Genomic DNA, 285,297 nt, shown 5'->3' with positions numbered 1-285,297 from the left:
AGGGCCTGTGAAGCGCGAGGGACGCGTGTGCAGGTTCTCTGGGACTCGGTGTGAACGGGTTGGACATGAGTGACCCTGGGTGGTCTGGATCTGCATCGGGGGGCCCAGGCCTCCACAGTGCAGGTCACATGGGCAGCAGCTGTTTGGCCACTGGTTTTAAGGGTTGCTGCCTGTTGCTCGCTAATAGTCCTTTTTCCCTTAAAACAGGCATGTGAGTACCAGTGGCATAGCCAGGGTTTTACGCTTGGGGTGGCATTTTTAAATATTAATTGCCTTCTAAAACAGGAGATACTATGAAAAGGTTTCCTGCTATACTTCTGTGCACCAGTCGTACTGGTGACCCCTGTTTTACGTGAGGCGCATGGGGCCGGGGGGTGGATTTGAGTAGTGCTGGTACTCACAGCCGACGCACCTCTGGCATGCAGTGCCAGGAAAGATGCCCCAACCCCATTATTTTTCACTGTACTTGGTTGTGTTTGAGAGCCTCACTGAGCTGCGATGCCGCCATGTCCCTGGGCCCACATCTCTGGCATCTGTCACTGAGCTGCAAGGGAACAGTTTTCAACGATCTGCCGCGTGCTTGCTGACGTCGATCGTGTGTAATACGGGCCTCGTGTGCACTCCTCAACAGTTTTAGATGCGTCGTAATTGTTTCTCACTTTTGTTTTCTATGGCTGATAAATCTAAAGCCGATATGGAAGTCGAGGTGATGCCTAGGTAGGTTTGGAAAATGGAGTGGCCAGACGTTGGCGACCCTCATACATGGGGTACCCCCTCACAGTAGAAAAAAATCAGTGAGGGAATGCAAGCACCCCTGGTTCCCGCAATACCACAGCGAAACAAGGACGTGGGGGCACAGCCAGGAACGAGAAGGAAATTCGCTTCGTTTCGTTGACACACAGCTCCCTCTGGTGGGTAGGCCAGCAGCTGGGCTTTTTAATGAATCAGCTCAATGAAAACGTGGCTGAGCAGCCGGTGGCGTCTGGAGTTGAGATCACTTTATTGGCCCTATACAATTTCTTGTATTAGGAATGTGTATTTTCACAGACCCCAGCTTGCTCTCCATGAGACACACAGACGGGGAGAGAAGCCTGGGGTCAGAGCGCAGGGTCAGCCATTTATACGGCGCCCCTGGAGCAGTTTGGGTGAAGGGCCTTGCTCAAGGGCCCAACGGAGTAGGATTCCTCTGCCGGCCGCAGGATACGAACCAGCAACCTTCCAGCCACGGGCGCAGATCCTGAGCCACAGAGCCACCGCTCCGCTAGAGGCTTGTGTGGAGCTTCCTGACTCGGGCTCGTCTGCCCAGTGGAAAGCCCGTGGCCAGCTTGTTTGATCTGCGTGCTGAAACACCTCCTGAAGAGGGCCATGGTGGTTTTTTGGCAAGTTCTGAACCTCCGAGCTAAAGAAAAGGGTTTTTAAGCTCAGCTCGTGTGCTTTATATTGTATGCTGAAAAAGTAAAGATGCTGACCTGTTTTTCCTGACCGTACTACTTTTAGTTACTAGTTTTAGTTACTGCGCAGTGTTGGGTCCTGTTGCTTTGCTAAGAGTCTAAATGTGAATTCCAGCTAACTTGCTCATAAGATCTTTTTTTTTTTACTGGGGTTGTTTTCATTTGTAGCAAGAATTACTTCCAGAACTAAGCAGCTTTGAGGTTGTTTGGAATATTACACAATTCATCAGTAGTAAACCCCCTAGAAGAAAGATTTCATGATATTAGATAAGCACAACTTTTAAAGTAGAATTACTAAATACTGGTTTGCAAAATATCTCGCTGGAAGAGAGGGCACTCATGGAACGCCTGGACCGATTTTCCCAGAAGCCAGTTAAACTTCCAGTATGGGTTTGGACTGTGGGAGGAAACCTGCACAACCATGGGGGGGAGAACATACAGACTCCACACAGATATCACCCCAGGAGCTGAACCCGGGGCCACTGCGCTACAGTGCCGCCTGACTGGTATTCACGTACCTGCACTGGATCCAGGTTAGTGGCAGGTCAGGCACTGTAGTTTCCAGCACTCCGAAGAGGTTTCTTAATGTTCTCCCCCTTGAACCATGTTGGAGACTATCAGCCTTTACGGGTTTGTTCCTTTATTTTAGCTGGTAGGTTGGTTGAGAACCAATTCGCATTTACAGCAATGACCCAGAGACCGATTTGTAAAGTAGAATGCGCCCCTGTGCAGCCTGCGTGGAGAACTGTTCTCGGGAGCACAACAGCAGCGTCTGGCCTGGGTTTGAACCTGCAGCACTTACTGTGGTGCGATTATAGCAGTATTAAATCTGCACTAAAATTAAAATACAGAACCACAGCTTTCAGCCCTGATCCTGGAGGCTTCCTGCTGAGCCCTTGACAGTTAAAAGGCAGATTTTGACATGTTTAGTAGCTGAAAACAATCGCTCTTTGGACGAAGTGCCAAAACCTACAGCTTTAGAACAGAATAAAACTTGCTCTACAGGTACCTGTGGACTCAAGTCCTTAGCTCAGTTGGAATTAAACCAGCAGATGGGGTTTGAGGAACTCTCTTCAGAGTAGACTACCTGGGTACAAATCTGCTCATGATCAGGGCTTGGTATGCACGGACACAGTTAGAATTTTCTCTCACAGGTGCACTGAATGCCTTTTATTAATTGGAAGCCTGACTTCTGGTTTGCGTCATCCCTGACAGGACTGTGAGTACCTAGTGGAGACGTGAGCTTCGTACAGCTGCAGTCTCCTGCCCAAGCAAGTGGAGCGTGGGAAGAGCTGGGGGGGGTCTCTCTGTCTGCTCACCAGAGGGGTTGCATGACTGACTTGTGGGGAGATGGAGGCTTCGTTTCCTGTCTTGCTGGAAACATCCTCCATTTACCTGCCTGTGTGAGCACAGAGAGTTTCCTGTTCATCTGCTCTGTACTCCCCCAAGCAAGCTGCTTCACGGCTTTGGTGCTCTGTGCGCTGTGGGGTTTAGTGCTGGTTTTGTCAGTGTCACCCCTTGTTTTCCCTTGTACTGAAATGTGCTGAAGCGGTTATCTGCATCACATGCTTGTACGTGTGCATGTGGTGTATATCCGAGCGGGCGACGTTCTTTCTGTGGCATCTGCGTTGTGCCTGCAGTGGCGTTCCAGTGCCGGTAGGGGCTGCGTGTGACCAGTGCAGCTTCTTCAGCAGATGAGTTTCTGAACAATGCAGTGTTCATCTTGAACGCTTGACCTTTGGCCACAGTGCAGCAACAACAACAAAGGACAGGAAGTGCTATTGAAGTATCAAACTGCACAGGTTATAGCAAAGTTTAATACACACTCTGTTGCTGGTGTAGCATGGGGCGCAGGAGAAGTGAGACAGATGTCCCCAGTCTGGGGTTGGGAAAACCTCGTCTTCTCTGTAGAGAGTAGGAAGCTTCCCAAGTTCTTCAAAATAAAGTTTGTGCCAGTGGGCATGCAAGCACTGCTTAAGGTTTACAAAAATGCTTTAATCATGTAACAGACTTAAAGCTGTTCCACTGCTGTATAGTCAGGCAGGGCCACCTGTCTCACCACAACTCGTATAGGGGCCTCTCAAGAAGTAGTAAAACAATATTAAGGCAAAGAAAAGCTGGAAGTTGTGCCGTTACGTGGGTGAAAAGAAGCAAGGGGACATGTCAGCCCCACCTATGGGACTAATGTAAATGTATTTTTCTAAAACACAGGTTTCCTTACCTCTGTTTTAGTGATGTTGCTGAGATACGAACTGTAAGTTAAGCCTTTGTCATTTTACAGGTTACCTTTACTGTACAAGCAGCCGTGTGGATCAGTGGTCAGTCACTTTGCAGCCCTGTTGACCAGAGAAATAAACACGAGTGACTTGATGGGTTTGTCAGTGCTGCTGTGGTCTGTGATAACCCATTGCTACCTGTCCTGTATGTTTTAGGTGGTTTAAAACAGAATTTTCAATTGTAATAGAACTTAAAAGGAAAAAGAGAATGTAGGCGTAGTTACGCTGTTTTATTTGTCTGCATGTTCAGAACATCCTTTTATCTGGATTATATTGGGTTGACTGCAAAGGTACCGTCTGTGCCATAAAGTTAAATAGAGGTTTAATAGTGGTTTGTGTTCTGTACTGTTTTGTTCTGCATGAAGATTGCTTGCTGCCTTTCAGTTCAACAACCTTGTCTGAGGAGTGACAACAGATTTAAGTGTTGTGTGCATGTAGGTGCTTTTGTCTTAAAATACTGAGTGTCTCCCATCTCCTTGCTTTGTGTGTTGAGGGCAGTTGTTTGTGGACAGCAAGGGGCATGTGTGTATCTCGAGGAAGCTGGGCGAGTTTTCAGACCTGCAGTGTCTCGTAAGCAGACCAGGGTGCCTGCACACCTCTTCTTCCCCTTGCAGGATTGCTCGTCTCCGCAGTGTTTTAGTGGATGAGGAGATGGTGAGGGTTAAGTAGAGAGGGAGCTGTAATAATGAGCAGCCCTTTTGCACGGCTCTGGCGCTTCCCGTGACAGCGGTGGGCGAGAGATGTTGCTGAGGTGGTGTGTCCTGTCAGCAGCTGCTTTGTTTGTCCACTCCACTGTGGCCCCTTTTACCAGAGTCCCCTCTGAGGCCAGTCTGCGCTGCTGATGGGGCTGTTTTTAATCTTCACACAGGCACGGGCTCCGGAGTGTTTCTCCTGCATGCATTGCTCTCTGTAAAAACAAACCGAGATATGCTGAGGCCCAGCTCACGGTCTGCTTGCACCCTGGCAGGAGAACACAGGAAGTGATGTCATTTCAGTTCTGAGTAGAGCTGTTTTCGGCACAGCTTGATGACTCACTGTGTGTTTTCACGTGTGTGCTAGCTTGTTCTGTGTGCACGTACTAGGTTAAAGGTGCTGAGCAGATTGAGGAAAAAGGTTATTGATTTTGATTCAAGTAGTCTTATAATTGATCTGTTATTCTATTTAATAATTCAGAGAAAAGCAATCTAATTGAATGTACTGCCACAAAATGCTAAATTCAGAACAAAATAAGAAAACTCTTCTATGAACTTTAACCTGTATTTGCAAAATAAACAAACACTCGGTGCTCTTGAAACTTGATTTTTCTTGCCTTGTGTTTTGCAGAATCCATCACCTGTTTTTGTAGCCCGTTTTCCAGCTATGTCCTGCTTGATTGATATTGGGGCAAGTCCAACAGGTAGAACACACACCTGTCGGTTGTAGCTTTGAGGCGCCACAACCAACTAGCTGCAGAAACTGGCTAGAAGTTAAAAGAATGTGCAGAGCTAGAAAAATGTTTGGAAAACTAAGTTTATTTTCATAAACTTCAGTCGTTCTTAAGAACCAAAAGCAGAACAAGGTCCATTGGTGTGGCTTCTTCCTTCTGTTAGTTCCTGGTCTCTCTCTCTCTCTCTGATCCCTCTCCATGTTGGCATTTATTCATGAGGACAAGTGTAACTCATCAGGGCAGTATCTCTTCTTCAGCGCTACATTTCCTAAACAGAAGAGTGGTTACAAAGATAAAAAGGATGCCTTCCATAAAATCGCTTCCCCAGTAACACATTCTCAATTGCCATCTACGTACTGCAGCGCAAGTTCATGGTTTATGTAAAGATATACATTATGCTTTTACATAGACACGATCCAGAATTATTTTATTAAATTTTCTATACTGTACAGTTAAACACTGTTTTACAGTAAACAGCACTGCTTTTTTTTTTTAAGTAGTATATGTCCCAAGAAGCTCAGCGTGTACATGGTTTTAAGTCTGAATGCTGATGGAAATATAAGCACTATCCGAGCACTTTTGGGCTGAAATGGTAAAATGTCATGTTTCCATGAAGCTGTTATGTTATGGCTTCAGTCTTTGCTGCTCAGTAAATGGGACAAAAGTGAATTTCACCTTATAACTCTTAATGTTTCATTGTATCTCATTATTTTTTTCTCTCTTGGTCTCATGTCCCTGACTCCTCTCCATTCCCTTTTTATGCTGTGCCTCCATATGGACACGTGAATTAAAATTATTACATTTCTCTTCACTCTTCATTTCTACAGCAGTAAACAATATAATAGCAGCTGACCATTGGCTGTGGATGAGAGGATGACGTAAATGTGTATGTGATACATTGGTTCATGGTTCGTTTGTTAACATTGGATCATGAGCAGTTTCTGCAAAGACCGGGGCTGCTGTCCTGTCGTCAGGGTTGTCTGTGTCAGGTAGCTGAGGTTTCCTGGCTCTCCCGTCTTGGGTCCAGGTTCCAGGCTCTGATGTCACGGGCTGTCAGAACCTGCAGAACATTATCAGAGAAAATTGCACATGTTGGGACAGGGAACTGAAATTTGTATTTCAGATCAAAGGGTTAATATGAGGCAAAACTAGCGAATTTGGTTTCTCAGTTGTGGGGTCACTGTACACTCATGTATGTGTGACGAGCGACTGCACGTATGCGAGTTGTGTAACATTATTACTGTTAAAGGGGAACTGAAACGCTATTTTTATATTTTGAGGTTAGAGAGAATCAGCATTGACAAGAGCATTTCAAACCAAAATAAAAGTGAAATATACACAGTAACTTGTAAAACCTCAAATTTACATTACAAAATAGACCTAATGTCCAGGTCTGCACAGCGCTATGTTCTGCGATTCAGAACGAGGCTACAAAACGTCTGGTGGTGTGTTATAGTCTTATGTTGTTAACACGCAGGCTTGTGGATACATCCCTTTTAATCCAATAGACGTATCGCTCTTGACTTCAAGACCGTTTTGCCGACACCTCTGCATGCAGATCACGCCGAAACATTTCTGAGGTGAAATGTCTGCTGCGCAGTCTGTACTTATTCACTCGTACGTCACATTACATTAGTCATTATGGTGACTAGTGAGCAGGAAGGGCTGCATCACGTCACGATTCGTGAGAACTCTCACCCGTGGCGAGACCAGGGGTTCGCAACAACATGGTGACTTACAATACTTTCACAAAGTTTACGATTATGTGCTTAATTTAGAGTTTGTGAAATACTGTATTACCTTAGTTCCAGAGAAATTTGGACTAAGGTCCCTCTGTAAAACCCATTAATGGTTGTCTGTCAGTGGGTGAACTTAAAAAGCATATTGCACAACGGGAAATCCTGAATAGAAAAACCTCCACTTCATCATGCATCGACAACAGGTTAAATAAAATCAGAACAGGTTTTCACATTTTAGCAGTGGAAAGGACTGTCTCTAGTGTGCAGGAACAGAAGGTTTGGCCCTTTATTGTGTTAAAGAACATGAGGTGGCATGAATGATAAAAGGGTTGATTATCTTCATTATCCCAGCTCTCGACAGAGGGGGGGGCTGCCGCATGAGTCGTTTCTCAAGGGCGGCTGTGCTCTTGCCTGTTTCTGTCATTTCTCTGTAGCTGCTGCTCGTATAGCGCGGGTAGACTCTGGGCAAGGCCTGTGCAGGGTCTGAAAGATCTCGGAGGACTGTGTGTGACCTGACTCGCAGCCTCTCCCATGTGCTGGTTTTCACCTGCGCTCTGCCACAGTCCCTGCAGTGCTGCCGGCGATGAGGCCATGGGGCTTCTGGGACTTCAGTGGGTTGAGTTCGGCATTTCTTTGGCCAGCTGGCAGAACTGTCTGCTTCCTTAGGGAAGGAAAATGCTAGAATTTAGAGGTTCTTGAGACATGCTGTTTGCCGTTTAAGTTTCCATCATTCATAAAAAGCCAGGTGTCCATGTCGTGCCGTGCTGCAGTGATTGTGTCCTGCTCGATCATTCTGGCTCCCCGAAGAGGCCCTTTCCCCCCAGGGACAGTTGTGACCGTGACGTTCCTTGTCCCCGGTTCCCACAGAGCCGGCAGAGATGAACGGGCCTGAGGTCGCCAAGACGCCGGGGGGTGGCAGCGCGCCAGGGAAGGAGGAGCCGGTGACCAACGGGCACAGGGAGAGCGAGCCCAACCCCTTCGCGGAGTACATGTGGATGGAGAACGAGGAGGAGTACAACCGGCAGGTGAGTGTACCCCAATCTCTGTGCCACGTGCTCCATTGCAGGGCGAGGAAGAGCACTGAGAATCCTGCCTCGCATACAGACAGGCCGCTTAATCTCTTCAGTCTAGAGCAGAGGAGGAAGAGAAGAGGGTTCATCCAGGTGTACAGAATCCTGACCTGTCCCTGGGGGATGGTTTCACACGGGTGACAGAAACCTGATGGGAAGTCATTTTGGACAGGGAGCCTGACATGCTTGTGCGCGCTGGGAGAACTCCTGTGGTGCCTAACGACTCATGCTGCCGTGTGGTACGTTATTTCAACAGGTGCATAAAACCATATAAGCCTCGTACAATTTCCAAACGGCCATGTGCGCTGAGCTCAGAGAGGTGACAGAGGAGAGGAGGACGTGTGAAAGCCGGTTGATTGAGAGTTCTCGTTTGTGTTGCGGCGCACTTTCATGCGTGACTGATCTGCCAGGCTGCAGGTTTGTTGCGCAAACTAATAAAGGCAAACGAGCAAGTCTTGGGTGTCAACCCAGATTCTGCGCTGCTTCAGACCTAACCGGTTCTGGTCTAATAAATCTCTCCACAGCTAATTGTTACGTCCAGGCGGCAGCGATCTGGTGTGTGCCTAGACACTACACTGTTATGCTCTTCGTGAAATACCTTTGTCTGGGTTTCTTCTAAGTAAACAGTTTTGCCTTTGCAGGCACTGCATACTTTGTGTCTGGTTCAAAGCTTGCTTAAAGACCTTTACCCAGAAATGGGGAAACAAAGAAAGCTTAGATGAGCAAACGGAGAAAGAAGCCGTTTACATGTGTACCTGGATACTGCATTGCGCGTCATGCTAATTGCGGTCAGGGCTTCCTGCCAGTTGTTCCGCACAGCTGTTAAGGGTAATTGGCCACCAAAGACGGAGACTCAAAGGTCACTTCAAAATTATATGACTTATCTGAGTTAGACGGGAGGCATGGATCCCCTCCAAGTTTCTTTCATCTGTCCTTTCGTTGACTGCTCTGTGCCGCCTCTTCTTTTTCTTGGCAGCAGTGGGAAAATGCCAGGATTTTTTCCCCCGCTTTCTCCCGGGTTCCTCCCACTGCAGCTGCCTGTCAGTCGTGCCTGAACCTGCCTTGGGCCTGTGTGGGATCATTGGGGAGAGTTGAGCTTGTACCCCCTGCCCTGTGGTGCTGAGGATCGGCCCATCACAGGCGGTACCAGAGCGCCTGGCGGGCAGACTGCAGCCCCTGTTCTCCGGGCTGAGCGGGGGAACTTCGCCCTGCAGCCTGCTTTCACAGGCCAGCCGGTCCAGGCGGCTGACAGAGCCACAGGAATCCTCTTTCCTGCGGCTTATTTCTTCCTTCTTGCCTATAGCGTGGTAGTGTGTTCTGTGTGATTTTCTCTTGTTTAGTGGTCTTTTTTTTTTCCATCCAATTCCAAATACTTCAGTGATAAAGCACGCTATGAAAAGGCCCTCCCCCCCCCCACAGTTAAAAGTTTTAAAAAAAGAAGGGCTTGGGGGCGATGATCAGTGTTGCGCTCGTGGACCTCTCGTGAATTTCGTGCGGTGCGACATTGGTTGCACTGCCCAGCCAGGCTGTTGTCACCTTAGCGGGGGGGGAGACGACTGCTTGGGTACATAGAGGACATTGAAGCTTTGAAATACAAAAGCCAATGCTAGCTAAGAGCTTAAGGAACTTTCACGTTGTCAGTGAAAGAGCCTTTGCTCTCTTCCCAAGTGAAGATGGTTCACTTTTGGTGCTTTTGTGGTTTACAGCCCTATGTAGCTAAATCGCTTTTATTGAAAAAAATTAAGTACGTAAGAAGTGACCAGGTGTGGATGTAAAATACGGATGGACTGAAATGCTTTTCCCCCGCTCTCCCTCACACCTGGAGAAGGCTCCACAGTCTAAACAGTTTTCCGTTTCCTTTCAGCTGGATTAAACCTTTACCTGTCTTTTACAGCCTATGCGTGCTGACCCAACTCCCTACTCGATATACTGCGCGGGTTGTGCCAAAGTATTGTGGGCTTGGAAATATAAGAAATTGCTCCCAAGTTACAACAAAATGGGTTTTTTTAACAGACGGACAGAAAAGTAATAGAAGTAGAACCATTGACGTGGAGCTTTTTCCAAAAAAATGTATGTACCATAACATGCTGCTAGGTTAACCTTGAAAACTTTCAAAATAACACGTACAATACACACAGCTGCCAAATACCAAGAACTTAACCAACAGGAACATTTTATGTAAACTTCCTTCTGTCCATCTGCATCTGTATACCAGATTGGGTACTGATAGGTTTGCAGTTTTTCGAAAGGCCAGAAATACCAGCACACCACCATTGAGCTTTTAGGCTGTTATGTACGTACACAGTTATCGCTGCCCAGTGTGGTGTCGCAGGCGAGAGGGGGCTCTTTACACAGGATGGGGTTGTAAAGATCAGGGAGGAATATATTATTCACTACTGTGTATTGTTCTGTGTAAGAAAGGGGCCATGATATTTTGTAATTGCTGTTCTACTTTATTCTGCAACAATTATATCAGTTGTTGAATCGGGAGAAATGTGAAATTTGCTACACACAGTAATTAACGGCCAGTATTGATGCTTAAACATTCCATTCCCATTAAAAACCAGTCTTAAAAGCTCATGTCTAAGTGTTCCAGTTTCAATGTGGGACATGTTTCACTTAAATATGAATGAGAAATAAAAGGTGCAAAAACTTTGCATCAGCAGAGCCTTGCAAATGTATTCAGACCCTTATGTAGTCCCAGATTGTGAAATTATGAAACCATATACATTATGGACAACAGTTTTCAAGTCTTTTACAGATTTGTGTTGGAATTTAAGTCTAAACTTTGTCTGGACCCTTCAAGAACGTCCACTTTCTTGTATTTAAGCCACTCCAGTGTAGCTTTGTCCTGCAAGATTTGCCAGTGCTTTGCTCCGTCTGTTCCCATCAGTCCTGACAGGCTCCCCAGTCCCTGCTGATGAGGTGCAGAACTATAACTGCTCCACCATGGTTGACAGTAGGGATGGTGTTGACAGACACCCTGTGTTGGATTTATCTCATGTAATGCACATCATTTAGTCCAAAAAGCTCCAGTTTTGTCTTGTCTGACTAAAAACCTTTTGCCATGTTTGCAGTATCTCTTAGGTGCTCTGTTGCAAACTTTTTAAAGGTGTTTTTTAGTTCTGTACAAGCTCCTTTGTGGAATGACTGGAATATAGATGATACAAGGCTATTTTCTCTCCCTCTCAGCCAGTGAAGTCTGTAGTTCTTTCAGAGCTGGCCTTAGAGTAGCACCTCTCACAGGTTTCCTCCTTACCTGGCTGCTCGGTTTGGAGGGACAGCCTGGTCCTGGCAGTCTGGGTGAATTCCACTTCTGAGTGATAATCTTCACCATGTTATAAGAGCAAATAAGATGTCTTTGAAATATTTTTGTTCCCTTCTCCTGATATGTACCATTATGCAACTTTGATTTGTTTTGAAATCTCCTTAGTCTTCGTTGTTGATTCTTTACTAAAAAATCGCTACTTGACTGAGGGACGTTATGCAGACAGGCGTGCTTTATTCTCAAAATCATGGGACCCACTGTGATTGCACACAGAGGACACTCATCTGTGTGGCTCAAGGTAATTTTTGCCCCTCTGGATCTTTAGATTTGCCACAGCAACGGGTTTGAATACTTCTGTCATCATGACGTTTGAAGTGACGGGAAGCTTTAAAGCAACAGGATGCGAAACTGCAAGGTTCCGAGCACTTCTGCAAGGCTCTGTGTTTTCTTATGGCCATTTTTCTATGAAAGTAACTCTACTGCATGTTTCTTTAAAAAGTGCCGCAATGCTGTGCTTTAAGCTGTTGTCATCTTGCCACAAGAACTTCCAACTTGGGAAAAATCTCCAAAATCCATTTCTTTTTCCTGGCTTGGAAGTAAGGCTTTTGTCCCCTAGAGCCGAAGGTAGCTCATTTGAAAGAGCGGCTGGTCGTGGTCAGTCTGCCTGATGGAGCCTGATCCCTGCGCAGCACGCTCATGTAAACCTGGCCCGCTGATGGGGTCTGTAAGTGGGCACAAAGGAGTGAGGGGGTGCCAAGCGGTTTTCCCAGAGACATCGCACCAGCTCATTCCCTAGGGGGGTGAGGGCTGTCAGAGTTTTTAAATAGTTTCTTCAGGTAACGCAGCTCGGTGTGTACAGGCACAGCTCAGCACATATTACACCACATCAGGCTCGGGTGAGGGCAGGAGCACTCGTGGCTCTTTCTCCCCATGAGCCTCTGTCTCGCGGCTGGGCGGTCCTCCGCTCCTGTGCAGCGGGGCGCAGGAGAGAGGTGCTTGCCTTGACGCCCCCATGTCGCCGCCTCTTTCCCGCGCAGGTGGAGGAGGAGCTCCTGGAGCAGGAGTTCCTGGAGCGCTGTTTCCAGGAGATGCTCGACGAGGAGGACCAGGATTGGTTTATTCCAGCGCGGGACCTCCCCTCGGGGGTGGGGCAGCTCCAGCAGCAGCTCAACGGCCTGTCCGTCGCCGACGGCAGCACAACCGAGGACATCGTGGTGAGTGGCCTCGGACCCGCCCGCGCGGCGCTCCTCACTCGCTCTGTCTGCCGCAGGGCCCTGCGCGGCACTGGGCTCTTCGCATGCTTCCTCTGCCTGCTCTCACCCTGTGCAGACAGCATGTGTAGGTTGTCTTCAGCGGGGACTGAAAGCTTTTCGCTCTTCCCTGTATTGCCCGAGTGATATTTCTGTCCATGCTTTGTCAAATCGATCCATCTAGGGAGGGGAGGTCTTTCACTCCGTCCTTGTCCACATTCCTGCTGCAGGTCACTGACCACAGCGGCCAGCGATCATTCACTGCTCTGGACAGTGGCCTGCGCCCGCTCCGCGTCCTGTAGCTGTCGGAATGGGAGTCAGAGCTTGGCTTGGGCAGCATTTCAACCAAAATAAAATCGGAGCCGAAATGCATGTTTTTCAGATGTTTTGCCGCACCAGGGCGCGAGATGATTTATTACATCGATTCCGCTATTTGAAATAAAGACGGCATGAATTGTGTGTTGCAGTGTGTGAGCCCTTCAGTCCAGCTCGTCATTCCCTGTGTCCAAGTGGCTGGCAGCCCGTGCAGCCTGCTCTAGGGCCATTTGGAAAAAAACGTAAAAGGCTGTTGCATAAGGAAAAAACGTTTAATTATAAGCTTTAAGAATAAACCCGACGGTGCTTGATTCTATGCAGAAACTCAATTGTACCTTTTTTTACAACAAGACTGAGGAAGCCAGAGGACAGCTGAAGACTATTCTTGGCAGTTAGTGTTTGACAGTTTCACTTCTGCCTCCGTCACTCTCGCCCTCCATCAGTCTCGCTCTGTTTTCTGTTCTGCAGCGCAAGAGCAGCTTGAACCCTGAAGCGAAGGAGTTTGTGCCGGGAGTGAAGTACTAGGACAGCCGGGACCCGGAGAGGCCCCTCTAAAAAGACTCTGGTGTCCGGTGTGACATCGGCCACATGCTGCACAAACTCGGGACTGGGAATTGACACATTGAGGAAAAAGAATTCTATAAGCTTTTTATTTCCATTTGTTTCCATGTGTACTTTTTGGAAGGGTGGGGGTGGGGGGGAATCAGTATTAAAGAAATACTGTAGTTACACGAGTTACGTAAACAGTAGAACAAACCGTTTTTTTAAGTCAACGGGCTGATCGCAGATGGGATGTCTGGTTGAGAAGAGGGGTGGCAGTTGGACGCAGGCCTGGATGAGTTTTTGGGGTTTGTATCTGTTCCGTGGGCGGGGCTGGTGGGGAGAGGGGTGTTGCTTGGCGCAGTGGAGGTGCTTGGCCTGTGTACGGGGGCAAACACACAGGATTTGTGCGGAGATTTACAGAATCTTCTTCCATCTAAGTCTAAATTCCGTTCAAAAACAAAAAAAAAACCCAATAAAGGTAAAAGGTACCTCATTTTCGACCTCTTCCTGTGCCCTGTTTTTCTCTCTTTCTCTGTCTCTGCCGTGTGTGTGCCGGGTGCCACAGGGAGTCCTGCTCTCCCTGTATCCCAGGAGTCTGCTCCCTCTCCCGTCAGTCCTGTGCCCTTCCGGGAAGGCAGAGCGCGGCTGTGGTTCAGGAGTCTCCTGTCATCTTGCTGTTGATGCGAGAGCAAGCAGCGTGCCATCCGGAGCTGCCCTGTCCTGGGCCCGTTCCCTGGGGCCCCGGAGCCAAGAGCAGCCAGTGAAGCTTAAACTTGCATAGCGAGGAGCAAGTTTGGCCCAGGAACCAGACTGGTTTTAATCAGGCCAGCTTGGGTTTTCCATGTCCAGTCTCATTAAAAGAAAAATAAGCCTCTCATTCAATGCCAGTAGCTATAAAGCACCTGTCACAGGGGGTAGACTATTCTTTTAATTACAGCATGGCAAAAAATCAGTGCAGTGTGTGGTTGGAGCAGCCTGGTGTTGCCTTCCAAATTCAAAAAGCTTTACTGGCATGACTGATAAATTCCAGGGTTGTGAAAGCAATTGGCATGAGCATTTACAACACCCTTATTAGAATCTGGCTCTAATAGAAGATTAAAATAGACAGGTATATGAATTCTGGTTGACGATGTTTTAAGGAAGAGTGTTTCTCCAATCCCTGAGTATTTCTTGCAGTGTGGCAGAAAGTGCGTCTCTATTTCTGCTTCTGGATCACCCTGTCGTAGGGTCTGGCCAGACACGCGTCCTCTCCAGTTGAAATCCAGGTCTGGTGCATGGCTCTTCTGAGCTCTGTGTGCAAGACTGTCCTCGTGCCAGTAGTTTGGAGAACAGGGGTCTCGGCTCAATTTCGGGAGGGCATTCTTTTTTGTTTCAAGTAGAGTTGGCAATGAAATAATTAGGAACAAATAAATGTTAATTGCATGCTGAAAAATAGAAAGGACAAACAACTGAAGAGGGCTCAACTGCTGAAATTTTTTCTCCTTTATACTTTTCAAGAAGGAATTAACATTTACACGGTCCTTGGTAGTTGATGCAGCTCTCCTTTCAAATCTTAAATGAAGTTAAGTCCTGAATGTCAGATTTAGAAAATGTTCTTAAGTTCGTCTTGTGCAATCAACTGCAAAAGTTCACTTCATTAACGGTACAACTACCTATAAATCACATCTGGACCTGGTTAGAAGTGTTGGTTATGCGGCTCGTTAATTTAGCCAGCTGTGTAACTGCGAGGGGGGGCGTGGAACGGACACCAGAAGATCTCCCAGGAGTTCAGCGTGAGAGCCCTGTTCCTGAGTTTCCACAGGCTCCGAAACACAAGATGGATGCCTTCTGTCCATCCTGGTGAGGAGCCAGCCTGTCCGAGCAGTCCGTGGAGAGACAGCAGCGACTGGCCACAGCTGCGCGTCGGAGAGGAAGGGACTCGTTCCAGTTCGTTTTCAGCTAAGGACTGGAGCGGCTCGGCCCCGCTGACGGCCAGGGGCTCGCCACTCCCTGGACCAGAATCCCTCTACTCCCAGGAGCCCTCCCTCCCTCCCTCTTGGATTTTAGCCATTCTGGGGAAAGGATGGAAATATCCTCAAGTCTGGTAGATGACGCATAGAAGCGTTAGCAGCTTTTTTTTTAACGGCAGCTCTTTTTCCCACAAACCTTTTCCTGAGAACAAATCTCCACGTGTATGTTGTGCTCATCCTAGTCTACACTGTACTGCTTTGAGCTGGTGAAAATACACATCTGAACAACAATGGGCGTGTTCATGTGCTACAACACGAAAGCACACGAAAGAATGTAACAGCTTTTGCTTTATGCGTACATGATGCACAGCCTCATTTATGTGGTACTTAAACCGACTGGGTGCTACAAGCTTGTCTAGGAGGTGACAGTTCCCCTTGCACTGTCGTTGGCCAAAGTCACCGGGTCTTATGGACGTTTTCAGACTCTGTCAAGATGTGGGTGAGGCTCAGGCATGCAGGCATGACTAACTTTGCCCATCTGGTGATTGGGGGTTTATTTTTCTGGTGGATCTGAGGATTTATTCATGCTCTTTTCAGAGGTAAGAGTTGTAATCTCTTCCCCATCGCGCATGCTTGTTTTGGTCTTACTGCTTCAGATGATCGAAGATGTAGTTTCTTCTGTCTGCAGTCCTGGCATGTCTAGCAGCAGCCTGCTGCTTCCCAGAGAGTTTCTTCATCATGAACTGTAGCTTTGCAGACAAAGGTCAAACTTTGGCTCTTCCTTGTCAGAGCCCGAGTTTGGAGTCACTGTGTACAGAAACTGAGGACAGGGGAGTGCCTCATCATCTCTCGCCGCTACAATGAGACTGAAACCTCTCGTTCCTCTCGCTGATTTGCATCCACCCAGCTGTGATGTTGCAGTACGTGCCGTGATTCCAAGGGTTTTCAGAACGAGCCTTTGCTCCAAGTGTTCATGAGCTAGAAAGCGGTGTTCTACCGACCCATCACAGCCCTGCCTCCAGACCAGAATTTCCGCACTCGTGCTGCAGGTCACCTGATGTGTTGGCGTTACTTTCCTCGTGGAGAACATAACCTCAGGTCCTGGCTGCTTGGTCACAGTTTCTCAGCATGGGAATGATAGCCCTGGTGTCCTAGCTAAGTTTCGTATAAGGCTTCCACAATACAGCCCCCTATTTGTAAAAGCCTTTCCAAACCCTTTGAGATAAAAAGCATTGTATAAATGTAAGGAGTTAAGATTATTTTCCAGTAGGTCTTCGATGCTGCAGATGTTCTAGTGTACCTAGGTATGCCACTTTTTTCTTTCCAGTGAAGGCAGCCAGCTGATTTTAATTGTACAACTACACATTCTCCCAGTCTCTGTTCAGCTTTGGCAGAAAGGCTACATGAATACAGAACACTGCCAAGTTAAATGAATGTGGCCTTGACTGCTGATCGTTGGTAGCGTGTTTGCTGTGTACATTGCAGAGTCTGGAGTGGACAGTTGTGCAGATGGCTGATATTTTTACCGTAAGTAACTGAGCGCTCTGGTTTTTTCCACTGTTTTGGGGTTTTCTTGTATATGGCGGGGCTCTGCGTTTTCAGACCAGTTGTTTATCTTGAGATAGAGGACATTTGTTTTTCTAACACATCACAGTTACTCTGCCGTTGTTTTACTCTTGTAAACTGTGACAGACGGGGAATTTCCTGTGTCTCCTTAGGCATTAAGCTCAACTGGGAAAGAGGACATCTGTCTCATCCTGGCGTCTCTCCGCAGGGACGTCGGCCAGCCAGCCAGCCCGAGCCCTCTGTCCCAGTCCAGACAGCCTGGGCCTGTCACTCATGGCCATGGTTGGCCTCTCCCCCAGTTTCTGCTTGGTTCAGGAAGAGTGTGCTGGCAAACTGATCCGAGATGAAATTGCTCTTTGTTTTCCTTGCGTTTCAGCAAGCGGGATGAATAAGTGCTGTACCCTGGCAGGAGAATGCCCTGACTTGTTTTGCCCAGTTTTAACAGCCACATCAAAGGGTGAAGCCATGAGGCGCGGGGGGTTCAAAGGTCTTCCTGGTACCCCAGTAAACAGCAGCAGGTGCTCCATGGGTGTTCCCTGTGCCCTGCCCTCTCTCAGCTGAGTGGGGTACCAGCCCCTCAGATCCCCTGGCTTGTGTTGACCCGTGCCCCAGGTGTGGCTAGAGGTTAAGGACAGTGTGGCATGGCAGCTTCAGTAGTTTTGGGAAATGGGGTGCCCCCTATTATAAAGCTTTATACACAAGAGATACCAGGGAAGCTCTGGGAGGGATTTTAATTGGATTAATAGAGAACTGTTTGCAGTCCTGGATCTGCTAACTAGGACCTGGGTATAACTCGGGTTGGCAGACCTTATCCTGTGGCAGCGACACGCTGGTGTCCCTTCTCCCTCACAGAGAGACCCCCGCCGCACCAAGCTCTTTGTAAAAGGGCGTGTGTTGCGTCTGTCCTGAGTGAAGTACTTTTCCACTGCGTTTGTTCAGGTGGATGTCTTTGCTTTTTCTGCCTGCCGTATCATTTCCTTAATTTCAAAGGGACGGACTGGTGTGATAGGGTGTCTTCACTCTGTTTGCACATGAAGGTGAAGAGGAACTGCGTTTTCTCATCAGTACAAACTCGCATTGTGCGAAACTCCTCCTGGGTTTAAAGCCGTTGTACTGCTGAAAAGCCAGGAAACTAAAGGAAAGAAATATAGCCTATTGAAGAATATACATGGTGATTGTACTGTTCAAGTGTGAAGGAAGGAACACATCAAGAGGTATCTTGGATTCTCCTGTAAAACAAGTTTAAGAGCCAGTGACATAGACAGATTTTACCCTGAAAAGTGGAAAGGAAGCGTTTAGTATTTTGGGAATTGAGCTTTCTCCAGGTGTGACACCTGAGCAGCCTGCATGCTGCCACACCTCATAAAGGTTCAAGCCTCTTCGTGAGCAATTCTTCAATACCCCTGCAGTGGATCTTTATCCCTTCTTGAAGTCATTCTGGTTCTAATCTGAAAATCTGAAGAACAGTGTTTAGACAAATGAGATAGATGGCCCATGTGTTTGAAGACCTGTCTTTTTGCTGCTTGGTGCTTGCTGACAATTAAGATAGCTGAGGCCCTAACCAGCACTAAAGCTCGTCTATGGTAAACTCCCAGCTGAGAGGCCACTGAAGCAGTGGACATGCTTCAGTGCAGACAAGCACGTTACCTGCTGAGCCTGCCTGTACTGGAGCCGAAGAGCCTGGTTATTGAACCTTTACCCCTGCGTGGGTCTGAGGGGGTGTGGAAACTGTCTCAGGCTTGTGCAGAGTGACTCCTGTCCCAGTCCGGTCTTACCCTGAGCTCCTGGGTTACAGTCTGTGTGCTGCATTACCTTGGAACAGGTTCACCCAGTGGAGGGCTGCAGTTGAGCTCTCTCAACAGACTAGCTCGTATTTAAGAATGATGAAAAATACTAAAACAAAGACAAATCATCAGGCAACCTGATGAAACGTGATTTTGATTTGGGATTTGAATTGCTTTTAGACTGTTCCCACATTGTCCTAATGAGCCACTTTGTTATGAATACTAATCCACAAAACATCTCTCTTAGGAAATTTTCAAAATTGCTTGTATTTTTCAATAAGATGTCACTGTAGGTCATACATCTTCAGCCCTAAAACAGACGGGACAGTAAATGAAAAGAAAACCCCGCGTGATTCTCGGTGCTCTTTTTGAAGACGTGGTGGAGAGGGGTGGTAAGCGGAGAGCAGTGAGCTGGGGGTCATGCTGTCTGGTTCAGTCTGTATCCTGGGCAGCTTTTGGGTCTGGAGGTGAGTTCCTGGAGTGAGAAAAAGACATGATTTTATCAGAGGATGTTTTCAAAGCAATACCAAGCCAAAAATACCAAACTCCTAGTTCGTATTCTGCACACTGCAGAAGCTAAGCTGGTTGTTTCTTGTGTCTTTGAGTGTCCGGAGAGGTGATAAGGGAAGGTTTGCTGCAGTTCACTCGAGTGAAGGATTCTGCTCCCCCAGAGCAATTCCAAAATTGCTTAACGGGCCTGATTGTCACTGATTCCGCAGTGACACCCAGGAAGGGACAGTAGGGTGCACTGTAGAAACTCGAGGCGGATTGTCTGGGGGCTCGTGATGCTTTCGCAGTGGGTTGTGGAAAGTGAGCAGGGTGGACGTGGCCTGTTCTTGCCATGAAGGCTCCTCGTTGTTGCTTGGGCGGGAGGAGCGCCCCCCGCAGGCCGGGGCTCACCCTGTACGGTTTGAAGGACTCCTGGTACTCGGTCAGGTAGTGCGTGTTCTGGGAGCAGCGGGGCGGGCGGGGCTGCGAGGCGGTGGGCTTCAGCGTGCGGCCGCAGGGCTGTCCCGAGGAGAAGGAGCGCAGCAGCGCTCCGTACTTGTCGTTGTACTCCGACATCCAGGGCCTCCTGAGGAACAGAGGGCACGGAGCAGTCTGAGCCAGGGGGCCCGGTGCCGGTCCCGGTCCAGCCCAGCTTAATTCCAGGACCGAACTGAAGCCCTCATGGAACTAACTTCCTGATCGGGTTCATTGCCAAATACAACGTGGTTGAAACATGTCCAACATGTCTAAGAGCTCAAAGAGAAAAAAACGTCAAACAGTTCAAGTTAAACCTGATATTAAGTTAATTAAGGGTTCAAGGCTCAGCACCGAGAGCTCAGGCCCAGGTGTGTGGATCCCTGGGAAATCCCAGCCTAGGCAACACGGAAGAGCCCATCTGCCTCCCTCCCAGACCTCTTTATCATCACGTAACGCAGCGCCTGGCCCCGTACAGCCCGCTTTCCCTGGGCTCCAGGCGGACACGAGCGGAGACGAGCGGTGGTGCTCAGTACCAGTACTGCCAGGTCAGCGCGAGGCAGGGGTGGGGTCGGGGCTGGCTGGCTCTGAAGGGCACCGCGGGCACCTCCCAGGCCTGGAAAGACTTTCTGTAGATGGACTCTCCCTCGAAGGGCAGCCCTGCAGCAGGGACACACAACAGCACAGGTCGTTCAATCGACGGTAGGCTGGGTTTTGAATTGGCGTCATAAAGTTCCTGTCCTGTTAGAACAGGTAGTCCTGCAGAGTCCTGTGACCCATCAACACGTTTGGCCTTAATTAACAAGTTGCTTGATGGGAAAACCCCTCCCAGGTCTGTTTCTGCTCCCAAGTTGGGGGTACCCAGTTACTAATGAAATGCAGGAGAGAGAGAATCCCCAGCACCAGGACGGGCTGTGCTTTACCCTGCTGCAGCACAACGGATTGCTCCATGATGCGGCGGTTGAGCAGCGACTGCAGCTTGGCCGAGCGGCAGGAGTCCTTGAGGTAGGCCTCGTAGGACCAGGTGTCGCCCTCTCCCTGCGCAGGAGAGCCCCGCCCGCTCCCTGGAAACACAGACACAGCGTTACGGCCGCCGCTGGATTGCGAGTGGGAGTGCTTAAATCTCAACAAGGAATCCAGGAAGGGAAGGCGCACAGAAATATTGAGTTTTGGTTAAAGGTGAATGGGTGTTTGGAAGAAGCTTGTGGAAGCTGATTTTCTCTGGATCTTCTAGAAACAGATTCACAAGCCACTGGGACGAACAGGACACACAGCATCTCAATGAGCTGAAGTCCTGCCTCCTTATTCACCTTTTCTTGTTGTTTTAATATCGAATCGTGCCAAAACCTATTAATATCCATGCCATTGTACAGATTTCCAAGCACAGCTCCCCCAGTGTACTGGGCACTGCAGCACTGATGAACACCAGGAGGAAGGCCAAAGGCCCATCTAGTCCTCCGGGTTGTCGGTACGTTGTTGATCTGAGGTTCTTATCCAGCCATTTCTTGCTGTAAACAAAGCTATTGGCTTCCCAACAGACTCCCACAAGCCTGTGTGTAACTAAGTGCCTCCGGGTGTCGGTGTTAAACACCCTTCCTGGTCGTTTCTGCTTGTGCCTTCTGAAGCAGTGTGTGGGGTTGCCTTTGTCAGTGTCCTTGAGGGGTTTGGATGGTTGTACCAGGTTTCCTTGTTCACCAGTTACACAGATGACAAACTGTCTATCTCAACAGTCAAATTCAAAAAATATTTTTTTCTGTGGCGCTAATAAGCTTCTATAAGTTATTGACTAATTGTAGGTATTTAGAAAAGCCTGGTGAAAGCATAAGAGTCTACATATCGTAAAAACTAACAAAATGTACTCTTCCTTCTCATTAATGCAGTAGTCTATTGGTACAGTCTTCGTGGCTTGAGAACATATCAGGAGCTCGTCATGTTTGAAGTGCAGTTGTAGTCGGTTACTGGTGCGTGTCTCTATCACAACTGCCCGTGTATTACTCACGAGGTGGTTGCTCAGGGGGGAAGTGATGGCACTGGAATGTCTGCTTCTCGTGAATTACAGTTCGGTGCTACGAGACTCTGTCAGGGACGTGCTCTGTAAAGGCCTGGGATAGGGTCTCGTGCTTCATGCCTTCAGCAGTTGCCCTGCGAGTCACAGCAGGGCTCTGATTGTGTGTCTGCCCCGAGTGCCGTACTGTCCAGTGACGACAGTGAGAGCTGTAACGGGCAGTGTGCTTACTGTCGACGCGCGCCGCGTCCTCTCTGCACACAGCAGCTGCTTTACCTTCCTCGCTGCAGCTGGAGCTGGGGACGAGGCGCAGCCTGCTGGCGGGTGTCACTGGCTCCTGCTGTCGGGCTGCAGGGGGCGCTGCTGCCGGCCTCTCGGGCTGGGGCGAGCCGGGGGCTGAGGGGGGTGTGGGCGGGGGCGTGGGGGTTGGTGAAGGCGAGGGAGAGGAGGAAGAAGAAGGTGGAGAGCAGTGCAGAGTGCCGTGGGGAGTGGCTGGAGGAAGGAGGCCTCTGCCTGGTTTCTCCCCACCGCGATGTGCTTGCTTGGTCTCCAGCAGGACCTGGCCTCCCGGGCTCCTCTGCAGGGGTGCCCTGGGGGTCCCTCTGGGCTGGTCCCCTGGCTGTGGCCCCAGGGTGGGGCTGCCACAGCTGCTGGGGGTGTGGCTCTTCTCCAGCAGCGTTGCCACCAGGTTCTTCCCCTTCTGAGGAGAGGCAGAGGGGAGAGCAAGAGTCAGACACCAGCAGAGGGGGAACCCACTGCCACAGCCCCAGTGCATCCAGTCACGACCTCGGGGAGAGGGGAGATCAGCGACCAGGGGGATCAGGAAAGACAACACCACAAGGACAGGCTGGGCTGGAGAGGGGGAGGAGGGAGCGGCAGGGGCAGGGGCAGTAGAGCTGGGGTTCATCAGGGTTCCAGGGAGGGTTGATGGTATCAGGAGAACTGGAAGAACGGAGCAGACAGCAGGGCCAGAGCAGGGAGCTGCCTGTTTTCCTCGGAGAGAGTGAGGTTACAGAGCCGGTCGTTTGAGAGGAGGAGAGCAGGAGACTCCTGTCCTGGCTGGAGGAGAACAGTGGTCACAGCCCCGAGATGGAAAGACGATGAGGCGCGGGAGTGCTAGAGAAGTCTGTCTCTTACAAGACCAAACCAAGAGCTCAAAAAGACGCACAGAGATGTGGACAGCAGGTGAGTATTTGTACAGAAGAGAGCAGAGAAAAAATGTCAAGAATTTAATCTCTGTGCTGGTCTACATTAAACATCATTGGCCAGGTGTTTTCCCCCCATTGAATTTTGTCTTTTGTAATTTCTTTTCCTGCTTTTACAGTTTGCTAATCCTTCTTATATTAGCTTCACACATTTTGGTATAATCGGTGGATTTGACTAGTTCACAGCCGTCCTAATATAGATCCCTGTGGTACTAATTATCCCAGATACGATCCCTTACCTTAGTAATGAACCCTTATCTGTACTCTGATTCTCAATCCAAATACACCCATTACTTTAATGCCTACCAGCTTTAAGTCTGCGAATGAATCTTTTATCACAAACATTATTTCTATAGCCTTACATGTTAGAGAAATTAGACTTTTGCTACACGAGACATTTTCCGGTGGTAATATGAGGGAGCAAACAGGAAAGCTTACCTGTGCAAAGGTGGATGAGCTATAGGAACTGCTGGAGGACCTGCTGCGCTTCTGCTGATATTGAGTCCACTCCTCCTCCACCTGCAACATGTCAGCACTGCACTTAGCCAGAGTGCATGGACTAACAAGGATCTGTGTCAGGATACACTGACAGACCCCCCAGTGCACTGTGTCAGGACACACTGACAGACCCCCCAGTGCACTGTGCAAGGACACACTGACAGACCCCTCAGTGTGCTGTGTCAGGACACACTGACAGACCCTTCAGTGTGCTGTGTCAGGACACACTGACAGACCCTTCAGTGCACTGTGCAAGGACACACTGACAGACCCCCCCAGTGCGCTGTGTCAGGACACACTGACAGACCCCTCAGTGCGCTGTGTCAGGACACACTGACAGACCCCCCAGTACACTGTGTGAGGACACACTGACAGACCCACACTGCACTGTGTCAGGACACACTGACAGACCCCCCCAGTGCACTGTGTCAGGACACACTGACAGACCCCCCAGTGCACTGTGCAAGGACACACTGACAGACCCCCCAGTACGCTGTGTCAGGACACACTGACAGACCCCCCAGTGCGCTGTGTCAGGACACACTGACAGACCCCTCAGTGTGCTGTGTCAGGACACACTGACAGACCCCCCAGTACACTGTGTGAGGACACACTGACAGACCCACACTGCACTGTGTCAGGACACACTGACAGACCCCTCAGTGCGCTGTGTCAGGACACACTGACAGACCCCCCAGTACACTGTGTGAGGACACACTGACAGACCCCTCAGTGCGCTGTGTCAGGACACACTGACAGACCCCTCAGTGCGCTGTGTCAGGACACACTGACAGACCCCCCAGTACACTGTGTGAGGACACACTGATAGACCCACACTGCACTGTGTCAGGACACACTGACAGACCCCCAGTACACTGTGTCAGGACACACTGACAGACCCACACTGCACTGTGTCAGGACACACTGACAGACCCCTCAGTGCGCTGTGTCAGGACACACTGACAGACCCCCCAGTACACTGTGTCAGGACACACTGACAGACCCACACTGCACTGTGTCAGGACACACTGACAGACCCCTCAGTGCACTGTGTCAGGACACACTGACAGACCCCCCCCTACACTGTGTCAGTACAGACTGACAGACCCCCATTGCACTGTCAGATCACACACTGTAGTGTGCCAGCATGCCAGGCTCTGCTGTATAATGTACATATGGACTAATTGTTCAATCAGTGCTATAATCCATATACGGAGTGTCCATTGTCCACATTCAGAAGATACAAGCACTGTATTAGTAGAAAACTTAATCTGTGGATTGTGACATCCCTGAGTTATGATAGGAAGAGTCCAGTTCTCGAGGGATAGGAGCTGTTTCAAGACAGTATAGGTACTATACAGGTAGACCAGGATCTATTCACTGTCAGGATTTTACTGCATTTTACTGCTGTGACCAACTTTTTTGCAGCCATGGATGTTTAGCCACATGCTGCTAGAAGACAGAAGTCAAGGTCTCTTAGTTCTCAGCCTCTCGTATGAATTCACATCCATGCTGGTGCTACATGTGTGGGAGCCAGAACATCGCGTCTGAATGGTGGGCTGAGGAAGGAGTGTGGATTAGACCCCTCCTGAGTGGGCGTACCTTTTTGGGCGCGCTGGTGGCCGGTCTGCCAGGCGGGCGGGGGTGGAGGCGGTACAGGCGCGGGCCGCGCTCGCTCGGGGGCTTGTAGTCAGCCATGTAGGAGGTCTGGTACCCCTTTCGGTGTCGCTGGGACTGGAGAGGAGAGAGCGCAGAGTCTCAGGGCCACAGGACAGCACGTATTTCCTCACTCAGACTTAGAGAGTTCATTTTGTGTTTTGAAGCACCTCAACCTTTAATCATTAAAGATGAGGCCTTTATTAAACTAAGAGTAACTTGGGAACATTCCAGATCAACTACCTAAGACTTGCTTAGGAAGTCTTGGTTGAGGTATAGCTTAGTGACTGCTTTTGGAGCTTTTGGAGTGCTTTTTGAGCTCATTTATTTTGAATTATGGCTTGTCAGAGATCTGATCATTCGTGAAACCAGCAGTTAGGAAGGGAGAAGAGACAGGAACCTGGAAAGAGCCACAGAAATATCACACAATCTTTCTGCGGCCACAGAAAGTGACAACATTTTGTTAATCAAAGGAATAATCACAGCCAAATTTTTTAGTATACTAAACATATATCTTATTATCAAAAGCTTAGATCTAGAACTTCACCCAGGGTCTTTGGAGGGCAAGTCTGACTCTTGTTGGTGTATACTAAACATTCACTACTGTGCAGGTCTTAGACATCTTAGACACAATCAGGAGTTACAATATTACAATATATAAGCAGATATGTTTTGACTTAAGTCAAGTTATGTTATAAGTTATAAATAACTAATTAACATATCATAAATTATGAGAAGAAACATTAACTCAAAACCTACACTTGTATTTTCTATTATCATAAAAAACCTCCAAAAAAAGTTTGGATGAGAAGTCAGGCTTGTCATTTAGCATCTTTTATTTATATTGACCACAGTAGCTCAGATACATCATTGATTTCTGCGCAACCATAAAGCTAACACATGTTGTTGTGCAGGGTTTATGTTGTCCAAATGTTCTGGTGAATGCTTAGCTTTTCTAATATGAAATACAGAGCATGAGAATTGTTGGCTCATAAAAAATGGCAACACAAATATCAGTAGAATATTGCCACACAATTGTGTTACTAAATGAAGTCTTGAAAAGTCATTTGCACAGCTACATTATATATGTATTCATTGTATTTAAAAATCATTTAACATTTGTATTAACAATAATAATCGTCTTACCTTAATCTGTGCCAAAGATTGCATTATAGAATATAATTTTCCTAATGATAAAGTGTTCCCATTACAGGCAAAATGTAATTGTCTTTTTCTTTATATCAGGAAACCTGTTTCTACTAAGTAATGTTTGTAACTGAAAAAGTGCCTTGATATCCAAAGTATGCAGTTCTGTTTAATTCCCAGCACACTGCCTGTTGTTATGTTCTGATGGTGTTTTGGAACACTGAACTGATGACATCATAAAGCTCAGAACCAGGAGTCTGTGTGATGGCAGAATTCCATGGGTTCTGATGATGTCATGGCTGTGTTCCAAGTGTAAAAACAACTGCACTATTTTTGTATACAAGTTCAAATTGTCTGCTGCTTTGTCAATATCACATTACTAAAAAAAGAGACTCTCTGTTTCCCATTTTGACCACCTTTTTACAAACATATGATGCTGATTTCTAATTCTCTGAATTATTTTTTCTCCATGTGATACATTTCATTCATAGAGACCTTCCATATATAAACACTAGGCCTGTCCATCTTTAAACAGTTTCTAGTGATTTGTTTCATGGCTGCAATTCTGACAGTTCTAAACATATTTTTCTGCCTCTGACAACAGAAAAACACAATTTTTGTCCCAGAAGCACAAATCTAGGGTCCAGTTATAATCCAACATGAAACATTTTTCATATTTCTTCAAGAATATCCCCCAATGTATATTCAGAACTTTGCAAAACCAAAAATATGTTCGTCTTGCCAGGTGTTCCCAGCAATTCCTTCAACAGTATCCTCAAACCTTTGATGCACAACAGAGGACTGCAGTCCAGCATTTTATAACATTCTGTAGTCCATGACTGCAATCTGGTGACTGGGCAGTAGTAAAGGGAACAATGAAATATCGAATTGGATACAGTCACAATAGGGAGTTTATTGTGACACAACGTGTAGCTTCAGTGCAATTTAATAACCAAGAAGACCTCTTAACAGCAATAGAGCCTGATTCGGAGATTTAAGGAGTTTTGCTGACAAAAATTATCAAGCAACAGCAAAAACTCTTTTCAAGATGAACTCGTACCTAAGAAATCATTGTACTTTTATTAGATCTTGTAATATTGGTTATATAAAAACAATGGAAAATGCTTAATCTAATTACATTTGATGAAAAAAGATAAAACTATTAAGTAACATAATAGACAATAAAAGGTCATTTGCATTTTAATTACAGTTTAGTCTCAGCACACGTAAGAGGCTTTGTGATGATTAATACAATGGTTTTAAACCTGATTGCAGGGGTGAAACTGTAGATAAATATGAAAAATACCATACTTAATGTAAACATTTTAATGTTTACTCAGAGGTAGCTTCAATAAAAATATCACAACTTCTCCCTATCGCCAGGAAACGTGCATTAGTGGAAACACATAGGAGACAGTGCCACCAGCAGGCCAGAGTGGGGAATGCAGGTGACGGTGTGCCAAAATATAGATAGATAGATACTTTATTGATCCCGTGAGGGAAATTGCAGTGCAACAGCAGCTTAACACACACAACACAGCCACAATGTAACGAATTATATAATAATAGTACAATACATACAATACAATACAAGAGTTACTCACAGTCCAGACGCACAAGAACAAACTAGAACAGAACAGTACACAGAAAATCATATCACACTCATATCACACATATGGATATAAATATAGATGTAACTGTAGATATAAATATAAATGTATTGCACAGGTCCCTGGCATATATTGCACAGAAAGTGGTTGTAAACGGGAAAAAGAAAAAGAAAAAGAAGAAGAAGAGAACAGATGTAGCAGTAGATGTGTAGATGCGTTTAATCCAGATACAGGTCACTGTCGATGTTGCCTCTGCCAAGACGCAAGGTGGATGCGTTGTACAGTCTTATGGCAGACGGCAAGAATGACCTCCTGTAGCGCTCCCTGTTGCACCGTGGATGAATCAGTCTATTGCTGTACGTGCTCTTCATTCCTGCAAGCCTGTCATAGAGGGGATGGGAGAAGTTGTCCATGATGGCCTCTAGTTTGGACATCATTCTCCTCTCAGCCACTACCTCCAAGGAGTCCAGGTCAGACCCAATGACAGAGCTTGCTCTCCTGATGAGCTTGTTCAGCCTTTTGGAATCTACTGCTCTAATCCCCGAGCCCCAGCACACCACTGCGTAGAAAATGGCACTCGCTACCACCGACTGATAGAACATGTGTAGCATCTTACTACACACATTGAAGGACCTGAGCCTCCTCAAGAAGTAGAGTCGGCTCTGTCCCTTCTTATAGATGGCCTCGGTGTTCTTAGACCATTCCAGTCTATCGTCGATGTGCACTCCCAGGTACTTGTACGAGTCCACCATCTCCACGCCACTCCCATGGATGTAGACAGGAGTAGGTTTGACCTTTTTCCTCCTGAAATCTACCACCAGTTCCTTTGTCTTTGTAACATTCAGTTCCAAGTGGTTTACCCCACACCACTCCACAAAGCTGCTGACCAGTCCTCTGTACTCCTCCTCCTGCTCACCCTTGATACATCCCACAATTGCAGAGTCATCTGAGAACTTCTGCAGGTGGCATGACTCTGAGTTGTACTTAAAGTCCGAAGTATAGAGGGTGAAGAGGAATGGAGAAAGAACTGTCCCTTGAGGTGCCCCTGTGTTACTCACTACCTGTTCAGACACACAGTTCTGAAGTCTCACAGACTGTGGTCTGCCTGTCAGGTAGTCAGTGATCCACGAGGTCGTGGAGGCATCGACTTGCATCTCTTCCAGCTTCCTCCTTAGAAGTAAGGGCTGGATGGTATTGAAGGCACTGGAGAAGTCGAAAAACATGATCCTTACAGTGTTGCCAGCCCTGTCCAGGTGTGAGTAGGCCCTTTGCAGCATGTAGATGATCGCATCCTCCACACCAACACTGGGCTGGTAGGCAAACTGTAGGGTGTCCAGTGATGAGCTGACCAGGGGTCTCAGGTGGGATAAGACCAGCCTTTCCAGTGTCTTCATGATGTGAGAAGTCAGTGCAACTGGTCTGTAGTCGTTGAGGACAGAGGGGCGCCCTTTCTTTGGTACCGGGACCAGGCATGATGTCTTCCAGAGCACCGGGACTCTTTCCAAGCGCAGGCTCAGGTTGAACAGTTGCTGGAGCACTCCGCTCAGCTGATCAGCACAGGCCCTCAGAACTCTGGGACAGATGTTATCTGGTCCTGCGGCCTTACCCTCGTGCAGCCTCTTCAGCTCCTTCTTCACCTGGTCAGTTGTGATGGTCAGCCTGGCCTGGGGGTTGGTGCTCATAGTGCTTTTAGTGCTGCAGGTGTTAATGGCGGAGGTGTTGGAGAGTGGCAGCTGTGGGGGATGGGTGGGTGAGTAGCCGTCGGGGGTTGTGGCTGTAGGCGGCCATGTTTGTGGGGGGATGGAGGAGGTATTGGGCAGTCGCAGCTGTGAAGGGTTAGGGAGCGTGTGGCTGTGGGGGGATGGGTGTTGCGCCACAGAGGACCCAGAATCAAACCTGTTAAAGAACTGGTTCAACTCGTTGGCCATCTCCAGGTTCCCCTCTGTTGCACCCCCAGCCTGTTTGAAGCCAGTGATCTCTCTCATACTGCTCCATACATCTCTCACCCTATTCCTTTGCAGCTTATCCTCTACCCTCCTCCTGTAGGCGTCCTTGCTCTCTCTTAACTTCTGCTTTAGCTCCCTCTGTACACGCTTGACCTCTTCCTTATCTCCCCTCCTAAAGGCTCTCTTCTTGTCATTCAGAAGAGCCTTCAGGTCGCTGGTAATCCAGGGTTTGTTATTGGAAAAGCAGTATACGTCTTTGGTGGGGATGGTGTTGTCTACGCAGAAGTTAATATAGTCAGTGACACAGTCCACCATGCTGTCTATGTCGTCCCCATGTGGTTCGCACAGCACATCCCAGTCGGTGGCCTCCAAAGCACCACGAAGATCCTCCATAGCCTCCAGAGACCATCTCCTCACAGTCCTCATGGTCGCAGGTTGGCGCTGGACAATAGGCGTGTATATTGGTGTGAGCAAGACAAGGTTGTGATCTGATCTGCCAAGGGGGGGAAGGGCTGTGGAACTATATGCATCCTTAGCATTGGCATATAATAAGTCCAGTGTTTTGTTTTCTCTGGTCGGGCACTTAACAAACTGGTGGAAAGTAGGCAGAGTGGTGGAAATGGATACGTGGTTAAAGTCCCCTGAAATAGCTATAAAAGCGCTTGGGTGCTTTGTTTGTAGCCTGGCTGTGACTGTGTTTATGACGTCACACGCTACCTCTGCATTTGCCGTAGGTGGGATGTAAACAACAACAAAGATGGCGCATGTAAACTCCCGCGGCAGATAGTACGGACGCAGTCCTACGGCTACCAGTTCGATGTCCGGGTTGCAGACTCGCTCCTTAACATGAGTATGTCCAGGATTACACCATCTGTTGTTTACAAGCACCGCGAGCCCCCCTCCTTTCCTCTTACCGCTCTCGGTGTTTCTGTCCGCCCGCACCGTCTGAAAGCCGCCGATGGTAACATTCGAGTCCGGAATAAGTTCCTGCAGCCATGTCTCGGTGAAACACATGATACTGCATTCACGATACTCCCTCTGGCTTCTCACCAATGCTCCCAGTTCGTCCATCTTGTTCACTAAGGACCTCACATTTCCCATGATGATCGAAGGAAGGTAGGGTTTAAATCTCCTTCTCTTCGCCTTTCGCGTCGCACCAGCCCTACAGCCTCGGCTTCTCCTCCTCAGCTCCTCCGGCACCGATGGCTTCTCTCCAGTGGGTAGAGCCGGACGCGCTAGCGCGATCAGCTGGTCCCGCGTGTAGACAAATATCAATAGAATTCCCTGTCAGACGAAGTCAGAGCTATTTTTTGTGTTCTCATGCCTGCATCACATTCAAATGTTTCTCTCTCCACACAGTGAATTTGTCAACAGAGCTGCTGTTATAACCTTTGGTTTAGAGGAAACAATCAGCAGGTGTGTGGGCACTGAGAGGCGTGGACAGAATCGCTCCGCTCAGCAGCTGCCAGGATCTTCCGCCCTGGAAGAGGGGAGGTCACTCTGGAGTGCTGGCTGGAGGGGGGGGGGCTCTCCCTCCCAGCCCCAGGAGCGCAGCCCCTTGTTTCAAAACCGAGGATGGCACCAAGCATTTCCTACCCTGCACTGAATAAAAACTCAAGGGCTACTTTTTTATTAAGTGAGCACACAGGAGTGTAGGAACAGTATTTGCCTTTTTCCTGATTTGAACATGCAAATCTTCGCGATAGCTGGCTGATTTGGAATGTGCTGTGGTTTTTTCCACACGCTGGCTCACAGCTGTGAACCCTGACACTCCTCACAGGGCAGGAATGAGACCCCAGAGAGCCCTGGTGCCCCTGTTCTGTGGCGTTTTGGGGCTGTGGGGGCAGAGTGACGGCTGTCAGGCAAGGCCGCACTTCAGAGGTGGGCGAAGGGGTTATTTTTTGTAAAGTGCTTTGGAATCCCTTGGGATGAAAGGGGCTATATGAATGGAATTATTGTCTTGCCAGGGATCTTGTCAAATTAACTCAGCCAAATCAAACCAGGCAACAAGAAAATGCTTTTAATTTTGTCTCCTTATATTAGGATTTTAGCATACGTATGTGCCGAGAGCAGGTCCTCACTGCTGTAGCCAGGACTCGATCACAGACAAGCAGTACCAAGCCCTAGTCAGAGGTAAAAGGTGAAACTGTTTCAATGAGCATAAACAGTCCGGATGCTGCCCCCAAAGTAGACAGAATTTAAAACATTTTGAGCTTTGTGGATTGTGCTGAACAGTGTGGAGAGAACCAGAATGCAGCAGTGCACTGTGGGACTCATTCAACCATGACAGAAGACCTGACCTGTGTCTCTGAATCTACTCTGCACCCCGGACCAACAAGCAAGGTTTTTTTGCTTGCAATACGAGGCATATTACCGTTTCTTGATTTATCTCTTAGTTTAATATTTCCTGCAGTTAAATAATATAAAGCAGTAATCTGGTTAGCTTTTTTCTGATTTCTAGCGATTCCGTCAAGAAAACTTGTGCCTCAGTTCTGCAGGATTGCAATTATTTGAGTTGAACAAAAATGCATCTGTGGTTTATAGAAAACCCGTATGCGTCACGAGAGGTGTGACTGCTGGCTGTAATCAGGGAGGTGGAAAGGACTAGAATGCAGGTCTTGTAGAAAGGGACACACAGGAAGGGTGAAGGGGGGAGTGAGACATAGCCAAGCTGTACCCCAGGAGGGGGGCGGAGTGTCCAGCGGTCCACCTCTTCCCCTGTGCAGGACTGCTCTCTCATTGGCAGGTGAAGGTATGCGTGTAGAATACATTGGCATTTGCGTTGTAGTCCAGGGGCAGAGTTATGCCCACGCTTTTAGCCCCCAGGCTGGCACCGCCCAGGGCAGAAGAGTGACGCAGCGTCAGCAGGCTGTAGCGAGAGAAGGACTGGCTGGCCACACCCTCCAGGACCTCCGTGAACCCTGAGCGAGAATGGGAAAATGTGACAAGACATTCATGTTTCATGCTTTGCTTGCCATAGTTTTGTCGCTGTTCATGTTGGTTTGCCTGCCTGGAGCCTGCTGCTGACCCCAGTCCCTTTCATAGCAGGGTAAGGCTCACTGCTAGAAGCAGCAGCTCTTATCAGTACTGAGCTCATCCCCGAGCACAACCTGCATGCTTCTTCAGTGACCCCAGAATCTGGAAATGACTTCTCTAGTTCTAGACTAGTTCTCAGTGCAGCACAGCTCTGTCCCACATGCATTTTTGCTAATCCTCCACTCTAGTCCTGTCTGCGATGCAGTAGCTAGGGTTGACCTACTAAAAATGAGCTCTTTCCCCATCTTAGTTTTCAGTCCTATGCCAGTAGCAGCACTTTCACTATACAGCTCCAGTCCACTGCACTCGCCACCACAGCCTTCAAACACTTGAATTAATGATTAAAAATGTACCGGAAAGAAATGCAACAAAACTCTGAGGAAGCCAGTCCCTGTTCTTGACTGAAGAGCCGTGGTTATTTTAACCTGTCTGCTTACCTCTCCCAAAGTGAAAAGGGGACTGAAAACTTCTTATGTTTTTTCTGATCTATTCTGTATAAATTCTACACGACTGCTAAGGATGAAGTACAACTGATGTAAAGAGAAAATGTAGTAGACGTACATGTTGGTGACCCCCATCTAATTCCCCTTGAGTACTTACGACTGTCGCTGGGATGAATCACCTCTGAGAAGATATCATGGATAAGTATGATGCAATAAATTTGATTTAATAAATCAGCCTTGTGTCGGAGGAACTGTGTCCATGTGTTGTCTGCTGTCAGTTACCCACTGGTTTAACTGCCCAGCTCCACTACAACACTGGCCTGTGTGATGGACCCCAGGGCTCCCTGAGGCCTCTGGAGACTCACCTGGCTTCAGGAGCTCCCAGCTCTTCCATACAGAGCCCACACACAGAATGGGGAGTCCCCTGTCCCCCTGGAACAGGCTCTGGCACAACACACGGGACACAGGCAGAGAGAAGTCAGAACATCCCAGTGAGTTTTTCTCTCATGCTGGGTAGGATCATGTGGTCAGCTACAAACTGGTCACACTAAAGACAGGGTTAGTGGTGCAACAACTGATCTATGCATCAAACATTATTGTTCTATTTGTAAATCTCTCGAGCCTCTAGCACATGCTAGTCAATCAATGCAGCCAACTGGCAAGCGGTTTGGAATCAGCTGGCATTAACACCTGAATGTGTGAGCGTGTTTATTTTATTGGCAGTACAGCAGGTACGGAATGACAATAAAAATCAGGCTGCTTGCACGCCCATTCTCAGCCACAGAGGTTGTGCTAATGTTACAGGGAAGTTTTTTTTAACCTTTGTTTTGTTTTTCTTCAATTACAGAAGCCAGTGCTCCTCAGAGATAATGGGTGTCACAGATTACTTCACCCAAGTCCAGCCTTTGATGAGGAGTTAGGAATGAGAGGAGGCCACTCCTCCATCTGTCTCTCCTGGCAGTTAGTAGCTAATTGGCAGGAGGATCTTGAAAGAAACCAGGGCATCAGCTTCAGGAACACAGCTGTGCAGCTTGTTCCACAAACCTTTGAGTTAAGAGAGGTTTTAAACGCTCTTCCACAGTTTCCACTGGTGCCCTCGCGTTCGGGTCTCACTGACCATTCCCAACAAGTCTGCAGGGCTGACGTGTTGATGCTTTCATGTTTAATAATGAGAGTTCTGTGCAGGATTGCACACACTGCATAAACAGCTTTGCAGTGCCCCGAAATGAAGCTGTTATTCTGCGATGCATACATGCCCACTAAAATGAGATGTCTCTTTTCAGCTGGGGCTTCGAATTTACTGGCGATTCTTGTGGATTTTATTTTCACTAAAAAGTGACAAAAACACAACATGCTTATCCTGTTACATCCTGTTAGTTTTTAGAATAATTCCAATTTAAGTCTGCATTGTTTTGCTGAAAACGTGCTTGGATTACGTGCCAGTACATACAGAAGCTGAATTTTGTATTGTAGATAAATCAGCAAAGATTTGGGAGTTTATATTTTAATGTTGGAAATGTTAAAAATAATGAAAAATTGCTCAGAAATATAATACAATTTTCTTTAAATTACAATGTAAAAGGGACATCTGATACAGATGGAGACATTTTTAAACTGATTTTCTTTTTATTATCAAAAGTGATTTTACTGCTTTAATCTTTTATAGCCGATATCTTCATCCTTTCAAGACTGCTTAAGTTGTGTCTTTTTTGTTTAATGAATGCAGAATTGCCTTTTCACAGGATCTTCTGTGAAAAATACAATTAACTTCTGATGTCAAAATGTCAATGCAGAGATCATTGTAGAGGATCAATGATAAACTGACAGTGCGATCATCAAATCATTAATTTGGTTGCCGCCAGTTACTGAAGTAACTTGTGATTTTTCCCCACTGTGTGGAAAGAGATGTCACTAGCTGGACACTGTGGGAGACAGTTCTGTACTGCCGTCTCTAGGGAGATAGCTGCTCACCTCATGAGCTCTGGGCAGCACAGCCACCACGTGCTGAGCCAAGATCCGGCCGGCCTGGCTGAACACATAGAGGCACAGCGGATCCCCTGCCTCAGCACCTGGAACACAGACACGCCACGCCACACTGTCAGTCCGCCGGCCTGCCCACTGCACCTTTGACAGCCGGGCACCGGAGGCTCCTGCAGGTGCCTGCAAGGCAGGAGACAAGCACACACTCCTCCCCACTCTCACACACAGCTGGGAGGCAGCAGCATGCTCGGGGCAGTTACAGCAGACGAAGGCCTTATGGCTGCCCCACCAAAACTATTTAATGTCTGTACTTATGTCAGCTGGTGTGCACATTTTGTGCTGCTTGCATATTATATAACGACGACAAGTCTTAACACTTCCAGGGTGGCTAAACTGGAGAGCAGTTAATAATCTAGTAACGATCTCATTCAGTCGTTTCTTTAAGGAAGCCAGGTTATCAGCGTCACCACCATGGTTCGGTAGCTTGTTCCAGACCCCCACAAGACTTTGGGTAAAGAAGTGCTTCCTGTTCTTTAAATGCACTTCCATGCAGTTTGTGCAAACCGGTTTGTTTTCCGGTTTGTGTTTCAGCATTAATACTGAAGATGTCCTTCAAAAAGAGGACTTTAAAACGTCGAATCAGGTCCCCTTGTACTCTTCTGTGTTTGAGCCTAAAAGGGTTCAGCTCTTTCCGCCTGTCAGAACAGAATGGTCCTTTAAGCCCCAGAACATACCTGTTGAACCGATTTCAAAACAGCAGTATTTTACTTTATTGTTAGTAATAAAAGCCACACTGTTAAAGATCAAGACTCTCAGTCTTCAATGCTTGGACCCACACAGGATCCAGCCTACCACATCACGAGCCAAGAGATCCTATCTCTGAAGATGAAGCTGGGTTTATCCTTATCGCAGCAGCGTGTGGGTCTGAGAAGAGACAGCGATAACAGGTGGTGGCCTCTCGGTCAGGCTGCTTTCACAGTTTAACTTCTCCTTCCACCACCCCACTGCTGTCTCACGCTTGGTCATGCCATAACAAAATCACGGCCGAATCTCCTATACCAATCCCATTCCCACAGAAACTTCCCATTCCTATCAAACTTCCACACGATCCACATGGCATTTGACTCCTGTAGTGCTTTTTACTAGTGTGCACGGCTGTGCAGATTCTATTGTGTAGCTGATGCACTGTAAGGAATTGTTGCTGCTGTGGCACCTGTATCATGTGCTCACACACTCCAGTCTCTGAGGAACAAAGTAACATCTCTTGGGACTTCTTTGCTGCTGCATGCTCAGCTTTAAAGCACCACAGGACCTCCTGTCTCTGCAAGTGATCAGTTTGGCTTGTCTGTCCAATTGCAGCTTATAAAGCAGAGCCAGCCTGCATGACACATGGCACAGCCCAGTAATAAAAAGACCACTTTATTGGCCATATACAATTTCTTGTATTAAGAATTTTTTCTTTTCACAGACCCCAGCTTACTGTCCATGAGACACACAGACAGGGAGAGAAGCTGGGGGTCAGAGCGCAGGGTCAGCCATTGTACAGCGCCCCTGGAGCAGTTGGGGTTAAGGGCCTTGCTCAGGGGCCCAACAGAGCAGGATTCCTCTGGCGGCCGCGGGATACGAACCGGCAGCCTTCCAGCCACAGGCGCTGATCCTGAGCCACAGAGCCACCGCTCCGCCCCATGAGGACACAATCAAGCTTGTGCAATTTAGAAGAACATCAATAATAATTATAATTAAAAAAACTGTTTTGGGATTTTTTGTTTAGACCCCATGCCTCACCACGCACAGAGAGGGGGAGGTAAGGCATTTGACAGAGTACAGTTAGCATTTTGCACAACCCTAGAAACGAAGGAAAGGGGTGCGGGCCCGGCTCACTGTACCTTGGGCCAGGTTTCGGCAGAACCCCGCGAAGAATGACTTCTGGAAGGTCCTGTACAAGTGGGAAAGCATCCCCATCAGATTCGTCACCTGAGGAAGAGAGAGGTCAGAGCTACGGCAGAGTTCCCGAGGCTCAGCAGACACTATCAGCTGTCTGATTGCGTCACTATTCTTCTGCTCTGTGCAGGAGCGGTGAGGCTCAAAACATCGCAGCAATGTAGCCGACACCGGCAGAGTGCAGGGCTCCAGGGTGAGCGCTGCTCTTCATTAGCAACAGCCCAGAGTGTTCTGTAAGCCTTTACTGAGATACAGCTTCTCCTGCCTCAGTGCAGCAGTGTGCAGGGTGCCTAGGTTTGACTAGCAATGCAGCTGCAATGAAATAACCTGAGGGAGAGATGAAAACACTCACTCAGCGCTGCCTCTCCTGGTGTCACACACCTGCAGACACTGTCAAAGACCCCCAGATACACCTTTCAACTAGGGGTTCTTGGGGTCCTCTGTTGTGGGGAGTGAGGTACCCCCAGATACTACTTTCTACTGGGGATTCTTGGGGTCCTCAGTCACTGGGAGTGAGGAACCCCCAGATACCACTTTCTACTGGGGGTTCTTGGGGTCCTCTGTTGTGGTTGGAGTCCTCTGACAGAACACCTGTAGAAGTGCAGAGTGGGGTGGGCAGGGGATGCCTGACCTCACTCTCACCTGGAAGTACTCCATCATGGCTCGCTTGACGTAGGTGACATCGTGCGGGGGCGGGACCAGGTTGTCAGAGGCGTCGAACACGGTTTTCACAGCCAGGTGTGCAATCCAGTAGGCTGAGGGAAGAGACGGAGGCAGCAGGCGAGTCAGGAATGAGCTCTCAGGAGCTTCAGACAGCAGTCTGCTGGCCAGACGGCTGTGACACCAAGCAGCCCTTGAGGTCCCTGCACGCCCGCAGCAGATACCCAGAGAAGCCCCTCAGCAACCAGAAGCACCGTAAAGTCACAAACAGCAGGAGGTCATCTTGCTCACTGGACTGCAAGCAGCTGATAAGTCCTGAATCTCACCTGCCTGTTTCACAAACAAACCCAGAACACCACATGAACTGGGCTGGCAATGTGGACACTGCAACCCCCCCCCGCCACCGCCGCCCCAGCAGTGTACAATACTTGTGCAAAGCTCAGGAAATGTGTTATCTATACCACACAATATTGAGATGTGGGGTAGTACAGAACAACGTGCTAAATAAACAGCTGTTCACAAAGCAAATGTGGAGAAATGCTCGTCTGTTCTGAAACTCTACGGACGTTACAGAGAGAGGTCAGCGAGAGGCCAGCATGTTTTACCTGAGCCCTCGTCGCCCATCAGGTGCCCCCAGCCGCCACAGCCCACCTCCGTCCCATCAGGGTTCACCAACTTGCAGTTAGAGCCTGTGCCCGCGATCAGCACCACACCCCCTGTAACACCACACAGACACACGACCTTATACAACACCAATCAGCGGGCACAGCGCTCGCAGGGTGATAACACTGGGCATCAGGCACAGCGCTCGCCGGGTGATAACACTGGGCATCAGGCACAGCGCTCGCAGGGTGATAACACTGGGCATCAGGCACAGCGCTCGCAGGGTGATAACACTGGGCATCAGGCACAGCGCTCGCCGGGTGATAACACTGGGCATCAGGCACAGCGCTCGCCGGGTGATAACACTGGGCATCAGGCACAGCGCTCGCCGGGTGATAACACTGGGCATCAGGCACAGCGCTCGCAGGGTGATAACACTGGGCATCAGGCACAGCGCTTGCCGGGTGATAACACTGGGCATCAGGCACAGCGCTCGCCGGGTGATAACACTGGGCATCAGGCACAGCGCTCGCAGGGTGATAACACTGGGCACAGCGTCCACACGGCGATAACACTAGGCATCAGGCACAGTGCTCGCAGGGCGATAACACTGGGCATCAGGCACAGCGTCCACACGGTGATAACACTGGGCATCAGGCACAGTGCTCGCAGGGTGATAACACTGGGCACAGCGTCCACACGGCGATAACACTAGGCATCAGGCACAGTGCTCGCAGGGCGATAACACTGGGCATCAGGCACAGCGTCCACACGGCGATAACACTGGGCATCAGGCACAGTGCTCGCAGGGCGATAACACTGGGCACAGCGTCCACACGGCGATAACACTAGGTATCAGGCACAGCGCTCGCAGGGCGATAACACTGGGCATCAGGCACAGCGCAGTCTTTGTCACTGCCCTGTGTGAGTGTGCCACAGCGCCGCAGTGTCCTACCCTGCTGGCTGGCAGTGGCCATGGCACCGATGGCATCGGTGGTGATGTGGTAGCTGCGGCTCAGCTGGGGGAACCGGTCCTCCATCTGGGCGATCAGCTTCAGGATGGCCTCGGGCTGCTCCCCCCCACTCAGAGACATGCCCTGCAGGCAGAGCGCAGGGCTGTCAGTACCGGGCGCGCACCCCTCCGGATCCCCCTCCGGATCCCCACGCTTCCCGAAGGACACACCTTCAGACCCATCCCTGCAGGCTTTCAAATGAGTACAATTTCTCCATTACTCCACACCTCCTGCCCTTCGATCCTGGGATGTCCTTTTTACTAATAAATTACCAGCAATTATGCCGAGTTTCAAAAGGAGAAAGAACACAGAACATTCACCCCCTAAATTTACTGTCACAGAAAGCACATACAGTCACTGCATCAGGAACAGCAGTGCAAAGCAAGCTGCACAGAAACCTCTTGAGGTCAAAAGTTAATTGAAACAGCTTATCATTTACAAAGTCTTCAAATTAGCATATCTAGGGCTCCTATAGAGCTCCAGCTTTCCTCTTTAGCTTCCACCGTTACACTCCTTGGTGCACACCTGTGACATCTCACTCACAGCCAGTTTCCCCTTCTTCTGTTCTGTTCAAGGAGGATTTCAAAGCTCTGCATGAAACCAGAGCAAAAGGCACAGGTCAAATAAACGACCTGAAAGAAACAACTACACTCAGTGCAGAAGGGATACACCTCTTTCCCACGTGCCCGACACTGAAGGAATACAAGCCTGTCTCCACAGGCCGTCCCTGAGGGGTCCTGTTCAGAAAGTGTTCCCAGCAAACAGGGCTGACAAACTCTTCATGACACCAAGTAAAGCAATACTGAAAACAAATGCCGCAGCACATAAGGAGCTGTTATCTTCACCCTGAGAGATCAGAGCATCCTGAGAGACCTGGGCGATGTTTTCAGGTCTGAAACCTGTTGGCTGAACACGGCGGTGAGCCAATCGCAGCTGTGGCCCAGCGTGGTCTGAACACTGGTCCTTACCAGGGAGGGCAGTGGTGTCCCAGGGTCGAGCCCGGCCTGGATCTTGGCCCTCTGCACCATGTCATTGATGGCCTCCAGGCACTTCTCTGTGCCAACCAGCTGGAACACAACAGGCCTTCATCACACACAGACACACCCCCACCTGGACCTCCGGGAGGGAAATGTGTAAGCATCTGTCCTACACTGAGCCCTGCCTCCTCAGGCAGAGACAAGGAAATGTAATCAGCAGGGCCTGACGCAGACGGTTATGTAGATGGCCGATTATACCATGGGCCCAAAGGAATGAAGCAATTCTGAGGACAATATTCTGTTCTTTTAAACGTGTGGGAAGGGATTTAACCAAATCGCAGTGTTTTCTCTCACCCCCGGACACAGCAGCAGAAAGCATGTGGCAGTTGCTGCCCGGGGCTTTTAGCATTTTTTTTTACTAACATTCCTTGCGTTAAGAACACTTTCTGCAAGTGTTGCAGTTTTCTTCCACAATCGCGTGTGTGGTGAAGCGAAGACCCCTCTTCACGGCCACAGCCCCCGCCCACGCTGCCCGCTGGCGCCCCCCCTACCCAGTGATTGGTGCAGGGCCCCTCCGTCTCTGCCAGGATCCGGCCGGCCGCGGAGACCAGCACCGCTCTGGAGTGCGTCCCCCCGCTGGGAAGACAGGACACGCAGGTCAGCGGGAGGAGGACAAAGACAACGCAGCACACACAGCACACGCAGCACCCCTCTCCTTACTCCAGGCACAGGGCCCCTCTGTCCCCCTGCAGGGCTGTGAGGATGCCACCCAGCAGGCAGGAATCATCCAATTCCTGATCCAATCACAGCTCTACTGGGCTAATTGTATCTTCTGGCTTCTGTTCCAGCTGCACCCTTAATGACTTGATATCAATCAAAATCCATTTTTGGGGGGGCGGTGTGGTGGCTCTGTGGCTCAGGATCTGCGCCTTTGGCTGGGAGGTTGCCGGTTCGTATCCCACAGCCGGCAGAGGAATCCCACTCTGCTGGGCCCCTGAGCAAGGCCCTTAACCCCAACTGCTCCAGGGGCGCGGTATAAATGGCTGACCCTGCGCTCTGACCCCAAGCTTCTCTCTCTGTCTGTGATTCTCATGGAGAGCAAGCTGGGGTCTGTGAAAAGACAAATTCCTAATGCAAGAAATTGTATAGGGCCAATAAAGTGATCTTATCTTATCCTTCACTGAAAGGGACCATTGCACCACAGTTCACTCACTGAGCATTATAAAACCTGGTGTTAAGCTCCAGGACCAGGAAGAAAAATCACTGCCCAGGGATCCTGACTGGGATTTAAGGCAGGACATCCACGGCACAACTGGTCACGTTCCCGTCTCGCCAGAACAGCAGCAACAACAGATAACAGCAAGTGTCATCCAGGGACCTGATCAACTGGAGTCAGCTTGCCAGCAGTTACTCTCCTGGGTCTGGACCGTGCAGGTCGTCCGTCAGTCTGCTCCACACACAACCCTCATTCACAGCCAAGGAAGACCTTCCAACATGACTAATGATCAATTAATCAAAGCGACGACAAAAACATTCAAACAATATCCAAATTCCGGATCTTTAGTTTGAAAAAAAACATAATGTAAATGTGAGAAGTGAGAGGTTTCTTTTGACGATCTGTGATCTGTACGCAGTGAAAAAATAAAGACCAAATCATCATGTGAAACACAGTTCAGGAAACAGGACGAGGAACTGAAATTAAACCGAGCCTTCTTCACCGACCTTTGGCAAGCAAAAATAACCACAACCTTTTGGAATTAATAAAAACATATCTGTTCGTTTCTTGAAAAACGAGATACTTTTTTAAAACTCATAATTAAAAGTTCTGTCATCATTAGACAGTATCTTCTTCTTCATTAGTTAAGGCGACAAATACTGCAACGTTTCAAAACACTGGTCAGCTTAGTGTGAAAAGGAAAGTTTTTACAGTGCTTGTATGCGATTTGCAAATCGCATTATTCTCCACAACGTCTGCGGAAACTTATTGTTTTAAGTACAGTAGCTATTTATGTGTGATTTAACAACGAACCAAGCGAGACAAGTCATCACCGAATGAAACTTCGGTACAATTCGCTCATCTGAATATAAACAAATAAGTTAGTTTAAAATGCAGCCTTCCAACAAGCCGTTTTTCGTAATTTCGTTGTTTTTCCGAATCTCACCCCTCCACTCCTCCGTACACAGCCTCCATGGTCTTCCGGGCTCCGTCATGTGACGCGTCACCGGCGCTGGGCGGGGCCTGAGGCTCGGGGCGCCTCTGCACGGCGCACACAGCCGGGCCCGTCCTCCCACAGGCCAGCGAACCGACCAGCATCCCTGGGAGCACAGGGAGAGCATACAAACTCCACACAGACAGCACCCCAGGACCCCAGCACTGTAAGACAGCATTACAAACCACTGCTCCACCTTGACACCAACCACAAGAGCTGTGATTTAAAAATTCTGGGAGATGTTCTGGGAGATGTATTATTGTGACTAAGTGGTTTGATGATTTACTTAAGAATGCTGAATATAAGATCACTTTATTGGCCATATACAATTTCTTGCGTTAGGAATTTATCTTTTCACATACCCCAGCTTGCTCTCCATGAGACACACAGAGGGAGAGTAGTTTGGGGTCAGAGTGCAGGGTCAGCCATTTATACGGCGCCCCTGGAGCAGCTGGGGTTAAGGGCCTTGCTCAGGGGCCCAATGGAGTAGGATTCCTCTGCCGGCCGCGGGATACAAACCGGCAACCTGCCAGCCACAGGCGCAGATCCTGAGCCACAGAGACACCATACAGCCCCATATGAAGGATATTCTTACAGTATGTCTGTGACAGTACATACTGTATATCTTAAGAGAGTGCATCAGAAGACTGAAATTAATTAAAAATACAGCTTTCTTTATTTATAAATTAATAGGAACACGAGGGACAGGGCACCACCTGCAGTACAAACACTGTAAAGAAAGAGTCCTTACTTTGTCACTGTAAGAGTTCAAGCCCTGGTATCAAAGGCACTTATACAAAACAAGATTTACAGCAGCGTATCTCAGACACACTGACAACGACACTCAAAGCTTGTGGAGTATTTTACATTTCTGACAATGCTATTCTTATTCTTTACATTCAGTGATTTATAAATGTTTAATACTAAAAATACATATTATGATATTCAACCCTATTTCTGCTTAGACAAAAAAAACTTTTTTTCACCTGGATGTTTCAACATTACCGTAGTGCTGTCAATAATAATACTGCACTCAAAAAGTCAGTTCCTCACACGGTACATCCCTGATGCTCTCTTTAGAAGACACTATGAAACATACCGTATCGCAGTGAAGCATTAAACAATCCTAATGGGTGTGAACATAAAACTAAATATAAAATGTTTTCACACACATCAGTGTGTATTTTACTGTAGATTACTGTAAGAGATTAGTGCTGCTTTCACCTTTGGAACAAATTACTGCTTTTCACTCTCCAATGAAATGACAGAAAGAAACGTTTGCTAGATCATGATTCAGAGTAATCAAGCATGAAATTCAGTTTATTCAGACATGATAGGGAAGTCCTGGGAAATAAGACAGGATCCTGGGAAACAGGGGTGTTGAAGAAATCCTTCTGAGGAGCTGCTGTGAGACTGCTGTAGCTCAGGGCAGGGATGCAGGATCCAGCTCATTTCACTACCAGTGGCTAATTGGCATCCAGGTGGGGCTGCACACTGGTGGTGGTGGAGGGGATCCCCATTACCTGTAAAGTGCTTTGAGAGGAGTGTCCAGAAAAACGTTATATAAGTGTAAGCAATTATTATTATTATTAATTGACCTCAGGAACTCATTCATTAAAGAGGGACTTCCTGTCTGCACACCCTCTGGACTGTCTGGAGAAGCACCTGGACCAGCTGGAAAAACATCCAACATGGATGCAGCTGTCTACAATCAAAAAACAGCATTTTTACAAAATAATACAAGTTTTTTTTACTAGACAGGATTTATAGATAATCCTGCCTGAGAGGAATTCAAGCACACATGTAAAGATAACTGTGCTGCTTGACATGTTGACACTGAGAAGTCCACGATGCACAGCTTCACACTCTAATAACATCACTCTCCCTTCTCTCAAACCCAGCAGCATCCTGCCCTGAGCTTCAGGGCCACACCAGGAAGCCATTCAGGGCTACAACACTCGGGATGCTTGAAGGAGCCAACAGCCGTATCACCCTGCAACTCACACCTGGCGGCCCAGGGGTGAGCCTAACCTGGATGGGAGACTCCTGGGTAAAACTAAAGTTGCTGCTAGAAAAGGTATTAGAGGGGCCAATAGGGGGCGCTCACCCTGCAGTCTGTGTGGGTTCTAATGCTCTAGTATAGTGATGGGGCATTTACTATACTGTAAATATGTGCCGTCCTTCAGATGAGACATAAAACCAAGGTCCTGACTCTCTGTGGTCATTAAAAATCCCAGAGTGTTTCTCTAAAAGAGTAGGGGTGTTACCCTGGTGTCCTGGCCAAATGTCCCCCTGGCCTTTACCAGTCATGGCCTCCTAATAACCCCCATCTCTGAACTGGCTTCATCACTCTGCTCTCCTCCCCACTGAGAGCTGGTGTGTGGAGAGAGTACTGGAGCATCATCCAGGTGGGGCTGCACACTGGTGGTGGAGGAGAGTCCCCATTACCTGTGAAACGCTTTGAGTGGAGTGTCCAGAAAAGCGCTATATAAGCTTGAGGAATTATTATTATTATTATAAGAAACCAGCTTGCTCTTCTATGGCACAATCAGAAGTACTTCAGTCTCTCTGGTACCGGAGGCTCAGGGGTCAGTCACTTTGTGCAGGCTCAGCCTGGTGCCGGGGCCGACCCAGAAGGCGGGGCACAGCACCTGGGAGAACCTGCCGGTGTAAGTGTGCAGGAGGGCCGGCGAGGGCCGCGCGCTGTAGAACGACAGGGTCCCCTCGTCGCAGTCCAGCAGCACCCGCACGCGCTGGACGTGGCCGGCGAGCCGCAGGGCGGCCTGCTGGTTGTCGTGCCACACCTTCAGGCTGTCGAACAGGCTGTACAGGCCCCAGGAGTCGGCGTTGTACCCCAGCAGGCAGTCATTGTCCCAGCCCTTCCTCGGGAGACTCTGGTAGGCCACTCCCACCGCCCAGTTCCCCACCTTCTCCACCTGCACCTCCCAGCACAGGCTCCCCGAGGTGACGCCCTGGGCGCACAGCACCTGCGGGTGGTGCTCGAAGCGCAGCGGGTGGTCCGGGTGGGGCTGCCTCTCCTTGGTGCCCGTCACCGTCAAGCAGTCGGCGGACACGACCAGATTCCGGGAGGCCGTGTTTGGGTCAAAGGTCACGGCCAGGTGCGCTGGCGGAGGACAGGCACTGTCAACTGACGCAGGACTGACGCAGCTGAGAGCCTGAGGTGCTCCCTTCTGAGAAGGCTTTAATTCATAAAGAGCACCCCCCCCCCCAACAAAGCTTACAATTGCATTTACTCACTGATATATGATGTCTATTTAATATACTGTATTCTAGATGTATGTAAAGGGGTTCATACATCTTGCATGCCGCATGTTTTCTTGGCTCTTGTGCTCCTGATGTAAACATGTTAAGCCGGTGGCCGATGGGCCTGAGCTGGCGGGCAGCAGCAGGGCCAGGCAAGCAGGTACCTCGTCTCCTGAGCTTGAGTCCTTGCAGGACGCGGAGCAGCTCCTGGCTCTTCTCCGTGAAGGCCTCCAAGTGCTGCTGGCAGCGCTGCAGGGGGTCCGTCCTGCTCTGGGGCGCGGCCCCGGGGCCCCGCTCCTCCTCCTGCAGGACTGTCTCCACCCTGGCAGGCAAAACAGAGCCCCCGTCACCCGCGAAGCGCCCACTCTGTGGGCACTGCTGGGCACAGTTCCCACATGTCACCCTGCAGCGCCCCACTGCCACAGCAGCGCAGCGGCTCAGAACTCTTCATCAACAGCACCGGCACACGCACACAGCGAGTACAATATTTTCATATGCAAGAGTTACTCGATGGCTCAAATGCAATTTATATAAAGAATTACTGTGCAGGAGCCGAGAACAGGAAATGCTTTCACTCGGGGGCTGTGATATTTGGTCACATACCTGTTTTTGACAGAGAGGAAGCCCTAGAGAAAGACAACAAGAACAGAGTCAGTTCCTTAAGAACCGAGAAATTGTCACCTTTGTTGCGTTTTGTTCAAAACCACTGTAAAGTTTACAACCGGAAATTTTAACAAGCTGCCTAGACAGCAGACAAATCTTAAGAAAAACAGGCCAAAGTCCGTCATGATACAGTAATTCGTCAACACTGAATTACAGGACACAAATGGAAAGTATGTGGGAGTACATTTAAAATCCAAAAGAAAATGCACTTCTTTACCCAAAGGGCTGCGGGTGAATGGAACAAGCTAGCCAGCTGATATCCCGTTTCTTTAAAAAAACCGATTGATAAGATTCTTGGATGAATTAACTACTAATAACCAAATGAGCTAGATGGACAGAATGGCCTCGTCTCGCTTGGAACCTTTCTTGTGTTTTATGTTCTTACTCCTCTAAGCCTGAGCACTGTCCAGGGAGGCCTGGGTGGAAATGATACACACCAGGTAGCAAACTGAGGTGGGTTTTCTGCAGGACATTCCAGCTCACTCCAGCTTGTGCTGTAGAGGTGTTAGGGTTTTCATTTGAACCCATTTCAGATCCCTCGCTCTCTCCTTCTTCTGCCCTGCTCACCTGGATGCAGTGGAAGGGGTCTCTCTCGGACAGCAGCTCCTCCATGCTGGTGTGCAGCTCTGCCAGGATGTCCCTCTGCCCCTGTGTCTGAGCGGCGCTCCTCTGCAGCTCCGCCACGGCCTCCTGCTCCTCCTGCTCCACACAGCTCTCCAGCTGGGCCTGGAACTCCTGCACGGCCTGCTGAAGCCCCTCGCAGGCCTGCCGCCCCCGCTGCCGGAGCCCCTCCAGGTCACTCTGGAGACACGCCAGACACACGCCGGGTCAGTCTGGAGACACGCCAGACACACGCCGGGTCAGTCTGGAGACACGCCAGACACACGCCGGGTCAGACACACACCGGGTCACTCTGGAGACACGCCAGACACATGCCGGGTCAGACACACACCGGGTCACTCTGGAGACACGCCAGACACATGCCGGGTCAGTTTGGAGACACGCCAGACACACGCCGGGTCAGACACGCCAGACACACGCCGGGTCAGTCTGGAGACACGCCAGACACACGCTGGGTCAGACACACTAGACACACGCTGGGTCAGTCTGGAGACACGCCAGACACACGCTGGGTCAGTCTGGAGACACGCCAGACACACGCCAGGTCAGACATGCTAGACACACACCGGGTCACTCTGGAGACACGCCAGACACACGCCGGGTCAGTCTGGAGACACGCCAGACACACGCTGGGTCAGACACACTAGACACACGCTGGGTCAGTCTGGAGACACGCCAGACACACGCCAGGTCAGACATGCTAGACACACGCCGGGTCACTCTGGAGACACGCCAGACACACGCCGGGTCAGTCTGGAGACACGCCAGACACACGGCGGGTCAGACACGCGCAATGTCAGTCTGGAGACACACCAGACACACGCTGGACTCCCAGGACATTTTGGCTGTGGAGCCTCATGAGCTGCAGGAAACATCAACAGCTCTCCCCTCCACCCTGGGAAGTTTTTTTCTCTTATCAGTGAAGAGGTGACCTCTGCTTCTTCTTTTATAAGCACATTAGCACATATACAATGAGTGTGTGGGGACATCAGGAGTAGGGGCTTACTCTTTAACAGGGACTAATGTGATAAATGAGACAGGCTTTAGTGGCCCTGCCAGTCCAAAACACGATCACTCACAGCAAGCTTTATCCCAACCCACAGTTTTACCCAAAGGGCATATTTAAGATGTATTACCTTACCATGCAGTTTCTGATAATACGGTAACATAATGATGCATTCTAAACAGTATCTTTCTTAGTGTTTCCTTTGCCAATACAGTATCTATAAAAATTGATTTAACAGTTTGGGGCCCTTAATGCAATGATTCAATTCCTGGGGTGCTGTCTGCGTGGAGTTTGCATGTTCTCCTTGTGTTCTCAGGGGTTTCTCCTGGGTGCTACGGTTTCCTCCCACAGTCCAAAAGCATATTTGTAGGTGAACGGGTCTGTGGGAAAAACGCCCCTGGTGTGAGTGTGCATGTGTCCACCTGCCCCGTGATGGACTGGTGTCCTCTCCGAGCTCTGTCCTGCCTTGCGCCTCCTGCTTCCCAGGAGTTCTCGTCTGTGGGACCCCAGCTTCAGGCAGTGACCCCTAACTCCCAGACTGACGAGACGGGCCGAATGACCCCTCTTGTTTAGAAACGTTCTTCTGTTCTCCTGCAGAAGCGCTGCAGGCCCACCGGCCCCCCGGCACCGGGAATGGACAGCCCTCGTCTTCCTCCCTGCCTGCAGAGCACCGCAGCCCGTGCACAAGACCCCACCCACCTTGATCTGCTCCTCCTGGAGCAGCTGCTGCTCCGCGCGGCCCTGACACAGCGCCAGCCTCTGTCCCAGCTCCTGCCTCCTGCCCTCCAGCCAGCCCTGCCACAGCCCAAGGCCCAGCCGCCATGCCGCCACACGCCGGGGCAGAACAGAGAAACTCACTTTAGGGAATGGAACAAGAGCGGAGGAAGCAACACTCTTCGCAACAGTGGAGAGTAATTTTCAACTGCAATGATTACTCAAAGCACAATTTAGGGACACCATAGCATTTGCAAAGACTTAGTTGAACATCACTTCTTTACCCAAAGAGTGGTTGGAGTATGGAACAAATCATGCTCTTGAAGTTGCTGTCCTGGTTTGTCTTGAGAAACAGCTGGAGGAGATTCTCAGATCAATTAGCTACTAATTACCAAAAGGGCAAGATGGTCAAACTGGGCTCCTCTCATTTGCAGCAATTAACAATATGAAGTAAACGAGATTTGGAATTCATAAGACCCTACAGCCTCCCAGGGTTTGGGATTTGCACAATTCTGCAATTGCCATGATTAAATTAACTGTTAATTTGTAATTGAAATGTTCTCAAATTAATCTTTAAGAACAATTCAAAGACACCTTAGACCTTAGTCGAAAGACTGTAATTGAACCCTTTCTTAATCTGTGCATTAGTCTAATGAAAGAAGAAAGAGGACCCAGAATACTACTGCTTCAAGGAGATATGAAGCCAGACAGCGTGAAAGGAGAACTCTGCAGTCCTGAGTCCAATGACACAGTGGAGCCCAACTCAATGGCTCTCATCCCAAAATAAGCACTCAGTCAACTCCACCGGAACAGTGACTGGCTCACATGCATGCTTTCAAGTTTTTTTTCCCCCGAGAGCTTTCTCAGTAATGTAAGTCTAAAACTTTTTTTTTTCATTCCGAGACAGAGGCATTACCTTTGACGACTAATCAAAACAGCCTTTAACAAGGGCTCCGAGGGAATCAGAATCGCAAGACCCGCATCAACTATCAAACCCCTCCGAGACGCTCAGTATTGCAATTCGGGACAGGGAGAGCTCTGAATTCAGTCATGTCTTCGACAATGTGTTCTTCTCGGTACTACTTGAATGCCCTTTCCTGGAAGCTGAATCCGAGCGCCCGGCTAAAGCACGGGCAGGACGGGGACTAGGGGAGACCTGACCCCACTTACCGCGCTATCCCACCTGTACCCCAAATGACCCTACTGTGTTGTACATTACTTTCTCCGCTCTTATTTCCTTTGCTGCTGCTGCTGCTGCTGCTGCTGCTGCTGCTGCTGTTATACCGGACGCACGACCGACTAATACAGAGCTGAGTTCTCGATTAAAAGAGCCCGACCTCCCGTCTCCATCAACGCCACGCAAAAGACACCCCAGCACCCACCCAGCCCCTAAGAACGCATTGCTATATTATTAAAATATATTATTGTCCCTGGTAACGTCCACGAATGTGCTCTTTTAGTTGTCAGGCGTCTCTTAATTGTCGGCCTGCTGCCGCCCATGAGAGGTACAGCAGCTAACTCGTCACCCACCCGGAGGTCCTGCTGAGCGCCTTTAAAGGACTTGATGTCGTGGCCGCGGTGCGGGCTGTCCACGGTGCAGAACGTGCACACGCAGCGCTTGCAGTCCGAGCAGAAGAGCTTGTACACGTCGTCGTGCTCGGCGCACTTGAGCCCCCCGAGCTGGCCGGACGGCTCCACCAGGCAGTGGAGGCGCAGCGACGGTTTCTCCAGGTGCGGCCGCAGGTGGGCGGCGCAGAAGCTGGACTCGCACTTCAGACAGGTCTTGGCAGCCGCGCCGGTGCAGTAGTCGCAGCTCAGGGCCGGCCGCCCTTCCTCCGACGACCGCTGCGACGCCTCGAACCTCTCCACTATGCTGGCCAGTTTGAAGTTGCGTTTCGGGCTGGGCTTCTCCTGGAAAGCCCAGGCGCACTCCGGGCACTTGTAGTCGCCCGTCTCCTCCTGTTTCCGCAGGACGCCGTCCAGACAGGATCTGCAAAAGTTGTGTCCACAGCACAGCATGTGCGGCTCGGCAAACAACTCCAGGCAGATCGGGCAGGTGAGCTCGTCTTCCATGACGTCGGCGCCGCCAGACACTGCCATGTCCAGCGAACTGCGCAGGAAGGGAAACTGGCAGCTGAACGGGGCATGCGTGAACCAGCGTGACGCGAAGATGAGCTGTCCGGTTGTTACAGTTATATGGACATGTAAAAAAAAAAGAAAGTTATATGTAAACTTACAAAGGCATACATTTATGCATTCATGCAACATCTGCCTAAGGTTTGTTTAAACCTTCCAATTAAAAACACACATTAAGTCAACTAAATCCGTTTTTTTTCAGTCTGCTTTGTTTGAATTCTTCCCGATTCAGTATTAACTCCCGTTTCGTTTTGTTCCAGCTGAATAAAAAAATCCATAAGAGAATACCGAACTGTACATTCTCATCTGTTTTAAAGCACATTTATGCACAACACTGTAATCGCCACATTGCTAAATCGCTACGAGATGTACTGTACTGCGAGTTTTGCAGTTTGTTGATATTTACCAGCCTGTAATATAGTAGCGCCCTCGCCGGGTGACGAGGAGGGGGCGCACCGGGCGGCACATGCACCGCAGGGCAGGCTGGGAGTTGTAGGCAGGGGATGGTGCGTGAGAGCGCAGAGTGACTGCTGGGGAAAAACCCCTGGGAAACACTAAGGCTGCTGCTGGAGGAGGTGTTAGTGGGGCCAGCAGGGGGCGCTCACCCTGCGGTCTGTGTGAGTCCTAATGCCCCAGTATAGTCACGGGGACACTATACTGTAAAAAGGCATGAGATGTAAAACCAAGGTTGGGACTCTATGTGGTCATTAAAAAATCTCAGTGTGTTTCTCGAAAAGAATAGGGGTGTTGCCCCAGCATCCTGGCCAAATTTCCCCCTGACCTTTACCAATCATGGCCTCCTAATAATCCCCATCTCTGAACTGGCTTCATCACTCTGCTCTCCTCCCCACTGAGAGCTGGTGTGTGATGAGTGTACTGGTGCACTATGGCTGCCGTCGCATCATCCAGGTGGGGCTGCACACATGTGGTGGTGGAGGGGATCCCCATTACCTGTAAAGCTCTTTGAGTGGAGTGTCCAGAAAAGCGCTATATAAGTGTAAGAAATTATTATTATTATTATTATTATTATTATTATTATTATTATTACCATCCTAGTGTATGTATCAATCCTGAGTTCGAGTTTGTCTCTGTTGCCTGGTTGCTGGTTGCTGGTTGATGGAGGCTTAATAAAAGCTGTTTGTGTAACAAACTAGTGTGTTGTTTGGTTCTTTTTCCTGTGCGAACCCGAATTCGCTACAATAATACTTCCTTACACTTATATACTGTGGCAAATAATGAAAACAGTCCCAAACATGAATTCTTCAAAGAATAGCTTCCATACAATGGATGAGCTGGCTAAAGCAAACAAGCTGAATGACTTTTATCTGAGGTTTGAGACACAGGACTGCTCTGGTGCATGTGATAGTATATCAGATAGTACTGGTAGACTTGTAGTAAGTCCACAGATGATCACACAATCTTTCAAGCACATATGTGCGAAAAAGGAAACAGGTTACTCGGCATCTCTGCCTCTCTTTTAAAATCTTGTGCGGAGGAATTATCACCAGCATGGTGCCCTGTCTTTCAGAAGTCTGCTGACTCTCTCACTCTGTTCCAGCGCTGTGGAAAAAAGCAATCATCGTGCCAGTACCCAGAAAGCCCTGTCCCTCAGATAATAATGACTACAGACCGGTAGCACTGACATCTGTTATGAAATGTTTTGAGAGAATTATGGCATCCATGCTGTGCTCAGAAGTGAACACTGTACTGAATCTATACCAGTTTGTATATAAACACCGGCGAGGCACCGATGATGCAATTAACAGCACTGTGCATCTGGTTCTTAAACACCTAGAGGACCCCAATGCCTATGCACGGCTGCTGTTTGTTGACTTGAACTCTGCATTTAATATGCTGCGTCCTCATCTATTGATAAGCAAGCTGAAGAAAATGTCTGTTAACCACAACATTATAAGATGGTTACATTTATTTTTAATAAATCGTACACAGTATGTCAGGGTAAATAAAACTCTTTCTGAGTCATGATCCATTAGCATAGGGTCCCCTCAGGGCTGTGTTAGCTCACCACCTCTGTTCACACTATATACAAATGATTGTACAAGCAGTTGTCAAAGCAATTTCATTTTCAAAATCTCAGATGATACAGCTGTGCTTGGCTTAATGCATAGAGGAAGCAGTTCATCTGTGTACATGTCAGAAATCCAAATGTTTGTGCAATGGTGCAACAGCAATAGCCTAATTTTGAATGTTAATAAAACAAAAGGAATAGTTTTTGATCCCAGAGCAGTTGGTGATCACTCACATAGTAATCCACAATGAACGTGTCACTCAGGTTGATTCATATAAGTTCTTAGGTGTACACACAGACAGTAACCTGTGCTGGACTACTCATGTTGAGAGTGTTTGCTCCAAATTTCAGCAGCGCTTATATTTCTTGTGAAGACTAAGAGTGTTTGGGGTTTGACAGGAAATAATGCTACTCTTTTACCATACTGTAATCGAGAGCATTATCAGATATGGTATAACAGTGTGGTTTGGTAATTTATCAGTTCAATTAAGATCGCAAATTACCTGTCTCATCCAAACAGCTTTGAAGGTCATGGGAGTGAAACAGCACCCCTCCCTGCAGACAATCTTCGAAAAATCTATAATAAAACATGCAGAAAAAATTATATCAGATCCCTCCCACATCCTCAATTCTGAATACCAACTTCTTCCTTCTGCCAGATGTTTTAGGGTTCCCAAATGTCAGTCAAACAGATACAAACATTCCTTTGTTCCAAGTTAAAGCTGTCAATGCAAATGTCAAGGATAAACACAATTTTTGACCTTTACAATCCACTCGTGTGCAATATGTTTTGTAATGTGTTATAAATGTTATATGTTGTTATGTGTTGTACATGTGCATTAGAGTGATGTGCAATGTTGTTTTTTTTAAAATGTACAGAAGTGCTGTGTGTCCACAAAAACTTTCCCTCAGGGGACAATAAATCTTATCTTATATAGCACTCTTCTAGACACTCCACTCAAAGCTCCTTAAAGACACACTGGTAGATTAAATGGCTGCTGGGAAAACTGCCCTGCTATGTGTGTGTGTCTGCCCTGTGATAGACTGGCGTCCCACCCAGGGTGTGTCCTGCCTTGTGCCAGCTGCTTGCTGAGATAAGTTCCAGCTCCCCCATGATCCTGGACTGGACAAAGCAGTTAGATTTGTTAGATTAGTTTCGTGTGTGAGCTGTCTGATCTGCTCTGCATCGGAACTCCCTGTCCCCCTGGTCTGTCCGTGCTCACCAGGGCCTGGGAGACAGACACTGTGAGTACAGGAGGGGTCTGTGCTGGCTTGCACCTCTGTCCAGGGGTGCCGGAGACCCCAGTGCTGGAGTGGCAGAGCGCGCCCACGGTGCCAGACCTGATCTCTGGAGTAAGTCTCTTCTCAAGTCGCTGAGTCACTGCGGCATGAAGGAGCAGGGCCAGCTTCAGAGATTCCCGGGACACAGAAAAGACGAACCTACCTGTCCCAGGGAAAAGAGGAAGAGGCAACTTCATAGCAAGAGCTCTGCCTCACAGTTTTTTTTTCATGCTGTTACACTCTCTGTGGTGTTGATAAAAAAATGTCTAAAACTGAAACAATATCAGCACACCTGGTATATTCCACAACCTAATAACATCAGAACATGCAACACGAGTGCATGCAAGATAGACACAGAGAGAACTCCAAGTCCCACTGCCTGTAAATACTGTTGATCAATAATGAAAGCGTTTGCTTATTTTTCTATTAATGGAAGCATACCTCTGATTTATGAGCACTTCTTATTTTTTACCCAGAAACAAAAAGTTGTGCCTTAAAGACTTAAAGCGCCACCCTATGAGCAGAGGTGCACTTCCCGAATCCTGTCACTAGAGGGAGATGAAGAACGCAAATTCAGCTCCAGGTGGGCTCGACACCGCCAGAGATCAGCGGTCGTGCACAACCGAAGAGCTTCAAAGAATGGAAAGAATAGAGCATCAGTGAAAATGCACACCACAGAGTGTTAAACAAAAAGGCCAGCTGCCTTAAGAGTCTGAAATATACTTGCTTGATGGTTTTGGGGTCTTGAGGTCTTTGATCTGTAGTTTCAGTTTTGAAGGATTGTTGCAGGATAAGACTGTATGAACGTGTAACCCGCTGATTAGGTGCTCTGTGCCCTAGGCTGTAATAGATACAGAGCTAGTCATGTGGATCATGGAAACTCTGAAACAATGTCAGTTTAGGTCCATTTATTGTTATGAAACTTCTAACTCCTGGACCCTGTAGCAGTGGTGATATACTGTAGTACTGTATGTGATTAGATGCTTTATTGGCTCAGAAGGGAAATTTGCAGGCAGGTATAGAGATGTAACACAATACATAATGCATTTAACACAACATGAATCCATTTACAAATCTTACGCACGCATAAGATTAAAAAAGCAAGTCAGAAACTTTAAATAATCCTCATGATCAAAAATAGATCAATAAAAAGTTTGGATTGTCATTGGGTGAAATATGTACGTAAGATTCATACCTGATGAAAATAAAATACAGTAGAACAATTAATTACCTGTGTAAACTGATGAGGTTAATAGCCACAGGAATGAAAGATAACTTAGTTGTGTTACTCTTGAATAGAGGCAGTCTAAGTCACTGTGCAAGGGGTGCACTGTGCACGATTTGCTTGGTACAGATGTCTGACTGCAGTAGCTGTTGTGCACCAATAACTTTGTTGAGTGAGTTCCTGCTCAATCCGTTCTTATTGTGTGTGTTTAAGTTACGAAACCATGATTCTGTAGTAAATAGCAGGACAGATTCAAAAAAAGTTATATAGAATAATATTTTTTTACTACATACAACAAAGAGCAGAGTTTTCTCAGGAAAAACCATTGCTGTTGGCTGAGGGTTAACACCTCTACTCTTCCAAGCAGCCCTGGGATCCATACTGACCAATTATTCAGGACCTCAGCTGAACATCTCACTCCTACAGCCCAGTTTCCAGTCACCATACTGGGGCACTGGATTGAAAATCCAAGTCCAGAGAGAGAGAGGAGCACCACCTTCTGGTCCACCCAGGGTTTCCTTAGAGGTCCCTAATCCCAGTTCTAACTAACCTACAAGGTCTTAATAACACAAGGTGTCATTAGGGTGTTGTGTTTGTTAAGTATTCAAGTAGTGCATTGTAATTCAGGAACAAGTAACAGGTTTATTCCATGCTGAAAAAAAGAAGAAAGAGAACACAACGTTTCGGCCGTGGAGCCTTCTTCAGGTGTCCACGGCCGAAACGTTGTGTTCTCTTTCTTCTTTTTTTCAGCATGGAATAAACCTATTACTTGTTCCTTTGCAGCCTACGCATGCTGACGCAGCTACCCACCTGAACTACATTGTAATTCAGTATGCCTATATATTCCAAATACTGGCGTTTGCAGTGCAAATAAATATTTGGAAAGTTTTATAATTGAACTAACTCACTTTGTACTCAACAGGACTGGAGGCCAGAAGAATCTCCAGCAGATCACACACTGGGCTGCGACTCTCTTGAGTTTCCTCCTCCCTCCCCCCATAGGACTGGAAACTCTTTGATTCAAGCAGGAGTGTTTGTAGCGCCCTCTGGCTAGACTCCACCAGAACTAGATATCTCGTTGCGCCTTTGGCTCTGATGCCTCAGCCGACTGTACTGAACCCTCACGGTGCTTAACGCAAACTCACTGCCCCTGACGGGCTTTCCCTGGGCAGGGGAACGTAGCTGCAAAATAAAGTCATAAGCCACAGCACCTGTGATTTGCTTGATAGTTTTGTGTTCGATCGAATCGTTATTCAAAGAAATCTGCGGATTGTGTAGACATTCACGTTTTTCAGCGAAACCACTGCTAACTTAAAGTGTGTGAAAAATGTGTTGTGAATAAAACCGTCTTTCTACAATCCTTAAACGCACATCATCGATAAATGGGTTTAAATTAAGGAACTATATATTACATCAAATAAAATATGAAAATTAAATGAAGGATGTCGCGGTTTCCGTGGCCATGTCTGTGATATTACAATTAATGTATACAGCTCTGGAGATCTTGTTTTCCGTATCACAAGAACAGTTTTCCAAGCCGATATTAATTATGAGTTGGTTATTTCTCTATCAATGAATTTGTATTATTTTTCAGGATCGGGCGCACGAGTGAAAATAAAGATGATAGAGACCATGTGACCCGTCTCTTGATTTGTGCTCTCACTGTACTTCACTGACCCAGATGGAAAATGTGCTGTGCAGGCAGCTCAAGACATGACACTTCACACAGTACACATTTAACAGATGAGTGATGGGAGAGAAAACAGATGTAAAGCAAATACGCAGGCGATGTTTCAGATGCAGCCGGTTGACAGCTGTGGGCGTCGGGGATGGCCGAGCTCTCTCGCTCTTGATTCGGGCGGTCGAAGCTCATGAGTCAGTAACAGCGCTCTTGACATTACCTTGCTTCTGCGATGATCTCGGTCGTGATTTTTTTCTCGCAGGACCCTTGTGGGATTTACTTCTACACAACAGCTGACTAGCCCACAATCCTTTGTGTAAAGAAAAGCCCTTTTCTGCTTGTCTTTTCCGCGTCCTCATTCTTGTTTTCCAGTTGGTCTGGGAATCCATATGACTCGGCCGGACCTGATCAATTTCCTCTTGAGCGTTTTAACTACAGGGGTATCCAGCGCTCTGATAGTTTCTTGTCGAGGACTGAAGAGATTCCGTGTCTGCACAGCCTTTCCCTCAAGCCACGAACTGACCCACTTGCCGAGCAGAGCAGAGCAGGAAAGTCGTCTTTGGTCCTGTAGCGCCCACATGTACACAATATTCAAGGTGGGATCTTACCAGATTGTGTAACCTAAACATCAGCTTCCATTGATTTTAAAATGTACACTCTTCTAACCGCAATGTCTAAATGATCCTGTAATGTGCTTAACGTGTGCGCTCTTGAAAATTAATAGTTAATACTTGGCATTCTACATTTGAATTCGATCAATTCCATCTAGAGGCAACAATACAATTACAAAGATTGAACAAGTCAGCCACGCATCGTCAGAAGCTCTCTTTTAAACGCTCACGAAAACAATTAAAAAATATGTTTCCCCAAATGAGTTTTACCCAGATCAGACAACTGTAAATGCCACACTCTGCGCAGCCAAATTCACATTTATATACGTTCACCTATTACTAATGCGCAACTTTTACTGTGAAACACGTCCATCACTCCATTCAGTTTCTCAGCGCTTCTTGCAATTCTGGGTCGCGGGGGAGCCGGAGTCTCCCTGCCAAGTGAAAACAAGCTGGAACAAAATTGTGTTGGTTTTTTTGCTACTTTTTGGGCGAAGCGTCCGCTTGCGCGCAGCCGGGCCCCTCGCTGTGCCACTCGTGACGCGGCGCGGGGTGGGTCGCTGTGCGGGGGCAGAGCCGAAGGGAGGGAGCTGGCGGGGACCGAAGTACAGCGCCTGTCGCAGCCCGGTCCCGCACTCACACTCGCTGCGAGGCGTGGCGTGGTGTGGCGTGGCGTGGCGGGGACCTGCGTGCGCTCGCGCGGAGAACACGGCTTCGCGTGGCCGATGGGGCAGCAGGAGCAGTCCGGGCTCAGCGGCTCTCGGTAGCGCAGCTGGTGCACAAGCCTAACGTCTGCCGTTTGCCAAGCGGAAGTTACAGGCAGTAGGAAGTCTGGGGGCGAAAAAAAAGAAGTTAAGAAACTGTAAAGGAGGAAAAAAAGTCATTCAACCGTGTGACAAGTTCACAAGAAAACAAAACCCTCTCACGGGGGGAACGGAAGGAGATGGATACGCACGTTAAAGAAGGCCAACTCTACGTCCAGCACCAGAAGTTTGGCAAGGTAAAGACCGAGATCGTGTGCTGTCTGACAGGCTGGGGCGGGCTGTCTCCCCGAGCGCTCATCGGTGCGCACACACCCGCTCCTGCACTGCCCTGCCCGTCTGTCAGGCGAGCTCGCAGAGCGCACGGCTCGGAAGCCTTCCAGCCACAGTCTTTCTGCCCTGTGTCACGTCGAACCCTCTTGGTAATAAAGTTTAGTTTTCTGTTGCACTTTGGTGCACTGACAGTAATGAAACTCTTTTAAAAGAGGAAGTCGGAGGAGAAGGCAGAGGTGGCTGTGCTGAATGCGTGCGTGAAGAGCAGTGTTTTACACTTTTTTTTCGGTTTTTGGTAAACGAACGCATTCGAAAGTAATCGTCGGTGATTGTCGTTAATCTACACAGGGGGGTGAAACGTTGAGCCTTGTGCGGATTGTGTAACCTTCCTCTCTCGTCCATATTTCATTTTCTGTAAAAAAAAACTAGCAGATACTAGACGAGGAAAGTTGCAGATAATCGCCGCTGGATTCTCTTCAGTTTATGCAAAGTGTAGCAGGACGAAGGGCTGTGTTGAGTTAGTGGATGTTGTCTAAGGATATCAAAAACAGTGTACCCGAAAAGCGTTTATTTGAGGAATACGGAGGCTTAGTGATGTGATTTGTGCATTGGCGTAGTTGGCCACGAGCGAGCTGCTAGATTTATTGCGTATCTAGATTTATTGGAAAACATTGCATAAGACAGAGCATATCTCACGACAGAACGATCCTGTGGCCGCTTTCTTCGTGTGTGCTGTTACGACAGAGCTAGGTCAATGCGGTCATGAGAAGTTGGGCTCAGTAGTGAGTTACGTGAACTTGTGAGTTCAGAAACAGGTGCAGCGATAACACTGACGTTCACACGGGTGACGCTGACGCTATGAGCTGCTGACAGGTAGCATAGGAAAGTGTCCAGGCCAGAGGAGGAAGTTCACAAGAGCTGAGTGATTTGGCTGTTAGAGCAGTTGGACTTTGGCTGAAGCATTGCACCACAACATCACTGTTAATATAGTTGCTAACATCTTTATCCAAAGCGACCTCCCATTGTTCAGCATTTTACTGTTTTACTTTTGCTGCTTATGTCCTACCTGGAATATGAGCCCCCCACCTCCTAGTCACCACTCCAGGGCCCTGACCAGTCCTGGAGCAGCACGGAATCGCCCATGAACTGGGAATCTGACGGCTGGCTTGTAGGAAAGGATAGATGAACTGAAAGGCCAACAACTGTTGTCCACTCGTATGTGCCTGAGACATCCACCAGCCACCAGGATGTGCTCTGGGCTCTGGGCTCTGTGAAATCAGAGCAGGTCAGACCTTGGCTTTCTGTACGTGTCACTGAGATGCTGTCTCCATGGGGGTGGGGTGGGCGAGTGTTGGCACAGCAGTGAGATGTGACTCTGACAGCTCAGTCACCTACTGCAGCGGCACCTTAGACAGTATTGTTTCCTCGGTCCTACTGGTGCTTGGTGTTGTGAGCCCAAGTCGTGGTTTGAGTGTCATGCTGTGGGCTGCAGTTGGACCATGGGAATGGGATGGAGGCACTCTAGCCCGGTACCTCAAGTAAGTCAGTTAAGAAATTGGAGATTGGAGTGCTCTCTACTTCTTCCTTACAGGCTGCCTTGCATGACACTGATCTTAAACTGATTTTTATGAACAGTAGCTTTGCATATAAAGCTCACAGTTCGTGAGGGTGGAGAAGAGATTTCCATTTGGGACTTGAAGACAGGAGTGTTGAGTAGCTGTTAAGGGCCTGGACATATGATGGGGTGGTTGCAGGTTCCAGTCACAGCTGGGGAACAGCTATTGAACTGTTGAGAAAGTCCCTTTGCTTGAGCTGTTTCAGTAAGATGGTCAGTTGTATAAATAAGTACAGTTAAACTGTCAGCTAAAGCAAGTAAAACATGAATTAATAAGTTGCCTTCCACTACCAAGAACTGATTTTGCTGTATTTTCATTGAGCTTTTCATTCACAAGCATCCCAAATATCTGTGGGAGGGACCGTCTTCATTCACCACACAAGAGAGTTGAGCTGAAGAATGTTGTGCTTCACTTATTCCACAAAGAAACACATTCCTGAGAGGTGAGGCACAATAACAAAAACCTGTGCTTGAAGGCATAAGTGGAGTGGAGAGTGAGGAGACCTCGTACTGTCACTAGCAGCTCGTAGGCAGGCAGTTTGAACATCGTCCCCTGCAGAGGAATCCCCAGAAGACAAGCGACTGCTGTAGCAGCAGGCAGCATCCGAGCTTTATGGCATTGCATCAATGAAAACAACGTTCTAAATCCTTTAAAAAATTGATACAATTCTGTGAGTTATAAAATGAGTCTTTTGTGATTGTCTGACAGAGGAGGCAGAGACGTTTGTTGTTTTGTGGACTATGTATGGAAGGCATGGACCATACCACAGCATGTTGGTGGAAAGAATATTGTTAAAAATGAGTCTTTGCACTTTTTTGCAGAGCTTTTCACATCAGTTTGTAATTTTTTAAGCGGGGTTCTTCCTCGATGCCATGCCCTGGAGCAATAAGGCAGTCACTGTAGAAAGTGCACGGAGTCTGATTGCGTCACTGTGAAAGAGACGAGGCCTTGTCACAGGAATGAGATGGTTTCTAGGTGGGCAAACGAAACCAGAACGCCCAAAGCGCTGTGTAATAGCACCCTCCTGCACCTCGCCTACAGAGAGAGACCTGTTGTGACGTGTGTGCAGATTGACTCAGGGCTACCCACTCAGACAAACTCCTTTGCTGGAGGAGTCCTGTTTCAGAAACACACTGCATCTCTCTGTCACGAGGCACTGTAGTGGGATGAGTTCACTATTCCTCTCTGTCACGAGGCACTGTAGTGGGATGAGTTCACTATTCCTCTCTGTCAAGAGGCACTGTAGTGGGATGAGTTCACTATTCCTCTCTGTCAAGAGGCACTGTAGTGGGATGAGTTCAGTATTCCTCTCTGTCACGAGGCACTGTAGTGGGATGAGTTCACTATTCCTCTCTGTCACGAGGCACTGTAGTGGGATGAGTTCACTATTCCTCTCTGTCAAGAGGCACTGTAGTGGGATGAGTTCATTATTCCTCTCTGTCAAGAGGCACTGTAGTGGGATGAGTTCACTATTCCTCTCTGTCAAGAGGCACTGTAGTGGGATGAGTTCACTATTCCTCTCTGTCATGAGGCACTGTAGTGGGATGAGTTCACTATTCCTCTCTGTCAAGAAGCACTGTAGTGGGATGAGTTCACTATTCCTCTCTGTCAAGAGGCACTGTAGTGGGATGAGTTCACTATTCCTCTCTGTCACGAGGCACTGTAGTGGGATGAGTTCAGTATTCCTCTCTGTCATGAGGCACTGTAGTGGGATGAGTTCACTATTCCTCTCTGTCACGAGGCACTGTAGTGGGATGAGTTCACTATTCCTCTCTGTCAAGAGGCACTGTAGTGGGATGAGTTCACTATACCTCTCTGTCACACTGCACTGTAGTGGTATGAGTTCACTATTCCTCTCTGTCAAGAGGCACTGTAGTGGGATGAGTTCACTATTCCTCTCTGTCAAGAGGCACTGTAGTGGGATGAGTTCACTATTCCTCTCTGTCACGAGGCACTGTAGTGGGATGAGTTCACTATTCCTCTCTGTCAAGAGGCACTGTAGTGGGATGAGTTCACTATTCCTCTCTGTCAAGAGGCACTGTAGTGGGATGAGTTCACTATTCCTCTCTGTCACGAGGCACTGTAGTGGGATGAGTTCAGTATTCCTCTCTGTCATGAGGCACTGTAGTGGGATGAGTTCACTATTCCTCTCTGTCACGAGGCACTGTAGTGGGATGAGTTCACTATTCCTCTCTGTCAAGAGGCACTGTAGTGGGATGAGTTCACTATACCTCTCTGTCACACTGCACTGTGGTGGGTTGAGTTCACTATTCCTCTCTGTCAAGAGGCACTGTAGTGGGATGAGTTCACTATTCCTCTCTGTCAAGAGGCACTGTAGTGGGATGAGTTCACTATTCCTCTCTGTCACGAGGCACTGTAGTGGGATGAGTTCAGTATTCCTCTCTGTCACGAGGCACTGTAGTGGGATGAGTTCACTATTCCTCTCTGTCAGGAGGCACTGTAGTGGGATGAGTTCACTATTCCTCTCTGTCAAGAGGCACTGTAGTGGGATGAGTTCACTATTCCTCTCTGTCACGAGGCACTGTAGTGGGATGAGTTCACTATTCCTCTCTGTCAGGAGGCACTGTAGTGGGATGAGTTCACTATTCCTCTCTGTCAAGAGGCACTGTAGTGGGATGAGTTCACTATTCCTCTCTGTCACGAGGCACTGTAGTGGGATGAGTTCACTACAGCTCTCTGTCACACTGCACTGTAGTGGGATGAGTTCACTACTGCTTTCTCTCCTACTGCACTGAAGTGAGATGAAAAGGGACAAGTAAAGGTTTATTCCATGCTGAATAGAGAAGAAAAGAAGCACAGCATTTCGGCTGTGGAGCCTTCTTCGTGTGTACAGCAGCACAGACAGAGGACTGTCCACAGAGTGACCACCATGTTTTTTCCAGGCACAGCCCACATGAAAGTGCATTTAAAACCAGGAACAGGAGGCGTTCTACCAAATGGGCTAGACCACCTGCATATCCACCACCCTAACATTGTAATAGTTGATTGAGCTGCACTTAGTTTCTTACACTAAGTCTTAATGGAGTTGTGCATCGCAAATGGAATCGGCATCTCCAGGCATAAACCCTTTTCTTGGTTTCTGTTTGTCACTTATTTCTATACAGTACTTAATTCTACTTTGTATCCAGTTTCAAAAAGTGGTCTGTGTGAGAAAAACCCAATACCATCAATGTTTGGTCTGTGTGCAAAGCTGTGGCTCTGTTCACCAGCACCCCATCAAAATTTCACCAGGACCTTTCTTGGGCATAACTAAAAAAACAGAGACAGCAATTAAATGCTTAAGACCTCAGAAGTTGCTGGAAAGCTTTAAAAACCAAATAAATAGTATGATAACCCATAATCCATTTCATATAAGGACGAGGGGGTTGGATCAGTTAAGGGGGAACTGAAACGCTATTTTTATATTTTGAGGTTAGAAAGAATCGGCGTTGATAAGTGCATCTCAAACCACAGAAAAAGTAAAAAATTACACAGTAACTTGTAAAACCTCATATTTACATCACAAAGCAGACGAAATCTCCAGGTCTGCGCAGCGCCATGTTGTCGGCAGTGTCTGTGGTTCAGACCGAGACAACTAAACCTCTGTTGACGTGTTGCGGCCCTATGACATTGTTAACAAGCAGGCCTGTGAATACAGCTCTTTTAATACAATAGAAGTATTGATCTCGACTTCCAGACTGTTTCCCGGCAAATACTGCTCATCATTAACTCTGCATGCAGATCACATTGGAACATTTCCACAGTGAAATGTCTGCTGAGCAACCTGCACGTACTGTATTTAATACGCCTGTGCTTATTTACTGCTTGTACATCACATCACATGAGTCATTACAGTGACTGGTGAGCAGGAAGGGCAGAATCACGTCACAGTCCATGAGAACTAGAATGCTAGTTTGTGACAACATGGCGACTTACAGTACTTTTACAAAGTTCACGATTTTGTGCTTAGTTTGAAATTTGTAATTTTTTCCTATAAGGTCAATGAATTTATTTTGTTACTGAGACTAAATAATCGGTCTGAGAAATTGGGACTGCAGTTCCCCCTTAAATGCTAACGTCCTGACAGGATGGATGGGCCAAGCAGCCTCATTGACTGTAACTGTTCTTGTGTTCTTACTGCCTAATGACCAGGCTCAGATTTAAGACTGGAGGGCGAATGAGTAGAGCAGGAAAAAAGATCTCTTCTGCACCAGCGTGCCGGGCCTGTCTCTTCCATGGCCTGTGGCCCGGTTTCAGCTCAGAAGGAGGGGTGTGTGTGTCTGAGTCCAGGCCCAGTCTGGCAGAGAGCCTCCGGTTTTCCAGGCTTGTTGCTGAAGAGAAAGGCAGCCGCACGGCCGCTCTCTGCCCTAGCCCTCAGCGTTCATCTCCCACCCCTGCAGCAGCTTCACAGGCCTGTTCGGATCAGCAGGGCCGACGGGTCTGCACGTGTATTACAGCAGGTGCACGATGCATCACATTAGCACACTGTTCTCCCAGGTGCATAAGCACTTGCATGAAATATTGATTTATCGACTTTCATCTTGCAGATAAACCTGCACAATTAACTTCTCTGATCTGAGAGAGTCAGAAGAAACTGGGCCTCATGAACACACACACCCTTATCAATCGCTTGATTTCCGGACATTCGAAAACTCATTCTCCCACACACACATCCTCTCACTTCATCCGGACCATTTCTTGTTTCATAGGAAAAACTCTGCTTCTCGGAGCCGCTGGGAGTGACCGTGTGCTCGCCGTGGGTGGTCCCAGCTGGTCTCCGAGACGCAGTGAAAGTTAGGAGACCCTTGTGTGGAGGGTCTGGCAGGGACACAGCCAGTCAGTTTAGGTGCTGTGGCTACGGAGACGTCCGTTTCTGTTTTCTGTCTCTTAATTTCTCTCTCCTCCCCATGCTTCTGCCTAATTGTGCTTCCAGATTAATAGTGACTCTTACTGATGTGCCAAGTGGTCTATTAACCAAGGCAAACCAGAAAGCTCCTTTTGATGAATCTTTTGAGGAACTTCAGTTTCTCCTCATTGTTTCTTCAATGCTGAGAAATACAAATGTTATTATTTCAGTTCTATGAGTATTGTTGCCATGGCTGCTTCGCTGTCATTGGAGGGAAGTCAGCCTTAGTAGAAAGTGAACTGCTCTTAATGTTTCCCCTTTACACAGGTGGCAGCCCTGCGCAGAGGTTGGCTGATTGTGTAGGAGCACCTGGCTGCCTAGAGCTCGCTCAGACCTCTTGCAAACTCTTTTCTTGATTTAGTTAAATATCTGGGCGCTGGATAGGAAGCCCCCTGTCCCAGCTCCCATCTTTGTCGCCTCTTAGGCCCACTCTCTTGTTCTCTCTTGCTGTGACGCAGTCCTTCACTGTGTCTTGGAGACAGTAAAAACACACTCTGTGGACTGTATATGGCCTCACCTGGGCTCTTCAGAATGGCTGGGTGAAAGTTAAATCTACAAAGTAATAAAACATCATTTTTGCCAGAGCAGGGCTGTCAGAGACAGTGGAGCACAGCAGCATCTGAACTCTGTGGGTTAGCCAGGAGACATCATGTCCATCTTCCTGTTGTCACAGCCTCTCTGGCCCTGGGCCACAGCTCCGGATTTCTCTGCTGTCTTCTTCTCTTTTTTGTGGCAGTGTAGAAACTGGACTTGAGAGATGGCATCGATAAACTGTTCGCTAAAGGTCAGTTTCCTCAACTGGGTTACATTTTTATGCGAGCGTCCAAAAATATCAATGGCCTATCTGATTGCTGCTGTCTCTCTTGTGAAACTAGCACGTTTATTATGGATGCAGTCATAAAAAGGATAAACAACATGTCAGCAATAAATCTAAAGCTCTCCTGTTCTCTGTGAGGACTGTGTGAATAGTTCACCCGGCTGAGCTGCCTTCAGTTATGTCTCTTTCTGTCTCTCGCTGGTCGTGTTTCTAACTCGAGTCTTTTTTTTCCTGGCTGCCTCTGCGACCTTCCTGATTTTCACATTGCAGAGGAAGTGTGGAGGAAAAGTTTTTAAAAAACAATAAAAAATGTAGCAAACTAGATGTAAAGGAAGTAGAGCCTGGCCAGCAGGAGAGAATCCTCAGTCTGGCTGATACAGAGCAGGTCCCCGGTGAACAGAGCAGCCTGTTCAGAGTGGCAGCTGAGTGCAGGGCACAGCAGATGCCACCGCTGGCTCTGTGCTTCATTCCTGGGGTCTGGACTGGAGCTGTGAGAGCCCTCTGGGAACTTGGGGTGGATGTGCTGCTGTTATGGGGCTCATCGCTGTTTGGGGGAGTTATGTGACTCCTGTGTACCAGCTGTGTTTCCAATGAGAGCCTGGACTGTAGGTTAATTTGTGGGTTAGAAATTTCGGCGCTGATCCACTGCTGTGTCTGCGCTGGCCGAACATCCTCCTGAGATCACAGCGTCGCCATTGGAAAGCAGATGCAGAGCAAGCGTTTGCACCTGGTCGGTTAAAGAGGATCTAACAGTATCTCCCGTTTCCACAGCGTGTAAAAAGCACGTGCAGGGCGCACATTCTGCTCTTTCAGGGCCTGGCGCACTGTGTGAGAAAGCAGGGCGTTGAGATGAAAATGGCTCTTCTTTCTTTTGGTTCTGGAAACGCCTGTGAGCTCTGCGTGTCCTTTCTTCTGTGTCGGCCAGGGTGTCTGTGTGGTGAACCTGCATTTCTGCTCGGCCTGCCTTCAGCAGAGAACTGGGGGACGACAGAGAGAGCTATTTTTTTGTCAATCTAATGAGTGTAGAAGTTCCTTGTCTGACTTCCTTCACTGTTTTGTAGCTGCCCAGGAGTTTAAAAAAAAAACAATTGAAAAGATGAGCAAATTTTTTGCTTTGTCGACACTTTTATTTTTAGTGTATAACCACTCATTATTTTCTGTTATTCCTGCCGGGTTTGAAAGGCTGATGATGTGTTTTTCGTGTCTCGGCTTGCCGTTCTGAACCCGTGACCACACACAGGGGAGAATGAGGAGGCTTGGGCAGGCGGCTGTATCCCGCCCACCCTGCTTTGAGCCACTCATCCTTTAGAATGTCACAGGCACCACAGCCCTGATTGGAGGAGAGGCACGTCCGTCACCAGCAGCACCACGCTCTGCTAGTGCCCAGCACGCCACCGGGGTCAGAGAGGTGCTGAGTGCTGAGAGAGCCCCGGTCCTCTCGATCCACCCAGAGATCCACTGGGAGTCTGGCTTAGTGACGGCATAGAGCTGAAACCCTGCACTGTCCCCGTGGCTCTTTGCTGGTTGGGGATCACTTCCCGTGATGCACGGGCCCTTGGCGAGGTCGTACCGTGACACATGGTGCTTCCTGTGCTCTGGCTGGGAACTGCTCACGCGTACTTCCTCCTGAAACTGGAACTCCTGTTGTGACAGTGTTACCAGAAGTGTGGAAATGAACATCTTCGAAAGCTCTGAGCCGTGGCAGTCCAGCTAAGCACCCCTCTTAACCCCGACCCGCCGGGTCAAAACACTAGAAACCTGTTCTTAGAGGACCAGGACTGGGGAGCCTCAGAACTTCTGTGTGATCCCAGAAAGAAGGTTTCTGCCTGGTGTCCCTGTGTATTTCTGCAGTGGATAGCAATGGACATGAGCACTTGATGCTTTTCCCTAGCGTAGAGGCCTGGAACTGGAGCAAACCCACAGCCACACGGACTGCTGTGCACATGGCCACGAGCCCTGGAGCACTGAGCGCTCCTGCACTCGAACTGCTTTTTCAGAAACAAGTCTCCATGCAAAAATCACAATACAAAAAAAGAACGAATTCCTTAGTTTCAGTTCTGCAGTAATATGCCAAAGTTTGCACTGAAACTAGTCACCGTTTTGGTCTTTCTCTATAAAAATATACTCAGCCTAACAATGGGACATGTGGCATATTTATTAATATGTTTCATCATGAAAACAATCATCTATCTTGCAGTTATTCAGGTGCATATTGTCAATGAGACATGAATCAGACAAAGAGGATTTTGTCTTTTGGATCCCCAAGCTCATGTGCACTTCAGTCAACAGCTCCCATCAGCATTTCAGGGAAATCGTTTCCATGCGTTGATAAACAGAGCTCAGAGAAAGGGGGAATAAATGCTAAATAAACTTCCTCTTGCTCCAGATGCAAAATTGCTGGCTGGGCTTTTAAATATGGCCTAATGCGAGTCCTGATATTGACAGGGGGCAGTGTAAGAGTCTGAGAAGACGCAGCGGTGAAGGTCACCGCTGCAGGATTGCCCTGTGCCTTGCTCACCCTTGACATGCTTTCACATTTCCAGCTTTGGCCCGGCAACTAATAAAAGAGGGCGTGCTGTGAGTTAGTGATCAGGAAGTCACAGATGACAGGAGTCTTTCCCTTAAAGGGCTCTGTTGTGTTATAGTAGCTCTGTGCAATTCCTCAGCGTATTTTCCTTCCTATCTAAATGCTGTTTTTGTAAATCTAAAATAAACATTCCCAGCATCATGCTGTCTACGGTATGAACACGCAGAAATGGGAGGAATTGTTCAGCCCATCTAGCCAATTTAGTCGTCGGTAGTTAATAGTTTCAAGGATCTAATACAGCCGTTTCTTCAATAGGCTGGGCTGGTTCCACACTCCCACGATACTTAGAGAGGAGCCTCCTGTTCTGAGTTTTAAGTGCACTTCAGTGCACCTGTGGTTCGTGTTTCACTGTTCAGACTGTAGTTCACTGGGCTGACTGACAGTATTCGTCCCGGGTCTCTTCATACTCTCTATAAAAGACTTAAAAGGGTTCGGTTCGGTTCCTTCAGTCTGTCAGTGCAGTTCATTCCCTTGAGCTCCAGGATGTTTCTAGTTGCTCTGCTGGGCTGATTCCAGAGCAGCAGTATCTTTTCTCTGATATACTGTAGCGCAGATAACAAAATGCTTATCATGACTAATTATGCAAATTCAGATTGGAGCGATGCTCTGAGGGCCGGAGTGCGGGCCGTCTCTCTCGGGCTCATCCGCAGAGCCGGGCTGGCGGGAGAGCAGAGCAGGACGTGCCTCTGGTTTCACAGAGAGCCGGTCGCTGGGGCTGGTGCTACCAGGAGAAAGAGTAAGTCACAGAAGGCAGATGAAAGGAGCTTCTTGCGGAGTTTTGAGGAAGTTGCTATCGCACCTCGCTGGCCTGCGCTCTCGCAGTCATTTACATATTTTCCGTCCTGTGAGCATGTTGCTGTGTTCCACTTCCTTCCCTTTATTTGGCGCTGTAGGCAGCGGGAGCTTGTCGCTATGGGAACACACATGGCCTCAGTCAGAGGGGTGCAGATGTGTGTGGGGTACTCCAGTGTAAGCAAAGTGGATTGCGAGATATTTTAATATCTGCTTCTGCTTCATCAAGCAGGTTAGCATATTAGTTCAGGAAAATAAGAAAGCTTACGAAGAGGAGGCCGTACAGCCATCTGGTCTCTTTGGTAGAGTGTTTTTTTTCAGAGATTTTAGGGAATTCAGAGATTTTTTTTCTCAATCTTTTTATTAGGGAATCAGACGTCAGTATTAAGAATTGTAGACACTTTTCAACTTAAGTGAATCTGCTGGAATATAGAGCCCCCTCTCTCTCTCTGAAATTGGAATTGGAATTGTTCCTAGTCGTGAGTTGTGCTGGGATCTCAGGAAATCAGCAATCCAGATTGGAGTAAAGATGTTTCATGTGATAGATTTCTCAGCTAGCTGCCTCCCTTCATATCCCAAGCGATTGAATGGACAGCAAGGATGTTCTTGCCAGACAGTTGTGTCCACTCCTCTGAGTGTGTGTGGTGGGCGTACCGAGAATGTGCTGTTTGAAATGAGGGAACACGAGGTGCGGTCTTCTTGTTCAGACCCTTTTCGTGGTGACTCGCGTGTTCTGAAGAGTGTGTCCTATGGAGTGGTGTTCCGAATATCCTCTCAGATTTTCTGGGGCTCATCCGTGTTATTCGGTTGCTGTTTAACTTTCACAGCATCCATGCAGCCCTGTCTGGCCTTGATACTCAGATGACGAGTTTGTGATGCTGTGGCTGGAGGTCTCTATTCCAGCACCTTGGCTACGCACTGGGATCACTGAGGGAGTGATTCGAGAGGTCAAAATCGGCCTGTAACTGTTGAGCCAGGGTACCTAGGCCAGTACTGACTATTATACTGGCCTCTGGTCTACCTTGGAACAAACCAGCACTGATCACTGACAAACAGCTCAAAATTGCACTCTCTGTAAAGAGCCAGGCTAGAGACGTACAGATCAGATGATACCCAGTGATTACAGCGATTGCACAGAAAGGCAGATGCTGGTTAGATCCTGCGTCGTGGATGTGTCACATGGTTGAATGCACACATGGCCCAGCATCTGAAGAGAGCACGTTCACCACAGTTTCTCCTACCTGCTGGCCTACCTGCTAACAAAATCTACCTAGTACATGTGTACCTTTCATAAGAGCTTTAAGGATTTAAGGAAAAACAAGACTGAAGAGTATTTTTTTTAGAATAAGTACTCTGTGTTCACATCCGAAAGCACACTATGCCACAATGAGGAGATAAAACCTGAAGATGTTCAGTATTTCTGTGTTGTGCGGTGTAATTAAACCTGCTTGCCACACATTTTTGTCTGCTATTAACCACAAAACCACAGAGAACTAACTGTATGTAGACTTTGGGAAGGAAACATGATGGAAAGAGCTTGAGACTCGAGGTCTCCTCAGGGAGCTCTGTGCAATTTCAGTACACATCACGGGAGGTCATCCAGGGGTACAGCTGTGACTTAGAGGGAACACAAAATGTGAAAAACAGACACAAGGCAAGAGATATCTCCAGAGGCTGCTGCGGGACAGTCTCGCTACATGAGGAGTGCTCAGGTGCAGAGGAGTGCTGTGACAGGCTGTGAACACCCACGGGCTCGGGGCAGCTTCTCTACTGAGCAGGGCAGGGGAAGACGAGGAAAGAGCTGAAGCGCAGCTGCCCCTGTCCCAGCAGTCGGAGAGCTGAGAGGGGACTGTAAACCAGCCCTGCTCACCCTCAGCACCCGGACTGCAGGACTGAAGCATCGCCACAGCAGGGATTCCAGGTGCCATGGCTGACTCCTCCTGCTTCGAGTGCGACGCGGAGACGTCCGGCACATGGTCTCCGATCAGGACCCACCACTGACACAGCGCTGACTGGGCTTAGGGCAGCACTGCACTAGAATATGTGTCTAGATGACACATTCATACAAGAGGTAATAATTGTTTCAGGACTGTCGCCTTCGCCCTTTCGTGTTTGGCTGTAGCCAGTGAATACTCTTCCTCCATGTTGTTCTGTTTGAGCGAGGTTACTTCCAGCTGAGCCCAGCGGTGAGCGTCTTGTCTGCGTAACCGCCTACACTGTGTAGAGTGAGTCGATCCCCGGGACTACATTCTCTGAAACTGACTACAGCGTTCATGTCTTCACACTCTTACACAGACAAGCAGAAAGCAACCAGAGTGGTTTCTGAAAAATGCAAGAGCCTGATGAAATAAGTCTGAGGTGTGAGCCCCTCCTCCTTGGCCTTCCTGCAGGCATCTGTGTGTGTTCGTCTCTCTCTAGAGTGAGAGGACATTTTATTTCCCTATTGCACAAACAGACACTGAAGGTTTCGTTACATAAAAAGTCTCACAAATGAAGACTGACTCAAGCTCTGCGCTGTGTACATGTTACGTGATCTCATTGCAAAATTAAATAAATATAAATAAAAAAAATATTCAACCCTCTGCCGGTTTAACTGTGGCACAGAGTGGCACTTGGTGATCGGCGTTAAATGATGCACAATGCAATGCTTTTTAGCTTGACTGATGTGTGATGAGACCCTTCTCTTACTCTTGATGAGTGGAGACCTGGGTCCGGCTCAGTGGATTGCTGAAGGGGCAGTGTGGTGGCTCTGTGGCTAAGGATCTGTGCCTGTGGCTGGAAGGTTGCTGGTTCAAATCCCGCTGCTGGCAGAGGAATCCTACTCCGCTGGGCCCTTGAGCAAGGCCCTTAACCCCAACTGCTCCAGGGGTGCTGTACAATGGCTGGCCCTGCGCTCTGACCCCAAGCTTTTCTCCCTGTCTGTGTGTCTCATGGAGAGCAAGCTGGGGTATGTGAAAAGACAAATTCCTAATGCAAGAAATTGTGTATGACCAATAAAGTGATCTTATCTTATGTGTTATGTGTTATCCCAGAACTGTATGCGCTGGGTCGTCCTGTGCTGTCTGTCTCCAGATTCTGTCTGCTGCTAGAGCTCTGCAGGGCTTTGTTCACAATCCTGTGCACGGGGCTGCAAACGCTGCAAACCATCATGCCTCCGAGCTCCTGCTGGCCATTGTTGTGAAGCACGCTAACTGAAAGCGTAGCCGCGGTGAAAGAGTGCAGCTCGTCAGTGAGGTAGACGCCACTGCTCTGAGCACTGATTCCTGGATTCCAAGCCTGTTTCACAGAGGAGCTGCCAGAGGCGGGGGACAGCAGCAGTGCTGCCCGAATAACCAGGTCTCTTTCTAGGCCTGGCTGTCTGCTTACTTATGTCTGGTTTCTGGGGCTGGGCAGTTACCCAATTTATCAGGAGAAAGTTGATATTTCTCATCCTCACTTCCCTATTTCATCCAGAGACTGGATAGACTGAGCGGACATGCTCACATTGATGTTTTGTTTTTAGAAGTGAACGAAGCTGTGGTTTCAGAGACGGATGACCTTTGGCATAATGCATTACTTTTTCCTCCCTTCTTTGTCAGAGAGAAAAGGCTGTGCATTGATGGGCCACTTGAAACTGTGACTTCAGAGTCTGGTTGGCTGGGATTTTTGATCTAGGGGCCAATTCTCTGACAAATCCCACCTCTGCAAGATGCTTCCAAAAAAATGAATGAGTTCAAGGAGGCAAGTGATCTTATTGAAAACTGAACACGTGAAAGAAGACAGTGTTCTTGAAATACCAGGTCAGTATTCAACGATGACCTCTGTACCTGGGCGAAGATCTCCAGTGCCAGTGTCAGGTCATGTATCTGCATGAACGTAGCCTTGCTCATACATGCCCGATGGCACTGGGAGCCTAGGTGCCTTCTTGGGGCTGGTCTATCCACAGACAGAGCTCGTCAGCTCGTCCTGGGCACGGACAGCAGCTGGAGTTCTGGCAGGGTGATTTAAGCATCAAGAGGGTGAGAGGACAAACTGACACACTTGTGTCCTCACATGCAAGATCAGACAAGTCTGTGCCTGTGTACTCTCTGTGCGTCACTCTCTGCACATTCCTGCTTTGCTCTCTGGCCTCTCTGTTGCTTGCTGGGAGAGCCTCTGGCTCCTTCGTTACCCTGTCTTGGATAAACAGAAAGTAATGGATGGAATAAGACCAAGTATATAGCGTCATAAAAAAATATTCATCCCTTTCAAATCAAGACCTTTTTTGTTATTACAAAAGTATCATTTTTTGTCAAAATCTGAGTGCTGAACGTGACCACTGTTGCGAGTTTAAGGAGTTGGCAAAAATGGCTAAATCTAGAATATACTGTACTGATCACATAAATCTTCTTCAAGAAAAATATTTGATATGTTGGCACTTTGTTTTGTGCAGAGTTTGACATCCTGTTTTCATGATCCCATAAATATTATTAATGAAGGACTATGGAATGTTGTTCGGAAAACCCTGTAAGAGCTTCTGTGGGTCCTCCATGTCCTGGGCCACGGATGCCCACATGGCCCAAAATCTTACCTAGCATCGAGAGGCGTACCCTGATCGCCGGCCCCTGACTCCTGACCCCTGCCTCCTGACCTTTGCCTTCTGGCTGGCTCAGGCACCCATCGGCGATGAAGTCGCATGCCTCCCAGCACAGATCTGTGCTGTGTCACCCCTCCGCAAGACACCGTGGCTTCAGAATTGAAACCCTTGGCTTTTAATTACGTTTCCATCTGAACCACATACAGAGGGCTCTGTTTGCAAAGCAGGTCACCGATTAAAAAGAAGCTGACAGATCAGTGTGCTGATAACCCCTCCAAAGAGCTCAGCGCTGACTCAGACACCAAACCACAGCACGGCAGAACTATTCAGTTCCTGCCCCTTCACTTCCGTGTGCTGTGGTGCACAGGATATCAGTAAGGCTTCACTGGGGGACACTAGAATAGTGAGCCTTTTTGTACCTGATCAATCAATTGAGGAGAGATTGCCATTATCGTGACAGCCTGGTGAAGTACCTTGCCCCATCTGTGACCAGCAACCTCCCAGGTCCAAGTCCAGAGTCCTGACCACTAATCCCCACAGCTGTCCAGTCAACAGGATCAAGACTCTGCCAGCAGGCGAAGAGAGTTTCTACAATATGCTTTGGATATTCTTACTGGAGTCCTCTTACAGTGGACGAGTTGCAGGAGTTACCATGGTGAAATATCTGCTGTTCCAAAAGTGCTAAACCTCCTGAGTGCGACCTTGTGTTTTTGTACTATTTGACATTTTGTGGCACCTTAGTGGTGAGGAGACACCCATAGCAGTTAGACCTCGATTGCAGACAGCCCACGTGTTTGTTTGGAAAAGGGAAGAGCCCCATCTGACTAATGCCCTGCAGCTTGGTGTTGTCAGACTCCAGTGCAGACTGTGTGGGCCCAGATAGACTGTGCTGTCTGATTGCCTCCCTCAGTGCTGCTGCTGTGTGCACTGACAGTCATTCAGGGCACCGTGTAGGTGTCTCCCAGTCTCTGAGAACCGCAGTCTGAAAGGCAGAGGAGGGGGAGAAGACAGGAAGATTCTGATTCTGCACCCTGATTTCTGACTTTGTTCTGCAAAATAAGATGCAGACGTAGGACAAACAAATCAGACATGTTGATAACGAATGTCAAGACTTCTTGGGTTTGAGTTTGAATGCGGCTGTTTTTTTATTGTTGTGGTTTTCTAATGTTTTTTAAATTTTACAACAGCTGTAGGCAAAAAACAAACTGCAGGGCCAGTCTGCAGATGGAAATGAAGGCCTGTTAGAGCTCTGGGGGTAATCAGGGGCAAAGCAAGGCCCTGCTTACATGTCCTGGATTCTTTCTACATCTGAGCCACTGGACAGGACAGTAATTCAGTCCTGTGTGATCATTGGAGCTGCACGATGTGAACTGTGACGTGATCTGGCCTGGTGATGTGCTCTTATCTATCAAGACGCTTATCTGCTGGCTCCGAGTAAATTTATATCTCTGTTATTGTGAGAATAAAGTTAGAAAGCAGTTTTACTCCATGTAAGCTGTGACAAATTCCAACAGATTTAAGTGAATCAGAATCAACAGTACACATTTGTTTGTGAGTCTGATTTTTAATTTTCAATTATTTATGTGTGTGATATGAAACATCGCTTCATCTCGGCGGTCGGCAGACCGGTGCCATGAAAACTCGGCAAAGTGGCATCACAGCCTGGCATCCCCCTGGGCAGAGCTGTCGGGTCTGGTGGCGGTAAGAGACACTGCTGACCACCACTGCCATCCAGTAACAGCACAGTGCCACCGCCCAACACCCATGGGCTCTCACGTCCACAGTCCAGCAGCCTCTGAGCTTGAACTTACTACAGAAACAAAACTGTACGGCCCTGAGACATCAACACACCCCTCTCCTACAAAACACAAGCAAACAGGCATTTTGCTTACTTCTACACAAGCCCCAGTCTTTTTCTTCAGTGTGGACATCAGCACTGGACACAAAGCTAGTTTGCTTGAGAGTCCTCACTAATGTGTGTCTGCAGAGGTGGTGCCCTTGGGTTTATCTGAGCAATTTTCTCTTGCAGTTGTGTGTGGTTAAAAATGCTGCTATGTGTGGTTTGAAATTTTTATGGAAATTGCTTCCATAAGCAGGCTGCAGTCCTGTCTGATGCACAGTGTTTATAGCAGAGGGTCACAGGTCACCTACCCTTGAGACTGCCATCAAAATTGTCTTTCATATTGCTCTTTACTGTAAGTCTAAACGCTATCGTTGGTGTAGTATAGCTTTCGCAGACAATAAAAGCTGTGTTTACAGGCATCACTGAAAGTAAAGTTTGTTTTGTGTCGATTCCTTCCCAAGATGGGCAGTCTCGCAGAGAGCAGGGTGCGAATAATACTGCAAATAGTGCGTCTGTGTACGGTTTTGTCTAAACCTAGTTAGCTTTCTTCATGTTGAAGAAAGAGGACAGACCACTTCATATACCTAGGTATCAGAGTTTATAGTCTGTGCTGGTTTTTAAAATATTCTTATATCAGGAATTCCCTCTTACATTTTGTATTTAAATATTTGTTTTACACTTGTCCTAAACGCGATAAAAAACTTGTTCAGTTTGGCAAAATGCCCTCAGATGTACTTATGTCTCAGAGGGGAGTGGGAGAACATACTGTATATCTTTCTCTCCACTCTCAGAGGTTCTTTGTTTTTAAATTATTTCAAAACCCGCCGAACTGTGCTGTGACTTCTTGCATTCCTAGATTAGCTGGATCCATTTCAGGCTTTCCGGAGCTACAGGTTCTTGTCCAAGACAGCATTCAGTGTTGAATGTTTTTTTTTTGCCGTGCTCTAGATCTGTTGGTATAGTAAGACACACAGTGTTGGGCTCTTCTGTCACTGAGAAAGGTGGCTGACCCCTGTGTCGCTCTGTGTTCTGCACTGGAAAGGAAGCTACTGCTTGGAGAAGCAGCAGAGCAGGGACCTACCCTGAAGCAGCACCCTCACATGCTGAATCCCTGAGCAGGGCTCTAAGTGATACCCCAACATGCTGAAATCCTGAGCAGGGCTCTAAGTGATACCCCAACATGCTGAATTCCTGAGCAGGACAGCCGATAAGGAATCTTCTGTAAACAGTGATGTGGGGAGCAGAAGAGACTGGTCAGAATATGTTGTGACGGTCGGCCTGGGTCTCAGGGTCAGGAACTCTATAGTCACGTTAAGAGGAAATGCAGGGCCAGCAGGCGTGCAGCACGGTTCCTCCTTCTCTGGCCATGAGCGAGAGTGCTGCAGCACCGAACGGCTGTCCTCTGACACGTCTTGGACAGTAAAGCCTGTTGAGGAAATGAGAAGAAGGACGTGCAGAGCTGCTGTTTTCTGTCTGACTGCTCACAGACGATCGCCAGTCATGCTGGGGAGTTGGCTGCAGGGATGTGGTCAGTCACAGCCAACGTGAAACAGCTGAAACCTCCCGCCGAGACACGTCGGGAACCTCGGCAGTCTCGCTGCCCAGACCCTTCTGTTCTTATGCATTTCTCTGGTGAGGCTGGGGGCATCTCCATCAAAACCAGTGCTTTCCCTTCCCAATGTGATGTGCCAGCTGGGATCTGTGTCGCCTTCATGGTCACTGTTTAAAATGGGGGGGGTTAAAAAAAGGCATTGAAGGATAATAGTGGCACCTGGGGGGGCTCTACCAACACTGCAGTAGTGCGAAACTGCAGTTCTCCAGATGGCCATGAGCCACCTTTGTGCAAGTGAGGATCATCTCATCTGGCTCTTGGTAATGGAGACAGGATCCTCCATCAGTGCACCCTGGAAGCAGTCGTGCGCTCAGGCTGGAAAGGCGTACTGTAACCTCACTGGCTGTGATCATATGACCTATGGGTGGCAGGGGCTCTGTCATGTGTGGGTGGGGCCTTCAGTATCCATGATGCTGATGGTGGTTTTGTGAGTGATGAAGACATGTTCTCCACCAACACACAGTCAGTTGCAGTGCTGTGTGCACTGACAGTCATTCAGGTGTCTCCCAGTCTCCCAGCAGCGCACAGTCTGCTTTTACAGCTCTGCTGACTTGTGTTGAACATGAACGTTTCAGCTGGCCATACTTTGTGTGAAGTTCTCATTTCCTATTAGGTGTAGATGTACGTTCGTTTAGAAGTTAATAACAGTGCTTTCAATAAAATAATTGGACTGTTGCTCAGCATGTCGGGGTGTCAATTCAGGGCCCTGCTGAGCAACAGTCCAATTATTTTATTGAAAGTATGTTGCCATGTTAACTGACCCTTGGGCTGAGTAATTAAAGGCGACACCCTGAGCTATTTTCTCCTGCAAAGACCTTACTGCAAACCTGCCAGGCGAACAGAGTTTAAGCAGCACTGTTGGACTGTTGGCTCCTATAAGCTTATAACATGGAGAGCATTTCTCTAAGCACTTGCCAAAACGTCTTGCATGATAAAAGCTGTGACTGCCCACTGTGTGTGTCATAACAGGACCTTTAATCTAGGCAGTTCCAGGACAACAGACATACCAACACAGAAGCTCCAGTCTCTATCTAAGACTTCTCAAAACAAAACTTCCAATATTTCAAACACTCAGTTTCGTCGTCCACAATTCCAAAGTCCTACAGTTGCTGCTCAGTCCTTCTCTTTCTGGGGATTCTGCTCAGAGGCTCCGCCCTCTGTCTCTAGATAGCGGATATCAGTCAAATAAATTTAAAATCAAATTAAATGAGCTTGATTGTCATGACTTTTGAATTCCAGTGTTGCCAAAGCAACACTCTTACAGTTAACTTTAACATTAAATGACAGTTAATACAACCTCTGCAGTATAAATATGTTATCGGACAGTTACATACATCACATAAGATACTGTAATCTGGCATCAGGTCAGGTGACTGGGAGATGTAGCTCATTCCCCCAAGCTTGCTGGGAAAAGAGGTGCTGACAGGGCTGCCATCTTGTCTAAACCTGCTGTGCTCTTACAAAGTGCAGTATGGCAAACTGAACAATGATCAAGCATTATGTATTGACAGAGAAACCTCCTCCATGTTAAAGGGGAACTGCAACGTTGTTTTTACATTTTAGGGTTAGAAAGAATAAGCATTGATGTGTGCATTTCAAACCACAATAAAAATAAAATGTACACAGTAAGCTGTAAACCTTCAATTTACATTACAATATAGATGAAATCTCCAGGTCTGCGCAACGCCATGTTCTGTGATTCAGAATGAGGCAGCAAAACATCCGTGATGTGTAGCAGCCATATTACACTGTAAACAAGCAGGCTTGTGAATACATCTCTTTTAATCCCATAGACATATTGCTCTCGACTTCAAGACGGTTTTGCCGACAAATACTGCTTGTTAACTCTGTACGCAGATGATGTTGGAACATTTCTGCTGTGAAATGTCTGCTGTACAGCCTGTACCTCTTCGCTCATGCATCACATCACATTACATTAGTCATTACAGTGACTAGTGAGCAGGAAGGGCTGAGATTCTCATAAACTCTTGCTCTTGCCCGTGGCGAGACCAGGGGTTCGCAACAACATGGCGACTTACAGTACGTTCACAAAGTTTACAATAATGTGCTTAATTTAAAATTTGTCAAATTTTTCTATAATGCCAATAAATCTATTTTATTACTGTGATTTAATTACCGGTCTGAGAAATTGGGACTGCAGCTTCCCTTTAAAAGCTTGTGAGGGAGAAAGCTTACCTCCTTTTTCTGGCTTAATCTCATGCTTGTACATGGATCCGATTCCATTGCAGAAATGGAAGAAGAACTGGTTTGTGCTGTACCCGGCCAGCCAGAACGGCATCGCCCGGCTCGAGTTCTTCGACTGCAGCAACGCCAACGAGAAGCTGAACACCAAGAAGCTGGACAAGAAGATCATCCGCCTGTCGGAGTGCATCAGCATCCTGCCGGCGCTGACCGAGACCTGCCCCAAGGACAACATGATGGCCTTCTGCGTGGAGACCAACGACAAGACCCACGTGTTTGCGGCTGAGAAGCAGGTCAGCACAGAGTGGGTGGAGAAGATGTGCGAGATCGCCTTCCAGGTGAGCGGGACAGGGGCGAGGGGAGAGTCTTTGGGTGGAAGAGATGAACGTCTTGGGTCTCCAGTGCTCTGCTCCTCTTTAGGCCATATTCAGGGAACCTTTATGTCTGGGTGGACAACTGTGTTTTTAACCCAAATGCTAAAACAATTTACTGCAGCTGACAAGTATCACCCAAGTCTCTTAGCGGGTTAACTGAAGAGCTTCAGCTTCGTAGCACTAGAAGTCTCTTTCTATGGGGTGGTGGGGGTCAATGTAAAACAAACGGTTTGGGTCCCAGCCCTTATTCGCTTGATTTAACATGCTGCTGGCGGTTTGTAGTGATTGGGGGGCAGAGGAAGAAGAATACGTGTCACAGGTGCAGGGGTGCAGCTCATTTGGACATCTCTACTGGACAGCAATAAGACTAACTAATCAAGGACAACATCATAACATGACATAGCCGTCTCTGGGATTGCTGGCAATACTCCTGCTAAAGTACTTACTTTCTAAAGTAAACTAGTGCCAGTGGCTTTATTTGATGTGTTTTTTATATCTCTATTTCTGGACATTTCAAAGGCCTTCCCTATGTATGTAACTGTTCACTTTTCCAGTAGAAGGTTATGTTCTTGTTTATCTGATTTACTTGAAAACAGCTGAGTGTTGTGGAGTTTACAACAAGCTACCCTGGCTTCTTTCAAGAAATGGCTGCATAATATCCTGGGATTTCCCGGCTCCCAAGTTCTGAATGAAGTCGGAGTGGTATCCACTGAGTTGCAGGCTTTCCAGCGCTCCTATCAGATAAAAGCGAGGCTCGTGCCTGTTGGTGTGCACGCTGACGTGTGTTCTTTTGGGCTGTGACAGGGGAACTGTGGGATGGAGTCGAACAGCCCGTCGGACTTACAGATGGCAGAGAACCTCATCTACTACTCCAGGGAGGAGGGTAAGCAGGGTGGTGGCCTTCAGGGGCTCAGCCAGAAAGGGTCTCCACTTTAATTTAATTAAATTAATTAATTGAATTTAAATATGACATTTAAAAACACAATTTCAAACAGAATTAAACAATCTTCATGAATAACCAGCAGGGTGGTGGTCTGAGAGGAATGATGGTTTATTTCATCGAACCCTCTGCACAGCAAGGAAATCGCAACATTTCTTTCGCAGTTCTCTCAATGTACTGCCAACGTAGCGAATCTGACAGTTTGTTTGTTTTAGCTCAGTGCCAAACCCAGATCAGTCTAGTTCTGTTTCTCTGGCCTGTCTCCACTCTGGTCGGCCCTGGCCCACAGTGGCTGTGCTGCAGGGCTGCGCTGTGATTTCAGTGCTGTGTAACTGTGGTTCTCCAGGAGGCAAAGAGTGGTCTCTACTTCCTTATGGTCACATGCTGGGCACACTGCTGCTGCTAAAAATAGGAACAGAGCTGGTACTCTAAAGGCAGAGTACAGAGCACTACTTCCTTCCCTCTTGTTAAAATCAGTGTTCTAAGAAATGTTCCTATTTTAGGTGGCAGAAGTGACTTAGCTAAATATAGTTCACCACACCCTCATTTATATTTACAGTTTCTCTTTAGTGGGATTCTTTAGTGGGAATCGTGCCCCTTCAGAACATGTCGCCACACAGCACTTTACAACTGATGAGTGTGACAACTGCATGATGAATGAATAATTGAGCTGGTGGACACAGGTATTTCATGAAATAAGATAGAATAAAGTATCAGTAAAAATATATAAACAAATAACCCTTGTGCACAGAGAAAAGGAAAACTGCCTTAGGAGAAAATAAATCAGTCAGGGTCCAAAGGTTTTCCTTCCCTCTAGGCTACAGGAAAGAGCTCAGAAAGTTGTGAGCAGTTCCTCACTGTAACAGGTGCAGTTGTGTGGTTTTCATGCCTGAGTCGTGATGGCCCAGCTAGAAGGACAGACACTACGTCTGTATGCCTGCTGAACTGCAAGAGATTTTCCATGAGTGACACTTTACATTACTGGATAAATGTCTAACCAACAGGCAGATACCTTGATGTTTGGCACAGTCACAGGGCGGGCTTGAGGACATGACTGATTGGATCTCAGGTTGTCTGTGTCTCTTGCAGAACTGCCACGCAGTGTGGATGATGGGTTTGCACGGCTTGTGCAGAGGACGAGCTGAAGTTCTCTGACACTTTCAGGGGTTCCTCAGTGTGTGCTGCAGCTGCTGGGTTTTGTCAGGGCCTACTCTTTTACGCGTTTTCCTGCCCCCTTCTGTGCTGTAAAGCTGATTAGATGCAGTGATGCTCCCTGTGTGGCCAAGGTATCCATGTGGGCCAAGCTCCTCCCTGCTTGGTGAACAGGGCATTTCTCTGCTTTGGTTTAGAGATGTTTGCAGCCCCTCACCAGCTCTGTGTGCCGTGTCTCCTCACAGTGAATGAGTTCTGGGTCAGCACCCAGAGGACGGAGGCGTCGGAGCGCTGTGGGCTGCAGGGCTCGTACTGCCTGAAGGCCGACAACAACAGCCTGGTGCTGAAGGACCCCAAGACCAACAAGAGCCTGTTGATCTGGCCGTACAAGCTGCTCCGCCGATATGGCCGGGACAAGGTGAGTCCCTGGACACAGCAGGTCGAAGGCTCTGGACAGCAGGTTGAGGGCACTGGGCTCTGGGCTCTGGACACAGCGGGTTCTGGGCTCTAGGCTCTGGACACAGCAGGTTGAGGGCACTGGGCTCTGGGCTCTGGACACAGCAGGTCGAGGGCTCTGGGCTCTGGACACAGCAGGTCGAGGGCTCTGGGCTCTTGACAGCAGGTCGAGGGCTCTGGGCTCTGGACACAGCAGGTCGAGGGCTCTGGGCTCTGGACAGCAGGTCGAGGGCTCTGGGCTCTGGACAGCAGGTTGAGGGCACTGGGCTCTGGACAGCAGGTCGAGGGCTCTGGGCTCTGGACACAGCAGGTCAAGGGCTCTGGGCTCTGGACACAGCAGGTCGAGGGCACTGGGCTCTGGACAGGTTGAGGGCACCGAGCTCTGGACAGCAGGTTGAGGGCACTGGGCTCTGGACAGCAGGTCGAGGGCTCTGGGCTCTGGACACAGCAGGTCGAGGGCTCTGGGCTCTGGACAGCAGGTTGAGGGCACTGGGCTCTGGACAGCAGGTCGAGGGCTCTGGACAGCAGGTCGAGGGCTCTGGACAGAGCAGGTCGAGGGCTCTGGGCTCTGGACAGCAGGTTGAGGGCACTGGGCTCTGGACACAGCAGGTCGAGGGCTCTGGGCTCTGGACAGCAGGTCGAGGGCTCTGGGCTCTGGACACAGCAGGTTGAGGGCACTGGGCTCTGGACAGCAGGTTGAGGGCACCGAGCTCTGGACAGCAGGTTGAGGGCACTGGGCTCTGGACACAGCAGGTTGAGGGCACTGGGCTCTGGGCTCTGGACACAGTGGGTTCTGGGCTCTGGACACAGCAGGTTGAGGGCACTGGGCTCTGGGCTCTGGACACAGCGGGTTCTGGGCTCTGGGCTCTGGACACAGCAGGTTGAGGGCTCTGGGCTCTGGGCTCTGGACACAGCAGGTCGAAGGCTCTGCAGAGTCCCTGCCTATACAGGGAGTGCAGGATGTGTTGCTTGTCAGCATATCAACCACTTAGCAGCCTCCAATAATGAGGCATAAGGATTACGGACATTCTGCAGCTCATGTATCTTAATCTGAAGTTTAAGAATAACAGACCAATGTTTAATGTCACAAAACGAGAAAAAAGGAAGTGATATAGTATTTCCTCTCTTTAAAAGATAAAAATAAATTCAGGCAAGGAGAAGTGTTCCGGAGAACTACACTTTTCAGTTTGACTTGACAGAGATGATGAGGACATGGAGCATGATGGCATTGGTAATATAGAAACTCTGAGAGGTTTTTCCATCTTTTCTGTGGGGGTTAATGCAGGCATACACTTCAGCTCAATTCTAGGTACCTCTTTTAGCTCCATGGTGACCATTAACCTGCATGTGCAGCTTCTTGCACCAGTATGCACTGCCTTCCAGCGATGTCTCATTGTGCTGAATTACAGTGAATTTTTTAAATGAAAACACGAAGCACTTTTCTGGATAAAATGCGATATACGTGTCAACACAGTTGAAGTCGCTGGTTTGCTGCAGTCGACCCCTGCATCTGCTTATCTTCTCCAGGACACTTGAAGACCATTCGTGTGTGAATTTGAACATCTCACTTCATCTCCTTTGCTAAAGTTAGCAGGTCCCCTTATTGGGTGGTAAAAGCATTTCCATTTACATGTGACCGTTATGGTGCATGTGCTGGTTGTCTGAGCACACAGTATCTGGGCGTGCTCGGATGTGGATGTGACACTTGTTTCCAGCCTGTGTGGGTTTCCTGCAGTCAGTAGCAGGCCCTTGTACTTTCCACTGCCGCACAGCTGCTGCGAGAGAGGATGTGGTGAAGAGGGAGCGCGGGGCCCTGTGACGTCAGGCCAGCCGCTGCCGACAAGCAGACAGTCGCTGACCCCCACTTCGCACATCTAGCCCTCGGTCTCTGCCCCAGGGACAGCAGAGCACGAGACCAGTTACAAAGGAGCAGGCTTTCAGCCTGTTGGAGCGTTTAGTAGGTAGTACTTCATTGATAAGAGGATCTCATCCAGCCATCACATGGAAGAAGTCAGGGTATCAGCTTGGAAGCTTGTTCTCAGATTTAAATGCATTTCCACTTAGTTTCAGCATTCATCCTCAAGAATAACACTGGAGTGACTTTGCGAATTCCTTTGAGGATGTTTAATACTAGGTCTCCTCATATTCTTCTCTGTTCAAGACTAAAAATGTTCAGTGCTTTCAGCCTGTCAGTGTAGCTCATTCCCTTAAGCCCTGGAATGTACCTGTTTGCTTTTGCTGGACTGATTCCAGGGCAGCCATATCTTTTTGATAAAAATATTTTGGGATTAGTCCAGGACCTACAGCTGCCCCTGTGCTCAGTCTGCTATGTCCAGGCTTTCCAGGAAAGTATCCATGAATGCCACACTGAATACAAAGTTCCAAAGTTACTAACAATCAATCGATCGATCAAGGTTTATCAATGCACAAACAGTACCGCATAGAGCGGTGTTGTCAGCAATTAAATGCTTTTATCCGCAAGCTGGTTAAGAAGGATAGAAGAGCAGAAGGACAGAGGTATATAGGGATTAAGATAAGATTACGATACAATAAATTATACAATTGCTATTTACAATACAATTACAGATTGTGCGAAAGTAACACAAGGATAGGAGGTATTTAGCGCTCTTCGTATGTGTCCTGAGAGTGCACATGACAGGAGGGCGCCGGTGCACCTGTCAGTTCAAGCAACAGTGACCAGCAGTGGTGTTGCCATCTAGACCTCACTCCAAAACCTCATGGGAGCCCCGCGCTGTCCCCGTGCGTGTCCTCGGAGAGCTGAAGCGCTGTCCCCACTGTGTGTCCGCGGCGGAGCTGACATGCTGTCCCCACTGTGTCCGCAACGGAGCTGACGCACTGTCCCCGCTGTGTGTCCGCGGCGGAGCTGACGAGCTGTCCCCGCTGTGTGTCCGCGGTGGAGCTGACGAGCTGTCCCCATGTGTGTCCGCGGTGGAGCTGACGAGCTGTCCCCGCTGTGTGTCCGCGGCGGAGCTGACGAGCTGTCCCCGCTGTGTGTCCGCGGCGGAGCTGACGAGCTGTCCCCATGTGTGTCCGCGGCAGAGCTGACACGCTGTCTCCACTGTGTGTCCGCGGCAGAGCTGACACGCTGTCCCCATGTGTGTTCGCGGCGGAGCTGACACGCTGTCCCCACTGTGTCCGCAACGGAGCTGACACGCTGTCCCCATGTGTGTCCGCGGCAGAACTGACGAGCTGTCCCTGCTGTGTGTCTGCGGCGGAGCTGACGAGCTGTCCCCGCGGCGGAGCTGACACGCTGTCCCCGCTGAGTGTCCGCGGTGGAGCTGACACGCTGTCCCCATGTGTGTCCGCGGCGGAGCTGACGAGCTGTCCCCGCTGTGTGTCCGTGGCGGAGCTGACGAGCTGTCCCCGCTGTGTGTCCGCGGTGGAGCTGACACGCAGTCCCCATGTGTGTCCGCGGCGGAGCTGACGAGCTGTCCCCGCTGTGTGTCCGCGGCGGAGCTGACGAGCTGTCCCCGCTGTGTGTCCGCGGTGGAGCTGACACGCTGTCCCCATGTGTGTCCGCGGCGGACCTGACGAGCTGTCCCCGCTGTGTGTCCGCGGCGGAGCTGACGAGCTGTCCCCGCTGTGTGTCCGCGGCGGAGCTGACACGCTGTCCCCATGTGTGTCCGCGGCAGAGCTGACGAGCTGTCCCCGCTGTGTGTCCACGGCGGAGCTGACACGCTGTCCCCACAGTGTCCTCGGTGAGCTGACAAGCTGTCCCCGCGCGTGTCCTAGGAGAGCTGACACGCTGTCCCCGCGCGTGTCCTAGGAGAGCTGACACGCTGTCCCCGCGCGTGTCCTAGGAGAGCTGATGCGCTGTCCCCACTGTGTCCTCGGTGAGCTGATGCGCTGTCCCCGCTATGTCTTTGGCAGGTGATGTTCTCCTTTGAGGCTGGGCGCCGCTGCGAGTCCGGGCCGGGCAACTTCACCTTCGAGACCAAGCAGGGCAACGACATCTTCCAGATCGTAGAGGCGGCCATCCGGGAGCAGAAGGCGCAAGCAGAGGAGAAGCACCAGAGCTGCCCGTCGCTGGACTCCGACAGCCCGGCCATGCAGCAGATCTGCAGCGCCATCGCGGAGGCCTGCCGGGGGGCTACCCCTCAGCTCCTGGAGCCCGAGAGCGACTCGGGGGGCAGCAAGCCCAGCTCCGCCGACGGCGTCTTTGGCAAGAGGGAGGGTTGGCTCCCAGAGGAGGGCAAGACGCTGAAGACCCGCAGTCTTCCGGACCCCCCTGGCCTGGCCAGCAAGTCCCCTGCCTCCGTCACGCCCCCACGCTCCCCGCTGTCCCGCGGCCCCAAAAGCAGCGCCCTGCTGGAGGACCAGTGCAGCCTGTACTCGGAGCCCATGGACTCCGTGCGGCTGCCTCTGCCCGCGGCCGAGGCTCTGTACTCGGACCCGGTGGACAGCATCAAGCCGCCCACCCCCTGCCCCCGCATCCGCGCCACCGTGGAGGAGGGGCCGCCCAGGCCGGGGAAGACGGAGCCGCTGTACTCCGACATCTACGACCGGGTGAGCTTCGACCTGGCCCAGCGCGCCGGCGGGATCAGCCTGGACGGCCGACCCCGGAACGGGGGGGGCCAGGCGGCCAGGGGCAGGGAGGAGCACATCTACGACGAGCCGGAGGGCCGAGCCCCCCACAGCGCGGTGCTGTATGACGAGGCGCGGCTGGAAGCCAACGCCTGGAGGAAGCAGGGCCTGGAGGAGCTCACGGGGCACGAGATCCCCTACAACCCGCACATGGACGATTACTCCGTGCCCGCCTTTGGCAAGCAGCCCCCCCCTCGCAGCAAGGGGCCCAAGCCTCTCCCGGCCCCCAAACCCAGCAAGGTGGCCCTGTCTCGGGAACTGCGGAAAGAGCCCATGCCGCTGCCGCAGGCCAAGGGCACCGCCAACCTCAACAACAACAACAGCAGCAGAGACAGAGACCTGTACAGCCAGGTCATGAAACACAAGCCTCCCAGCAGCGTCTGCCCTGTGGACTCGGCCCTGGGCTCGCCTGACATTATCTACGATAACCTAGGGGAAATTTAGACCCCCTTCCTCCTCGCTCAAGGAAGACTCACCCCTCTGTCAGTTCAGCTGTGGTGGTATCTGTCTGTCTGAACCTTCTCCTGTAGGGACCCGCACAACGGGGATGTGCAGGCGGGGGGCTGGCAAAGCACTTGTCCATAGGGTGACCGTTGGGCCCACTGCATTACTAGTACCCAAATGATCTGATTGGAATAATCCAGGGTTTGACAACACGGTTGGGTTGCTTGATTCCCACAAGCTGCGCCCCTGGAAGTGAGAAAGTATGGTCTCTACGAATCTACATAATGGCAGAATATGTCGATGAATGTGTGCAGCAGTGAGTGGGCTCTGCGTGCAGCATGCTGAGGCTGCACTCCGGCCCCCCCCGCAGACGCACAGCACCCCCGCGCCTCAGGGCAGCGCAGTGACGCACAGCAGCCCATCCCTCCAGCGGGACTGGAACTCGGACAGGGTCCTGGAAACTCGCCCTCGCCGTCTTTTCTTTCTCCAGGACCAGCATGAGCTGCCTTGATTTTGACCGTTTTCTTTCCTTTTTTCCTGAGTGATTAAACATTCTGATTTAGAAAAAACGTACAAGTCCTGTTAACTGTGCTGCAGGTTCGTACTTCCGCTGGGGGCTACAGACAGGATTGATGCATGATGGCGAGGCTGAACTTGCTGGAGGCCTGGTGCCTTTGGCGCAGTCTCTGGCCTGATGTTGGACTGTCTCATTTCGGGGAAGCCCTCAGCCCAGCAGGTTTTACTGCACCACGAGGTGTTGTGAAACCATCAGAAATTTTCACCCGCATGGTTACAATACTAACAAGCACTGAGGGCAGTAGCTCCTAGCCTTGCTCCATGCAGCATACAAGTGCTCCTTTTTGAGCTAATGATAGGCTTTTCTGGGCAAACACTGCTTAAGTCTTTTCCACAGCACAGCTTTAGACAACCTTGAATCATCTGGTGCAGAAGACGAGAGATCCCAGACCTGACATGTCTGCTCCTGTGCAGAACAAGAAAATCATGCAGCATCTGAAAGCTAGAGGACAGCACAAGACCCCTGGCATGTTTACAGCTGCCCAGAGAATCTGGGGCCCTGGATTACATTTTAATTTATTTTTTTTAAATAAACCCGATGACTGTCAATTAACTCAATAAAATAAATGTTTTTAACAAAATAATAAATACAAATTGCTCTTATGCAAGTTATGCAAGTGAATTTCATCAAAGCTTGATTTTAAATCATGTTTGGGAAAAAAATTGTATTTTTTTTCTGGATCCAGTCTCTCATTTGCAGCTGTAGACCATCTGTTTAGCCGAGAATACATGACAGAGAAGGTGTTTGTCCTGTTTGGCCGTCTTCGCACACTGGTTTTCTTAGATCATTGCTTTAGACTTTCAATGCCAAATTGAAAGACTTGATATGTGGACTAACCTGAGCTAGTTAGTCCTGTTGGGAAGACCAACCTGATCCATCCTGTGCTTTGAAAGGGCAGGCTTTGGAACACACAGTAAGCTGCGGGCTGCTTTGCTTTTACAGGCAAAACTGTGATCACACACAGTGAAAGTTGAAATAATAAAGAGAAAAGAAAGGAGATATTTCCCTTGTTCTGTCATTTATAATTGTACCAGTTCCCTGATCAAGTGCTGTTGATGGAAGTTTTGAAATTAGCCTGTGAAAGCACAGAAAACCTGAGTAGCCTTTGATATTTTTGCAGTACTATGTTACTATTCCTGTTACCCTGCAGAAAATCGCTAGAAATGAAAGTGCCAATAGCTAGGCTTCACTGAATTAATGATGTGTACATATGCAAAGAATGATGTTTAGCACCAGTAATGACCTTTCATGTATTCAGAAGCCATTCATAAAGGTCTGACAGCTTCTTACCACATGCAAAAAAAAAACACCACACAACCAATGTTGGCAGTAAGAGCACATAAAAACCACATTAGGAAGAGTGCTAGAATAGATATAGTGTCTATTGTGAAATATGGCATCCACAGCACCTCAACAAGGGCTGTATTTGTCCTTTGTATTCGACAACAGTATCTTGCACAGCAGAAGTCTACTTTCAAGGGAAGGGAACACACATACTCAACCATACTGCATTAGTATCACATACAACCCTGCATTAATACACAATTACTGCATTATCAACACAAAACATACTGCATTAATAGGGCAAAACAGTCCATTAATAGCATGCACATAAATCCAACACTGCATTAATAACACACAAAAAAAACACTGCAGTAGTAACACACTGCATGGATACACAAACCCATTAATAACTCATTCTACACTGAATTAAAAACAGCATTGATTTGTAATAACTATAAAACAAATGAATTTGAGAGGGAGCTCCAGGATTCCTTTCTACAGGAACCTGTGCTTGAGCAAGAGGTTGATTAAACACAGCTACAGCCTTACTGTTAGATAAACTGATCGCATTGATTTTCTAAAATACTGTACTGCCCACGTACCCGAGAGCATAGTGCGCTCCAGGATCACATTTCAGACGGGCATGTGTGTCCCAGGGGACAGTTCTGAACACACTGCATGTTAGTTATATTATAAACATTTATTGACGACCACACTCGTTGTTGTAACCTACATACACACAATACAAAAAATAACAACACAAGTTTCAAATGAAAAATAATTAAGTATTGATTCACTTGATTTGAAAGCACAAATCTGATTTCCTTTGTGCAGAATTTTCTCTAGTCATACATTTCTTTCCTTGAGTGTTTTGCTGATGCAAAACAACATTACCAGGCTTTGTTGAAAAATGAAAACAACTTTATTAAGACCATATATTTATTTAGTAAATAGAGGGCACTGAAGTTTTTTTTAAAACAGAACACAGTACAAACTTTGCACTCACTTTCGCCTTGCCATACTCTAGTCAGAGTCATACATTTTTTTATTAAACCGCTGCAAACCACTCAGTCACTCTTTGCTTCTTCACCCCTGCCCACACATTTCCCTGAGAACAGGCCAGTGATTATTTATTGAGTCACAACTCCACAATATAAGAACATAAGAATATCAGCAAACAAAAGCAGGCCACTTGGACCATTAAGTTTGCTTAGTAGCCTGTAGCTAGTATATCCAAGGATCCTGCTGTTTCCTGAAAGAGAGCAACCACGTGGCTGGGTGGCTAGTTGCATTCTCCTACGATCCTTTGTGTCAAGTACTGCCTCTTGTTCACCATTTTAAATGCAGATCCATTCAATTCCTCTGTAGTTCCAGAGACACTATACTGTGCAAATAATAAAACACTAAACACAATCTCAACACAGTACAAGCACCTTCATCCACATCCCGGGCCTGGCACTGTGTACCAACAAAGAAACTCCACAGCCATCACATGAATATTTGAGAAATCCCTTTAGTTTACAATATCACCTTCTGCTGTGGAGAGCCTAGTAATTCATACTCTGATGAGGTGTTGCAATAGGTACTATTGGTCCATTTAGACGCAACATCTTATGAAAGATTCTGATTATAATTTCAGATCTATGTAGTGCTACAGTACATGACAACAAGCTGCAAAAACATCCCAACATCTCTAAAGTTTTATTTATTTAGTCTTCAACTTGTAAAATATGCATTTTCAAGTATTCATACTGGTAAAATCACAGAAATGTAGATCAGGTGACGTGATAGACTACAAATAACAGAAGAGCCACTTCGTCCACCGCTGAAGTGCTGAAGCCATTCTGCACCAGCAGCCCCACCCCCAGCAGCAGATCAGGTGCAGAAGTGTGATGTCACTAGTCCCATTCAGCAAGAGCTTTAGAAAGGCCACACAGTAGAAACCCAGAGTCTAAGCCAGGACTAATACACCCCTACTCTTAGGCATTATATAATGCCTTGGTCTCTCCAATGATCAAATAGACAAATAGTCATAAATGTCCTCCTGACTGACACCAATGCATATATTCCTATATCACCTGAAACCTGGACAAGCCCTGATGATTCTACACCACCAGCCGAAGCCTCATCAAAACTGATTTTCTTATCTTCACAAGGACTGTGCATCGGGTCAAGGGGGACTAGCTGTAACCCACAGAGGAATACTCATCCTTTCAACTACTGTACATTCGCTTCATCTTTAAGTGGTAACGTCCATCCTTAGGTGCCTATAGGCCTGCAGGACCTTTATGGTGGAGTTTAATGAATTCCTATCTAAGTCTAAGTGATTTTAACATGTTGATGTAGAAAATGATGCCCTTGTTAAGAGCCTTCTGCCTGTTCTTGGGGCTGTAGGTTTAATTCAGCAATATGTAGACCCTACATGCTCTCATAATCATACATTTGTCCAAGTCAATACCATTGGCCATTGTCAGTGGTATTATTATCCCACAAATAAAATATTACACCTGAAGAAGGCTATACAGCCGAAATGTTGTGTTTCCTTTCTTTTCAGCTGGAATAAACCCGTTACCTGTTCCTTTGCAGCCTACTCATGCTGATGCAGCTCCCTACTTGAACTACTTTACCCAACAAATGTTTCATCTTAATGATGTCAAAACCTAATAATCAATAAATACAAATAATACCATTATTATTGATTTATTAAGCAATATTAATAAATCAATAACAATAAAAACCCAATCTCAATAATCAAAACCCAGAAGTGTCAGACCATTACTTTCTAAGCTCTGTTCGACTAACCTTCAAGAGAAACACATTCGTACACTACAGCTAGGTCATGATGCTGTCATGAGGTTTTCAAACACACTCGCCACCCTTGAATTTACCCAGTCAGGTTCAGAGGATCAGCGGCTAGGCACACATAATTTGACTCTGAGCAGGATTCGGGATTCAACAGTGCCCTTAAAAACAACTAACTTTCCTCGTGGCTTCATGGCAAAACACATTCACTCTAATTATACTGTCTTAGCAACATTTAGTAGTGTTAACAGGCCTAATGGTTCAGTATGGTCTTCACCCCACTCATGTTCCTGAAACAGCTTCAATCAGAACAGCGAATGATTTGCTTCGGTGTTGGGACACTGATAACATTTCTGATCTTGAACTGGAGATCTAAGTCCACACTTTGACACCGTTACCCATCAAATACTAATTCATCAATCAGAAACTTGAATCAACAAATAACGGTTGGCAGTAGAGCCTCCAGCTACAGGGCCACTATATAGTGGAACATCCTCCCTAACACATAAAAGATGCCCCTCTGCTCTCAAAACTCTCTTAAACGAGGCTCAAGGCCTATTTCTTTAATTGCCAATGTTCCAAGTGTGTTATATCATTTTATTTAGCTTAACCCATGGTCTTCCAGGCAGATACTGCAACACCCATTCCCTTCTTTTTATATTCCTATTGCATGTGTCCCAGTGCTAGGACCTGACACAGAACTTGCAGGTCCTCACAGACTGTGACATCAGAACCTGGTACCTAGAACCTAGACCTCAGCTGCTTCACTCTGCTTCGCTCAGATAACCCTGAGGACAGACCAGGCCGGCAGGATCTCAGCATGGAGCTCTGCAGAGACAGCTCGTTATCTGGTACGATTAATGTGGCACTAAGGCGTTGGCTGGAGGGTGGCAGCCATTGAGCCTGGGAGCCCCTGAGGTTTCTCCCACTGAAGTGGGAGTTTGGCTCCCCTCTTGGTGCCCACATGGTCTGCTGTTGCTGTACATCATCATCAGCTGCTGTATCATCCTGTAAAGCTTTCTGTGGCAAACCGTTGTGAAAGACACCATATCCAATCAAGATTGGTAAATAGACTGTTTTGTGCAAAAACTATAATACAGAACTTAATCTGCAGTTAAAACAGACATCCAGTTATGATTCTTTTTCCACAATACTGTTTTTCATACCTCATGAGATCATGCTCAGTTGGTGTGCTGATTTCTGGGATATCAAGATTTAGAAGAACTGTTTTTCATTCCATTTTTAACATCATTAAATACATGATTACTCCCAAGTTAGTAAACATAATGCTGCATGATGTTTATTGTTTTAAAAAATTAAAACAAAAACAATCCCGTAATTTATCCAATTAGTTCTGTCTCTATATTTTTCCTTGGAACTCACTGTTCAAGTTCCCAATATTCCCAATTCCAGTGCCTTTGGAATTGGTCTTTGTTGCAGGATTTGCCATTTTCTCCTACTGCAGTTTTAACTATTCTTAATTGTCCAATACAGAAATAAAACTACAGAAGCTACAACTCACTCATCAACATCAAATATTGTGGAGCGGTAGCTCTGTGGCTCAGGATCTGCGCCTGCGGCTGGAAGGTTGCTGGTACAAATCCCGTGAATGGCAGAGGAATCCTACTCTGTTGGGCCCCTGAGCAAGGCCCTTAACCCCAACTGCTCCAGAGGTGCTGTACAATGGCTGACCCTGTGCTCTGACCCCAAGCTTCTCTCTCCCTGCCTGTGTCTCATGGAGAAAAGCTGGGGTATGTGAAAAGATAAATTCCTAATGCAAGAAATTGTATAGGGCTAATAAAGAAACATTATTATTATGCATGAGAGACATTTTAAAGCTGATTCAAGTGTATTTCAAATGCTACAGGAACATCTAAATTCTTCCCATGTCATCAGCAGTTTCTTGTTATGACTTAAGCTATCATTTACCTTCAGATGCAAGCAAAAACAAAAGAAAAAATATTGAACTCTCTTGTTTTTGCATTTATATGTGTAAGAGATTCAGGTCTTTTTATTTCTGGTTGTGTTAACACCCTGCTGAACAGTATTCAATTGCCACGGTGCAATGTTAGAGGCCTCAAGTTTCTACATTAGGTGTGCAAACACCATTTTTCTCAAATAAAAGTGGCTGAAACGCTGTCATAGTGCTGGCTGTTTCTGTTTGAAGTCAGTGCTTCAGAAAAAGGTCAGTGAGGTAAAGCTTAGTGTTCTGTGCTTCTCTCTTTAACTTCCTCTATTTGTAGGGATTTAAATAAGCACTTAAATACACTTAACCTACTGTGCAAAACGTTCTTTGAGATGGAGGTGTACAATCTGAAGATTAAGATTAAGAGTAAATTCCTTTCTGCAACGAGTGTACCATATTACAGAACAATGACAGCCACCGCAAGCCCTGACCCAGAGGAGCTGCGGGGTCTTCTGGTGTAAACAGCTTAAATTGAATTTTTTACTTAATTCGTTTTGATTAGGATTTGATTAGCTCCCCAGAGGACAAAATCATTTAAACTGAACACAGAGATATGAACACTGCTGTTACTTTGCAAACATTTTAACATTTTAATGAGAGCTGTTTGCCAATGCAAAATAATAAAGAATTACTATAAAACAAAATAATTTAATAAAACACGCAACGATCAAACCTTCCCTCCTGGAGTGGGGAAGGAAAAACTCTTAAAATCACACAACACAACTTCAAGGCCAATGGTCAGAGAACATCTTCCATAAATACAAAACATACATTTAAAAAGCAAAAACACAATATCCACTTCGTAAGTGAATTAAAATAATTTAAAAAATAAAGGTTTTACTTCCTCTGAAAAAATATGGACAAGTAGAATTAATACACTTCACAGAACAGTGAAATAACATACAAATATTGGTATGGCTGCGGACTGTAACATGGATAAATAAGGATCGTATCTAAACTGCAGTCAAGAGAGCATGAAAAACAGAATGGGAAATACCATTTAATCTCAAATAGTAATTAAGTACCTCTGAGATTTAAACTACATTTCTCAACAGATATTTTTGTTGAAAATTGTTCAGTTGTAGTTCACTACAATGTCTTTATACACTAGTTTCTATCCGCTGAGAATAAATGTTATTAAAACCCATTGCAAGTTTTAATGTGACATTGTGAAAAGAAAAAAAGGGAACATAGTTTATCAGTGCTACTTCTTTCTCTGAAAACAATAGTTTTCAATAGTTATCTGCCTCTTATCTTGAGATTCTTATCTTGTGTTGCTATCATCAGTGCTGAGTCACAAATGGAGCAGGTACTGACTGTGAATAGGGAAATTGCCTAACGGAACAGTGCAAGCAATGCTGCTGGCAGCATTACCTAGTGGGACAATGTGCTCATGTGTCTAACATGTACTTACTGCAACCCTTCTGTGAAGTTCTCTTCACTAATTTCAACTGAATCACTCTGGACTGAAATGCAATGACTGACAGGTGAAAAATCACCCTTAAAGGAGTCGAGGCATAGTTTAAAGGCTACTTTGTTCAACTGTATCAATATTATATATTTGTAAAAAATGTTTCAGCATAGCAAAAAAACACAAACAAGCCGCAACAAGAACATTTGCGTGGTATACTAATGAATTTCCTTCAAATGCGGGACTTGTGGAACCTAGACCAGTGGTGTAAATGGAAAAGCATGTACAATCACCAAACACGAGCATATTCTCACATATTTAAATTAGTTTTTTTCAGAAAGGCACTCCATACATACCGTCTTTACAGTGAGCGGCGGTTTCTGCTGTGAAGATGTGAGTGTTTCCACAAGAGGCCGGTGACCCTGACTCAGTCTGAACACTATTCAGTCTGACCTTCAGTTCAGGCTTGAATGTAAATGCCTGAGGCAGTGAAAGGGGTGATTTAGTCTCCTGCTTATTATGAAAGGCCCTTGGCTAGTGCTTTATTGTTACACTGGATTGTCTTTGACCTACACATCTTAAACTGCGTAATACTCCTACGTTGAATTTTAAACATTACTGTGACGTCATCCTCCGACCTACTGGTTGAAAATATCTCTGAATGACATCAACAATAAAAATTATCCACAGTGGAATTAGCTTTTGATTGTCGGTGAATTGCTTCTTGACCGGCCAGAACATTTCAGGTACATGTCACCGATAAAAGCCTAATCTAAGATCTAAGAAACCGCGAAGTTGTGGTAACTGAATTTTTAAAATAATCTACTGCTGCCACATCCTAAAGTCCTGCAGGCAGCGGATCTTGCACAAACTAGAATCTTCTATTACAAGAATTCTTATTGTTTCTGCTTTGTAGAAGTCACAGTCCACATCGCAATTTATGAGTTAAGCAGTGCATTAAGTAAGATCAAAGACAGAATTCTCAGTGATATAAAAGGATACAATAATAATTTTTTTTTAGGGTTTTGTTTGTCCCTGATGTGTTTGGATTTGTGCTGAAATTTGAGAGACTCGTCCTATTGAACCTGTATAATCAGTGGTGGGGCAGGTAGGCCATGCCTGAGAGGAACGATCAGACTGAACCACCTCTCCAGGTTAGAGCAGGGCTGACTGAAGGCAGCCAGGTGTGGCTCAGGGCTCAGGGATGCAGGATCTGAGGTGTCGGTAGTGTACCCACTGCCAAGGACAAAGTGTCTGGGTTTGGTCATCTGCTGGACATATGCTCACTTCATGAGCAGGCTGCCAAGAGGTTTTGGCCGCGTGGCCAGTAGGAAACTCACGTGCTTTCAAATTTCCATCATGTTAGAGTGAAGCAAATCCGCAGATGGGCACTTTGAGAAGCAAAGTGGGAGATAACAGACTGCACTAGTGAGAAAGACAGCAGCAGAGCCCACCTCCCCCTGCGTCCCAGAGAGGCACTAGAGCGCAGCCAGCAGCTCGTCGTCATCGGAGAGGCAGGGGCTGTACGAGCGGTTCATGGAGAGAGGCGGCCGGAAGGTCCTGGGGGCCGATGGGAGAGGCGCCACGGTCGCCCTGGCTTTGTTCTGGAATGCCCGGCTTGGCTGCACATCAACACAGAAAAGGGGCAAATTCACGGGTTTTAGAACACGGCATGTTCATTTCTCTTGCTTTTATCTCTCTTACGCTGAATCCACAAACACAAAAAAGTCATAAAGCCAAGAGTTGCACTTCCTTTTTCCTCACTTCCCTTTCAGCATTTATCAGTGCAGTAGGCAGATTTTGGTGGGCACTCACTCCCATGAGTATTCCTTTGAAAAGTGAAAAACTTTAAAAAATATCTTTAAAAAAAAGCAATATGTAAAAATGCAAATTACATATCATAAAGAAAACTGAAAGCAGACATGTCTGGAAATTATGGTGAATCACTTTTTACCATACAGACATATTGTGACATGGCCATACAGAAAAGCTCTGCATGAATTCACGTGGAGCGTTCCAGCTTTTTTGTATCCTGCCCAGATTAATACACAGATATCTATGCCTGCTACTCTTGGACAAGCCTGTGTACTTTTAATTAACTGGTGTCTCATAAGCTTTCATAAACAAGATACAGTACAAAGACACATCGTAAGACACAGTGCTTCAAATGAGCCACTTAAGAGACATAAAGAAATGAGAACTACTGTACAGTCAGAGAGGATTAACAGAAATGTTCAGGCACCATCCACCTTGGGAAAAGCAGGAAACACAAGGATGTTCCAGGCAAGAATGTCCAGAACAGATAAAACAAGCCTTTCAAGCCATATTTGGAGTCATGACCTGAGGTGTTATGCATACAGTATCTCTGACTACTGAAATATCTGGCCATGCACTTTGCATTATGCCAAACAGAGCACCGTACAAAACTAGGTAGGTGCTCTGCAAGGAAACCTCGTTGTGTTGCCATACTTGTGAAATGGAATGTTAAGCAGGAACTAGTCTTACTGAAGCTGTAACACTTTTTGGATAGCAAAAAACACTGCTTCCAAGTTTTGCATATTATCTTTTTCTTACACCCAAGATGAATGCAATGAGATCACTGACACGTACAGTGTAGTTTACAGACTCTTCAATTGACATACAGTACAGTTTGGCTGAAATTTCAAGTGACATGCTGACCACATAAAAAAAAGAAATCAAAACAATGAAGGAAACACAGAAAACGTGTAAGTCATTAGTCATCTTTTAGTATTATATACAGATACAAGGAGCATTCAAAAAGTTTTCCAAGTCAGGCATACAGAAATATAAAAATGAAGGAAGATTAAACAGATAAGGAAGGAAAATGTTTTGGCTACAGAGCATTCTTTTGGTAAGAGAGCTCCATAAATATTGTTTATTTTCTTTATTTTCAGTTTCACTATTTTTGCATGGAATCAACACCTGCTTATTGCTTTACAGCTCATTTACTGAAGCTGCTCCCTGATCTAACATAAAATATTTGAAAATATTTACATGCAGAGTCCCTTCTCCTTCAGAACATAACAGCATTTAATGCTCAAAAATTGTATATTTTAAGAGGAAGTTGAGGAAGTTCTTCTGTTTTGCTGAAAGCTGGGTTATCTGTAAACCAGTTTTATCTGCTCTCAGCTAATGTTCTTCAAAACTGAATAACTTGCTGTTAACTCAAAAGCATGTTGGTTAATAAGAATACTGCCACCTAGTGCCCAAGTGGTTGAATGGCTGAATTCTTTAAAAAAAACATCAGTACTCCCCTTTTTTCAGTGTGTTTTGATAGTGTTTTAAACTGCCCTGCAACAATCTGCTTTTGTGTTTCATGGTCTTTCATTCCACCAGTCATCATCAGTGTCTAAAAAACATTTCTGGAGAATCCACTCACCTATCTCTTATTTAGTTCTAGAAACAGTGAAAGACTAGATGCATTAATATTCTAACTAAGAGGCATTACTGTTAATAGTTTAAAAACAATCTGCTGTCTTTGAAGCACACAAAAAAGGCAATTTATTTTACAAATGACCAACTGGGAATGAATGCTAAAAAGAGCACATTGGTAATTGTTTCTTTTGCTACTAACTAAAACATTAGAACAGTTACAAACTTGAGAACGCCATTCACACTATAAAATGTTTGGTAATTACTTGCTAATTGAACCTTGTTCCACACTCCCACAACCCGTTGGGTAAAGACGTGACCCTTGGTCTTGGTTGTAACAGCACTTCCAAAGTTTCCATTTGTGCTCTCTGGTTCATGTTTCATTGATAATTTTGAAGAAGTGTATCTTTGAGGAATTTGAACGCCTGTGTCAAGTCCCCTTGTACACTGAAGGTTCAGTTTCTGCAGGCTTTTATTGCAGGCTATTGTATTATAGTGATCTTGACAAATTTTCACTTAAGCTTAGGATGCATCTCTGGACAGTTTCCACAGATATTATTGCAGAAATATCTTGTTTGTAACAAGAAATAGGGATATAAAAGTTTCATGTTTCATGTTAAAAACTAGTCTGATAGGATGTCACTATATAGCACAATACAGATTTCTCCCTGACTCTTTAATGTCCCTGTCATTGGGAGTTCAAGCAGCACAATGTTTCACCAAGAAATAAATAACTGGAGGAAGAAAGGATAATAATTTTAAAAAATGTTCCCCATACTTGTCGTTTCATGTTACAGGCTGACTGAAGGCATTGGTGACTTCTGTGTAAATGTCGATGAAAGTTTGCACTTACACTAGAGTGGACAGAAATCTGTATTCTGTCATGTTTTCTGTTCTGCCAGATCTTTAATTTGGTGTCTCTTGATCACACAATTGGAATTTACAGAGCTTGTTTTCTTTTTTTTTAAGGTTTTAAGGCAGTTTTCTCTGCAAATGCATTTCTCCCAACACAGGTTGTCTCGCCTAATGCTGGGGAGAGGGGGTCTCTGGGGGGCGCTGCTCCCTGAGCACACCCGCCCCGCCCTGCCCCGCCCCCTCCCTGCGAGACTGACCTGCCGGGGAGAGAGGGGGTCTCTGGGGGGCGCTGCTCCCTGAGCACACCTGCCCCGCCCCACCCCCTCCCTCCCTGCGAGACTGACCTGCCGGGGAGAGAGGGGGTCTCTGGGGGGCGCTGCTCCCTGAGCACACCTGCCCCGCCCCACCCCCTCCCTCCCTGCGAGACTGACTTGCCGGGGAGAGAGGGGGTCTCTGGGGGGCGCTGCTCCCTGAGCACACCTGCCCCGCCCCACCCCCTCCCTCCCTGCGAGACTGACCTGCCGGGGAGAGGGGGCCTCTGGGGGGCGCTGCTCCCTGCGCTGCCCCAGTGGGCGGCAGGGCTTGTGGGCCAGGACCCTCCGCAGGTGCTGGTACAGGTTGCTCTTCAGACACAGCGGGTTGTAGGCAGGGTCCTCCTCCAGCATGTCTAGAGAACGCTGAGCAAGAGCAGCACAGAACAGGGAATTCATGTCCCAATTCATCCTCCACCCATTTTCTAACCACTTTATCCAATACAGGGTCACAGGAGAGCCAGTGTCTAATACCACAAGCACTGGGCACATGGCAGGACACACTCTGGACAAGACGCCTGTAATTAATAATAATAATTCCTCACACTTATACAGCGCGTTTCTGGACACTCCATTCAAAGCGCTTCACAGGTAATGGGGATCCCCTCCACCACCACCAGTGTGCAGCCCCACCTGGATGATGCCATAGTATACCAGTACACTCACCACACACCAGCTCTCAGTGAGGAGGAGAACAGAGTCATGAAGCCAATTCATGGATTAGGGTTATTAGGAGGCCATTATTAGTAAAGGGCAGAGGGAAATTTGGGCAGGATGCTGGGGTAACACCCCTACTCTTTTTTGAGAAACACCTTGGGATTTTTTACCACAGAAAGTCAGGACCTTGGTTTTCTGTCTCATCCAAAGGACATCCCTTTTTACAGTATTGTGTCCCCGTCACTATACTTGGGCATTAGGACCCACACAGACTGCAGGGTGAGTGCCCCCTACTGGCCCCACTAACACCTCTTCAAGCAGCAACCTTAGTTTTTCCCAGGAATCTCCCTTCCAGGTACTGACCAGGCTCACACCTGCTGAGCTTCAGTGGGTTCTCCTAATTCAAAGGATATTAATTAACACTGCAAGGAAGACATGAATATTTGCCACAGGACCATGCTGGACATAAGTGAAGGAGCTGCTGTATAGCAGACCTGCATTCGGAGGAGGGCCGTTTCTGGGGGTTCCTCACTGGCAATGGGGAGGTGGCAGGGCAGCAGCAGCTCTCTCACAGCCACAGGCTTCAGAAGCAGAGTGAGGGACTCCGAAGCCTGGATGACATAGTAAGAGTACACTCTGGTGCTCCAGCTGGGACCCAAGCTCTGGGGCTCAGATCGTGCTAGCAGAAACCATTCCCGATTCTGCAGTACAGGAAAAAATACAGGCTTAAGAAAATATGAAGGCCTAACTTAAACCAGGATCTCATCCAGCTGTCACCTGAGAGAGGACAGGGTATCTTGTTCCAACTCTGTTCTATCGCTTTGTTTAACAAAGAAAATGCTTTTCTCACTCTTATACAGCATAAAGAAACATGAAACTTTTAAACAGTATAAAGACCAGTGGAAAAAATATCTGGAGTATCATAATGAATGTGTGATATTGATATTGTTTAAACATTTTTGGTTTAATTCTGATTAACTGATTATTCACGGCAGACCGTGATTCGCTTGAGTCACTTTGACTGTTGCATCACTAAACCATCTCTTTAGTGGGAGCTCTTTGGGCAGAGGTTATGGGGCGATGTAGTCTGTTCTGTGTCAAGCCTGGTGAAAATCAGGAAAGAAAAACACAGAAAGGGCTGATATGCCTCACTAACTCGGAGAACAATGTCTTTGAGCCACTGATATGGTGGAGGCTGGATTAAATCAGTTGCACACTGTCTGGGCTGTTCAAAACCATCAATTTCTAACTGGTGAAGACAATACTGCCAAACACAGCCCATGACCATTAATCAAAACACCTCACCAAGATCGACGGGGTGGTCCAAGCTCGTTGGTCAGAGCAGGAATGTCTAGTCACTACAGATAGTTATTGACTGCATGGTGCTACTCTTCTTAAGACTTTCTTAAGTTTCTGTCCTTGCTGCAGGCTCTTCATGTCCTGACAAGCTTCCAGCAGGACAATATGACAATGTATGTTCTGATGCTGCTGGCAACAAGAAATTTTCTTGAGAGATAAGAATATGATAGCAATGCCATAGATCCCCCACACACCAGACCTGAGCCCACATTTGTGATGAGGGGGTATAATGTGACATCTAGGGCTCAAGAGACTGGTGAACAGGCCCAGGGTCTACAACCCGGGGGATTTCCACAGGGATGATACAGAATCCCAGGAAATACCATCTATAAACTAGTGCAAAGCATGTGCCCCAGATGTACACAGATGCTCTGCTTCCAATGGCAGTGACACATTTTATTAGTCTAAGACTTTCACAGTAGATCCACTGTTGATCAACCATGTTGATAACGAATGTTAATCAATATAATAAATTACATATGTTATGTCTGTTTAATAAAATGTCTGCGTGCCTGCTACAATTGTTTGTCATTTCCATGGTAAATTTGTTGCAGTTGTCAATGATATGTATCTTTTGATGTGCAGTATAGATATTGATCTATAGAACAGCATAGATCTTACACATCAGACCTTACACATCAGATGAAACACTGTACAAAAATACCATGAAGTGAGCTTTACTGAAGAAAATTATTTGCTACATTTTTTTTAAAAGACAGCTTCTTTATTAACTGAGACTTTGCAGTCCATGCATGCCTCAATCCTAGACTCACTCTGAGAGTATGGCACAGAGCGTGGAAATTGTGGTGGTTGGTCTCCAGCTCATCCCAGTCCAGCTGCCAGCAGGTCGTGGGCCTAATGATGAGTGGAACCCCATAGGACACTGACTCACACATTCCCTCTGACTTCAGGGCTCTGGAACACGCACACGTGTGTGCACATGCAGATACAGGCATGCAGAAAAAACACAAAGACACACAAAACATGCACAAAGGGAATTATACCATTGTAACATTAAAATGGCCATTAAGTAAAAAAAGACTGATCTCTGAAAACTAGAAATTAGAATTTTTTTTGGTATAGTGCATATGGATATTTACAAGATACATTTCAGTTGTTTTATTGGGTATAAACCGATTCTCCTGCTACTACTGTTCCTTCCTAAAGCTTGAAAACTTAACTGTGAATCTGACCCCAAGATTCCCTTCCTGTCTGTGTGTCTCATGGAGAGCAAGCTGGGGTCTGCGAAAAGACAACTTCCTAATACAAGAAATTGTATATGGCCAATAAAGTGATCTTATCTTAATGAGCCTTCCTCCAGTATCTGTCTCAAGACTAAATCTTCACTCTGACAATGAAGCAAATAAGTCCATTTAAAGTAATGCAATTATGGAGACTTTAGAACTCTGGGTTTTCTTGCCTCTTCATCTGTTCTGTATTGTTCATCAGTGCTTCCCCAGCTGTATGCCACAGCATGCTGGTGTGCTGTGGAAAGGTCTCAGATGAGCTGTGGTGGAAAGGTCTCAGGTGTGCTGGGGTGGAAAGGTCTCAGGTGTGCTTATTGCTGAATATTTTCAAAATCTTTTGGTGTGCTTTGACTATTTTGGTAAGTTAAAAGTGCGCCACCAGCTGAAAAAGCACTGTTCTCAAATCTAACATTACTCAGTGTCTATGTTGTAAGTAATACAATGACCTATTATTAGCTTCAAACCGATATTCAAAGTGGTTCGCACTTTTGCAACAGTTAATGCTTGTGCACAGTAAAAGTGAACTGTGACATCATGAGATCTTATCAGCAGAAACACCTTAACAAGATGAGGTGGAATGGTAACTGAAATTTGAAGGGTCAATAGTATGAAAATCACATGCAAATTCAATGACGGAAGTTTAACAGGGACACAATACAGTTTTGATGTTTTCAACAATGTTGGTTTGCAGGACAACATTTCAAACAGGACAACACAGAGGCTTTATACACCTGACTGAGTAAAAGAATAACTCAACTTCAGAGCTGTTTTGCTCTGCACATACACCTTGCAAAGCAAACAAGGGTGCAAAAGGAAATTAGTGAAACTGTACTGTAGAATCAGTCTGAATAAGTAGTGACAGGAAATGGGTGCTTAATTAGCTGGGTTCTCTATGACTCCAGTCCTTCAGGGCCTAAGGGTCCTCGATTTTGCATTCAACACCTAACTAGTTGAGTCAATAACTTGGATAAGACATAAATCTATTATTTATTTTAGGTCTTGACAATGAGAGGTTTCTAACTGAAAAGTACATGTAACATCTGGAGCAACCCTTCCCTGGAAAGGACTGGAGGTGTTCAAGTCAATATTCTTTTGTTAAAAAGGCTCTCTTGTTTCTGAAGCTGCAAAACCTTGAAAAGGAATAAAGCTATTTTATTCTTTATCATATAATATGTTTATCATAAACAGGATTCCTGTTGTTGATTGAAAAAACAATATTAAGGTAGAATAGCATGCTTACAGATTTTTCACATTATCAAATTGAAAACGATATATTTTGCTTTGTTTTACACTGCTCTTACAAGAATACATTACAAAAGTTATAGCAAGTCTGGCCATACAAGGCTGGCTTGTCTGTTACAACCCTGAGGTGACAAGGCCTAGCTATGCTGGGGGCAGGGCGCCCTTACTTGATAACCCTGAGGCGGTACAGGGGGGCAGTCCGATTGCTGGGCTCCTTGCTGGGCTGCTGCACGTCTTTGATGCTCTCAGTCTTCATCGTGATGCCATCAGGACCAGGCAACAGAGCGGGGCTGAGGAGTCTCTCTTGGACATCACACTTTAGACAGACTAGCAAAGCAAAGACATTTTTTTCAAGTATTCAAGATTTCCCTTACTTAGAGATCATTCTACATACATAAGAATACAAGACCATCTAGCCCTTGTGGTTGCTAGTATCTAATTCATCAAAGGTTCTTAGTTAGCCATTTCCAGGGAGAGACTAGGGTATCTGGTTCGACAGCATTAGGGATAGTTTCTTCCACATCTCCACACTTTTTAACTACTATTTTACAAGTCTGCTGTCACTTGTGTCATCTGGCTCGAGTTTAATTGTTGATACTGAAGAAATAATGTTGGGTTATCTCTTGTCAATGCCTTTGAGATTTTTAGATACTTGAATCCCCTTACAGTTTAAAACTGAAGAGATTTAGTAAGTGTAGGACCTCTTTTCTACAACTTGCTGACCACAATTGTACACAATATTTTAAATGAGGTCTTACTAGTGAATTACACACTTGAAACATAAAATTCCTCATTATAAATTCTGTATTCAAACTATATATGCTAACATCATGTTTGTGTTTTTTATTGCTTCGGTATTCAGTACACAAAGAGTTTTGTGTGCCCTTTACTGTTGTTTAATACAGCTGTTGTTTTACATGTTTAAATAATTCTAACAAGTTAGTTGAGCTTTTTTTAAAATCCATTTTGACTGTCCCTTAGAATCTTTGACATGCAGATGATCCTCTAGTTTTGTTCTGATTATTGTTACTATAGCCTTGGATGTAATAGATGTATTTTTCGTTGGTCTTATTTGGCTCTTTTGTGCAAACAGCCCGCTCTGCCACATCTGGATAACTTAAATAACACTGTCTAGATGACTATTGTACTTGAAGGCTTTGTAACCAGGGAGCTACCAGGGGAGACAGGAAGACTCACATGAGGAGTAACAGAAACAGAAATGGTTTAGCCCTTTAAAGGTTAAATACATTATCAAAGACAAATGAGCAAACAGAAGCAGGCTTAAACATAACATAACGTAAGAGCTTAAACAATGAAAAATGTGCACTTGAACGAGTTCACTCTTTGATTCCACTGATCCTGTGTGGAGCCCACAGGAGAACTGAGCTGAGGCAGGATCGCCATCCTTTCACACAGCAGGTGCAGGCTGCACAGTGGCAAAGTGGCTCATTTCCTGCGTAATGAACATGAGGCCTGTGTCTGGAGTCAGGCAGCTCGAGGGAGCAGCAGTCCACCAACTAATTAGGACAGGATTTCATTTGCTCAGGTTCTGTTAGTAGTATGAAAACACCAACTAGTTTGAACAGCAGTGAAGCACAGAAGGGCTTAATGAGTCATGTGTTGTCCTTATGCTGCACTTTCTACTGTAACCCATGTTCCTGAATCTAGTTTATTCAGGACATCAGTACATTGAAACACAAACAAAAATCCTCAAGTTCACTCTTCTAAGGAAAGCAAAAACAATCCAAGTTCCTCCTTTCAGGATAAGCACAACCAAACTGAAAGTCCACTCTTCCAAGTAAAGAAGCATTACTGGAAGGCAGGAACTGTGGGAGATTGCAAAAGCCAAACATTTAATAACTGATTAGTGGCACTGTTATTTTCAGTTTGGATCATCAGCAAGATCATGAAAACCCCAAAGCAGATTTTTGATTAATAGTATGTGCAAGAGACACAGGGAAATACACCATAAATCGAAATGAAATAAACACCCAATATAGTACTTAGCAGTTAGGGTAATTATTATTTTCTAAAGTGGTAACAGTCTAAGCACACTGATACATTTGGTTAATGACTGTCAGGTAGTCCCACAATAATTTCTCTTATTACTTTAAAGTGGTAAGCTAATTAATGTACTTCATACTGATACTTTAAACAATTTCAGGAGTAATAGCTAATGTAAAAATGGTAGTAATAAGAACAGCGCCAGCAGCCATGTCACCCTGCAACTCACAACTGGCAACCCACTGAAGCTCAGCAGGTGTGAGCCTGGTCAGTACCTGGATGGGAGACCTCCTGGGAAAAAGGTGTTAGAGGAGCCAGCAGGGGGCGCTCACCCTGTGGTCTGTGTGGGTCCTAAGGCCCCAGTATATTTTTACAGGGATGCTATACTGTAAAAAGGCACCATCCTTTGGATAAGATGTAAAACCAAGGTCCTGACTCTCTGTGGTCATTAAAAATCCCAGGGTGCACTATGGCTGCCATCACATCATCCAGGTGGGGCTGCACACTGGTGGTGGTGGAGGGGATCCCCATTACCTGTAAAGCGCTTTGAGTGGAGTGTCCAGAAAAGAGCTATATAAGTGTAAGCAATTATTATTATTCATTACTAGTTATAGTAAATGTTATGTAGAGCAGCAGAACCAGCATTTGCAGCATTAAAACTAGTGGTAGACTAAATGAAATTTCTGTTCTACTATTCCTGTCTGCCCCAATCATACTAGCAGGCTATTACTGCAATAACAATCCTCCGTAGTTGAATGAATCAGTTGCAAACAGACTCATTGTGACAAATTCCTTTGACAAAGATTTCAATCAAACTATAAAAGGCTCTGAAGAACTGGGCTTTAGTGTGGGCTAACGCAACTGAAATTATAACATATCCACATAAACTCTGTAGTTTGTGTCAACACTTTAATTATAGTTCCTTTTGTGTACCATAGCTTGAGTAAGTGTTGCTAGATCTGATCTGCTGGTTACAGATTTGAGAAGAGCCTACTTCCTTGTGCCGTGTAGTTGAAAAAACAGCCCCTTTTCTGTTTCAAGCAGTCAAGGCAGAGGTGTTAAAATGATGTCCAAATGGATATTCTGCCTTCATTTTTTTAGTAGTCTATTAAGACTTTTTTAGTCTAAAAATACCATATTATTTTATGTATTCTGAGTCTAATAATACCATAGGGGTGAAAAATACTAGGAAATAATACTTACAGTCTGGCCACAGGAATGCAATTAAAAAGGACAAGTATCTCATATTTCTCATCAAACAACACATGTTTCAGAGTCCAGTAACGTATCAAAATATTAGCTGCACTAAATGTTTAGTTGATTATACAAATAGAAGGAGCCATTTTAGCACAAGGTGTCAGAACAAAACATTTTTGCTTCGTTTAGCTTGGTACAAAAACCATAGTCAACAGCAATGTCTGCTTCCTTAACAGTTGTAAGATTAATATTATAATACCTGAAATTTTATTCTGGTTGTTAGTCTTCTTTCAGTTCATTAATACAAAGTCTGAGTCATAGGTTAAAAGGAATTCTTTATCTGTCTGTGTTCTGCTGTGGGTGCCATTATGTTTTGCTGCTCAAAATCAGCAGATAAATTTGAGATGAGATGGTGACAGGGATGGTGTACAATTCTGTAGTACAGAACAGTGTGAAAATGTTCATATTTATTGAAACCTGTGATTTACTTAATACATAATATGCTGTATTCTTCAGATATTTTCCACTGACACTATTTTCTCGTTTAATGATGAAAATCTCTGCCTCAGACTGATTTAATTTTAGGTTTAATTAAGGTTAAAAGGAGATATGAAAGTCTTAGCTCAAAAATATTTATTACTAGTCACATTTATTACTAGTCACTAAGTAGTGACATTCAATTATTCTGTCTTCCTACAAATGTTCATTCAAAAGATTATTTAAAGTTCAGCCAATGTGTGTGGGGAAAGAGAAGATATTATAATCCCAAGCCTTGCTATTCCTCTGTCAGAACAGTTTCTCACTTAGTATTTACTGCAGCTTGTTAAATATTTGATCTAATTAAACATCATCCTGCCCTGCACCATTCTTTAAACATTTATGTATGTTAAAGAATATCAAAGGGTTAAGACATTTGCAGAGCAAGAACATAAGAAAAGTGGAGACTTTTGGGCATCTCTAGCTCATTTCAATACTAGCAGGTAAGTAATGTCAGAATCTATGAAGTCACATGTTAAAAGGAACTTTTTCCAGACTCCTAGAGCCTTCTCCAACAGCAACCTAGGTTGAAATACAGTCTGTACTGACAAAGAAACCCAAGGAATTTAGAACAGAAAACATTATGCTAAGTCTTGACGCTCGGCTATCCTTTGCCTACATTTCCTTTTCCTTTAAAAACCAGTGGGCAGCTACATGCTGTTAACGTGCTGGCAGTAATAGACAGTCACAAGGAAACACATGGGCAGAGGTATCACCGGTCATACAGTGTATTAATGTGGACACAAAGAAAAAAATAATCTAATTCCAGGAAGTACAAAAACCCCTCTTTTATGGTTAAATTATGGTTCTTGTAAGGTTTAAAAGGAAAATAAAACACAGTAACTGTTTTCCAAATGGAATGTCTGGAGTTACTTTTGCAATGAATGCTGGCTCGTTTTTAAAGGGGAACTGCAATGCTATTATATTTATGGGTTAGAAAGAATCTGCAATTGATGAATTAATTGAAACCACAATGCAAGTAAACTGTAGACAAAAATGTGTAAAACCTCCAATTTACACCACAAAATAGACAAAATGTGGAGGTATGCACAACACCATATTCAAGACAAGGCGACAACACTTCCGATGACGTGTTGCGGTCCTATGACACTGTAAACAAGCAGGCTTCTGAATACATCTCTTTTTACCCAATAGAAGTATTGTTCTCAACTTCAAGACACTTTGCCAACAAGTACTACTTACTAGTTAACACTGCATGCAGATCACGTTTCTGGGGTGAAATGTCTGCTGCACAGCCTGTACATATTCGCTCCTACATCACATGACATGAGTCCTTACAGTGACTAGTGAGCAGGAAGGGCTGCTTCATGTCACAATTCATGGGAACTCTCGCTCCTGCCCATGGAGAGACCAGGGGCTTGTGACATAATAATAATCATCATCATAATAACAATAATAATTCCTTATACTTATATAGCGCTTTTCTGGACACTACATTCAAAACACTTTCCAGGTAATGGGGATCCCCTCCACCACCACCAGTGTGCAGCCCCACCTGCATGATGATATAATGGCAGACATAGTGCGCCAGTACACTCACCACACACCTGATATGAGTAGGAAGGAGAACAGAGTAATGAAGCCAGTTCATAGATGGGGGTTATTAGGAGGCCATGATTGGCAAAGGCCAATTGGAAATGTGTCCAGGATGCCGAGGTAACACCCCTACTCTTTTAGAGAAACACCCTGGGATTTTTAATGACCACAGAGTCAGAACCTCGGTTTTATGTCTCATCCGAAGGATAGAGCCTAGTGTCTCCATCTCTATACTGGGGCATTAGGACCACAGATCATGGGGTGAGCACCCCCTGCTGGCCCCTCTAACACCTCTTCTAGCAGCAACCTTAGTTTTTCCCCAGGAGGTCTCCTATCCAGGTACTGACCAGGCTCACACCTGCCGAGCTTCAGTGGGCTGCCAGCTGTGAGCTGCAGGGTGATATGGCTGCTGGCATAACATGGCAACTTACAGTACTTTCACAAAGTTCATGATTTTGTTCTCAATTCAGAATTTGTAAAATTTTGCAATACTGTCAATTAATTTATTTTCTTAAGATAACTGCTCTGACAAATTGGGACTTCAGTTCCACTTTAATTGTTTTTCTTCCATTCTGGCAATGCAGCTCCTGACATGCTGCTTGTGAAGCGGAGGCCAAGCTCCTCGTGCACCATACCTGGGGCGGCCTTGTGTGCAGGTCTGTCAGCGCTGCCCCCTGCTGGCGGGGTTGGGAGCAGCAGGTGCAGGTGCTCCTTGTCCGCTCCAGTGTCGTGCAGCCAGGCCTTGAAGAAGCTCTCCAGGCTCACGGCGTCATTCTCCACTGTCTGCAGGTCAATCTCCACGCCCAGGTGAAGACCGCCTGTGGGACACAGGGACAGGGAGGGGACAGGGGATGGAGGCAGACGCCCCCTCAACTGAACTGCCCCGCCCCCTCAGTTTTGGACAAAGGATTTCTGAACACTTGCACTTACTTAACGTGCGCCCTAAAAAAATAAAAAATAGTTGTACTTTGTCAATGGTCAGATAACTACACTAACTCCGAATTCAGTTACTACATCGGACTGTTTGAAGTGCAGGAGGGCTATCCATCCAGGAATGGCACATATTACATTGTGTCTACATTACTGAGTGTCAACATTATTACAGTCTTGTTTGCTCAGGTGGACCAATTCCTTGCAGTAGTTTATCCTTATACTTACAATTGTTATATAACTAGGACTGTAGTTATAGAAGTTGGTGTTTTCTGTTGGTTTTACAACTATTTTTTCTTAACGATTCAGAACCTCATTACCGTCGATGTAGCTGCACAAATGAACAGATGTGGTATTTTGTCGCTCCAGGCAATAATAATCACGAGGGTGCTGATGAACGTGAAAATGTACTTCAACGCTAAATACCAGATTGCTCATCAGTATCTTCCATCATGAAGCACTAATCAGTGGCATGGTTGCAAGATTTCACTTGGGTAGTTGCAATGGCTCCGTTTCATCCGAAATATCACCGCCCCCCTCGGGATTTCAGACACCCCCCTACAGATTTATCCCCTGGTGCCGGTCCTGGATGGAGGTGAACACAGGAAGAGAGCAGAGCGGACAGCAGACAAGGGAGGTGTGACGAAACAGGTGAGGAGAACAGGTGTAGAATATAAAGAAGGGAGAGAGACAGCCAGGGAGGAGAGCACAGGCAGTTCCAAGTGAAAGAGAAAAAGAGTGAGAGAAGAGATGAGGTAAAGACAGAGGAAAATTACAGCAGTTATGTCAAGAATTAGGCTAAACTCAGTGGAATGGAGGAATAAAGCAAATGAGAAATTGAGAAGAAGACAAGACCATTGCTAGGAACAAAAAAAAGGGAGAAGCACATAGGAAAAAGAGGAAGAACTTTAGAAAAGTCAAATAATGCATAGTCTTCCCCTTTTCCAAGACTTTTGTTATTTTAATGCAGACTCCATAACTGCACACCCCACATGTGACAGGTGATGTACTATAGGTATATGTATAAACCCAGAATAACTAAAAAACATGACATTGTACAGTGAAATGAAAAATGAGCCACAAAATAGCCAATTTAAAATTCTTAAAAAATGTATCATCCCCAGTATAGGTTTAAGAGCAGAAACAGTTTGCATGTGGATATAAATCAACACATTTATTTAAATAATCTGAAATTCTCTGTAAGAAAGCCGAATTCACAACATCTATTTTCAAAACCTCTTCTTGTTGTAAGAAACAGACATCTAAGTAATTGTACAGAAACAATTGTTAGTATTTTTCTTTATACACTCATACAGTACACCTGCTCTTGTGTGCCTATTGACAGTGATGAGAGGGCCAAAAGGGAGGAGGTCAATCTCCTTACAACGTCGTGTGATGACAACAACCTCACCCTCAACGTCAGCAAAACCAAGGAGCTGATCGTTGATTTCAGGAAACTGCAAACCAGACATTCCCCTATCCACATCAACGGGACTGAAGTGGAAAGGGTCAGTAACTTTAAATTCCTTGGCGTCCATATCACCAAGGACCTCACATGGTCTCTCAACACCACCAGTCTGATCAAGAAAGCGCAACAGCGCCTGTACTTCCTAAGACGGTTGAAGAAGGCTAAGATATGTCCCCAGATCCTCACTAACTTTTACAGATGCACTACAGAAAGCACACTGACAGGCTGCATCACAGTGTGGTATGGCAACTGCAGTGCTGCTGACCGCAAAGCCCTACAGCGGGTGGTGAAAACTGCCCAGTCCATCACTGGGGTTGCCCTCCCATCTATACAGGACATTTATGACAGACGGTGCTTGAGGAAAGCTCTAAGCATCATCAAAGACCCCACATACCCCAGCTACAGACTTTATGATCTGCTACCATCTGGAAAATGGTACCGGAGCATTCAGGCCCGGACTACCAGACTCAGAGACAGTTTTTACCCCCGCACTATCAAACTGTTAAACTCCCAGCCTCTCTCACTCTCACCTCACCTCTCACCTATGATCTGAACCTCACAGTGCCTTCTTTCTTTCTTTCTTACCAAAAACCCAAACACACATTGAAAATCTACCTCTACCATACATGTCAAAGGCTCACTCCCCATAATTTCTATCCCTTTATTTAATTCTGTTGATACATATTTTTGCACATAACCTGTTACCTTTTGTTGTTTTGCACATCGTCTGTTGCTGTTTTTTGCACACTGCCTGTTGTCTCTGTCTTTCTTTTGTTACACAATTGTATTGTTGTTGTTGTTGTTGTTGTTGTTGTTTTTTCTTTGTACTACTTATGTCCGAGAGCTAGCTAAATAGCATTTCGTTATACCATATACCTGTATATGAGTATAATGACAATAAACTTGAACTTGAACTTGAACTATTTACGAAAAGGGACTGCCACTTTCTTTCAGTTGCTACCGCTTTTCCTCTAGAGGGCAATATAGGACTACAGTATTGCTAAAGCATCTCTAAACACAGTAACAAGTTTCTTCACAGCTCAGGCAAAGGCATAAGGCCATCCTGATATCCTGAATTCTCACTCCGTAAAATTCTATATGCAGCTGCATTAACACTGCAAGTACGAATTAAAACTTTAATCATTATTTCTCCAAAACACATGCAGTTACTTACATGTCATGTCCATTTCCCATTCTTTTTTATATTCCCTTGTTGTTTTACAATGTTCTGACAGAACCCATTTGTAATTTCAAAATACACTCAATACAAATTAAAAACACACCTGTCTCACATTTTTCAGTTTTTTAAATGGGCCAGAATTTTAAGCCCATTTTGTCCAGACTAACCAGGTCAGCTACGTAAAAGAATAAAGACCGGTGAATACAACTAACTTAAGGTTGTATTTTTTTTGGTGCAGGTACTAATTCTAATTATTTTTCAAAAAGATTTAGCCAATTGTGATTTACTAAAACAAATTTTACCCAATTAACACTAAACTCTGGGACAAACAGTATTAATACAATGGTACACATTGAGATACTGTATTTAGACAAAAATTCAAAATGAGCATCGTCTTCACTATGCCCATTAAAAGGAAACATGCTTACCTTCCAATGCAATGAATAACCCTAAATTTAACACTCAATCAATTATGCCATTATAATAATAATACTACCATAGTTTGGTTAAGAGCATTGCTGGTGTCGGACTCCTCTTATCACTGAATTCAAAATTAATGCAGTTTAGCAGTTTCCCTCTATTTTTGTCTGCTGATACTACCTTAACTCGTATTCAGGTTTTTAAATAGATTTTTCCCCAGAGAGCTCATTAAGGAAAAGGGTGTGAAGAAAAACTGCAGCCTCCTCTCCCAGCATCCATTGTTTACAAGGTTATCAGTGCGAAAAATACAGCGCTTCTCTACTGGCAAAGGCAGTGGAACTTGAGAGGAGGCAGCTTAGCCAGTCTCACATGTCCCTGTTGGCTTAGCTGACCCAGGGACTGCAGAGTGCTTGTACTACGGGGTTTGCAGGTGACCTTAAAGCAGAGTCGCAGGAGAACATGTTCAAGATGAGTTTGTGTGTGGAAACTCAAAGGAGCATCTTGTGGTGTGTGCTGTGGAGGGGGGGAGGAAGAGAACAGTGGAGAGAGGGCACAAGCAAACTATGGTCTACCATCCAGCTTTATCACTGCATTCCTCTTGCAGAAGCGAAATAGGTATTAAGCACTCAAAGGTCTATTACAAAACTTAAGGGAATGTATTTTCTTATACAGTATGTAGCGCAAGTTAAGTTTCTTTTTGTAATATTACAATGTACCCACCACCATGCTTGACAGTAGGCATGGTGTTGATTGGGTGATGCACTGTGTTGGGACTGGGCCAGAGGAAAACACTTTGCATTTATACAGAAACCTTCCAATTACGTATGTCTTGTTGCACCTCACAGTGTTCTGACGCAGGTTTACAGTGTGACTTACATGCTTTGTTGAAAGGTCCAGTGGTTGAAATGGGTTTGCCACCCTGCCATAAAGGCTAGTTGGACACAAGACTCTCCCATCTCAGCCACTGCTTTCTGCAGCTCTTTCGATGCTGATGTTGGCCTCAGGGCAGCTCCCTGTGCAGCTGCTCAGTTTGGAGGGACAGGCTGATCTAGGCAGTGTCTGAGTGGTACCACAGACCTTCCTTGATGAGTAAATAGTGCTCACAGGAATTTCCAGACTGAGATTTTCTGTACCATTCCGCTGATCTATGTTTTTCAATGACTTAATCCCTTACTTGCTTAGAAACTATTTTGGAAGTACATTTAAAAAGGAGACTAGGAAGCCCTTCTTTACCCAATGGGGTGTGGGAGTGTAGAACACGCTACCCAGCTACAAGTTGCTGAAGCCATTACCCTGAATGTTCTTTTAAGACATGGCTGGATGGGAGTCTTGGATCACATGGTCTAGATGAACCAAGAAGATCACTTCTTGTTTGTAACCGTCCTCAAGTTCTTACGGAAGAATCTTGGTCTTCATGGTTGAGTCTGTTTGAAATTCACTACCTGACCAAAAAAAAACCTCACAGAGACTCGTGTTTTTATTCTGAACTCATAAGAACCACTATTATTGCACACAGAGGCCACTTAATAATTCTGTGTAACTTTGTGCACCTTAAATAATTCAGATTTGTCAAAGAAAAGGGTTTGAATACTTAATATAATTATAATATAATCCATAATTATATGCAGTATTTAGATTTGTTTCCTTGCATTGAAAGTGTGGAGTACGTTGTGCATATAACAAATATTAATTTAAACAAAATGAAAGTGCTGTTGCCATAGGTCTAAATACATTTGTAATTGTATATTGCCCGACAAACTGCTTTAATCCAGACTGTGCATAAAATTATTTCCTAAACAGTTTAACATATGATTAATCAATTTAATAGATAATTCTATACGCTTTCGTGAACAGATCTTGTCTTTCTCATGCATTGGTCACTGAACAAAACAAATCTCTTTACAAGTTCTCATGTAAAGCTGAGGCAGGCACCATATAAGTTAACTGAAACATATTTCTGAAAACGATACATAATTAATAATGGTTCTTTACATTTGTCCAGTGTGTATATTCTAGGATGTGAGAACTGTTTCCGGAAGTGCTCATCCATGACAATACAGTAAAGTAAGAAATAGCAAAGAGGACATGCTCCCGACTGTTTGGCGCTCCTCTGGTTCACTCCCTCCCTTCCCGCTCAGCTGTACAGCCAGGAGCTTCAGAAGACTAGAAGAGCAGTAATGCATCATGATCAAGTGCCCCGGGCGTAGCACTGGCTGTCCTCACACAAGGTCAGATATTTTGTAAAAAGATTTTTTTTTCAGCACAGTACGACAAAAATGAACGCTCTAAATTTAAAAACTGCTCAGTGGAAGGAGTAGAAATCATTTACTGCAGTGCTCGTTGCCAGAACATGTATTTTTGAAAGGCTTGGGAAATCCAGATTAATTAGGCTCATTCACACTTCAGTGATTATGGACTACCAATGCCTCAATCAATTCACTAAGGCAAATTAAATTAGCCTTTGACTAATCAATCTTTCAGTATGCTTAGTCCCCTTGCGGAATCGGCGCAAATCAAGCTTTTCACACGCTTAGAAAACCGATCACTGTGTTTCTGTAAGTTACCAGCAGCTGCCAGACAGAGAAAATTGAGTGGTTTCCAGAAGGAAAGCATAATGCAGGAGGCTCAAAGAAGGTTTCTGTTGCAGTACCAAACAGGCCAGCATGGCTTTGGAAGGTGAGAGGAAGTGAGAAAAAACATAGGGGGACAGAGCGAACATGCAAGCTCCACGCAGACAAAAAACTAAAAAAACAGACACTTTTTTAACACAGTTATTTTCTCTAATAAAAAGAAGTGTCATAATTTATTTAGAATTTTGTTGATGTATTTGCCATTGTGGTGATATTGACATGTAATAGTTTTATTATTGTGGTTAAAGCAAAATAATTTTTCATTCAGGTCTCAGGGTCTTCACTGCCTGTTGCTATTGCTCTTCCAACTAGTAGTTTTTAGCAGCTTTATAGTACCAAGGACTATAAAGTAAAAGTATAGCTGTATAACAAGTGGCAAGAAATAGCACGATAAACAACAAAAGAAAGTCTTAGGAGTGTTTCTGACCAACGTCGGTGCCTTTAGGCACAGAAACAGATTTTCAATTGACTGAATTGCAATTGATTTCTGTCTGTCAGTTTCTCCCCTTCCTTCACTGTTAAGAATTCATCATGGCTTTGGGAATGCAAAAACAAAAATGTTAAAGTGTAAAAAATTGAGTTAAATTGGAAATGTTCTGGTCTGGCATAATGTATAATATAGTACAGTGTGCAGCACCACCGTTGATATCTCATACAGCGCCTTCTTACATATATAAAACAAGGAAAACTGTAAATCACAGTGGTGATTCCATTATCCTTTTGGTAGCCTCATTAATAAGCGTTTAAGACGTTTAGCAACTAATGACTGTTTTTGCCCTAATGTAAGGCTCCTTTGTGCCGTGTAGTCATGCTTTGACTATTCTCTTGCAGCTGTTCTATCCTTTTAAACTGTTTTTTACTAAGGATGAAGAACCTCAAAAGACTGAAACTGGACATTGAGCAGGGCTGTATTAACTACACCCTTAAATATTTCCAGAATGCACAACGAATCAATTTTATACAGTAAACCATTTAGTTTTGTCTTTGTCATATCTGTCAGCAAATATTAAAGGGCTGTCTCCATTAAAATGTGAGACTGTTTTATTGTTTATAGATTTTCACAAAGACATACATGCAGAAACAGGCTGTTAAATTTGATCTCAAGTGTTCTGCTCTCTGACGGGCCTTAGTTAAAATTCTGTGCAGGGATGCAGTACTCTGAATATATGCTGTAGACATTGCCCTGTCAGCTCATCTCTTTTCAGACACTGGTATAAATTGTTTAATTGCATGAATTAATGAAGTGTCCACACATGGTCTCACACAGTTAATTGTGCTTTTTGTGTTTACCTTGAAGTTAAACGTCTTTCTGGAGTATTCCCTGTATTAGATGGCTCGTTCTCAAGCACCCCTTCTGATAATTTCATGAAAGGCAGTGAGAACGAAAATGTCAGGTGAACAACAGCACTCGGGGAGACGGGCGCATATTTGGCAACCCTCATGATTTTCTGAAGGCAAACCATAATTGTCCCAATTACGGTATTGGAAAAGGTTACTGTGGTGCTACAGACATATTTTACAAAGCAGCACTTCATCTAAAACGAAATTCTGAAGAGCTATACCGCTGCTGTAGTCTTATGTATAACCTTATAAATGGATGGACTGCATTCTACTCAATATGGTATAGACTTCACATCCTAGGTGAAGCTGCAGCCATTTTTTAATATCTGTTTTCACAAAAGCAGTCATTAATAACTCAATCAAATTGTATTTCAAGAGGTAGACAGGGGACTGGGACAAGAACATGCGACTGTAGTTGGTGAGAAAGCTGCAAGTGTGAGCCCTGTCAGCACTTACAAGCTCCACTGTCCCTGATATAGCTGGCTAGGTTAGCTGCAATCTCCATGGTGCGCGAGAGTGCGCGAGAGTGCGCGAGAGTGCGCGAGAGTGCGCGAGAGTGCGCGAGAGTGCGCGAGAGTGCGCGAGAGTGCGCGAGAGTGCGCGACTCACACTGGATAGACTGAGGGCTGCTGCAACCCTGACCAGGGAAAGGCATATTACATGATCCAAGTATAAACCCGAATAGAAACGATCCACAGAATGCTCTTGTTTGAAAGGGACAAAGCTTTTACACAGCAGGTCTCTTCTACCTCATGCTTCTCTCCTACAGAGAATCCGACTGCAGCCCTGTGGGCCCGTCCTGCCCCTCTCAGCCCAGCCCAGGAAGCTCCCTGGTTCAGATCTGCTTTTGTTCTACGGCGCTCAGCAATCCTTTTGAAAATTAATGGTATGAAAAATGCAAAGCAAGGAGCAGAATGATCAATGGCAAGAGAGTTAAGAGGACATGTTGAAACAAAAACATCAACTGCCGCCAACACACAGGCTGGACAGGTGGATTTTAAGTGCATTTCTTCAAAAGCCCGAGAAGGATTGTGGCACTCAGCCCAAACAACTACATAAAACTCAGGTATAAAGGAGATATAAGAACAACAGTACCACATCTTGTCTGTGGTGCTGTCAGATCTTAAGGGTTTACAGGCTTCTATGCTTCTATTTCCATGACACCCTTTTGTGTGAATGATGTAAGACTAATCTCACTTACAGTACATGCTGAATTGAAAGAACTCCCCATGTCGTACCTTATTTTTAAAAACATGTGGGAAACGTCCAAGGCAAAAAAAAAATGTTTTTACTTTTCAAAAAGCTGCTCAATAATAGTCAAGCTGAGAATCACTGAAACACATGATTTCCATTATGGCATATTCATTTTTAATGAAGTTTAGTTGCTCAATGGTACTGTGATTCCCATGGTAACCATCACAGAAGACATCAATACAGACAACTTAAGATTATTTTAAAAACCACCAACAACAGCATATTACAGTAGGCTATCCCTCTGTTTAATGTGTGTGGCTGTTCAAGCTCAGTTCTCAAGGCCTTGTGAGTTTCTCTGGAGTTTGAAAGCATTGCATGCATTTCACTTCACAGCAATATGAGAAAACAAAAGCCAGGCAGTTTTAGCACAAAACACAAATCAGATGCTAACCAGTTTTGGTTTGGATCACGCCAAGTATAAGACTCATTACAAGAACACTGTAGTGCAGTTTTTAGCTACAGAACATGGTGAAAATACTGACACAAATTTTTAATATATCTATAACTATCTTAATACAATACGCTCTTGATTATACTGACTCAGGAATGCTTACTGATGAAGAGAGCATTCTTGTTCCAGTGGACGTCATCTCAAATTCTTTCATTCTATTCTTTCTCTTTCCAACCATTTAAAGAAGCGTGATTTGGCAGAAGACAAATTAAACCTAATATTCTACATGATGCATGTGTTTATAGCATTACGGTGGAAAAAACTAAGAAACGTGTAATTCAGAAAAAAACAGATACTGAACTAATATGATTTCCACACAGGCTGTACAGACATGTTTTCCTCTGTCAGAGGCTTGACAGAAATTATAGTTTAAAGTCAGGTGACATCTCTCTAGTGATTTGTTAGTCAAAAACACAAAAATGGAAATGAAGCCTAGATTTTGCATTCAATAGGAAACATAAAACAAATATTTACAATGTTTTGAAAGTGCTCCATATAAGTGTCCACAGAAAAAAATATATTCTTTCGTCATCAGGCTATATGCGGTATGCACATATCCTCTGAGGCCAAAACCCAGCTCTTATTATCATATGTTCAGAAACATGTCAGTAATGCTATGTTCAGAGCTTGCATGTTATTACTTTACACCTCATGCTTACCACATCACACATTACTGTATTGTAAAGGATAAACATAAACAAAACTATGTTTTGAATATGAATCAGACAGCACTGTCAGACTGAAGACCTGCTCCTAACAAGGATCATTCACCACCCTTATTGACGGAACAACAAAAGAACAGAAAGAGTTTGAAGTCAGGATTGCCACAGTAAACTACTTTCAAACAAGATTCAACCTCCAGGAGAAGCAAAACCATTATGAAGCTACAAAAAGGACAATGGATACTCAAGGTGAGAGAGCTGAGACTTACAATGAATGAATTTACCACAATGTAACTCGACCTGATATCATGAGAACTGATCCTACAGTTGGTTCAGCCCACATTTGATAATTGAGTTTCAACTATTAATTTCACAGACACTTTCAAAAAGAAGCACAGAAAGTTTAGGCAAGACCTGGTATTTTTTTACATATGCATTATTTCCAGACCCAAACAAACATTTTAATCAACATATTATTAAAAAATGAAAAACGACTTCAATGAGACATTTTTGCCTACAGAGATACTTTGTCATGCTTCCAAATGTAACGTAGACTTCATTACTTTCTAAGCACCACATACCATCTCAATATGGCCATGCTATGGGAATCAGGTGGGGGAGTGACGAGGCAGGAATTCTCACCTTCCTCAGGAGTGGTTCAGTACAGGTAACAGCTAACCTGGAAGAGGCCCTTTGTTAACACACATTCACACACATCAGAAGACTGGAAACTGCTGCAGCCCCTCTAGGTCACATAGGTTTAAATTCTAGTCGGACTGGGATCTTTCTGGGAACCAAGGGTATGTGGATGTAGAGGTGGTTAGCAGACAGAAGACGGAGCATGAAGTGGGGTGAATGATCTCATTAGTGGGCTACCAAAGGGATCTGTACTAAAACTAAAGCTCTTACCAATTCATTTTAGTGATCTAAATCTTGGTATGATTAGCAAGTTAGTCAAATCTGCAGATGATACCACAATAGGAGAATTAGTAAGCATTGTAGAATTAGTCAAAACAATCCAAAATCCCAAAATGATTTACTGAAACAGACGACATTTAACGTAGAAGTGGAAAGCATTGCATGCAGTTACCAAAATATAAACGTTATTTTATAGCATTGACCCTTCTGAATTAATGGATCATTGGCAACAAATACAGCAAAAAATCTTTTTGGACAAGACTCTGTCCATTTTCCACACCAGGATGGTTCTATTTTCCATTATTCTTTTTGCAAACTAGCTCAAGTTCTGTCAAGGTAAATACATGATGTTGACAACAAAAACTCAGGAGTGACGACAGCAACTGTTCACTCTTACTTCATCTGTGCAAACCCGTAATTATTCCTAGTCCTACATTACTTCCTAAATATAAAACTGTAAATACAATACATAATCCCTTTTTCCTTCACACTAATCATTTACAACCCTCCTCCTCACCATCTCCACCTTTGCAGATACTTCCTTATCCTAGGAGCAGGGGTTTGCCTTCAGCCAAGATCGTGAAGACAGATCATGCTACCACTAAGCACTCAATCAACAGCTTTCAGCTTTGCATTTAATTCATGGGTGTTGTTATTTCTAGGGAGATTACAGTGGCCGAGATGTGTGGAACACAAAAGCAAAAATGAGTTCACAAACATAAAAAACGACACAACACAAACAAAAATGAGAGCACAATGAAAAAGCCTGCACAAAAAACCTACGCAAACACAAAAAAAATTTGTGCACAAACAAAAAAAATATAAAAGCGTGTTTAAAATGAAAAAAGGTTCTAACAACAGACAAGAAATCTGTTGTAAGGCAAGAGGGGAGGCTACAGACCAGTGTGAGGTAAAGTATAATTTATCTGGACTATATTAAAGGTTGAAATCAACAAATATTTATATGTAAATAATTTTCAAAAGTAGTAAGAAAGCCCATCATTTAATTTAAAATACTACAGACTTCATATTTACATTTCTAAATCAAACACTAAAGGTTTTAGAGTTGCAAAAAACTTGCTAAATCCATATATATGAGCTTCTCGTATAAACACGTATAAACAAACTCTGGAGAGTTTGGAGCACTCAGCATATTGCTTTGACCTTATGTTGCTTTGTTGGGTTTTTTTGCACTCCCATTTTTGCTTGTGTTGTGTCTTTTTCTTTGTGCGCTCGTTCTTTTTGTGCTTTGCGTGTTTTGCACTTCTGGGCCACTGTAGGAAATACAATTAAAAGAGTAAAATTTAAATGGTATGTTATAGGTGTATAATATTATATATTCAGTAAGACCTAATTTTGAATATTGTACATTTTTGTTTAGCCACATTTAAAAAAAGATACTGATACAATGGATTATTTCAGAGAAGAGCATCTATACCAGCAGGTATGCTCAGCAGGTGTGAGCCTGGCCAGTACCTGGATGGGAGACCTCCTGGGATAACTAAGGTTGCTACTGGAAATGCTATTAGTAGGGCCAGCAGGGGGTGCTCACTCTACAGTCTGTGTGGGTCCTAATGCCCAAGTATAGTGACGGGGACACTATACTGTAAAAAGGTACCGTCCTTTGGATGAGATGTAAATCCAAGGTCCTGACTCTCTGTGGTCATTAAAAATCCCAGGGTGCACTATGGCTCATCATCCAGGTGGGGCGGCACACTGGTGCTGGTGGAGGGGATCCCCATTACCTGTAAAGCGCTATGAATGGAGTGTCCATAAAAGCGCTATACAAGCAATTATTAATTAGAAGAGTAACCAGGTACATTTTCTGCCTCAAGGCAATGTCCTACACAGGCACACCTTGTGCCTAAACCTTCTTTCTAGTCTTGAACAGAGAAGACCTGATTCAAGTATTCAAAATCCTCAAAGGCACTGAGTTAAGTGAAACATGAATCAGAGGACAAGTAGAAACCAAGTGGAAGTGCATTTAAAGCAGGAGTTATACGTTTACGAAAAGGCATAAGGAGTAAGGAATGAGCTACACATCCATTTTGTTAAAGCTGATATCCCGGTTTCTTTCAAATTATGGCTGGATGAGATCATTGGGTCAATTAGCTATTAAGGCTTAGATGGGCTGAATAGCTTCCTTTCATTTGCAATTAAGACATTCAGAGAAAACAGGCAAGATAGAGGAATTAGGAATCAATCAGGAAATCTGAGAAAGCTCAGATAAAATAAATGGCCCTGAAATTTTTGACTCTATATTTACAGTATAGTCTTTGTCTGATAAAGTGATCACAGTGATAAAGACGGAATTCAAAATAAGTGCTTTCAGTTTGCCTTTCACAGAAAAATTGATCAAGTGTCCCTGATTTGCATGTCAAGTGCTGTTCAGCCCATCATTTTATTCATTGATAAGTGTTCTGAGTTGCTGGAATTAAGCAGAAGTTGCTTCAAACACTGTCTTCCTTGAATTTAGTAGAAGCTGCTATAAACTCACAGTACTTGGCAAAAGTTTTTACATTTTTACATGAAAGTCAAAATCCAATCAGGCACATAAAAGCGCCTTTCTTCACCACTCTAATTTCATTTCAGTTCAGACGAGATTAGGATTTATGTCTGATTAAACGCAGACAAAACAGCCTGATACTGCAAAGACTTCAAAAAATAAGCTGAAGTGTTTTATTTGGAGTAACACAAAAGAAAGTCATTCTGAATAGTATAGTTTGTTTCTATATTCTATGTACTACAGAATCCATTCTGCATTTATTCTCAATCTTCGGCTTTTACAGATTTAATTATCTACTATTAAAAACTGAAAATTACATGTAGTGATAAGCCCATAGATGTAAGTTGCTTTGTAGTGTTATTTCTTTGATGAATGTTTTAGCAGTCCATCTCTTTTAAACTTTACATTAACTGTCACACAGAAATTGCTTTCTCAAACAGTTTTGAAGTGCATACAAAATGTTCTCACTATGTTACATCAGCAGAACTCTCTTTGATCTACAGTATGTCCTTGTAAGTCACTCAGCATTATCTGTTGCTGCTCCATAACTCTCTTTAATAAACTGTTCAACTTGCTCTCTCTGCATCTTTAATGAACAAAAGAAGCCAAGCAGATCCAGTCTTTCCTTTAGAGTTATAGTGTATAATCTGTAGCTGTTATTACCTTGCATTAAAAGAACAACAAAATTCTTTTACACATTTATAGCATATTATTTAACAGCTTAACACTATTTTAATTACTTGATCTTTTCTATAAAATAGACTTTCTGTTTAGGTTAGCCAGGGAAAGTCATTAATGCTTGCTTTATTCCTTGTTTTAATAGCTTTGCACAATTTTCAACATATCATTTTTATCACTTTCACATGAAGGGATCATGTAAAATGATAAAACTCGTTGAGCGTAATTTAATAAATAAAAAGCTTTTAAAATAATGGATTCTACAGGCAAAGTGTGCCTTGAAATGTGCACAAGTCCACATTGGTAGGTACAGTAAATTAAAGCATGTGAAAAAGTGCACGAGCAACACAGGAACTGAAAACAAATCAGGCAACTACTGCAGGCTGCAATGCTGTAGTGTATTAAAATTTAACATTGGTTGCAATGGCTCTAAAGCCCACTTACTCTCTGTATCTACCCCTTCTCTGGACAGTATCTCAGGGGTCCAGTCCATGTTCGCCCCCAGCAGAGCTCTCCCTTGGGAGATGTGGATGACCTGCAGCTTCCTCAGTCTAACCAGGTCAGTGTCCCTGAGGCCCGACTCCAGCAGACTCACCACACGCCTGCCCATCTGGCTGGTCAGCAGAGTGATCTGTCAAAGACACACACCAATTCTACATTCTATGATGGCACAACCTCTGCCCTGAGACATGATTATTAAAATATTTGATTTAATATAAAGGATGTTGTAAAAAAATTTAAAAAACATAACCTTAAATTTTAATGTGCTGTTTTTTCCCTTAAATCCATGCCATTATCCCTTTCCAAAGCAAGATTTATGTACAGTATGTACAGTAAAATGTGGTGGCTGGTTAAAAAACATTTACTGTCATCACCCCATCAAGAGATTGGGATGTAATTAAGTTCAACTGCATGTCATTGATTCTTCAATATTTGCCTCAGATATTTAGATTCAATCACTGCAGGTAACACAGAAAATAATTAATTTTTGTTTATATATCTGTATGTTCTCTCTTCATAACAAGTTTAAGAAAAAGCTAAAATCCCACAGAAAACAGCAAAAAGTAGGTTGAACACTCAGTTGTCATTCTATGTGACAGAACTATCTGATTTTCACTGAGAACTGCCTGACCTCCACAGAGCAGCTGCTGAGAGAGCCTCCTACAGTCAGGTGACCCATGTACTGCTTGAACTGCAGCATGCCGTCTTCCACAGCCTGCTTGAAGGAGTCCGACTTCTGCTGCACACTGGCCTCCTTGGGCATTGAGCGCAGCTCTGTGACGCAGGAGTGCAGCCGAGTGAAGTTACCTTTCACCGGCTGGAGAAAGACAAGAGCTGTAAACAGGACCCTGAGACACAGCTGACATCCTTTCTTCACTCCTCCTAAAAAGGCACAAAACACTCAAGTGTTCTGAATTACTACTTGTTTATTCATAACAAAGTCTTGTTGGACTTTAAGCGTCATGATGATCAGACTAAACATTTTTAGAAGTCATTCAGTAAGACTGTATCAGGAAACAGGGTGCACACTGCCTTTAATGAAGACATACAAACTGCTCTAATTAAAGACTCTCACAACATACAGTATCAGGAGGAATTTTACAAAACGTAAGTCCAAAACAATTAATGTCCTTTTTTCCTCAGTCCCATAATGATTGTTTTCAGAATTAAAAAAAAACAATGATTTATGTTAGGCAGCACTCTACAATGAGATGAAACCTCTAGGGTGTACAAAAAAGGAGAAAGGATGTGTCACTTAGTCACTGGGTCTCTCACAGAAGATCTGCAGATTCTCCAGACCTCGACTTGTGATTCTTCTTAAACCATACAGACATGACCAGACAAGAACCCAGTCACATGGCCCAGACAACTATTAAATATGCAAGGGTAGCTCAGATCCTCAATTGTTCATCAAGTCTAAATCTAAGTCTCAAAATCGAAGCCTGCCTCCAAAAGCAAGGTGCCCTGATGTTTCTTTGACAGATCAGGGTATGATGAGCTGGAGAGATATTTTTACAGCATGCACATCTGAATGGACCCAAGTCTTTTAACAATAAAACTGAAACTAGACTGGAAACAGCCTAAATCCTATAGGCTAGTATGTGGTAGTTCAACCTTTAACTAAACACAATGCAATCCCTTGAAGGCTGACGTATAAAATCACCAACTACATAGCTGTATTTCTAACTCACGGTGAAGGGCAGGAGACACTCCTGCTGGTTGTGGACAACATAGAGGCTGAGCAGGGGCAGTCGGCAGGGTCCAGCCAGGCTGGAGGTCAGTGCGAAGAAGTTCTCCAGAGCTTCACAGAGGTTGGAGCAGGTGTCTGACCAGGACGGAGGAGACACGTCCACGACGAGGATCCGCGGAGGCTGCCTGCTGAACACAGAGGCGTACGTCTTGTTGTTGTAATCTGCCCTGATCCCTGAATTCATCGTGGCAGCTGTGGGGGTTGATACCTGTGCAGAGGAAGGAAAAGTGGCAACGTACTGTAATTAAAGAGAGAAACGCAGCACCTATATCCCTCTTTTTCAAGCCACAGCAAAAGCGCAATTTTAATTTTAAAAAAAAGCTTACACACCAAACAAAAAATGATGCCTTTTCCCACTTTACTTTTCATGTTGTTTTTGTTTTAAATGTCCTCAATTTTACTACACGGTACTTGCTGTATGTTCATTCCGGTTTTCCTGTTTGTCTTCAATTACATACAGCATTTATTTTACTTTCACAGATAGAACATGATGTGCTGTAGTTTCTGCCTTTATTTATTCTGAGGCAGCAGGGAAGAACTGTTTTGTCTGTGTATCGGAAGTTGAAGCGTTGGAGTTTCTGGAACAATGATACTCCCCATCTACAAATCTGCAAACTGATAATGTTGAGGAGGAAGATAGAGGAGATCATGAGAACATCTGATACAAGTCTTCAAATGCCTGAAAGGTATTGAATGAGCCCGGCAAATTACTTCACACTCGGCAAAGAAGCAAGAACAAACTGTGAAATGTTGCTGGGGATTCTCATTCTCTTCTATGAAAGTTCAAGAAGCAGGTGGACACGACTCCTGGAGATACCAGATACTGAAGGAACATGATGGACCAGGTACCTTCCCTGTGTTCATCACATGTGCCTATAATAGACCAGCCAAGGCCTAGCTAGTCAGGACCAAGTGTCTGTCTGTATATACTGATGCACACTTGCAGAAGAGAAGATCTCTCTTCTGTAGCGTACACAATTATCAAAGAAAGAAAAGTCTCCGGTCCAATTTATTTTTAGTGCTATTTCTAACAAATTACACAACACCCTGAAAAGCCCATTCCCGGAGGCACTCCGTGCAGCTTTATCCCCTGAAACAAAGACGCACTGTCTGCTTCCTTCTGCACAGCAACTGTTTTCAGCAAAGACTTCTCGTTCTGTTAGATTCATTATATAACTGATGCAATTAAAGATACAAAAATGCAGAATACAACAGTTTCATCTTGAACCATTTTAATTGAATTATGACATTTCTTAATCCTGAAATTTAGCATTCCCGCATTTGCTCATGTCCTTTTCTACTTAAAAAAGGCCTTTCACTATTTTTCAACGCTTCGGCATAACGAAAGTGATTATTCATCAAAGCCTTTTCCATAATTCCTACGCTGTACACATTTCCTTCATTCCTTCAAAGGATTTTTAAAAGGACTGCTTTCTCACAATGTGAGATGGTGTAGCTCTGCCTCCCACACACTCACATTTCTTCAGTCCCTTAAAATGTACTGGTAGGCACTGGCACAATTCAGATCACAAACAAATCCTACCACTGTATCTCAGTGATGCAGACCGTACTGGTTTTTCCAATGTAAAGTTCATGAATGGTAGACTTCGTTAAATAATGGAGTGTACAATACTGGGAAAATGACAATGCAAAACATGCAACTCAAATTCCTTATAAATACCATGTGACACCAGAGCAGATGCCATGAAGTCAATTTGCTCTCTTGAAACAAGGCAGTGTTTTAGGGAAACAGACACAAAGCAGCAAAAAGGTACCAGATTGTGAGCTTATAATGACACAAATAAGAGAAAACTGATCAAACCAAATTGATCCCAGCTTTTTTTTCCTCTCTGAATGACATGGGCTTGCTAAGCTGCTTTTACTGGCCACTAAACAACAGTGAGCACAGCCAAAGTCCATTTCACAAATCCAAACCCCATACCACATCCAGACTTGTTTTCTCCCTCCTCTTTCCTGTGTTACCTTTCTCCCTCAGAGCATGGCCAGAGGAGTACGCACAACCAGGGGGAGTGAAGATAGATGGCCTGTGTTGTCCTGTCAGGAACATTTCATAGTTCCTTTGCTGAAAGGCAAGCCAGATATGGGATATATAGACATGGGTATAAACCAGGCTATGCTTCCTGTTCATGAGGTCACCTGATCAATGCCAGATGCTAGCCCGGTCAGGTGATAGCAAATGGCAGGTCATATCTACAGCCTCTTCCTCTTAACTCTATGACACAACTAAAGCACAAACAAAGTGTAACACACACAAGAGATGGATCAAATCACTTATTTCACAGATACTGTATCAAGCAGTGCGTGATAAAGCTTCAGTATGAAATGTGTCATTGTCAAGTCAAAAACATTCCACAGTTAGTACTGGGTATGACTTCCCTGAGCATTTAAACATCCCCAGTGACGCTGACACACAGGTGTTTTACAGGATGTTCTATCTGACTTCCTGCCTGTCAACTGATGGGGAATGGCCAATCGTAGTTGTCCCCTTTTAATGGTATCAGCAAGTTTGTCCCACAAACCTTTGACTGCGCTTCAGTTAGAAGACACCGCTGGCCACGACAAGATCTGCACACTGACTTCCTGTAGCTGAGCCACTGTAACCCCAGCTGTCTGGTCTTGCACTGTCCCGCTGGAAAACTCAGCCCTTCCAGCCTGGCTGGCAGGAATGGGAAAACTACTGGCTTGCAGCCATGAGATTCCCGGGCCTTCACTCTACGCTGAAGTTGTTCCTTTGGGAAAGGAGGTTCCTCCCAATACCATCACACTCCACCACTTGACCTGCATAATGAAACGGAGACCATGACGTCACCACACATTGTCTACCAGACACATACAGTACCATCATTAAGGTATGTCGAGGCCAAAATGGCTGCACTGACAATTAAAACGTTCTCCGCCACATTTTGAGGGCTGGAGAACATATAAGAAAGTGGTAATTGTGTCTCTCTGCTGTCTATGAAAAGCCCTGAGCAGCCCCCAAGCATGCAGTTCACTGTCTGCAGACTACAGCAGGCTACAGCCTTTCTGCAGACACACAGGTGACTTCTTCTTGGGATTTCCAGTGCTGTAGCGTGATGGCCCTGAGCCACTGCGGTGACCGTCTGCATTCCAGGATGGGACACGTCCCCACAGTCCCTGGACTAGTCTGCTGCTTGTCGAAGCAGAACATCCTTCGGGAACACTTTACCCAAAGGGTTGTGGGAGTGTGGAACAAGCATATCAGCCATGCTGCTGAAGCCGATACCCTGCCATCTTCCAAGAAACAGCTGTATGTGTGAAAGAAAAGTCTTCACTCAGGTTAGGTGTGGTCAAGCAGAGTCCTTTACTCATGCCCATGGGGAGGATACAATCATGCAGATCTGAGACCAGCCTTTCATACAGATCTGTGAGTAACCTCTCCACTGAGATGGTAAATGCAATGAGTTTTATACGGCAAATTCACACAGGAAAGCTCATTCTAAATTTCCCACATTAGGAGTTGTTTTTCTCTCTACAAACATTTCTTTGTAATTGACCACTTCATTCTTAAGAAGCAATGTTACCTTGTAGATAGACAAAAGGAAGTATATAAATAAAAGGTGTGAAATCTAGCTAGACATTCTGCAGTTCTAGCATTAGCATCAAAACATCAAATAATATGCTTGCAATTCTTCTTTCATGTCGTTGCTAGGCAAAAGGCGTTTTTCAAAGCCAACTAGTCACTATCTTACACATTTAAAAAAGGTAAATGCTAAAATTCTTACTGAGATGAGATCGGTGAGCTCCTAACTACCACAGGGCTGACAGTGCTTTTCTCTTGTTCTTGTCTTTTTCTCTTGGCAGGCCCTCTCGCAGACAGGCCACATTCAATCATGCGGATGGCCAACAGGTGGGGCACGGTTGTACCCAGGTGGGGCACGGTTGTATCTTTCAGCGTCCTGGCAAGTAAATCAGGCATTTTTGACTGTCTATTTAAAACACATGGCAATTTTAGGCAAGCAGACGACGTCAGGTCAGTGTTTTGCCAGGAACCAAGGAACAATACTAATCAAACAATCAACAAACCTATATGCTCACTATTTAAAATATTAAGAACATTATAAAGAACTTTAATATAATACCAAAATGAAATCATGTTCTTAGATGTAAAGGAAAGGCGCAGCAGATTAATCTTGTTTTTAATTATCCCCTTTACAGTGAATTAAACGGAAAGAATATATGCAATTATGCAAGAGGAATTCCGAGACTCTTCAACTAAGTGTTGAAGGCCTAATTAATCTTCCAAGCGGCACTGAAAATACCCGGCCTCCCAGCAAGAGAACCAAGCAGCAGTGAGTCTTCAGGGCAGACAGAAGAAACACCGTGAGAAAGCGCTCTGGACCCAAACCACATCTGTGGAACTGGAGATATCCACTTCAGGGATCAGTCCAAGAATTCTGATTGCATGGCAGATACAGGGATAACCGTAGGTGTTTACCCAAGACAAATATTCATATACCGTGACCTTAGTCATATTTTAGGCCTGGTGGTGTCACATGCCGCCTGTCACTGTTTTGCTTAGAAACCGGTATTTTCCCCCCGAGAGCACCAATGATTAAAAACAGGAAGGAAAGTACGGTCCCCCTCCATTTTCAACACATGAGAAACCCTTCTGAACAGCGAAAGGATGGATTATGGGTCAAAAAGGAGATTTGTCAAATGTATAAATCTCCCTGAATTATTTTTAATACTGAAAGACTCGCCTGCAAAACGCACGCTGTTAGGCAACACCTAATCTCGTCTGATTTTCATTAAAATCTAAATCGTCAAACTTACCGCCTTAGACGACGGTGTCTTTCCGAGTACCGTTTTCAGCTTGGCTTTATAAAACGTCAAAATGAAAGCGAACGACGGGTGTTGTGCACAGTTTGAAAACGCGTCTGGGTTCAGACTGGGAACACCCGGGCCCGGCTCGCGAGCAGCACCGCGAGCGCCAGGCCCGGGGTCGCGCGGCAGGGGGACCGCGTGCTGGAAATGAGCCTGATCTTTATTTACCTCACTTTTCCTCTTTTTTTTTATCAAATGCATCTGTATTATATACTCCCTGATGATGTTATATGCACTGTTATGTGGACTGTTTTTTTTTTTGTCGTTGCTGTTGCAATGTAAATGTTTTTTTTTAATCGATCCTGCAGGAAGGTTTCCGCTGGCGTCACTGATGGCTGACTGGGTGCGCCGACAGATTCTCTTTTAATTATCGCTGTAACTCCAAAACAGGCTGCTTTCGCTGTTCTTTACTCCTGCAGGCAACAATCCGCGGCAAACCATTTCTTCTCTCCGTGTCGAGACAGTTCTGGTCCTCCAGGAGGTCCCTGAGATTTCTGGCGTTTTTGAGTGTATTTCTGCTTCTCTGCAAGATACACGCGTTTCCTAATAATCAAGTAAATTAAAAATTAAAAATAGAGCTCTAACGTGGGAGTCTCAGCCTTGGTCGGATACTACTAATTCGAATTGATTACGACAGTCTTGACGCTCGTATTAATTCCTCTTGTAGTGGTCACGAGGTAATGGTGATGAATCATCCAGGTGGAGCTGCACACTGGTGGTGGTGGAGGGGATCCCCATTACCTGTAAAGCGCTTTGAGTGGAGTGTCCAGAAAAGCGCTTTATAAGTGTAAGCAATTATTATTAATTATTATTATTATTAATGGGGCTTTGCACCTGCAGTAATACTGCAGTAAATCTCTCAAACAGGGTGGTCAGGTCTTTCCTGAGTCAGGGGGTGTTATGATTCACCCTTAAATATCATCCAGTTACAAGTAACATATTGGAAGAGTTTCATTTTCACATTTTTCACTTCCTCAGTTAATTAGCTTAGATAACATATAATGAAAATATCATCACCTTGTAGGCCTTAAGCACCACAGTGGCCCAATGAATGAACTGACTAAAGTGACCAGAACTCGGCTGGTTTAGGAGTTTAGTGACCTGCTGGACGGTGGCCAGGAATATGAAATGAGAGGAGGCTACTTGGCCCATTTGGTCATTAGTAGCTAAAAAACCAGAGGGTCTCATCCTGCTGCTTCCTGCCTGGCTGTCAGGCTCAACATCAGCGGAGGGACGTTTGAGAGAGTGCACTGTTGTGCAGGCTCATCGTTTCTCACGTGTGTGAAATGCACCTGCACCAACATTTCTCTCCGGCTGTGTGCACATGATTAGCTCAAAGGCAGAGATAAAGCTGCCTGAAATGCGATCTACATTAAAGTACATTACTGCTGAAAGGATTAAAGCCTTTTTAAAAATAAATAAAATCAGGAAAAGAGGGTGGATTTCTGGTTTTTGTAATTTAATTTGCCGTTTCCTAAGGCAATTACTTTGCACCAGTGTCAGTCTTATTGTGTTGCCCTCCAATGTAATTTGTCATTGATTTTAAAATGTGGCTTTTAGCTTCTAAAGCTCTCAGATGAGTGGCTCCTGATTACATCACGAAGGCTCCTGATTACATCACAAAGGCTCTGTCTTAATGCTTGGAGGCAGAAGTCAGAGGGCTTTGATCCTTGGAACACTAAAGGTTACTGTTAAAAGTCAGACAGAGGGAAATTTGGATTATCGTTCCCTTCAATGGGGAAACTCTTTGTCGCTGCATAAGACACAGTTCCTTTCTTTATATTTTCTGTGCTTGAAAATTAAAATTTGTTCCATGGTCGTGACACATGATTGAGGCTAGAAATGAGCACACAAGAAAGGTTACAAGTTAAAGAAAGAGGCTGTTGGATCTGTCTTGCTGGTGTGATTGCTAGCTGCTGATCATTTCCAGAATCCCCTTCAGAAGATTCGCTGTACCACTGGAGGTAGTTTGTTCTGAACACTGACAAAACGTTGGTGTACAGTAGCTAAATTCTCACCAAAATTGCATTTCTTTGTAAATTATTCTTGTCACTCTCTTGATGCTCATCCAGAAGTAGCGACGACAGTAATTTAACGGGCTTCTGTAAGATCATCTTCAAAGTACATAGCAAAGGCTCAAACATGTGCATTTCTCTGGCTCCTCTACGCCGGCATCGATGTGCATGTGGGCGGAGAATTGAGAATTGTGCAGAACAGTTCCCTGTCCCTGCACTGCAGTACCCAGGGCTGCCCAGTCCTGGTCCCGGAGCACAGGTCTGCCTGCAGGCTTACATTTCAAAAATAATTGGTCCCAGGGATCAAAATATCATGTTTCCCATAAGGCACAAATATGTAAAATAGTTTAGGTTAAATTCTGAAATGTGCAAACAGGCCTGCTCAGATATGGAGTGTCAGGCACAAGAAATCTCCAGTTTTGACAATTGCACGCTCTGCTTACAGCACTCAGCTTAACAGGTCTGCTCTTTGGTGGCTCGTTGAACCAGTTGAACAGCTTCTCCCAGCTCTTCAAATGCTACTGCTTCAAAGCACAGTGCCCCCTGCAGGACTAGGACTGAGGACTCCAGGCGTAAACCATGTCCTGCAAATCTGTCATCGGGGCGGCAGATGTCATGCGTTCAGTTGTGTCTTGACATAGACTTCATGAAAATAAATGCTTTACTCCTTTTCTCATGTCTAATGGGCTTAGCTGATTCCTCACACATGTCGCAAAAGATGTGTGAAATTGGACTGGACATGCACTTCACAGCAAGCAGCCTGTGTATGAATCACCCATATCTGTTTCTGGAAGATAAGATGATAAACTTAAACAAGTGCCATCATTGCATGCATTACCACCAGCCTGATAGCATGAGTAGATCGGCAGGCTGGAGGATGCTTAATTAATCTCTGGTGTGACTAATTACTCCCACACAAGTGTAAGTGGTATGAAGCTGGTAGAATTGGTAGTTTCCTGCCTTCTCCTGCTACATTGTGCTGATTGTTTTAGGTTAGCAGCCTTTAGGGTCCCTGTATATCTCAGGGTGAGGGCTGTGAGCTCGGAGCACGCCAGGGGACCTGGAAGCCCTGCTGGACTGTGGATGTCCAGGACGAGGGCTGGCCAGCCCTGGATTCAGCTTGCTCATGCTGCTGGTTGGAACAGTGATAATGGCCTGGCCATAATGAGTCAGAGATAATCGGACTGGATGATTAAGGATATCGCAATATATTGCAACATTATCCTGTCCAAATTATAGGAGACCACAATCCCTATATTCCAGATCAGGATTTTAAGGGAAGTAAACAGGGCAAAGTCTGGGCTTTGCCAGTGAGAAAAAGTTCTTTATGGTTTTCAAAGTGTGAGAGTCATTGCACCGGCTTCTACAGCTCCGAGTGTCTGTGTTTTAGAGAAAATAAAAGAATTGTACAACAGCTGTATTGCTGTGAGTGGAAATGCAGCTTTCACAGTTCTCGCAGTTCTCATTTGCAGCACGACGTCCCGCATCACGGTCCGGAAGCCTTGTCTCTGTTGTTTAGGTTGGCTTTATTTTGAATGACGGCACAGGAAGTGGCTCCGGTATGGTCTATATGGGAAGGATTGTCACTAGGACCTAGAAGCAGTCATTATTTAACATGCTTCCTCTCTGCAGCAGCTTCATCAGACAAAGCTGGTGGAGAGAGCAGAGATGAGCACTGCTTTGCGAGAGCTCGTCTGGGCACCAAAGTGCATTTCCTGCCGCACTAATGCTCCTCTAGCCTGAAATAACTTTAAATTAGCGTCATGATTTCGGAGACTCATGACAGAGGCAGAGGGCCCTGCGGATGGAGTACAACGCCCAGCACCCCAGATCCCGCTTGTGCTTTCCCCCCAGGGTGTGGCCGAAGCTGTTCGGCTGAAGAAGGGCACGTTAAGAGCAAAGACCAGTTGAAAGCGAGAGCTTTCACAGTTGGCCTTGTGTGTATTTTGGGTCTCATTCAGCTGTATCTTGCAGAAAGCCAGGGTATCGGCTTCAACAACATGGCTGGGTAGTCTGTTCCATACTCCCACAACCCTTTGTGTAAAGTAGTGCCTCCCGCTTTCAATTTTTAATGCACTTCCAGGAAGTTTTATCATGTTTTATTGTTGCTTCAGAGGAAGTCCTCCGCGTTGACTTTATCAAAGCCTTTTAGGATTTTGATTGATTGAATCAGGACATACAGCCAAAACACAAAATTCTGAACCTATATGTACAAATTCAACCATTGGTTTTTATTTTTATTCCCTACATTGTCCCAGAGATGAAAATTAGGAGGTCTTGATGAGGGAAGTGTGTCAGTGTTCAGGCTGCAAGGGGACAGGAGATGTTAACTCCATGCTGAAAACTAGCAAGAAGCAGTAAGATCGTTTAACAGACAAAATGTTTGTTTTTTCTTTCGGCTTTTTCGGAATTCAGCTCTCCGTGTTCCCTTTCATACGTGGCTTCTTCAAACTCAGTGTTTTTGAGTCGTGCACTCAAGGTTTATATTTTTGCTATCTGCATGCAACACCTTGCATTTTTCTGCATATAAATGTAATCTTTCAGGTGTTTGGCCAGTGCTGTATTTGAGTCTGAACCCTTTAGCAGGGGACTGAGCACACTTTAACTTGGCGTCCTCTGATGGTGAAAACCGCGCTCATAGGAGGAGGCAGCCAGTCAGTCTCTTGTCCTCTCAGGAGGTGACATCAGTCTCTGTCCACAGCCTGGGAAAAGGCAGAATTCAGCCCCGGACTGGCTGGGACATTCAACTACATGATCTGCAGGCAAATGAAATAAGCATTTGCTTTGCTTTAAGATGTCAAAGAAGAGTTTACAATGGCGGAAATGGAGCAGACACTTGTGAGTCATTGAACAGTTAAGGAATATCCTTGAAGTGTGATTTCAAACTTCTCGGGTAAAAAAAACTTCAGAGGGTGTTTAGAAACTGCACTAACAAAAAAACATAGAATATCCCTGGTCATGGGTCAGTCTGCCTTCAGCCTCCTCAGGCGATTGCACAGGATGCATATCGCAGAACTGATGCTTCCAGATATTCACAGATGTTTGTGGAGACATTAGACACTTCCAGTAGTCTTCTCAAAGGTTCTGAAATCTTCTGCCTATCTCTTTGTCCTAGAAATTTCTTGCATCTGAAAATGCTGTTATTGTTAGTGGTTTGTTATCCACCTAACACTGACTATTACTGTAATATTAAGGCTGTCTGAATTGACACATTAGCCAGGTCAGCTGTAGCTTTCAACTGTAGGGATGCCAGAAGTCACAGCGCAGTTCAGTGGAGGGTTGAAAAGAAGCTTGTTGTGTAACATTGAGGCTTCCTAGAGAACAGAGCGATATTCTCTCCCTATCTACATACAAATGTTTACAAGCACCTTATACACTCTAAAACATCCCCTTCAATTACCATGCATGACTTTTGGAGAAGCACACATTTTAGGACCAGTATATTTACAGTTTATGTTCTAATCCTCTATACAGATTTCCATTAAGACAACGTTACGCCATCGTTAGCTGAGCTGTCGGGTTCTGTTGTGAATACAACAGGTGTTTACACAGCATGCCTGTTTCAACAGGCTGCAACAAAATCCTACACCCAGAAATGACAGAGATCTACCCAGCGATCCAGCAGGGGCAAGTGCACCAACCATCGTGCTTCCTGTAGCATGACACACTGTAGTAATGGCCCAGTCTGCTTCTGCACGCAGTTCACAGCAGCCATGGGACATTGCAGAACCATTCCCACTGATCTGGATATGATTTCACACATCTTTTGGGAAGGAAGTGCGTCTTTAGCAAGATAAGAGAATGAACAAGAAAATGAAAAGGCTGTGCTTAAGCAGCCTTGAAGCTTCGTCACTGGCGCTGCAGAGACAAAATGACAGAAAGGATTTTGTCCAAGAAACTAGTATCATACCTCTCAGTGTCCCGTTGCCCCAGACCAGGACAGACGTCGGGGTTCTTAATAATTGAAACACAGCGCTGACCTAGTGTGATTTGATTTGGCAGTCCCGGGGGTGCAGTGCTGCGGGTCTGCGGCGCATATTAGAGAAAGCCATCTGGATCCTTATCCCCTGGGGAATCAGATTCCTATCTCTTTTCACAGTACATTTTATTTTTGGGATGAAAGAGCCTCACCCTATTGACAACTATAACCGCCCTGTCTGCAGCTCTGCTGCTCGAGCTGGTGGGGGTTTGTGAAAGAAGTGCATTGCGGTTCAGCCGAATGCCCTCGTACAGCTATAACAGCAGTAGCGCAATTGGCAGTGATGGCCAGGAAGAGCCCAGCCGCTCTGGGGGGCCTCCTGCTGGGACCACTGGCTTCCCATAATGGATGGAGGAATGGAAAATAAGCTTCCGATGCTTTTGTCAAAAAAAGCGTGTTTCCTAATTAGCAATAACTGCCTGACGAACGGGACAGATTGTGCTCAGGAGGGCATTTGCTAGGAGCTCTGGTTTCCTCCCACCTCTCAAGGGCCTGAGAGCCTGGCAGGGATAATCAATGTCTCTAAAGCGTTCCTGCGTGTGCATGTGTGTGAGGGCGTTTGCGTGTGCATGTGTGTGTATTGGTGTGTGCACGCATGTGAGAGCGCTGGTGTGAGTGTGTGCGCGCGTGTGTTTCTTCTCTGCAGCGCACCGCTAGCAGGGACACACTGCACAAATCGCACAGCAGACTGTGAGCCGCAGGACGCCGCTCCTGACAGGGACCTGGGTGTTTCTGAGTATACAAATGTGTGGAATTTAAGTCCAAGGGAGTTATGTTAAGCTCTGTAACACACTAGGAAGACATAATGCAGAGGTTATACTACAGCCTTCAAAAAAGTCTGAAGAAGAGCAACAAAGATGACCCCTGATCTCAGGGCACTGTCGTGTAAGGACAAGCTAAATCTCTTCAGTCTGGAACAGAGGAGATTTGATCCATGTAAAAGCATCTTAAGGGGTATAAATAGGCTCAGTGCAACTGAAGTGCTACAAGATCATGGGGTCACAACTGGGAACTGAAGGGGAATTCATTGACGACAGAGAACGGGATAACTTTCTTTACTCAAAGAGTGGTGGGTGTCTGGAAAAGGCTTCCCAGCCAGGTGGGTAACGGGTAGAGGATATTTTAGATTCACTCAGCTACTAAATGAGCAAGACGGACTGAAAGGCCTCCTGTCGAACGCCGAGCTCTGATGTCTGACGACCGGCGTCCTGACCAGGGTGGGGTGCTGCTCTGCCACAGGGATATTGTACCCTGCAGCTTCCTGGTGAAGAGAGATGGGTGCACACAAGTAAGACATGCATTTGAATGTGGTCACTCAGCCACATCTAACACTTTCCAGATGGTAGTTTTCTTTGTTTTTGTTTTGAAATGCTCCATGTGCTGAAATCTCATTACATTCTGAGGAATGTGATTAAGAAAATCTCATTAAGCAACTTGCTGTCTGTACGCTACTCCCTTCCCCACAACGTGCGGAAATAGAAACACAGAGTACAAACAGCAGAAAGCAAAGATATGGATACGAATCATTAACCGCGCTCTCATTGTTGTACTCCAGAAGGCTTTTTATTGAGCCCTGCAGTAACCCGCAGGTCAGTATTGCATTTGGAAGCGATCTGTTAAAACAGAGTTGTATCCCTTGGAGTGATCATGATAATTCTTGAACATTTGAAAGCATGACTACCACAGCTCTGTGTGGGAATCTTCTGTATGTCTTCTTTGAACAAGGGGATCCTTGGACAGGGCTCATAAAGCTGTCGGTGATCCTCTTGTCGAAGAAAACTCAGTCTTCACTCAGGTTAGGAGATTGTCAAACAGCGATCTTGCCATGGTAGAATTCTGGCCATCACAGAGGACAGTCACCACCCCGGGCATGAGCTCTTCACCCCACTGCCCTCAGGCAAGAGATGCAAGAGCATACGGACACTGACCACCAGACTCTTCAATAGCTTCTATCCACAAGCAGTGAGACTGGCGAACACATTTAGCCATCCCCCTCGGACCACAGCTACACCATCTACCTCATTATGATTTCTTATTTATTGCACATCTCCAGTCATTGTTCATGTCTGCATTGTTTACATTCAAACTGTTTACTTGTTTACTTGTACATTGTCTACTGTTTGTTTGTATGTCTTGATGCACTGTCTGCACTTTGTGTTTTTACACTTGTTTTAACAATCGAGAGACTTCCTGTCAGTAAGAATTCCATTGTACCAGTACATGTACCAGTTACATATGGCAATAAAGTTCAAGTTCAACTTCAAGACCTTTAATTCAATCAGCTGAAGGGGAGCATTTCACAGAGAAAGGGTTTCCCCTAGAACTCAGGAAGACATGCTTACTGGACTGAAGTTACACTTTCCTTTTTATACATTAAACGTAGGCAAGACTTTAACATATCAAAGGAACATACAGGGAAAGGGGCAGTGTCAGAAGTCAAACAAACAGGACAGGAAGATGCCATTTGGCATCCTGCAATCTGTTTCACTTCTCTCTGGTTGAATGGGTGTGAAGAATCACAGGCTTTAGACAGTGGTCTTAGGTGCAAACAGAAAACCTTTCCCGCGCATAGTCACGGTCTTGACCTTTTCACTCGGTCTTCCACACTCTAATCCCAGGGAATTGCTTTCCCTGTAAAAGGTCCCCACTCTCAGGCCTGTCCCTCGGATGCAGTCCGCTGGCCCGGCGACAGACCGAGAAGAAAGCTGTTATCACTGTTGGAAAGAAGGAAACTCAACCGGCCTGCTGTCGCAAGCTCTGCAGTGGTGCCGTTTACTTCTACAGTTAAGTCTGTGCAAATGTGCACCGTTATTGTTTTCATTCTTTGTCAGTTTAAAGATACCCCGGAAGCAGACTGAAGCAAACTCCCATGATCATCCCACGTGAAGAAACGTCCTGACGTGCCAGTCCCACGGGCGTCCTGCAGGGGGCGCTCTCCAGGACCCGTCGCTCTGCAGGATGGTGAAGCTGCAGGAATCGCTCGGGGCTGGTGGAGGACTGGGGCTTTCATCCTCTCTAATACCTGCTGCTGGATGTGCGAAGATCATTTAAAAACAGAATATTAAATTGAATTCAAAGTAAAAAATAAGAACCATTTTCAGTAGCTGATTGCATGTTTTTTCTAGGTTTCACAATATGTAGAAGCTAATAGGAATAACTTCTGTAATGTAACAAATTACCGTTTTTTAAAAACGTCCACATCAATACAGTAGATACTGTAGATATTTGGGAAATCTGTATACTGATTGCACTGAAGACCTAATGTATCCCATGTTAATAAATTAATGAAAAGACGTGATTTGAGAGGCTTCCCTGTCTCCTCTACTTGACCTCTGATCTTCCTTGGTAACACTTTCACTGTTGCTAGGGGCACAGGAAACAGGTACCACTCCTGGGCTGCAGGGCAGGAAGTCAGAGCCGATCTGCCAAAAACAATAGAGATGAGATACAGAACACTGAAATAAACACAGAAGGCTTAGAGCAGCAGCAATCCCAGAGTTATGAACCACAGACAAAAGAAAATGTTCTCAGCCTCGGTACATCGAGATCAAGGGAGCTTTTTATACTGTATTTTAAAATGAACAAACCAAGCTGGTTCAAGCTGTCGTTTCCACGTACAGTGATTCACCATAACTCGATGCCACAACGGCAGATTCGATTCTGCTCTGATACAAGACAACTATTTTTACAAGGAATAATTAATTCATGATGGACTTCGCCAGGCCATGTTGCAGATCCTAATAAGCTGTGACTTTTGAAAATTCACTTTACACTGCTCTGTGAAGAATTGAGCCCTTCCTGCCCATTCTTCTCAGTAGCTTTCTTTCGTAGGGGAATAGGGAACATCTTCGTGTGACAGTCATCTTTGTGAGTGGCGCAGGGCCACCTGACCTGATCTCGCTGGCTCTCAGAAGTGAGGAGAGTGGAAGAATTAAGCTGCTGTGGTTTGCTGGTGGACCAGCAGGTGGTGCTCTTTCCATTGGGCCAGGATTTTCAAGCTAGTGTTCCAGTACACAGACAGGTGCCTCTGTGTTCATTCAGGAGACCTCAGGGCACTGTTTGTAAGAGTAGGGGTGTTAACCTTGAGGTTCTGACTAAATCCCACCATGCACTTGTTGAATCTTGCTTTGCTGCAGGTCAGGAGAGCAGACAGAAACCTGACCAGAATGGCCGTTGTCTGTCGACTGGGAGGATGGTGCACTTCAGAGGTGGGTGAAGTGAGTCCTTTCCCATATGCAAAGCACAAAGCAAATCCATTCATTTTCTAACAACTTTCTCTAATACAGGGCTGTGGGAGTGGTCATGGTAGGATACACCCCGGACTCCAGTCCATCGCAGGGCCACACACACTCACACTCACACCAGGGCCAATTCTTCACAGCAGCAAATTAAACTTCCAGCATGTCTTTGGACTGTGGGAGGAAACTAGTGCGCCTGGAAGAAACTCACACGCACACCGAGAGAACATACGGACTCCACACAGACAGCAGGAGTGAACCCAGGGCCCCAGTGCTGCAAGGATGCAATGTTCACCACTGCGCTGCCGTGCCGCACTCCGCATTGAGATCCACCAGCATGAGAAATACCACCTCAAATACAGGGAATTATTATTATTGTTATCATACAAAACTCCCCTGCTCGGAGGACGGCCTGGCAAGAAGTGTGATACGCAGAGGAGGTGCCTCATCTGTGCGCTTACCCCTTTGTCTTTTCTCTAGGCCCAGCTTCTCTCAACACACTTAACGAAAACAGCTTATCCTAACGTGTCCTTAGAATAAACCTAATTCTTCCTGATGCAAATTACTCCACTGCTCAAATAAATCCACCCACGGCTCTCATAAATACACAGCTGAGCCGTCTCCCATTCCTAGAAGTATTAATGGAGAGTGCTTCCTGGCTGGCCTGTCAAGAGGCTCATCATTCATATTCCACAGAGCTGCAGTGTGGCCAAGAGGAGTCACCTCACAGTTCCTGCCAAGCTTTTACCCTGTTATTCCTGTGGCCCTGCAACCTGCCATCGGCCAGTGCCAGTGACTAAGGACACAGCACAGCACTGCCAAGCTCCCTGCTGTGCTTCATTCATGCACAGACTTTGAGGAGGCACTGCAAGTTCACCTTTCAGCTCATGCTGTGCTCGGAGCTTCATTGCTGCTTCGGAATTTGAAAGGAAAGCGCTGCTCCCTGACTGAGCCCGCCAGCAGCCCGTCCTGCTGCAACAGGGAAACACGTGCTCAAAGACGCCAGCCCCCCGGTCTCGGGGAAGGATGAGGCAAGATTTGCTGTGGGGGGAAAAATATATTTGTCTCGGAATGTATTTTTTCTCTTAAGTTTGGGGAAAAACTTAACGTGGAAACATTTGCTCACAAAGGGAGCAGTCTGTGTCTCAGACGTGAAGAAAGTTCACTGACGTAGCAAGACAAGCCCAGAAAGGCCTGTTCCAGAGAGAAAAAAGAAAGTGTGTGGAAGTTGCATTATTTTTTAAATGCAATTATCGATTGGTTCTTTGCATGTTTTTGGCAATGACATGATATTACTGTACTAAGCTAAAAAATCAGCCCAGAGCTTGTGTGATAGAGCATGCTACAGATTTTCCTTCCTCCTTCAACACTTACCTGTATTTATTTTTAAAAAATACAAACCCTCAGAGGTTCAGCTACAGCCTGAAGCAATTGGCTTCTCGGTTCCTGGTGTCAGACAAAATGCTGTTGTCATGCCACACACACCTGATCTTAGCCAGACAGCCTGAGACATTATCCTTGAACAGGTTACTGCCACATCAAGACCAGCAGGGCCCAGGAATCACTCTGTGCCCTCGGGATAGCCTGTCCTGAGGTAATGTGGGAGTTCTGGGATCAGTAACTAGCAAGGCTTGGTTCCAGGATGACACGTCTTGGGTTGTTCCACATTTGTGTTGCCAATGAACTCATCCCTTAGTCAGAAATCAGCTGAGCCGGATTGCCATCCCAAAGGATCCAGCAGCTGGAAAAGGATTAAGGGATTTGAAAGCTGCTTGCTTAATTTCTATGTCTCATCGGAACTAATCAATACCTGCAAATGCTTTTATGCGGGATAATTATTGTTCATGTGCACTATGGTTGGTCTAGTAGTTTCCTCCCGGGGAGAGATACAGTAGTAGTGCTCTGAGCGCTGTGCTGTAGCAAGGTCACATGCTCTTTACTGGAGGATCAATCTGAGGACTTAATCACACTGAAGGGTTTCCCAGTCAGCCAGTGGTGGTTCCTTACCTTACAGTTTTGAAGGCAGAGGGGTCTAGATGCACATTGGTAATCAATGCCTGAGGTTTCAAACTACCTGTAAGACACTTAAGGAGGGAACTACTCAAAACAAAACTAATCCACACTGTCTTTAAGTATATTCACAGCTTACTCGTGTGATACTATAGAAACGCTAAATTAGATTGTACATAACAGCACTCTCGGGTTCAACACTCTGCTGTGGACACCCTGCCTCGTGTGCACTGTCTCAGCTCTGCTGTGGGTTTTCTCCTTGCTGGCTGCTTACCCTTAGAGTTTATTCAGCCCTGAATCATTGCCCATCCCTGCTCTTCCAGAGGATCGCCTACTGTCGAAGAATTTGTCCAGTTACGGTACAGAGAGAAGCTGAGGTGTGTGGACCTGGCGGCAGATGACAGCCCCTCCACACTCCTTGGGCACTGGTGGCTTGGAATGTGGAGCCGGACATTGCAGACGGAACAATCCAAATCCTGCAGGAAGAGCAGTGCGGAACAGTGATCGGAGTTCTGGACGCCTTCCTGTGAGGCTGTGGGTTCAAATCCCCGGTGAGACACGGCTCCTGTACCCTTGCCCAAGCTGCTTCACCTGAACTGTTCTACGTAAATACTCATCTGTGCAAATGTAGTTGCTTTCGATCGACATGTCAGCCAGCTAAATTAGTAATTGAAAAATAAAAGCAGAGCTGTGTGTTGCTGTAAAGCAGGAGAAGACAGCACTCAAGAGCTGTTCAGCTCTGGCTGCGTTGCTGTGAATGGCCAAGTCTTAGAAGCTGGGCATCACGTCATTTTATAAATGAAAGCTGAGCCTTTTGTTTTGCTGTCACCAGAACTGTGCATCAGTGTCTGTTCCAGGACATCTCCAGAGATTATCCCAGCCCCCTGGGGATGTGCATGCACAAGTCCTGATCCGGAGAACAATGACCCAGACTCTCTCCAGCCAGCCCTCTGCAATTACATTTATTTGATATTAATGAAATACTGGCATAAATTATCCAGACACCGGAGTTACAATTTCACCCAAATAGCCTTATCCAGCCAATGGCATATGTACTGTATATTCGCATTAAAAAATTGCAAACTGATCAGAACAAATTTAAAAATGACAATAATCTTGTGTTTGACCAGAGAAATCAGTTGAGGAAAATTATAATTTACAATAATGACCTAGACCAGTGTAGCACAGAAGACAATCTCTAAAATGAAAATACCATACCAGGACAAGGGCTATGCTGAACCGATTACATAACTGAGAGCCTCCTCATTAGGAAGGTACTGTAGGGAGGTTACAGGAGGGCACAGAGGGCACAGAGAACTGCAATAAAATGTGAAGACAGAAAGGCATTTCCCAATGACAGAGCCTTGCAAAAGTATCATCCTACTCATCCTATGGTGTCCCATTTTGTGAAATTACGAATTGCTAAGTACACATTTTATGATGTGTACACTTAATGTTCTATTCAAAACCTGAATGCTCAAACTGAAGACTTCTAAGGCCAAGATCGATCATCCATACTTTTTCTTACCACCTCTTCCAGTTCAGGGTCACAGGGGAGCCAGGGCCTATCCTAGCAAGCGACTGGCGTAAGGCAGGACACATCCTGGATGGGACGCCAGTCCATCATAGGGCACACACAGACACTGACACTCACACCAGGAGCAATTTAAACCACAGGCATGTCTTTGGACTGTGGGAGGAAACTGGAGCACCCGGAGGAAACTCACATAAACTTGGGGAGAACATGCAAACTCCACACAGACAGCACCCAAGAACGGAACCCGGGGCTCCAGCACTGTGAGGCAGCACTGATAATTATTGTGCTACCGTGCTGTCCCTAAATGACAGTAAATGTAATTCAAAAGAGAAAAAACTGAAACGATCACTTACAGACACTGTGTTAGTTCAGGAACTACAATTCCCATAAAGCTCACCGGGCCACTTCCTGACGCCATTTCCTCACCTGTCCCTGTGCTGATACCAGCGTGAGCAAGAGAAGGATTTCACATAGGAGGCCTTATTTCAAAGTTTATTTTCTAAAACATAGGAAACTTCGGGGGGGGGGGGGGGAGGGTTCCAGAGGTATTCACAGGACAGGAGAGCTGCAGCTGATAGAGGAGAACTAGCTGCCAACCTGCATGAGGACTCTGCTCCTGACCCCTGTGCCACCTTGTCACCTGGGTGCATGTCCTCTCAAGAAACAGCTGGATGAGGCCCGTGGAACAGTCAGGTACAAACCTCTCATTTATTACCTCCCTTCTGTTCTGTTCTGCCCATAGACACTGAGGGGCATGCTCTGCAGCTGCGAATCTGTCACGAGGCCCCGTTGTGGGAAGAGGTGAGTTCTTGGATTGGATTGCATCTCTTGTAGTCAAAACTGGGAACATGAGGCAGTTCTGTACACAAAGGGTTGTGGGAGTCTGGAACAAGCTACCCAAAGATGCTAATTGAGTCAATACAGTGGCTTTCAAGACATTTCTGGAGCAGATCCTCAGATCAATTAACTACTACTGATACATTTTTTTTACAGACATAGGGCGATCAGATGCAGACCTTGGTAAAACGTTTCGAGTATGGATTTGAAGAGAGTTAAAGACGTCATTTCTCAGAGTCTGGGAAGGTCATTATTCAACACGGGAGCAGCGACAGAAAGGCGAGCTCACCGAGAGGCTGAGATTCAGACCAGGGTGCAGTGAGCAGAGGACCGACCTCAGCTGAGCAGAGCCCTGGTGGGGGAGTGTGAACATGGAGGAGCTCAGAGAGGCGTGATGGAGCCAGATTGTTGTTTAGTCTTGAAAGTCAGTAACGAGATCTTGTATCGAGTACGTACAAGTCCAGGCAACCAATGTAGAGACTTACTGTAAGTGTGGCAGTGATTTGCTGCCAGGGTTAAGTGTGAGTACGTAGCCCAGCTGCAGAGCTTTGGACATATTATAACTGGTTGAGAAGAGAGTTAGGGAGCCCTTGAGTAAAGAGCTGGAGAAGTCAGGCCTTGATGTTATAAATGAATCAGGCACTCAGCAAAGGACGTTGATAGAAATTGCCTAATGCGGGCGATATTTCTCAGGTGAAAGAGATCTTAATCAAGTTTTTCCACATGTGGCTGGAAAGACAGGAGAGGACCAAGTGTGACTCCCAGATTCCTGACTATGACTGACCACCGTTACTGTGAAGCCCTTGAGCTTTTCCAATTGAGATTTGCCGCCCACCGGTAATATTTCTGTTTTGTCACAAATTCAACTATTCTGGTTGAATTTGATGTGAGCCAGACTTTGATCTCACGCAAACAAGAGATAAATGACCAAAGGGGGAGACCAGAGGGAAAAGAAGTTTTAACATAAATCTCAGAAACATACAGTACCAGATATTTGGGTGGAATGGCCTCTTGTCTTTTGCACATCCTTTCATCCTGCCTGCCTGTGCACGTGGTTGACGGAGGTATTACTGGGATTCTGGTGTTAGAGTGTATTCATCTGCTTACAGCTTCACGCCTTATCTGGATTAAAAAGAGCTGCAGACTGCATGAGTGTTTTGTATGTGAAAGGAGCACATTTAAGGAAGCCGTACTGGCAGGAAAGAGAAAAAAAGGCAGATCATTTCTATGGTCTGTTGATTAGACACATGGTTTGGACAGCAGTTTAGAAACTGCCTCCTTGATGATAACAGGATGTTGCACTGGATAAATAAATAAAAAAGATAAATGAGTGATAGAAAATAAAAGGAACTGAGCCCTGTTCATGCTTAATGGCCATTAGTTGTGCAGCTGTTTTTCTGGTGTAACTGATAGCACATCATTGTGCTGTCATAATGGATGGAATTCCCCAAGGCACGGCTCTGTGGTAGCAGTAGTAATAAAAGTAAAACCGTACCTTTTTCTTCTTGTCACATACATTAACACATTACCCCATTGCAGTATAGCACTTTCAATTGCTGTGAAATAATGATATCCCTTCATTCATCCAAATGAGTCAGTTGAGAACAGAATCTCATCTACAGTGATGACCTAGAATCGTTCCAGTGACACCTGCATGGTTCCTGTAAGTGGATTTCTTTCATGATTCACTCAATACTGTACTGTCAAGAGCTGGGGTTTTCCAGTCCCACCCATTGCGTGGTCCAGCCACTCTAGACACACTGTCGGTCAGTCTGTCACGTCTTTCAGTTTGTCTTGTGCCGGTCAGTTTGTCACGTGCTGGACAGTTTCTCACATGTCGGTCAGTCTGTCACATGTCAAAATCTGGGGAAAGGTGCCACTGTTGGGGAAACTGAAGTGTCCTTATGTTTTCTACTTGCTTTGTTCTTAATTCTGAAAAACGAAAATCAATCAAATATCTTCACGTTAAAAACTTCTGGTATTATTAACTTATTATCAAAACACAAGACAACATGAACACCACGAAAAATCCTGAATCGTTTCTTTCTGGCATCTGGACAGAAAACAACCACAGGCCTTATTCTAGTTTAATCCTGACTGAGCTTGAGAGACTTCTGGTTTTATTATTATAATCCTCTGAGACTGATTGATCCTTTGAGTGCTGTCTTGTGAACCTGATTGCTCTGACAGAAATAAATCCATAATTTCATATCCTGAGCTCAAAAACTCTCCATTATGAAATCGGGTAATAACTCCATGGTAAAAAGCCCCCCGTCGTGTCTGCAGGATCCGGAAGCACAGCTGTGGCTCTGATGGAGCTGCAGGGATGGCCTCCTGCTGCCACCAGTGGGGCCCTGGAGGAAGCATAGTTATGGACAGTGCTGTCAGGGCCAGTAGGAGAAGCCATCATGTGTTACAGCAAGAGTACAGCTGCAGTGATGGCACTGGTGAAGCTTAGGGCACTATTGTAATGGACCTGGTCTGTGGAGCAGTACTGTCGTGGGCGGAGTCTGAGAGAAGGGATTTGATTGGCTGTGTAGAAGGAAATCGTGGATGGTGTGGTGTCTCTGGTGGGGTGGGCACACAGGCCTGCTGGGGGTCGCTGTTGCCATGGCAGCAGTGCGCGCCTGTGGGGTCAGAGCTGGATTCTCAGGCCTGTCCTCTGAGGATCTCGTCCTGCCAGCTGTGTCCTGGCCACAGGCAGCGCGGACAGGAGCTGCCACAGTTGAACATTTCACAGTGCTTCGCCCTGGAGATAGTGGTGCTCCAGTAAAACCATTTCAGTTAAAGCAATCTGACAGCAGGTCAAAATATTGAGTCGTCTCTCTCAGCCTGATTGTATGGTGTATTTTCTTATTTTCTAATGTTGTATGTTGTGCTAGTGAAAAAGGCTTTTTGTCACAATGATGAAGTCATGGAGATTCGATGGCTCCAACACATTATTTCCACTGAACAGGCAAAATTTCCCAAAGAGGATTCGACAGAGCTCTCTCTGCAGCTAGGTTTCTCATGCTGCTAATGTCATTGGTTAATGCAAGGCCTAGTCTGGGAGCTCATGATAGTGGAGCACCTGTTGCTCTGGATGGGAAATAAAAATGATCAATGATCTCATTGTAGCTCACACAGCAACAGCACAGCCCAGTCAGGACCACACTCCCCAGAACCCTCTGGGGGGAATGAGCTGGTGCTCTCAGTCACTTGACCAGCTGCGGGAAGACAATTTGTCAGGCAACTGTTTAAAAAGCAGGAAGCAGAGGGTCAGGTGACTGAGAGCACCAGCTCATGGATGGTCAGTGGATGTCTGGTGTCTGAAAGGCAGAGGGCAGAGGGCAGAGGCTCTCTGTACACAAATTCACAGGAGGGAGAAGAGATGACAGTGGGTCGAAGAGTTATTGTGAACATCCTTTGAAATGCTTGAACAGTGAAATGTCTCAGAGAGAGAGATTTTGTCTGATTGGGAAAATTTGGAAGATCAGTCTGTTTGTTACCGGTAAGCAGTATAGCTGCTCTGCTGCTAGAGAGGGACACAGAGTATTTGAGACGCAAGCTTGAAGAAGAGTTTAGGTTTATGTTTCATTGTTTGTTTGGTCACAATTTTTTTTATTCAGCGCACGGTAAATTACACTGGTGCCGAAGAACCCTCCAGCTGTGTGTTTGTGCCCACTGGCCCCGGATCGGCTTGTGTTAAAGATCCTGTTATGACACACCCACCTTGTTGACAGGTGAATGTGTCCAAGCAACGTATTCCAGTTGCTGATTTTCATTTGTGGTTTTTGCTGGCATGTAACTTCTTTCTCATAGAAATGTTTGGTTTGAGCAAACAATCAAATTTCAAAATATTTGCTTTTAGAAAAAATTGTGCATCTGCTTAGTGTAATTCAGGACTATGAGACATCATTAGATGGTGGTGAAAACATGGCACTGTAAATATTGTAGCATCCTGCCCCTGGGAGCCTCAGCACCTGACTGAACCTTGACTGTTCCTCTCCCCTTCCCTGTAAGAGGGGCCCCTGTCCTTTCTCTCTCGCGCAGAGCACTTGCAGCTGTTACTCCCCCTTCCCAGCATGCCTTCTGTCTGCCTCTCCTCCCTGAGTGACTAGCACACCTGTGTAGCTGAAAAGGGCAATAGATCTAGTGAGCTGCAGTTCCAGTCTCCTGCCTCTCTTATTACACTGCTGCCTGTGCAGAGAGAAGCTTAGGAGGGTTGCTACAATATGGTTATGATTAAACATTCCTTATTGCAATGGCTGATGGTAACAAGTTATGAAACTAGTTTAGAAATAGAAAACAGGCTTGTTAAAAAAAGTTAATGAGGATACCAAAGGATTTGTGTTCATCTTGATTTTTGAGGCTTGAAATTAGTCCACTCTACTTCTATGGAATGTTTGAGCAATAAAAGTCTTGGTTCCTCATTGTCTTCATTGTCTTGTTGTGTGCACGGCTCGATGACAATGATCCTTTTTAACTTCTCCATCAAAGAGATCAAGAGAATAAAGGATACTATCAGAATCTGGCATGTATTCATGATGTGCATCTCCTTCACAGTGAGGCACTGTAATAGCTTCTGTTTCACTAAAACAGGAGGAACTATTTCTAGCCAAGTCTAGTGAAGCGGAGCTGATGTGTATTCCACATCAGTACAGAGCTGTCATTTGCAGTTTTGAAGGTTATTTTTAGAAATATTATCCAAACGGGAGCCATCTGCTCTAATCCTTTCCTCGTGTAACAAATGCATTTGAAAATTAATTTTTTACATCAAATTCATTATAAATTTTAGGTCCCATATGGTTTGTCGCTTTGTTTTTCAGAAGGTCTTAATCTCAGGGAGGATTAAGTCTTGTCAAGAGGACATAAACTGTAGGAAAACAAAAAGCTCTTGTGTCAACAAGCTCAGACATCCCCACTGTGGGACTACCAGACTGCTGCCAAGGATCTGGGACCTGCCTCACCTGAATGGCTTTGCTTTCCTTATCCTTCTGCACACTAGCATTTGCTAATTTGCGATTTAGAAATCACACGTGTGATGAGATCCAAGTATCAGCCTCTAAACTGAGACTGTGTGCCTGTGGTGACCCAGCATGCTTGCAAGTCCGCACGTCATTCAGCATCCACAAAGTCTCACCATCGAGGTTTGTACGAAGGCAAGAAGAGAGAGCGTAGCATTGCTTTTAAAAATAATCATTAGTACAGCACCTTGCACGTAGGAGGGGAATAGAGGTCAAAAAAGAGGTTACTACCACTTTCACAACCCCTTTTAATTGTTTTTAGAGCTAAAATGACTTTCTCGTTGTACCCACCCAGTTTTGGGGTTCTTGTCTCCACTGCCAGCTGCCAGCTCACTCAGGGGTGAATGAGGAACTGGGGGGACTCCTCCAACCCGTCCTCCTTCCGGCCCCCCATCGCAAGCACAAGATTTGTGTCCCACTGACGGAGACACGCGTCCCCAGGGGTCACCGTGACCCCCTACATCCCAGCGCCGACGCTGGGGGAATCCCAGTCACAGTCGGCTAGTGACATGACCTGGGCTCGAACCCGTGACAGCCGAGCACAGAGCTCAGCCCGGCAAGGCACGTTGTACCACGAGTTGAGAGGCCCCCCCGACTCAGTGCTTTGAAAAGACGCATTCTCTCCGTGCTGTGTGAGCGCTGGGCCGGCGCACCGTGACAGTCCAGTCCTTGTGTGAGTGCTGTAGTGGGCGGGGCTGAGGACACTGGCTTCAGTCACCAGCATTCTTCTCCTTTGTCAATGATCAACAAGGTGTGAACAGCAACATCAAGAGCTCTTTTCAGAAAGACCTCGTCACCTATCGATATTGATAAAGGGGCTGTAAAGCAAACACAGGAATAAACACAGCACAAATTTTTTCTAAAACAATCACTTAGTGTTGCATCATCCTGCAATGTGGTCTGAATGTGCCTTCCATTCATGCATTTGAAACGGTTTGTTTTTTTTGCAGCATCTGAAGCAAACTCGCAGAGCAACTGAGGCATGATGAGCCTGTAATTAGGTCAGCTTTTAGAATGCGTGCATTAACGCAGGCCGGGAGATGTTAATGAGCTTTGGCTGGCTTGGCTCAGTTTGAGAGGATGGTGGTGGGGGAGGCAGGTCCCTGCCTTGTCCAGGAGCCCAGGAGAAGAGCTCACCTCTCCCCTGTGGTCCCGGAGGCTGGAAATGGAAAAGCCAGTGGACCTGATCGGGATCCTTTCTCTACGATGAACCGGTGTGCGCAGGAGCCCGAGCAGAGCACATGGGAATATGCCCTAACGAGATTCAGGCTCCAGGGCACAGCCGGAACAGCGGCATGAGACTGTCCGGGTGGAAAGGCATCTGGCAAAGAGACTCCAGAGTGACACAAGCAGGAAAGAGTGCACCTGTGGCTGGAAGGTTGCCGGTTCGTATCCCGGGCCGGCAGAGGAATCCTACTCTGTTGGGCCCCTGAGCAAGGCCCTTAACCCCAACTTCTCCAGGGGCACTGTACAATGGCTGACCCTGCGCTCTGACCCCAAGCTTCTCTCCCTGTCTGTGTGTCTCATGGAGAGCAAGCTGGGGTATGCGAAAAGACACATTCCTAATGCAAGAAATTGTATATGGCCAATAAAGTGATCATCATCATCATCATCACATCCTGGGATTCAGTCTGGGCTGTGGCTGGAGATGACTGAGGACTGACTTACTGGAGCGCGCTGGCTGAGAGCCTGGGGCCCGGCGGGCTCGGCGGGTTCAAGCAGGTGAGCCCAGCTTGCTGTGCAGCAGTGAGTCAGGTGCCTTGCAGGATTGCAGGGTGGGGTGCGGGGCAAATCCCATGCAAACCCCACTGTGCCACTGGGGGACTCATCCTGTGGCTCGTGCAGCGCACGCGTGGAGACAGGCGTGCAGCAAGCCCAGGTCCAGAGACCCCACTGCCACCAGCCCCTCTGGCCCAAGCGGGAGAAGTTGATTGACTTGGTGCTGCTGCTTCATTTCCTGTTGGGGCAGGAGAGGCTGATGGACAGGATAGTCCTCCCCTTGTCCTCCCTGACCAGCCTGACAGCCCCAACAAGCCCAGTACCTCTTCATCCTGTAAATGCAGTTTATCACTGACCTGGGAGAACAAATCCTAGTTAACTACACCTCCTATCTGACCAGGATTCCTTACTCTTTCAGGTCCTTCCCCACTGTGAACTCCAACTTCCCTGCCTGCCAGCATTGCAGAACTGACAGGCTGGTCAGGAGGGGGAGTACCGTGGTCGGCACTTGGAGCTGTGTAGATCAGATGGTCAGGCAGGCGGCAGGAATGCCCCAGGGAGGGAGGGGTCAGTACTGACACCGAAGCTCCTGGCACAGGGAGCCAAAAGTGACCATCTGAGAGGCCTTTTTAGTCCAAGATGATGAGAGTTCATCCAGGAGCAGATGGACCACTACAGGAGCTGAGCCTGTTGTGGACCATCCCTTGGGAAAGCCCCGTTCAACAGCTATCTGCAGACCAAAATGACTCTGCTGATTCCCAGAAAGGAACTGTCATATTTTAAGGGAAGTAACTCATGCTATCTTTGGTTAAACTACTACTTACTTCAGCTCCTGGTGTGTCTCTAAACCAGGCTGAATGAACTGAGAGATGTCCAGTTTTGTTTAAAACTGATAGAGATCCGAAGATCAGGCAGCATACAGAACAGCAACAGGAGTAAGGCGCTTTGTGCTCCTTCTTTGTTTGTAATGTCAGAAGTGCAGAAGCACAGCTGCCTCTGGGCCGGTGTAAAGGCTCTGAAGCCTGAGGAAGTGAGACACCTGGCCCTGAGGGGGCTGCGGAGGCTGTGCGCTGTGCCTCTTTCCCCAGTGTAAACAGACAGCAGCCCCTCCTGTGAGCCAGCCTTCCTGTTAGCGCGCTGCTCAGGAACAGAGGGGAGCACCGCAGTCTGAGGGCATTTCCGCAGCCTGACGCATCACAACAGGACACAGCGGCCTGCTGGACAGCAGGGGAAGACCTGCAGGGTAACTGTTGCTGATTGCTAATGAGTTCACTTCAGTGTTCTGGTTTAGCTGATTAAACTGAGTGTTGTGTTGCGATTGTCTATATTGAGGGTACCCTGCTCTTCCGTTCTGTGATCCAGGTACTTTCTAACAAACTGATACCAAACAAGATACTTTTGTAAGTGTATTCGTATCTGTGAAGTGCTTGAGCGGCGAAGTCTAATTGTGATCGGCAGCATGTGAGACAACACCTGAAGTTCCCACTCTGCTCCCACTGCAGAGTGAAGGTTGCTGTGGCCTACAGGGGGCGCTACAATACACTGCACTGAAAATGAAACTGCATGGAATTGGAAAGTGGTGCATTATTGAGGTATGAACAGTACAACAAAATAAGTAAATCAGCAATAGATATAGTGTCGTCCAAGTTCCGTGTTACAGTTACATGTTTTGGTCCCTGCAGTCTCCCCTGTCAGTGTCTTGTACGCTCGTCATCAGCAGTGATGGCTCAGCTGCTGTCTGCTGCCTCTCCCTGATCCATTTCTACACGCGGATGTCCTGACCATGCCCTGTCGCTGGCGTTGTTTCTGGTACTGCAGTGTGTCAGAGGAGCTCCAGGGGTGTTTTTGTCCTTCCGATGAGGTTTTGCAAAAGCATTGCAGAGATTTCCATCCAGCCTGAAACACCACTGCGCCCAGGACAGCGCCATTCTTGTGCGCGATTCATGGCGGACAGACGCGAGGGTCTTCTTAAGAAGTGTGTTTCCTGCTTTTTGGACAGCACCTCACTGACCTTGGTTGTGCATTCCTTTTCTTTTTATCCTATTTGAAGTTTTACTTGTTAGTCACTGATAGCTCTTCTACAGGACGTGCATGGACCTCTCCTTCGCACTAGCAAGCGGTGGTTAATGTGCGCCAGTAATTGAAGGTGTCCACGCTGCTTTGGCTGCAGCTGTATGTATACAATACACACAGGCCCCTGGGAAAGTAAGAGTGTGACACAGCAGGGAGAAAAATAATAACACTTCGAGTTAATAGGGTATGTTTCATTGCAAACTATGTCAAACTGCTTCACCAGCACGAGGGCCCTCATTCTGAGGGACTGTGAGATTCACTGCCTTTCTTCATGTTCTGGGCTTTCTAAAAGTGTTTCACTGGGACGATTAATGTCGGAGTGTCCTTCGCTCTGCCTATTGTGCGAGTCCTGCACCATGCAGGGCAGGTGCTGCGCAGACCGTGGGGGCTCTGTGTCTTGGGAAACCGGTTAATTAACACAAAGTTCCTCCTCCAGCCCGCGTCCTCCTCCGTCTGCTCCTGCTCCTGTCCCAGTCTGCCCAGGATCCGGCCTCCCACCACCTCCGGAATGCTCTGCCGGAGCTGGTCCAGCCTCCAACTGCGCTTGAAATCCCACGTGGAGGGCCGCCCAGGGGCACCCAGGGGCAAGCATGTCGTCATACTGTGGGCGGCGGTGGCTCGGGCCGAGGTGAAACTGAAAGGTGAAAACCGAGACGAAGCCAAGCTGCTTTGAAGAAGGAAGGAGCCCTGCCCTCCCTCCCCGACACCCTTCATCCCTTTGTTCTTGGTTAGATTCTTCACTGTGAAGCACTGTGGCACTGTGGGGGACACAGGCACTGAGACAGCGCAGAGCCCTGCAGACTCGGCCCACATGCCTGGGGCCAAGAGTGACTTTCAAATAAGAAAGTAAAAGGTTAGCAAGCGAGGACGCCTGCCTGGTTGATCTGAGGATCTCTTCTTGTAATTTCGCCAGTAGACGCCAGGAAACCTAACCGCTTCAACAACATGGCTGGCTAGGCAGCATGTTCCATACTCCCACAACACTTTGTGTAAAAACTTGCCTCCTGTTCTCAGTTTTAAATGCACTTCACTGTAGTTTCCACTTGTTGGTTTCATGTGTTACTGTGGCCTCTGAAGAAGCCCAGTGGGTTCACTTGATTACTGCCTTTGAGGAGTTCTGAAGGCTTGAATCAGTCTCATCTCTTAATCCTGTTGTGCTCACCCAGGCTGTTGTCAGCCGCCTTACCCTGAGGGACAGTCTGGTGGAGTGTTCAGGGGAGCTGGGGTCCACAGCAGAATACCACAGCTTTGATCACCTTAATTAATAAGGTACAAAAAGAAAAGAGGTTACAAATAAAAATATATTTCCCCTTGTTATTTATTGTTAGATTTGATCAAAGCAAATGAATTAAAAGATTTTATTCAGAACCTACAGTGTATTAACTGATGAATTTGTGCATTAACTTGAAGTTTTCATTGCTGTTACTACCGCAGAGACGGGTGCAACTGGAAAGAACGCCCAGATCCAGTCAGATTTACATTACGGCCAATTTCCTGACACACACCATCAATTTCCCTACGGGATTAATAAAGTATTATCTATCTATCTAATAATATGCACCTTGAATTCCCTCCAGCAGAACACTGTTTTATATTTAATCTTTTGTGTATTCAAATATGTCTGTCCATCCATTTTCTAACCACTTCATCCAATGTAGGGTTGCGGGGAAGTCGGAGCCTGTCTCGATACAGCCTGGATGAGCCACTAGTCCATCTCAGATCACATGTCAGTCAAGCGCAATTTGCAGTTTTACAATGACCTGGAGAGTACCCGTTTACACAGCAGGGAATCTACTGCAGAACCTTGAGTGAAGCACCTTGATTACCTGGACCACAGAGCAGGGAGTTCAAGCCCTCAGCCTTTGAATTATGAGTCCAGAAATCTAGCTGCTCCTCCACACTACTGTCACAAAGCTTCCTTTCGACTGCCCTGGCTTGTGAGGTCAAGACGACCTCCTGAAGCTTCCCAGAACCATACAAAAAATCTCACATGCTGCTTCAGGAAAACACAATGAACCTGTCTTTCCTGAGCAAACGTTTTTGGGTGGAGTGTGGGAGGCGTCTTCTTGCGCTGCTATTGTTCCATCCATCCATTTTCTACCCATTCATCTAACACAGGGTCACAGGGGAGCTGGAGCCTGGGCACAGGGTGGGGTGCACCCTGGATGGGACACACACACTCACACCAGGGCCATTTTCCCAGAAGACAATTAACCCACCAGCATGTCTTTGCACTGCGGGAGGAGTAGCCAGAGCGCGTGGAGGAAACCCACACAAACACAGGGAGAACATGCAGACTCCACACAGACAGTACCCCAGGCCTGGGATTGAACCCCAGGAATGCTGGCCACTGCACCGCAGTGCTGCCCACTACTGTCGTTGTTTATTTCTCTTTGTTTTTCCATTCATAGCTGATCTCTTCCTTGTAATAACTGTGAATCAGCACTTTAAGTGGGAAAGTAGTTCACAACAGGGATACAATAACGCCATTATTCTCTTAACATGAAATTAAAAACTGCTGTTCACAGATGTAGGACATTTTGCATATTCAGGATTCATTATTTACTGTAAATGTCTCCATTTAAACAGCCACTCAGCCTGACCTCCGGCCCAGAAGGGTTACAATAGTTTTATAGCTATAGTTTATACAAAATGTACAAAAAGAAAAGAGGTTACAAGAAAATTATATTTCCCCTTGTTATTTATTGTTAGATTTGATCAAAGCAAATGAATTAAAAGATTTTATCCAGAACCTACAGTGTATTAACTGATGAATTTGTGCATTAACTTGAAGTTTTCATTGCTGTTACTACCGCAGAGACGGGTGCCACTGGAAAGAACGCCCAGATCCAGTCAGATTTACATTACGGCCAATTTCCTGACACACTCTTAGAATAAAGCCAGTTTAATAGTATTTATTTTATTGGGCTGAAGGGGAATGAGGTGGAAAATAGATATAACAATAGTCATGGCAGTACGAATTAGAACGGGGACGTCTGCCAGCGTTCGTCAAATAGGTCGAAGTAATTTTTAGGAAACCGAAAATGTTGGGTTTTTTTCTTATCACCTGACATGCAATGTAAATAACCCGTGCTTTTAGCCGTGAGCTCGGCTTTGTACCTGTGTGACGTGCGGGGGGCGGGCCTGTACCCCCCTCCAGTCGCTCAGCTTTGCGGTGCGGGAGAGCTCGGTTCGTGCGCGTCCTGTCTGGGTCCTGTGCTGCGTGAGGAGCGTTTCCCGGGACCTGCCTCTGAGGCGCAGCAGAAAGGCCACAGCAGAAGAAACTGTATTGTTCAAACTATTGCAGAGCGCTTGGGGAGGAGCGAGGCTGTGAGAGGAGAGCGATTTCTCGCCGTGCTCCGCGGATTCATCTAGACTTCCTGAAATAGGAAAACGGGGGATCAACTTCCAAAATCCTGCACAAGCAGTATTTTTAAATGTTTTGTGAGCGGTGAATGGGGAAGACGTGTGCTGTCTCTGTAAAGTTCATGCGGCGCTGCAGGGAGACGGCTTGAGAGAGACGGCTAATATCTAGATTCACTCAGGGCGGCTAGCATTTGCTCTGCTCCGTCTGGGGATAGATACCACTTAATATCTCGGGATTATTTCGCCCCGCTGGGATACTCCTGCCGGTAGCTGCAGCTCCTCTCCACCGTGCACTTTGAAAAGAGGAAATACAACCGCCAGCATGAGCAGCATTTAAAATCCCAGAAGGCGAAAGGTGTTGGGACCAGCTAGCCGGAGAGCGGAGAGTGGGGAGATGAAGACCGAGGTGCTGTGGCTGTTGCTGTGCGTCCTTCCCGGCTGCTGGACAGCAGCGCTGGGCTCGGGTGGAGGTAGGTCGGGCTGTGGTCGTCCAGCCGGAGTCCTGCAGGCTTCAGAGCTGAGAAATGTCCGCCTGGCTCGCTGGTGGGTCCGCAAAACTTGCTGGCACTAGCGAGGTGCTTTTATGTATGTTAAAAGACACCACTCTAGCCTGTTTTAGTATTGGCGACATAAAACCCTTGTGTGCTTGTTTTTTTCCTTATTTCTCTCGTTACGGGCAAGGAAATCATTTCCTTAGTGCACTGAATAACAAAACCGGTCAAACTGGAAAAAACAAAACAGGTAGGAGCCACTGTTTTGTTTGTAAATCAGCCACTTCTCACCGGCGTGTTTATTACGAGAAAGGATCGTTTTATACTGTGTAACTAGATTTAAAAAAAAATCGGACGGCAGTATCAGCAATGAACAGGTCCTCGGTCGAGAGCCAGACGGTGCGGGAGTAGGGACGCAGGGTGGTCTTCTTTTGAGCTTCGTGTGGTTAATTTTTACACGAGCAGCCCAGATCCAGGTGGAGGGGAGACGCACCTACAGGCCAGGTTACCGAACTGTTGACTTTTTCCATCGGTCGTGCTTGGCCTCAGAGGGGGAAGGAGAGGGGTCCCCGTGGGGTCCCCGGGTGTGCTGGCTTGTCCTGGTCCCGGAGCCGGGGTGTGTGGGCACGGAGCCTGGTGTGCGTGTTTTCAAAATCTGAAAATCGTTCCCCTCCCGGGCCCGCCTTGTCTACCTGAATTATGCCTTCTTTCGGGATATTTGCGAAACAAAATCGATTCTTAGTAGAGTTTTGCCACTTCATACCTATTTATTGCAAACTATTGTAGCTTAGATTATGCAAGTATACTAAATTTTAAAATGCCGTTACCGAAATTCACCTGGTGAACGTGGAAAAACACAGAAAAACAGTTGTTTAAAAAAAAAGAATGAGCGTAGATCGTGTACATTGTCTGCACGGTAAGAGCTCTCAGCTGAGTATTTTATATATGGGTACAGAGGCAGTGCATAACTTATCCAACACACAAGGGAAGATCGAGATCTCATATCTACTGAACTGAAAATTGTATGTATATAATATACCTTACGATTGCAAGTCTTAATACATCGATTTGAAGACTCAAAACAGGGAACGTGGAACAGCATTATTTGATAGCATTAACGACACTTGACTTTTTGCAGTCGCACAACTGCACACTCGCCTTGCAGTATCAAGCGCTGATTGAGGGTCACCCATGAAACCTGCTGGGCTGTGGCCCTCAGGCCAGGCCTGACCACCTGGGAAGTGATGTACTGCCTTAGCTGGCAGGTTGTGAGGTGTGTGTTGCTAATTTGCACGGATCGGGGCCGAGACTTGAACAGTGAAGTGTGGTCTTCGCAGCAGCTCAGATGTCTTGTGTGGTGTGGAACAGCAGCGTGGCCATCGGAGTGAATTGGCAGTACATTACAGCACTGCCCCTAGCTCTGTGGACATGAATGTCTAAGCTGCTGCTAACAGTTTCACTCCCAAAGTGACAAAAATCACCATCTTTCCTTTGAAGTCAGCAGAGGGAATAGGGAATTGGAGTGAATGAATGCTTTGTGAGTTGCTCTTATTTAGCAGAGTGAAAGTTAGAGAATGCAAATGATCTCTTGCCCTGAACATGTGAGTTCTCACGTGTTAAATATAAGTGTAGGTTTCTGCTCCTGCAGCTGTTTCAGGCTGTGTGGCTCGTGGTTCTGAAGCTGGGCTGTGTGTTCAGAGCAGCTCTGTTCTGGTTAGTTGAGCTGCTGCTGCAGATGATTTTGGGTCTGAGGCCTGAGGCTCTGTCCGACCCTGCTGTGTGAAAACCGAGGCTGGGGAGAGAGACGGCAGGTGTGGGGTCCTTCTGGCCGGAGAGATGTGAGAACAGAACGTACCTGACGGCACTGTGCCCCCCTGTGGTGTGGTCTGCGATGATGCTGGTCGTCAGGAGCCAGCAGCCTGCTGCGACGTCAGTCCGGCACAGGAACTTGCAGCTGCTCTGTTTCAGTTCCTGGGCACCACTTCCTCCCGGCTGTGGCAGCGTTTAACGGGTCGGTGAAATTGGTTCACGTTTCGACTGCATTGCTACACAAATTGCGAACTAGTGCTCCTGCTAGCTGCTCTTGCTGGTGTTGTAGTGTTAACTGGACAAGAGAGCAGGCGACTCCCACCCTCCAGAGACACAACAGCCGTGTCTGAAGCAGGCACTCAAACCCATAGCCTACCTGTCACTTACCCACTATGCTGCGCTGCCCCTACTATGGCAAGCATAGTAAACTGCAAACAAGTGTAGGCATTAATGATTCTTGAGGACTTCAGAAAAAGCATCCTTCCTTGCTGTGTGCTGGACACTCTCGGGCAGAGCTGCAGTACAGGACTGGAGTACAGTACAGCTGCCGAGAGATAACGGCCCTACTGCCTGACCTGCATCGCTGTGAGGACAGGAGTAGGGCCTTCAAGTGAGGTTTTTAAATCAAGCTTTACAGTAGCTAGTGAGACCTCATGAAGAGTAGCTGGTTAATTTGGGCTTGGAAAGAGTTCAGAGAGCACCTGGAGTGGTCCTGGGGGACAGTCTTTTATAGACTGTAAGATCCTAGGAGGCATATGCAGTGTCAGCCCAGGGGCGTGTTGCACAGTCCATGTGTTGCGGCTTGTGTGGTCAGGTGTGCTGCAGGCAGCAGTAGCGGAAGGAGGCCATGGGGAGACAAGTGGAGACCAGCAGGCAGTCCGTTCAGGGGAAGAACAGGAAGCATGTCTACACGCAGTGGGTTCTTGGTAATCTGGAACAAGTGATGCCCAATATGGGGTATCTTTAGGAGACGGCAGGACAAAGCATTGGGGTCACACAGCTACTGCTTGACCAAGGGGGCAGGGTGGGTTGAAAGGTGAACTTTCTGATGACCCAGAGTGGTAAAGGAGGCCAGTGTGGTGGCTTGTCAGCGAAGGGCAGTACAGCAGTGCAGTCTGAGACACATCCTGGTTTCTGCCTGCAGTAGCTCATCAGCCCCCTGAAGCAAGACAGTCTCTATGGTCCAGAGACTAAAGGAGCCTGCCTCTGTACCAATTGATCTTTAGTCATTTAAACCTCCCCCAGGCTGCCAACTCATACTATATCTCTGTATTGACATGACTCACACTGGCTCAGGAGTGACTGTGTGTGAGTCATTGATGAGCCTTGTACCATCCACAGAGTGGTTCAATCATCACGCTATGATTGTGGAATAATTGCAAATATTCTCACTAGTACACTGTGTTATAGTTTGGTTCACTAGCGGTGGAGAACTGTAAGGTTCTTTCCAGTAGCACAGTGCTCTTCAAGGACAGAGGCCTCCTTGCTAGTGGAAGCACGCTCTCGGCTAGGATGGGAGGGCCTGAGCTGGGATCCGCCTCTCCATGTGCTACGCCTGCAAACTGAGTTTCTTTCCAAAGGCATCTCATCTCCCGTGAAGGTGTTTGTTGAAGCTTGCTGAGCTTCTCAGTACTACACGGGCGATCAACATTCGCAAATTATAACCTTCTTATTTAAAATCGAATGTTTTTTTATACTTAATGAAACCAACTTTCTCAAAGCTGCACACAGGTCTCTTGACTTAGTGGGCCGAGGAGGGGTTAAAGCAGGGACAGATAAGCGGGTTGGGGTTGGTATGCTGCTGTTTCCGAGGTGGTACTGTCCTGCTATGTGCAGGCTCGGCGAGTGTCGCTGTGCTTGTGCAGGGAGAGGGGCGTGAGGGGCCCACCTCTGTGGCGAAGTCTCGGGCCGCGGTGAGACCTGGCCTCTTCCCAGAGCCTCTGTGTGAGCTGGGCCAGTGTGGGCACTGGACTGGGGTCTGTGCCCACCACAGGGGACCACACTGGTCTGGGCTTGTTGGGGGTGCAGGTCAGCAAGGGGGAAAGCCTCATTTGCTCATGTTGGGTTCTCCAAAGGTCAGGTGCGAGAGAGGTGCTTTGGTCCAGGGGTCCCCTGAAGTTCCTGATCTTGGGGACCCACAGAACTGCTGGTTTCATTCCAGCTGGGCCCTTAATCAAACCCTTAACTGATTAATTGTACAATTCACTTCACCCTCATTTTAGTTCCTAAAGATCTTCCAAGTTAACCTTTTAACCATCTAATTTCACACATAGTGTCAGATCTCCAACCTTTGAATAGAAAAATCAACTTGCAGAGATTCCAGTTAGGATTTGCCTTTGTAGTTAACAGAAACGCTAATGAAATTAGAAGGTTAAGTAAAGCGCTGGGCTGTAAAAAGACCTCCAGCTGGAGTGGGGGTCCCCAGAAGCAAAGTTGGGGACCCCTGTACTAAGCACCCTTGCTTCAGTATTCCAGCCTCTCTTCTCCTTCGGCTGTGGAGAGCATTTGCATAATAGCCTGGCTGTTTGGGAGAGAGTCTTGTCGGCTGACATTCAGTTCTGCACAGCCTTACTCTCCAGGGAGGGTGTTGTCACTGACATTCTGTGTGCGTGCCCACGATGCATGAATTCATGAAGACAAAGAATTAATTTTTGTAAGCACTGAGCTGCTAATCGTTAATGCCTCAGGAGGAGCAATTCAGAGATTCTCTTCCCTCCGCGGTGGATCAGAAAATGAACAGCCCTGTTTGAATTGAAAAGCATTTGAACAATATTGAGCTTATTGTCCAGGTCCTGTCTTTAGAATTCCCTCGTGCCCTAGAATGCAGTTGTACGGTAAATATAATATTTCCTTCTTTGTTTTCAGATCTGATAGCTGGACTCCTAATGACCATGGCTTGTTTCAGTGACGGGACCATGTGTGAATTTGAAGTGAGGAAATTGGGGGAAGTTACAGTGCATTCAACTTTTAATGGCAGGAAACAGCCCCGGAGAACAAAGGGAAACATGTTTCGGTTTCAGCGCACAGAGGCTGATCATATGAGAGGGGGAAAAAGGAAAAAAGAAAACTTCAACCATTAAATAATTGCATTGACGTGAGGCAGAGTGTGTGCAGGTGGAGAGGCTTCTGGTTCCTGCATTTGCTTTTAATGTGGCCTGTAATTGAAGGGGGTCGATCTGTGGGCTTGCGAATAAGCCGGGGCTTGAGTCCGTGACATGTCAGGACTTGGCTGACTGGGGGCGCCATCACTGCTGCTGATTGGGAAGGTGGTCCAGAGTGGAGTGGGCAGAAGGAGCTGTCGGAGTAGCTGAGCTGGCTGTCCGCACAGCTCTGCGCTGGAGCGGGCTTCCTGGTGCCCCTGGTGTCGCGGTGAGTGCACCAGGGCTCTGCGGGGGACGGCTCTCTGACTGTCCCCACTGTCCCCACTGCTTCAAAAATAAGAATTCCTCACATTTATATAGCGCCTTGTCAAGTAGCCTGAGGAATCCTGCTGCTCCTGACATCGTTGCCAGCCCATCGAGGTGCAAGCCGCGCAACGCTGGAATCGCATTCTTGAGCTGAGCTTTAGTCTTGTGAAAGGGGGGTACAGGCCAGCACACACAATATGGTGTGGGGTGGGTGAGAGTCCTCTGAGGTTACGCCCCTGTTAAAAGAGTCTCTGTATGTAAAACCAGAACAGATTTCTTCCTTCCATAATGGGCCGTTCTGATCATTCGTGCCCTTGAGCAGTCGCATCACAATCCAATTACTCGTCTTGCTCGGGGATCGCGGCTGGCGTGAGTGATCCAGACAGCTCTCGCGATCTGAGCTCTTACTGGTTCAAAGAAAGCGAGCTGTTCGAGGTGTGTTGTGGCGTCCAGGTGCTGTCACAGGGGAGCCATGTACTTTCTGTTGGTCACCCCTAAAAGGATTCTCCAGGAGATGTAGTAGGTGGTGAGCAGCCCCCTCTCATCACTGTTTACTATCTGTTTTCTGGGCTTAAGAAGAGGGAGTGTGGTGGTTTAGCATTGCATCAGTCCTCCTGAGGAGTGCTGTCTTCTGTGTTGGTAAATGAGCTAGTGGCCTTGGCCCTTGTTTGCCAGAACCTATGCGGCAGGCTGTTGGTTTTGGTGTGTTTATTTGCACTGTTTCTGCTTCCCAGGGGCATTCCCATGTGCTTGACAAACCAGGAAGCCTGATGCTCCGGAGCTGGGTGCGTGCTCACGGCAAGCGTGCGGTGCATGATGGGACGTCTCTGTCCAAGCTTGCTCTTCCCCGCAGGGTCGGTCTGCGTGCGAGCCGGGTGTGCCAGACAGCGCAGCTGACTTCGAATCTGTGCTTCTTCTCGTGCTCCGCACATGACCCCCACCCCCAGCTTCTTGCCCTCCAGGCAAGTGTGAATGAGTGTGTGTGGGTGCGAGTGAGAACGCAGCCCGACTCTCGCACCATCGTTCTTCTCCAGCGCTAGGTGGCTGCGCCTCGGGTTCGCGCTCCCGAAGAGCGATGAGCCCGCACGGTGGCGTGTGGCGCAGGGCCGCCAGGAGCCGGGCCACCTCAGGGCAGGGACCCTCAGTGCCCCCAGCGCGTCGAGCCCTGTCCTGTGGGGAGTGCGGAGAGCACAGCGTTCAGCTCGGAGCAGGCCCGTGTAGTCCTCTCATCTGAATCCGCTCGATCGCTGACCTGCAGCCGTAACCACCCTGTTGACATTAATTAAAGATGCGGGGGAAGGCGGCGCTCTGCCATCGCAGCTTCGCGTGTACAGGCGGTGTTTTTCACCAGTCTGCTGAGCTTCTGGGAATCCAGGCACAGGAGGGAAAACAGGATGTGCGATTAGTTAAAGAGCGAAAGTGAGAATTTGTTTTCTCTCCCCTGGGCACACGGGAGACAGTGTCTTGGTTGCAGAAGAGCACTGGGACCCGAGTCTGGGAGCCACTGCCAGGCCCGGGCTGTGGGCATGCCTTCCTGTAGCTGCGGTGGCTGCTGTCCTCCATGTCCTCTGCGCCCCACCTCTTTCCTTCTGCCTGCCAGAGTTTTACTACAGGAAACCTGTTAGACAACAGCCGATAACCCAGGGTCTTCACACAGGGCTGCGTCTTGTGCAATACTGGTGTGTAAACAGGCAGTGCTGATCTGACAAATCCACCTTCAGCTTGTGAAATATTCCCTCCCCAATGACTGCAATTAACACTGCGCATTTGGTGATGATAAAAAAAGAACAAATACTTTTTGATGACGCCGTGGAACATAATTGTAGTTTTTCAAGCTAAGCAAAAACTTGATTTCCTCTTAAAATAATGCAACAGGTCCCAACTTACGGCTTGGAAATATGAATATTTCGAATGCCTGAAACATTAAGTTTTGATTCTGGTTTTATGGGGATCTTGATATTCCTGTTCACCATCCATGATAAAGGATGTGATTTACCATCAATCCATGAAATTTACTGTCACAATAGAGCACTGTCCATCACTCGGGATCCCAGCTGTCCCGGCCACGAACTTCTCCCCCCTGTGCTCTGGCAGGCGGGATTGCGCTGTTAAAGCACAGAGCTCTAGGCTTAAGAACAGCTTCTACCCTATGGCAGTGCGCATGATACACAGCTTACTGTGCAATGCATCAGAACAAAACACACCTCTGCACTCTGCACTTTGCTTCTCTTCCGTGCACTGATTGCTCAGTTTATTGCATGTACATACTGTCATTGTTTTATTATTGACTGTTTTGTAATGTACTGTCTACATTGTGTGGTTTTGTCTGCTGTACTCTGCATGTCCTGAAAGTAAATAGGAATAAGAATCTATCTGCTTCACTGCTGGGTCTTGCACCGTGTCTTCACCACTGCGTAAAGCTAGTTTAGAGTACGTTTTCTACTGACAGACATGAGTTCTACTCGACGGGCACTTGTTTGAGGAATTTGGGTTAAATGTGTTGGCGGTTTGAGTAATGAGGCCCTTGACTGTGTTTGGTATAAATGGGCTTGTCCCTTTTCAGTGTTGCAGTTTTCAGTTTACAGAAATGACTGTTCTGAATATTTCTCGGAAATTGTTCATTTTGAGCCCGAGGGTGAAGATTGGAAGTTTTCAGAAAATTCCAATGGAATTGGAATCTGGAATTCCATTTCCACAGTGCACATATTAAGACTTACCGCAATTATCAATCCATCTGATTTCAGCAATCACACTGTATGTATATCAACATTATTTAAATCCTGAATTTGAATTAAATCCTTAACTGTTAATCCTAAATTAATTGTTTCAGAATTATGGCTTAACATTTTGGCCTACCCATTTTGTTGTTTCTCAAGGAAAATGCATTAAAGAATTAATTTAAGGCCTCTTATTGACTCAGACTCTTCACAGTACTGCAGTGTTTAATCCATTTCTCGGATTTAAGGCTTTGAAAGAGGCCAGGCTGCCCCTGGTGTGTCTGCTCCCTGTTAGAGACCTGCCCCATCCTGGGCAGCTTCTACATCAGGAGTGAGAACGTTTCTTTACAAGACAGCTGTTGGTGCTGCCTGGTTTTAGCTGCTGTATTGTTTTCTGTACAGTGTTTGATTTCCTTCCGTGTTTCATATTTGTTTATTAATTGGGTTGCATATTTTCAGTTTTGGATCGTACTCGCCTGAGAAACTTCTGTTTAATTATTGTAGGAATAAGCAGTGCCTCAGGCCTGAAAGGCCCGAGAACGTTATCAGTTGAACTTGTTTACACATTAAGACAACCTTTCAATCGGTCTTATTAATGTTTCCATCTGGAAAGTGTTAGTACCTGTGTGGAGAGGTGTCTGTAGGAAGTGTGTTGGACTTGCATTCTGCCCCAGTTCTGTGTTCTGCAGTTGACTGGTAGCTGTGGTCTGATTTCATGTGTATCCTTTTTTTCTTTACTTTCTGATGTTTTTCATGCCACTGTACACGCTGATCATTCTCTTCACAAAGCTTGACTAAAATACAGCAATCCAGCTGACGATAATTCACGCTTCTTGTTTTGTTATGCAACTCTGCAAGAAAAATATAATCTTTCCCAGCATTTTCATTATATTAAATTGACAGTTTTTGCAGGTAGAGCTGCTACTACAGCTCTATTGAATTAGAGAGGTTCAAACGAGAAGACTTCAGCCCGTTAGTTAATTGGGTCTCATCTAGCCGGTTCTTGAAAGATGCCAGGGTGTTGCTCCAAACAAATGGGCACGCAGCTTGTTCCATTCTCCCACCAACCTTTGTGTAAAATACTTCTGGTTTAAAAGCAGTTTCCACTATTGCCCTCTGGTTCATGTTTAGTGGAACGGTTGATTCTGAAGACTTATACTGCGTTGACTTTGTCAGATTTTGGTTACTTGTATCAGCTTCCCTCAGTCTTCTCTGCTCAAGACTGAGAAGGCTCAGCTCCTTCAGTGTGGGACATGCCTGTAAATGTTTTAATTTTGGGGGGGGGGCACCAGTGCTAGATCCATGTAGCACTAGTGTGACAACAGCAAAACTGCACACATGCTGCAGATTGCATCTCGTTTGAGGAGTAAAGATCGTGACGTTAAAAATGTAGTTGAGAAGTGAAACACCTACACCACTTTAAGCTGTGGTCTAGCGTATTGTGTCAAACTGCGAAGTGAGCGTGGCTGACTGGCAGTGTGCTTAGAATGCGATTGGGAAAATGAAATTCGAAAGTTTGTGATGTGGGCTCTTTGGACTTTACTGTTGAAGCTTAATGTCAGTTTCAGAGGTTGACAGCGCAGGTCAATTGTGTGGGCTGGTCTTTCTTTTACAGAAATTGCCTTGTATCTCTGGGCAGCTTGGTGAGCGCTGTGATGTGCCGGAGACAGAAACTGGTCTTGCTGCTTGTCCAGGGGGTGAATGTCTTGTGCTCCACTCAGCTGCGTGAAGGGTGCTGCCTGTGAGATGTCCCTTTTGTGACGGCAGCCTTCTGAAAATCTTTGTCCCCCATCCTGCCAGCAGGTGCTCGTTCTGGGGAAGGCTGAGGCAGGCTGTGCCAGTCCACAGCTCTCTGCCAGGTTGGCATTTCTGTCATGGTAAAGGCCCAATTCAGAGCTGCCAGTCACAGCTCACAAGCGTGTCTGTGGGAGGGCATTCGTGAGGCCAATGAAAAGTCATTCAAACACAAGGGAGAGCATGTGAACTCCACACAGACGGGCACCGGAGGACAGTACTGAGCCCAGAGCCCTGGAGCTGACACACAATGACTCTGTGTGCTGCGCTGAATACTCTCCCCAAAGTATAGATGGCTGACCCTGCGCCCTGACCCTGTCTGTGTGTTTCATGGAGAGCAGGCTGGGGTATGCGAAAAGACAAGAATTCCTACTACAAGAAATTGTGTATGGCCAATAAAGTGGTCTCTTGTATAAAGCGGCCACATGAGTGTGGCGTTTCTAGTCTCGCTGGGGCGACTGCTCGCGTCGGGCCTGGGTGTGTCCCTCCCGGTCTGACCCGCACTGAGCCGCTGAAGCCACCCGTCGCTTTTCTGCCCACGAGCGCTCCTGCGGTACCGCGCGTCACTTGAGCAGCGTGTAAACGGTGACTTCAGAGCAAGCTCGTTCTCTGGGAGCGCTGACCGTGTAACCCACCCTCCCTCCTGGGGCGGGTGCTGTCCCGAGGACACAGGCGCTCCAGCAGGGTGTGGGTTAGAAAAAGCACCAGGATGCTTCCCAGGCCCGCGTGATCCAGGAGAGGCACCGAGGCCATCGGAGAGCGTGAAGGTTAAAGCAGCTCCAACTTGAAAAACGACTGATTGGAACATCACTATACACATCAGTTTCAGTAAAGATCAGTAACAGTCTGTGCGGTGTAGTGAACACCTGGTGTAGAAACAAGTACTTCCATGTGGGAAAGCAGAAAGAGAACTGTTTGGCTGTGGATCCTCTTCGGAACAGAGTCAAGACGAGCAGAGATCTGAGGGCGTGGTGTGAGGAGCTGAAACCCGTCGGCAAAGGGAGAGGATTTAAGACATGAGTCTGTTATTGAGAGCCGGGGAAAGGCCAGATCCAGGTTGAAGGGGTACTTGGGCTTGTGGTGTTTGTCTAGAATAGGAGTCCTGACATGCCAGTAAAAGGAAGCAGACGGAAAGGCCAGGGAAACGGGAGCTGTGGGCTTGGAGAGACTGCGCTGACGTGCCCCCTGATACGCTCTTTGTCAGGCTGTGCAGGAAGTGGTAGGGACGAGTGTGCTGGCGCCCAGGTTCGTGCCTTGTTGGTCTGGTGACATTGCAGAGGAGCAGCGTATTGTGGGGTTTATCAGGGATGTCGGGGTGTCGGGACTTGATGTCGGTATCTTGAAAGTGCCCTTGCTCCTGCTGCTCCTTTCAATTGCGCTCTCGGGCTGTGCGGCTGGTCGGAGGAGTGGGCAGAGAACCGCTCTGACTAGTCTGTCTCCCTCGGTGCTGGGAGTGGCTGGGCTGCCTTGAGTTTCTCTTAGGTGGAAGTAAGGGGGGAAGTCGGGCAGTTGGTTGTGTTATGTTTTGCTTTAGTGTTCACCTTGATCCTCCCAGAAATGTTCATGGGGGCTCCGATGGGTGTGCACTGGCTGGAGTAGACGGGGCAGTCCCGGTCCCGTGCCAGCAGTACTGAGTGTACGTGCTCCACTGCGGTTTGTATTATATCGACATTCGCACCTGCAGCGGTACAAAGTCTTAGATGGCTTCTGCATCTAAGAACAATGGGAGCTGTTATCTTGAAGGCAGCAGCATACACAGACCTGGTCAGTGCAAACAGGCACTCCTTACCAGCTGTAAAAGCATAATGTTCAAACGTTTAATGATTAACTGCAGTTAGCTGTTAACTGAGCTACAGCTCTCCTGCTGCTGCACAAGCGTTGATCTAACTGCCAGCGACAGACCACAAGCTAAATAAAGCCCGGCCGAGAGTCCTGTGCGCTGCGTCTCTGGTGGGCTCTCGCGCGTGAAGGCGAGGGCCCCGCTGGGCTGCGGTTCTGCACTGGCGGCGTGCACGAGTGCAGGGTTCACAGCCTGGGTCGGCGGGCAGGTGCAGCTCCGCGCTCCGGCTTAATGTATAGTAAAACATTAGTCAGTCGTTTAAAGAAAATCATGAAGATCCTGGGTTCTAGCCCACTGAGATCAGGGCTGCAGGTGACATACCAGTCCAGCTCAAAGTGCTTTTAATTATCCTGTTTGTCTGCTGGGGTCTTTTCATGCACTGCGAGATGTATGTAATTGCAAAACGCGCAGCTCCTGAAGCCCTGGGGTTTTCCCCGGCGAAGAAGGGAGCTGGTGTTGTTCTCGGAGCACAAGGGATCGATCCAAGTTTTGTTTTGCAGTTTAGCTGCCTGGCAGGTTAGCCCTGTTTGGCAGCTTCGAGGTGCTCTGAATTTCCATGCAGCAGGTGAAGCGTGCAGCTCCAGGCTGGCTCGGCAGTGTGGGGACGGCGGGGCAGCTGTGCTTGTTTTGAATGGCCAGCTGAGCGGAGGAAGTGTGTGTTTGTGCGTGCTGGAGGAAGTACAATAGTGAGAAGTGAGCTGGCGTGAGGCTGGGGACAATGTGGCGCAGACAGGCGGTGTGCGTGGCCCTGCGTACAGCGAGGCAGTGTGGGAACCGCTCCTTGCCCCAGGGTCACGCACACAATGGGCCGAGGAGGGGGGGGGGCGTCTGTGACACTGGCCCTGGGGCAGGTCCGCTGATGCACTGGGGCTTGTGGGATAGGAGCAGCGAGCGCCTGACTCCGGCCAAAATACATCCGCTTTGTTTCCTCTTTGGCACCTTCTACACAAAGAAAACAAGCTGAAAAGCTGGACCAGCAAACTTCCCTCTCTTTCAGTGCTGCCGCTGTTGTTGGTGAGTATGGACTGTTTAGAACAGAAGCAGGAATAAAGTGCTTTCTGTTGCAGGGCTGTGGAGTGATCTGCCCATGAGCACCTTCAGATCCTCTCTTCAAGCTTCTTATTCTTGCCTTGTTTTTATTATAAAGTGCAGGCTTTCAAGATGAAAGGCACTATATAGAATAAAGATTATTGTTCCCGTTTGTTGTAGAAGAAAAAAAATACATATAGTAATGCCTTACTGATGTCCTTGAGGACTGCAGTCTTGGATCTTGGAAGTCTTTCCAGTTTACAAGCTTTTGCTTGTTTAATAATCTGTAGGAAAAAGACTCAATAAATTTGTGACATCACTTCCTGAAGCCCTCCAGGATGTTGGCATTGTAAGAGCAGCGTTTACGTGCATTCTGACTGACTCGGTGCTGTCTCATGTGCTCTCTCCTCTGAATGGGAGCTGTGCTGTCGTGACCTCGTGCCTGTGAGGTCAGGAAGGAAGAGCCCCTCCCCCTTCCCCGGGACCTGTTGCGATGATGTCAGAGGGCTGGCTCTGCCCCTGCTGGCATGGCTTGGCATTGTGGGAACAGGCTTGTGACCCCCTGAGCTGTGCTCTGCTCGCAGTCTGGACTGTGCGTGCAAAGAGGGAGAGCGATCGAGGGCAGTTATTACTGGCATTCATCCCCTTAGTCAAGCGCGTCTGTCAGTAATACAGCCCTCCCTCTAATTCACAAGCTTTTAGGTCTTTAATTAGAAAAATCAAGCCTGCAAGAGAAACATGCCTGCACTTCAGAAGGAACCTGGCCTTGATTGATTGCAGAGACAGTATTAATTATAATTCCTTTTATTTCTTTAGCATGTTTCATTTCTAAAGATCCCAAAGTGCTTAAGGAAAAAGATGGGATCCACTTCATCCCCCACCTGGGCGACACACAGCAGCCCCACGGCAGAGCAGGTCAGAAAGGAGAGAGAAACTGCTTCACTTATAGAATCGAGCCTTCCGGCAATATAGCCTGGAGACCTGCTTCTATCAGCTGTGCCCTGAAATCTTTAATGGCCAAAGAGTCAGGACCTCAGTTTAATGTTGGCATGGGCCGCAGTTGTGCTGGTCAGGAACCAGCCTTGCTTGGCTTCGGAGCCATGATGGGATCGTGCTACAGGATGATCACACTGCGCACTGAAGCTTCCACTGCATACTTGCATGTTTTCCCAACACTGGTGATATGATAAGAAATGCCTTTTCTGAAGATTTTCACCATCAGCTAAACTCTGCGGGGAATGGTGTAAGTAAATATCCGGCCTGCGGGCGAGTTGGGGGAGCCGTTTCTTGCGGGGTGTGCTGTCAGCGGGAATGATGGATGTGCGTTCTGCGAGCTGCACACGTTAATGGGCTCAGGGGGAGCGTGACCTGCTTCAGGTGGAGGGGTCCTAGATGGCTCAGGATGAGGAGGGCAGTGAGACCGAGATGCGTCCCCGTTTCACATGGGGAACGTTGGTCATGCTCGGTTTGAGCAGCCGGCATCTGAGCCTCCCTGTAAACATGGGGCTGAGCGCGAGCCTTTGTCCATGCTTTAAATCACGAGAACAGAAAAACAAGCTCCGCACACACGGCTGTGGCGTGCGTCGGACCTGATGAAGCAGCCGGTGTGTAAAGGCTTGGCCCTTGCTGCTCTGAATACGTGGCTCTGGTGCCAAGAGGCCCTCTTGAGGACTGCTCTTCTCTTCAACTCTCAAGGCTGGCTCTGTAGGAAGGCTGAAAGGATCAGTTGAAAATGGCAGGTCAGGGAGAGGAGATGTTTAATCCCAGTTTGGCTTTCTGGCTGCAGGGCAATGATCGATCCATATCCAGAAGGCTTGTGCAGGCCCAGTTCTGAAGGGCCCGCTGTGGGCCGGAGGAAGGGGTGTCGGCGCCCGTTGCGTGTGAAGATGAGCTGTTGCTGTGGAGTTGCCAGGCAGCTAAGCCCAGAGGGGATGTTGCTCAGCTTGGGCGATCTCCACTGGCTCCGTTGCAACACTATAGAGCACCGTTGAGCTCTGCCGTGTTTACTAACGGGGATATAGAGAATTTACGCAAGACGCTGGGCTTCCTCATCCCGGCGTTCAGGCTGTATGTGTTCAGAATATGCAACACAGGTTCTGCCGCATTTATTAAACTTGACCTGCTAAAATATTTGAAAAATTCAGATTTCTGGATTTTCATAGCAGCCTCCACATTTCTACCGAAGCCCTGCCCCGCCTTGTTTGTATCGTCAGTAAACTGGACGAGTGCGCCCGGGTCCAAGGTGGCTGTCGTTCCTTATAAATCCCGAACGGCCCAGCACAGAATCAATTCCAAGTGTGTGGTCATATTTGAAGACATTTGCCATAAGTATCAGACTCAGTTTTCAAATGAAAAGTTTCACAATACGATGAAACGTTTGCAAGTACTTCATAAAAGTGGTAGATGAGCTATGAGGCTGCTAGAGCTCAGGTCATGTGATGCAGCTCCCATGATCACCCTCTGCGTCCTGTGATCTTTTTATGTGGAAGCTTCTCTTAAGAATTCTGTAAATGCTCAAGTCCCCAATATCACAAGGCCTGGATAAATTGCCTCTTGTAGAAGGAGCTCCAGATCAGTCTTTTTAATAAATTCAGGTTTGTCTAGTGTTCTAACATTGTCCCTGCTCTGCTTTATCTCTGGTGCTGTGGAGGTACGGTGCAGGATATTAACCTGACAGGTTTGTGCTTTCCTGTGTCAGCAGGATTGCTTGTTTACCTTCTAAGTAGTTCACTTAGCTGGGAGACCCATGGGTGAAGTAGGAATTTTGTATATAGTGGGTGAGGTGGTAGGCGCAGCGCCCTGGTCTGCAGAAGCTGATGTGTTCTCTCTGTGGGTGTGTGACTGGAGCCGAGGGGTCTGTCTGTCTGCTGCCTTGCCTCTGCAGCACGAGCGGAGCAGGAAAATGGTATTTAAGGTCAGAAGATGAGAATACCAGGTGTTCCTTCCAGAGCTCCTGTCGGCTTGTTTAATAACACGCTTCAGTGCCTGGGGTCGAGAGTTACTGCTTTTCTGTTATGGATTTTCTTTATGGTTTGGCTGTGGCTGCGCTAGGTAATTATTCTGAAAATCAGTGGCAATTGGTAAATTCTCTTTTGTTCTTTGCCTTTAATGTCAGCAGTAAATGAAGCAGATGTCTGTCATATTTTACCTTTCTTTCCCATACTGAAAGTAGTGGCTGTAAGTGTGTTACGTGATGGCTTGAGAAATCCAAATTTTCTCTACATGAATGGTTTTATTTCTGAAAAAATAACACCCCAGCAACAAAGCACTGTAATGACACCAGTGCAGATGCTTCCTTGTCAAATATGTCGGCTGAAAGCATTTTGCACAACCATACAACTCCCCAGAAAGTGGTACCAGGGAGAGATGATCTGAATGCCCCGACTGTCGATTTCGCCCGTATCCTGTGCGTGGAGATCTAAATGTGGAAAGCGTTTATTGTAATAGCTTTCATCCTTTGATACGAGCATGCTTAATAACTTCATTCTGCCGCCGGTGTGAAGCCTGAATACATGAGCTTTTCCAAAGCGTTTTAATCTCCCCCATCATATCTGCCTGTTAATCACCCCATCAGTATTCAGAATTGTGTTCGTGGCACCTCTGCGTGCCTCAGGAGCTCTGCATTCAGACACGCAGGACTTCAGAAGACGCCTTTCGCTCCCACCTCTTGCCACTCGACTTGTTTGCTTGTGCACGCCCACGTGCAATGGCGTCCAGAAGGCTTCCTGCTGGGCAGAGGCTGGGGAGTGCGATTCTCCAGAGTTATTGTAAATGCGCAAACAAGCGATCCTTCTAAGAACAAATGCAAGAAAAGGAGACCCCCCCCTGTCTGTTGCTGCCACTGTGAACTCAGGCTGCCCGGGGCTCCTGAACACTGCAAGGACTTTGGGAGCTCATGCTCACTGGGGTTTTGGTTGCTTCAGGGTTGTATTTTTTGGCTGTTAGTTTGTATTCAGATTGGAGACTTCTCTCTTGATGGTAGAGCTAGGTCGCCTCTCCGCGTGCCCCACTGGGCTCAGTGTCCCTGGAGAGAATGTGCCGGAGCTCGGCAGGGCTCCTGCGGTGGGGAGCGGGGGGCCCTCTGGGGCGGTGGGCAGAGCCGGTCTCCAGCACTCCCAGGAGCGCAGTGTGAGCCGATGGCACACTGACCAGTGGATCGTCTTTCTCGCTGTGACTCCCAGGGTGGCCCCTGAACGATCCCCCTCATTCCCTGCCACGCTGCTGTCTCCCTGGGCTCGGAGAGATGGGATCAACCCAGCGGCTCTGCGCCCCTCTGCCGCCTCCTCCTCCGGTGGATGGCTGGATACAGCTCAGTCCTGTGTCGTGCAGTGGGTCACTCTGCCCGCAGCCCAGACTGGAAATAGGGAGCCCCCTGTCTCCCCAGCGCAGCCCTTGGGTCTGACCAAGCCTGCTTGTGACTTTGATCTCAGTACAAAGAGCAGCTTCTGTTTCCCGGGAGCTCTTGAGCCTCATCATACCAGTTACAGCAGAGCCATGAATAGGTCCAGTCTCTCCTCTGCAGGAGAGGAGAGGTTCAGGGCAGGAGAGACACATCAGACTTGATTGGTCTTTGCTCTGATTGCAGAAGGATTATTTCTGACACAGCCAAAGGGGTAGAAGATGATTAGCATCAAAGGGCTTGTGGGTGTTTCAGCTGCACCGGCTAAAGGGAAGGGAAGTAAGCAGTATGGTATAGATAGAATAGTTTTCCGTTCTTCCTTTCAAGCTGTGACTGGAGAGAGGTCAGTGTCCTGGACTGTAGTTTAGTTCAGTAGTGCGAGATGCTGAAGAAATGTGGTGGAGCTCGTTGTCTGTAACGTAGAGAGTAGTGATGCAGTGTCTTCTAACTAGAGGTCTTCAATGTAGAACTGGAGAGCACTTCTTTACACAAAAGGTTGTGGGAGTGTGGAACAAGCTACCCAGCCACTTGGTTGAAGCTGATATCCTTTAGTTGTTAGTACCAATTGGTGGCTTCTAACTACTAAATAAACTAGATAAGCCAAATGACTTCCACGTTTGTAACTATTTTTATTAAGTTTTTGTAAGATCTCTGTCCTGTGTAAAAGGAGGCCCCAAAAAATAGGAATTGTACAGAAGAAAATGGACACCTCCTGACTTGTGGTGTAATTACCAGCCCTTGAGATGTGTGAGCTTCAGCATCAAACACAAAAGCTGTGCCTGATGCCGTTGTGTTGGGGTCTGTTCCTGTTTGTGCTTTGTATTGTGTAGCACACAGATCATCAGATTCAAAGAGTTTGATTGGCCTGAACAATGATTTTCTGCTGCTTCAACACTAACGAGTCATTATCTCTGCCTTGCCATTGGCTTAGTGTTGGGGCTCTGAGTCAGACAGTTCTGTATTCTGTATGTTTGCTGTTTCTGCAGCTTCTCCCCCCTGCTGCCAGTGCGGTCAGATCTCCCGTCCCAACGGCCACTGAGTCAGTTTAGAGGACGAAAGATGTACTTATTCTAACGTGCATCACTCTCGATGCCTGCCTGCTTCGTGGGTTAGAAGGTGGGGAGATATTAGCCACTGGCGAGAGAGGCGCTTCCTGGCACAGACGACAAGCAGCTCGTGTGTTTGTGATGAGATTTCTGTGATCTCACATGAGCTGTGCAATGCACTGTTCCTGGGTGACGCAGCTGATAATGCACAGACACCCTACATCTTTTTTTTTTCCTTGCAATTCCCATATCCCGATTCGGCAAGCTCAGAGTCGTGTGTCCTCTGCTCTTCCGGAACTCCTTGTTTCTGGCACAGTATCCCACTGCTCCTTCTGGGAATTTGCCCCCCAATCCCTCCTCTATCTTGAGATCAAGGACATGCGTGTGATGTCCTCGGTATAACTTGGCACGTTTAAAACTCCAGTCTCAGCAGGCGCGTTTGTTAGCTCTCAGGTGAATACCGATTGTTGTGCTCAGGCAGAGTGATCGTCTGGGTGAAAGGGAGAGAGGGACAGATTTACAGGAACTAAAGTCCTCTGTCTGTGACCTTTATCTCTGGGCTTATATTGTGCTTTCTGGCTTTGCAGCGGCTGTTATCTGTAGTCTACCCCTCCAGAGGGGCCGAGCTTGCAGTGCGTGTGAATCACAAGGTTGTTTTTGCACACAGACCTTCAGAGATGAACTAAATAGGAATCTTTTCTTGTTGCTTGTTTCTGGACTCAAGCAAGACCAGAGGTATTAGCCTCTTTACTTGACAGGCCCCCCATTAAGCAGAGTTTAGTACTATTGATAGTTTGATCGGTTTGACTGCTGGCCTCCCTTGTGCGACACCGGACAGTGTACACATTGCAATGAGCTGCCTTCCTCTGAAACTGAAGGAAAATAAGTTATTGTTTTCTTTTTTTTCCAGTGTGAACCTCTCTCAGAACTAATTTATTGCACAATAATCAGTTTTGCAAACTGTGGGAAACACTATTGATTAATAAATGTCAGTGATCCCCCATGGCAGCAGCGTGGCAGGGAATGAGAGAATGCCAACAGAATTAATTAAGTTTTAATTAAGAAGGCTCTCGACTCCAGGCTGGGAAATCGGGATTGCAGGGCTGGCAGGCTGTGCAGCTCTTCCGGATCCTGCTCAGAGAGACATTCTCCAACCCCACGAGCATGCAGTGGGATAACTGCCGGGCTCCCTTCTGCACTCCGTTGAGATTGAGTGGTGCCGTGGTGAACTCCATGTGCGCTCGGGGGCTGGTGTGCAGCAGGGTGCAGAGCTGCTATGGTTGTATAGTGCAGTAGGGCTCTGCTCTTGTGCTGGGCTGGGGTGGATGTGATCTAGGGACACTCACTACTGAGGGAGATATGCACTCGTGTTCCCACAGCTGTGTGTGATGACAGATGTGTGTGGGCAGGCTATCAGAAGCAGAACCTCCCCAGTGTAGCCCAGCCCCTTCACATCCATCCGTCCTTATCTGAGCAGGCCACATGGCTGACCCAGTGCCATTCCTCGGATATCTTCCCCTCTGTACAAGCTACTGCCTTCCTCCTCCTCCTGGGTTCGACAGCCGAGCCTCTCGGGGCTGGAGCCCTGCAGGCTGGGGCTCTGCCCTGACGGCCTCTGCCTCCTGGTGAGACAGCACTGGTTTGGGCTCTACAGGTGCCGGTGGCAGGACGGGTGGGGAGAAGCTGATGAGCGGGGATGTTGAACTGAAGGACAGACTGGGAGCCCCAGCCCTGCCTCTCCCCCAGCCCTTGAATTAAAAGCCCGTAGGCTGTTTCGGTACAGGGCTGCTGACATGATTCCTTACACAATAAGTGAATTCGTTGTCTGCCAGTTAGGAGACGAGCGCTATGGCCTCTCTTGTCTGTTTGTCTTCTCTCTGACTCGTCAATGCCCTCTTACAAGAGTGCCGCCGAGGCGGGCTGCTCCTCTGGCAGAGGGAGAGGGACTAATCCCATCTTCCACGCTGGGATGATCGGATCAGGGCTGGCCTGCTTGCCTCCCTGCCTGTCTGTCCTGTGTGAAAGGAAGACCTTTCTTCTGTCTAAAGAAGAGCCACATTTCTCTCAGTGTGTGGATTCTTTTGAGTGATTGTGGTGGGTTAGAGATCGCGGGAGGAGGGGGGTGCATTTGAGCATCAATACAGCCCTGTGTTCTCGGTGGACAGGCCGTTGTGCCGTCCAGGCCTCGGAGGCAGAGCAGCGAGGAACAAAGGCAGGGATTATTCCCGGGGCAACAAACGGTTCTGCAGGAATGGAGCATGTAGAAGTGATGCTTCCTCTGTGGTGCTGCAGTTCAGCAGCTGTGTTAGACTGGAGGAGTGAAGCTGTAACAGCAGGGTTCTGTCCCGCTACGAAAGCCAGGAGGGGTTTCCACCACCGGAGCTGTGTACTTGATCATCGAGTTCGTGTCATCCGGTAGGGAAAGGGCTCCTCCCGGATTTCGGGGATGTGTCAGCCACAGGTCGCTGAACTGCCGACCGGCTCGTGTGGAGGTGGAATCTGACAGAAAACATTCGCCTGGATTCCAGTAATCTGTGAAAATGTCTTTGTCTGCAGCGTCTTCCTGTAAGTCATGTTCTGAAACATTTTCTGGGGGCACGCTTGCTGGGAAACGTGAAGGCACAAGCAGCCCTGGGTCAGGAAGCCGCACGCTGGACGGTCTGGCCAGCGCGCTGGTCTCCAGGGCCTGGTCGCCACTCCTCTCGTCTGAGGCTGTGCTGGGCGGCGCTGACGAGCCAGTTGGGGTGATCCCCAAATCACCAGCCTGGCTGCTCACACGAAAACAAAACCCCGAACAAACATCCTCATAAACGTTCTGCCACAAGCATGCCTGCTTATTTCACAGGAGCGGGCTGCAGAGCAGGGAGGCTCCAGGCCGACCACCCCAGCTCCCAGGCCTGCAGGAGCTGGGCCTCGCTGGCCCTGCCGCACCAGCTGGGGAGTGCTGGCGTGGGGGCGAGCTCCTGCACACCAGGAACCAAGCCACAGCTGAAACACTGTGCTGGGGACACTCTGGCAACAAGCTGCTAAACGCAGCAGACGAGTCCTAAACTTCTGCAGTGTCGAGTAATGCAGCCAGGAGACTCTGCCCTGGGGGGACTCTCGCGTTTGGTGCCCTTGAGATTGCTGCCTTGACACCAGCGCTCTCTTCCAGCCTCTCTGTGCAGTGAATTAGAGGGCGTTTTCTCCAGCCTGCCTCTCCGGTGTCACGTGCATCTCTGTGTGTGCGTGTGAGGGAGGAGACGGCTGCCTGGAATCAGCTGACCCAGCTGGGCACCGGGAGCTGCCGGAGGGAGGTTCTGGGCTCATCCATTAACGAGGCTGTAATAAGTGCTAACAGAATAAAAGCAGGGGAGATCAATAATTGATTAGTCAATTAGTGGTCGTCTCCATCACTCCTGGTGGCGGTGGAGCAGAGAGGCCCGGCGGTGTGCGGTGGCCGTAGCTGTAGATGAGTAGACAGGGGAGCTGCCCATCGCACAGGGGAAGTACTCTGAGTCGGCACACTCATGAGTGCGCGGAAATGGTGTCACTCAGGGCTTCCCAAGCCCCAGTGTGGAAATTACTGACCTGGACTGTTTCACTGATCAGCTCTAGGGCCTGCGCTAAGGGTTTAGGCTCTGGAGAGAAGCTCACTGTTTCCTAGCAAGTCCAGTAATAAACCAAAGGTAAAGATTAACGTTAAAAAGATTGAAAATCGTAATTGCTGAGAGGCATCACAGGTGTGTGGAAGTGTGGAATCAAATTAACGTTTTTTTTCCCACTTCAGCACTGTTGTAAATTTGGCTGAGGTTTATAAGGACATAAAATGTTTCGCCCCAACAGAATTGTTTGTCAAGGGGAAAACTGTGATCACCTGAGTTGCATGTGTTTCATCATCCAGGGAGAATAGTACTCTTGAATCTTGTACTATGTAGTCCCTGTTAAATGAATGCTAATTGAGGCTTTAACAGACTGAAAATAGCACAACGACAGAGAAGAATGCAAGCTGTTTTTGGATGCCTGGGTTTTTCTGGACGGTTATCAGAGAACTTCTCGCTTGAATCCCAGAGAGCAACCACCCCAACGTGTCTCGAGAGCTGGCTTTTGTTCCCCCATGTGATTGCACTTCTCAGTCTTATTCACGAATGGGGCATTCTGGGAGTCGGGAGGGTAACTGGGAGTTTTTTCAGTCGGGTCTCTCAAAACCATTCTTTACCCAAAGGGTTGTGGGAGTTGTATTGCCCTGTCATGTTGTTAAAGTAGATAGTCTGGCTTCTGTCAGGAAACAGGTGGATGAGATCCTTGGATTAATTACCTCTTAGGATCTCATCCAAATGCTTCCATTCTCCCACAACCCTCTCGGTAAAGAAGCGGTTCCTGTTCTTCAGTTTTAAAAGCCCTTCCATCTAGTTTCCACTTCTTGTTCCGCTGGGTTGACTCCGTCAGTGAACCTGTGATGACTGAGCTTGTTCCAGTGAAGTCACAGAAGGACGATGCTCTTATTTCCTCCCTGCTGCTGATGGGCTCACTGGCCCTGCTGCAGAGAAACCACACCACTGTTGAGCTGCTTGCTGTCTCTGTATATCGGAGCTGCACGTCTTTCTCATCTGACACAGCTCTGGTGCAGAGGAGGCCAAGCTCTGGTGGCCTGACTCTGTTAGCCCTCCAAGTCCAGGACCTCTGATCAGCAATGCTGCACAGTGTTGCAGAGTCAAGCAGTCAGCGATCCTAGCAAAGGTAATCACCTTTTGCTCTTGAAGTCGGACTAAAAGAGGATTTTAGTGTTAGTTCCTGTGCCATCTGGCCCACAGTGATAAGGGCACTCTTTAATGCTCCAGGCTAAAGCCTACCAGCTGTCTGTTTTTTGGGCTGTCAGTTGTGTGTGCACCTTTGAAATATTTGCTTTCTTGGTAAAAAGTGTTTCAGATTTTAGAGGGAGCCATGTTTGTTGTCAATCCAGTAAAATCTTAGCCTGGAGAAAATATTTAGGGGGACAGCTTCATTGCACGTGAGTATATTTAACACGTGTCACGAGCAGCAGAGCTTCTCTCTCGCTCTCTGATAGCAGCATGTAGAAGTGGCGGACGCTGAAGAAGATTGCGGGCTGAGCTCGCGTCCCCCGCCTCCTGTGTCCTCCAGTTTCCCTGGAAGTCTCACTTCCTTCTCCTGCTGATGATAGGGTTCCAGTGAACTGGCCAGGAGCTCCCAGGACTGTAGGCTTCTGCAGAAGCCCTGAAAAGTCCCGCACGTTGCAGTGGATCTGGGCTTGTCAGCTCTTCAGCAGAACAACGTGGTCTTTAAGAACACAATGGCTTCCTCTTTCTTGTGACCTTTTGGGCCGTGTCGCCTGTCTGGTAACCACTAACATGTCAGAGGGTCTTGCCGTTCCGTGAAAGTGGCCAGGGTTCAGCTACAGCAGTATAGCTAGCTTGTTCCAGAGTCCTTGTAGGTCTGCGTAGGTTCCTCTTCTGTCCTGCGTCAGGCTGGGCTGTTGGTTCTGAAGATGTTCGCTGGGTTAGCTTGGTCAGTAACGGAGGATGTTGAATGCTTGTATCAGGTGTCCTGGTAGTTTTTTTTTCTTCAAGACTGGAAAGGTTCAGTTCCTTCTGCCTGTGTAGGACATTTCTTTGCACTTTGCATTTACAGTATCTGGATGGACTCCAAAGCAACTATCTGTTGTATAGTGTGGTGACCAAAGTACAAAGTATTTTAAATGAGACTTAAATATTATGATAGTTTAACTTAACATCCTTTGCTTTAAATTTTATGTTTAACTATATATTCACCATTTTGCCTTTGTATTGCTTCCTCACAATATCTAGCTGATGTGTCAGTATAAACACCTTTCGTAAGTAGCCTCTGCTAGCTCTAACAACCCAGTTTGTACTTGTTTTGTTTTTCCTACTGGAACACGAAACCAGGGTTTCTTTCTAGAACTGGCTGGATGAGATTCACTGATCGCTTAACTACTAACTACTGAAAGGATTCAACAGACCTAGTGGACTCCACTCCCTTGTAGCTTTTCTGGCCGTATGAAGTTTACTTGAATGTGTACAACAGTGGTCCGATACAGTGAAGAAGATTTGGTCTGCTTGATAATGTTGTTTTTTTTATTTTGCACTAGGCTGCAATAAAATTAAAATCACCAGCTGATGGAAACTGAAGCAAGTACGCATTTGTTTGTATTTGCATGTCCATAATGGAAAGAAAAACAGCCGTACACAAGCTTCCGAAGTGATTCCCGGCCCGGATGTCTGCCCTGTCTGGGGCTCTCCCCTGCAGATGGCTCATGGCTGTGTTCTGTTTCTGTGCATGGTTACTGCATGGCTGGTGTAGTTCAATCCAGAGGTACCTGGGTTTCAATTTCCTTCCATTCGGTGCGTCTGATCCTGTTGCTTTTCAGGATCAAAGCACCTGTCTTGCGTTGTGAAGCCAGCCAGCGCGATGCTCGGCCTGCGTCCTCTACAGCAGTTCTCCTCCTGTTGCTCGGCAGGCTAGCTCTGCTGTTTGTCCTCAAACAACAGCGCGATGTTGGCACGGGCGATCCCAAAGCCTTGGCCGAAGTCGTAAAAACTGCTGCAAATCTGTTGGGGTGTGCTTTAGCTCTTGGAGGTAGTGATATCTGATGAAAACTGTCTGGTGGCTGGATGTGTGGATGGAATGCTTGCTTTTGAAAGAATGTGATGTATTGCAGCAATGTGAAGCCTAAGACGTGAGTCAGGTGGGGCTGACAGGAGGCAGAACTGCTTGATCTTGCACGCGGGTCGCTGGGGAGAAATGCTGAACGTTTCCCAGTATGTATTGCTTCATGTCTGCTCTTAAACGCTGCAGTTACCAAGCAGTGCAGATTCCGTATCTGGTTTGTTTGCTGCTCCTATTGGGCTCAACGGCTCCATTCTGCTCTGTAAGTTTCTTGTAGGGGGATTTGCAAAATGTTTTGCTCAACGCAAAGCCTGTTGATCTTTTCAGGCTGCTTTCTGGAAAAGCAAAAAAGTTTTACACATAGATGGAAATACCAGAAAGTTTTTTTTCTGTATTGGTTTAAAATACATTTTTAAACCAATACTTTTGGTTGTACACTCATCCCTCTCAAAACCAACTTCTTTACAATTTCTTAGTCACATGAGATGGGTTTTTACATTTCATTCAAATCTTCATCTAGTGATCACTCCTCGCTTTATCATGCTTTTAAAAAGAAAAAAAATTAAGAACTTAGAACATGCAGAGAAGAATTCCCTTTTAAAGCCTGAATTTGTATTTTTTCCAATTTTAAAGATTTACACATTTCGGCTCTTAACCCCTGTACAGGTATTATAGATACAGTAAGGAGTTGTGTGGCTAAATAGTGCAAGTACTGAAGAAACCCCTGCCTGTTAGGAGTTAACAGTTAGGTCCTCATGAACTGTTTTACTGTTTTGTGTGTTCCCAGCTAGCGAAGTTTATTCAAGCTTTCTTGAGTGGATGTGTAACTCATGTGTGCTACATAGGATTTAGCCAGGTGAAAGTCTCAACTGATTAGGGTCTTGGTTGATTGCCCAAGGGTGACCTAACTGCCTAACTTTCTGACCTTGTTTACACCTTATATGGTTTCCTATATAAGAAACTGCTACTGACCAATCATAAATGTATGTTTTTGTATGAAAATTTTGATCATCTTCAAGAATAAAAGCCTGTTACTGTCTTTAGGAAAGTAAGTGAGAGATGAGGTTAACCTGTTAACTTGGTCCTCCTTTCTTTATTGGCATAAATAATTCTCCAGTTTTATTTACCAGAGTCATGTGGTTTGCTGAGAAGAGGGTCTAACAGTACCATGCGACTTACATACTAGAAAAATGAGTTACATGAAGTGAATTTCTGGGTGGGAACTTAACTGTAAGTGTTTGCATGCGAGTTTAATTCCTACAGTTCGTGAAATCGCTTGTGCGCTTCTCTCCTGGAGCGAGCCGAGCTCTTGTTGCCAGGGATGAATGAACAGGCTCCTGCTCGCCCCGCTGGCCTTTAATCTGGACTCCCAGCAGCCCCTGTGCCCACGTGAGGAGAAGGAGGAAGAGCACACAGACAGCTCTGACCCTTCAGCTGCTCATCTTCCGGTTATTTTTTTAAAGTATGGTTTCGGGAAAAGGGGGAGTTAAGAAAAAGGGGGCAGATTCTGTGCCGGGGGGGGGGGGGGAGTTTTGGAAGTGACCGCTTTAGGTGTCCCATACGTTACAAAACAGGGTGAATGTGGATTTGCCCACACTTCCTGCTCCGCCTACAAAGGTGGCTGCCTGCTGTGTGCCCGGTGATGGGTGTGGGGCCGTCTCTGAGGCAATCAGCTTAATCCCCTTGTGCGCAGACGAATTTAGGGCAGCCCTGATTAGCGCCACAAATGCTTATCGTGCTAAAAGCATACCTCAGACTGGCGCTGCAGCGGAGAGATAAAGAGCAGAGAGTGGGAATCTCAGGCTGTCGCCTTTGAAGAGTGCCTACAGGCCTCCTCCTCCAGCTCCCCACCCCCACCTCAGCACCACGCGCTCTGCCGGCTCTTTCCTCGCAGGGTAATCCTCTCTAATCCAGGCTCCAGGGGGTGTTTATTACACCGCTGAAATCTAGAGTTCCACAGGACGCCCAAATGTGACGGTTTCCCCTGCAGAACCGTGCAATTCTAATCCTCAAGACAGATGTACAGGCATTTTAATGCCAGGCTGACGTTCCCAAAGTGTTCTGAGCGTATTAGGAGCATTTCAGATAAAGCAATTCAGCTCCTGCAATATGACCGCAAATCACAGCAGGCTACCAGCAAGTACATTTTTGATCTCCAGCCTTTCTCTTAAGCGATTTCAGATATGTTCTTTTACAGATTTGAGCTCGAGTTTGTATTGGACGTTCACATCTCTGACTTCGCTGTGAAAAACAAGGCCCTACACTCCAGTTGTTTGCTCAGTGTCTCGCGCAGGTGCTCATGGCGGCAGGGGTGCGTCTGCGGTCGGATCGGGGAGGGGGGCCGATTCAAGCGGATAGGGGTGTGTTGAGGCCTTGCGTTGCCTTGCGAGGGCGCGGTCCCTCCCTCTTTCTAACTGCCCGTTTCTTTTCTTCAGAAGAAAACAAAAACTCTACTTGAAGTCTTTCCGCCGCGGGCAGTGGCTACCAGCCTTCAGGGCGAATGGGGTTGAAACGATAGGAAGCACTCCGTGTGCTGTTCAGGGGGTTGGGGCTTGCCGAAATTCGGATCTGCTTGGCCGGTTTCTAGGGCTGTTGTTGGCTTCATCACAGTTTAAAGAGTCACATCCTGGCTTGTCTGCTTTTAAGAAAGATGTGCGCTGTCCAGATCGCCTCACTGCGGGCTGCGGCGAGTGTCCGTGAGTCACTTCCTGACTTCCAGGCGTCCTGCCGCGGGTGTCGGCCTGGGTGATGAGCAGGTAGGTGTGAAGGCCCTGGGGATGGATTCCCACACGAGCTGCAGCGCGCTCTGCTGTGACACAGGTCAAGCTATTCGGCTTGGAAAGTGGGTGGGGAGGGAGGGGAACAGGTAGCTGTTGCAAAAACCGTTGGACTCACGGGCTTTCCTCAGCCCTGCCCAGTGCATTTGTGATGCTCGTGGGTTTTCCTTCTATACTCAGGCTGCGTCCCAGAGGGGTTTATCGCTTCTTAGTCACCCAGGGGTGGCGGGCGGAGGCGAGGGGAGCGAAGATCCTCTTGACAGATCTGTCAGAGGGGGGGCACCGGGGCTGGGAGCTCAGGTCTCTTTGAGCTGGGCTGCTCCGTTAGCAGAGCTGCTGAACAAAGGAACGACATCTGATAGCGTGCATAGGCACACAGCTGACACTCGGTACCCGTTGCCCATAATGAATGTTTAAAGAAAGCCCAGTAAATGCATCTCCATTGACTTTGGCATCTTTACAGCCTCTGATCTGCAGCTAGACAATGTGCCCAGCCTGTGGCTGTGGGCGGGGACAGCAGGTACTGAGCTCCATCGTTAAGCACCAGTAGTATAATCGGAGAACACAATAAGCCACACTCCACCGCCTTCATTCTCCCCGGCTGGTTTACACAGAAACTCCCTGCCAGCAAGGCTCTGCCATGCAGAACAGCCTGCAGGAGATGCATCTTTATTAAGGCCCTGAGACTGCAGTGTTTGTACGGGCCACAAGCTGGTGTGCGGATCAGCGCTCTGCACAGGAAACAGCTTCATCTCGGGGATTATGGTAGCATGGCGAGTGCTGACAGACAGCCGGAATACCGAAGACAATGATGTGATCGTTTGCACAGCCGTGTTAGTAATATCAACAACCCTTCTTAAGAGAGTGTGAACAGTCCCTGTCTACAGGTCTTTTAAAACTTACCTTTTCCATTAACCTATTGTTACGCAATTACCTGCAGCAATTTCAGTACAATGACTATTTAAACAAAAACTCTTACCTAATTGTTTTCCCCAGATAAGATCACTTTATTGGCCATATACAATTTCTTGCATTAGGAATTTCTTTTCGCATTCCCCAGCTTGCTCTCCGTGAGACGCAGGCACACGCTTGGGGTCAGAGAGCAGGGTCAGCCATTTATATGGCGCCCCTGGAGCAGTTGGGGTTGAGGGCCTTGCTCAGTAGGATTCTTCTGCCGGCCGCGGGATTTGAACCGGCAACCTTCCAGCCACAGGCGCAGATCCTTAGCCACAGTGCCACTGCACCGCCCCATAATACAGATTATTAATGTGCAAAGCCTGAGCTCTGATTCAGATGCAAAAGCAGTGCTGTTAATTTATTTTTTTAATTTTGCCATTTTAACCTGCAAAAGTGTTCATCTGTCTCTGCATTGAGGAGCTGCTCCACTCTGAACCTCCAGGAAAAGTAAAATGCTTAATAAGTGAGTCTGAAGGTGGCAGGTAGAGTCCAGTCTCTCCCAGCCAAGCCTGTGTATTCATGTTGAGCTCGACTGCTTTTGCATCTGAATCGGAGCTCAGGCTTGGCAAATTCAGTCTTGCAAAGCAAGTAGGACTGATTTGCTGAGAAGGCAATCCCACAGAAGCAAATCATGCGCCTTGCTAGCCTTGCATATTCTAGCCTGTTAGCCAGAACATACCACTGGAGAGGCCAGAGCTCAGAGAGCTGAGATTTTATTTCTTCTTGTGAGCTTGGAGAGGTCGTAGCAAAGGGCCGTTTCTCTTTGTAGGTTGGCTATGGTTTTAGCTCCCATGAGCTACTAGATCATGCCTTGTACACTAGATCTGCACGAGTACACTTCACCACGCCTGTCGCAAGTGGTCTTGCACCTAAATCAGCAAAGCAGAGGCTCTGCTGCAGCCCGAACGTTGGGTCTTGTTGTGTTAGCTCAGCCCGGTCCAGTGCAGGCCGGGCACAGATGGTGTAGCGGTGCGACCAGCTGGCACTGCCGGGCTGAGCTGCAGGGGGCTCTTCCCGAGGAAGAGAGAGAGGCCCAGTGCCTGTTCTTTTCCACGGGGGGTCTCTGTGAATTTCCACTCAGATCAGTGTTATCATGTAGTCTGATGTCATGAGTCCTCAGAAGCCCAGCGAGGCTCGTCCTGGGATAGGAGACCTCTAAGGAAAGCCCAGGTTGCTATTGTGAGTGGTTCAGGTAGACCAGTAGGGGGCGTTCCTCCCTCTGCACCAGGCTTTCCACTCCACAGCTCCAGGATGGTGACTGCAGACACTGTGCTGTTGGTACAGATGAGACGTGTGACTATGGCCCTATACAGCCTGTTCTTGCTTGCCTTCCTCCTTACTTCTCCTGCCAGAGCAGTTTATCCCCCCTTGTGGGGCTGCTGTGAGTCCCCAGTGGGGGATGAAGTGGCTTCAGGATTCTTTGGCCTGAACAGAGCCCCAGAAACCTCAGGAGTCACGAACCGGGCGCTGTGGCCCTCTGAAGGCGGCAGGCGTGCTGGCGGTGGCAGTCGTCGGTCTGTATTCTGAAGAGTGCTGTTCACAGGCTGTCTGCCGCTCACTGAGGCTGACGGCAGCGTCACGGGGGAGCTGTCTCCATGGCAACGCTGTGGCTTTGGGGATCGCTGTGAGGTGTGGGGGGAGGAAGGGGGGGGGCTGTCTGGCACGTCTTTCGGCAAGAGAAGCGTCTCGTTCAGCTCCACACCAGCCAGGCCTGACGGGAAAAGGAACTGAGGGTTCCTCCGTGTGGCTTCAGTTATGAGCAAGTGACTCATTTTGATCTCTTTAAGATATGTGGGTTTTTTATAGGCCTGACTGTCCCCGTATGGGCCTGTGGGTCTGCGCCGGGCTTGATTTTGTCACTTTCTCCACGGGTTTCGCAGCTACGTGTGGTTGTGTTCGGTTTCAGAAAGAGCTGACTGGAAGTGCTGCCGCCTTCGTCCTCTCTGCTGGGTAACACAGGAAGAGTCCTCTTCAGATCTGGGCTGCAGACGGGAAACCCAATCAGAGCTCGGTGTCTTTCACAGAGGAGCAGCTGTGTGCCCCCTCAGCCGGTCGTGTCCCAGAGGAGACAGCTGTCCCCATTATCTTTAAGACCCTGTGGCTGCTGAAGAACGTGTTGGTTATCTTTTCTTCGGGCAGCTATGTGCAGAGCTCATCTTGTTGAATCCATATCATGCAGTAAAATCTGAAATTTTTAGGCAACAATATAATAACAGTAACGGCAGTATAATGCCAAGCACGGATTGGACTTCACTCCACGAGTCTCCGCTTGGGAGGGGCTGAGGTTTCTGCCCCCTGCTGGCTCGTCTTGGGATGACCTCATCTCCCATGGCGACGTGCACGAGCAGAGAGTGACGGAAAGTATATGCCTGCATCTCTGTGCCTTTTGTTCTGCGGGACGCAGGTGTTCAGGTCCAGGTCTGTGTTTGGGACAGAGGCCTTTTTGAATCCTTCCGTTGCCGTCTCTCAGTGTTGACCTCAGGGCACCGCAGCTCCGCAGCTGGGCTCGGACCCGCCATGCACTCAGGCCTGTGCTTCCTGGGGCGCAGAAGCCGGCCCTGCAGAGAGATGGGCTGACAGGCGAGGGCAGAGGGCTGCAGGGCTCACCGAGTGGTCGGGAGGCCGAGGTGTAGCCGGCACATCCTGCGTGCCAGAAGTCGTGGAGGGCCGGGCCCAGACTGACGTTCAATACCTTAATCCTGGCTCCTGAGGTCGCGGTTAAGAATGGCGTGGTGCAGAGCACCGGGAGAAGATGCCTGTGTGCGTCTGCGCTGGGCGGTCAGGAATTTGAAGGGTTTGAATTTGCTGGTGGTAAAGGACCCAGCGGAGTTCATGGGCACAGTGGTGGCAGCGTGCCAGCTGTACGGAGGAGGCTCAGTGAAAGCCCTTCAGCGCTGCTTCAACACGCAAAGGCCCAGGGCAGGAGACCACGGGGGCACCTCCCTTCTGTCCAAATCTGCACTATACAGTGCTGCTGAAACATGGAGACTTTCTTTGGACACTTAGGTTGTTTTTGCAAGAAATGTCTGTCGTTCGGTAACCTGTGTCCTCAGGTCAGGCTGTGAATCTTCAGAATGCGGAGTGATCTGATTTCTGCATTGACGTACAATGAAGGAACAGTGGAAAAAAACATGTTCAGCTCTGTGTGCTAAAAATAAAGCCTTTTTGTCCTCTGTTGAGTCTGGGAGCGAGAGAAGAACCAGCAGTTCTCCTGACGGGGCCTGTTGTGGTTTAGCACTGCACTTGCAGAAACATTGAGCACTCGATCTTGTACCAGTATGTGTTTGAATTGGCTACCATTTCAAGCCTGCCCGCAGTGTTTCGCTGTGAAGACCGTTAACAGAAGAGCGGTTTCAACCTGAGCATGTTGTCTAATGCAGTTTTTCTTGGACGTGAGTTGTGGTCATCGGACTGATAAACATCCTTTAGCCTTTCATTGGCACCCAGAAGGTTTCCTGTCAAAAATCCCATATTCTCCTAAAAATAGTTGAATAAATATTTACGGTTGTACGCTCTCCTCCTGGGGAAGTGTTACAAAGGCAAGCATTTATATTCATGATAGCTAAAAGGATAGCTAAATTCAAACTGTGTAGAATTTTAGTCACCATGCTATATAATAAAGATATTTCTGCTCTGGAATTGGCCAGAGAAACTAGATAGTTTTCTGGGATTGAAGGAATCTGGAAACTAAGAGGAGGTCTGTTCCAAATATTCAAAATCTTCAAAGACACTGATAAAGTCAGCCCAGAAGATGTCTTCACATGAACCAGAGGACGTGTGGAAACTGAGAAATTGCATTTAAAACCAAGAACAGCAGGTACCCCTTTACCCAAAGGGTGGCGAGAGTCTGGAACAGTCAACCCAGCCAAGGTGTCGCAGCCGATATTCTGTCGTCTTTCAAGGAACAGTTGGAGGAGATCAGTTAACTGTTAACTATATGGGACAGATAGCTCAATGGCCTCCAATGCCTTAAATAATCTGTACTGTATTGCAAAGTCCATGTTTTTGATTACAGTGTAGAGCTGAGTCTCGCTCACCCCAATGTTACAAAGATAAGAAGAACTAGGTGTCAGTAATAACACAGAGGTTTATTATTCCGGTTTGTTACTGCAGTGCTGAAATTAAAATGCTTAAACTACACCCTCTTTTTCCGCATGTGGCTGCTGCTCGTTGTACTGTAGTTTAGGCTCCTCTGTTTCATGCAGTTTTGGAATCGGAGGCGTCCTGAGGGACGTCGCAGCAGGTTCCTCTGGGACTCATGCCTGAGCTGGCGGCAGGCCTGTGTGTGCAAATATTTGCAGTTTTATCTGTAGACTCTGTTTGCAGTCACTCACACCGAGGAGGGGGCATCTGGAGGCTGATTACAGCTTTAATTAAGATGCACAGCGTAGCGTTTTTCTGCCTGCTGACCTGGCCTTCCTCTTCCCGAACTCACCTTTTGTTCCGGATTGTGTTGTGGGTTTGTACTTCCTGAAAACTGCCTTCTCTACTCCTCTGTGTGGCTGAAGGTGCGAGGGTGGAAATAACCACTGAGACAGCAGATCCCGCTGTCCAGCTTCCAGAAGCAGAGCTCTGTCTCGTGGACCCGCTGTGTACGGGGGGGTCACTCCCTGCCGGTTTCCTCTCGGTGCAGATGGATGGGGAGGGCTGTTTTCACAGGTCACCATGGGCTCATACAGACCTGGTGTTGCACTGATGAGCCAGGGGGGCCGGGGTGGAGGCAGCGAGGCAGAGGCAGAGACAGGGGGGCCGGGGTGGAGGCAGCGAGGCAGAGGCAGGGGGGCCGGGGTGGAGGGTGCGAGGCAGGGGGGCCGGGGTAGAGGCAGCAAGGCAGAGGCAGCAAGGCAGAGGCAGCAAGGCAGAGGCAGAGGGGCCGGGGTGGAGGGTGCGAGGCAGAGGCAGAGGGGCCGGGGTGGAGGCAGCGAGGCAGAGGCAGAGGGGCCGGGGTGGAGGGTGCGAGGCAGAGGCAGAGGGGCCGGGGTGGAGGGTGCGAGGCAGAGGCAGAGGGGCCGGGGTGGAGGCAGCAAGGCAGAGGCAGCAAGGCAGAGGCAGCAAGGCAGAGGCAGAGGGGCAGGAGGCAGTGTCTGGGCTGGGCTGCACAGGTGCAGACCTGGCTGGTGCTCCTCCGGGGCCTTAGCAGCACAGTCGACATGCTAAAACCAGTCCAGTGGAGAGACTGGCTGTTCCTGCCAAGCTTTGTTCTCTGCAAGATAGTTCTGCCTTTTACATAAGGTGCAATGGTAATAAAGCAGCCTAATGATGCAGTCTTGTGACCTAGATCTGTTACACAACTGACTTTTTCCACTTGTTTTCCTTGGTTTCTGCAGGATAACCCACTCCCTCCGTCAGTGCCAGGCCTCGCTCCGGCCCCATGCTGTCCTAGCGGCCGGCTTGCCTCTGGACTGGTTTCCACTGGGGGTGCCCAGTCCAGTAGCCCGAGCAGTTCTTTGGAAGCAGTCTGGTCCTGTGCTCGCAGGGCCCCTTGGCCCGGGTGTCCGGTGCTGTCCTGACCCAGAATGGGGTCACGAGTGCCTGTTGGCTCACAGGCTCAGGGCTGGGAGACCCCCAGCCTGCAGACAGGAGTGCTGTGGAGGCATGTGACATGCTTTATTAACAAAGGGTGGCTTGGAGCCCATTTTGTGCAATTAAAAGCCTAATGTATGAATTAAAGAAAATAGCATTTTGCCAATTATTTCATATTTTGAAATGTATTTTTAACATTATGGAGCATAATGCTTTGTCTTGATCATGCCGTTAGTTCTGAAAATAGTAGAAGCAGGAGACTGGTGTTATTTCTCCTCTTAGTTGTGAGTGAGTTGAGCTGCGCTGTGTGTTGAGCTGCTCTCTGCCTTCTCTCTGTTGTTGAGAAGCAGATTCCTGGTGCATTGGCTGATTGTGTGGTGCGTTGAGGGAAATGGATTTGTGAAACCATAGATCATGAGAGAGTGGGAGAATGAATGAGTGCGATGCCAGGTGCACTTTTGCAGAACTGTTGGGGTCACATGATGATATGGAGGAATCTCTGAGAGCTGAAAGAAATCCCTGCTGTGAGTGTGTTGGACAGGCTTGCCTGTGGTTTGAACAGGAATCATGTCCAGAGCAGCACTGGTCAGGAATTTGGTGCCGAAAAACCCTGGACCAGGGGGTCACAGTGAGTAAAGTGTTCAGTAAAAGGAGGCAGTAAGAGTCAGGGCTCTGGACTCGTAACTGTGAGGTTGTGGGTTCAAATCCTTGGGCAAGGTACTTGACTCGGTTTGCTACAATGCCCAGATGTACAGTACGATCATTCGGATAGAAGAGGAAGGAAATGCTGCTCCTCTCTCTGCAGATGTCATGGGTCTGGCCTTGAATAGGCCTGATCTATATGATCTTTTGGTCTTTTAGATTTTGCTTTCTGGCTTTAGGGGGGACTCCCCACCCCCTCTTCCACGCTGCTGCTGCTGGTCTGGGGTCCAGTTGGTCATTTCTTGCAGGAGGTTGGGGGCTGGGCTGTAGCTGTGTAATATAACTTTAACCTGTTTTCGCTTTAATTATCTTCGCATGGAGTTACCTGTATGGTGTTCCAAGTGTTTTCCCAGAACGCTCTCCCACTTCCTATAATGAAGTGTTTCAGCCAGCCTCCTTCAGGAGCTGCTCTCCTCCCTGCACCTCTGGAGTGCCTGGCAAGGGGTTAAAGAGTGTCCCGTTGTTGTACAGATTGCAGGTGCATGCTGTATGAGTGTACAGTGGTGTATGTGAGGGCTGACCTCCTCACATGTCATCCTTCAGGCTGTGCTCGGATTCTTGGAAAAGGGCTTGTTGAGTTTGTGGTGTTGGAAGCTGCTGCACACACCGCAGGGACATCTCCTCCCTTTCCGCCTGCGTGCCTGTGGCCACGGGGTCAGGCCGCGTCCTTCCGCAAGGCGCTCCCTGATGCGCTGATGGGTGTGGCTGTCCTGTCCGGCTGGGCCAGGCCAGGCCAGGGAGGGGTTCGTCACGTACACATGGGGAAACCCTGCTCTGAAGAGGCTCTCGAGCTTGGGAAGGCCCTCCTTAATCTCGTTGTCTTTTGCCTCACAGATGCTGACCCCAGGGCTCTGGAGAGGTTTTCTGATGGCAGCGTCTCCAATTACAGCGCCTGCCTGCTGGACCCCAGCTCGGGCATCCTTTACCTGGGAGCCCGGGACACCATCCTGGCCCTGGACACCAGGGACTTCACGAAGTGGCGGACGGTAAGAAAGGACCCGGCAGGACTGCAGCAGCTGTGCTCGGTGTGCTCCGGGTCCGGAGGTGCAGGGCTGATGGGCGCTGCAAGGCAGGTCTCGACTACTTCAGCCTCTCCTGGCTCGATTAGTGAAGGTTAAGGGGCTCTTCATGCACTGCAGGAAGATGCTTTTAAAGGCTAGAACAAGGTCTGTAACTGCAGCCCTGCTCGTGCCGTGCCGATTTCTCATAAGTCGGACCAAAACGAGAGCCTTCCTGAGAACATGGCGTGAGCTGTCATCTCCGCAATAACGGACATAGGGAAATGCAGAGAAGGCGGCTTTCTTAATTCTCGTCTCTCATTACGGGGCGTTTCTGCAGCTTGTAGCCTACACTGTTCTTAAGTAATTTTTTAAATTACCAAAACACACGCCGCTTGTTCTGTCAGAGCAGATTCTGTGGAACAGCTCGGCAAACCGCGAGTCTGTCCAGCTGCTTGTCTGCTCAGCTGGAGCATAAAGGTGCCAAGTGAGAGGAGACGGTTCGGCCCACTGGTAGTTATCTCTCACTCAGCCGTGTCTTGGAAAGTAATTCAGCAGCATGGCTGGGCAGCTTGTTCCAGACACCTACAACCCTTTGAATAAAGTGCCCCCTGTTCTGAGATTTAAATGGACTTCCGCTTAGTTTCTATTTGTCCTGGCTCATGCTTCAGGTCCACTGGATTCACTGAGATTTTGAAAATGCATCAAGTCCCCTAAAGAGGTTGAGCTCCATTAGCCTGTCAGTGAAGGACTTTTCCTGAAGCCCTGGGATGCAAGCAAGATGTGGAACCGAACCCCTGAAAAGCTGTGTACAAAAGCAGCTCAGTTTGGTTCTTGCAGGAAGTTGGTGTGTTTGAGGCCCTGTATCGAGATGCGGAGAGCGGGTTTTTATCTTGTAAAGGTATCTGCGTCTGTCTATTTCTGAAGCGTGGACGGGAAATCCACCAGCAGGGTCTCGCGGTCCTTCGTGCAGATCTGTGCGCTGAAGTTCACACGGAGGTGGATGGCTAACCTCTGAACGCTTGCTTCTGAGAAACAGCATTCGAGGGCAGCTAAAAAAAACAGACCGACTAACACTTCTAGAATGTTGTGCAGCCTTGTCATTTATAGTTAAGGTTACAAATTCTGATAGTGGAAATGCAGCAGTAGAAAATTGCCTCTGATGATAGCACTGCAGTCTGGAGGTCAGAGGTCATCTGAGGATTTTGGGGGCTGAGTCCTGGACAGTGGTGGACCCCACCCCGGTGTGGCTGTGCCTGGGCCACTGGTGGGCCACCTGCACACGCACACTCTCCCTTTGGCTTCTGTCTGCCAGCATCCTCTCTGAGCCCAGGAGCTGATAACCCTCCCAGAGGAAATCGGTGCACTGCTGGCCTAGCATCTCCAGCTCCCAGAGAGACCATGCTGGCGGTCCTTCAGTCAGTCAGTCAGTCCTGCGTCTTCTGCTGTGGTGGGGGGAGAAAACAGCCTTGCTACTGCAGAGTTGCAAAGGGCTGCCAACAGCAAAGGAAACAGGCTGAAATATCTCTCTGCTTGGAGGTTAAAGCCTCCTAAGGACAGGGGATCACAGTCCTGTGCCGGGAGGCGGGAGGCCTGATGTGAGAGGTGTGGGCTGCAGCTGTGTCCAGGCTTGCAGTGCAGCGTCCCAGCAGAGCAACGAGCAGGTGAAGCTCAGGAAGGCCTGGCTGTGGGCAGCACTGCAGGGGTCAGCCTGCTCTTATCTGCGCAGCACAGTGAGAACAGACAGCTCTTTGCAGCCTCAGGTGGTTTCCAGTAGTGAGGCTCAGGTTTGAACTTGGCACAAGAACAAACCTCCAAATAAACCAAAGAAAGCCAACCAGCAGAAGCAAATTGGATTTGAATTTCAGAGCACTTTGATCCATTACTGTCTTTCTTTTGTGAAGTTGAACGCATAGCTTTTGTGCTTCATGAATCCAAGACGTGTCGGTAGAGGCAGGAGGGTCCAGTGTCAGTGGGCGCTGTGGGGTCTTTGTGGCTAGGAAGTCTCCAGTCTTGGTCCTTCCTGACCATGGCTCTCTGTCTCCTGCAGATCTCCTGGGAAGTGCCGAAGGACAAGCGGGATACCTGCATCAACAAGGGCAAGACTGAGGTGAGGGGGAGACCAGGCTCTTACCTTTCCCGACGCCAGCAGCTGCGCGCCCTCAGCGGGCTGTGAGCTGTTCAAGCGCCGGACACGTGATATCTGTTATTCCACAGGCACAGCCTTATCAGGCTTATCTGGTAAACAAGACGGGCCTCCTTAGCAGAACTGCTCTGCAGCTTTGCCTATATTTGGATTGAAAATGCTAAATGGAATAGTGTGATCATGTCTCGACTTAAAGCACAATACAGCGTCTACCCCAGCTGTGTCCTTTCCACACCACTCTCAAAATCAGCGTAGTGGCAGGGGTCTCTTCTCACATACTGTATACAGAAATGGAAAGCTGTAGGGCACACTGAATCTATTGGGGATGGTGCAATAAAATCTGTTTGTTTTTTTCTTAAAAAGTTGACCTGAGGAAGTTGTGCCAGCAGAAACACTATCTGTTGCAGTGAAGGATCGTTCTTTTCATGAACACTGTGGGGGCGTGACGCACTTCACTTGAGCATGTGGTGCGTTTGCATTGTCTGACTTACGCAAGAGAATTACGAGCAAAACGAGTCTAAACCAGGTAAAGAATAAAGACTGTGCTGAATGATCAGAGAATCTTATCCGGCTGTCTTCTGAAAGACGCCAGGGAATTGCTCAGTAATATGGCTGAGCAGCTTGTTCCAGACTCCCGCAACCATTTGCATAAAGAAACTGGTTTTTAATCCACTTTCACATAGTTTCCCTCGGGTCCCCTCGTAGTCTCCTCTGTTCAGCAATCAAAAGGTTCGGTTGCTCCTCTCTGCTGGTGTAGTTCATTCCCTTCTGCCCCAGATGTGTGGTTGCTCCTCTCTGTACTCATCCCAGAGCAGAAACAGCTTTTTTGTAACATGGTGACTGGAATTGTGCACAGTCTTCTAAAGGAGGCCTTTTTAGAAGGGCAGGAGACAAGCATCTCGCAGCACACAGTAGGGGATAACCTGGAGCCCAGAATTTGTAAGGAAAGTTCGAACTTCTTAACACTTCACACAGGAAGCTGGTCCATATCCCCCTGTGACAGAGGACCCACATCCTGAATTGGCAGGCAGGAAATGTCTGATAACACCACTGGCCACCCTGTAAACTGACAAGATGGGATTTTAAAACTGCCTTTAAGTTGAAAGATATTAATGTGTAATCTGGTTGCTGGACTGATTCAAGAGCAGGAGTATCTTAAACCCTATCGAGAGGCAGGGGTGTGCATCATGATCCGTGTCAAACACCTTCTGTGTGGCAAGGACAGATCACTTGCGTCTTCCCTGTACATGCTCGAGGTCGATGTGTGCTGTTACATGTGTTGCTGAGCGTATCCTTTCCTAGAGAGGAGAGGGGTGGACATGGGACGCAGCGGAATCCAGTAGGATCTCCTACACGGGCCTGACCCCTGCTCATTCATGAAGGAGAACCTTACCTGTGACTTTCACCTCCGATTTCCCCCTTAAGATTAAGCCCAGCAGTCCTTATAGTCTGCTGATCTAGTGTCAGTGGAGTTTTTTAATATATTTAATATTCCTTTTGTGTTTTACGCTTGAAGAGCCAATGTTTTTTTGAAGAATCTGGGGGAAATCTGCCTTCACTCTCGCTGTCGGCACCAGGGCTTTCTTCCGTGAGACTGTCATCACAAACGTACTAGTGTGTCTTACAGTTTTAACATGACATCCCCCATCCCACCTTTTACACTCGACACAGTGGAGTGTGTATCCTCTGTACATCAACATCAAAACACAACTCTTTTTCTGAAGTGATTTCCTCATTTCTGTCCGTTTTCGAAAGCTTTGTCCAGTTCGGGGTTGCGGGGAGCTGGAGCCTATCCCAGCGAGCGACGGGCGCCAGTCCGCCATTTAGTCATTTCAGCGATTTCAATTAAATTCAATTTACCTTAGTAGTAAGGAATTTTAAAGAATTTTAGATTTACACGTCATTCGATTTGAAGGCAATTTTCTGACCTGTCTCAAAGTGTCATGGTGAACACATCCGCTCACTTATGTCTACTTAAAGTACAAGTTCTAGCCAGCGGCTGAGGCACCAGTCCATCCCGGAGAGCAGCCTGGGTAATCTGTGGTGAGCCTGCCCCCACTCAGTTCAGGCTGGAGAAATGTGCCCACGGTGTAGACCGGGCTCGGTGATCGGCGGGCCGGAGCCATACTGTGACACGGGCTTGAGTCTCTGTGCTGTGGGCTGGGCTGTCCCCTGGGAATGGACTTGTGTCATGAGGCTGAAATGAGCAAGCAGCGTGTTGGAGGAAGCTTTCTGGGTAAAAGCTGCTGTGCTTTCAGCCAGGATTGGATTTTCAACGAACCGTGATCTCTGCCAAGAAAATAGCTACAGAAATGCAACGAATTGTTACAGTAAAGGTGCTGCCCCATGCTGATTGAAGCGTCCGGGGCTGGCTTGGTGAAGCCCTGGGCGCTGCACCACACAGGACAGTTCTGTCTGGCTTTGGAGTCACAGCTGCTCTAAATTCATGGAGGAGCTGTTGCCCCGGCTCCGTCAGGGCACCCCGAGTGCTGCAGAATCTGCACAGTGCTGCCCGAGACGCACGTTGTCAAGCGGTGACAGCAGATCTGAGCGCATGGCGAATTCAGCTTGTGAAGAGAAACATGCCGTTAAATGCACTCGGCATCCGTGCCTGCTGTGTGTAATTACACAGTCTGACACTCGCAAAGTGTTGCTTCAGGCATCTGCCTCCCTCTGTCTGCGCAGGCTGAAGAGCCGACTGCACAGCGATGTCTGGGCACTAGGCAGTGATGGCACACCATGTTCCCAGCATGCATTGCCCAGGTGTTGGCGGCATGTTGCTGCAGGGGGGCTGTAATGTGTGTGTGTGTGTGTGTGTGTGTGTGTGTGTGTGTGCGCGTGTGTGTGTGTGTGTGTGGCCATCCCAGAGCGGGCTCTCGTCTCTCATGTGCGCATGATCCTGTTGTGGCTGTCCCTGCCCCCAGTCACTCCGGTTTGAGTGTAGGGCATGTAGAAATGCACAAAAACTGCTGATAGTGATGCTGTCTGGCTACGGGTTCTACTGTTAGCTGAAGATGGAAGGTTGGTTTGTGTGGCGGTCTTCTTCAGCTGTAGTGATCTTTCCCTCCTGCGCCTGACTTGGCCAGCTCCTCGCGCAGACACAGCCAGTGCCCAGGGCCTGCGGGGGCTGGGGGGGGTGTCCAGTGATGAGACGGGCGTCTTGCTGCCCAGCTCGTGCCCCCGGCTGTCCGAGGTGCAGGGGGGAGAGAGAAGAGCACAGCCCGGTGTCCAGTCCGCGCTCTCGAGGTACTAACGCCTCGCACGTCCGGCCCGAATGGCTCAATCAGACGGATACTCGATTTTAGGGAAGAGAGAACAAACGACGAGGAGAAGTGGCCGAGGGCGCTCGGCAGGGAAGCGGGGAGAGAGATCGGCTGTCGGGAGCGTGGCGGTGGTTGAGGACAGGCGACGCGAGAGGGGAAAGTCCAGGAGAAGTGATCCGCCGGCGCCGGTCGAGGTGCGTGGTGTGTGGCGGTGGTTGAGGACAGGCGACGCGAGAGGGGAAAGTCCAGGAGAAGTGATCCGCTGGCGCGCGGTGTGACGGTGCGGCTCGCTGGGCTTGGGCGCGAAGGCGATGTGGGCCTGCTGGCCGCGGAGCAGACAGGGACACGGTCGTGCCAGTGTGAGCACTTAACCTGCCTGCGCGCATTCGCCTGGGTCTATTCCTACACCAGCAGGATGATACAGTAACTAATCATGAATTATTATTAATTATTCAATATCTATTCAGTTATTCAATCAAATTCTATTATTCAATATTCAATATCTGCATCTTCTTAAACCTCCATTTAGACTTGGTAGTTGTTTTCCCCAAATTTTAAGCATTTTATAACACTTTACAGGGGACATTAAGTTTTTTGTAAAAGATTCTCCAGATAATATTGTTGCTAACTTTGCACATGGTGCCAAAGTGAACAGCCTTTTTTCCCCTGTTGTCTTCGAGCTCAAGTGGTGCATCTTCCAGCCCAGCTGTTTCCCAGTACACTCCCAGGCAGGGGAGGGGGACAGCTTGCTGCTGTTCCGAACTGGGGCTCAAGTTCGGCCCTCTGCTCCAGGTGCCGCCCTGTGAGATTAGGGAGCAGGGCCCCTTGTCCAGCTCGCTTTCAGTCTGACATCTCGCTACCTGAAATTTAAACGCATGCACAAAAATGCAGATGGTCCGTAGATAGTTCCAAAGGCAATTCCAACTGGGATGTCTTCTACAGCCAAGAATCTCTTCCTTGAGTCCTTGACTCATTCCGGCTTTATGGAATAGTGCCTGGAAATAAATGGTAAGCAGCTCAGCCTGAGCTCAATCCCCTTACAAGCCCTTAACAGCCCTGATTGTCAGGACACTCCTGCTGCCTGCATATGGTTACTGATGCAATGACCCTGTAAGAAGAGCTGCTCCTGTCCCTGCCGCTCCCCCCTCTCTCCCCCTGTCATTGTTCTGATCCGGTGTAAACACAGAGCCCTGCCAGGACCCTGCACCCTGCACACCTGCAGCGTGCACAGCTGGCCAGATGTGACCTCGGTGAACTCATAGCAGCTTGTGGCCGGGGCAGCTCCAGACCCACCAGCTCTCTGTGGTAATATTAGCCTGTTTGAAGCACAACAAAGCATTTATTCATAATAAACTCGGATATAAAAGTGGTCTAGTTCTCTTGTAAGAGCCTTAAAGTCCAGCTCTTCCCTGATCTCATACACAAGGGAAAGGAACACTCCACCCAATGACACACAGTTCTCTAAATGTGCTCTAAACCAAAAAACAGCCCAAACCCAGCCTCAAGAGAACCTTTTCAGAGTTGTTACATCAGGCTTTGCGCATACACGTGCATGCTTGTTTGTTTTGGATGATCTATACCAGTTTAATTGCATTAAGCTTGAACCGATTGTTTTGCTATAGTTGTCATGTCCTTATGAAAGAAGATGGGCCGTTGAAGAAGGAGTGTGCTTCAGAAGCCTACAGCACAGTCAGCTGAAATGGAAAATACTTGAACATGACTCATCATCTTCACCCTGCTCAACCTTGTTCAGCAGTGCAAGGCCTGGAGGTTGTGAGGTTGTGTGCGACATTAGTCTGCAGAAGGAGTCAAGGAGTCTGCAGTACGTCTCCTGTTTGCTCTGAAGACGGACCCTTCCGTTCTGATAAAACCAGTAATTTGCTGAAGAAGCAAGCAGGATTTGTGCTGGACTGCGAGATCTGGAAGGAGAAGGGTAACTGAGGAGTGTGATACCCGAGAGGTTGTCTTTGCCTCCTGCTTTGCACAGGAAGTCCTCACCTAGCTCGCTGTGGGGTCCTGAGGTTGCTGGGTGGTCTGTGTGCCTTGTTGTCACTGTAACAATTTCACTGCTCTGCTGATGGTCTGGGGGCACCTGGCCCCCCTAAAACCAGCCACCTTCCTGCGGTGCTCTCTTGCTCGCTAGGTGCCAAAGCTGAACACAATGTTATTTGAATGTTTTGACTTGTTTCGGACCGGACCTGGAGCGTCAGTCAGATCCACGATGGACCAGCTGTGAGTGTGGTTTAGCTTAGCCACTGACGAGACAGGCTGTCATAATCTACTTCTGCTGGGCAAGGCTGGTACTGTATCTGCTGTCATTTGAAGAAGGGTAACCACCTCTGGCAGGTTTTAGAAACTCCCAGTACCAGTCATGCACACTTCTGATTTGATTCTGAAGCCTTCACACTTAAATTCTTACACACTTAGAAATTCCCCTCTTACCCAGAGAGAAGAAGGCTTTAAGACTAATGGCTTCAGAGTCTGGGTGAAGCTCTTTGTTAGCATGGTGCTGTCGTCCTGATGTGCCCCCACACCCCTGATCTGCGCCTGCTGCCACAAGAGCTGACAGCAGCCTGCAGAGATGGCATCAGACTCCCAGCACGCAGCAGCAGCAAGACTCGTCCGAGGCTGATGAAATGCAGGCTCTCGTCTGAACTGCACTGCTGAAGCCGAGGAAAGAAGCATTTCTGCAGTTACACTGAAAACAAAATCGTGCATCTCCCATGGGCCATTGCTCGTTAAACCAGAACAGATCAAACGGGCGTGTTGTGGGTGGAAATCTGAGATCTGATTTCCTGTGCCCTCTTGTCCGAGCGCAGAGAAATGGTGTAGCTTCCTTCTGGGCATCTGAACTCGACGGGCACTGCGAGCCCTTGAATTTGCCCTCTCCCATCCTCACAGCTATTTCTGAGCTGTAGGGAAATGGCAAGCAGGTTAAAATGACAACACTTCTTTTTTGTAGTTTATGAAAAGGTTAAATATAGATTTGCGTTTTGTGAGAGAAGCTTCTGCAGAATTTACACTAAAAACACAAAAAGGAGAGTCTGAGGTCCTCTTGGAAAGCTTCACAGAGATGAGAGATCGGCACTGTTCCAACAGGACAATACAGCAGAGATACCGCTATTACATCTTCTCTAGAATGAAAGGGGGGGACACTGGCTGTCACACAGAGCCAGGCCAGCGCACGTCTGGTGAATCACTGCTAAGCCCACCTTCCCTTTGAGGGAGTACTGAGTATTTTCTGCCACATTTATTTAAAAAGGTCTCTTTTGCACAAGGAGACTGTGGCAGCACCACACAAACGCTTTAACCTGGGTGTCTGGGCTGTTCTTGTGGTGTCTTATTAGTCCATATTGTTGAACACTTACACCTCACAAAACATTTTTAAACATGATGTACTTTGTTTATTGTGAAACGGGCTCACTGTTCCTCAGGCTGTGGCAGGAGATCACATGCTGGGCTGCAGCTCTTTTGAGTTTCCTCTCCTCCCCCAGTAGGACTGGAGATGTTCTGATTCTGGCAGGTATGGAAATTCTGGGATTAGGTTTATTTTAGGAAGGTCTGCTTGTCTAATCCCAGAGTATTCCTCACAGTGCAGCAGAAAGTGCATTTCTTTCCTCCCTGCTGGCAGTCGGAGCACAGCCGGTCCTCTCTGGACAGCCTGCTCTGTCTGTGTCACTCAGTTTTTTTTATGGCCAGGCTGTGGTCACTGAGCCTGTCCTCTCTGGACAGTCAGTTCAGCCTGTTGCCCCTTTCCTGTATACAGACTGTGGCCTGTATTTATTAGGAGTATTTTTCTCTTTGCTCTCCACTACCCTGGTCAGGAACTCAGCTAGTGTGTATTGTCTTTTTAGAGTCCTGCAGCATTCCAGTTTGGGTTGTTTGTGAGGCAGGTGAGGCAGGGCTGTTTGGCTTGTTCTGTGATGTGGGTTGAGTTTGATTCGTGTTGTTGTAGCTGGCCTGTCCTGAGGCTGGTTGGTGTCAGTGCGCTTCAGGACCAGGTGGTGGTAGGAGTTCTGGACACTGCTGTTTGTGTAACCAATATTTAAGTGCTCTCTTCTGTATATTTATTAGCTTTCGTTAACACTCTGGGGTGGCACGCAGTTACTGACAGCAGGTAAAGTCCTGCTCAGACAGCTCTGCACACTGTGGTCTTTGTGTCAGGGCGCCCTCTGGTGGAGCACTCATGCAGCTACAAAGCAGTACACGTAGTGGAGTGGGGTCCCTACAGCGTCTGCAGAGTCGCACGCAGAGCTCTGTCCATTCCCATGAGTTCTCTGTGCCTGACTGGATCATTTTCGGTCTCGTGCATGCGCGTGAGACACAAGTCTCCTGTCCAGTACAGCTTGTGCAGGGTGGAGAGGGAGCGGTGATCTTCAGCTCTGACCAAGGTGCTCTGCTCTGCTCTCTCCCAGGCCGACTGCCACAACTACGTCCGTCTGCTGCAGTTCCTGAGCGCGGAGCAGATCTACGTGTGCGGGACCTATGCCTTCGACCCACAGTGCGCCTTCCTGGTGAGTGGGCCGCCCTCTTGCTCCAGGGCGGAGGCCGGGCCGGGCCAAGCAGCTCCACGTCTCCCTGTGGACCTGGCAGACGTGTGTCGCAACACGACAGGAGGCCGTTTGGCCCATCTAGCCTGTCTGGCTGCCAGTAGCTGCTCAATCCCGAGGTTCTTCAGGGAGATTGGAGGAAACTTTGTTCCATGCTCCCACAAACCTTTGTGTAAAGTGCTTCCTCTTCTCCCGTTTTAATTGCTCTTCCATGTAGTGCATTAAAACAACTGTTTCATAAATGAAGGGCACAGAGTGAATAGAGGGGGGCGATAATGACAGTGATATTTTCTTGCCTCCTGCTTTCTGCTCTCTGCTCTCCATCACTCGCTTTCTCTCTCTCTCTCAGAACGTGAAGGAATTCTTCTTGGAGCTGCAGGAAAATGGTGAAGTGAGGATGGAGAGTGGGAAGGGGAAGTGTCCCTTCGAACCCGCTCAGCACTACACTGCTGTCATGGCAGGTACAGCCCCCTCCGGCCCCCCCGCCCGTGTTCAGCCAGTCCCAGGAAATGCACGTCGACCACAAGGAGTTCTGTAGACTCAACAGCTCTGTGTTGAGGGAGGCCTCCTAGCTCCAGACCCAGGTGCAGCTGTGATTCACTTCTGCTCCTGTGTCACGAGTTTGGGCTATTCTAAAAGAACATAAGAAATGTTGGGGTTAGAATTAAAGTTGCAAGCAAGAGGAGGCCCATTTCAACCCATTTGGTAGTTGGTAGCTAAATTGATCCCGGGATCGTACCCTGACTTCTTTCAGATCCATGTCTGGATATCGGCTTCAACAACATGGCTGGGGTGCTTGTTCCAGACTCCTACAGCTCTTTGTGTAAAGAAGTACCTCCTGTTTTCAGTTTTAAATGCACTTTCCTGTAGTTCCAGTTGTGTCCTCTTTGTCCTCACTGTTCATTTGAAGAAATCTGTTGGCTTGGCTTTCAGTGTGCGTGTGGATGTTGAATCCCTGTTGTATTCTCTGTCCCAGAAAAGGTTCAGTTCCGTCAGCCTGTCAGTCTAGGAGACTCTTAAGCCCTGGAGTGTATCTAGTCGCTCTTCTCTGCACTGATTCCAGTAGAAAGGTTTTATCTCCTCTCCACACCTCACTTTCCTCCTCTCTCACACTTGTGGTGGTGTTTCCCTGTAGGTGGACTCCTGTATACTGCCACCACCAGCAACTTCCTGAGCACGGCCTTCGATATCTCCAGGGCGACGGGGCCGGAGGTGGAGCGTATCCGCACAGAGACCTCCCCCAGCTGGCTGAGTGGTGAGGCACACTGCTGCCTGTTCCTCCCGCAGGGCCGCTCACCGGAGCGCTGAACAGGGGGCACACCCCGCACCAGCTCTGGGAGCGGGGGCCAGGATAGATGTGTCGACGTACCGGCCAGAAGCAAATGTGTATTTTTTTTTTATTATAGCAACGGTGGGAAAGATGCATTTGGCACATTTCATAGGTGTGCAGTCCTGTAAGAAATGCCTGTCTGGGAAAACAGTCTTATTCTGAAAAGAAAATAACGTAGAAGAACAGCGAAAAGGGCAACACAGAAGCCTCAGGCTAGGCACGTGACGATACGGCCACCGGAGTCCGCCAGCCTCTTGTGTTAATATCGCACGGGGTCTCTCTGATTCTGATTCAGAATCTCTCCACGCTCGGGTGCCTTCATTTACTCTCCTGCAGAGTAAACGGAGTAAAACGCACAGGAGCCTGAGCTGCATTCTGCCTTTCCTTCACGATTCCTGCCAGATCAGCGGTGCCGAGCTGAACCGTCCAGCAGGGTCCTCTCACTGGGCCCAGTAGGCTGCTCTGCCACACTGGACTCTCCGTGTTGTAGGAGCGAGGCTGTGTGGGTTTGTCTTACTGGGGGACACTAGTGGGCTAAATACGGCCCCTACAGTGTGTCCCTGTGTCACAGCTGCTCCACACAGCTGGGCTCTAGCTCTGAGAAATGAGCACCCCAATAAACCTCCTGCGCTGGAGCTGTGGGGATCCCCCCCACCTGCGGCCCAGCTGGGTAGCGGGGGGGGGGCTGTGCGTTACAGTTGTTGTGTTCCTACCGGCAGACCCGGAGTTCGTGAGCTCGGTCTTTGTCCCGGAGAAGGACAGCCCCACGGGAGACGACGACAAGATCTACTTTTTCTTCACCGAGGTGGCCAACGAGTACGACTTCTACACCCGGGTCAGGGTGCCCAGGGTGGCGCGGGTCTGCAAGGTGAGCACGGCGGCGCTGTCCGGACTTCCATCTATCCACAGCCTCTGAGCTGATAGGAACCTTCCCTTGTGATATCCTGTAAGCGCCCGTCTACACTTGTGTACGAGGTTGGAACACTCCCCCTCTCCGACTCGCACTCGTGCGTGCGCTTGTGTACGAGGTTGGAACACTCCCCCTCTCCGACTCGCACTCGTGCGTGCGCTTGTGTACGAGGTTGGAACACTCCCCCTCTCCGACTCGCACTCGTGCGTGCGCTTGTGTACGAGGTTGGAACACTCCCCCTCTCCGACTCGCACTCGTGCGTGCGCTTGTGTACGAGGTTGGAACACTCCCCCTCTCCGACTCGCACTCGTGCGTGCGCTTGTGTACGAGGTTGGAACACTCCCCCTCTCCGACTCGCACTCGTGCGTGCGCTTGTGTACGAGGTTGGAACACTCCCCCTCTCCGACTCGCACTCGTGCGTGCGCTTGTGTACGAGGTTGGAACACTCCCCCTCTCCGACTCGCACTCGTGCGTGCGCTTGTGTACGAGGTTGGAACACTCCCCCTCTCCGACTCGCACTCGTGCGTGCGCTTGTGTACGAGGTTGGAACACTCCCCCTCTCCGACTCGCACTCGTGCGTGCGCTTGTGTACGAGGTTGGAACACTCCCCTCTCCGACTCACACTCGTGCGTGCGCTTGTGTACGAGGTTGGAACACTCCCCCTCTCCGACTCGCACTCGTGCGTGCGCTTGTGTACGAGGTTGGAACACTCCCCTCTCCGACTCGCACTCGTGCGTGCGCTTGTGTACGAGGTTGGAACACTCCCCCTCTCCAACTCGCACTCGTGCGTGCGCTTGTGTACGAGGTTGGAACACTCCCCTCTCCGACTCGCACTCGTGCATGCGCTTGTGTACGAGGTTGGAACACTCCCCTCTCCGACTCGCACTCGTGCGTGCGCTTGTGTACGAGGTTGGAACACTCCCCTCTCCGACTCGCACTCGTGCGGCGGTTCTCCAGACTTTCAATCGCTTCCGCCTTCTGTCCATGCCAGCTTGTCACAACACACAACATGCAAATGGCAAATCGCCCATTTACTTCGCTACACGTATCATGTTAAAGACAGTACTCATAAATGCAGTATGTGCACTCCAGTTAAACTGCGAGTGCTATTTAAGATGTGGTGCTAGAAGCAGACTTCAGCTGATTCTTGAGTCCTGTCGTTTTTTACTGTAAACATGGTGTTAATGCTGCTGCTTTAGCAACACTGTCATCTGTCGGTCAGCCAGTAAAACCCCTGGAACGTGACTCTTCCCAGGGGGACGTGGGAGGGAGCAAGACGCTGCAGAAGCGCTGGACCACCTTCCTGAAGGCCCTGCTGGTGTGTGAGGACCGCCAGAGTGGCCGGCGCTACGACGTCCTGAAAGACGTGTACACCCTGGAGCACCGGCCCGGAGACACGGGCAGCACCCACTTCTACGGCCTCTTCACCTCCCAGTGGTGAGACACTCGCGCCGGCAGAGGGACAGGGCCCGCAGGCTGACTGACCGACAGACGGGCGAGCTGCTTGCGGACAGGGAGATGGGCCCGTCTCATACTGCGTCCCTCTTTCTCTGCCGAGTCAGAAACATTCCCCTGGGCGGACACAGTCGATCCCCCTGAGGATCTCCTGCACAGATCTCCTGTGTTCCAGACTTCATTCTGTCTGTACCTGACAGTCCCCCAGACCAGAACCACGCTTGTTGCTCTTCCTTGAGCTCCTCCTGAGGCAGTAGCGCTCCTGGTCATCGACCGCCCACCAGCTCATTCTCCGTGCCCTCTCTGTCCTCTCGCAGGGACAGCGAAGAGGTGTCCGCGGTGTGTGTGTACAGGCTGGAGGACGTCGGGAGGGTCATGAGCGGCTCCTACAAGGAGCTGAAGAAGAACTGCGAGAGCTGGTCTCACCAGGAGCCTCTGCTCCACCCCCGGCCCGGACAGGTAAGATAGTCTTTTCCTCCGGTTCCCCCTGAGTCCACGGCGAGCTGAGAGCAGGGAATGTGTGGGAATGGGAGCGCTGAGGCATCTCCGCAATCTTACTGTTTCGGTATACTTGACAGAAACTCCTCCCAGGCACTGGCCCTTGAGGATCAGAGTAAGGGGCTCTGGGTGAATGGCGAGGTCAGAGAATCCGTGGCAGACTTTAAGACTCCTCGCCCACGAGTGAGACCTGGAAGCCGCTCTAGGCTGATGCGCAGTGTGAGTGCACTGGGTCCAGGCCACACGGCGTCGCTGTCTTGTACTGATTTGTTGGCTGCACTCGTCCACGGTGCAAATACAGGCCGGACAGACAGGACACTGACATAGACGCTGTAGACAGGATACACACAGTGCAGATAGTGCAAATACATAATACAATCTACACAAGACACTGGGGAAGTTTAAACCCTGTTTCTGGAATTGGGGTGGGTGCCAGTAGATTTCAGGGTGCTGAGGAGCCTGACAGCCTGCAGGAAGAAGCTGTAACAGAGTCTGGGGGAGCTGGCCCGTACACTGCGATATCTTTTCCCAGAGGGTAGGAGGGCAAAGTTTATGGGAGGGGTGGGAGGGGTCATCTACTATACTGGAGGCCCAAAAGCTGATTTGTTCCCGACTGGTGCTGTGGTGTCCACAAAGGAGGAATTGGCCGCGAGTTGCTTGACCTGATTTGTACGGAAAGCGCCCAGCTCACGCCTGCCCTCTCCCCTCCCCTCCCCACAGTGCATCACCGAGGCCGTGAGGGCGGAGGGCTACGAGTCGTCCCTCAAGCTGCCCGACAAGGTGCTGACGTTCGTGCGGGACCACCCCCTGATGGAGAACGCGGCGAGAGCCCAGCCCCTGCTGGTGCGCTGGGGCGTCACCTACACCCGCCTGGCGGTGCGCCTGGCGCCGGGCCCCCCGGGCCCCCCGGCCACCGCGCTGCTGCACCTCGGCACCGGTGAGGACCCAGGGCGGGGCGCGGGGGGAGTGGGGGGGGGGGGGGGCTGGAGCGTGCCGCTGACCTGGGCGTCTGTCGCTGTCCTGCAGATCGCGGGGAGCTGCACCGAGTGTCCGTCCGGGGGCTCAACACCACCCTGCTGCAGGAGACGCCCCTGTTCGACACCGGCGAGCCCGTCACGCGCATCCTGCTGACAGAGGTATGTCTGCCCCGGAGACAGACTCGGGCACAGCCGACGGTGCCCGTGGGCGCCATCTCATCATCGATGTGGGGACGCTGTTGAGAGGCAGCCCTTAATGCAGGATTTAAGCCTTCATGTAGAATTTAAGGACATAGAACTGTAACGTAAACGCTGTGACAGTAAGCCCGTGTTTAGAAGTAGTAGTTTGTGTGGTATTGTGGTCATCATGTTACAAAAAAAAGATAATACTGCACTAGAATCAGTCCAAGGAAGAGCCACCAGACACGTTTCTGGGCTTCAGGTGATGTCCTACACTGACAAAGTGAAGGAACTGAATCTCTTCAGTCTTGAACGGAGAAGACTGTGAGGGGACCCGATCCGAGTGTTTGTTGAGAGAGCCCATGCTTCAGAATGGACAGTGGAGACTCGGAATTAGCTGCTAAGTACCAAATGGGCTAGTTGAACCTCTGCCTGTAACCTTTCCTCTGTTGTTGCGAGCACAGCCAGAGCAGATGGGGTAATATATGAAAACACATTGCTGTCTTCAAGAAAAAAAATCACATGTATCTTCTAATTACGTGATAATTATCTCCTTATCACGGGATTGTAAATTATCTTGTACCTGTGATATTCAGGTGATAGCACAATAGTCATGCAATACCTACGTTTGCATTAGTTGGCTTCCAGCACAAGCAGTGGAATCGACTGCACAGTAGAGTCTTTCTAGTTTAAAGACAAGTCTGTGAGTCCTCGTGCTTCATAATGATTCTGTTCACACCAGCTAGAAACGCTAGCATTTCGTTCCGACTCGACCCAGGTGGAACTCCCTGCAGCGCTGGGCACGAGCCCACTGCTCCAGCCGAGCTCTCGGTAGTTACTGTGCAGTGTAATAAACAGGTTGTTCATTCACTCGCGTGATCTGGACCCTGTGATGACAAGAATTTGCTGTGTGGTAGGTACGGTACGGTGCCATTTTCATGTAAATAGGAGGTTCTGCTGATGTGCTTCCGCAGTAATGAACCGTGTAGGAGACACCTCTCACCCCCACCCTCCTCCCGTCCCTGTGTGTTTCAGGACTGGGTGCTGGTGGGCTCCCCCTCCTCCCTGGTGAAGCTGCAGGGCTGTGGTCAGTACAGGGGCTGCGAGGGCTGTGCTCAGGCCGGCTGTGGCTGGGACCCCGAGAGCGGGACTTGCACGGATCCCCGGGACAAGAAGGGGTGAGAGTCGGGGCGCAGGGTTCGGAGATGTATGCTCTTAACAGAAGTGCACTTCTTTCGAACGAGAGGAGCCAGTCAGCCCGTCTCGCCCGCTCGGCAGTGAGTAGCTGAGGATCTCATCCAGCTGTTTCCCGAAAAAATCCCGGTTACTGGATTCAGCTGGGTAGCTTGTTCCACACTCCCACACTCCTTTGTGTAAAGAAATGCCTCTTCTCAAAAACAAACGCTCTTCTGCCGAGTTTGCGCGTGAGCCCTCTGGCGTGTCGGGCCGGGCCGGGCCAGCCTGGGCGACCTTTTGGGCTTCCATTGCCTCCCGGGCTGGGACAGTGGGGGTGGTGGGGGTGTGTGTGGGGGTTAGACATCTGTAGTCTTCTTATTAACGCGCTCTCCTCTCTCTCTGTTCAACAGACTACTCCAGTCCAGGGCAGAGCTGTGTAACGTGGAGAAGGGTAAGTTAGTTTTTCCCTGGGATCTGACTTCGAATAGGCTGTGCGTACATAATCCCGGGAATGATTTCTCGGATCTGGAAAGTTCTGCAGAAGGAACAATGCTGGGATAGGGACTGCACGGCGCTCGGGGCCGGAGCTGTAAAGGAGTCGGGCGCCTGTGTGTTCTAGCAGTGGGCCGGGTCGTGCTGTGAGGAGTGTGGGGTCCGGGGTTTGCTTCAGAGCTGCGGTTTGACGAGGTCTGTGCCTGACCCCTCCCCTCTCCGCAGGACGCTGCTCCCCGCTGCCGCAGGAGGTGAGAGCGATGAAGGGCCAGCGGCTGCTGCTGCCCTGCGTGCACCTGTCGCGGGCGGGGTGCCACTGGGTGCACCCCGGGGACCGGCACACGCGCCAGCGCCACGCCCACCTGGAGATGGTGGTGTCGGACAGCAGCGTGGGGGAGTACCGCTGCGAGTGCGCGGAGGGGGGGGCCCCCGGCTCGGAGCCCACGCTCTGCACGAGGGCCGCCTTCCACGTGGTGCTGGGCGCGCCGTCCACGGACGCCGTGGAGGGGGAGCCGCGCTGCCGCACGTTCGGCATCGGCCTGCTGTGCGTGTTCCTGGGAGCTGCCCTGGGCGCGGCCTTCTGCTTCCTCCTCCTCAGGTCCCGCAGGGCCGCCGCTCGGTCGCCCAAGTCCCAGAAGGACGCGGCAGGGAAGGCGATCTACGCCGACACGCCCAACTCTCCCAGCAGCCCCAGCCTGCTGTCGGAGGGCGTGCCCCTCACCAAGAAGAACGGCGCTGTGAACGGGCACACCTACGCCAACGTCAACCAGGGCTGTGAGGGCAGGCCGGAGAGCGAGGCGGGCGAAAGGCAGGGCGAGGAGAACCCCAGGGTGCTGCAGCTCACAGGGGCGCCCCTGGCCTCCTGTGAGGAGAGCTCCATCTGAAGACCCGCGGACAGCCTGTGCCCGCGCTCGCTGACGCCTCCTGCGGCGCTGCTGCCCCGGCGCTCTGGTCCGGAGGATGGAAGGACCCGTGCGTCTTCTGAGCCCAGTCTTTGTGTTTGTTTTGCTGTGTCTTGTTTAGTTTCTCCCTCAGCCGGACCGGAGCCTCGCGAGCGGTGAGGAGCGGCAGGCCTGCTCTCCTGGCAGGAGCAGTCTGGAGAGCGTCTGCCCGCGCCTGAAACTCTGCAGGTTTAAAAAGGTCTGCCCTGCTGAGGCGGTTTGTTTCTAGCAAAGCTTTCACTGACTCACAGGAGCCTTCGGGACCGAAGGGGAGAGCCATTTAAAGCCACATTTTCCTCTCGTGGAATGATCCGTCACCTGCGTACACACCGTGGGCCCCTCGGCCAGACTGCGTGGTGAGGAGGGGTGTGTGAGCCACACAGGTCTGCTGGCCAGAGCCAGGAACCAGACCACTGCCTGGCAGAGAGCTCCTCGTCATTCAGACCGTTCGAATGCAGATCTAAACCTGCCTGAAGTCCCAGTTTTGCCCAGCTGGAGAGACTTCTCTTGCGGAGATGAAAAAGAACTTGCAATAAGCAGCTGCTGTTCACAGACAGAATTTCCACCGAGACGAGGAGGGTCATGCTTAAACGGACTTAATGGTAGCAGTGCAATGCTTTCTCACTTGGTGAGCAGTGGTGATCGTGTTCTGTGGAGGTTTGTGGTGCCCTCTAGTGGGGGGAATGACAATCTTCACTCTTCGGTCCTCTTGCGCCACACACCTATTTAAGCCATTTTAAGATTTGAGTTTCTGTTGTTTGGCATGTGTTCTGGTTTTAATTCAGTAGAGGACTAATAGGACAAATCCTGCCCAGGTTATTGACATTGCACACCGGTTTCGAGACATGCAGACATATGCATGAAGTTCACAAGAAAAGACTTGGTCTGGGTCTGCTTTGGTCCTGCTGTCTGCTACAGCATGTGTTGTACAATGTATGCCTCCTGCACAGAGTGCTGAGGGAACTGTGTGTTGTGAAAGGGTGGTGCTGTCCCTGAGACAGCTGCTGTGCAATCGGGGACTGTGATATTGTGATTAGGATCACAGTGTTTCTTAAAGCTGTTTATCTGAACACGTACCCCCAAACTGTGGCATCACAGTTATGAGTGTTGGAGATTTTTTTCTTCCAGGACAATAATCTGAAGTCCTGTGTTTCAGATCAGAATGTTTTGACTCCAGTTTGCAAGGGCTGAGCGCCAGTCCAGGCTGCCTGCCCTTGTTGAAAACAAATTGTGTTCTGAGTGATTTTCCTGAAGGATTCCTCCTTCACAGGCAGCAGCATGCCAGCCCTCCTGCGCCCTCTGCAGTCCGGCGGGAGGTAGTGCAGGCGGACAGGACCCCGGTGACACGCCGGCTGCTGCTGAATCTCACCTGAATTTCCAAATATTTGCCTGTGTTTTAGACAGGAAAGAGATGGCTTGATAAAGAGCTTTATTTTCTACTCGCAACTGTTTTTTATTATTACTATTTATTGGTTTAAGTAGGAGTTGATGTTTCTTTCTCTTTCACCCTATTGGAATAAATTCCGCCGCCCGCTTCTCTCGCCATGCGATATATTTCCCGGGAAGTGGCTCTTCCTGCTCCTTCCAAGACAACTGCACAGCTGTGCTCGGCCGAGCAGGGTCCTTCCCCTGTACTCGGAGCTAATCAAGCCTCTAACCTCCACTTTAATTACGCTATAATCCTGGGAGCTGTATGCTTTGTGTGTAACTATACCATCCGAAGGATTTAACAGCAGTTGACTTATCAACAGAAAACATCAGGAATTAACCACTGAAAACAACACACAGCATTTGAGTACTTAGTTACAGAAGTGGAGTACCATAGGTACCATCTGGTATAATCGGTGTGGCACCAGTGTCCTGTGCTCTCTCACACACCTTCACGGCGCTGGGACATATTCTGTTAGCAGGTGTTGAACAGAGTGTGTTGAAGCTGTGCTCGGAGGAGGACCTGCTGCATGTGCGCTGGGGTTACAGACCGGTCTCCAGGCTGGTGTGACGCCTGGCTGTAGACCTTGGAAACAACCCTCAGGCAGCACCTGGCTTTGCACAAAGTAAAGAACGGAGCTGCGCCCGTTGGGAGGGAAGGGTGTCGATTTTGTTTCTCATGTGAGGTGGCTGAGGAGCCCCCTCCTCTCCAGCTGCGCTTCCTCTCGCTGGACGGGCACCAAGCACAAGCGCCTCATTCGGCAGCTCTTGTATAATGTATACAGGCAGGGGCGTCCACCAAGGGTCTCGCCGATGACATCCTCTCGTGTAGTTCTGTTGATCCCATTGGCGTTCCCCAGCTCTGCTCTGCTGGAAAGCTGCGGCCGGTGCAGGTGAGGTGTGGCAGGACATCGCTTGGGTACAGCGAGCTGTGGTTATGGACGCAGCGTGTTTGTAACAAGCTTGCCAATGATGTGAATCTGAACTTGGGGTCTCATTGGCTTCCTTGGTGCCACGGTTCGTGCGCCACAAACAGATTTTGAGACAAACCTTTGTCAAAAGGTAGGATTGGGAGCTAATCTTTGAACAGGGTCCGATTACTTAATCATCATCATCATCATGAACTGTACACCCCCGTGTTTTGTGATGTCTTTGATGAATGAAAAAAAAAATTCTAAAATGTTTGTTGTAAATAATTTTGGATAAGCTTTTATTTTTGTAATTTATAAATAACATGTAATTTGTCTTTCGAATACTGTTTTAATTGTTGAAGGTTATCTGTGCAGGAATGCGATTTGTCCTATTGTAAATAATAAAGCTACCTCTCCCTGTACACAGCAGTCTCTCTGCTGGACAGCTAAAGCCATTTCAAGTTTAAAATTGGGATCAAATCAAAACTTAAGTAGTTGCGAAGAAACAAATGCGCTGTAGACATCCAAACGTTGTTACCTAAAAGTTGAGCAATTTATAATAAATGGGATCTGTCTTTTATAGACTATCTTATACGATAATTTTACTCTACTGATACAGTTTAGCTGAAAGATTCAGTATTTGAATGACTTACAATTATACAGTTTACAGTTTTATCATTTTAGTATAAGCCCAATTTTGTAATTGACATATTTCAGTTTTATCTAATCAAAATAGGTGTTTCTCTGATACCATCCTGGTTTTAAATATTTGCCAAAGGACAGCAGTGGAATGCTTACAATTTCACCCATGTTTCTACCTGCCAGAATCGAAATGGATATAATTTAGGAGGAGCAGTGGTCCTGTCCTAATGTTACTCCTCTAATCACATCTGGCCCACAGGAGCATCCCCCTCTCATCTGTATGGTTTCTTAACTAGCACTCCATCCAGATAATCTTTTATGGGGAACTTTATCAAAAACCATCTGAACAAGCAAATGTATCATATCGGAGGCTCTGATTGTAGCCATTACCATTGCTGTTCTAACAAGAGCTCTTGCAAGACAGTTTTGCTTTTTCTAAGTCCATGTTGACTGCCCCTCAGTGGGAAGACTTCCATCCACCCCGTTCCTGACTGCTTCCTTCAGTTCAGGGTCACAGGGCAGCCAGAGCCTAACCTGGTGAGAAACATCTGTCCATCACAGACACAGCCCCAAACAGAGACACACACACTCACACCAGGGCCAGTTTTTTACTAATATGTCTTAGGACAATGGGAGGAAACCCACATGAACACGGGAAGAACATACAAACTCCACACAGACAGCACCCAGGTCCAGAACTGAACCCAGGGCCCCAGCGCTGTGAGGCAGCAAGGATAACCACCGCGCCACTGTGCTGCCCTGGGGTGAGACCTATTGCTCTATTATAACATGGGGCAGGTTGGTCACCCGTTTTTAAGTACGGGCCCTGTGTTTCCCACACTCCTCTCACTCCAGTACTGGTCATTATTTATGGATCCCATGGCCCTTTTAAAAGTAGTACAGTGGTGGGATTTCACTCTGGTCTTGCATTTTGTAGCCTTCCTAAAGTACACCCCTTAATTTAACAGGTGAATCAATTTCTCAGTCGTCCCTCTGATCCGATGTGCAGTGGGTCTGCTGGTGCATAATACATCCTGCAACACAGGTGAGTGAAGTGTGTCTGCTATATACAAAGAACAGTTAGGATCCTTCGGGATGAATATCAACTCAAAATATTTGCTTCTTTTCACAAAGAATAGTGTCTTGAGAGCCTTCTCAGCCTGCTGACTGAAGCACAAACTCAAAGCTGCTTCAAGGCACAGCTGGGAGAAATTTTAAACTCGGCAACGTACTGAACTACTAAGTGATGAAAACAGGCTGACTGGCCTCCTCTTGCTGACAGCCCTTCTTACAATCCTATGGAAGATAATCAGACGCCTAGTGCTGATGCAGTTAAAAGACACTTAGAAACCTAGGTTGAAGCTGTAATGAAAACATTGCTAGAATGTCCTCCTTAAAATACTGAGATTCAACCCACAGCGACCACTTAAGATCATCCTGAGTCAGAGAAAAAAGGAGGAAAGCAGAATCATTCATGCTCCTAGACAGTTGGTATAAAACTCTTGCGACGGTATTTTAGGTAAACTCAAAAATGGCAACGTATAAAATAACAGTTTGTAATGTTTTTAACGGCATTTGTGTTTTAAAATAGCTTTAAATTCTAGGAAATAAAAAGTGTTACAGCAGCACATTAAACAACAGAAGGTAATGCTTCACTGCAAGAACCCCAGCTTAGAAGGGCTGCACAATACTGCGTGTCTCTGTTTTAAACACACAGAGCTGGTCCACAACCTGCTGTGGTCTCTGGTAAAAGCCACGCAATACTGTTGAAGCAGTTCTGTCACACAAATTCTGAACAGCTTCAATATGATCATTCCAAAACAATCCCATTATAAGTCATATCTTTAGAATGTTTAACATCTGTGCTCTTTTCTTATGTAACAGAAGTGTACCCTGTGAAGGCTGTGTCAGTGTGTGAGACCGCAATGCAGACATGTACAACTCCAGTCCTTGATGGCAGCTGCAGTCTCCAGGTTTTATTGCTTTCTTTCAATCCATCTCATTTTAAAAACACAAGACAGGCCTAAAATTGATACAGCTGTACAGAAGATCGGTTCCGTTAGGTGATGCAATGCAGAAGAAACTGAGTTGTAAGGTCGGGGTGCATCTCTGCTGTGTGAGGTGTGTTTGCTTGCCTTACGTGGTTCTTTGAGTGCAAGAGCAGGGGTTGACTGACGGGCAGCAGCCCTGAAAGTGGGTGTGTTCATGCGCGTGTGCGGCTGTAATTCAGGTGTGCTGGGTGCTGCCCTCCTCCGTGCCCGCGTGGCAGTGAGCTGATCCCCTCAGCCTGCGCAGGTCCTGCACATACTGCCTCTCCCGGAGCAGCTGCTGGCCCTGCTCCTGCAGCCTCCCCTGGTGGAGGCGGAGATCGCGGGCTCGCTGGATCAGCTGCAGCAGCTCCCCGCGCAGCTGCTGGTTCTCCTGCGCCACCTGCTGAGTGTGTGCAGCCAGGCAGCGCGACGCCTCCTGCAAGCAAGGACAGGGAATCGGGTCTGAGCCAGGCCTCGGGCTTGGTGATCTAAAGCTAAAGGTTCCAGATACTACTCTTCTACCTCCCAGGTTTTTTTTATAATGTTTGCAAGCAGCTTGCTTTCACGTGGGTGTACTGGTGCTGATTCTGCCTGTGGTGGGGTGTGTGTGAGACTCACTGGGTCACGGGGCCCAATCGAGCCCCAGTGGGAGCTGTGCTACGGACCTGCAGTCCACACCTGTGCGCGGCTCGTCGCCAGGGCTGGCTGGCACACTCACCCTGTTGGCAGCCACAGCGAGCGCCTGCACCTTGTGCCGGGCCTGGCTCTCGTACTGCACCTTGTTGCCCAGGAAGCCGGCCTTCAGGCTCTGCAGGCTCTCGGAGTGGCGGGCGCGCATGGTCAGCACCTCCTGCTCCAGCTCCTGGATGCGTCCCAGCTGCTGCTGCTGCAGGCTCTGTGTGTAGCAATAATATTCTACGCTGCACTCACTCTTTTCATACACAAAGGATCCCACAGCGCTTAACACGGCCACTGGAAACAACACAGAAATACATCTGTTCAATAATGATTAGAATATGTTTCGCTGGTGGGAGTGAAACGTGAGAGAATTTAAGAATGATGTAGCAAAAGTTTTCAAGTGGAAGGCAGCCAATCCTATTTTGCTATTGGCAAGTTATTAAAGGGTTTTTGTTATTTTAAGTGAAATCCAGTGGTTTAAAGTGTGATTAAGGGGGTGGATATTCAGTACATCCACCCCCACTAAACTAGTATTGAGCCTGGATGAGTTATGCATACTACCTTATATTCCTGCATATCAGAAATCTCCAGATTCAATACAGACAGCTCATTCTCTTTCTCCAGGATCTGCTGTTTCAGCTCTGAAACACAGAAACACATGGATGAGGCACGCTCCCAGTTCTTTTGTGGATTCAGAGGTGTTATATACTGTATGTAACATCATGCCCATGTATGAAACAGCACAAAACCTTTGCTTTCTGCATCTGCATCCTGTGTTTTCTGCCTCTCTCACCAGTGGACTGCCCCTTGTGCGTGTCCAGCAGCTCCTCTCTCTGTCTACTCAGCTTCTCCAGTTCTACTTGGTTCTGGTCACTCAGACTGATGATGGCATTCTGACGTTTCTGTGTCCTCTTGGACATGTAGGACATGTACTCTTGCTGTCAGTGGGAAGACAGGAGAGCATCTACATCACATCATTGAGACATGCTGTTTTGCATCAATATTACTAAAGGAAACTCAATTTTAAATCTAAGGAGTATACATTAATGTCCCAGCCAGCACATCTTAACTGTTTCTGCTTCTGATTTATTAAACTCTCAAACACTCACTTACATTGGAATTTACCAAATAAAACCTGCTGACCTGCTGTATTTCAACAGCTGTCTTTAGGTCTTTCTCACACAGAGTCCCATTTAGTACAATTGTGAACGCACAGCAAGGAGTCAGGGAATGCAGCGGGCAAGTCTGGCATTGACCGCACCCAGCTGACAACCTGCTCAGCATACAATGACAAAGCCCCTTTGAGAGATACATCTGGTGGAATGTTCTGTAGCTCCATTTAATGGATGGCAGCAGATCACCCATCAGTCATTTCTAACCGTTCAGCACATGACTATCACTGGGTACAGACCACACTGAACGTACACGTTTTCTGAGCTGTGGGCGTGTACTGGAATTACATGGCATTGCCTTGAGAACTATACTGGGATGATCACAAACGTTCTGGCTGGTATGGGAGCCTCCAAAGACGGGCGGAGGCAACACGATCTATTTAGTCACGGCAGGTCACGCCGGCGGTTTCAAATTCACTGAAACGAAGTAGACAAGGTGGGCATCTCCTCATCTCACCCCATTCAGCTCAGGGCCTGTCCCCATTTCTCAGGTCCCTCATTCACTTCCACGCTCAAATCCCACCACACGCGGGAAAATATCCGCTCTCGCAATGTCAGCAAAAACAGCGGGACTGTCTTATTTTAGTACCTAAAATGTTTCTAAATGATAAAATATTTCAATAGAAAAAAATATTTAATATGTGACATCAAGTCCAATGTATTCATTTTGTTTGTGTAGAACACATTTCTCCTAACTTATGTGAAACACTGCATTTAAATATTTGCAGGGGGTGATTTTCTCACGCCTGACTCCCGCTCCCCCTCACTCACACTCTCCATGCGCGTCTGGTGAGCCTCCTGCTGCAGATACTCGTTCTCCCGGCGTCTGGGGCGGGGACGGGTTAAGGACGTGATCGAGCGGCGAAACGGACGGACACGCCCCGCGAGTCGGGTCCCCTAGCGGTGCGTGTGACCGTGTGCGCGGTAGCCTGCGTGGGCCGCTCTGCGAAGCGTGTGGGTGTGTGGAAAGGCACGCACTTCATGCCGATGGAAAAATAACGACTGGGATACATTCATCAATACCATACTGTACACTGTATATTCATCAGCTGAGAATTCATGAAGAAGTAGTGGTCACCTTACTTTTATGACCGAAGGTGAAAGAGCCCACCAGGACCGAGACTCAGCAGTACTCTCCGTGTGAGAGGAACTATCGGAATCGGTCGTGTTCCCCTCAGCGGCGAGCTGGTGTGCTTGGACACAGCGCCTTCTGCCTGAAAAGGATACAGGTGCTCCACTTTTCTCTTCAGACTGTTCAGGGTCTCTGTCAGCTGCTCATACCTGGAAATACCAAGCCAACACGCACAACTCAAAGGCGTGCAGGCGTGGTGGCGATGAGGGGCACGTGCCCAGTCTTCCGCTCTTTCAGCACGTTACCACGATCAGACACGCCATTGACTTGTCTTAGCTCTAAAACAAGCCTCTTGTTTTGCTCTCAAAAGATTTGCCACCTGGAAGGCTGCGTTTGTCACAAGACCACAGAATTTCTGCTCACCTTTGGGATCTGTCTTGGATTTAATTATCGTTTTATGGATTATATTATAAAACAATGCATGTGCCAGCAATATTTCTTATGCGATTGTTAAATTTTTTACTTCATATACAGTTGCTTCCAAACATATCCGTATCTTTCAGTTTTTATTAAATTCTCCTTTTCAATATTCACTTTAATATTAAATTTATTAATCTGCTATTTGAAATATACTGTATATTTTAAAGCCATACAGTATACGAAGAAGACATATGCTGTAGCGTAATCTTGAATATCCTAATTTTTTTTAATGAAAATGACACCGACACATGTGTAAGTTGAAGTTATGATATCCTGAAAGTCAGGATGTTAGAAATGCATCTCTGGCTTGTATGACCTTTGTGCCACTCTTCCTATAGTCACTTACAAGGGCAGGACACTTCTCAGTGGGGACCTTTGACCACAACAGAAGCTCTCCAGCATCTCGAGGTGGGATAGCCGTCCCTTTGGTTAATAGCAAAATGTTCTACTGGAATGATACTAATTGATTATATGACATACTGATCTTGCTTATTTGCTTTTTTATAGAATTATAAAATAGCGTTTTCAGGTGAATATCTTGCTACACTCCAGAATTCATTATTCTTTCAGTCTGAACACGGACAGCTGTACCAGATTAACAAAACAGCCCCACAGTAGAACAGATTCCCCTCCAGAGGATCTGACACCTCCTAACAGATGAGATGACTCTCTCCTCAGTTTCATAGTTTTTTTCCACCAAGATGTTTGTTCCTCAAAGGTTTTCAAGTGAGCAGATGAGCTTCGTTATCATAATTTCAGGGTATGAGTCATTCTGAATCACAGATTTCTGCATTACATCTTTTTTTCATAAATATTTGGACAATTCTTATTCACCTACAATACCTGTATACATCTGTTGTGCCATAGTGTTCATATTGTAGCATACTATTATGTTAAACCTTTAGAGGACTCTCGAGGACTCCAGGCACTTTGGTCAAATCAGATTTCACTGAATGGCAAGTCTGAAGACTATGATACAGACAGCCCATGACTCTGTGGGTTTCTTTGTACTCCTCTATTTTCAAATCAAGCCCCTTTCATTCATACAACCAGAGATTTCCAGGTTGGCCCCATCATCAACAGTCTTATTGCCACTTGCTGTCTCTATGCTTATGTGTAAGAGTGTCTCCCTGTGATCTTACTCTTTCTGTAGGAGGACCTCCTTGTCAGTCGCTGGCCTCTGCGCCTCATCTGCTCCATCTCCTCCACTTGTTTTGAGCTTAGGGTCCGAGTCTGCCTTCTTCTTGGGCATCTTGAAGGCTCACTTCTGTTGGCAGGAGGCACCAGCCTGGGCAGGACATCAAACTCACAGCTCTCTAGAACATAGCTAGAAACAAGGAGCTGATTAGTCACTTCTATAGAACACATACAGCGTCCCAAGTGATATCAATAGCAATATTGTAACACAATAGTGGATCACGAAAAAAAAAAGTGACATGCGAGTTCACTTTTATTCTCTGATATCTAAAAAAATAAATCAGACCCAAACGTGACAGACTAACAAAGGCGAATTGACAATAAAATACCACAACTATAAAATAATTACACTCTGACACATATATTCAAGCTGTGCTTCACAGAGTCCTACTTCCTATAGGCCTAGAAACCAATAATTCTGCCCCAGTAATCAAAATAACAATTACAATAAACCACACTTTCAACAAGACAAAAAACGCAACGGCATCTTAAGAAAAATGGATACTATTCAGGACTAATTCTCCGTTCCTATAACATGGATGCCTAAAACTGAATGGGAATCAAATTGCCTATTGTGACAATGCATCACAAACCTAGGAGAGAACAGTTTAACCAGTGATCCACAATTTCCTATAAAGAAGATGGCAAGCTCTCTGTAATATTCAGATTACCAAGACAGAAAGTGGTCTCCAACACTGATCAGAACAAAGATGTCGCACACAACTCAAGCTCTAGAGAAAGAAGATAATGACGATGTAACTACTCTCTTTTTTTTCCTCTGTTCTGTTTTTTTTCTGTTTATGCTGCGGTCCCTGCCTATGGAGCTGGTTAATGACATCTCTAGAAATGGCCAGTCACTGTTGAATTTCTATTCTTGATGATGGCTGGTCAGTCCTATGATTCACCAGGGATCTAACTGACTGCAGTGAATCATTGCCAGCAGCCATATCACACTGCAACTCACAGCTAGCAACCCACTGAAGCTCAGCAGGTGTGAGTCTGGTCAGTACTTGGATGGGAGACCTCCTGGGAAAAACTAAGGTCCCTGCTGGAAGAGGTGTAAGTGGGGCCAGCAGGGGGTGCTCACCCTGCAGTCCATGTGGGTCCTAATGCCCCAGTATAGTGACGGGGACACTATAGTGTAAAACAGGCACAGTCCTTTAGATGAGACGTAAAACCAAGATCCTGACTCTCTGTGGTCATTAAAAATCCCAGGATGTTTTTGAAAAGAGTAGGGGTGTAACCCTGGCGTCCTGGACAAATTTCCCATTGGCCCTTACCACACCTGAAGAAGGCTCCACGGCCGAAACGTTGTGTTCTCTTTCTTCTTTTTTTCAGCATGGAATAAACCTATTACTTGTTCCTTTGCACCTTACCAATCATGGCCTCCTGATAATCCCCATCTATGAATTGGCTTCATTACTCTGCTCTAATCCCTACTAATAGCTGGTGTGTGGTGAGCGTTCTGGCACACTATGGCTGCCGTCGCATCATCCAGGTGGATCCTGCACATTGGTGGTGGTGGAGGGGAGTCCCCATTACCTGTAAAGTGCTGTAAATGGAGTGTCCAGAAAAGTGCTATATAAGTGTAAGCAATTATTATTATTAATAATTATTAGGAATAAACACCCTTTAATCATCAGTATCTTGCCCTGTGTTTACTTGGATCTTACATAGGCAAATATCTCAAAAAACACCCTTGGTTCTAGGCTTTCTGAATAGTTTAGATCTTGCTGGGAAATGCAATCATATCTAAACTTTGCTAAACCCCATGGTCAAAAATTCACAACTGAATACCCTGAAATTCACCTCACCGGAAATCATACTTCAGGAAGCTACCGTTAGAGCAGAATTCAATGGCACCTTTAGGGACATGCAGACATCGAGGGCATAAGTCTAGTCTGGCTAAACCACATCACGATCTTCAGTTCAGCTGTTCCAGCCAAGGACGATCTATTGCTGCTGGAAGTCGGATACAAGATCAATAATAATGCAGGCAGACGTGTTCAGTAATAACGCAAGCAGGGAACAGCAGCACAGACAGCCGGAGGCCAGCAGAAGAGATAGCAGCGCATTGAATTTCAGATTTATAAAATAGCATTTTACAGTGACTATAGATTTCTGTAGAGAACTGGGGCATTTCTATAGAAACGTCAATGTTTTACGCTTTTTTCAAAAGGACAGACACGAGGCTAGAAAAACAGCCATCACACCAGTCGGGCTATGAACCAATCTGTAAGGGGCACTGTACTGTATCTGGACCTGTGTGTCTTCGTAAAGACAGTTTTTGAATTTTAGCTTTAAATTAATGTCGAGTTAGTGAACAGGGGAGAGATATTACACCGTCAATGGCATTCGAAAAAGTCGGCATGAAGATGCACTGTTAAAACGCCGGAGTTCAGGGTGGAAATTATTTTTTCGCAGACAGCGTCTTGTCATATTTACCTTACAGAGCAAACGCGTCACGATTGCACAGGGGGAAAATATTCGAGTTATCCATCACAAATTCTCAGACCTCTTCTCTTCTCCCTGGTGTCATCAAGGTAAATGGGTCACGGTTACCATGACAACGCACCCACAACACTCAACCGGCGCACCTGCTTTGACGCAATCAGACTGCGTCTGCTCGTTTTTAAAGGGCACATAAAGTTCTGTAGTGTTTAGTTGAATTTTCTCGTTGTTGAGAAAGACCCGGTAAACCGCTTTCACAGGGACAGAAAGATGCATGTTTTAGGGTTTTGATTTTAAATTTACCGTTATCTTTTCGTGTTAATGGAATTCAGTTAGAGTGTTTCTGCATCGATAATTTCTAAAACCGTATACATCGTGTGGTCTTCTTCTGCACAACTACAAGAGAAGGTGGCTGTGGTCTCCCTTTTGATCTGTCTTCAAAACAAGACCCCTTCACCTTAAATATGCGGAAGTCTGTCGGTGTCTCTCAGATTGGCTTCCCCTGGAGAAGGTTTTCATATCCTCAAACAGCTTCTGGAGAGAGATGCACTAGAGAAATCTGCTGTGCAGCAGTGCAGCATGGCTGTCAAAGGTCTGTTGTCTCTTCCCTAAGAAGTAAGGCTCTTCCAAAGCACACAGTGAGCTGTGGGGTCTGTCGAGGGGCTGAAACTGGCCCTTTGCTTCCACCGCCACGAGCGCCAGCCTCCTCAGTGGGGCTCTCCACACAGTCGTGCTTGGTAGGAGGCGAGACGCACTTTGCAGGGCGTTTGTAATCATCCCTGGTTTGCTGCAGGCTCTTTCAGGAGGAGGCCAGGAATGTGATGTGTTTAGTGTTGCCACACAACTCCTTTTATTGTTTTGCTGTGGTCATTTTCACATTAGTGTTACTTCTGTGCTGTTATTTCTTTTCAGATTCATACTGAGGCATAACAGATATAACAGTTACGAGTTCCTATACTCATTTGTGGTGTTTTTAATGCCTCTCTCTTTTTTGTTTCAGTACTGAAAAGCCCATAATGTTTTCCTTGAATATAATGTTATAATAACTCTACAGATGAGTGAATAGGAATCTACTTGAAACAAGACATTCAGGCTTGAGATACTGAGGTGTCAGGTGTCAGCTTCCCTAGATCAGCAAATAGTTCTTAAGCAGAAAAATGCACTGCTTGCTTGTTGTTCTGCTTTGTGTACTGTATGCAACATCATTGTATGAACGGATATCCTCTTTATTCACCTGCTCATAAAATCTGATCATTTACAAACAGCTCGAACAGGTTTACACTTCCTCGATTATAGACAGGCTGAAAGAACTGAGTCGCTTTCGTCTTGAACAGCGAGGACCGAGAGGAGACCTCGTTCACGCCTTCCAGTTTCTGAAGGTCACTGACAAAGTCGAGCCAGTGTACTTCCTCAGCATCAGCGAAGAAACATGAGCCAGGGCACACAAGAGGAAACTGCATGCAAATGCCCTTCAAAGTGGGAACAGGAGACACCTCTTCGCACACATGACTGTGAGGGTCTGGAGCAAGCTGCCCAGCCACGCAGCTGAAACCCTGGCTGCAAAAGCTGGATGAGCTCCCTGGAGAAATTAGCTACCGCTGCCCAGACAATGTGCTTGTTTCGTATGTGACCATTATGCTCTTAAGAATAGAGATGAGTGTGCTCATACAGTATGAACACATGTTTTAAAATGTGTCGTATCTATTATCGGGTGACTCTCCTGACATGGTCAGAGATCAATACTGCTGTGGCAATTCTTCTGTGTGGAGTCTAAATCATCTGCTCACATATATGTTGTCTTTTTTCTGCAGATACAGTAGTTTCCTCCCACATTTGTACAAAAAATGCTATCCGTGTTAATTGAGATTACACTGACATCTCTAAACTGCTCCTGCATGGGATACACACTGGATGGGACGCCAGTCCATCACAGACACAGACACTTTAAACTACCAGCATGTCTTTGGACTGTGGAGGAAACTGGAGCAGTGGAGAAAATCAACTATAACACGGGGAGAACATGCAAACTCCTCTCAGATAGCACCCCAGATTCAGAATTGAACCCAGGGCCCCTGTGCTACGAGGCAGCATTCATAACAAGTGCGACCCCTTCGGCTGCATTTAAAACGTTTTAGTCGCGTTGATCGACTTGTTGCTATGCGGCGTATTCGTCATGAAGAAACGAAAAAGAGGTTAGTGTTTGGGGGGAAAGAACTTACAAATCATTCAGATTACAGTGACCAAAGCCTCTCCTTGCCTCTGTCTACCTTCCCTTGGAAATAATATTCGTACAATATTTCCTCTTCGAGGAAAAAAAAAACTTGTAAAAGTTTTTTTTTAATGATTTCCCCACACTGTCCTGCTACTGCACTGCTGACCAAGGCCACTAGGGTGCGCTGACGAGCTCACAGTACCCACATCGTCGTAAAACCAGCTACTGTCGGTGGATGTTTTTCCCCATCAGCGCTTGTGCAGAATACACCTCTGTAGAGCTGGGCGAAACTCGATCCTGTCTCCTTGGCAATACCGTGTGCTGCACAGCGTAGCCCCAGGCCTTGAGGTTGAAAACAGATGTCTCCGTGAGTGCACGGCTGTGATCTGAGGAGACCCACCCTGCGCTCGGACAGGGACAGACCGGGCGCTGGGGCAGATCGCGTCGGCCCCTGGACCGACACCGGCTGTCTTCTGGGGGCGTTGAGATTGCTGTCGTGCATGCGTGCGAGTGGGTGGGTTGGTGACGGCCGGTGTGGACCCGCTGCCTGCCAGCACCGGGGAGAAGGCGAGATGGCGAGGCTCCTGAGCGTCTGACTGGAAGAGCGAGCGAGATACATTTTCCTTTCCTTCCCGAAACACGTTCCCGCAGGTTGAGAGTGGACGAAGCGCAGCGGGACTGTACAGCAATGGAGGAAAAGCCCGGATTCCTTTGTGGAGTGGTGGAAGGTGAGCGTATTTTTTATTTATAAAAAAATAATTATATATATTTATTTTTCTTTGACATGGAATAAGCTACACGGTTCCATTTCCTTCAATGTATAGTCGCCGTGGAGAGGTTCGGGAGGAGAGTGGCGGGGGCGGTGCCGACATTATCAATATCAACCTGGACCTTTTCATCAGATTTCCTTCGGTCGCGCTGATTAAGTGTTCTTGTCTTCTCCTTGATCAATTAAATATATTGTAGAAGGGTGTAATTCTGGTGCAGCGTTCTTGTGTTTTTAACAGCGTGTGCCTGGCGGCTGAGGTACTGTAACCTAAATCACAGGTGCGAGGCGGCGCCTCAGCCCACCTGCGAGCCCCCCGCCCCTGGGCGGACCGCAGACGGGCGCGGGCAGAGGTTATCTTGAACAGGAGGAGGCAGAACCCCAAAAGGGACGCAGTGATCACGGTCACTGATCCGTCTGTCCCTCGGCCAAGTCGCTCCGCTGTTCATCTGCGCTTATCCGTTCAATCTGCGTGCGTCCATCCCTGCTGCAGTGCACGGTGGGCGACGGGCGCCTGCCATGATTCAAGTGATGATTAACTCGCTTTCTCATCTAATCTGAGCAAAATTAAAATCGAGAGACGGGCTGTGCATTCACATGCCAACCAGGTTATGTTTCATAAAAAATAAGTGTTGTTATAACTGTTGTTGTGGAAACGGGTGGGATCAGCTCTCTGCCATGCAGTTCTTAGCCTTGTTCGTTTTCTTTTTATTTAAAGCATAAGAACCGAGAGAGAGAAAGTGATTTAAACAGAGCAGGCTCGACATCCATCCATTTTCTAACTGCTTTGTCCAATACAGGGTTGTGAGGGAGGCGGAACCAGAAACCAACAGGCACGAGGCAGGTACACTCAATCCATCACAGAGCAGACACACAGTCACAGACACACACTTACACCAGGGCCAGTCCACCACAGAGCAGACACACAGTCACAGACACACACTCACACCAGGGCCAGTCCACCACAGAGCAGACACACACACACAGACACACACTCACACCAGGGCCAGTCCACCACAGTCACAGACACACACTCACACCAGGGCCAGTCCACCACAGAGCAGACACACAGACACAGACACACACTCACACCAGGGCCAGTCCATCACAGAGCAGACACACACACACAGACACACACTCACACCAGGGCCAGTCCACCACAGAGAAGACACACACAGACACCCACTCACACCAGGGCCAGTCCATCACAGAGCAGACACACAGACACAGACACACACTCACACCAGGGCAGGTCCACCACAGTCACAGACACACACTCACACCAGGGCCAGTCCACCACAGAGCAGACACACAGACACAGACACACACTCGCACCAGGGCCAGTCCACCACAGAGCCCACACAGTCACAGACACACACTCACACCAGGGCCAGTCTATCACAGTCACAGACACACACTCACACCAGGGCCAGTCCACCACAGAGCAGACACACACACACAGACACACACTCACACCAGGGCCAGTCTATCACAGAGCAGACACACACTCACACCAGGGCCAGTCTATCACAGTCACAGACACACACTCACACCAGGGCCAGTCCACCACAGAGCAGACACACACACAGACACACACTCACACCAGGGCCAGTCCATCACAGTCACAGACACACACTCACACCAGGGCCAGTCCACCACAGAGCAGACACACACACACAGACACACACTCACACCAGGGCCAGTCCATCACAGTCACAGACACACACTCACACCAGGGCCAGTCCACCACAGAGCAGACACACAGTCACAGACACACACTCACACCAGGGCCAGTCCACCACAGAGCCCACACAGTCACAGACACACACTCACACCAGGGCCAGTCCACCACAGAGCAGACACAAACACACAGACACACACTCACACCAGGGCCAGTTCATCACAGAGCAGACACACAGTCACAGACACACACTCACACCAGGGCCAGTCCACCACAGAGCAGACACACACACACAGACACACACTCACACCAGGGCCAGTCCATCACAGAGCAGACACACACACACAGACACACACTCACACCAGGGCCAGTCCACCACAGAGCAGACACACACACACAGACACACACTCACACCAGGGCCAGTCCATCACAGAGCAGACAACCAGTCACAGACACACACTCACACCAGGGCCAGTCCACCACAGAGCAGACACACACTCACACCAGGGCCAGTCCATCACAGAGCAGACACACACAGACACACACTCACACCAGGGCCAGTCCATCACAGAGCAGACACACACACACAGACACACACTCACACCAGGGCCAGTCCATCACAGAGCAGACACACAGTCACAGACACACACTCACACCAGGGCCAGTCCACCACAGAGCAGACACACAGTCACAGACACACACTCACACCAGGGCCAGTCCATCACAGAGCAGACACACACAGACACACACTCACTCAAGGGCCAGTCTATCACAGAGCAGACACACACTCACACCAGGGCCAGTCCACCACAGAGCAGACACACACACACACAGACACACACTCACACCAGGGCCAGTCCACCACAGAGCAGACACAAACACACAGACACACACTCACACAAGGGCCAGTCTATCACAGAGCAGACACACACTCACACCAGGGCCAGTCCACCACAGAGCAGACACACAGACACAGACACACACTCACACCAGGGCCAGTCCACCACAGAGCAGACACACAGACACAGACACAGACACACACTCACACCAGGGCCAGTCCACCACAGAGCAGACACACAGACACCCAGAGACAACCCAGAGCCCCAGAGCTGTGTGGTAGCAACGCTGACCACTGTGCCCAGCCCAGAGTGGTCACCAGCTCTAGCTGTGTCGCAGCCTCTGGCTCAAACTAAGCGGTGCAGCTGGACTCCAGCTCACAGGTCTGGAGGGAACCCACAGGGCTCCTCAGATGGGCACTCCTGACATTTCCTATTCCTATGTAAAATTCCTAGTGGCGTTTTTCCATCCATTCAGTTTCTAAACTGCTTTATCCAATGCAGGGTCTCAGGGGTGCCAGAGTCTATCCCAGCAAGCAACGAGCGCAAAGCAGGATACACCCTGGATGGGACAACAGGACACAAACACACTCACATCACACACCAGGGTCAGTTTCTCCAGAAATCTGCTAGTATGTTTTTGAACTTTGGGAGGAAACTGGATCACCCAGAGGAAACCCATGTGAACACGGGGAGAACATACAAACTCCACACAGACAGCACCCCAGGAATTGAACCCAGGTTCTGGGGTTATCAGTGTAACAGTGGAGGTAGACTCTGTGAAGACAGATGATGTGTGCCAGTGGTAGCAGGTTGATGTTATGAAAGAGGAACCAGACTGATTACTTTTGATGCCCTGCCAGGCTCACAGAAGTCAGTGGCTGTGCATCCTGTTGTCACACATTGCTATTGGCATGACAGGATGTGTCTCCCAATGCAAAGGTTAGGTGCAGAGAACTGTGAGGCACTGATCCAGGTCTGCTGCTGTCGGGTTATGAAACAGAAGGCGGTGAAAACAGCACTTGCATATCGGGAACAGGGGTGTGCCTTGTTCATACACGAAGGCAAAAGCACACCTAGGAGCCTCAGAAATAGGCCTGACCTCTTCAGCAGTAGTTAGAAAATAGTTACAAGTGCATTTCTCCCAGGTATTGTTAAAGGAGTCAAATGTCAAAATCACCTCTAGATATTTAGTATAAATTCCTTTAAGATTTAAAGGGGAACTGTAATTATATGTTTATATTTTGGGGTTAGAAAGAACAAGCAGTGATAAGTGCATCTCAAACCACAGAAAAAGTAAAAAATTACACAGTAACTTGTAAAACCTCATATTTACATCACAAAGCAGACGAAATCTGCAGACGAAATCAGGTCTGCGCAGCGCCATGTTGTCGGCAGTGTCTGTGGTTCAGACCGAGACAACTAAACCTCTGTTGACGTGTTGCGGCTCTATGACATTGTTAACAAGCAGGCCTGTGAATACAGCTCTTTTAATACAATAGAAGTATTGATCTCGACTTCCAGACTGTTTTGCCCCTGAATGGGACTTGTTATCTCTGCATGCAGATCACACTGGAACATTTCTGTGGTGAAATGTCTGCTGCACAACCTGTACTTATTTGCTTTGACTTCACATTACATGACTCATTACAGTGACTAGTGAGCAGGAAGGGCCGCTTCACATCGCAATTCTCGCAAACTCTGACGGCTCAGGGAACTGGCCGTGAGAGCTGAGGTGCTCTTTTGCTCTGTCCTTTAGGATAAGAGATGCTCTCTGGCACAATGGAGACATTTAAATCCCTTGTGCAGGGGTGCATTTATTTATGCAACAAACACAAAATCAACTCTGTATCTGGGGTATTGTCCTGTCTCTAGGCTCTCTCACAGTGTCCTAGCCTTACTGCAGCCCTTGGATAGCAAACGATTACAGGTTTTATTTGCCCAAGATGACATTTGCCTTTTGTTGTACTGTCAGCTGGGTGGAGGGAATTGTGTGAGTTGTAGTCTTCCGCCCTACAGCTCCTCCGGCTTATTTATAGCCTCTCTTGCCCTCAAAGTGCAACAGAGAAGTGCCTATAGAGAAGGTGGAAAGGCACTTTGGTTACAAACCTCTACGTAGTTGGAAGACTTTGTAAGGCAATTGTGATGCCATTGAAAATCGAAGTCGAGCAGGCAATGTGGGGCAGCGGTGCTTTCTGATTGAATTGTTCAGTGTGTGTTTGTGGGATGGTGGGTGGTCTCTTGGGGTGGCCCCCCAGGACCCAGTTTTAGACATGTTTTAAATATGTGGCACTGATATGATTGCATGCTGCATATTAAAGATTCACATCCAAGTGTCAGTGTTGTCTACACTTTCCTAACCAGCCGTTGCCTAAAGGCACCCAGAGAGCCCAGCCGCAGTATCGTTGCAATAGTAATACCTTCATCCTGAGGCGTGAGAGGCTCGCCCAGCTCCTGCCCACGTGGGGCTGTAATTCCAGGATGAGGAGCGGCAGTGTGCCGGAGCTGGCTTGGACCCGGGCTCTGCTATTCCGTGCCGGCTCTCCTTGGATGCTAAGGGCTTTTTCTAACCATGGCATTAGAAGTGGAAGGGTTTGGGGATTAAAAAACGGAAACCAACCTGGATCTTGAACATTCTGTTGGTGAATGACAGCGACTCTGTGGGAGCCACGAAGAGGCGTTCGGTGCAGCAGGGGGCAGTGACAAGCGCCGCGTGTCGTCCCTGGCCTCTCAGCGGGCTCAGTGCCGTCTGGCGCAGCGTGTGCAGAACGTTGGTGTGGCACCTGCTTTGTCGGGCGGCCCTGACTAACACCTTCCCTCACCAGGTCAGAATTCACACACAACACAAGTGCGCATGGTGTCCACAAGTAAACCTGTAGTAACAATCAATGCAAACAATCTTTTGCCCTGTGTCTTGTGCAATCACATGTTGAGCATGCTTTTTTAACACTGTGTGCATCATAGCATGCACAGCAACAGGTACAGCCTCAAGCCAGTTGGGTAGTGCTCCCAGGAGGGTATGTAGAGGTCTGAGCCCTGATCTCTCCCACTTGACCTCAGCGCTCAGGGCTGGAGACCCAGAACTGCCCCTGAGCTCTCAGCACCAAGTGGCTCTGGTATCAAGAGTGAGAATTTGCTCATGGACTTCTGCATGACTTTGGAGACGTTTGGCAGGAGCTGTGCAGTATTTCTTAATATTTTTCTTTATTTTGTGATTATGAAGATAATAGAGGTGTTTCTTACTATATGCAGTAGTGTTTGTGCACATTAGAAGTGAGGTGTCGTGGTTAATGTGAAATGGCCATGATCAGTCCGTACTGGTTACAGTATACTGTATGTGTGTGCCTTGCAGGATTCTATGGCAGGCCCTGGTCTATGGAGCAGAGGAAGGTGCTGTTCCAGTGGTGAGTACACGAGCTGTGCACTGTGCACGTGCCTGCAATGTTTTCAGGAAATGTGCAGAAACAGAGATTCAGTAATGGGTGTGAAAGTATCATCACAAACACTGAAACCCAGTGCAGTGAGGCAGGGGCAGGGTGGATAGATACCGTAGGTGGATAGAATGTTGTTGTTTTCTTTTCCTTTCAAAGTACAAAGCATGTATGGCACACATATGGTTACATTCAGATGTCACCCTAACAAAAAGCCAGGTGCCTGCTGTCAGGCAGTCTGCGTTTCGCAAGGCTGCAGCAGAGCCGCCATGCAGAAGATGGTTTTCTCATCTCTTTACAGAGACAGCAAGAGTGCCCATCTTTCACTGGCCCTGGGCCGTTCAGGTGCGGTCAGACATGTCTTCTGCACCCCCCAGTCTGTACCAGGGGCTGCACTCCGCTGGCTGATGTTCACAAAGAGACATCCTGTCTGGCTCTTCATGAAGTCTAGAGCAAGTTCATCACTACCTCACAGTGTCAGTTACTCTTCTAAGGATGACAGTACTGTATATATTGCATTCTCTCAGTGAGGGTACTTGTGCACAAGACACCGGCATTGCAGCATGCTGTGATATCCGATTGCTCTCTCCTTCTGGAATGCACCACTCCTCCTCCCGAGCTGTCTGGATCTCTCGCCCTAGAGGTTATTGGTACGACCAGAGAGAGAGAGGGCTACACAGGTCCCCCTCTCTCCATCTGGTCTTGATGTGTTTCAGGTGTATGCGCTGCACCTGTGTCAAGAGATTGGCAGGGGTTTCAGCTGAGTTCCAGCTCAGGGACCGGAAAAGAGGAAGGCTGGACAGCAGAGAAAAGAGTGAATCTTTCATTTTTATTTGCTTATTTAAGCTCCTGAGCAGTGCTGGGAAAAGAGCCTTCTAGAAAGTCATCCAGTTCGACATGAGCTTGTATGAATTCAAAAACAATCGCAACCACCAATCTAATGAACTGATAGTCCATGAAGGTGATGGTGAGCCCAGGTGGAAAGAGAGCTGGAAGGTACTGTGGATCGTGAGGTCCAGGTTCGAAGACATCTTTCCCCAGAAGGTCAGCTGGCTGGCTCCATGCTGTCAGCTGGGGCACCTTGTTCAAAGCAGTTACAAATATGGGAAGACCCGTTCTGCCCATCTGTCACATGGGGTAGATAGTAGCTACCTGATCTGAGGATCTTATTCAGCTGTTTCCTCAAGGAAGCTGGGCTAGACTTCCATTCTCCCACAACTCTAAGAGTAAAGGTGGGATGTGAACATATGCCTTTAGAAAGACTGGAGCCTTCGGCTTCAACCTCTCAGCCACCCTGCATCCAGGAGGTTCAGCGAAGGTTTCTAGGAAGGTGTAGTCTGAGTACACCGAGTACAGCTCCAGCCAGCCTCAGAGCTCTGTTGCCACGAATGGATGTTCTTTAGAAGTCATCACTGCATATGCATTACAGACTATACACATGGCACAATGGTTGTTTTTGGCAAGGGTACCCACCCATTCAGTTGTTCCTGAAATGTTACATACAGCAGGTGTGTCAACAACCTCATGTGTTAATACAACAGGTGTGTCTGTCTCTCTGCAAAGAGTAAATGTAGCCTAAACCTGATCAGGTCAGGTGCTACAGCACCTCAGCTGAAGTCCCCCTGTCCAGATGCTGCTCTCTTCCCAGGCTGGAATGAAGTAATTGTGTCTGTTCACTGCGCCGCCTCTGTCTGTGTGACTGCAGGATGCAGCGCTGGGGGCTCAACACCTACCTGTACGGCCCCAAGGACGACCTCAAGCACCGGCTGCTGTGGAGGGAGGTCTACTCCCCTGAGGAAGCAGGTACTGAGGAGGCAGGGGTCCGCTGTACTGACACACTCACAGGGGGGAGTCTGAGCCCCTTGTCCACAGAGAAACAGTAGCTTATCGTGAGGGAGTTTAAAAGATCTGTTTTAGCAATAGAAAATATAAAAGTGGAAAATAAAAAAGAAATCTGAGATTTCTGCAGTGGGGGGAGATACCTTGGCACAATGGGACAGTGATGGAGGTCCTTTTTAGTGTTGCACTCTACATGAAGGGCACAATTATGATGTGATGCATAAAATTGGATGTGTAGGGTGGAAGGCTAATTCAGGTGAGCCTCTAGGTGGCACTGTGTTAGGGATGATAATCACAAGCCTATCATAGCTGAGCATACTGCCTTGATGTTCTGCCTCACAGCGCCACCTGGTGGCTCAGCTGAGTTAGTTCTCCACCCTAAATATGGAAGTGGGCTTTTGCCTCTAGGTTCTTGGCTAGAGCAGAGACAGCACCACCATTGCCTTTAACTCAGACTCACACCTTCAAAATAACAGATTGCAACAACTGATGTGTGGAAAATCTACACAGTCTGAAGTAAAAGCTAATTGGCACTGACTGTTTCTTGGAACTGGCCTTTCGTGAAGAGAGAGAACACCTCGACTGCAGACCCGGCTCTGTCAGGGGGAGGGCAGGACGCAGAGTGAAACGTGAAGCTCTCTCTCCGCCCGAGTGCTTGAGATTTCTCCCCCCACGTGCCCAGGCTCTGGAGGGAGGGGTGAGCTATCAGTTTTTGCTTTGGCCAGGCTTTGGCCTGGGGGCGAGTTGACGAGCTTTTGGAGCGAACTGTTAACGTGCTAGTGTCAGGACTCCACCAGACAGGGCCCAATCGGTCAGGTGGTCTGGCTAATCTTTTCACGATGAGCTCCGTTCCAAATTCCTAAGATTCTTGTTACAGCAGAGCAGCAGCTTAAGCAGAGTCAGAGTAGACTGCACCACCCTGGGCGGTGTGGTGGATCTGTGGCTCAGGATCTGTGCCTGTGGCTGGGAGGTTGCCGGTTTGTATCCCATGGCCGGCAGAGGAATCCTACACCATTGGGCCCCTGAGCAAGGCCCTTCACCCCAGCTGCTCCAGGGGCGCCGTATAAATGGCTGACCCTGCACTCTGACCCCAAGCTTCTCTCCCTGTCTGTGTGTCTCATGGAGAGCAAGCTGGGGTCTGCAATAAGACAAATTCCTAATGCAAGAAATTGTATATGGCCAATAAAGTGATCTGATCTTATCTTATCTTTATTTGCGCACAGTGACATTCTCAGTTGAAGTGCTGTTGGACAATGGGTAGAGCCCAGCTCTCCTGATTTAATAAGAGGCCAGTCCCCGGAGACACTTACCGTCTGGAAACACGAAATTTAAAACCCGCCCTCATGTCTCCCTCGCTCCCTCTCGCTCTCTGCCCCCTCACCCCTCCTCTCCCTCGCCTGCAGCCCAGCTCCGGCCCCTGGTGGAGGAGGCGGCGTCCCGGGGCCTGCAGTTCGTGTACGCGCTCTCCCCCGGCCAGGACATCGTCTTCTCCAGCCCCTGCGACGTGGGCCTGCTCAAGCGCAAGCTGAAGCAGGTACAGTAGTGAGACGCTGGCCTCGGCCTCCTCCCCTCCAGCCCATCTTCCTCTTTCTCCGGGCTTGCTGTATTCCTCCCAGGGCAGGGCTGGAGCGCTGTGTGTCATAGCCGTCTCCTCTCTTGCTCGCGTCGGGTCCTCTCTGTGTCTGATCGTGCTGTCAGCTGCAGGCTGTCACCGACGCTGTCTGCCTTATGTTTGTCCCCCCACCCCCTTCCGCCAGGTGGCAGATTTCGGGTGCAAGGCTTTTGCCATCCTGTTTGATGACATCGACCACTCCCTGTGCCAGGCTGACAAGGAGGCCTTCTCTTCGTTTGCTCACGCCCAGGTGTCTGTGGCCAATGAGATCTTCCGGTTCCTGGGAGAGCCGCCCATCTTCCTGTTTTGCCCCACAGGTAGGCTGGGACTGAGAGAAGGGGCTGGGTGTCGTCACGCACTTCTCCCGCCAAGGAATGCTTCACTGAGGCGTGCTGCTCTGTGCCAGGGGTCTCCTGTTTTTAATAGTGGGCACCCTTATCCACATCTATAGGGAGCTGCTGTGCAGGGCTTAGGTTTCCACACTGACAGACAAATCAATCAAGTTGACTGTCTTTTTTTCACATTGGCAGGACAGTACCTCTCTCAAAAACTGCTCTAGTCGCGGACAGATTTGAGGAGTAATATTTTGTTCTTGTTGAATGAATGGGAGCCTATCTCCCTGTTCTAAAATGCACTCAATAACCAGGAGAGGCTGGTTTTAACCAAGGGATTAAAGCAGAATTCCCTAAAAACACAGAATAGCAAGCTCTCTTAGCAAGGTTCAAATACTGAGCTGTTCTTTTAAAATAATCTGAAAATAGTCTGTTCATTTTGGACAATCTGGAGCAAGGAGTTCTTTCCTTCAATATTTTTCTCTTTCCCTTATTGTTCCCCCATATATGGTACTTTCTGGACTGTTGATTGACACTTACCCAGAACTTTATAAACTAGCCTAAACCACGGTAAACTTCATGATTGCTTTGATCGCTGAATCTGGAACTGTACTTCTCAGCCAAACATCCATTTGCTTGGCAACTGGAAATGTGACAATAGCCAGGAGTTCCCTGTATTTAGATTCTCAGAGACATGTCCATAGTGTCACCTAGAGCTGTAATAGTATTAAGTCCTGAAAAGCAAACACCCAGTTTGAAGTTGCTCCTTCCTGTATGGTTCCAGTATCAGCACACTGAAGAAATGGCTCACAGGGACAAGAGAGTGGCTGTTATGATTTAGCCCAGATGCCTGTCTTTCCCGAGCAGTGTGAGTGTGCCTGTGGTCTGCGAGGTCAGTGTGCTGTGTTCAGTTGTGGAAGGGCACCGTGACTCGTTGTGCAATGTTTCAGAGTACTGCAACTCCCTGTGCTCGCCCAGTCTGGCCAAGTCTCCTTACCTGAACACTGTGGGTGAGGATCTCCTTCCTGGCATCACTGTCATCTGGACTGGTGAGTAAAACTAGCAGGAGAGCCTCTATGCCAAAACACACAGCAACACACACCTCATGTATTCATGTACAGAGACACACAGCAACACACACCTCATGTGTTAATGTACAGAGACGCTCTGACACACACCTCATGTGTTAATGTACAGAGACACACAGCAACACACACCTCATGTGTTAATGTACAGAGACACACTGACACACACCTCATGTGTTAATGTACAGAGACACACTGACACTGCACTGACACACACCTCATGTGTTCATGTACAGAGACACACTGACACTGCACTGACACACACCTCATGTGTTCATGTACAGAGACACACTGACACACACCTCATGTGTTCATGTACAGAGACACTGACACACACCACATGTGTTCATGTACAGAGACGCACTGACACTGCACTGACACACACCTCATGTGTTCATGTACAGAGACACACTGACACACACCTCATGTGTTAATGTACAGAGACACACTGACACTGCACTGACACACACCTCATGTGTTCATGTACAGAGACACACTGACACACACCTCATGTGTTCATGTACAGAGACACACTGACACTGCACTGACACACACCTCATGTGTTCATGTACAGAGACACACTGACACACACCTCATGTGTTCATGTACAGAGACACTGACACACACCACATGTGTTCATGTACAGAGACGCACTGACACTGCACTGACACACACCTCATGTGTTCATGTACAGAGACACACTGACACACACCTCATGTGTTAATGTACAGAGACACACTGACACTGCACTGACACACACTTCATGTGTTCATGTACAGAGACACACTGACATACACCTCATGTGTTCATGTACAGAGACACTGACACACACCACATGTGTTCATGTACAGAGACGCACTGACACTGCACTGACACACACCTCATGTGTTCATGTACAGAGACACACTGACACACACCTCATGTGTTCATGTACAGAGACACTGACACACACCACATGTGTTCATGTACAGAGATGCACTGACACTGCACTGACACACACCTCATGTGTTCATGTACAGAGACACACTGACACACACCTCATGTGTTCATGTACAGAGACACACTGACACACACCTCATGTGTTAATGTACAGAGACACACTGACACACACCTCATGTGTTCATGTACAGAGACACACTGACACGCACCTCATGTGTTCATGTACAGAGACACACTGACACACACCTCATGTGTTCATGTACAGAGACACACTGACACACACCTCATGTGTTCATGTACAGAGACACACTGACACGCACCTCATGTGTTCATGTACAGAGACACTCTGCCCAGTCGGTGGTTCATGGCATCAGTGTGACAGTGACAGTATGTCTGACAGTGTGCTCCTGTGTCTGTCCGGCAGGCAATAAGGTGATCTCGCGGGAGCTCAGCGTGGCTTCTGTGATGGAGGTGCAGGCTGTGCTGCAGCGCCCCCCTTTGGTGTGGGACAACCTTCACGCCAATGACTACGACTCCAGGCGCGTCTTCCTGGGCCCCTTCAAAGGACGGCCCCCCGGCCTGCGCGCCCACCTGCGGGGGCTTCTGCTCAACCCCAACTGCGAGTTCGAGGCCAACTACATCTCCCTGCACACGCTGGGCACGTGGCACCGCCTCAGTGCCAAGCCAGGCCAAGGTCAGAGGGCACAGGAGGCTGCGCTGTGACGCCACAGCTGCTGTGGAGAGCGAATCCGTTTGTTCTCTGGGGCATCTGTCTTTGTGTCCGTGGCCATCCACTGCTCCGCCCACTGTGCAAGTATTCACTTCCAGCACCGGGCTGGGAATCTGAAGCGTGCGCTTGCTTTTGAGCTGAATTACAGCTCCCCGCGTTCATCACGTTTCAACGAGATTTAAAGTTAAAGATATTGAAATATGAGAGATTATGAGCTCAGTTGAAATGTAACAGTTCAAACGTCTACGTCAGAGTAAAGGTTTATTCCAGCTGAAAAGAGACTCAGTGTTTCGGCTGTGGAGCCTTCTTCAGGTGTGAGAAAGAGAGGGAGGTCCACAGCCGATACAGCCTGGGAGACCAGAAGCCGGGAGTGGAGAGGAGGCGGGAGCAGGGGGGAGGCAGAGTGGGCACTCAGGTGGGGCGAAGTCGAGAGAGGTCGAGAGAGGGGCAAATGAATAGAGAGGATATATATTGCACATACATTTTTATATTTTTATAATATAGTTATATATGTATATATATAAATTTACATAAATAAATGGATAAATAAATAAATAGGTAGTGGGGCACTACATTTACATACCTTCATTGAGTGAAGGGGACAAAGGACTTGTTCTAAGTGTTTTTATGTGAATGTGGTGCCCTGTACCGTCTCCCTGATGGGAGTGTTATGAACTGAGAGTGGAGTGGGTGTGTGGAATCAGCTGTGATGTTCCTCGCCACTCTGAGGACTGTATGATGATACAAGCCACAGAGCTGGGGCTGCTGTTTCCCAGTTTTGCTCCTGCCATTTTCCCAATCCTGGACAGTGTGGTTTTGCTTTTCAGCCCCAGGTTTCCATACCAACCTGTCCTGTTAAATGCCAGGATGCTCTCAACAAGGCTTTTATATGCCACCTCTAGGACATTTTGACTCACATTTAAGTTCTTGAGTCTTTGAATTAAAAACCGCCTCTGACTTGCTTTCTTAAAAATGCTGTCTATATCGTTAGTGTGATTCCGCCTCTGATCAGTATGTGTTCCCAGATATTTAAAGCTCTCCACAACCGCTACAGACTGGCCATTGAGTACTGTTGTCTGCAAAGATGGCCCTCCATAGGTTTTAGCATGTTAGTCTTGGAAGCACCAATGGAATACGGTTGTGAGTCCAGAAGAACACATTGTGTTTCTTTTCTTCTCTTTCAGCATGGAATAAACCTTTACTTGCTCTTAATTTAAAAATTCTTACACTTTACAGGAAAGTGTTTTTATTTTCCTGCTTAACAGGATTCATGTAAAGATTCAATTTTTGTTGACATTTTCAACACAGTACAGAGCTCGGATTTTGGTATCATGTCAAGAAGCGCTGGAAATATTTTTGATTTCTTGTCTGTGCCATGTTGGGATTTTCCCAATGTTCAGTATTCAGAAATATGTGTTTCTTGCAATGATCTTGCTGGGTTGCACAGGCAATGTGTGACCATATCCAACTACATCGACAGAAACTCTCGATATAGCTGTGTCTTTTTGTTTATGAAATAAACATTTACGTGCCGCTCTTGTGCTTGAAACAAAGCAGTACCAAACCCACGCCAGACACCTACCACTTGAGGGTGAGGGGCGTGGGGCAGTGCTCAGGGCTGGGGTCTCCTGAATCAAGGCTTGTGGGATTGTGCAGTTGTACCCCTGAGCAAGGTACTACACTCCAATTGCTCCAGGAGATAGACACTGGCTGTGTAAAGGGGTACCTGCCTGGCAGGTGGCTTTTACTGGTTTTAAAGGACTAAATAAAACACAAGACGAATACCAAGGCCTGCATCAGCATGGGGCAGCAGGAGTGGTGTGGGTGCTGCCAGTCCATGCGTGTGTGTTGTCAGTCTGTGTGTGTTGTTGTCAGTTCTTGTGTGTGTGCGTGCGTGCGTGCGTGCGTCTGTGTGCTGTGAGCCCTGACCCTGAGAGTGTGTCTCCCTCCTGCAGGTGGGGAGGTGCAGCAGGTGACGTACTGTCCAGAGGAGGCGCTGCTTCTTGCCCTGAAGGACTGGATGCAGGAGATGAGTAAGCCGTTACAGCCAGGTATGCCCTTTGCTGGAGGCTGCGTCTGTATGGAGACAGGGGTCAGGGAGTAATTATTACCTGACTGTAACTGCTGGACCATTGCTGCTCACTCAGAAGGGTCTTGTGAATTCTTGCTAGAGGAGATGGGCTGGATAGTGTGATTGCATACACTGTATCATACACACTGGCATCAGTAATGTACCCAGAATCTCATCGTGCCCATGGGGTGATGTGAAAAGCCCTGAAAACCTGCTCCTCTCTCATCAGCAGCAGAAAGAAACGGAAATGCAGTGGAGTCTTTCCCAGCCTGCTCTGTGCCATGTGAGCTCACTGGCATGTGTCCCATTCCCTTCTCGGCAGGCCCAGCCCTTCCAGGCCATCCCGCAGCTGGATTCTTACAGCTGTGATTTCTGGCTGCTAATTAGCTGGTTGTATCGGCTCCGTGCAGTGGAAGGAGCTGGAGGGGGAGGGAGCTTGGGTATTTGATCTGGTGTCTGGAGTCGTCTTCACAGGACAGGTTGCTCATGACAGGAGGCCAGTGGGAACCTCCTGCTCCTGCTTATTGATCCCACAATTACCTCAGGCCATTTCTCTTCAGGATCCCGGCGATTCCCTTCCTCTAGGATGGAAGTGGAGCAAATATATTGACACGTATTGAAGGTTATAGTGTTCGGGTTTTTATGTGTGTTGTGGAGTGTTTGGAATCATTACTGGAATAAGTTATCTGAACCATGCAGGTCTGCTTCCTTCACCAAACTGCTTCAAGGTCAGTTAACGTACTAAAGGGATTGAAACCAACAACAGTAATTGATCTGCTCTTAACGAGGCTGTCAAGGGACAAAGTGATCAACTTCAAAGAACTTCATAGGATGAAAACGAGCCTGAGACCAATCACCCGTCACGAGGCTGTAATGTCTGTAAAGAGGGAGGAAACCGAGCAGTGTGTTTCTGTAAGTCTGCACAAGGCCGTCTCACTCCTCTGCTGAAGGTATGACCACAACAGGATTGTTCGACATCTTGTTCCTTACTCCTGCTGGAGTCCTGCTAACAAAGGACTCTCGGCCCACAGTGCTCCCTGCCTGGGGATCTGCACAGCATGAAGAACCAGAGGCTGAAAGTGGTTCATCCTCCCCCCTGACAGGAGTTCGGCGATTGAGTGCACCTTCAGCAGAGGTGAATTAACAAGCGATGCGCTGCAAACTCGTGGTCCCAGATCTGTTCTTTCAGGCTGGTCCCACAGGTTGTTCACACTGTTTATGTCTCTCAAATTTAGAGCTGTCAGCTGCTGGTCCTTCTGACTCACCAGCTCTAGGAGAGATACAGATGACAGTACAACATGCATCCTTGAGCACTACAGCTGACAGGCTTTGCTGTGGGGAAATGCTGTACATGCTGTGCTTCCAGCCTCAGTCATTCCTGACAATGTCAAGGGAGACTCTTGAACGTCACCTTCAGCCTGCATTTTTATTTTGCAATTTCTTTTTTCTTTTTTCCCCCTGGCAGGTCGTCAGTGCCGCCCCGCTGGGCTCAAATCTTCAGAATCTGACTCGGATCTGAAGAACTCAGAGAGTGCAGTTCAAGACCCCGCCACCAGGGGGAGCAATCACACATCAGCACAAGATATTCTGCGGGGGCGCAGCGCTCTCCCTGCTGCCCCTCCCTGCACAGCTGGGGTCCCGAAGGACAAGGGGCAAGGGGAGCAGGAGCTGGATGTCGCCCCGCGGAGTGAAGACCGGGGCCTCAGGCTGAACAGCACTGAAAACCTGCCCCGCGGAGAAACGGAGGGAGAGGAGGGGGAGAGAGAGGCCCAGGACACGCCTGCCAGCAAAGAGCTCCCCCTCGTGCGCAAGCAGTCCCAGGAGAAGGGGAAAGGGGGGGGTGCGGCAGTGGGGAGGGCCCCACTGAGCGAGGAGGAGGTCAAGCTGCTGGTGGGGCTGTACTACCTGCCCCACGAGCACGGCCCCCCCGCACAGCGCCTCCTGCAGGACCTGGCCTGGCTCAAGGCCCACAGCCACTGTGTCAGCGCCAACGGCAAGAAGGGGGAGCCACAGAAGGTCAGGCCTGCCTGAGACGCCGGGGGTCACGTTCGGGTCACGGGGGCACTGGGAGGGAGGGCTGTCATCACGGTCGCTTGGCATGGAGACATGGGGCCAGAGGCAGTGTGATGCATCGCAATACAGTCTCTGATTCTGTGGGCGTTCGTGCCCCTCTGATGTCGCATGCATGGCGATTGCTATTTCGATATCTTAAACTTGGCATTTTTAGGTCACAGGTCTTTTTTAGGCCAGAGCGGCATGGCTGCTGTGTGTTGCCCAGGTGGGGCTGCTGGTGCAGAATGGCCGCTGTGTGTCTCCCAGGTGGGGCTGCTGGTGCAGAATGGCCGCTGTGTGTCTCCCAGGTGGGGCTGCTGGTGCAGAATGGCTGCTGTATGTCTCCCAGGTGGGGCTGCTGGTGCAGAATGGCCGCTGTGTGTCTCCCAGGTGGGGCTGCTGGTGCAGAATGGCCGCTGTGTGTCTCCCAGGTGGGGCTGCACCTCAATAGTTGATGATGTGGGTCCCCTCCTAAATGCAAAGCTCTTGGTGATAAAGTTGGTGATAAAAATAAAGATAAAACTCAAGGCGTTATGTGTGGCGGTCTGTCCCTGGCATGTGTGTTTTTTGTGATATTTCCGCCCGCTGTAACGCTGTGTGTTTGTGGTGCGGTCGCGCAGGTGGAGGAGTGGCGCCTGCGGGCCGGCCGGTTCCAGCAGGACTGCGACAGGATCGCGCGGCTGCATGGCAGCGTGGTCAACTGCACCAACCGCGCCGTCCTCTACGACCTCTACCCCTACATCTGGGATCTGAGGAACACTGTGCTGGTGGCCAAGGCCTTTGTCAGCTGGCTGGGTGAGTGACCTTGGCTCTGTGTGTCAGGGAGGCCGGGAGCTCTTACTCCCACTGGGCACAGTGCTGGTGTACACTTGAGTGAGGAACCAGGGCGGGGCGGTGTCTCTGTGGCTAAGGATCTGTGCCTGTGGCTGGGAGGTTGCCAGTTCGTATCCCACGGCCTGCGGAGGAATCCTACTCTGTTGGGCCCCTGAGCAAGGCCCTTCACCTCAACTGCTCCAGGGGCGCCGTATAAATGGCTGATCCTGTGCTCTGACCCCAAGCTACTCTCCCTGTCTGTGTGTCTCATGGAGAGCAAGCTGGGGTATGCAAAAAGAGAAATTCCTACTGTAAGAAATTGTATAGAGCCAATAAAGTGATCTCTCTCTCTCTAAAATGGGTGTTGCTTTGGATAAAAGCCTCAGCTGATCAATAGGCAGTGAGTAGTTAGAGACATGGCACCTCCCACTGGCAAGCTCTACACATCTAGAAAAGGAATTGCCATAAAACAATTCAAAATGAACACATTTTTGACTGACTGTATTTTTAGAAAACGGGAATATTGAAGCAAAGAGTATTCAGTATTCTGTTTTAGAAACTCGTTTCTGCTCATTGGCAGTGGCTGTGGTCTGTGAGCTGTTACCCTGTTTGTGCAGGAGCAGGGTCCCAGCTGCAGGACTCTGAGTATCGGGGTGCCTTGGGTTCCCCCGGCCAGTATGTCAGTGTTTCACCGTCGCTGTGCTCTCCTCTTTCAGACGGCCGGGTGCTGAATGACAACTATCCTTTTGGCTCCTGGAGGAACTGCTTTTACTGTACGTTAGAAGAAAAGGAAGGGAAGGAGACTTTTACTAAACACCCCGCTTGCCTCTAGATACAGTCCTGTCGTGTGTAGTCTGAGAAAGCTAGGGCTTGACGCGGAAGCATCTTGTTCACGGCGGGTTCACTAGAGATCCCGATGAATGTAGTCTCCACTTCCCCGGGTTTTACTTCGTTTTCAGTCACATACTGTTTGTCTGCAGTCTACAGTGCCCTGTGCACACAAACCTTGGTCTTATCTGTTCCATAATATTTCTTATTATTTTAGACTACTCATGTATTTAGGCGTCAAGTTCTCAAGCCAAGAGGAGGTAATGTCAGACTGAGCACGTGTGGCCACTGCTGGAACCACCTCACTCATCATTATTGATATATTGCATTTCATTAGCTGGCTATCAAGTGATGCTTTGGGACAGTGGCGTGAGTGCATGCCTATCACCCAGAAGATCTTGTGTTCAATTACTGGTCAGGTACAAGTTTTATTCTAAAAAATAAAGACTCCTTCTCTAAAAATAAAATAGTAAAAAATATGAGACATTATTGACAATGTCTTAGAGTCTTAGACTTAACAAGACAAATATTTATTGACAATAAGGGACACAATGATATGACACACAACATTACATGACATACACCAGCTTCACTATAATACGCATGTAAAGATGGGTTTCAGAAGCCTGCTTCACACAGACCCAGAAACCCAGGGCTGCCACCTCTAGCCCTGTTATCTAAATATAGTACAAAACACCTTAACAGGCAAGAGAGAAAAACCTGCATCCCACAAACGGCAATGTAATAGAACCAAATCACTCTTCCAATAACATGGATTCCCAAATGTGAAAGGAATCAATCTCCCCATTCTAAAGAAGCATCACAAAACCTGGAAAGAAGATTTTTAGTCTGGACTCCACAATATAAGAAATCAGAATGTGCTTAAAATAATTTCTCTAGCTAGAATCTGGAGGTAGAAGGTGATGATGATGATGATGTTCCTTCTCTCTCACTGTCCGCAAGAGCTACAGCTCTATTGAGTTTCCTCTCCTCCCCCAGTAGGAAGCAGTTCTGATTCTGGTAGGTTTAGGAATTCTGGATTTAAGATTTGTTATATTTGGGAAGAATGTTTGTCTAATTCCAGAGTAATTGTCACACTGCAGCAGAGAGCGCATCTTTGTCTCTGTTTCTCAGAAAGGAAAAGAACAGAAGAGAGCAATAAATCCACACTTAAAAAACAGTGTCCAGAACTCCTACCACCACCTGGCCCTGCTGAGCCAGGAGCTGAGCCCAGAGATGAGCCCCCTCAGCCAGCTGGTCCTGAAGCGCACTGACACCAACCAGCCTCAGGACAGGCCAGCTACAACAACACGAATCAAACTCAACCCACATCACAGAACAAGCCAAACAGCCCTGCCTCACCTGCTGGGACACACAACACAGCCTGAACAAGACCGCTTCCCCCACTGGGGCACACACACAAACACAACACTGCCTCACCCACTGGAACACACACACAAACACAACACACCCTGAGCAGGACTACCCTAAGATCATCTGTGGTTACTTGCCTTAGTCCACAGAAAGCTTTTTACCTTACACAGTTTTTGTTCTGATATCATAAGAGTACGTATGGAATTACCTGACACTAAAATAACTAGAAATAAGAAACATATTTTAAATAGTTCCAGTACTTTTGGAAAGCACTGTAGCTTTCTTCAAATATCTGCAGAACCAGAAAGTAGTCTGTCTGGGAAGGGGATGTGTTCATAACCTCCAGGTGCCTGTAGCCTGGGGGCTGGCTTTCCTATTGAAGTTCTGGGTCCTGAGCTGACTAGGCCTGTCTTAACAGGGTGTCGCACCAATGCTTCAGTGGATCTGCTGGGGGTGGAATCAGAGCCCTGGGTCTTCAAAGGAGGTCTCTCTGGGGAATTCCAGGTAAGACCTGTGATCACAGCACCTTCTGCAGGACTGGAGAGGAACTGCACCCACCTTCTCTTCATCACCTGGGACTGTGCAGGAGACTGAGGACAAGGGGCTTTACTGTCACAGCAGCTCCACCCTAAACAGTGAATGATGATCATTCTAGTTCCACACAGCTGATGCTTAAGAAGGCAGTAAATAGTTTTGAAGATGTTACCTACGTAGCTTGGCTGACTTCCTTTATTGTCCCAGATGGGAAGTTTCCTTTGCAGGAAGCTAAAAAGACATACAAGCTACATAATACATCATCAATACATTAACAAATAAAAAAACATACATTCATAAGATCAATGTGCATGCATTAAATGAATTACAGTACATATGTGCATGAGGTGAATGTGTGACATATGGTGTAGTATTTATCTGGTTTTCTCTGAATTGTGAATGGCATAGTGGTTAGCACTCCTTCCTTACAGTTCCAGCTCAAGGGTACGATCTCAGTGGAGTTTGCATGTTCTCTCAGGTTACTGCCAGGTGCTGTAGTTTCCTTTTGTATCCAAAAGAGAGACAGGCCACTCTGATTTGTCCCTTTCCAAGAGAGATTTCATCTCTGGGATTTGTTGTCAGGACAGGCAGTTTTTTTCCATAACTTTCAGTCCCCAGCCTGAGATCTTGCCCTTAGCCTGATCTAAACAGTCACTCTAACCCTTTGCCCTAACACTGGCAGGCTGATCTTACGTCTTTAAGCTTTATTTATATCTGTGTTGTTTCAGTAAGGAATCTCCAAAGTCATCCTCTTATTCTGTGGGTGAAACCTCAAGTTTCTTAAAAAATGAAAAAATATTCTGATCTATATAATCGTATTATAGGATTAATTATTGAATGTAGTGTAATTGATCCTAGGTCTTGTGTGTAGGAGGCCAGTGGCAGTCCTCTGTGAATTGTGCAGTACCTGTGTGTGTTTCAGATGCTGCTCCCAACAGGAACCAACAACGATCTGTTCAGCCACCCACCTCCACTCTTTCCCAGCTCCAGGCTTTACAACATCCGCCCGTACCAGACCAAAGACAAGGTGAGCCACACAGGCACAGAACCTGCACACACAAGACGCTCCATTCACGTAAGAAACATGGCCTCGAGCTAGACAGGGCAGGAATACACCCACTCCCACACCCACCGTTGCAGAAATACATTGTCCTGAGAAAGTATTTGGCCCCTGTCTGATTTTCTCAATATTTGCACATTTTTCACAGTGAAATGTGGTCAGATCTTTTTGGTGGCTGTAGTATAAAGAGGAAAGTCTGAGAAATAAATGACACCAAAGTTGCTTTTTTCATGTGTTTGGTGTGCAAGGTAATCAAACATGTAATCTTCAGGTGTGAAGAAGTCATTAAGGGGATAATTAGGGTCAGCTATTTGAATACTCTGGTTAACAATCAGGCCCGATTTGGGTCAGTCCTGCACAATATAAATCTGAGTAAGTTTGGCTCTTACTATCGGAGTGAAGCTATAAGCACATAGATTCTAGAGGCACATTATGCCTTAAATAAAAATAAATGCCTGAAAACCTCTGGAAGTAAGTTGTCTGTCAGTCTGGAAAGGGATACAAAGCCATTTCTAAGGCTCTGGGGCATCACCGATCCTCAGTCAGAGCCATATTGTCCAAATGAAAAATATTGTGGGACAGTAGTGAATCTTCCCAGGAGTGTCCATCCAGTGAAAATCTCTCCAAGAGCAAGAAGTAAAAGTGTCCAGGATGTCACAAAGAACTCTAGAATAACTTCTAGGGATCTGCAGGCCTCTCTTGCCTCGGCTAAGCTCAGTGTCTGAGACTCCACCTTCAGAAGGACACTGGGCAAACATGGGAGAGCAGCAAGGCAGAAGTCACTGCTCACGGAGAACATGAGTGCTCACCTCAAGTTCGCCAAAAGCACCGGGACGATCCTCAAGAGTTCTGGAAGAGTGTTCTGTGGACAGGTGATGTGATGACTGACGAAAACCAAACACTGTATTCCACAGTAAGAACCTCATACCAGCGGTCAAGCATGGTGGTGGTCGTGTCCTGGCTCAAGGACGATGTGCCATCATCGAAGGAGCCATGAGGTCTGCTCTGGATCAGAGAACTCTACATGAGAACGTCAGGCCACCTATCCCTGAGCTGAAACTGAAGCACAGCTGGGTCAGGCAGCAAGGCAATGATCCAAAACACACAAGCAAGTCCAGATCAGCATGGCTGAAGAACTAGACATTTAGAGTGTAGAAGCATTAAAATGTCAGAGTCCGGGTGTTGGTGAAAGAAGAGTTGTTTATTCGTATCCATACGGGAGATCACCTTGTAAAAGCTAGTCTCTCCAAAAGATGTTGCTCAGCGCTTTTTATACATAGTAACAGACAAACTTCCTACTTTTAACATAGATGACCTAATCCCTAAAACGAACCATTAGTTCTTAGTCAAGCTTGGATAACGGAAAACAACTCCTTATTGAGACTTTCATTATTGCATACATTTGCAAATCAACACATTCTACTTCCCTTTTTACTGTATTTAAGACATGAGCTGTACTTTTCCACTGACCTATAGATACCCCCCTCGTATGTTCCCATTTGCCAATGTTATAAGCAGTTAGAAAACTAAAAGATAAGCAGTGTGTTCGTTTTTATAAAATTTATAACATTCCCTCAAGAGTTTTTGAATGGCCTTGTCAAAGTCCAGACCTAAATGTTGTGGCAAGGATGTGAAACGAGCAGTTCATACTCAAAAACCCACAAATGTGTTTGTCAAAATTCCTCTACAGCACCGTGAGAGACTGATCAATAACTACAGGAAATATCTGGTTGCAGTTATCGCTGCTAAAAATGGAGTAACCAGTTATTGAGTCCAAGGGGACATTTACTTTTTCACATGATGTATTGGGATCTGCATAATTATTTTTTATAAATAAATGAAATAAGTATCAATATTTTGTGTTAGTTGTTCACTCAGGGTTCCTTTTATCTAATATTAGATTTTGGTTGAAGATCTGATTACATTTACTTTGAAAAATATGCAATAATACAGATAATTAGACAAGGGGCAAATGCTTTTTCACAACACTGAATTTTATAAAGAACTGTACCACTCATAATATTACAGTGATCCTGTGTGTGCACACATCCTGTATGTGTGTCCTGTTTGTTTATCCTGTGTGTGCGTCTTGTGTGTGTGTATCCTGTGTGCACGCTTTGTGTGTGTCTCTCCTGTGTGTGTCTCCTGTATGCACGCACATCCTATGTCTGCCAATGTTCTGTGTGTGTATCCTGTGTGTGTGTGTGTCCTGTGCATGTCCTGTGTGTGTGCATGTCCTGTATGTATCCTGTGTGTACATGTTCTGTGTGTGTGCATGTGCTGTGTGTGCATATCCTGTGTGCGTTTCCTGTGTGTGCGTGTCCTGTGTGCATGTCCTGTGTGTGTGCGTGTCCTGTGTGTGCATGTGCTGTGTGTGCATATCCTGTGTGCGCGTTTCCTGTGTGTGCACGTGTCCTGTGTGTATCCTGTGCGTGCGTGTCCTGTGTGTGCGTGTCCTGTGTGTTTGCGCATATCCTGTGTGTGCGCGTGTCCTATATGTGCACGTGTTCTGTGTGCGTGTCTTTTGTGCATGTCCTGTGTGCGCATGCTTGTCCTGTGTGCGCGTGTCCTGTGTGTGCGTGTCCTGTGCCCTGACAGCCTCTCTCTCCGTGTCCGGAGCAGGTGGAGCTGTACAGGATCTGCAGGCAGCTGCACCTGAAGACCCAGAGCAGCCCTGACGCCCACCAGCCTCACCCAGACCTGATGGGAGACAGGCAAGTGAGAGCCGGCCCTGTCCAGGACAACCGGCAGCTCTATACACAGTGACACATAGTGAGCTACAGACACGCTTCCTGGGGCTCAGGCACAGATCGCTGCAGTTAACCTCCACCCAGCAGTGCTGGGGATCGAGTTCAGGGCAGCTGACAAAGGTGACACTAATTCATCTTCACTTTGCTCATCCACAGGGCTTTAAGTGCTGGTTGGTAGCAGTTTTGTCATGTGTCTTAGGGTGTAAAAGATTAAAAATAAGTTTAAAAAGATTTAAAATAAGATTAAAAAATACCCTTGTAGGTGTTCAACTAACTTTTTGCAGAATGCAGGAGCACACGGTCTGTGTGTTTCGCACCCTTAACAGCACAGTGTCGGTTTACAGTGGTGGGCTTCATCTCGTCCCCGGGGCTGCTGGGGAGGACCCCTGAGTCTCCCTCTCTCCCTCTGCCCAGGTGGCTGGGCGCTTGCTTCGCGTTGTGCCAAGAGTACAGCTTCGTGCTGGAGGACGAGCGGGGCCTGTGTGGCTGTGCCCTGGGTGCGCTGGACATCAGGGCTTTCCTCAAGAGGAGCGAGGCCACCTGGCTGCCCACCATGAGGGAGAAACACCCCCGCGGGCCAGGCGCGGCCAGCCACCCCGCGGCACAGGTAAGACCCCAGAGAGCCTCCCTCACGGGCGTGCTGGGAGACAGGGCTATGAATGAGAGCAGCCTCGCCTTGATCTGGGGATCTTATCCAGCCGTGGCGTGATATAAACAAGAGTATCAGCTTCAATAACATGACTGGATAGCTTGTTCCCCACTCCTACTACTATTTGGGTAAAGACCTGTCACTTGTGTCTTCGTATTGTGAATCGTTGTTCATTACGAAGAAGTTCACTGTAGTTGCTTTCTCACGGTCTTTGAGGATGTTAAACATTTGTATCCCAACCCCTCGTAACCTTTCAAGACTAAAGAGATTTAGCTCCTTCAGCCTGTCAGTGTTGGACTTTCTGTTCAGCAAACCAGGATTGTATCTAGAAGCAGTATCCTTTCTTGTAACATGGTGACCGGTATTGTACATAATATTCTAAATTACTGTCCATATATAGCACACATAACCAATACTACTATAATCCACATATATCAAATACTACTTGAGGAGTACTCTGAAAAGTATTACAGTATTATTTTCGTATATTATTATATTTAGGTGGGTAGCTGCGTCTCCATGCGTAGGCTGCAAAGGAACAAGTAACAGGTTTATTCCATGCTGAAAAAAAGAAGAAAGTAAACAACGTTTCGGCCGTGGAGCCTTCTACACCTGAAGAAGGCTCCACGGCCGAAACGTTGTGTTTTCTTTCTTCTTTTTTTCAGCATGGAATAAACCTGTTACTTGTTCCTTATTATTATATTTATGTTTACTTAAAACATATTAAGTTTATGAGTTATGTTTCAGTTTTTATTAAGTTAGAGATTGATTTTTGATTCCACATATTTGCTTTGCAATGCATTTCTGAGGAATTCAACTACTTTGTCAATCACAGAATTGCTTTTTAGGGATTTGGGATATTGATTAGATGTTTTGGAAGTAATTTTTAAACTGATCACTCATAACTGATCATACAATTTTGACTGTTGATTAATCAATAAACACCTCGTTAGTGAGAGAGCTGGTTGGACACAGCTGGTGAGGACTGGAAGCAGCCTGTTAAACACCAAGGTGGAGAAACAGCTTCTGTGTCAACATGTCAACATGCCCCTTTATCAAGAGATAAGCTCCTTCCTGTCGTCGGCGTGTTGCACCAACACCTCAGGCGGGCTCTCTTGATGACGAGCAGCTATGCAAGAGCCCAATGGTCCTTAGTGACAAAGCGAGGTTTTGTGTCGAACACCCGTGGGGAACCAGAGGGCACCCTGCAGATGTACACCATTCTGCCAGTCTCACCCGCTGATCCATCTCCACGGGCAGAACCGCTGCTCAGTGTGTGTCAGACCGCATGTGACCTGAGCGCTGTCCTCCTGGTCTGCCGGGAAACAGGAACCTCCCTGTGGCTGTGTCTGCCCCCCTCGTGAGAGCTGCACAGACACACAAAAACATGACCTGTGTGGAGGTGCTTGCAAATAACTTCACTATATTTCACTATATGATTTGCATATTTTCTCCTGAAAGAGATGAATGAATTGCACTCAGGAGTCCTATGCTCTCATACTCATTCATGATTCAACAGCCTCCTCCCTTCTGTGAAATTAGTTGAATCAGCTTTTATGTGAGTTTATAGCTTGCATACTGAACATCTTATTTGTACTGCAATATACTGAGCTGAGTGATTGGAGGACTGACAGTTTAGGACTGGTTTTCTGTCAGAATTCGGTTTTCTTGTCAGTAAAGGTACGGGCAATCACATCACATGGGTCTGCAGTTATCCAAGTCAGAACATGTTTTTCTATGCTTTTAAGTTCTGTTTAAAATGAAGGTGTTCTCATCTCTTTAGGAGGTAGTGTTTTGGTTTTTGATTACTCTTTTGATTTTAGATAAAAATAAACATTAAAATATATAAAAAGTTTTTCTGTGTGCAGTTTTAATAATAATATAATAATAAACTTTATTTTATATAGTGCCTTTAAAGGGGGCTTCTCAAAGCACTTGTTTTGGCTATTGAGCAGTGTTTAAAACACTTATTTGATTTTTAATTTGATTATTGAGAACTGGATGGAACTGGGCTTGCTTGTCAGGTGGTCTGTCATAAGAACATAGCTCACTGGTTGTTAGTAGCTGGTAGATTTGAGATCTTAACCAGTCATTTCTTGAAATAAGGGTAACAACTTTGAAGACATGACTGGGTACCTTATTCCAGGCTCTCACAACTCTTTTTGTAAAGATGTGTAATTGAGTTGACAACAATGTGGAATGATAGAGGTGATCTATAGTTTCTTCTGTGTGGTGGAGACCAGCGCTGTACTCTACTGTACTGCAGTGCTGTGTGGTGGAGACCAGATCTGTACTCTACTGTACTGCAGTGCTGTGTGGTGGAGACCAGATCTGTACTCTACTGTACTGCAGTGCTGTGTGGTGGAGACCAGATCTGTACTCTACTGTACTGCAGTGCTTTCCGGTGGAGACCAGATCTGTACTCTACTGTACTGCAGTGCTGTGTGGTGGAGACCAGATCTGTACTCTACTGTACTGCAGTGCTGTGTGGTGGAGACCAGATCTGTACTCTACTGTACTGCAGTGCTTTCCGGTGGAGACCAGATCTGTACTCTACTGTACTGCAGTGCTGTGTGGTGGAGACCAGATCTGTACTCTACGGTACTGCAGTGCTTTCCGGTGGAGACCAGATCTGTACTCTACTGTACTGCAGTGCTGTGTGGTGGAGACCAGATCTGTACTCTACTGTACTGCAGTGCTTTCCGGTGGAGACCAGATCTGTACTCTACTGTACTGCAGTGCTTTCCGGTGGAGACCAGATCTGTACTCTACTGTACTGCAGTGCTGTGTGGTGGAGACCAGATCTGTACTCTACTGTACTGCAGTGCTGTGTGGTGGAGACCAGATCTGTACTCTACTGTACTGCAGTGCTTTCCGGTGGAGACCAGATCTGTACTCTACTGTACTGCAGTGCTGTGTGGTGGAGACCAGATCTGTACTCTACTGTACTGCAGTGCTGTGTGGTGGAGACCAGATCTGTACTCTACTGTACTGCAGTGCTGTGTGGTGGAGACCAGCGCTGTACTCTACTGTACTGCAGTGCTGTGTGGTGGAGACCAGATCTGTACTCTACTGTACTGCAGTGCTGTGTGGTGGAGACCAGCGCTGTACTCTACTGTACTGCAGTGCTGTGTGGTGGAGACCAGCGCTGTACTCTACTGTACTGCAGTGCTGTGTGGTGGAGACCAGATCTGTACTCTACTGTACTGCAGTGCTGTGTGGTGGAGACCAGATCTGTACTCTACTGTACTGCAGTGCTGTGTGGTGGAGACCAGCGCTGTACTCTACTGTACTGCAGTGCTGTGTGGTGGAGACCAGATCTGTACTCTACTGTACTGCAGTGCTGTGTGGTGGAGACCAGATCTGTACTCTACTGTACTGCAGTGCTTTCCGGTGGAGACCAGATCTGTACTCTACTGTACTGCAGTGCTGTGTGGTGGAGACCAGCGCTGTACTCTACTGTACTGCAGTGCTGTGTGGTGGAGACCAGATCTGTACTCTACTGTACTGCAGTGCTGTGTGGTGGAGACCAGATCTGTACTCTACTGTACTGCAGTGCTGTGTGGTGGAGACCAGCGCTGTACTCTACTGTACTGCAGAGTGATCTGTAGTTCTGTATTGTAATGTTCTGTAATTCTGTGTGCAGGAGGCCCTGCAGTATTTCCATTCGGAGCATCCAGACTATCCTGACTCCCTGCTCTACCACTTCCCCTCTGTTCTGCGGCTGGAAGCACTTCCGGAAGTCCTGGACACAAGTGTCACACGCAGCCTGGTCACTTCTCTGCTGTCCGCACTCAAAGCTAATGGTAAGTTCTCCCTTTGTATCCAAGTATCCTGGTTGTGTCTCTCCTGCTGTGTGTCTGCTGTCTTTCTCTCTGGACCTGTGCAGACTCTCCTCTCCCCATCTTTAGTATCTCAGTCTAGGCAAAGTATCCTGACAGAGAAGTCTATTGGCTTCCTCTCTGTCAGGGCGTCTGCCTACAGTCTTAGCACAGTAAGCTTCTTGCCCTGCCTGTCTCCAAGGCCTAAGGGAAGGTCCTACGCTGACAGGCTGAAGGAACTGAGCTGTTTTAGTTTTGAACAGAGAAGACTGAGGCGACCTAACAAAAGTAGTCAAACTCCTCTGAGATCTGGAGGCATTTCTTTACACACAGGGCTGTGGGGTTATGGAACAAGCTGCCCTGCCTTCAGCAATGCCTGGATGATCCTGTTAACTCCAGTGAACTGCTAGTAACCCAGCTGGCCAGTGTGACCCTTCTTGTGCTCTTGTTCCTGTGCTCCCAGGTTCTCAGGGGGTGTTCTGTGAGGTCCTGCCCACTGACCGCTCCCACCTGGAGTTCTTCACCAAGCTGGGCTTCCTGGAGATCTTCCGCTGCGAGGCAGTGACGCGCGAGGAGGTGGTGCTGGGCCGACTGCTGTAGCCCGGCTCAGGCTGGGGGGGGGGGGGCAGCCCCACCCCCACCCCCACCCTCACTGCCTCAGCTCGCCACAGCCGCGTTTCCATCGGTGGGGAATACATTCCTTTCTATGGCTTTGTTTGCCTTTCATTTTTTAAGTATTTTTTGATCTTCTGTTTGGTGGGCGTGTTAGGTGCAGTGAGCGGTTTCTGGCAGCTGCTGCCCCTGTGGGGCTGTGACACATGACTCTCACACTGGCCAGCTCCACTATCACCTCCCAGGCCCATGTCCAGCCCCCCACTCACACACATCTAGACACACCTGAACTAGAACCGTCTGCACATTGCTCTTGATAGAAAAGTGGATGAGCATCTTCTTTTCAGCTTTCATTTCCTTTGTCACGGTAAAGATGTAACAAAAGACCAGAAATAAGTTTGCGTTTCATGAGCATTCCTGTATATGTAGTGTTACAGTGGGTGGCTAGGTCCACTCTGGCGGGTTCCTTTCCGTTGCTCTATGACATGAGCTCTGCACCATGAATCCACCTGGGCTCTAGCTCCGGCACAGACCATATGCTTGCACACACATTCAGCACGGGGCACTGAGATAATCAGCACACGAGCTGATGGAAAGAGCACACAAAACACAAGGACTGCCAAATTCCAGGTCAAGGCAGGATGAAACACGTCTAGGAGGGCTCTTATGCTTGAATGCACGGACACTCATGCAGGGCACCAAGCGATGCACTACCACACTATCACATGCATGGTGAGCGTGGCTCTGAGCTCCCTCTTGATATCGGCCCAAGAGTAGCTTGAGTGCAGGCGGCTCCGTCATCACTGTTTGCAAATAACTGGACGCCCTCGGTGCCACAGCCTGCCTCTGGTTCCTGACCGTCACAGTGCACAGTGCACAGTGCACAGAGGGCAGATCTCAGATTCCAATAGATGAATGACTGGCAAGAAGTACTGTATATGTATAAAGTAAAAGATAACGTTTACGTGCAACAGCGTGTCTCACAGCCCAGGAGCTGGAGCCCCCCTCCTCCCAGAGACCTGGTGGCTGTGTGCGAGGCGCTGTTGTAAAGTGTGATTGTCTCTGTGGCCCTGCCGTGAGCTGGCGCCCTGGCCAGGGTGAGGGGAATCTTGTGCTCAGTGCCACCTCATGCCCTGTGACTCCCAGACAGACCCGAGACTGCACCAGTCTTTCTGGGAATGGGTGAGCCTGGAATGTATGTTCAGTTGATTCCAAGGCTTCGGCAGGATCCCCCCAGAAATGTCGTGGTGAATTTTTAAATCCGTAAGCTTATGATGATGGCTGTGCAAGGAAGCAGAAGGCGAGTGGTCCTGTATTGTGTGAGAGCTCCGTTCTTCAGCATAGCTGTCAGGGATGTTCCAGCAGGGCTGGGTCCTTGTGTGGGCTTCTCGTCGTGCGATTTAAATCAAGAAGCAAATAAAAAACAATGAGCTGTATTAGCAGCAAACTTTTTGAGCTTTGAGGCCTCGAGTCAGTGACAATGCAAACAGGGTCAAAACAGGGTTGCGCAATTCTGCTCCTGAAAGGCTGGTGTGGTGGCGGCTTTTTACTCCACCTGGGCTCTTAATGGCCTAGATCAGCTCTTTATTAGCTGAACTGGGCCAGCTTATCCCAGGTCTTCATTTTCTGGTGCTTTAAAGAGAAAAGCTGCAGACACACCCGCCCTCCAGGACCAGCATTGAGCACCCCTGTGGAAAATATGGCACTGTCACTGGACACCCCATTTTTCCAGATGAACTGGGGGCGAGAGCTCATTTGTCACAGACGCCAGGAGACACACAAGGCAGGGGTCCCCAGCTCCCTGCCGGTCTCTGGGGCTCAGCAAGGCCCTGCAGTGGGCCCAGCCCCCCGCCCCTGACCGGCCCCCACCCCCTGCGGTCACCATGGTCACTTTGAGGAGTGAGGAGTCTCGGACTGACTGACCCACTCGTCTGTCTGTGGATTTATTGTTTCATTGGTGACTTTGTGTAAAACTGATTAAAAGATTTGGTTTTCCCTCCAAGCGGTCTGTGTTCTTCTGTACAGTTCTGTGCAAAGCTCTCATCCACGTCACTCCATGCTCTTGGGGAAACAGGTCCAGCTACCCCATAGCTGGAGAGAGAAGCTGGTGGAGAGCACTCAACTATACTTCTTTGCATAACTGTTTTTAACTGAGTGGCAAAATTGGAAATTCACAAGCCTCTTTTGCTTTCCTGTGCATTTACATTAAATTTGAATTTTTTAAATTCATGTCAAAATACTGTATTCATCTGCAAGGGGGGCAATGTAAGAATCCAGTTTCTTGGTTAGTAAATCACTAACCAAGTTCAGTCACTGGCTGTCTACACCAATATCAGCAGCCTGAGAAATAGGCACTGGCACTGGCCGAGATCCGCTTCATGTCCCTGCGCTGTGTTGCGTGAAAGCACCTAATTGCCAAACGGTGCTGGAACAAATGAACTTAAAGCAAATCTGGCCTTCTAGATCCAGTCATCAGTCGAAGGGACTGAGAAGACCTAACCAAGTCTTGAAACACATGCCCTCATCCAGCTGTTTGTTGAAAGACACCAGAGTAACAGCTTCAACAACACACTCCTGCAACTCTTTGTGTAAAGAAGGGCTTCCTTCTCAGGTCTGAAAGGTCTGTCCCTTAGTTTCCATTGGTGACCCCCCAGTTCGTTCCCCACTCTTGAATTTGAAGAATAGCTCCCACTGGACTGACTTTGTCAGTGCCTTTGAGGATTTTGAATACTTTTTTGTTCATAAATCGGGTTCCTTTCTAATCTTGTCTGAGACTAGAATACTCGAAACTATAACAAAAGCTAAATAGCTAATGTAGATCAGAAAGAGCACAAGGCCCCCAATTGATAGACCCTAAAAGCTTTGTGGACATGTAAATACTGTATGTCATATGTTTTAGTGTAAACTAATGTCTGTGTTGCTTGTTTGTAGTCTTCAAGTAGATTAAACAAGACCTCCCCCTTGTTAGTCCAAGTTTGCAATGTCTTAAAATGCACTCGTTTTGCAAGTATTCATTTAATTTGGCTCGATCATTGTCACAGCATTATCAGCAATTGAAACATACTTTTGTGATGCAGGTTTCTGAATCAATGTTACAGTGCTCCAGTCTGGGGGTCCTATTCTAAGTGAAAGGCGAAATGTCCGAGCCAGAGGTTTAGGAGTAACGTGCCTCATGTCTTGTGCATGGATTTCCAAGTATGGCAGGGAAAGTGCCATAAGGACATGGTGAATTTTAGCCTCCCTTGACCCACAGAACCTCTATGTCATACTCGAATTATTCAATACTGATGGAGCTCCTTCTAGAACACAGGGCATGTTATTGAAACTGTCTTTTGTAAACCATTTCTAAATTATTAATTGGCAATGTTTACTCTTCATTTACTATTCTTAGTCCCTTATTAGTTCCTTATTATCTTGTAAACTATATTAACTTCTGTACCTTTGGTGTTGTAGTACTGAAAAAAGCTTTATATCTTTCATTGCCTTCTGCCAAGACAAACAGAAAATTATATTGCAGTTCTTACACATATTTTTCAGCTGTGCCTGTAGGTCAGGATTTTCTATTTCTATATTTCAATCCTGGACATCATCTTCTGAGTGCTCTGTTCCCACTGATTTTTTAAAATAACACCATAAAACCACCTAGTTTATACTTTTCTAGAATCAGACTTTTTTTTTTAAGGGGTGATTTTGTTTACCCTTAAACATTGCTTTTGAATTATAACCATCGTTCTTCTGTTGACTCGTTGTCTGGCTCCACGCGTCTAGCTTCTAAGCTCAACCTCTTTCCTTAATCGTCTGCTTTTCCAAACCTATAAACCTATAAAGATTTAAGACTTAAGATTTATAGATTTAAAACTATATCTCAAATGCTTCCATATTATGTTCATAATGGCAACCATGTTGGAACATGGAGCATGACAGTGCCCAGAGAGGACAGACTCAGTGACCACAGCCTGGACATAGGAACTGGACACAGACAGACCTCCTGTCACAGCCTGAGGATCCGAGTCTCTGTAATGTCTTGTGTGACTGCTTTGGCTTCACTGCAATTCTTCAGTCACCCCACCAAAGCTCTTTGCATCTGGCCTTGGACACAGAGACAGGGAGGCCTGAAGGCATGTGGCTTCTTCCCTTCACAGTGACCAAACCATCAAGCTTAAAAACATGGTTATTTACAATGCAGGAGGAATGCCAGGATTTAGACTAGAAAGGTCTATTGAGTATTTAAATTGCTATCATGTGGCTGAATCCACTTGGCTGAGGACTGTCCCCTGGTCACTGGACAAGGGGTCAGAACCCGCCTGAGGAGAGGAGAGCCCGGGGGATGGGGAGAGGGATGAAAACAATGAAGGGGTGGGAGAGGAGGAGATGATGGACAGGATTTGTGATGTTTGAGTGAGGAAATGATGTCATTATTAACGACAAGTTATAGACAGCTGAGGAGGACTGAACTTGGCTTTTGTCTTCGCTCTCGAACTTTCATTATAAAATCCATTTATGAACAGATAGTCAATCACGCAACAGTCTATTGCTGACAAGAACCGCAGGTACCTCAGCCCAACCTTTTCCACACCCAGTAACGATCGCAATCCAGAATATACTCAGGACAAAATCACTTCCTAAACGTTACGCCCCGACGAGCTCCAGCACCACCGCATTGGCTCCACCAATTACCAATGCGCATTCCACACACATTGGGGCCGTCCTCAACGAGATCAGGCCAATTAGGGAACCTCGCACAGTATTTAAGCCCTAAGGAACCATTCAGTCACTAACCCTGCTTTGAGTTTGTCTCAGTTTCAGGTTCTCAGAAGTATTTCTCAGTGTTTCTTAATCCTCAGTTTTCAGTTCCTCAGTCATCATTGCCACTAGTCATCTCTTCATCACCTCAGACCTCAGCCTCTGCTCTGCCTGCTTCAGCAGCGCAGCTACTGCCTCAGCTGTTTCCTCAGTCTCAGCTCTGTTTGTCCTCTTCAGTGCTGTCATCGAATAAATTATCCTGATTGCCGCATATCTTGGCTCATTGACTCTAATTTTCGCAGAGCCTGTTTCAACACCTTGTCGGGCCCGACGTAACGCTAAATGGATGCTAACTTAAAGGGGAAGCTTTCTCCCTACACCAGGGGTGCACCAAAATAAGATTTCTTTTGCTAGGTGTATATCCCAGCAACGGAACAAACACCCCATTTACTGTATAACAAGTGCCTTCCCAAAAAACCTAACATTTCTGTGCTCAATCAATCTCTACAGTTTGGCCTGCAAAGGAGGTGGTTCACTCAGTCAGTGGCTAATAGGAGAGGGTGAAGTCTCTTTTATTTGTTTTTTTGGATCAACCTTTTTAGGGTAACATCCCCAAGAAGCTGGCTTACTGCCCTCTTAAGAACACTGTGGTCATTATCTTAACCTGCCCGATCAAACCGCCTCTGGCCAGTGTGGATCCCTCAATGGATAAGATGAGGGTCAGCCTGACTAATACTCTAGAGAGATAATAATAATCTCGTATGAAGTGCCTTTACAAATCTAAGGACAGTATATATATAGTAAGAATAATTAAAATCACAAAGAAGTACAGTAAAAAGAAGAGGAAACAATTAAACAAACATACAGGAGGGTAAGGCAATCAGACAAAGGCCCTAGTGAAGAGCTGAGTCTCGAGGTTAGATCTGAAGAGAGTTAAAGACGTCATTTCTCAGAGTCTGGGAAGGTCATTATTCAACACGGGAGCAGCGACAGAAAGGCGAGCTCACCGAGAGGCTGAGATTCAGACCGGGGTGCAGTGAGCAGAGGACCGACCTCAGCTGAGCAGAGCCCTGGTGGGGGAGTGTGAACATGGAGGAGCTCAGAGAGGCGTGATGGAGCCAGATTGTTGTTTAGTCTTGAAAGTCAGTAACGAGATCTTGTATCGAGTACGTACAAGTCCAGCCAACCAATGTAGAGACTTACTGTAAGTGTGGCAGTGATTTGCTGCCAGGGTTAAGTGTGAGTACGTAGCCCAGCTGCAGAGCTTTGGACATATTATAACTGGTTGAGAAGAGAGTTAGGGAGCCCTTGAGTAAAGAGCTGGAGAAGTCAGGCCTTGATGTTATAAATGAATCAGGCACTCAGCAAAGGACGTTGATAGAAATTGCCTAATGCGGGCGATATTTCTCAGGTGAAAGAGATCTTAATCAAGTTTTTCCACATGTGGCTGGAAAGACAGGAGAGGACCAAGTGTGACTCCCAGATTCCTGACTATGGCTGACGTGTGAATGGGGAAGCCAACCCACCATTACCATGAAGCTCTCCAGCTTCCTCTCAAGGTGTTACCTTAAATTCCCCTTCCTGTGCCCCCGAGACGCTTTGGCCAGTCTGACTCCACTGCTTCACAGCAAGCGCAGGCGAATATTGATTTGGCCGACACTTCCATCCAAAGCACCTCACACACCCCCTCTATATGACACAGGGCAATCTGAGCGCAGGGCCTTGCTCGGGTCCCCAGACCACTGACCCGACCAAGCACTCAGGAGGCAACAGTTCTCTGGGAAAGATGTTGCAGGGATCAGCACTCAGGCTGCCCTAAGCTGGGCAGCCTAAAAGCAACCCCAGAAGCCAGGAGCTGCATCAGTGGTGAAAGACCATGGCTGCCCCTGCAGTGCTCGAGAAAGGACAACACAGAGGGACAGATCTTCTATGTGAAACAACAGATTTATTAATGCACAAAGAGCAGTTGCACAGAGGTGCCAATAAAAACAAAAAGACAACATATAAACATCAAAAACTATCTTCTACTACGGAGGAGAGAGACCTGGAATCTCACCTGGCCCTTTCTGTCTGAAAAGGGCAGGACTGGGATGACCAGCAAAACCCAGTCTGTTGCAGAAGGTAGAGGCAGTAATATCCCATACAAAAAAATATATATACACACACAGCGATATACAAAAATAAATAAAACAGAGATGGCAGGGCTCCCTCGCTCACTGCAGCCACAAGTGTGAACATTTTCAGTGCTGTTGCAGATAACGGCCATATCAAGAGGCAGAAAACGCGCCAACATGATAACCTGAGGTTTCTGGGGAGACTGTGGCTCGGCAGGCCCACAGCTGCAGACTCCTGACCCAGGATGGCTTTGGCATCAGCCCGTCCACTGAAGGGGTGCTAGTGGAGTCTCCCTGCCCGTGCTGCGTTATTCAAGCGCCCACTGGGGTGTGCCAGCACAGAGGCCCCTGCTTCCTCCAGCCTGCCAACAGCCTCAATTACACGACTTCTTTGATCACCAGCCCCTCCTCAAATCACCTTGCGGGACGTCCGCCCACCATCTCTTCCAGCACAAACAATTCACAGCCACCGGATCAGGAGGAATTCAATTTCTCAGTGCAGAAACCCTTTTATTAAAAAAAAAAGCTATAGACACGAGAATCGCAGAACTTAACTGCACATCTGTTGTTCTCCCTAACACAAAGTGTTAAATTGCAGTGTTATGTAAGTGTTACCTGAGCTCTGTCTGATCACACGAGTTATAGCGAGCGATTACATCTGGCTGCGATTGAGCACCCTACTTGCACCCTGAGCTACATACAGTAAGGGTGGTACGCAATGCGGCACATCAAAAAAATGACCCATCGGGTGCTGTTACCCAGGCAGAAAGCTAAAAAAATGTGAATCAGTAAAGAACACAGTTGATCTGTGACAAATGGGATTAAAATCAAATTGATTTTGCAAGGCTGGGCTTTTATTTTAAAAATCTTTAGACTCTTCCACAGTATGCCCTGGGCTAATTTTTAGGTTGTGTGCAGTAAGACACAGCAAACTCACATTGTAACAGGGCCGAGAAATTCTTCAGATGCACCGACATCTTCTGGACCTGGTTTTACTGCAATTACTGAAGCTTTACCCAGCTGGCAAATCAACTGTTCTTCTATGTTGCAAGTTAGCAGCTTTTCTCCTTGCTGATCTTTAAACCAGCAGCCTACAATATTCCTTAAATTAAATGAGACCAATCTGACCCATCTCCTTCACGAATAAAAACCTACCTCTCATGTTCGAGAGCATCCCCACACCTTGCACTCCTGCGAGTCCAAACGGCCTGCAGTGTCTTTTGTCTCAACATTAAATCCTCAACGAAGAGGCATAAATGATCTTCAAAAACTGAAGCCAATGTCGTTCTCGGTGAAAAACAAAAACCCGGAACAATTGCCGGCATTTTCTCAAGAGCTCAAATCTGAGGTCACACATCGCCAGTAGAAAAAATTTAATACGAAAAAGGCAGATGAGCACATGTCGGGAGGAATCGGGGACCCAGGGCTGCGGCCTTCAGTGCGTGCTCTGCCCTGCCTGGTCTCCCCCGGGCGTCAGCGTGGGGCGCCCCCTGCAGGTCCGCCTGTGCTGCGTGTAGAAGCTCCACAGCAGGTACATCTCGTTAGGCTCCAGCTTGTGCAGGACCATCAGCCCCTGGTAGGCGCAGGGGTGCAGGGAGGTGGAGAACTCGAAAGGCATGAAGCCCGGGTGGTCCTCAGCGGTCACGTTGGCCGCTTGGGCGCACATGCCTACGTAGGCATCGTCGATGGGGAAGAGCGGGACACCCTGCGAGGCCTGCAGCAGGAGCCGGATAGTCTCCCCGGACAGCAGGTAGCCGCCGCCCCCCAGGTAGGGCGGGTAGGTCCAGGAGGAGTACATGGACATGGGGATGTAGTACTTGTTCCACCACACGCGCACGGGGCTGGAGCTTACAAACGCCTTGCCCACATACAGGCGCCTGGGCCGGGCCTGCTGGGACAGGAAGCCCAGCACGAGCCCCACGTCCACGAAGACGTCGTCGTCGCCCTTCAGCACGTACGGCACGCGGGCGGCACACTCCTCCTCGAACCAGCGCCAGAACAGCAGCTCCTTCAGGGTGACGTTGAAGAAGGACTCCCGGAAGTCCCACTGCAGGACGTCGCCGTGCCGGGCGCTCTCCTCCGCCACCAGGGCCTCGGCGGCGTGGGGGCGCGCCTGCTCCTCGCCCCCCGCGGCCCGCCCCAGCAGGAACACCCTCTGCACCCGGTGGCCCCCCCACGCCTCCGCCTGGCCCCAGGTGCCGCGGATGGCAGCGCGGCGGTCGGCGTGCGTGGCCTCGGACTTGATGGCCAGCAGCAGGAAGACGGAGCTCCGCGCCGCGCAGGCGCCCGGCCGCCTCAGGATGGGGTACGTCGTCTGGTGCTGGAACTGCAGGAAACTCCGGTGCAGGTCGCTGGAGAAGTCGGTGAGGAGCGGAACGGTGCAGAGCAGGAGCAGGGAGGCCAGCGCCAGCCTCTTCCAGCGCAGCCTGCTGTAGAGCACGCTCCGCAGCAACTCTGCAAACAGGCACGCACAGACCGGTCAGCGCAGCCACACACACGTCTCGCAGGAACACAAAGGGCCAGCTCTACCTGCCTCCAAAACCACATCTGAAGGACAGCGAGTCCTTCTGCTTATTTCAGCAACACTTTTCTGTTTTTACCAATTGCAAAACGGTGACAGTTACTGCCAGTGTGCTGTTTAGTACAGAAAGAGCAGAATTTGAACACAAGCTGTCTCAGTAGTGAGCTTGCCTCACTGACATGACACAACGGGCGATTCACACAAGGGGACTCGGCCTGAAAGTGCTAATGAAAGTGACTTCAAAGAAAAGGAGACAGGAAAAAGAAAAACAGGCTAAAAGATGTCTGGGGTTATCGAAAAATCAAGAGAGTGAAAAAGAATGGGTGATGGAACTGTACTTTTGAAACTGTCGAAGGGTCGTTAGCTCAGGAAAGCAGACTGTGAAGGGACGGAAAAGATATTTACGCAATAGGGAACAGAGATGGCCACAGAGTGCAGAGATTCTGCTTGAAGCACAGAACAAACAAGTTAAAGAAATCAATCAAAGAAAAAGAAAAATAGAAAAAAAATGAAATCCCCTTATCAAATCTGGTTAAAGAGAATGTATGACAAACTGCAAAAACTGTTAAAATGATTTCTAGAAAGGCCAGAAGACAGATTGATGAGAACATTGCAATGGAGGCTAAAAGACAGCCTCTTCACAGTATTACAGCAGCACACGAAGCGTTTAAAAATAAAACAGGAAACGTCAGTCAATGAAAGGGAACTGACTGGCACATTGAAAGAAGAGCTCACTCACATCGTCTCCAGGGAAGAACATCAGATCCTGTAGCACACAGGGGAGGCTATTTGCTAAGTGAAAGCAACATTCCAGACGTTTCTTAGAAGCGTACAGAGTTTGGGCCTCAAACACCTGTACGGGAAGCCTGTTCCAGACACCCACAACTCTTTGCATCAAGTAGCTCTTTGTCCTGAATGAATAAGTTTCATGGGCAGCAGTGGGGGGCTGTGGTCAGTCAGCACAGCTGTAAACGGAAGTTCTGCACGCTGATGCAGCGCCCTGCTCGAAGCTGCAAAGGAACAACGAGACAGCGATTTGGCTGTGGAGCCTTCTTCACCCCAGAGTCACACCTGAAGAAGGCTCCGCAGTCGGAAGGTTGTCTCTCTTTTCTTTTCCTTTCAGCGTGGAATAAACCTTTACATGTTCCTCTGTAAAACACAAATCTACCGACTTTAAAACCCCCAGTCTGCATTTCCATGTTTTCCACGATCTTAAATCATGCTGCAGCACTCGACAGCCTTTCCACTGAAGTGGCGGTTGGCAGCTCCCAGCAACACATACCATACTGTATGTAAGTTCTTGCTGAGAAGGACATGTCTGTAATGCTTCTGAGCTATTGGGAAGGCCGGTTGGTATAATAAAAAAGAGGTTTTTCACACCTGAAGAAGGCTCCACGGCCGAAACGTTGTGTTCTCTTTCTTCTCTTTTCAGCAGGGAATAAACCTCTTACTTGTTCCTTTGCAGTCTACGCATGCCGACGCAGCTCCCCACCTGAACTCTTTTTCACTAGTAGGTTTGGTGTGGATTCATGCGCTGTCCCAGCCGGTGTGGACCTACAGTGCATTCCTGACAGACAGGTGAAACCTCTCTTCAGCAAGTACCGTGTGTGTCGACGCGATACACGTTTTAACCTGCAGGTCTTTATTCCAAACTGAGGTGCAGGAGGGGGTAGCTACCACCTGCTTGTGACTGCAGATAGGCAGCCCGAGCTTGTTTTAACGCCACCTCCCTTCCATCCCTGTCAGCGGAAGTGAAGACTGGCTCCTCGGATACTAGCCCGTCTATCCAGTCTGACAGCTTATCGGAAGCTAGAAGCTTGCGGCTGCCTGGTCTGTCCTGATATGATTTAGTACAGAACTTGGTTCCTACAGGGCTCTGCGCTACACGACACGTCTCATCTGTTCCATTCAGCCCGTGTGGTCTGCGGCTGGAACTCGGATAGGAAAATTAGGTTCAAAAGAGATTGTACTGCGTTATTACGAGATGAAGCTACCAACACATCTCTCTTCAGAAATTCATTACTCATGGCCTTACATTACACGCATGTCTGTGCAAACCGACACAGAAAGAGTGTCCATTTCTTCTCCCTGCGTTTTAGTGTGTAATTCCAACTTCAGATGTATTCAGTATAAGCATAGGCAGAAACCTATTTGTGTTTTTATGCTTAAATACGCAACAAATGTAAATCAACACTAGGTGTACAGTATGTCTTACTGTTAAGTCATTGTAAATGTATTCTGTTCAGTGTGTAAAAATTAGGCAAAAACCCATCTACATGTTCCTGAAGTTTCACATCTAAAATATAAACTATTAAATACAATTATATTTTAAGTCGTGTCTTCTCTGATTTTCAAAAAAACTGAGAAAATGGCATGCATTTGAACCAGGAATGCTCAGTGGCAGGGTATTAATCTTGATTAATAAACATTACGTGTGCCTTCATACAAATTAATTTGCACAAGGGGGGGTGTGATGGTATTACTTTTTAGCAATGAAAATTGTATGTTACACGAGGCAATATTATTGCATATTGGAGCAGTATTAAGTGCAATATTTATTTTCTCTGTGGCACCAATAGATTTCTGTAGATAATGCACTGTGCGAAACATTTTTTATACTTTATTCTATTTGCTCTCCACCTGCATACAAAATTCCTCTTCTCCCCAATTTAATAAAACTGAAATGTGGCCTCCTTGTTATTTAGTTGCTTACCACAGGTATTAAAACTCATTTTCCCTCTTCATAACAAACCACCATATCTGAATTGGCTAAAATCAATTTTTTTACAACTTTATACGAAATATACGCCTTTGCATGCTCACCTCCCCTGAAAAGCTGCATTTCAAATGCATTCAAATGGAAATCAGGGCGTTCTTCTTTATGCAAAGGGGTTGTGGGAGTCTGGACAAGCTACCTGGCTGTGTTGTCATTCTGTGAATACTCAACTTTCAGATTATACCAAAACAGAAGTAGAAAATACTAAGAGAGCAGCAAAGGAAATTCAAGAAGACAGAATTCAAGACAGAACAAACAGGCTGACAGCATAAAGTTTTGATGCAGATGGGAAACACTGCGCTTGAAGAAACGACTTTTCTATTAACCGATATCATCCTCTAGACAATAAGAAAGCAAGAAAAGTGTCAAACAACGTCAGGATATACAGATAAAAGGGAAGAATTGAAACCAGTGGATATTATTCTTGAAAACTGAACCATGTACCAAGAAGACTTCATTTTGATTACCGTGTGTTGTTGTGGTCACCATGTTACAGAGACGTTGCTTTTCTGAAATGAGACCAGAAGCAGTCGCCAGACTTGTGTGCAGGTTTACAGGAATGTTCCACACTGGCAGGCAACAGGAACTGAGCCCTTTTCAGCTCACAGTTCACCTTCCCAAAAAACCTCACTCTCCATTTTGAAAACAAAACGGGAAGTGTATTTAAAGCTGCAAACATGCAGACACCTCTTTACCCCAAGGGTGGTGGGAGTGTGGTACAAGCTACCCAGCCATGTGGTTGAATCCGCTATCCTGGTTTCTTTCAAGACAAAGTTTGAGGAGATCCTAGAATCAATTGGCTACTAAAAAACCAATGAAGTTTGAGGCGGAAGGGCCCCAACAGCCTCCTCCTGTTGCACACATTCGTCTGACCGGTTCATTTGACACACTCTGAGGAAAGCTTACTGAGCAACAGCGAGGCTGACGTCAGTGGGGCTGTGCTTTCACTCCAGCAGAGATGCTCTGGACATCTGCCCACTGCCCTGACAGGCGGCTTGACCATCACCCTGACACAAAGGCCATCGGGACTGATGACCTTGCTAGCTCCTTTGCCATTGCATCTGTGACGTCTTGTGGGGCTGTTGTGATGCTCCCTACTGGCCCAGCTATTGCATTTCCTATAGCTGTGAAACCACGTACAGCACGTTTCACCAAGAGGAAACACCGATCCTGCGCTTCTGTCCGTGCCCCATATTCACTGTGGACAAAGGACAGGCTCCCGACTTCGGGATAAAATGTTCAACGTTTAAGAAAAGAATTGTTGGATGCGATTACGGCAGAATGCGATTGTAACATGCCATGAAAGTGAATTTCTCTCAACCGTGAACAACTTCAGTAGCAGTCATGAAACCGATCATGATTCAGCAGGAGCTCAATTAGTTTTTTTTACGGAAGATTCTGTAAGGACATGTTAAAAGACAAGCTTTGATAATTATTGTAATTGAAAATATTTAAAGGACTTACTCTTATATGCATAACATCTGAATTGTAAAACATAAGGTTTGCGTTGGAATATTAGTCTGTTTAAAATGAAAAGACCCCTTTCACATTCCTGGAACTGCAACGGGGCGAAACTGACCTTGATCTACTCAGTACGGCAACTGCAAAGCTAAACAAGGCGTCAGCGTTAAATCAATGTCGTTTCTGCGTTAATGCCATTAACCAGGTGGGTTGTGAAGGGCTACAACAAATAAAACGATCGATTAATCAGCCATTCCGGGAATGAAGATATTTGGGAGCGGTAAAACCCGACTTGCAGAAGCTAAACTGCAAAAGCGCCGCCAAAGTGAAAACGAAATACAGATCAGCTAGACTGCTGCTGACATTTGCCATCAGCACGGTGGAGACGCAGCAGCGCCAGCCCGCAGCCTTCAGCGGCCACGGACCTGCTCGCACGACCGCCGTCGTGAAGGAGGGTTCAAGATGAACTGCAGCCAGTTCCCGATGGACACTGGCAGGCCTACCAGGGAGCTACAGGCGGAAATATTCAAAACGCGGTCCAGCAAGTTCTGGTGTGTGAAGCAGGTAAACTGTCGATTTACCAAAAACGTGCAAGTTATGTAGAGGGCGGAGGAATATTTAACCGGGCACAGTGTCTATACAACGAATACCAACCGAATAGGGCTGAGTTGATGCGGTTTAACCGTTTTAAACCAACCCAGAAGCATCTTCCTTTCTTTTTATATTCGCGCTGCTGACTACATTTGTACTTAGTAAATATGTCGGTATGTCAGTAATGCGTGCGGCACATGCACAATCAGAACGTCTTAAGCAAGGTAGGGAGTCAACTCAGACATACATCACTAATTACATTTTACATCTGCACTATTAACACATGTATTTCAGTGCGTTATTTCAAAATGTCTTCCTCCATCAAACTATCAAACCAATCTGGGGGAACCGATTATTAGGAGTGCCGAAAATGATATTAACATTAGCCTAGAATGTGTTCACCGATTTCTAACAGTTTTTGAAATTTACTAACCCTCTATTTCGGAGAGATACACATAAAAATAACCATATGTAGATAAGTGACTCACAGAAGGCTTTTTTTACTCGTAAATTCGGTTTCATGTGACCTGAGACCTCGCTTGCCACAATTTAAAGAGAAATCAAAGATTTCAATTTAAAACGAAATGTAACGCCCTTGTTATTAAATAGTCAAAAACACTTCCAACACAGTATACCATTGATCCCCTTCCTGAACACACTGGTATCCCGACACCAATCCCAAAATCCGTCATTAACGTAAATCACTCACCCATTGGCGCTGCGGCGGCTGCCTCTTCTGGAGTCGCTCTTAACTTGTGGCTTCACCTGCCCAGTATCGCTCACCTCACATGACTTTCTTCCTCACTCCTTCCCTAGATGCAGACTGTGTGTGTGGAGGGGAGAGTTTCAGGGTCTGTGCGCAACCCTACATTTCTTGCAGGGGGTGTCTTCTCTCCTCCCTGTCTTCAGGTATCGCTTGGAGTCCCCGCTTTGTCAGTGAACTTCCGCCCTTGTCACAAAAAAAACCCGAGCTCGGTTGTGCTCCCTCCACCAGTGAAAAAATAACACCGATCGCACGGCACTCCTCACCGGAAATTGATTAATTCCATGCCAAGTGAAATAATTTTCACGGTTTAAATGAGGAAACGTACACTAATAGAAGCAATTTCAACCGTTTTACGCAATAACCTCTGAGAGAGCACCAAAGCGTGCTGCAGGCGTTTGAAATAACGTAACATTTCCTTTGCGTAACACACAATGCAACAAATGTTGTTAGAAATAACATCTGCCTGAAGTGTTGAGGTTCTTTACAGTGCAAGTCCTGAATCGATGGTGTATAACAAATGCGTGCAAAACTGCTCAAGGAGATGAACAGTCATTTGCAAAATATACTGAGAAACATCTAAGAAACATTATTTGTAGTAAAAAATACGATTTGTGGCAGGTGCAGTGATATTTTATTGAGCAGACCTGGGCTCAGGTGATGGATGTAAATCCATTTTGCTAATTAAAATGTGTCTTCAAATGTGTTGATCATGAGGTCTGCTGTGAAAGTCTCAGGCTAGTACGACCCTCAGAAAGGAGGCAAACCAGAGGAGCCATTCAGTCCATCTGTCCTCCCTGTAAGTTGGTAGTTCACTGATCCAAGGATTTTGCTCCCCTGGTGTTTGAAAGTAAAGGATCCAGCAACATGTCTCCCAGGCTGGAGGAGAGGTGTGACCCCTCCAGCTCCTCCTGGGGGTCTCCCAGGTGCTCCCAGGTAAGAGGAGAGGTGTGTAAGAACGCCAGGTTACTGCAGCCGCGGCACCGATGCGCTGGTCACTCCCACAATCCACGCTGCCCTCACCCCTGAACAGCACCCCGAGGTACTTAAACCCCTCCACTGGGGCAGCTGTTCCACACAACAGAGCACCTCCCACCCCGGGGTGTGGGATGTGCTGTGGCAGTACGGGGTGTGGGGACCCCGGGGTGTGGGAGGTGCTGTGGCAGTACGGGGTGTGGGGACCCCGGGGTGTGGGAGGTGCTGTGGCAGTACGGGGTGTGGGGACCCCGGGGTGTGGGGGGTGCTGTGGCAGTACGGGGTGTGGGGACCCCGGGGTGTGGGGGGTGCTGTGGCAGTACGGGGTGTGGGGACCCCGGGGTGTGGGACGTGCTGTGGCAGTACGGGGTGTGGGGACCCCGGGGTGTGGGGGGTGCTGTGGCATTCTGGTGCAGAATGGCCTCTGTGTGTCTCCCAGGTGGGGCTGCTGGTGCAGAATGGCCGCTTTGTGTCTCCCAGGTGGGGCTGTACATCAGTGGTAGATTAACTTGGTCCCTTCCTATGTACTAAAAATGCTTTAAAATTATTTTGATGGAAAGCACTATTAAATTGCAATAAATCCCACAAACATCCAGCAATGAAATATGAAATGGGAAATCTACATCCATTTGTATAAGGAAACCCACATGAATTGAGGTGAAAATAAATTAGATTTATGCTAAACCACTGACTTCTAGATCACATCAGTTTTGGAAGGGTGCATCTAGAGATATTAATTCAGCATTCAGTATACTCATTAGATTTCAACATTGGTTACAGAAAACATAATACATGAGCTGTGTTTGCTGTTCTCTCTGCTTGAGGTGAACTTTGTGTGTTATAAACACAATGCCCAGCAGGTTCCGGGTCTGCCTGTCTCTGTCATTACTGCTCCCGCCTCCTCTCGCTCTGCAGGTCCACAACTGGTTTGAAAAGAATTTGCATCAGGTGAAAAGGTCAGACAGAACAGTGCAAAGCAGAGTAAGAATAGAACACAACACGAATGGGGTCTAATGGAAATTCACATGTTGCATTTGTAGCCATACCACACTTGCTTTGCCTTTGTGCTCTGTTCCTGTGTTTCTGACATTTTCACTTTCTGCACTACACTGTAATAGGATGGTCTTACATAGCATTTGGTTAGAAGAGCTTGTGATACCAGGCCTCCATTGTCAGAGACCTGTTCTGCCCTGTGTGAGCCATGGCAGAGCAGAGCCTGTCCCCGGAGCACAGGGACACAGGCCACAGGGCTGGACAGAGAGGTCAGGACGGCTCTCTCGCTGCTGTGGGAGGGACACAAAGAAGGGTTCTCAAAGAAGGGTTTCTCAACTCCCACAGCAGAAGGACAACAGAAACGAAACCTGAAACTGGGTTCACACCTTCCCCCTCCTCTCAATGACCGATTTATTTTCATGTAATCTTCTCTATTCTCATGTTGGTTTTGACTTCACATCTCTCTTCACCCCTCTCCACTTTGCACTTCCTGAGAGGCCTCTCTGCCTCTCCTCTCCCCTCCCCCTCCCCTCTCAAAGCTTTTGTTCTCCTGTGCTATTTCATCTTTACTTTCTGCCCTGTCAATTCAATTTCAATTCAGTTCAATTCAAGGTGCTTTATTAGCATGGCCGATGGGTACAATCAGTGTTGCCAAAGCAAATAAAAATAATAAAATTAACATGAAACAAAATAAAAAATAAAAGTAAGATAAAATCTACAGAAATATTACAGACATTTACAACAAAGACATATCATAAAATTTACATATACTGTAGACAGATGGAGCATTACTGGGAGACAGACTCACTGATCCTCAGGCTGGGACAGGAGATCACATACTGGGCTGCCAGTTCAATTGAGTTCCCTCCTCCCTCTCCCAGTAGGATTGGGACCCGTTGTGACTCTGGCAGGTGTGGGAACTCTGGGATTAGATTTCTGAATTTAGGGAAGAATGTTTCTCTAATCCCAGAGTATCTGTCACAGTGCAGTAGGAAGTGCACCTCTGTCTCTATTTCTCCCCACTGGCAGTGGGAGCACAGCCTGTCCTCTCTGGACAGCCAGGTCTGCCTGTGTCACCCAGTTTCTATGGCCAGGCTGTAGTAAGGGTCTGTTTCTTTTTGCTGTTTCTTATCTTGGTCAAGTATTCGGCTAGTGTGTATTGTCTGTTTAGGGTTCTGTAGCATTCCAGTTTATGTTGTGTTTGTGTGTATGTGTCCCAGTGTGTGAGATATTGCTTTTTGATCTGTGCTGTGATGTGCTTGGGTCTGGGTTGTGGTGCTCTAGCAGTGCTGTCCTGATGCTGGTTAGTGTCGGTGTGGCTCAGGTCAGTGAGCCTCAGGACCAGCTGGCTCAGGGGGCTCTGTTTTGGGCTCAGCTCGTGTGTCCGTGTGTGAGGCAGTGTTGTGTGTCTTGTGTTGTTGCAGTGTTGTCCTGATGCTGGCTGGTGTCGGTGTGGCTCAGGTCAGTGAGCCTCAGGACCAGCTGGCTCAGGGGGCTCTGTTTTGGGCTCAGCTCATGTGTCCGTGTGTGAGGCAGTGTTGTGTGTCTTGTGTTGTTGCAGTGTTGTCCTGATGCTGGCTGGTGTCGGTGTGGCTCAGGTCGGTGAGCCTCAGGACCAGCTGGCTCAGGGGGCTCTGTTTTGGGCTCAGCTCTTGGCTCAGCAGGGCTTTGTGGTGGTAGGAATTTTGGTCGCTGGTTTTTAGGTGTAGCCAATACTTTAATACTCTTTTCTGTATGTTTATCAATAGCGGGTACCGGCCTAATTCGGCCCTGCACCCGTTGTTAGGTGTTTTTCTCTGCACACGGAGGATGTTTCTACAGATCTCCATGTGCAGAGTTTCTGTGGGGTGCTTGTCCCATTGGGTGTAATCCTGGTCTGTGAGGGGACCCCACACTTCACTGCCATGTAGGGCAATGGGTTGGATTACACTTTCAAATATTTGGAGCCAGATTCTTGTTGGTGGGTTGATGTTGAAGAGCCTCCTTCTTATTGCGTAGAAAGCTCTGAGTGCCTTCTCCCTCAGTGCCTTCACTGCCAGGTCAAAACTCCCGGAAGAGCTGATGGTGAGACCGAGATATGTGTAGCTGGATGTGTGCTCCAATGTGTTGTTGTTGACTGTGAATTTGTACCTGTTTCCCTGAGGTCTGGCTTTCTTCTGGAAAACCATAACTCTGGTCTTGTCCAGATTGACTGTCAGTGCCCAGGTCTGACAGTACTGCTCCAGCAGTGCCAGGTTCTGCTGCAGCCCCTGTTCTGTGGGCGACAGCAGGACCAGGTCATCTGCGTAGAGCAGGAACTTGATTTCTGTGTCGTGTAGTGTGAGACCAGGAGCTGCAGACTGTTCCTGTCTTTCTCACACCTGAAGAAGGCTTCACAGCCGAATCGTTGTGTTTTCTCTCTTGTCTTTTCAGCCTGGAATAAACCTATTACTTGTTCCTTTGCAGACTACATATGCTGACGCAGCTACCCTCCTGAACAGTTTATAAATATCTAGGCATCTGGCTGGATCGTATTTACCTATATTTCATAACTCTTATTGATTCATGTCAGAACAAAGTCAAATGTGGTTGCTTTATTGTAGCAAGTCTAAATTCACATGTTCCTCTAGCCACCCACTCTTTCTGCTGTTCTGTCTGTGTGCAGCACTGCTCTGTACTCTGCACTCGTCTTGGCCAGTGCTGATGTTGCCTCACACTCTGGTGGATGGGGAATCAGGGTGGTGCAGAAATTGTGTTCTCTGACATCACATTTTAAGGAGGCGGTTACTTATTTAGGGAAGCAGGTTTCTCTTATTTTGGAGTATTTGGTGCAGGTGAGCAGGAAGAGTGCTCACGGTGAGGATCCAGCCTCTCCTCTGGTGGCCCATGGTGTTTTGTGCTGTTCAGTTTCTCTGGCCAGGCTGTGGTCACTGAGTCTCAAATCTTTCACTGTTCGTCTGATTTCTGTTGCTGACAAGAAGTTCTTTTAGGGCCCATCAAAGCTTTAGTTCTCTGTCCTTTAATGTCATGTTCCGGTAGGATTTATACACCTCTTCTGCGCCTGCTTTGGTCCTGGAAACATTGCTGCCAGGAAGGTCTTTCTGGGTGCTGTAGTTCAGAGCAAGCTCCAGTACTCTCTCCAGGGGAGTTCCTGTGGGAATTTCTACTAACGGGCGTGGGGTCAGTCTGCTCCAGATGGGCCCCGTACCTCAGTGCTCGTTCCTGTTTGGTGTGGCGCTAAAGGAACTAGCCCAGTTGTGACCCGCAGGCGCTGTTAGGCTGTACTCCTGGGAAGCTGCAGGAGGTTTGCAGAATTTGCATACCATGCAGTTATGCTGTCTGCAGGGCTTTTGGCCCATCCCTCAGACATCCAGGTGCTCTAGACCTGCTCAGGCCTGCCTGCGCTCACAAATCTGCTGAGGCTCTCAATTTGTTGAATGTTTTATGGCGAAACCCACAATGAGGTGTCTTATCAGATCTTGTGTCAGGCTTTCCCTCGCTGGAGTCGCTGACACGTGTGCGAGAGTGCTGCTGTTTCCTGCCGCGTCCTCGCAGAAGAGTGGGCAACAGCTTCGTGCTGAAACGTGCTGCAGTCTCCTCAGGTGCTTCCGTTGTGCTCTTTTTCTGCACCATCCTTTTGCAGCTCAACCTGTTGCTCCTGTTTTGTATTCAATGCTTCTTTTCTTCTGTCTATGTTGTTAGCAGGCTATGTCATCTTCGTAATAAACTGTATTCTGTAAATGCCTTTTAAAACATTCATCTCCAAACACTAATTTTTCAAAATAAAAATTAAATACACTTACACAACCAAGAAAACAAATCACATAGAAGATAAAAGAAGCACAGAAAAAGCCTGTCTCAAAGGGTACGTTTTTAGGTGAGTTTTAAACCCCCCCTGTTTTATTTTGGTGTGGCATTCCACAGCTTTGGGGGACAGAAACACAAGACCCACAGAGCACAGACAAACTGTGGGACATGATAAACCAACATCAAGTGAGCTAAGGTCACTTCAGCAAGAAGATTTGCAATCGGGGCTGTGATCGGGTCTTCTTCTGAATCTCTTTGTTTGCACAGGGCAGAGTGTGCAGGGCAGAGTGTGCAGAGAGCAGAGTGCACAGGGCTGAGTGCGCAGGGCTGAGTGCGCAGGGCTGAGTGCGCAGGGCTGAGTGTTCAGGGCAGAGTGTGCAGAGAACAGAGTGGACAGGGCAGAGTGTGCAGAGAACAGAGTCCACAGGGCTGAGTCCACAGGGCTGAGTCCACAGGGCTGAGTCCACAGGGCTGAGTCCACAGGGCAGAGTGTGCAGAGAACAGAGTCCACAGGGCTGAGTGCGCAGAGAGCAGAGTGCGCAGAGAGCAGAGTGCGCAGAGAGCAGAGTGCACAGGGCAGAGTGCACAGGGCAGAGTGCGCAGGGCAGAGTGTGCAGAGAACAGAGTGCACAGGGCTGAGTGCGCAGAGTGCACAGGGCAGAGTGTGCAGAGAACAGAGTGGACAGGGCAGAGTGTGCAGAGAACAGTGCAGAGAACAGAGTGCACAGGGCAGAGTGCGCAGGGCAGAGTGCGCAGGGCAGAGTGCGCAGGGCTGAGTGCGCAGGGCTGAGTGTGCAGGGCAGAGTGTGCAGAGAGCAGAGTGCACAGGGCTGAGTGCACAGGGCTGAGTGCACAGGGAACAGAGTGCACAGGGAACAGAGTGCGCAGAGAACAGAGTGCGCAGAGAACAGAGTGCGCAGAGAGCAGAGTGCACCGGGCAGAGTGCACAGGGCTGAGTGCGCAGGGCAGAGTGAGCAGAGAACAGAGTGCACAGGGCTGAGTGTGCAGGGCAGAGTGAGCAGAGAACAGAGTGCACAGGGCAGAGTGTGCACAGGGCAGAGTGTGCGCAGAGAACAGAGTGCGCAGGGCAGAGTGTGCAGAGAGCAGAGTGCGCAGGGCAGAGTGTGCAGAGAGCAGAGTGCACAGGGCTGAGTGAGCAGAGAGCAGAGTGCACAGGGCTGAGTGAGCAGAGAGCAGAGAGCAGAGTGCACAGGGCTGAGTGTGCAGAGAACAGAGTTCACAGGGCTGAGTGCACAGGGCTGAGTGTGCAGGGCAGAGTGAGCAGAGAACAGAGTGCACAGGGCTGAGTGTGCAGAGAACAGAGTGTGCAGAGAACAGAGTGTGCAGAGAACAGAGTGTGCACAGGGCAGAGTGCACAGGGCAGAGTGAGCAGAGAACAGAGTGCACAGGACAAAGCGTGGAGAGCAGAGTGCACAGGGCTGAGTGTGCAGAGAGCAGAGTGTTGAGAACAGAAGAAGAAGTGTTCAGAGGGCAGGCGTGTGCAGATGGTTAAGGCCAACATGAGGGTAGAAACTGGTGCTGATCGATCTGTGCCTCCCAGCTTTGGATGCAGGAAGGACAGGAGTCTTGTGGCACAGCAGGGTCCAACTGGACCTCCTTGGTACAGTATGCCCCCTCACTGAGGCACTGAGACTGCCTCCATCAGGGATGACCTCACTAACACGAAACAGAATGAGAAGCTACAGGCAATCAGTGTCTGGTATTTTGCTCCTGGACCACTAGATGGTGTAGTTTTTTGTTTCTGGAATTGAAGACTGAGTTTTAGAGACTGCTCAGAGGCAACTGTCTTTCATGCTTCTATCCCATGTAATTGAACAGGCTCCCGAAGTGTCCAGATTTATATGTTCCACAGACTCTATGCTCTAGTGCCTGCTAACTGTGGCTTGAGGTAATGTCTCAGGGTTTGGATTAGGGTTAGGGTTATAAAAAGTGTTAGGCTGAAAATAAAGATCAGGAGTAAGGAATTTTGTAAGTGTTTTAAGTGGACATTTAAAGATGCAAGTGTCCTGCAGTCTGTGTACTGTATGACAAACATCACCTCACTTTCCAGCAGAACTCGTAGGGGAAGGATTCCAGCAATCCATTTTCCAACAGCTTTATCCAATAAAGGGTGGTGTGGGAGCTGGAGCCTATCCCAGAGAACAGTGGGTGCAAGGCAGGGTACACCCTGGACAGGACGCCAATCCATCACAGGGCAGACTGACACCAACACACTCACACCAGGGCCAGTTCCCCCAGAAGCCTGTTAACCTACCAGCCTGTCTTTGGACTGTGGGAGGAAACTCAGGCATCTGGAGGAAACCCAGACGAACACAGGAAGAACATACAAACTCCACACAGACAGCACCCAGGTCCAGAACTGAACCCAGGGCCCCAGCGCTGTGAGGCAGCAAGGATAACCACCGCGCCACTGTGCTGCCCTTTTCTCAGGAGATTATCTGGTAGAATTGTTTCACTGAATGAACAAACAGGGTTTTCCTCACAGCATTTTATAGGCTCTTTTTTCTATTTTTTTCCCTTTGTTTCTTTTACAGAGTGTTACTCAGGTGTGGGGAACAGTCTGTGTTTGTGGGATTTTTTAATGCTGATGTCGAGCTGAGCTTATTGGCAGAATCCTCTGACATGTTGTCTTAAGGATAAATGCTAAGAGCAGTCAGTTCAGGCCCCAAAGACGTTAACTTTCTCGCCCTTTCCTGCTGCTTACTGCAGTCCAGGGGTGTCCGAGTCTTGGAAAGCAGGTGTGTGCACAGGCACTCATTCTAACTCAGCTCTTAACTAACTACACCAGTTCATTATTGACTTGACAGGACCAATTTATCAGCTTCTCCCTGTTTTGCAGGTGCTGCTGCTTTACAGAGACCTGGATAACCTGCAGACACAGCACCCCCTGCGGGACCAGGACGAGACGCCCCCAGTCCAGTTCTTTCTTTCCATTAATCTTTATTCCACAACTGACTAGGGGTGCCCATTAGCCAAACAGAATTGCTGTGACTGAGTTTCTTTGGGCATTCCGGGTCTTCTGTCCGCTTCGGGTTTTTAACCCCAATTGTCCCTGCCATTTCCGGGGGCCTGCAGTTTTTCCAGGTGTAGTCGTGCTTCCTCCGAGCTGCAGGATTTCTAATCTACAAACTGGAATGTAGTGACCTACTCTAATGTTTGTCCCGATCTGCTCACTTGGTTTCACAATGCTTCTGTAGAATGTCCACTTCCACCTTGAATTTCTTTTAATCTCCCTGGCTGTCTTATAAGAATCTGGACGCTGGGCCCGTTGTTGCAGGACCGCAGCCAGGAGACAGAGCTGACAGCGCAGGCCTGGCCTGGTCTCAGGAGGGGACCCCCCTACAGGGCGTGCACCTTGAGTGGGCTGGCTCCTGCACCCTCCGACCAGACCGCCCAGCCCGTTCATTCTGACCTCTCGCTCTCCGACTCCTACCGGACTGATTGACTCTGTGTCACGGCAGCCGGTTTTGACTCCCATGGAGTGCGTTATTAAAGACCCTATGCAGACGGTATAACCCGTAAAAGACGACGGAGGAAGATACAACGGGGTTGGGATGGGTGGACAAGACAGGGAGCAGTGGCTGTAGTGAGCAGGTGCATCCAAGTCCAAGGAAATCCAAAAGGGAAGTCAGGGCGCAGTCCGTACTCCAAGATCCGCGAGATCCATCCAAGACAAACGGTTAAAAAGGGGAACCGGGTCGGAACCGGCACAGAAACGGGAACTAAAACCATAACAGGACCATGTGCTCTGAATCCCAGACCCAGGTGGGATTCACGCCGTGGAAGAGGCCTGCCTTCAGAGAACCCGGAAAATAGGCCAGCCTTGTGGCGTCCATCTTCCAATACTGAGCCCCGAACTGCAGAGGCGCCAGGCTTTTAACCAGAAACCAGACGAGACGCTCCAGGAAATAATAGAAATTAATCATGACCGAAAGGGGCAGGAGCACCCTCTAGAGGAGGGATGTGGAACGTAACACTCTGGATCTGAGTGGCTCTCCCTTTAATTTCTTTCCTCTTTCTCTTCTTTCCTGCACCACCTACCAGGGTCCCAGTGGAGCCCTCCTTGTTGTCTGGAGCTCTGACTGGGACTGTGTTGTCTGGGGGGTTCCGGGAGCCCAGAGAGGACCAGCGAGGACCCGTCCTCAGCAGATGTGTCCCTCAGGTCTGGCCCAGGGGCACCAGTTCTGCCCGGCCTCTGAGGTCGGACCTCTCCACTCCCTGCTGCCAGCCTTCGGACCTGAGGGGCCCTCCTCTTCCTCAGGAGTGTGGCAAGGGAGCCGATCACGCAGGGTCAGGTTGCCTATTGCCCTGCTGTCCAGCCGCGGCTGTCTAACCTCCACTGGCCCGTCTTTAGTTATTCTCTTTAATCCTTCACTTTCCCTCCGTCTGTCTGGAGAGCTGGTAACCCTCGCGTTCGGGTCTTTCAGGCGGCTCTGTGTCTCCAGGCCCTCGCGCTTGGGTTCTGACCTGTCTCTCTCCCCAGTGCATTCGGTTACCCCTGTGAAGTCCAGCTAGCTTCGTTCAGACTCGGCTCTCCTGTTCCCGTTATGAATTGATTGAAGAAATGAACTGTTTTGAGGACGGAGACAATTGGCAGTCGGCTCCCGTTAAGGTTAAGGTTGGCATTGTGACTGGAAGGTTGGAGGTTCGGATCTGAAGTAAGTGGGTAACTGCTGTCGTACTCTTTGGTGAGGTACTTCACTCAGGTTACCACAGTAAAACACTCAGCTGTATAAATGGGGCCCAATATGTAAGAGGCTTTGGGTAAAAGCATCAGACAAATTAGTTAATAATAAACAGACGGACATGTCATGAACAATCAGCTTGAAAACAGCACATCTGGTCAGTATGAGTGCAAGTCTTTGCATGTGGAATTGGCGCAATAGAGAGGTAACTTCTGTTAAAACGCCTCTCTACAAAACCAGTCCCTCTCCGAGTTCTTTCTTGCAGGTACTTTATATCTGACTGAAACATGTCATAAATGCAAAACCTGCTTGAGTTCAAATCAGGGATCAGCACACAGAGTAAGGGATTTCAGCCAAGAGCCGTTTAAAACAAGTCACCTCACTTTTTCACTTTTTCAAATAAAACAGTCCAAAGCTATTTAAAGGAAGGGGAAACAAGACTATTATGTTTTCTTCTTGCATTGACACACCGTTTACGTTGTGGTTTTCTATGTATTCTGCTTAATCACCTTCTCTGTTTGTCTGCTTGCCATGTGGGAGTGAGCAAAAAGAGGTTTCAGACCTCTTCCAGTATTTACTGAAGGTAGATGAGAGACCAGTGCCTCTTTATACAGTACGTGTAGCAACAAGCAGCTCTAGTAAAACCTATGAAGAATATCGTGTTCGGTTGTGGTCACCTCGTTACAAAAAGGATATTACTTTACTGGAAAGTTCAAAGAGGAAAGAACATAATTTTAAAGAATTGTCATATTCATGCAGCTTTAAAGAAAGTTAATGTTTTTAGTTTTGAACAAGGAAGTTTTCATAGGTGTCACGCCCTCTGCAGCCAGAGGGCGCTCCTACTCTGTCCTGTCCCTAGTTTCCTGTGCTTCGCTGTCATTCCGGTGTCTCTCTCTGGGGGCTATATATTTCCAGGTCACTGGTTCTCCTTCGCTCAGCATTGACGTTCGGATGTCCTGAGATCCGCCTAGCACCAGGTCGCCCCACGTCCGCTGCCTGAGGGCATGGGTTTCTAAACGACTCCTGAACTGCCGAGCCCGGGCTAATCCCCATTCCACCACTACGCACAGGGTCTTTTTCCGCTCTCCTGCCATTCCACGGTTTGTCCCTTCTGACATCCGTGACAGAATGCTGAGCCTCCTTCTGACCCCGCGAGTGGCGCTTTTTGTTTTTTCCACAGTTTTTTTTCTCTGGGCTTTTTTTTCTCTTAGCTCTCCTATTCATATCCCGGGATGCTTTTTCTGACTCCTGTGCCTGTGAGCGGGCTGCGTCCTGGCTTTCCTCGGGTTGTCATCCGTGATTGAATGTTGAGCTGGCCCTCCTATCCTCATTGCTGGATATCACTCCGGTCATCTGTGCCTGTGAGTGGGCTGTGTGCCTGGCTTTCCTCAGGTAGATCTCTCCGATATCAGCGATAGGGTGGTGAGCCTTTTTCCCTCTCCCTTTCTAATTGCTGGATATCACCTTCCTGACATCCGTGCCTGTGAGCGGGCTGCGGTCTAGCTTTCCTTGGGTTGTCCACCCCAATATCAGTGATAGAATGTGAACATGCCTATTGCCCAGTCTGTGGTATTTTTCCTGGGTTTTTGTTTTTATTTTTGTTTTTTGCTTGGTGTTTTGATTTTTTCACTTCCTGGTTTCCCCTTCTCTATGGTCCCCCTGTCCTGTGTGTCTTGAAACTCTTGGTTCCTATCTGTTTATTTTGGTTTGTTACCCTGGTCTCCCAGGTTTATTTCTGTCTTTGTGCTTGTGTACTTGTCTTTTTTTTGTTTTGTCTCCGGAGCTCTACCTGATCCCCCTTCCTGTACCCAATAAAGGTTTATACCCTGGAGGAGGGGGCAGCTCTCAGCCGTGGACTCCCGGAGGTTTCCTTTCAGTTAAATGAGGTTTTTCCTCCCCCCAGTGCTGTGCAGCTCATTTATTTGTATGGGAGTCAGGAGCTGCCCATGAAGGGAAGGGGGGGTACTGTCACGCCCTCTGCAGCCAGAGGGCGCTCCTATTCTGTCCTGTCCCTAGTTTCCTGTGCTTCGCTGTCATTCCGGTGTCTCTCTCTCTGGGGGCTATATATTTCTGGGTCACTGGTTCTCCTTCGCTCAGCATTGACGTTCGGATGTCCTGAGACCCGCCTAGCATCCAGGTCGCCCCACGTCCGCTGCCTGAGGGCATGGGTTTCTAAACGACTCCTGAACTGCCGAGCCCGGGCTAATCCCCATCCCGCCGCTACGCATAGGGTCTTATTCCGCTCTCCTGCCATTCCACGGTTCGTCCCTTCTGACATCCGTGACAATAGGGGCCTTATTAAGGTTTCTGAGTACTCTAAAGAATTGGTAATTTGAATTATTTAAAGCACACAGAATCACATGAGGACACAAATAAGAAAGACATGTATAAAGGCCAATAGTTTTGACTTCTTTACAGAAAGTACCATGAGGCCCAGGACCAAACCTGGCCCAGACACATCTCTGGATGACCCAGCAGAAACATCCACAGGAGAAAGACAGTTATTTAGTGCATTGCCAGGTAACAGTCCTTGATGAAAATAAATAGCTGCAGCAGTGAATCAGGTCCTCTAGAAGTGGGCTTTCATCCAGAATCAGCTCCCCTGCTCTCTGCAACAATGGTGTCTGCTGCACACCGTGGCTCCAGCAAGCCTTGGGCCAGGCAGGACAGGGCACCTCTCTGGAGCAGATGGGGGTGCAGCTACCTCCACTATCTTGCCATTATCGGTGTCTTCACCCGTTTTCTCTTATTTGGACAAGTTGCTCTCTTCTGAAGTCGGCATTAAATTTTGTTTGGGTATTTGGTTAATGGTGACCATTCAGGGATACCTCAAAATCCCACAGTGTGTGGAGCACTGGAACTGGCCAAGTCTGTTGTCCACTTATCCAAAGTGAAATGCTGCAGGCCCACAAGTCTGCGAGGGCTAGGAGACCCCCTGGTCTTCATCCCTGGATGTGTCCTTACTGGACTGAATTTTGTATCTGACCTATTTACAGTAATAGTCTTGCATATAAACATCATCTGTATCTTACCTTTGGTCTTCCTATTTATTGCATATCTTAGACACGATGGAAACACTATTAGACCTAATGTAAATGAAACAATTGTGCACATATATTCATTTGTTTCAGCATGTGCCTTCATCTGTCATGTTCTCAGACGAAAAGCCTCCATCAGCGCAGAACGGTTCTCATTTGGGTGCAAGCCTATTGACCTCTTTTTCAACTGAAATCCTTTAAAAATGAAGTTTAAAAAAAAAGATACACCCACAAACCCCAGGTATTGCAGATTCTATGCTCTTAATCATACAGTATACACCA

The 285,297-nt window shown here is 47.7% G+C and overlaps 10 protein-coding genes and 1 long non-coding RNA gene across 14 annotated transcripts in view; 5 read left to right on the top strand and 6 right to left on the bottom strand.

Annotated features, from left to right (window-relative positions):
• paip2b (poly(A) binding protein interacting protein 2B) overlaps positions 1–13,831 on the top strand; it is a 21,619-nt gene extending 7,788 nt beyond the window's left edge. For both annotated transcript variants that reach the window (XM_088921579.1, XM_088921589.1), the window contains exons 2-4: positions 7,760–7,917; positions 12,268–12,444; positions 13,264–13,831. In XM_088921579.1, coding sequence (XP_088777705.1) covers positions 7,771–7,917; positions 12,268–12,444; positions 13,264–13,320 — 381 coding nt within the window. In that variant the 5' untranslated portion in view covers positions 7,760–7,770 and the 3' untranslated portion in view covers positions 13,321–13,831. The remainder of the gene's footprint in view (positions 1–7,759; positions 7,918–12,267; positions 12,445–13,263) is intronic.
• A 5,066-nt stretch (positions 13,832–18,897) lies between these two features.
• LOC148842040 (uncharacterized) lies at positions 18,898–31,610 on the bottom strand. The gene is made up of 8 exons (XM_088919797.1): positions 30,581–31,610; positions 24,911–25,042; positions 23,249–23,329; positions 21,882–22,305; positions 20,524–20,664; positions 20,137–20,260; positions 19,538–19,712; positions 18,898–19,112 (listed from the first exon to the last, which is right to left on the bottom strand). The coding sequence occupies exons 1-8, from the start codon at positions 30,632–30,634 to the stop codon at positions 19,056–19,058; spliced, it is 1,188 nt and encodes a 395-aa protein (XP_088775923.1). The 5' UTR covers positions 30,635–31,610; the 3' UTR covers positions 18,898–19,055.
• Positions 31,611–31,672: 62 nt separating this feature from the next.
• On the bottom strand, positions 31,673–42,531 carry nagk (N-acetylglucosamine kinase). Its single transcript, XM_088919796.1, has 10 exons — positions 42,482–42,531; positions 40,871–40,955; positions 40,311–40,409; positions 39,285–39,426; positions 38,332–38,442; positions 37,709–37,821; positions 37,012–37,099; positions 35,117–35,214; positions 33,511–33,589; positions 31,673–32,587 (listed from the first exon to the last, which is right to left on the bottom strand). Exons 1-10 carry the CDS (start codon positions 42,508–42,510, stop codon positions 32,403–32,405), a joined length of 1,029 nt encoding a protein of 342 aa, XP_088775922.1. The 5' UTR covers positions 42,511–42,531; the 3' UTR covers positions 31,673–32,402.
• A 651-nt stretch (positions 42,532–43,182) lies between these two features.
• On the bottom strand, positions 43,183–51,804 carry LOC148842038 (E3 ubiquitin/ISG15 ligase TRIM25-like). Of its 3 annotated transcripts, none has more exons than XM_088922843.1 (6): positions 50,328–51,804; positions 48,783–48,878; positions 47,024–47,257; positions 46,397–46,419; positions 45,958–46,115; positions 43,183–45,653 (listed from the first exon to the last, which is right to left on the bottom strand). In XM_088922843.1, the coding sequence occupies exons 1-6, from the start codon at positions 51,063–51,065 to the stop codon at positions 45,112–45,114; spliced, it is 1,791 nt and encodes a 596-aa protein (XP_088778969.1). In that variant the 5' UTR covers positions 51,066–51,804; the 3' UTR covers positions 43,183–45,111. The 3 variants fall into 3 exon arrangements, with proteins under 3 accessions (XP_088778969.1, XP_088778978.1, XP_088778958.1); XM_088922852.1 differs by lacking the exon at positions 46,397–46,419 and having other exon boundaries at positions 47,024–47,289; positions 50,328–50,972; positions 51,340–51,804; XM_088922832.1 differs by lacking the exon at positions 46,397–46,419 and having other exon boundaries at positions 47,024–47,289.
• A 6,590-nt stretch (positions 51,805–58,394) lies between these two features.
• dok1b (docking protein 1b) lies at positions 58,395–89,269 on the top strand. Its single transcript, XM_088923675.1, has 5 exons — positions 58,395–58,760; positions 79,772–80,062; positions 80,903–80,981; positions 82,436–82,608; positions 86,538–89,269. The coding sequence occupies exons 1-5, from the start codon at positions 58,704–58,706 to the stop codon at positions 87,693–87,695; spliced, it is 1,758 nt and encodes a 585-aa protein (XP_088779801.1). The 5' UTR covers positions 58,395–58,703; the 3' UTR covers positions 87,696–89,269.
• A 7,944-nt stretch (positions 89,270–97,213) lies between these two features.
• m1ap (meiosis 1 associated protein) lies at positions 97,214–126,967 on the bottom strand. Its single transcript, XM_088922396.1, has 9 exons — positions 126,725–126,967; positions 125,665–125,850; positions 124,977–125,163; positions 110,730–110,912; positions 104,967–105,126; positions 103,084–103,225; positions 101,446–101,652; positions 100,502–100,660; positions 97,214–97,357 (listed from the first exon to the last, which is right to left on the bottom strand). The coding sequence occupies exons 1-9, from the start codon at positions 126,965–126,967 to the stop codon at positions 97,214–97,216; spliced, it is 1,611 nt and encodes a 536-aa protein (XP_088778522.1).
• A 31,275-nt stretch (positions 126,968–158,242) lies between these two features.
• On the top strand, positions 158,243–215,376 carry sema4f (sema domain, immunoglobulin domain (Ig), transmembrane domain (TM) and short cytoplasmic domain, (semaphorin) 4F). Its single transcript, XM_088919701.1, has 14 exons — positions 158,243–158,899; positions 194,379–194,530; positions 196,593–196,652; positions 204,367–204,465; positions 204,851–204,962; positions 205,637–205,756; positions 206,551–206,699; positions 207,997–208,178; positions 208,514–208,655; positions 209,415–209,631; positions 209,721–209,830; positions 210,887–211,029; positions 211,438–211,478; positions 211,745–215,376. The coding sequence occupies exons 1-14, from the start codon at positions 158,824–158,826 to the stop codon at positions 212,401–212,403; spliced, it is 2,262 nt and encodes a 753-aa protein (XP_088775827.1). The 5' UTR covers positions 158,243–158,823; the 3' UTR covers positions 212,404–215,376.
• Positions 215,377–217,667: 2,291 nt separating this feature from the next.
• On the bottom strand, positions 217,668–222,125 carry ccdc166 (coiled-coil domain containing 166). Its single transcript, XM_088919723.1, has 7 exons — positions 222,016–222,125; positions 220,549–220,602; positions 220,093–220,147; positions 218,943–219,087; positions 218,711–218,790; positions 218,190–218,366; positions 217,668–217,907 (listed from the first exon to the last, which is right to left on the bottom strand). The coding sequence occupies exons 1-7, from the start codon at positions 222,123–222,125 to the stop codon at positions 217,668–217,670; spliced, it is 861 nt and encodes a 286-aa protein (XP_088775849.1).
• Positions 222,126–226,933: 4,808 nt separating this feature from the next.
• On the top strand, positions 226,934–256,556 carry LOC148842033 (protein O-GlcNAcase). The gene is made up of 17 exons (XM_088919713.1): positions 226,934–227,461; positions 233,369–233,420; positions 235,153–235,250; positions 236,690–236,820; positions 237,044–237,215; positions 238,181–238,279; positions 239,679–239,948; positions 241,940–242,035; positions 243,521–244,071; positions 244,728–244,902; positions 245,637–245,693; positions 247,541–247,626; positions 248,579–248,683; positions 251,339–251,430; positions 251,881–252,073; positions 255,762–255,921; positions 256,400–256,556. Exons 1-17 carry the CDS (start codon positions 227,422–227,424, stop codon positions 256,534–256,536), a joined length of 2,514 nt encoding a protein of 837 aa, XP_088775839.1. The 5' UTR covers positions 226,934–227,421; the 3' UTR covers positions 256,537–256,556.
• Positions 256,557–263,216: 6,660 nt separating this feature from the next.
• On the bottom strand, positions 263,217–271,729 carry LOC148842032 (acetylgalactosaminyl-O-glycosyl-glycoprotein beta-1,3-N-acetylglucosaminyltransferase-like). The gene is made up of 2 exons (XM_088919636.1): positions 271,464–271,729; positions 263,217–265,859 (listed from the first exon to the last, which is right to left on the bottom strand). Exons 1-2 carry the CDS (start codon positions 271,465–271,467, stop codon positions 264,841–264,843), a joined length of 1,023 nt encoding a protein of 340 aa, XP_088775762.1. The 5' UTR covers positions 271,468–271,729; the 3' UTR covers positions 263,217–264,840.
• LOC148842031 (uncharacterized) lies at positions 268,935–285,006 on the top strand. Its single transcript, XR_016091273.1, has 2 exons — positions 268,935–270,727; positions 280,132–285,006. It is a non-coding gene; the product is annotated as an uncharacterized LOC148842031 (long non-coding RNA).
• Positions 285,007–285,297: the final 291 nt, after the last annotated feature.

Source organism: Atractosteus spatula, chromosome 1, assembly GCF_055471065.1.
Source record: "Atractosteus spatula isolate fAtrSpa1 chromosome 1, fAtrSpa1.hap1, whole genome shotgun sequence".
Lineage (NCBI taxonomy): Eukaryota > Metazoa > Chordata > Actinopteri > Semionotiformes > Lepisosteidae > Atractosteus > Atractosteus spatula.
Note: the sequence above shows the minus strand (reverse complement) of the source record. Positions and strands in the feature narration are given on the sequence as shown.

Coding starts and splice junctions, on each gene's coding strand:
- LOC148842040 (XM_088919797.1), bottom strand. CDS start 30,634: ATGTTACCATCGGCGGCTTTCAGACGGTGCGGGCGGACAGAAACACCG. Junction 20,665..21,881: donor CTCCAGCTGCAGCGAGGAAG/GTAAAGCAGCTG, acceptor CTGTGTTTCCAG/GGAGCGGGCGGGGCTCTCCT. Junction 20,261..20,523: donor ATCCGTTGTGCTGCAGCAGG/GTAAAGCACAGC, acceptor TCCCTGCTGCAG/GGCTGCCCTTCGAGGGAGAG.
- nagk (XM_088919796.1), bottom strand. CDS start 42,510: ATGGAGGCTGTGTACGGAGGAGTGGAGGG. Junction 40,956..42,481: donor GTGTACGGAGGAGTGGAGGG/GTGAGATTCGGA, acceptor CTGTCTTCCCAG/CGGGGGGACGCACTCCAGAG. Junction 39,427..40,310: donor GGACACCACTGCCCTCCCTG/GTAAGGACCAGT, acceptor CTCTGCCTGCAG/GGCATGTCTCTGAGTGGGGG.
- LOC148842038 (XM_088922832.1), bottom strand. CDS start 51,065: ATGTTGCATGAATGCATAAATGTATGCCTTTGTAAGTTTACATATAAC. Junction 48,879..50,327: donor GCGCTCAGCAGGACCTCCGG/GTGGGTGACGAG, acceptor GGGCTGTGGCAG/GGCTGGCTGGAGGGCAGGAG. Junction 47,290..48,782: donor TCCAGGAGGAGCAGATCAAG/GTGGGTGGGGTC, acceptor GCGTGTCTCCAG/ACTGACCCGGCGTGTGTCTG.
- dok1b (XM_088923675.1), top strand. CDS start 58,704: ATGGATACGCACGTTAAAGAAGGCCAACTCTACGTCCAGCACCAGAAG. Junction 58,761..79,771: donor AGCACCAGAAGTTTGGCAAG/GTAAAGACCGAG, acceptor ATTCCATTGCAG/AAATGGAAGAAGAACTGGTT. Junction 80,063..80,902: donor TGTGCGAGATCGCCTTCCAG/GTGAGCGGGACA, acceptor GGGCTGTGACAG/GGGAACTGTGGGATGGAGTC.
- m1ap (XM_088922396.1), bottom strand. CDS start 126,967: ATGAATTCAGGGATCAGGGCAGATTACAACAACAAGACGTACGCCTCT. Junction 125,851..126,724: donor AGTGTCTCCTGCCCTTCACC/GTGAGTTAGAAA, acceptor GTCTTTCTCCAG/CCGGTGAAAGGTAACTTCAC. Junction 100,661..101,445: donor CGGCCCTCCTCCGAATGCAG/GTCTGCTATACA, acceptor GCTCTTGCTCAG/CGTTCTCTAGACATGCTGGA.
- sema4f (XM_088919701.1), top strand. CDS start 158,824: ATGAAGACCGAGGTGCTGTGGCTGTTGCTGTGCGTCCTTCCCGGCTGC. Junction 204,963..205,636: donor CTACACTGCTGTCATGGCAG/GTACAGCCCCCT, acceptor GTTTCCCTGTAG/GTGGACTCCTGTATACTGCC. Junction 209,831..210,886: donor CGCGCATCCTGCTGACAGAG/GTATGTCTGCCC, acceptor TGTGTGTTTCAG/GACTGGGTGCTGGTGGGCTC.
- ccdc166 (XM_088919723.1), bottom strand. CDS start 222,125: ATGCCCAAGAAGAAGGCAGACTCGGACCCTAAGCTCAAAACAAGTGGA. Junction 219,088..220,092: donor ACCAGACGCGCATGGAGAGT/GTGAGTGAGGGG, acceptor TCCCACTGACAG/CAAGAGTACATGTCCTACAT. Junction 218,367..218,710: donor CTGATATGCAGGAATATAAG/GTAGTATGCATA, acceptor TGCTACACACAG/AGCCTGCAGCAGCAGCAGCT.
- LOC148842033 (XM_088919713.1), top strand. CDS start 227,422: ATGGAGGAAAAGCCCGGATTCCTTTGTGGAGTGGTGGAAG. Junction 244,072..244,727: donor AGAAGGGGGAGCCACAGAAG/GTCAGGCCTGCC, acceptor GCGGTCGCGCAG/GTGGAGGAGTGGCGCCTGCG. Junction 255,922..256,399: donor GTCCGCACTCAAAGCTAATG/GTAAGTTCTCCC, acceptor CTGTGCTCCCAG/GTTCTCAGGGGGTGTTCTGT.